General features: G+C 45.9%; 1 protein-coding gene across 4 annotated transcripts; it reads right to left on the bottom strand.

Annotated features, from left to right (window-relative positions):
* Positions 1-66,429: 66,429 nt before the first annotated feature.
* On the bottom strand, positions 66,430-246,330 carry ABCD4 (ATP binding cassette subfamily D member 4). 4 transcript variants are annotated; one of them, XM_085626767.1, is made up of 19 exons: positions 246,171-246,330; positions 244,878-244,996; positions 213,339-213,466; positions 208,399-208,538; positions 187,115-187,231; positions 175,193-175,318; positions 174,774-174,824; positions 160,197-160,291; positions 158,757-158,878; positions 125,526-125,617; positions 123,862-123,951; positions 121,165-121,370; positions 112,322-112,413; positions 111,782-111,818; positions 101,233-101,282; positions 100,306-100,358; positions 93,110-93,186; positions 87,265-87,380; positions 66,430-73,356 (listed from the first exon to the last, which is right to left on the bottom strand). In XM_085626767.1, exons 1-19 carry the CDS (start codon positions 246,206-246,208, stop codon positions 73,288-73,290), a joined length of 1,818 nt encoding a protein of 605 aa, XP_085482893.1. In that variant the 5' UTR covers positions 246,209-246,330; the 3' UTR covers positions 66,430-73,287. The 4 variants fall into 4 exon arrangements, with proteins under 4 accessions (XP_085482893.1, XP_085482895.1, XP_085482896.1 ...); XM_085626769.1 differs by having other exon boundaries at positions 71,328-73,356; positions 213,339-213,461; positions 246,171-246,308; XM_085626768.1 differs by having other exon boundaries at positions 71,438-73,356; positions 101,233-101,273; positions 246,171-246,308.
* Positions 246,331-288,358: the final 42,028 nt, after the last annotated feature.

The raw sequence follows: 288,358 nt of genomic DNA, 5'->3' as shown, positions 1-288,358 counted from the left end.
TAAAAAGTGTAGGTATGCATCTACTGTGCGAGGGATTGTGGCTCTGTGTGGATACCTTACACAGGTCGGTGGAGATGTACAGTGGCGGATCACCCACTAGGGCATCCGAGCATGCCCCCTCACTGTTTTCTCCTGCCAGCCTGAGAGTCTGAATCGGTGCAGTAGACAAAGCAGACAGAAGCTGAGATCTCCTTACCCAGCGAGGAGAGCTTGTCCAGGTTGTCATGCGCAGTTTGTGTATTTAGAGCATTAGATCACGCATGCAGTGCACCACCTGAGCGCGGGTGGACATTCAAGCTGGCCTACAGCTCTGCAACGCAGAGGGCTTCAAAATGGCACCTTGAGGGGTCTGAATTGGTCACTTGGAGGACCAAGAGGAGCATGAGGCTGAAAGCAGAGCTGTGTTTCCACTGAAGAAAGAGTGCCAGCAAGCCACTCTGGGGCCAACATCACATATTTAGCCTCAAAGGGGTTTTTAGGTCTCCGAATAACCCTCAAAGTCCCTCCCTCCATGTGTGACAAAGGATCACTTGGATGCTTTTAATCTTTAGTGAGACCGCACTGCCCGTTGAATGTTGGCAATCTAGTATTTGTTTGTATATCGAAAAGGGATAACTGGGCATAACTGTAATCTTTGAATAATTAAACATGCTAAGAGCTGCCCATTTTAGAGCACAATTGTGAAAAACTAGGTTTGTCATTCTTAGGGGCCATAATTAATATTTTTTTTACCTGAGGGAGAGAAAGGGGCGCGGCATTGAAACGTTTTAAGACCACGTTTTAAGACCACTTGCCTGCCAGCGCTCCGACCAATGGCCATGTATACAGCCTGATTGACAGCTCAGCGTCCAATCACTCCTACCAAGAGGGAGCTGTGTGCCTTCCCCGGGACCCACGGAGCTCTGACGGTGGCTCTGAAGCTGAAAAGGATTTTAAGAGGAACCTGCAAAAGCAGTAGATGGTAAGTTAAAACAAAATGCCGCGAATAGTTTGTGTCCTTGTATGCGGGTGAGTCTGCGTTTGTATGGGTCTGTATGTAAAAGTAAACTCTCCCTGTTAAGCAGCCCAATACCCATTGTGGGCAAAATCATTCATTTTAATTCGATCGGAGGTCATAAAACATTGACCCTTAAGTTTTCCGGAAAAACAAACGGGTATTAGGATCCTGACTGCTGGGTAGGAGCACCCTGGGAGAAACATGAAAAGTCATTGGCATAGCTGCCGAGTTTCCCAGGTCCATGCATGGTGTGCTGCTCCAGGCCAGGTTTTTCCTTTTCATTCTGGGACCTTTTTCTCCGGTTTAATAATGGAATAACCAAGACTACAAGTCCCAGAATTCACTTCAAACCCCTGCACTGGAGCAGCACATCACGCATGGACCTTGGGAAACATCGGAAGGCTGCTCGGAAACTGTTCGGTTTGCAGTTACTCTCTTTTAAAATCTACACACTAGTCACAGTCACGCGGGGCTGTAAAACACTGTGAACTTAGTAGTTCGTTGGCTGAACAAAGCCCCCAAATTCAAGTGTCACATACTATATACTCCATCCATTACCAGATGATTGTTAAAATTCCACCACAGTAACAACACCTGATGAACTACCACAGGGTTCTCCAAAGTCGGTCCTTAAGGGCTGAATCTATGGCAGATTTTGATCATATCCCCATTTAGATTAATGTAGTTATCTTAAAAATCCGGCATGGATCCGGCTCTCCAGGACCGACTGAAGAACCCTGAGCTACCACACAGATGTGGCATCCTCTACAGAAGTTTAAAAACAATGTGTATCTCTTTATTTACCGTATGTTTGGTAGTAAACCAACACAACAGCGCTTTCAAACTGCTCCTGAAGCTGGCAGCCATAGAGTAGCGTCCTGTTGCATTAGGCCTCATTGCTTGAAATGTATGTACCCTCTTATCTTCTGTAAGATATGTGCGGGTGAGACCATATATAAGTGTGGGGGAGAGTTTGTGTTTCAGTGCATGCACAAGTATAAGCATGTGCTACTGGCACGGCATGTTGGTGGTAAGGGTTTTTGGCGCATCCGTGGCATTTTGGTGGCAATTTGTGACATTTTAAGACCATCCATGGCAGTATAAACACCTCTGGATAAGTTTTGGCATATTGGTGGTGTTTCGAAGCCATCAGTGGCTTATTTGTGGTAAATATAGATTTCTGGGATTAATTCATAGCTTGTTGGTGCATACTGTGGGCAGAATGCTGGCTGGTTATTTTTCACATATTGGGGTCTTCAATCAATCAATCAGTCATGGCATTTGTAAAGCGCACTACATACCCGCGAGGGTCTCAAGGCGCTATGGGGTGGGGGGGGGGGAGCTGCTACTGTTCGAAGAGCCAGGTCTTGAGAAGTCTTCTGAAGGTCAGAAGGTCTTTGGTCTGCCGCAGGCGGATGGGGAGGGTGTTCCATGTCTTGGCGGCGAGGTGGGATAATGATCTGCCGCCGGGTCTTCTGCAGCATGATGGGTTCCCCTTGTGGAAACCGCTGGTCATTTTATAATAAAGGTATTTACTTACTTGTTTGGGGCAGCCATGGCACGAGATAGTGATAGATGGGAATGTGAGGCATAATCTATGCATGTGTGCAGTAGTACAAGGGAGTACTTGTTGGAAATAAAAAAACTATTTTGGCGTTGAAGATGTATTTACTTAAAATGAAAATGTGGCATTTCAGTACAATATTTTTCCTTGAAAATGATAATCTATTGTTAGGGGGCATCAAGTTTAAAAGAAAAGTGTAGTTAATAGAAATGCAGTGTAGCAGTTGTAAATATTCTTTATTACTCAATAAAAACCATAAATATCATTAAAAATTACAATTCAAGGCACATAAATAAGATGAAAATTGGGAAAATAATCAATCATATGCAATCAATATATACAAGTGCAATTTGGCCAGTTCTAGTGCTGCCGGCATGTGCAAGCTAGTGTGCCAATTGCAAGCGTGTGAATCTTCTTTCTTATTTGGCCAGAGGGCAAGCTAAATAGCTCTAATTCTATCTGGCATCCTATAATGGCCTGCATTAATACAAAAATGGCAGAGGCCGATACAATGTGTAAAATATGCAAATAGGAGCAATCTGGCTGGCTCTAATGTTGCCAGCATGTGCGAGAAAGAGCGTAAAGTGCAACCGTGCGGATCTTTTTCTTATTTGGTCAGTGGCCACTAATACAGAAATGGCAGGGGCCTATACAATGAGCAAAATTATGCAGAAAGCGCAAAAAATGCCAATATATGATATGTAAAGCTGGCAGAGGTCTGTTCAGTGTGCAAATGTATACAAAACGTGCAAAAATGCAAATATTTGATCATAAGAAAATTTGTGGGAGTGTTGAGCTGTTACTCAACCTGGTGGGATAGGAAACAACAAAGTTACATAGTCCCTAGCAACCCACCATAATGTAAGAGCATTTCAAAAGTTCTTATCAGGGGCCTTCTTCGCCATCTGTCTTGTCCCCCCACCTGAGTCCATAGATCTGCCTTGGCAAGTGATTAAAAAATGTCCAAGCACTGTACCCATTGAATGTTAAGCAGTGTATTCCTTGGATCTAATGACTCAATAAGAGCTGATCTACAGGACCTGATCCCTAGTGAATTTAATTCTTCTTTCAACATGCTTCTTCGCTGTGGGGCCGGAGCAGGGCAGATACAGATGGCACGCTGCAATGTTTTGCCTGACTGATGACATAGGCAACATTTCTGGTCTCCTCTTTGGCCACTTTCCTTCCACTTTGGAAGAAAGTCTAAGGTTGAAATTTCTCCAAATCTTAGTATCAATATTCTCTGTTTAATCTTCAAGAGGTAAGTGACCTCCAGGAGGGGAGACTCTCTTTGGGCATCGTAAGATTTCAGTACCAACCACCCATGCGACCGCTTGGACACTTTATCTTTATCGTTCATCCAATTTTGCAATTTAATGGAATAATTTACTCCTCTTCTGAAAGTGTGACAGGATATATTAACGTCCTATACGTTGCCCAATTCAAGCATCACAATGCTTTTTTCAAGGTTTTTTATATTCACCATTCCCCCTTTGGAGATTGATTTCCGACCAGACTAGATTAACCAGTGTACCCCCTGCGGCTATTGCAGTTTGCGGCAGCATTTAACAAATGCCACAGGCTTGGCAAGTGACTGCTTTGTCAGTGAGAACTCCAGTCTGACCTGGGCAGGTGATGCCGATCTAGGTAGCCAGAAGACTTGGTTATAAGATCGTATCATGATTCTATCAAGGCGGCTGGCCACTGCGCTTATCATTATTTCCGATCCATATGAGAGGGTAGGTAGCAGTTTAGCCTTCATTATGCTACCAATGGTTTGTGATTGCGCCCCCAAATGGATCTTGCTAGCGTTGTAAAGGCTTTTCCCTTAATCACATCTCTTTGGGGTGCATAAGTAGCTCTTGCATCTATCTTGAATCCTTAATACACATATGCAGGTGTTTCATCAATTGTGTCTCTGCTAAGGTGCCATTTGTGTTGATTTAAAATGTGGCGATTAAGTAAGATGATTTTCGTCTTTTTACGATTTATTTCCAACTCCTTGTCCTCTGAATATGATCCAAGGCAGTTCAGTAATCTCTGTAGGCCTATTCTGGTGTTGCTAAACATTAGTAGATCGTCGCGTACCGAATATTTGACAGTTGCTGGCCACTGAGGCTCGGTGCGTGAGATATCTGGCCATCTAATTCCACGGAGAGGCTTGCAATATATAAATTAAAGAGAAGAGGAGCTAAAACACAAGCTTGTTTTAGTCCAGTTGATATTTTCACTTCCCTTGACAAGTGGGTACCATCCCCAATCTTATTCCTAACTCGCATGTCTGAATATAGCAACCTGATGGCTCTGAAGATGTTGGGTGGGATTCCCCACTGTTGAAGATTTACTCATAACCTGCTGCACGGGACAGTCAAACGCTGCATTGAAGTCAACAAAGCGCACACAAAGAGGGGTTCTTGTGGCCTTGGCTCTACTAATAATCAGAACCACTGCCAAAAGGTTTGGTAAGAAGCCTTGGCTCTTTGTAAATCCAGTCTGGTTGAGTCGGAGTCTGCTAGTGTCTGATGTCCATACTTCCAGATCATGAAGTAGCGGTGTAAAGAAGTACTTAAAGATCTGCATTCAAGAGTGCAATTAAACAATAGTTGCTTGGTGAAGATGCAGTACCTCCCTTAAAGATGGGGTGGATTATCGAACCATTCCAACTTCTGGGGGTGACTCATTTTCCAAAATAGAATTAAACATCACTGCCAGAAAGATTACCCATCTCAAAGTCGAATGTTTAAAGAGCGCTTGTTGTAACCCATTTGGGCCAGGGGCGCAATCAGACTGAGATTTTTTTAATGATCTAAGTTATCACTGTGGGTGTGTATGTTGGCTATGCCAAAGGCTTGACAGCCCAGTTGTCTCCCTGGGGCCGATCTAGACTGGTTGCATCATGGGTACTTCCTTCAAAGTGAGACTTCAGGAGTTCATCCCAGTCGCCCTCTTATATATGACATTGTAGGCTGCTCTTGGGGAATTTTCAATGTTGTTAGTACATTTCCAGAATTTTTTAAAGTCATTCGACTTTGAGGCATATAATAGTTGGGTCCACAGCACTTCCTGTTTGGATTTTTTGAAGGTTCATATCTCCCTTTTTAGTAGTCGGTTCTCATTCTCAGGGGTTCGTCGTAATTGCCTAAGCAGTCTGTCTACAATCGCTGTCCTCAGGCGAACGGATCATGGCATAACTATGTTTTTATGGCACCCAGGGTGGGCTCCCTTATTTGCTCCACTGGCAGGATGTTTGTTTATCAGTTCCCTTGCAATGCTTCCCATACTGGTATCACGTTAGAGCCCTCTTCAGCCCTATTCTCAAGGCTGACCACCACTTCCTCTGCCTGATCCTTGACTGAGCTTAAGCCTCACTTCAGGCATTTCAGGTTTTCAGTGTTGGTCACTTCCTACAGAGCTGTTACAACCTCATGATTCGCAAAGAGGTTCCTACCGTGATTACCTGCGGGTGATGATCACTCTCCTCGTGGTGAGATATTCTAAAGTCCCGTACTTAGTTGTATAGTGGAAGGTTCACTAGCGTATCATCTAAAAAATAGACGTGCCTCATGCTCTGGTCTATGCTGGAGAGATATCCCCTGGCTTATGACCATTCAGATCAAGCAGACCAATTAACTGCATGCCTTGTCCTTTCAATTATAATGTGGCATATTTTGGACTGGGAGGGGCTCAGCTGCCTCTGTGTGCTCCTTATTTGGAAGCTCTCCTGACACCAGACAGTACGGTGAATAATATGTATTTTTTAAATGAAGCATATGTGCGGCAAGCTAGTCTGCAGTTGCAGTCTTCTTTTTGGGATTAACATATACATTTATGAGGACAAGGGATTTGTGTAGGTGCTTGGCCCAACTGTCCATATCAAGGGCCAAGAGGCATGGTTCATACGTGTGGAGGTCTTGATCTCAGCAGACAGGTCAGTGTTAATGTAAAATTGCCAGCTGCCTTTTGCCCTTCCAAATGTGCTGCTTTTCTGTGCCGGCTTCCTGAATTCTTCATATCCGATGAGTGGAATACTGACTTGGGCACAAGTCTCCTGAATCATTATCATATCAAATGCACCTAGGTAGTGTACAACAACAGGGTCTTCAATTGTCTGCAGACCAGTTATGTTTTAGGAACAAATAATTAGGCCGTCCAGTTCAGAGACGACTGGCTGAGCGACTATGCGATCTTTGCAGATTGCTGCCTGAGATACAACTGTGGGCAGCCAGCTCCCGTTGTTTTAGGGTTCGCCTTTTGTTGTAATTCTTCGCGGCTCGGGATGTCCCTCTCATCTAGTGTTTTGAATTGTGATGTTAGGCTGTCCAGGTGCACCAATATTGTGGCCCATAAGGGATTGTCTCCCAGTTGCCCCTCTTAATACAGACACGGTTTAATGGTGATTTGATTTACCGAATAAAGATATATATTGATTGAATACAGACACGGTGGAGTCTGTATTCTGGTCAGGGTGCTGCTCCTCTGATAGCAGGTGAGGATATCTGTCCCAGGCTTCCAGCAGCGTTTTCCTCTCTAGAACCTGGGAAGGAAAATCTGAGGCAGCGAAGGTGGTGAGGGTGGGATCTGAGTGCTGTCTCCCTCTTCGAGGTAGAAACTTGATGACAAGAATATCGTCCGATCTCACATGGTGTAGACCTGGTAGCGCCGTTATTAGTTTTAAACTACTTGAATGATTTAATATATCCTGTAGGCCCCTAGAATTAAATTCAGGATTCCATAGTAACCAATGACCCATGGATGTATATTTGTAGTCACTCCATCTTGGATAACCAATGGGTGTACTAATTAGTTCAACAAGACTGTTGCCAGTTCCAGGGAGGTCCATTCCGCCACTTGATTCCGGGTTGCTGTTCCCGTTTACTCACTAGAGGTCCCTCTTTATGACTCGAAGGCCACATTCGTGGCTTGCTGCAACCATGTTTCTAGGGGGCCTGATCTATTAAAACTGGGGTTTGAGTTGCTTTTTCCTTGAGGTTTCTGGCCAGGGCATCTTTATCTTGCCAGGATCACCTTATTGCCAGTGCCGATTCGCCTAATTTTGCTGGAGCCAGTTTGGTAACAGTAGGGATGCCCTCCGTATCTAACGGTTGGTGCCCCACTAGTGGTACGAGCTCAGTATCGGGAATATTAATTAAGGGCACCGATTTAATCAGCCGGGCGCTATCTCCCGGGGTGGTCACTCTTCACCTCGTCCTCTTTACCTTCATGTGTTGGGGATGAGGGTACGTTTGTAGAGCCTATGTTTCTGAGGCGGACATAATTCCTGCCCTTCATCGTGCGCTTTCGCTCCCTTATTGTCATTTGGGGCAGTGCGTGCGTTTCATCTTGAATTGGGCTCAACGAGTGCCCCACATCCCAATGTGCACTAGGATCTCTTCTTTGCCCAATGTGCATTTCTCTCTTGCCTACTCTCCTGAGTGCGTGGCCTCTTGGGGATAGATTCTTCCGGCCTGCTCCTACTGATTGACTGCTATCAGCGCTTCCATCCAGTGGGGTAGTTAATGGTAACTTAACCTGAGCTGCCCCTGAGGTGAGGCTAATTTTGACTTCTCCCAGAATTCCTTCTAGGATTACCGGGAGTTGTACTAATCTGTCGACCACCTCCTTGCATGAAAGTATGGTAAAATCATTAAGGTGGTTCATTTGAACCCTCATGATCAGGGAATTACATTTTTCAAGTTTATCATCAATTCTGGCTATAAAGACTGCCATAGTATTAAGTAATTGCACCTATATGTCCATTTTATTCGCATGCTCCCTGAGAGCCATAACTGTCGCTTGCATTGAACTCAAAATTGCCGCCCACATGTTTGTTCAATTGTTCATGGTTTGCGAATCCCTGTTGTGTTCATCTTCCCGCACCGTTTGTTTATTTGCCCTCCCAAAGGAGATTCCCAAACACCCTCCCGTGTTTGGAAGCTGAGCTGGCTCCCTATGTCATTACCACTGATCTCGCCAGGCAAGTATGAGGGATCCGACTCCTCAACACTCTTGACCTTGAACTCTGAGAAGGGATACAGCTCAGACTAGGAACTCCTTAATGTATTGAAGGTCTTAGAGTCAGTCTTATGATGTTGGGCAGTATTTACTATAGGGGAGTGCTGAGACCCTAGGAGTCCTTGACCTGCTGGTACTGCATTATCTCGTCCCATTTCAGGGGGTCGCCCTCGGCCGACCAACTGTATGGACACAGATCCTTTGAGATCAGAATCATTGGCAACAGGGGGATGTGGATGAAGGTCTCTGTTGTAATCTTCCTTCCTTTTCCTTGGTACCCGTCCCTGCAATGTTATTCTCCTTTTTAGGTCTCGTCTGAGACAGCGCTTTAGCGCTGTTCTGGCGAGACTTATAGTAAGCGAGTTTTGGAAGTGCAAACAGTGGCTTTTCAGGCCTCCAAATACAGTGCATGTGCGCCCTCCGGGCGCGCGCACCATTTGGAGGCCTGAAAGCACTCGTTTGCTTTCACTTTCGTGGCCCCTTTGATGTCCTCAGTGAGCCTCGCGCCCACTGAGGACATCAAAGTGCACACCATTTGCCACCCCCTTCCTGCTTGTTAATCCTGTCGCTGTCAATATTTTTCAGTCTGTCTATACTCGCCTAACACTCCTTTCATTTTCTTGTGATCTGTACGTGGCCTTTTCTCTTATTTATGTCAATACCTCCTTCCCACTCCCCCACCCTCCCCCACCTCTTGACACATACACACACACACTGCACCCCCCTCCTCCGCACCATTCTCTATCGTCCTCCCCGCCGTCTGCAAACACCATTCAGGCTGCACTCTCATGTATACAGAGTGAAACTCCAAGCATTCTGGTTCCCAGCTACCCCCTCTCACCACAAAAGGGATGAAGGGGAGGGGCTGGGTCTTCTGTATGGAGGGAGGGGGGTGTCACTGCACAGCTGAGCGCACCCTTCTGCACCCCAGCCGTCACAAAAGCTGCAGCACTTCACGAAAGCCACAAGTGCCCTAAACAGACACACACTTTCCATATGTAAAGACGGGGCGCGCCGAGGGCTGCCTGGGTGGCAGACAGAGCCCCTGTCAGCCTCTGCGCGCCCCCAGAGTCTGAGAGCTCTATTTATGTTGCCCCCTCACCAGGCAGGGGTGGGCGGTGGGGAAGTAGGCGAGAGGGTTGGATATAAACTGTGCTATGTAAAATGACCTCTCTCGCTCAGCATCTCATGCACGTATTTTCCGCCTCTAAGAATCTGATACAAATAGTGCACATTTCTCCCTAAATTGAGATTCGGTCAATGCTGGAAATCAAATGGTGTAAAAATGGTAGCCAGGGAGTGTACAATATACCATATTGCCCCTGCCTCCTTCCCATCTTCGCTGAACTCATCCCGCGAGACACTGCAGGAGTCAGAGCCCACCCTCTGATTCGCTGCTCCATCTGAACATTCTATACAGTTCACCATTGACGTCACGAATCTTCCATAATGTTAGCATCCGGTATAGACTTTTGGGAGCTGAACAGCCAATTCCGTTCCTTCCGTTGAATTGCAGGCCTGCGGCTTGGGCCTATAACTCGACAAAAGGGCTACCATTGTAGTCCCTCGGCAGCAGGCTATATATATGACTCAGGCGCGCCACACCCATTGGGCTGAACGGGCTTCAGCCCCCCCCCCCCCGTCGTCATCTTCAGCCCGGGCTGCCAAGGTTCAGATGACAGCACAACACACTTTCTTGATTTGCAGTGATCTAAAATAATGAAGGAATGAAAATCTTTCCCCCACTTTCATTTGTATTTAGCCTCCACTTTTGTTCTAGGATGCTTTAGAATCCGAGAATGTGATTTTAATGACCCCTTCTGAGAGGCCCAGAACCAGCCGGAGGCAACCAGCCGGAGGCAGCCAGCCTCTGAAGGTTTCAGCATCTCTCCCTGCCCCCCACCTTTTGTTTTCTTTGAGAGGGGTGCCACCGAGGTGATATCTTTGCCTGAAGCAGGGATTTCACGTAAGTACGTTTGATGTGCTGTGCAGCATGAAGTGTGAAGTGTGAAGATGTGCACAGCAGGGGATGTGACGCCAGCAGGATTTCCTTTACAAAGGAAAAGCGTCACCTGCACTGGCCATCCCTTTACCCCTGCTGTGCACATCTTCCCACTCCCTGCGCCAAGAGTCCTGTTGTGTGAGCTTGAGTTTCATGACTGACCTCTCCAGTGATGCCCCGCCTGCCCTGGGCATTTCGGACACAGCTTTCGAAGAACACCTCAACTGATTTCTTTCTCAGGAGCGGTCCTTCCTTGTATCCAGTCTGTACTTGGAGCGGTGTTTTACTGGATGTTTTGGTGCATGAAGTTTCTTGGAAGTGGTTTCCTTGTTCGTAAAATGCACTCGTGTCCTGCGTTTCGTGTGGAATTTCCCCAGTCTGATATAAATAATGTCTCGTAGCGGTATCTGTTGTCTGCGGTGTCATCCAGTACAAGATCCTGTACTTTTGGGTCGTAATGTGTAGATGCGCTGAAGATCATGCAACAGGTGTGACTTTTCAGTCACACAACAATCTCCAAACTGCAGCCAGGATTGAAAGCCACCTCATACTGCAGAGTTCAAACATTCATCATACTAACGCAAACTACAGCGTGCTCTTCCTCACACTGCACAGGTGCAAATGTCACACTCATGGAAGCTGCAGGGGTCTCAGTCTCACACTCAGCCCAAAATGTAGGTGGCATCAACATTCACCCAACACTGCATGAAGGACTCAAGTTCACTGCACACTGAAGAGCACAAACCATGATAGTACACTTATGGAGGAAACTGCAGGGGTCTCATCCTCACACTCAGCTCAAACAGCAGCTGGGACCAACCCTTCCCCCGAAACTGCTGCCAGGACTCAAGCTCACCTCGCACTGCAGAGTCTAAACATTAATTACACTCAAGCACACTACGGAGGGCTCATCCTCAAAGGCAGCTGAGACCAACCTTCACCCCACACTTCATGGAAGACTCAACTTTAGTGTAGAGCGCAGGGGCCAAAATATTGCCCTTATGCAAACTACAGAGGTCACATTCCAGGGCTGGCTTTAGGGAAATGCAACCAGTGTGGCTGCACTGGGCGCTGACCTGGAGGGGGACGCTGACCTGATGGGGCGTGCTGTGTTTAGCCTAATTTAATATTTAAAAGCACCTGCCGCAGAGTTTCTTGGGTGTCCACGTTTCAGGCAGCAACAAAAATGTCAAGATAACTCTTGTGATTAATGATCCTGCTAGACAGAGAGAGAGAGATGGAAGTTTTGTTTAGTGGCACTTTTTACTTGCTTTAAAGTAGCGTAGATGGTTAACATGCCTGCTGCAAAGAACAGGTCTGTATTTTATGTGGATAGCTGAGTGGATTAGTAAAGCCAGCCTTTACCAGCGCTTTAAACAAATTACATGGATGTGAGAAAGGGGCTATGGAGAGATGAGGGGCATTGTTGCCTGATGGTGGTGTTTTCACTGTTTTCTTTCATCTCAACCTTTTTATTTATTTCCGCCTTTATCTTTCTCATAGTGCCCTTTCCCCCTTCTTCTTCTCTTCTGCCCCCCTTTCTTATTTATTTATTCTTCCTCTTGACTCTTTTAATCTCCTTCTCTTGTTCCTGCCATTACTGGCTCGTCAGTTTTTTTAAATTTTCTCATCCTCTGTTCTTTTCTTGCTCTGTTCTTATTTATCTTAGCGTTCTGTCCTTCCTTCTTTCCCCCACTCTTTATTTTCCCTTTTCATGTTTTCGTGTTCAATGGTGATAACGGGGCTCTATTGTTGGATACAAAGAGGAGGGTGGGGTCTATAAAAGAGTAAAGAATGGGGTAAAAGTGCACTGCTGGCTATGTTATTCACTTTTTGCGTAAGGGCTGCCTCTTGCTATAGCTCCATAGTACCCTCAAAATCTGGCATCTGTTAATTCTCCCCTAATATCCGTCCGTTACTCAAATTATAATTCACCTACCGTGTCCCAATCTCTACTCTCCTGTTATTTATATCTGCCCCCACTCAAAAAAAAACTATAAACATTAGAACAGTTATGAAAAAGTTGCCAACACTAAACATTTTTTTATATGCATTTTTATTTTAATAAGGCCATTTAATTAGACATAATCTCATCTTAATTGTAGAGAAGGTAACAAAAAAATGCTTATAACACTTTAATTATAACTTTCCAACATGCTGCACAGCAGCCACACTGCTCAACACTAAAGCTTAAACACATAAGCCAAAACCAATAGCTCTGACTAAACACTTATAAGGTCCCAAAGGCGAGACCTATTGGCTTTGCCAATGCTTGTTCTCCCTAGTGGTAGCTTCCCTCTTTCCCCCCGCCCCCTCCTCCCTCTTGGAACGTTCCTCCAGAGTTCACCTTAGAATGTTGACATGCTGTCAGTTATGGAGAGTGGATGACAGAATAAAGACGTTGTACTCACTCTTGCTTCAGAGTACTAATTTATAACACTGGCGACGTTTGGCGCAGGGGGCCAGCTCTGTCATCTCCCCTCTCATTACTCTCTCCATTCCGTACATCTGCGTGCTGGTTGCTGTTCTGCATCACTGGCTCCTGAGAAGATTTGCAGTCTGGTTGAAATCCTGTTATATTTCCGTCATTCTTTCTGCTCAACATTGCTTGCTGTATTACCCGGTGCTCTTACTTCGGCGATCTTGGAGGTCACGTAGGGGAGCCTGTGGGAATTCTGCTTTGCTCTTCAGTTCCCCTCAGTCAACCTCTGTTCCGTCCTTTGAGATGCTTCGGTGGTGCACAAAGTAATTTTCTTCATCTGCCTGGTGGCCTCGCAGGTCTCGAGGGTAGTCTGCAGGAAGCCTCCTGTGTAACCTGACCCAAGGTTCTTCGTTTCTTCGAATTCCTGCAAGACCAGTCTGCCTGAAGAGTTTCTTTTCTACACAAGGAATCGTCCAGCTGACTTCGATTTCTGGTTTCCGGTGCGCAAGCGCATCCTGAGGTAAAAGTATTCCTCTCAGGGTGGCGCACTTTCGTCTCACACTCCGAGATCTTCACCACGCCTGCGCTCCTTGTGGTAAAATAATTATTTCCTTCCTGGCGGGGCAGTCGTCACTCCTCAGGAGCGACGCAGGTACTCTACTTTTTTTTACCCTTGAACTGCCTATGCCTACATTCATCTTGGGTCAGTGTACTGTGTGTGCACCCGTATACGGTGACACGCACACCTTCATTAATTTTGGTATTGTGTGTGCACCCGTGCATGGTAACACGCATATCTTCACACTTTTTGGCTTTGGCGTGCGCCTGTACACGGTGACACGCACACCCTCCTTATAATTCCAAACTGTGTATGCACCCGGTTCCGGTGACATATACACCTTTCATAGGGGCACTGTTCCCTTACTCTTCATTTTCTTTATGTGGTGCTTCTGCCTTGCACCCTTTTCCTGTCTCTCAGCAGTGTGTGTTCACTCCACGGTGATGCGCACACTTTAACTGACCAATTACTCAGGATTTCATTTTGTACCTCATCATATCAGTCTACATTTTCGCATGGGTTTTTGAAAATTGTAAAAAAAAAATGTCATGGTTCGTTAAAGAGATTGTCAGAAGGGGGATTGCGGTCTTTGTCCTTTTAATGTGTCTGCCATATATTTGTGTCAGCGATCCATTGTACTTAAGGTCCAGTTGAAGCATAATATTGTAACTTCTATACCAACTTGCGAGTCACCCTTTGGCTCCTTGCTCCTCCTTCCCTTTACACTGTTATTGGTAATTTCCTCTCCTCCAGTGGACATTCCGGTTCTGCCTGCCTGGTTAACTACCTCCTCCAAACATGGCTGGACAAGCTATGAGCCAACCTCCTCCGATCCTCAACGAAATTGGGGAGCCGGAAATTCACTGGAAGGAATGGGTAAACTTATTCGCCTCTTACCTCATTGCTATAGGCGGTGAAAGGTACTCACCAGTTCGCAAAACACATACTGTTGCATAATCTGGGCGTTCAAGGTAGGAAGATTTATGACACCTTACCTGAACCAGATCTAGAAGCGGATGAGGATGACATGGAGGAGTTTAAAGTCACACTGTTAAAGTTGGAGACACATTTTGGTGATAGAGTAAATGTAGTTTTGGAGCGACATAAGTTCTTTTCCCGCATTCAAAATAAACAGGAATCGGTTATCAATTATATAGCAGCACTTAGAGGTCTGACACAATTATGTGACTTTGGTGAACTCACCGATTCACTCATCAGGGACCAACTTGTCCGGTGCACAAACAACAGTCGAATCCAAGAAAAGCTTCTGGCAAAAAACCCCACCTTAAAAGAAGCGGTTAGTATAGCAGTCTCTGTGGAACACACTGCTAAGTGTATTAAAGAGATGAAGACTCCCAATGAACTGGTTGCTAAAGTTCGCAATAGCAGTGATCTACAGGCAAGTTCTTTAGTTAATGAGGTATTCAAAGTTAGACCCAGTGATGTTAATGATAACCAATCGGTCAGTGAAAAGGGAAGGTTGAAATGCTATAGATGTGGCAGCAGCAATCACCTTGCTAATGATGTACGTTGATCTGCCCGAAATGTCACATGTGTAAAATGTAACAAGAAGGGGCATTTGGGTAGAGTGTGCAACAACAGTGAAAACTATAGTGTGAAATTATTACACAGTGAAGGGGATTTGGCCCCCAAGTATGTCTTTCAGGTAAAAGCTAGGGACTGTCAACCTTCCTCAACTTCTCAAGAGCAATGCAGTGATCGCAGGCCTATTGAACATCCTAAATGCACTATCTTCGTGAATAATAAACCCATTGATGTGTTGGCCGATTCGTGTGCCCCGATTACCTTATTCAATATTGAGGTCATAAATGACATTTTTAATACCTCCTGTCTCAGTATGCGGGAACCTGACATTTCAGCAGTAGGGTATGCCGATGAGAACATTCCTTTAGTAGGGATGATGAGTGTGTGTATTAAATTCAAAGGAAGATCCACATGGGGCAAAGTATACATGGTAAGCAATGGGTCTAATCTATTGGGGTGGCATCATCAAAGAGAGCTGGGGATTGTACTCGACCCGAACAGTAAAGATCAAGTTCTCATAGCGGAGGAGGTGGCTGAAACTAGCAGGGAGGTATACAATCATTCTGAGTTGTCCACTGGAATAGGCCAAAGAGTAAATAGCATTGTCTGCGACGTACCTCCCCCAGGAGTGTACATCAGTTCAAAACAAAGCGCTAAAACCTCTGCAGAAGGGGGAGTGCCAGAGTTGGTTCATGCAGTATCAGAGTTGGATGTTGTTAAAAGTTTGCCTGCAGAGAATAAGTGTAATTTTTCTGACAATGTCACAGCAGTTCCAAAGGCTCAATGGACTAAGTTGGCATTGGAGATAATCTGTCCCGCCGGACAATCAAGAGCCCCTAAGAGTTTTTTGATTGTTCTCATGGATTACACATCTCACTGGATCAAATACAAGTGTGTCTCACATGTCTCGACAAAAGTTCTAATTGACTTCTTAAGAGACTCGTTCGCTTGCGAAGGTGTGCCAGCTTGCATAGTCACCAACAATGATATCAAATTCTTATCTATGGAAATGAAGACATTTCTTTGTGAGTTGGGTATCGAACATGAGGAAGCCACCGTATATGGCCAAGGTGACAATGACTCCATTGGGATGACATTGCTTTGGATCAAAGATCTCACTCATCTAGCTTGTTCCAACAATATGGATGTACATAAGATGTTACGAGAAAGAATTTGGGCATATCATACATCTTGTGACTTGAGAATGGGAGTTACTCCTTTTGTTTCCATCAGGGGAAGAGATCCGTGTGCCATAGCCATACCCGCCTGATTTGTCCTTCTTGCCATCTGTTTCTTATTTTGTAACCAGGGCGTTTTACCCTTTTCACGTATTGCTGGGTGCTCCTCGCCTCCTTGGCCTAGGAGTTTCCAGGTTACTTACATTAAGTTTGGTTACTTCACAGGTTCCTTTACCCCTCCTCTTTCCCTTATCTTCTTCTTTTCCTTTTTCTCCTTCCCTTCGTAGGGAGATGTGTTGTAATCTTCCTTCCTTTTCCTTGGTACCCTTCCCTGCAATGTTATTCTCCTTTCTCTCCCTAGTGGTAGCTTCCCTCTTTTCCCCCCGCCCCCTCCTACCTCTTGGAACATTCCTCCAGAGTTCACCTTAGAATGTTGCTAATTCCCACTTTCTCTGGTTAGAGGCTCACACTTTACCTCTTAGCCTACCATATCTCATTCTGGGGCATTTGAGAAGTGTTATAGTGGCAGCAGGGAGATGGCACTGACAATGGTGCCAGCTTGGCAGGTATGGAAGCTTTGTGTGGGCAGTTCACTTTTCGGATTCACAGGCTGAAGCCTAGCACTGTCCTATGTACTGTGCCTGTTGGCTTTTCTTTCACCTGTGGTCCGAGAATGGCGGGGCACGAGCATGCGGAAGGAAGCATGAGGAAGCTAGGTCTTGGTTTTAGCTCCGAGTGGCCCCTAGTGCCTCCTCACCTCCCTGGTTTACCTCATCTCCGTGATCAGGGTACAGGGACATGAGTACACCAACAGCGCTGCCTCACTCTTCCTGGTGGTCACTTCCCTCTTTGTATGCCATATGGGGGGAGCACACACTTGCCGTTAATATAGATTGAATCAATATAGTTTGATCCTCTATGGTTCCTCGTGATTCCCTCGTAGAGTTTTGAATTATGGCGATTGTGGTGATGGGGGCGGGAGCTAACCTGGTCATAATCTACACCAGGTCCGGGCCAGGCTGCTTCTGTGACACAGGGCTCTGCCAACCAACTGCGTGACCTTGCAGTAGAAGACCAGCTCCGCTCCATAGTGTGTAGCCTGAGTTCAATTAAGGTCATAGATTGAGCTCTGACTTTCTCACTGAGTTGCCTAAGGACGTTTACAACTCCCTTGTCATAATCATCCATCTGTACAAGGAAGTGCTGACCATAGTAAGGGGGGACTTTATTACAGAGGCATTTCACATTACATGCTTAACATTTTTAAAGGCCTTCTGGGGTTCCTCAGTCCACATAACCTTTTTTGGGTTACTTCTTAGAGGTCAGGACAATCAAGGGGGCAGGTATGGTTCCATAGTTGGCCACAAAGTTTCTGTCAAGGTATTGAGGGCCAAGATGGCTCTCTACTGAGTCAGAAAAGTTGAGAACTCCTAGCCCAGCAAAGCATGAGCCTTGGCCTCTGCTGCCACCATGCAGCCCGTAGCCTGCATGGCCCCCCTACCACCGGGCTGCAGCACCGAAATATAAACATGTAGTTGGTGCAGGAGTTCAGAGGAATCAGGGCTGATGCCAATGCCAACAAGCATTTGCAATGCAATAGGTCTCGCATTTGTGAAAGTTTGAGCTATTGGCATTGTTTTTTTGTTTAAAAATATCCTAGTATTAGCAGGAGTAATAAATGAAATTCCACCAATGAAGAAAAGGGTGCAGTAGAAGAGGCTGTTACTAGGAGTCCCTGTGGAGTCTGCACCCTTAATGGAATTATGAAGAGAAAGATTGCTGTGGAGTATACATCTTCATTTGTTTTTATTGGAAGTGAGATTTTTGTTAGCTTGCGTTTTTAAAATGACCCATTGTTTATTTATTTTTGTGTGTGAAATAAAGCTAAATAAAAAAACAATGGTACATTTTTAAATCGCAAGCTAACACAAATGTTGCTTCAATAAAAACGAATGGAAACGTATGTTCAGCTGCAATTTATCTGTTTATATTTGCATTACTTTACAACTCCACAAGGGCACCTAGTAACAGCCCGTGGTACTGCACCCTTTCCCTGAGACCTAGTATGGGGATAGAATTACACCGTTATTTTATATGTAGTTGCCTGAAGGTGAAAGGCTGGAAAAAAAGACAGAATAGTTATTGCAGATTCCAAAGACTGAAATACTCTTTAAGAGTGACCCAGTAATCCTACTGTTACCTTTGGCAAACCCAGTGTAACGGGTAACCCCGGAGGGTCTGATCTCCCAGGAGTTTCCAAGGAGATACTGAGGGTCCCCCTATAAAAGAGGAATTTTGTGAAGAATTTGTAACTCCTCCTTTCTCCTCTGATTTTCACATGGAAAGATCTGTGTGGATATAAACAGATCCACAGTGTCCCCGAGGATCTCACAATTCTGATGGGGATGAGAAGGCCTGCTACTAGCCCCATCAGAGGTAAGAGATCATCCGTAATGAGGGCACGAGTACGGAGAAAATGGTAACAGGGCAGGAAGGCGCCGCTTTGCTACGTTCCTCTAAAATCAGACTGTCCAGGACCTGCTGCTGGACTGGAAACTCTCAGATCATCTGACTGAGAAGACCTTTGCGAAAGATCATCTGTCTTCCTGTGAACTGTTCCTGCCTCAACTCTACTGCAAAGTGAAACTCTTGGAGGGCGGTGGATTACCTAGGAAGCTCAGGGCTTTTATCTTTCATAGCGATATATGCGTACTATAGGTGTATATGGTCAATGGGTACAATATGGGTAATCTGTTGACAAACAAGTGAGGCCTGAAGCACTGTAAAGCCACAACTCCGTGACAAACCATTAATTTGCAATAGCAGACCCGCTCCGCTCCCTAGTGAGCAGCCTCGGCTCAATTACGGTCATAGATTGAGCTCTGCCTTTCTCAATGAGTTGCCTAAGGACTTTTACAACTGCCTTGTCATAATCATCCATCTGTACAGGGCAGTGCTGACCATAATAAAAGGGGGGGTCTTTATTACAGAGGCATTTTACAATGCATGCTTTACAGTATAAAAGGTCTTCTGGGGTTCCTCAGTCCACAGAACCTTTTTTGGGTTACCTCTTAGAGGTCAGGACAATAAAGGGGCAGGTATGGTTCCATAGTTGGCCACAAAGATTCTGTCAAGGTTTTGAGGGCCAAAAGATGGCTCTCGTCTGAGTCAGAAAAGTTAAGAACACCTAGCCCAGCAAAGCATGAACCTTGGCTTCGAGAGGATGAATCGCTCCCTTACCCATCTGGTACCCTACACATACAACACAGGACTGAGCATGTTGGCAGCTGGTTATTTTAATGGTCAGTTTGGCCCTCTGTGCGGCAGGCCACACCCGTTGGAAAGAGTTACAAGTGTTCCTCCAGAGTATTGCTGAACTCAGCAATGTCATCTACGTAGACCAGTACAAAAGGCCTCTGGACCAGTAAGATCGTGATTCACGAACATGTGCAGTGTAGCTCACTCAGCCTACTTTTTGGCTCCTAGACTGAATTGTCAATACTCACTGGTCAAATCAAAAGTATTATGGCACTTTTCTGTTTGTCTTTGACACCAATGTGCTGGCCCTGGTCAACCCCAGGGACAGCATCTTAGCTCGTGTATGTCATTTAGGGGTCGCAGTTGTGACCCCCAGCTTGCCACTTGCTACCCCGTTCACTGGCTTTGCCGCCCATCTCCTCAGAGGTGGCAAAATCAGTGCTAAGAACACAGGGATGTCTCACATTATCAGTCGGGCTTTAACCTAATTTTCTGCTAATTTTTATGACATTAATAGTGAATAACAGTTTATTATTCACTACTAGTGTAATAAAAATGGAGCAGCAAGATCTGGACATTCACTGGCATCTTAGATAAGAAAAATAAAATTGTTTTAATGTATGTTGCTTGTGTGCATGTGGGTGAGAGTAAGTTTGGGTGAGAGGTCATGTATATGTGTGCGCATGTATGTTTGTATATGGGGTTGTGAATGTGTGTATGTGTCAAAATGAGTGAGTAAGTATAAGGGAGTAATGGTCGGTTTGAGAGTGCGATACAATGAGTGTGAATAAGTAAATGTAAGTGATCGTGTGTTGTTACGCTTGCATATCCGCTGTTGGACCTGGCATGCTTCTTGGCTTATAGAAGCACCCTTGACAAAATGTTGGCACTGGAATACTGGAGGTAATACTTGCATATGGGATACCCTCGGCGCACTGTTACTGCTGGCACTGTGTAGGTAGATTTTGGCATGGAGCATCCAAGAAAAAATGCCAGCGCTGGCCTCCTGGAGGAAATTCTTGGCATAGTTGGCACCTGTGGCAAATTGCTTCTGATGGCACAATGGCGAAAATTCTTGGCATAGTGGAAGATAACTGTGGCAAGGTCATGGGGCCATCCATAACAAAAGGTGGTCCTTGGCATATTAGAAATAACCTTAGACATAAGGGACCTCCATAGTGTAAGAGAAGCAGTATTAGGAAGATTCTGACACTAGCATAATGTTTGGGCAAAAGGGGCCACCATGGCAAAATGCTGGTCCTAGCAAAGGAGGTAATTTTTTATATAAGGGTGCACACGCAGGACATTTTAAAAATGTAATTGGGTGAACTCATGGGGACTGTCATATTTTAGTAGTATGGCACAACATGAAAGGACTTGAATATTAAGTGAGTGTTTTTTTTTTTTTAGAGTATGGCTTTTTAGCAAATTTATGTGAAAAGAGCTACCCCCACTCTTTGTTCTCCCCTGGAAGAATATATATTATTAATTATGCAATTATGTAATGTCAGCAATTTTAATTATTGTAATGTCATCAGGATTATGGTTATGAGACATCACTTCTTGGGATGATGCAAGGTCAAAGGTCATATGATGTCACTTCCTGTGACATCATTAAGGTCATAGGGTATAAAATGTAATTTCCACTACCCCAAGCATTTTGATGAACCGACATTCATGTCTTAGCTACCTCTGGCTTGATGGACGTTTTTCTCTCATCATGTATGTGTTGTTGTTAACAGATAGATTGAGGATCTTCCCTATGTCTATTTTGTATAAACCAAGTTCATGAAAACAGGTGGCAAAGCAACCACCTAACATTGCCTGAAACTCTTCCTGCTGGTCAGATATCAGGTTGGAGGCAAGATTCGCTCACTCCAGAGAGCCATTCTTTTCTTCTCCTAATAGTAGGTCAGCGGCACGCTTACAGTCCTCCTTAATCTGGTCAGTGGCCTCAAGAAATACTGTCAGCTCCTCTCTCTGCAGCTAACATGGTACACTCTTTGGTGCTGTTATCTGAGGCTGGTATATGACACCTTTTATTCCAGCCTTGGTTGCAATGTAGTTTAGAGTTTGGTGGACAGGTTACACTGTAACAAAGGTGACAGATATGTTGCCCACTTTATTACAAGTGCCATAGGATATGCTACACTGGTAATAAGATAGACATATCCCTCACCTTTGGGGGTTGGGTTACTCTATCACAAACTCTAAATCAGGCTCTAAGACATTACAAAAATGGGTGCTGGTACACACCTCAATTGTTCCAAGACTTAAAATTCGGGTTTGGGTTCCAAACATACATTAAAATAAAAAAAAGTCCTGTGCTTTATCGATCCCCCGTGCCGATTAAAGAAAATGTTTGGATTTTGTATGAATGCCGATCGGAAGGAGACCACAAGTGGGTATTGTGCTTCTGTGCATGGAAAGTGGTACCCTTTATTCCCACTGAGCATCATGCTTTTGAAAACGTATCTACTTATTATGCTAATGCATATTATGGCTTTTTACCTGCATATAAAATAAAACATTCTCATAAGGTTCAGCCATACACAGGTAGGCTCATTGTGGTCGATAGATAAATCAACCTGTAGCTAAGTGTCTGAAACCGGCTCTGATTACCTTACAGAGCTTGGACCTCTTTTAAAAACACATCTTATTTTCCAAAGTTGGCAAGCTTTAGGAGCTGAATATTTTTAAGACACATTGTGCGCTATCAGCTCATGAAAAATCTGGTACTAGGACCAAGTAGGCGCAGGTGACAAGAGATTTTCTGCTTCAGGCCCTATATCATTTAGGCAAACCAATACAATATCAGACCTGTTAATTCTGTAGATTTAAGTAGTGTACTCCTAACAATTGTGTTTTTCAGAATAGTTTTATATTACTGAGAAGGATTTAGGATTCTTGCTTATTTGCGCCTGTAGGGAGCTGGCTTTTTATATAGTATGCCAAAAAGAGCTATACTGTACAAAGAGTCCATGTATTCCCTTATAAGTGGACAGGGGCTTGCTCTAGCAATTCCAAGGTGCTCTTCTAGGGAGTAGTGTGGTCAAGCAGCCATAGGCTTATCAGAGAGGAGTGTCAGACATCTTCAAAATAAAATACACACAGTCTATAAATGATGTAACGACTAAAAAAGGCGATCCACATCAATTTATAACAAGCATTTACAATGCAATGGTCTCGGCATTGTTAAAGTTAGATCTATTGGCATTGCTCATGACATTATTTTTGTTTTTGTTTTTAAAACATTTAACCCTTTCGATGCGCATGACGGAGCGGTTCCGTCATGCGCATCGGTCGCGCTGTGCGTATGACAGAACAGCTCTGTCACAGCCCCGCCCGCGCAACGAACCTTCAGCACGGCGCGGTAATCCGCGCCGCGCTGAAGGGGTTAAAGAAACGGCATTGTTATTTACAATGTCAATAGCTTAATCACTCTCAAATGCGAGACATATTGCATTTGCACCCACACACAGAGCCACCCACACAAAGCCACCCACACACACAGAGCCACTCACATAGCCACCTACACACACACAGTTACCCACACACAGACAAAGCCACCACGGATAGAGCCACCTACAAAAAAAGCCACCCACACAGAGCCACACACACAGAGCCTCCCACACGCACACAGAGCCACCCACACACACACAAAGCCACCCACACACACACACACACACAGCCATCTGCGCTCCCTCAGCTGGCTTGTGAGTGTAACGTCCCATGTGCTTGTGCTGGCGTCAGTAGGATAAGCTAGTCCACATTATTATTTTTTCCAAATGCAGCTTTTTGAAATAAGATGTCAATATTAGTAATAACTAGTCTGTAAGAGACAATAGGTGATAGCCGCTGCTTGATTAGCTCACGCCATCACTGCCACACACACCACTAGACCACTTGGTGACACTTTGCAGGACCCGGGAGAGAGATATAGGCTGGGATCTGACACAGAAGGAGTGGGACAGGGTGCTTCTTCACCAGTGGAAAGTTTCTCGCAATGCCAAATTTCAGTATGTCCAGCTCAATATATTACACTGGGTTTATTACAACCCATCCAGAATCCACAGAATTTTCAGCTCTCCTTCCAGCTGCCCGTGGTGTCACGCCCTGGATGCTGATATGGCACCTATGTACTGGCTCTGTCCTGTAGTTATGGACTAGTGGCGTGATGTAGCACAATACATTAGCTGGCTGAATGGGAAGAGCTGACCTTAACACCATGGCAAGCAATTTTTTGGGGCTGTTTAGGCGTAGGAAAGCGGGGAACACTACAAATCACTTCTTGGACTTAGTGATGTTAGTGCTGCACAGGTTAATTGCCATGAACTAGAGGGCATGCAGGTTGCGTAGGATGCCAAATGCAGTACAATAGGAGGGCTCGTTGGACGAGCTACAGATGGCACATGAGGGGTCCTCTGCCCGTAACACATTTGGTTTGTTATATACCTGGTTGCATCCTTAGAGACGTTGCATGTCCTCCCCCTCTTTCAGAGTTTGTTGGACGTCCGTTAAGAATTGTTGGAGGGAATCTGCGAAGTCACAGAAGTATGCTTGTGACCATAGAAATGTAGTAGGCAGCGACTGAGTCATCCTACCACCTTATTACCCATAAGCTGGGGATGGGGGGGGCGGAGCTAGCCAAGCCTGAAGATGGCCGAGAAAGCTCGAAACCCCGGAAAACGAAATCGGAACGTCATACCTAACGATCGACCTAAGTTTAGTGAAAAACACTTCACGGGTAAGACCGAAACGGAGTTGAACGCTGTACGGCACTGGAGAGGCCTGAACACAGGAGGGTGCAGCGCAGCCGCTGGCTAAAGTGAAAGCAGGCGGGGCAAGTAATCGGCGAACCTAGGTCCCAGACAGCTGCAGTCGTTACTGACAGAGGCCCGTGAGAAGCGCAAGCATTGTGGGAGGGAATGGAATGCTGCGCCCGTGGACAGCGGAAGGTGAGCGGCACGCTTGAGAGCAGAGTCGGGGCGCCCGGGACCAGCGTCTGCACTCTACCACGGTGCGAACTGTGTGAAAGGCGAGGCGGGCGGCGCAAGCGGGGCCATACACAGCGGGTTGAGTGCTGGTCCTCCTCCCTTGGCATCACCTATACCCACCGAGAGTCAGATTAGAGCGCCACTGTAGTTTGACACCACGGCTGTGCAGTCAGAAATTATCGAGGCATGGTCAGGAGATTTCGCTCATCAGGCAAGTGCGAGAGTGCAATTGGGGATATACGCGGCAGCGGCGGGAGAGCAGCTGGCAGGCATACCTACAATAAAACCACACTCTGCTGACCCACTGATACTGCTGCAAGATAGTCTGCACCATTATTGCACTGCCACATCCCTGGATATGGCCCATTTGCACCACACAAGTCTACAGCGTGTCTTGCTCACGCTGCCTGCACGCGCCAGTCGGCTCTCTGATTGGTTGACAAGGTCCACCAATCACAGTGCTTATTTGGTAGTTGCCAACCAATCAGAGAGCCGACTGGCGCGTGTAGGCAGCGTGAGCAAGACATGCCGTAGACTCGCTGTCTTATGGGCGTGTTTGAAAAAAGCGAAAGATTTGAAAAAACACGCCCCCCAATCACAAAAGGAGGGGGCTTGTTTGGAGAGACAAACCTCTTCTCCAATGGCTGACCAGCATTTGTGAGGCCAGCCAATGGAGAAGAGGAGAGAAGAGGGGCGGGTTAAAGCCCCACTACTCCAAGTCATTAAATCTCGCGAGCGAGACTGCGCAAGCGCAGCCTTCGCTAGCCGAGACCTAAAAATAACACTAATCTTTATATACATTTAGGCACCAGAATCATTACGATCAGGTAAGTATGTTTCGAGACAGAAAAAGTTTAAGTTTTCAAAAGTCGACCAGTGCAATTGTCAGAGGCTGTAATGTTATCCTGGAGAAGGAAAGGATTGTGCTACTTACCCTGTAAGCATCTGTTCTTGGCATGTAGAGCTGCAGATTCACATGCTTGGCATAAGTCTGCCATCTAGTGTTGGGCTTGGATGATTGCAAGTTGTTTTTGTTTGGAGAACTTTTTTGAGTCACACAAGGCTGAGAGACTCCTCCCTTTGGTGATACTCTGCATGGGCATCGACTCCATTGTTAGATTGTTTTGCCGCAGGTGAATGAGAGTGGAGTTAGATTAGGTGTCAGTAATGTGATGTCAATGCAAGTAATGTGAATGAAGGTAAATTAGAAAAGTAAACTGTGACCTACTATCACATAGATGTAGGTGGTACACACCTGGTAGCCGGGTACAGCGGGAACGATGAGTAGCTAGTTTACCCTATCCCCTTGGGGGTGACACCCATGCGTGCTCAATAAACACGACACGTATACCACCTCCTCCGGGGGAAAGGGAAAAAAGGGACAAAGAAACCAAAACAAAATAATCTGCTGCTGAAGGTGCTGGCAAGGGATGTCTTCACTAGATCGAACTTCAATCGCCTAGGCTCCACCCCATAAACCCTGTGAGTGAGACAGAAACACACAATGCATCATACTAGTGCTAAGGACACACCGCCCCTGTCCCCGCAATCCCAATGAAAACACACTTACAGAAACAAAACTTATTATCCTTCCCACAGCAGTCACGTCAAAACACATAGAAAGCCTTGTTGCTTAAGCAGCCTCTTGTAATACGTGGAAGGTACTTATCTCAAGAATCACGGAGTCTCTAAGGCAGGGTCCGGATAAGAAACCTGTCTTCCTTCCTTGGTTACCTCACCAAGTGACAGGCGTAGAGGAACGACGCTTTCCTGCTGCCGTGTAGTTCTCTCTCGTCCGCGTAGGTCCGGAGCAATCTGAGAAGGCACTGGTTTCGCCCTCAATATTGTCGGCCAAGTCTCCTCTGCTGTTTAGAGGCTCCGCGCCATAAGACGCGCTGTGGGGTCAAGGTACGGGGAGCCGGTGCGGTTTCCTTGTTCGTGGCCCTAGTATCAATGGGGCATGCGCCCAAAGCAGTTCTAGTAGCGCAACACGCTACGCCAAAGAATGTTTCCTGTAAATGGGCTCCACGCCCGGTGATGTTGCCGTCTGAAGAATACCTGTGACGGTCTCTCAATACGAGTGGATTTCGCTCGTCAGCTTACTTTCGGTCCTCAGGGAAATCAGGAAGTGTTCAGAGTGGCAAGCCCCGCGTTCCCAGTGGGCGGAGCTTAAATAAGCCAATCCCATTGCGCTCCCAGGATTGTGGGAGCGGTAGTTCTGTCTCCCCGTCTCATGGGAGAGGTAGTTCCAAATCCCCCCTCCACATTCACACCATGCGTTATGTGCCTCCTCTAGAGCATCTCCCCACCCTAGACCTGACAGTACCCCCTCCCCATGGCCGTCGTCTCGACGGATTGCCTGGTTGTGTGGGGTAGCGGGAATGAAATTGCCTTAATAATCTCGGACAATGCAGATTGGTCTCGGGCTCCCATGACCGGTCCTCAAGACCGTAACCCTTCCAATCAACTAGGTAGTGCACTCGTCCTCTGACGACTTTGCAATCTAGGATGTTGTGCACTTCGTATTCCTCTTCTCCTTCTACCTCTATAACTGAGGGTCGGACGGGTAACCGTGTCCCTGGGTGACATGGTTTGAGTAGGGAAACATGCACTACTGGGTGGATTCGCCACTGTAGTGGCAGCGTGAGCTTCATGGCCACAGGATTGATGGCCTTGGCTATAATGTAGGGTCCTATGTATTTGGGTTGTAATCGGTTATTCCCTTTGAGTTTTAAGTGTTTGGTATTAAGCCACACCTTGTCTCCTACTTTATATAGTGGTTCAGGTGTCCTCTTTTTATCTGCCTGTTTCTTGTCTCTTACATGAGCCTCTTCTAAGTGTTTTTGGGCAGTGTTTAAGGTTAGTTTGAGGTGCGCATGGTGTTCCTGTATGGATGGATGCGTGGATACTACTGGGTGTTCAAAGGGTGGCATGTTGGGATGGAACCCCTGGAGACCATAGAAGGGATGAACACCCCAACGAAGAATGGGAGGTATTGTTGTATGCAAATTCCGCTGTCCATAGTAATCTGCTCCATTCTTCCTGGTGTTGAAGCGTGAAACAGCGAAGGTATTGCTCCAAGGTTTGGTTGAGCCTTTCGGTTTTTCCATCCGTTTGGGGATGATAGCTGGTAGATAGACGGGCGTCTATTTTCATGATGTCGCATAAGTTTTTCCAAAACTTGGACGTGAACTGGGTTCCCCTATCGGTGATGATGACTGCCGGCACTCCATGTAGTTTAATTATGTTCTGTAGAAAGATAGAGGCTAAGGCACCTGAAGTGGGTAAATTGGTAAGGGCGAGGAAATGCCCCATTTTGGTCAGATGGTTGATTACTACTAAAATGGTATTGTAACCGTGGCTAAGAGGCATTTCCACTATAAAGTCCATGGAGACTGTGTGCCACGGGGCTGGTGGTCACATCCTTAAGCTGAGATTCCCACCAAAAATATCTGGACAGGGCAAGTCCCGTTTTATGAATTCCTGGATGTCTCCCCAAGACGGAGTCGTGAATCCACTGTAAGGCCTGTTGTTGGAGAGGTCTTGTGGGCAGAAGGAGTTTTTTCTCATGGTATAGTAATCCGTCTTTCTCATAGCACTGTTGGGGGGCTTCCTGCACCCAAACTGCTTGATCGACTGATAAGGAATGTTCTTTTACTTCTGTAAGAACATCTTGAAAGGAGAGTATCGCCACCGTTTCTATGGGGAAGGACGCCATCTGCAGGATCACGGGAGATTCTTCTTCCTCCTTGGATACCATGGTTCCTGCAGATGGGGGTCGAGAAAGTGCGTCTGCCTTTCCATTCTGGGGGCCTGGTCTATACTTGATAATGAAATCAAAGTCTGCAAAAAATAACGACCATCGGAGTTGCCTGGGTGTCAGGGCTCGGGCACGTTTCAAGAATAATAGGTTTCGGTGGTCCGTGTAGATCTCTACGGTGTGCTTGGCCCCCAACAGATGGTGTCTCCATTCCTCACAGGCTCGTTTGATGGCCAATAGCTCCTTGTCGGAGACTTCACAAGGGGTTAATTTTTTCGAATAAAAGGCGACAGGATGCAATTGACCGGTCTCTGGGTGTCGTTGTGACAGTATTCCTCCCACCGCATAATAAGAAGCGTCTGTCTCTAGGATGAAGGGTTGTGACACGTCTGGATGTCGTAATATGGGGGCGCACGTAAATTGCTGTAAAGGCTTCTTCGGCTAGTGGTGACCAGTGGAACACTGCCCCTTTTCCCAGTAGTTGTGTCATTGGCTGAATAATTTTCGAGAAGTCTCGTATGAATCTTCGATAAAAATTCGCAAACCCCAGGAAGCTTTGCAGGGCCTTTACACATGAAGGAGATTCCCACTCCCGGATGGCCAGTGTCTTCTTCGTATCCATACTTAGTCCCTTCGGACCGATGACATACCCCAGGAATTCCACTTCTTGAGTATGGAAAAAGCATTTTTCGAGTTTGGCATAGAGGGAATGCCTTTGGAGCCTTTCCAATACTGCTGCCACATGCGTAATGTGGTCTGTCATGGAGGAGGAATAGACTAGAATGTCGTCGATGTAGGCGATGCAGGACACATCCAATAATCCTCTCAGTACCTCATCCATATAATACTGGAAGGCGGCGGGGGCATTACAGAGACCAAAAGGCATTACTTGGTACTCATATAGGCCAAACTTGGTTCTAAAGGCCGTCTTCGTTCATCCCCCCGCCATACTCGTACCAGATGGTATGCTCCCTGGAGGTCTAATTTTGTGAATACCGTGGCCCCTTTTAACTGATCTAATAGTACAGGAATTAAGGGGAGAGGGTACCTGTTCTTCTTTGTGATGCGGTTGAGGGCTCTATAGTCTATACACGCCCTTAAGCCTCCCTCACGTTTTGGAATAAAAAAAAGAGGGGAGGACGCCGGAGAGGTAGAATGACGAATGAATCCATTGGCTAATAGTTTACTCAGATATTGTTGCAGATACGTATTTTCTGCTTCAGTGAGGGCGTATATGCGACTGCACGGAATACTGGCTCCAGGTTCGAGGTCAATGACACAGTCATACTCCCTATGAAGGGGAAGGTTACTGGCTTCCTGTTCGTTGAAGACGTTCTGGTATTTCAGGTACTCGCTAGGTAGAATCGTGGTACAATTCACGCTGGCGGGAACATAACTGTTGGCTAGAAACTCTGCGGGGTTATTTTTCTTGGGCGGTGTTTGTACTGTCTCATGATTACAATGCTCAGTACAATAGGGAGAATTCAACGTAACCGTCCTTGCTGCCCACTGTACAAAAGGATCGTGGAGCGTGAGCCACGGCATGCCCAATATCAGGGTAAACTGGGGGGCGTCTATTAAATTGAATTGGATGAACTCTCTGTGATGCGCTCCGATCCGCATCTGAACCAAGGGAGTATGGTATATTATGGGCCCTGATGTCAATTACGAGCCGTCAACAGCCTTAACCAGCTCTGGTATCTTCTTCTTAACGCCTTGCAGGCCTATTTCTCGGGCATAGTGTTGATCGATAAAATTGCCTGTTGCTCCAGAGTCCAATAAAGCATGCACAGACATCAGTCCTACTTCCGGTACATCCAAGGTAACGTAGACGTTGATATGGGCAACAGCGTGCTGGACGGTGTTAACCGCTGCATGGCAGACCTCATCCTCTTGTGGCCTCAAACAAGGGGTCTGAATCGTGTTTGGGCGAGCTAGTTTTCCGACAGTTCTGGTGAGCCGACCATTGCAGGAACCTTCTGTTCCCCCTTGCCTTCCCGATAGGGAAGTCTGGTTTTTGCTTTACACTCCTTAATGAAGTGTCCGGGTTTCCCCACAATACAAACACAGATGTTGTTTTCTTCTTTTTTCCCTCTCTGCTTGGGTTAATGGTTCTCTGATACCACCTATCTGCATGGGTTCGATCCCTTCCATGCTGGGGGTGGGTCCCTCGTTGACCGCTCGGGAGCGAGGCAAGGGTTATCTAACCTCGGAATGCGGTTTATCTCCTTTCCTCTTCTGTAATCGATGATCGAGCTGTACAGTGAGATCAATCAGCTCACCACAGGCGGAGGGCAGATGTACCACTTGAGCCAGGACGTCTTTGAGCTCACTCCTCAATCCTTGATAATACAGGGAGGATCGTTTTTCCATTGGCCAGTCCGTTTCGGAAATAAGTCTATTAAAAGTAGTGATATATGAAAGTAAGTCTTGACTACCTTGTTTCAATGTGAGCAGTTTCCTGTCTAAAGAGAGTAGGTGCGCCTTCCTATCGAACAGTTTGCCCATCTTGTCACAGAAAGTGTCAAAATCTCTCAGGGTTGGGTCATCCCTTTCTATGAGGGGAAAGGACCAGCTAGCCGCGTTCCCTCCCAGATAGGACATGACGAACGCGGTTTTTGTCTGATCATTATGGAACACTGCCGGCTTACACATGAAGTGCAGCTTGCACTGTCCCAAAAAAATACCAAACTTCTTTGGGTCTCCGTAGAAACGTTCGAGTGGTGCTAAGGGCAAGTGTGCGGGCTGAATAACTTGAATGGTTGAAGGGCCCGAACCACCCCCGGTTGCCTGAGCTGACTGTTTTGCTCCTACCCCCTGATGGTAGGGAGGAGGTAGCGTCCACGGTTTAATATATTGAGCTCCTCGTGTATCGCTAGGCCCATGACGGGACAACCCTGCGACCTCCCGCCTCATAGTACTCATTTCATTGCGGAGCTCTAAGTTCTCCCCACGGAACGTTTCTACTTCTATTCGCAAGGCGGTTAGCGTTTCCAGCACCGAAGTAAGCACGGTGTTGGTGTCCATCGTTCAGGCTGTATGTAACCGTGGGCTTGCCACTCTATCACATAGAGGTAGGTGGTACACACCTGGTAGCCGGGTACAGCGGGAATGATGAGTAGCTAGTTAACCCTATCCCCTTGGGGGTGACACCCATGCATGCTCAATAAACACGACACGTATACCACCTCCTCCGGGGGAAAGGGAAAAAAGGGACAAAGAAACCAAAACGAAATAATCTGCTGCTGAAGGTGCTGGCAAGGGATGTCTTCACTAGATCGAACTTCAATCGCCTAGGCTCCACCCCATAAACCCTGTGAGTGAGACAGATACACACAATGCATCATACTAGCGCTTAGGACACACCGCCCCTGTCCCTGCAATCCCAATGAAAACACACTTACAGAAACAAAACTTATTATCCTTCCCACAGCAGTCACGTCAAAACACATAGAAAGCCTTGTTGCTTAAGCAGCCTCTTGTAATACGTGGAAGGTACTTATCTCAAGACTCAAGGAGTCTCTAAGGCAGGGCCTGGATAAGAAACCTGTCTTCCTTCCTTGGTTACCTCACCAAGTGACAGGCGTAGAGGAACGACGCTTTCCTGCTGCCGTGTAGTTCCCTCTCGTCCGCGTAGGTCCGGAGCAATCTGAGAAGGCACTGGTTTCGCCCTCAATATTGTCGGCCAAGTCTCCTCTGCTGTTTAGAGGCTCCGCGCCATAAGACGCACTGTGGGGTCAAGGTACGGGGCGCCGGTGCTGTTTCCTTGTTCGTGGCCCTAGTATCAATGGCGCATGCGCCCAAAGCAATTCTAGTAGCGCAACGCGCTACGGCAAATAATGTTTCCTGTAAATGGGCTCCACGCTCGGTGATGTTACCGTCTGAAGAATACCTGTGACGGTCTCTCAATACGATGGATTTCGCTCGTCAGCTTACTTTCGGTCCTCAGGGAAATCAGGAAGTGTTCCGAGTGGCAAGCCCCGCGTTCCCAGTGGGCGGAGCTTAAATAAGCCAATCCCATTGCACTCCCAGGATTGTGGGAGCGGTAGTTCTGTCTCCCCGTCTCATGGGAGAGGTAGTTCCAAATCCCCCCTCCACATTCACACCATGCGTTATGTGCCTCCTCTAGAGCGTCTCCCCACCCTAGACCTGACACCTACACAGGTGTCCTGGGAGGAGGGTGAGCTTATGTGAATCTACAGCACTACATGCCAAGAACAGATGCTTATAGGGTAAGTAACATAATCCATTCAAGGCATGTGTGGCTGCAGATACACCTGCATAGCATAGACTATAAAGCAGTCCCTCTCCCAAAGTGGTGGCTAGCCTGTGGGGGTTGCAGTTGGTTGAAAAAGAGTACATAGCACTGCATGTTCAACATTGGATTGTTGACTGCCAGGCTGAGCGACCCGGTGGAACCTTTGAAGAGCCCACAACTGGGTGATGGCTGTCAGTAACCGTACTACCCTGCATGCCTTTCTGGCGCTAGACGCTGAGAAGGCCGTTTATGCTGTGTACTGGCCTTTTCTGGAGACCGTCCTCGTCAAATTCGGCCTGAAGTTTAAGAAATGAATAATGGCTTAGTCTTTCTTAATGTTTTGGTTCTGTCAATATAGTACATTAAAGCTCGTTTAACATCTAGAGTATGAAGAGCTGTTTCAGAAGCAGAATCAGGTTACGGGAAGAAGGCAGGTAATTCTACTGATTTGTTAATATGGAAAGCAGAGACTACTTTGGGGAGGAACTTTGGGTTTGTTCTGAGCACTACTTTGTCTCAGTGGAGTTGGAAGAATGGTTCTTGAAAGGTTAGTGCCTGGAGCTCACTGATACGTCTGAGTTAAGTGATAGCTATTAAAAATGCTACCTTCCAAGATAAGGACTGGAATTGGCAGGAATTTAGTGGCTCAAATGGTGACCCCATAAGCCTTGTTAGTACAATGTTTAGATTCCAAGCTGGTGGAAGTATAGGGGGAATTACTCATTTAAGCCCCTCCATTAACCTTTCATGACCGGTATTTTGAATAAAGATACATGTCTGTTTTATAGACCGGCTGCAAGGTGTTAAGTGTATTGAAGTGTAGTCTAGAACTGAGATTCGGAAATGCAGGAGATAACAAATAATGGCTTGTACCTGCACATCTAATGGGTTTCCTTTTAGACGCTGGCAGTTAAGGACAAATCATTTCCATTTGGCGGCATAGCACTTTCTAGTTGTAGGCCTACGAGCTTCTTTAAGAATATCCATGTAATGCTGTGGTAGGTTTAGATACCCTAATTCTTTGACTTCAGGAGCCATATGGCAAGGTTCATTTCCTTGGGATTGGGATGTCCGATTTCGCCATGGTTCTGTGTGAGAAGGTCAGGGTTGAGGAGAAGTTTCTTGTTGAGTTCTTGTGAGAATTCCAGTAGTATGGTGAGCCATCGATGACAAGCCTAGGGTGAAGCTATTAGTACTAGGGTGATGGAGGTCTGTCTGAGCTTTCTGACCATAAATGGAAGTACTGGGAGAGGTGGAAAGGCATAGGCAAATATCCCTGACCACTTTATCCATAGAGCATTGCACTTGGATAGTGGGTGTGGGAACCTGGAGGTAAAGTTTGGGCATTTTGCGTTTTTTGGGATTGCAAACAGGTCTATTTGTAGAAACCCCCACTTGTGAAAGTATAGTAGGAGGAGTTTGGGGTGAAGTTCCCAATTGTGAACTTGTTGCTGCATCCTGCTGAGGAGGTCTGCAACTTGATTGCTTGTTCCTGTTACGTGTTCCGCTAGGAGATGAATGTTGTGATGTAATGCTAAGCGCCAGATGGTCTGGTCTAGGTGTGATAGTTGTAGATTGTGAGCTCCCCGCACCCATTTCTGTAGATAGTACATGGTTGTCATGTTGTCTGTCCGGATCAGGATAACCTTATATATTAGGTGAGTTAGGAATGCTTCAATGTTAGGTGAACAACTTGAAGCTCTAGGTAACTGATATGGAGGCGCTGGTATTTGGGACCCCATACACCATGGATCGTAAGAATTTGAAGGTGAGCCCCCCAACCCGTCGGGGAAGCATCAGCAGTGAGATTGGCTTGGGGAACTGGGACTACAAACGACTGCCCCTTGGACAAGTTTTGTGAGTTCCACCACTGTAGAGAGTGATGCGTGCGGCTGTCTATCAACACTAGATGGTGTAGTTGACCCTGTGACTGAGTCCATTGACGTGAGAGGCATTCTTGAAGCGGTCTCATATGTAGACAGGCATGTGGGACTATCCGCAATGCAAATTGCCATCATGCCTAAAAAGCGCATTAGTGCGCTGACTGTGAATTGGAGCCCGGTTTGAAACCGTTGGGCTAATGTTTGAATGTTTTGTATTCTGGATATATTTGGGTATGCTAACCCCAAGTGCGCATTGAGTATGGCCCCTGAATACAGTTGAATTTGTGATGGTTGTAGGTGCGATTTTTGCATGTTTATGGTAAACCCTAGTTGATGTAGTAGGGGGGAGTGTTTTTGTGTACCGTATCTGCCGACGTGGGAACTGTTGACTTTTATATGCCAATCGTCAAAGTAAGGAAATCCGTGAATGTTTCGCTGTGCAGATGTGCTGCCACCACTGCTAAGCATTTAGTGAATACCCTTGGGATGGTGTTACTCCGAAGGGAAGCACTTTGAATTGATAGTGCTTTCCTTGGAAGACAAACCGTAGGGATGTGCAGGATGGATGGGTAAATAAAAGTAGGCGTCCTTTAGGGGAATGCAGACATGAAGTCACCCCTATGTAGCAATGGTATGACTTCCTGAAGGGAAACCGTGTGGACGAGTTTTGATAGGATGTAGTGATTTAGGGACCTGAGGTCGAGAATGGGTCGAAGTGAACCATCCTTTTTGGGAATGAGAAAGTATAGTGAATATAATCCTGATCCTTGATGTTGAAGTAGACTGGCTCTATGGCTCCTTTGAGTAGGAGAGTGGTTATTTCTTGTTTGAGCAGAGCTTGGTGTTGTATGGAAAGTTTGTACTTGCGGAGAGGAATATTTGGAGGAGTTGTGATGAGCTCCAAACAGTAACAAATTTGGATAATGTCCAACACCCTTTGATCGGTTATAATGGATTTCTATTTTTGGAAGAAGTTTTATAGGCGTCCCAAACAGTTGTTAGATGGTCGGGGAGGAATGTTGAGGAAGTCATGGTTTGGCGGTAGTATTTGCGGTATGTGTAGAATATCCACGTCTGCGGCCTTTAAAACTATTACCCCTATATGTGCTCCTGTAGAAGTCTCTAGAGATGGATCCCTGGCCTTGGTTTTTATATTTATTTATGAAGTTTTATATAGCGTGAACAAGACCAACATTGGTATCAATGTACTGTACAGCATAACAATAGCACAGTATGTACAAGGAGTTAATAAATAAAAAGAATAACAGGGTGATGTCCAAAATGCTATACAGTGGGGGGAAAACAGAGTGCATAAATGATACAAAGAGTCACAGGAAAATAACACAAAAAGTAAAAATAGCAAATGATAATAAGATAAAAGTAGGGGAACACAGGGAAATAATGGAATCAATGTGGTATGGATATTTAGTAATATTATTTTAACTTCTTTTTTGGAAAGATTAAATGAGGGGGTGGTCCTAGTCTCTGGAGGAAGAGTTCCATAATTGTGGGGCAATTCCAGAGAAAGATCTTTCGCAAGTTTTCTTTTTATAAACTTCTTGGGGTTTCAGTCGTAGGGAACTAGTACTACGAGACTATCTGCTCTCTCCTGATAGAACCAGTTTCTGAGCCAGGTAGTGAGGAGTGTTGTGGTTGATAATTTTCTACATTATGCAAGCTATTTTGAGGTGGATCCTCGATTCATAAGCTAGCCACTTCAGAGAATGGAGGGCAGGGATGATGTGATAATTTTTATTTTTTGTGCCTGTGAGGACCCTGGGGTGTTAGATACAGATCTGGGGCCCTGTTTGAAGGAGGAGCGACAAAAGGACCCATGATAGGTGGGAGTTTGGAGGGCACCCATAGATTTAGAGACATCGGTGTCCTTTCTAATTTTTTCGAGTGCTGTGTCTACCTGAGGGCCAAAAAGGTGCTCCTTGTCAAAAGGGAGATTAAGGACCGCCTGCTGGACTTCGGTTTTAAAACCGGAGCCACAAAGTCAAGTGTCTCTACACAGGAGAATGCTTGAATTTATACCTCTAGCTGCAGTGTCAGCCGAGTCTACTGGATTTGATGGAATTATTGGTAATTAGATTCCCTTCATTGACTAATTCATACCTCTGCTTTTTATATTCCTCTGGGAGATGCTGGAGGAGCCTCTCCATCTCATCACAGTGGGCCCTGTCATAGTGCGCCAGAAGGGCCTGGCTATCGGCAATTCACCAATGATTAGCAGACTGTGCTGCAACCCATTTTCCTGATGCGTCAATGAGTTTTGACTCTTTGTCTGGGGGAGCCGGGTCCCCAGCTGTTCAAGAGTTAGCTCTCTTTCTTGCACTGGCTACTACCAATGAGTTGGGGTGAACTGTGCCTTAATGTAAATTGGGTCAGATGGTGCTGCCTTGTATTTTTTTGTCAACCCTTGGCATAATAATTCATGCTCTCACTGGATCTTTAAAGATATCATCAGCATGACGTAGCACTCCTATAAGCATCAGTAAGTATTGGGACCCTCGTTGTGCAGTAGTGAGGAAGAGGAAGTCATCCTCGATAGGGTCTTTTTGCAAGAGCACCTGGTGGTATGCTACAGCCCTGGCTATTAAGTCTTGATAAGCTGAAGCATCATCTGGTGGGGATGAGTGTGCAGGGTAGAGGTCTGGGTCTGTATCCCTTTGTGGGTCTATGTCATAGTCGTTCCATGGGTCTTCAGGATGTGTGCCCTCTCCTATGTCATCATTATCATCCCTGAAGGGTGAATGTATGTGATGAGGTGAAATGTTGCCTTCCTCCGACTGTTGTGGTGAAGCAGTTAGCGAAGTGGAAGGGAGAGGGGGTGATGGATGAGTTGGAGAGGCAGGGACAGGAACATGTAAAGAGCTAGTGCCCATGTCATTTTTCTTCATCTTGAGAGACTTAATAGGAGTGTCAATAGCCTCTTCGAAAGACAGTTGTTTTATGGTTAACTCTGTTCTTATTAGTTTGCAAGCATGGAAAATCAGCATTGAATACATCAGACAATCCCATGTTATTGTCACCAATTCACCTCCCCCCCCCCCCCCCCCCATACCAGCCGGACCTCTACACACATAAATGAGTCCCAGGAATTCTTCCGTGGATGAGTGGGGAGGTTTATGCAAAGAAGGTACAGCATGGGGATGGCCCAAGTAAACATTATAAGAAATTGAAGAGTGAATAAGATTAAAAAAAAAACTCCCGAGAACCCCCCCTCCCCGAACCGGTGTGCTAAGTGAAAGTCTCTTACGGGCCTTTCGTAAGGGTTGCCAATTAAGAAGCGTATATAGGGACTTCATCCTTATGTTGCTCTTCAGTGAGCCGAAGGAGATAAAGGTATTTGGGGCATGCCACCTCATTCATTTCAAGCGCCAGCAGAGACCGCAATGGGCGCCATATTTTCCTGAAAGAATCTGTAGAGTTCGTCAGGGTAGCTTGAATACGTTCCATGCCTATGATATACCATAATTTGTGTGGGTTGGTCGTGTCCCTGTGCCCCATAGAGAAAGGATATGTTGAACGGCCGCTCCCAGCGCTAGGTCCATCTGTTTTCCCTTAATCGATTTCAGTGGATAAGTGAGTGGGTTAGGGAGCCCCAATAATGTGTATGCAGGGAATCGGGGGATTTCGGTCTCAAAGTGCTCGTCCATGTCATCCAGAATAGAACCCCAGTAATCAGTCAGTTCCTTACAGTCCCAGAGGAGATGAGTCCGCGTGTCCTCTGCGTCACAACCCCGCCAGCAGGTCGGGCTTCGATCCGGGTTCCCTTTATGTAACCTGGCCGGTGTTAGGTACCAGTAAGTGACCACTTTAACCGCAGCTTCTCAACTAGCTGTATTACGGGCCGTATGGTTGGCCCGAAAATATACGTTGTGCCATTCTTTCACTGTTAGGTCTCTCCCGAGTTCCCGTGCCCAACGCGGCTGCGCCGCAGAGGGCGAGGAGGGAGCTGGTGGACGCAGCATACTATATAGTTCAGATATCATCTTTTTATCTGAGACTTTGTTTATGAGCCATTTCTCATATGTCATGAGCTTTCTCTGAAGCAGCGGCCGCACCTCGGGTGGAGGAGCCAGTGGCGAATTTGGAAGTATTGGTAGCGTTGCGGAGCAGTGATTGCGTAGAATTGTTGCACTTCTGCAAATGAAAGGAATCCATCTAGATCGAAAAGGTGTCCTGCCGACTTGCAGTCAGTTGCCTGCAATTGCGGGAATGCACGCTCCTCGAGCCCAGGTAGGAACTCCGGGTTATCGAATATGGGTGTTAATGGCGAGGGAAAGAATGTGAGTCCGCGTTTGACTGCCACTGAGTCCCAGACTCTGAGCAGCGTGCTTGTGATTGGGGAGCCCCTGAGATTCGGTGGTCTATCAGGCCGCCTGAGGAAAGGCACCTTCCACAAGGAGAGCTTCGCCAGCGTCCGGTCTTGGAACAGCCACCTTTTTTCAGACTCGGGTCTGCTCCACTCCACCAAGTGTCTAAGTTGGGATGCTCTAAAATATTCTAGAAAGTTCGGAATACCCAACCCTCCCTCGTCCAGAGGCCTATGGGATAAATCTCTGCGCATATGAGATCGTGCCCCTGCCCAAGCGAATTGGTGCACCACGCGTTGTAGTTTATGGAGGGTCCCCGGTGGGGACTGAGGTTCTGCAGCGATCCGAACCCATGTATTCGGTATCGTAGTACTGACACGATTTTGGTACCAATGAACCGTAAATGATCCATTATGTATATGACAGTGTTTTTCGCTGCGCTACGAGCATGAATTCACCGAGAAATAGGGCATTCTGTTGTAAAGCCATGGCATCCATTTTAGATACGGCACCCATTTTGTTTCTTGCCCTCACATAGTCAATGGACGAGCAATGACCCCGGCAGAATCACCTTGTTAAGGACACGTAAGCCCGAGTCCGAGGAAGCTGACGCTGCGTGACTAGGCAGAATCAAGCTGCCTCCCCTGCCTGAGGCCAGCCTTGCTATACTGGTTCTCATGTCCATTGTCCTGATTGAGAGGCCGAAGACGGTAGCCATGCCCGTTTATGATCCATAAACATCCCTATCCTACTTTTCTATCTCCCACACCTGGCTCTGCTCCTCTCCTTCTGGGCTTTTACGATGGGAAGGATACGATTTTTATGATGGGGAGGATCGGTCAAAGAATGGGAAACTGACACAGGCATTTGATCGAATACTGAAAACCTACGACTAATTAGTGTTTGGTGTATATTTATTGTCTGTTTGGGATACCAGGCTGGGCATGAAAAGTATTTGTGTAATGTTGCCTGAAGGCATATTTTATGTATTTAAGGTGCGACCCACTTCTTGCAAATCGAACAGTCTCGTAGATTCTGCCTTTGTGTGGTTCCTATGACTTCTGTGTCCCTGCAGTAAATAAATCTTGGTCTCTGACGCCACCATCGAGAAGCCCGCGTCTCTGTTTATTTGTGCACCAAGACAGGAAGCAACTCAGGGGTCTTTGGGTGTTGTTTCCCTGACACCTCTGGACTCTTAAAAGTCCAGAACCTCAAATTGGCGCCCAACGTGGGGCGACGTCATCCGGTACCGGTCCAAAGCCTGAAAATTTCGAGGAGTTTCGTGTGAAGATTACGGAGGGAGGTACCCCGCTTCATCGATCCCTGTATGTCGTAAAAGTGGCCCGACGATCTCTTCCACGAGGGTTCCCGTTCCCAGACGGCTACAGAGGACCGCTGCCTTGACTGTCGCCCTGTCTTGGACCCGAGGTGCAGACCTTAGTATGGCGAGACGTAGACGGGTTCTCCTTGGTGACGTCTTCCACATTTCAGTTAAGTATTAAGTGGGTTGTGCTTTGTTGCTCTTGTTTTGTTCTCTGGATACGTTTGTTTTTGAATTCGTAGATTATCATTGGTTGCTCTTGTTAAGATAATCTTTGCTTTGGTATTAGTTCATTTGGTAGGCCTAAGTTCTTTGCGCATTTTGGTTGGAATCTGTCCTTAGTTTATAATGACTAACAGTAGTAATTGTTTCCTGTCCTGGTTAAGTTGCAACGGGGATTCCCGGTAGGAGGATCCGTGTTCGGTTCCTCCAATTGGAACTCCTACATATGAGCTCTATTGTAAACACGGTGTAGGTCCTATCGCTTATAATGAAGTATGGGTCCGTTACACCAGGAAAGATGGTGTCCTTAGTTGGCCACCGCATGGTAGCTTTGAAACCGAAATTCTCGACAATCTAGAGATGAAGTTGTTTAAAAAGAAAGCCCGGCTGGCAATGTTTGACTCTTTTCGCGTATGGCGTAAAGAAGCTAAACAGAGAGAAATTAGGAAGATGAAGAAGGAACAGAAAGAGAAAGGGTTGACATTAATGGAGTCTGCTAGACAGTTGCATGTCAACGAGACTGAGAAAACAATAGAGGTAGCGAATAGAAAACATAATTTGGCGATTGATAAATGCTACCCTGTCTTGCCATCTTGTCCTGCTAAGCCGATAGAGGACCCTGAAAAGGATCCTCTGTTGTCTTATCTGTTGAGATCACCTCCACCGTATGCACAGGGTAATACAGCACCACAGTTACTACCTGTTGTGCAGCCAGCTGCTGGTCAGCCTGGAATAGTTGCTCCACTTCCTTTGATTCAAGCTCCTGTCCTTCCTGTGGTAAATGTTCCTTCGGCACCCCCTCTTTCTGGGTTGCCTATTCCGCCTTTGCCTGTCGTTTCGCAAACTGCTTTACCTGCTACTCCCACCCTTACCATTTCATCTGCTCCAGCTTCCCTGTTCCCGAACTCTGTAAACATTCTGACCCCGCTTTCTGTTCGTCGGAAAATAACCGACTCTGTAACTAATATCCTAACTCCTCTCTACAGGTCCTTAATTGGGACCCCCGTTTCTGACTCTACACAGAGACGTAGCCAGTTTCCTGGTCCTCAGGAACGAGAAATGTTGGATTCGACAGCTCTCAGGTGGATGTCGAAAGCTGCGAAGTATGATGCACGAAGAGTGTCAGATACATTTATGCAATGGAATGAACCAACTCAGCGTTATGTCTTTGACGTGATGTGTTCTCTTTTGCGTGAGGAATGGGATGATGATGACTCAGATTCCGTCCCCTCTGATTTGATAAATATTCAGCAAAAGTTCGCCGCAGGAATGGTGATAGGTTCAGAAGTAAGGGAAGCGTTAGAACTGATTTTAGCTTATAGGGATGATTCTCCTTCTCGGCCTGCAATGGGTTCTGATGGTTCTCCGATTACGAGGAAAAGACGAGGTCAGTATCCGATGAGGGAAGTTCCGCCGATATGGCGCGAAGCAGTTCAAGCTGATGCGGCTCATGGCATTGCAGCTGCTCCGGCGCATTTCCATAGAGTGTGGATACACATCCCTTGGAAGCGGGCAGAAGTGTTAGCAGTAAAACAGGCATTGCCGGACCCGCGTAAGAATCCTGCTGGTTACTATAAAGAGTTAACGCAGACAGTTCAAGCGTGTGTCATGAATTTGGCAGACATCGAAATGCTATTTGGCAATGTAGTGCCACAGCCTATATGGGCCAAGATTCGGCAAGAGAACCACCCAGTCGCCTTAGGAGGTGATTGGCCAGCTATTGTAGCGGCAGACGCGCAACAAGTTGGTGGTGCTAAACCTGAGCCTCTGATTGCTGCTTTACCTGGCAGAATAATTAATCTGATGAAAACGCTGATGCCAGCGTTACGGGTCAACTGGGACAAACTATCAGCATGCAAGCAAAAGAAGGACGAAAGCGTCTCGGACTTCTTCACTAGATTTGAAGAGACCTTCGTAGACCACAGTGGGCAAGATATGAGTACTGAAGGAGGTCAGAGGTTGTTTGTCGACAAGTTTGTGTTTAATTTACTGCCTGAGCTTAGTAACAAGTTAAAGGATTCTGAGAGTGCATGGGCAGTGTCGACGACAGCACAGATACTCGCAACTGCTCAGTATTACGAGAATAGAGAGAAAGAAGAGAGGGAAAAGTCAGAAAAGAAGACAAAAGATTTAAAAACTAAAGTTCTTTTGCAACAGGCATACCCACCTCGCACAGTTCAGTCAGATTCACAGCAGCGACCTCAGTTTCAGCAACAGCCACAGTTCCAGCAAGGGACGTCCCAAAGATTTAATTATGGTTTTCCCCGACAACAGTTAGCATGGAATCAGTGTGCCTATTGTAAAAAGGAGGGCCATTATAAGAACGAGTGTCCAGTACTGCACGCACAAACCAGTGGTGTCCCAGCTCATAGAGGTAGTGGTGGGTTTATGCAAGCTCCTAGAGGTAGAGGACGTGGTACAATGACTCCACAGGCTGATCGCCCATCAAATTATTTCGATCAGCGAAATGTACAATCTACGCAACCAAGTAGATCTCCACAGTATCATGTTGAGGATTACTATGATAACAATGAAGAGATTCAGAGAAACGAGTACTAGGACAGCCACAGGCAAAGAGAGGGAGTAGTATCAGTTCCAGTTGATCAGAGTGGACCTTATGTCGCAGTAGTTACATCAGGCGTGGTCGAACCGTTTCTGTTGGATACTGGTGCGGCAAAAAGTTCAATTATGCATGCAAAACTCCCTGGCGCACCTTTGTCTGGCTTAACGAACACTTCAGTAGGTTTCTCAGGCGCCCCTGTTCACAATCCTGTTTCTAGTCCTTTGTCAATTTCTGTTGGGCCATGCGAACTGGAAGCACCCCTTATTCTAACAACCGGTTGTAATGAGAATCTGCTTGGTTTGGATCTGTTGAAACGCCTGCATGCGACACTGTACTGTTCTCCTTCGGGGGTACAGCTCACATTGGGTAAGAGAGTCATTTCTCCAATGTACATGTCAATGGATAAACTCCCACCGGAGCTGCGTTCTCTCCCTGATACTCTTTGGGCAACTGGTCCTAATGATGTAGGTCTTTTGGAAATTTCCCCTTATGTGGTGAGTCTAAAAGCGAATGTTAGATTCCCACGAATACCACAATATCGGATTTCGAATGAAGGTGAACGTGCACTTTTACTGATTGTGAAAGACTTAATACAGAAAGATGTGATAGAGGAAACTAGAGGAAATGTCTGCAATAGTCCTGTTCTGCCGATTTTGAAACGCACTGACCCTTCCAAACCTCCAATCTACAGATTTGTGATTGACCTCAGAGAGGTTAACAAAATAGTGATTCCACAGTTTCCTGTGGTACCAGATATCCCTGCATTATTGACGTTGATTCCTGCATCGGCCTCATGGTTTACAGTGATAGACTTGAAGAATGCCTTTTTCAGCATCCCGATAGCAGAGGAAAGTAGAGACATTTTTGGTTTCTCCTTAGGTGGTCGCAGTTTCAGGTTCAAGCGCGCTCCACAAGGTTATTGTGAGAGCCCTTCAATTTACAGCCAAGCATTAAAAAGTCAATTAGATGCTCTTGTACTTCCCCCTGGTGTTGCCCTGATCCAATACGTAGATGATCTTTTACTGGCTGCTGATGACAAGGAAACTTGCAAAACAGCTACAATTTCTTTATTACGTCATTTGTCAGACTTACATCACAAGGTTTCACCTTCTAAACTGCAATATTGTTGCCAAGAAGTGACCTACTTGGGTCATCTTTTGTCAAAGGAGGGAAGAAGGTTGACCCCAGAGAGAATCAAAGCAATTTCGCAGATGACTGTACCAAGCACACAGAGAGAAGTGCGTGCGTTTTTGGGTATTACGTCATACTGCAGGCAATGGATCCCAAATTTTTCTCTCATGGCAAAACCATTGGTAGCCCTGACTGGAAAAGGTGTTCCGAGCCCTTTGCCATGGTCTGATGAATGTCAACAGAGCTTCTCCGACTTACGTGATGCGCTGTGTTCAGCTCCTGTATTGGGTACTCCTGACTACAGTAAGCCGTTTACTTTATATGTCCATGAAAGAGAAGGTTGTGCGTTGAGTGTTTTAACGCAACAATTTGGTGACAAACAGCGACCTTGTGCATATTTCTCATCCACATTAGATCCGGTAGCCAGAGCATTGCCAAGTTGTTTGAGAGCTACAGCAGCAGCTGCAGTGTCTATTCGACAGTCCGCTGGACTAGTCATGAACAACATGTTAGTAGTCATGGTTCCACATGCTGTGGATACACTCATGAATCGAACGAAAACTCAGCACCTCACCAGTGCTAGACTATCAGGCTATGAGCTGACGCTTTTGGCAAGTCACATCCAGATCAAGCGATGCAACATATTGAATCCAGCAACGCTGTTGCCGACTACTCAAGAGTCGAGTGATTCAGAGCCCCATGATTGTTGCTTTAGAACTGAGGAAGAGACAAAAGGTAGGATTGATTTAAAAGAGACTCCGTTACTAGATCCAGATGGCACTTTGTATGTCGATGGGTCATGTTTTAAACTACAGAATGGTGATGTGACGGCCGCGTATGCAGTTACGACTTTGAGCACGATTGTTGAGACCGCAAGAGTAAGTCAGAATTCTGCCCAAGCTGCAGAATTAATTGCATTAACAAGAGCGTGTGTTTTAGCTGAGGGAAAGAGAGTGAATGTGTTTACCGATAGCCAATACGCCTTCGGCGTAGCACATAGTTTTGGACGTCTGTGGAAAGAAAGAGGTTTTCTCACGTCCCACGGGACTAAGATTCAACATGGACAGTTAGTCAATGACCTGTTGGAATCTCTGACCTTACCGAATGAAGTTGCGATTGTGAAGTGCAGTGCACATCGAAAGATTACGGATGATGTTGGCCGTGGGAATGCGTTTGCTGATGAGGTCGCCAAAGAGACGGCCAAGAACATGATGAGTCGAATGTACGTTGCAACGTCTGCGAGATGGATTGCTGAATCAGGAATGTGTGAGAATACAATTGAAAGTGTGAAGGCAATCCAGAATGAAGCAACTAAAAATGAGAAGAATGAATGGAAGGAGAAAACGGGTAGAATGGATTCAAGTGGATGTTGGGTTGATTTGTCTGAGCAGCAGCGTTGGATGTTACCCGATGCGTATGTACTTGCGGTAGTCACGATGGCGCATGGAGCGGCACACATTAGTTCGAAAGGGATATGTAAGATGTTAGCTCCAGTATGGAAGAACGATGGAATCACTAAGTGTGCGGAAAGAGTGGTGAAAAATTGCATGATATGCCTGATGCATAATCCTGGCAAGGGAACCCCAACCCCAGTTGGTCACTTTGCTCCCCCTTCTTGTCCCTTCGAAGTGATTCAGTTGGATTTTATCCACATGGACAGATGTAATAATCTTAAATATGTCCTAGTGGTAGTCTGTGCTTTTTCAAGATGGATTGAGGCGTATCCGTTAAAGGACAACACTGCTATGTCCACTGCAAACATCCTCCTCAAAGAGTACTTCCCCAGGTATGGTATGCCACGGATTGTTTGGTCGGACAATGGAAGTGAGTTTGTAGGGAAAGTTATGAAGAGTGTGTGCGCAGGTCTGGGCATCACCCAGAAATTCCACAGTGCGAATCACCCACAGTCAGCAGGTTTGGTTGAAGGGTACAATGGTACCTTGAAGCTAAAACTTGCTAAGATTCAAGCTTCCACTGGTCTATCATGGCCAGACGCACTGCCTTTAGCTTTACTGTCCACCAGAGCGACTGTACACTCTCAAGTAGGGCTTAGCCCATATGAGATTGTGTTTGGTCGTCCTGCTAATGTTTGGGGAGTCCCTAGGCCAAAGGAATTCAAACAGATCGAATATCCAATGTTGATCGATTACCTTTTTGACCTGACTGCTAAACTGAGCCTTATTCATCAACAGGTATTTGAATCCTTGCCTAAACTGCCAGAGAGTCCAGGCCACACGTTGAAACCCGGTGATCAAGTGGTAGTGCGGAATTTTGAACGAACCCGGAACCTCCAGCAACATATCAGTGACCTGATGAACATAGAGATGGACTCTGACATAGAGTGAGTTATTGCCTATGTAAGGGCAAAAGGACGGTCTGAGGTTCTGCAGCGATCCGAACCCGTGTATTCGGCATCGTAGTACTGACACGATTTTGGTACCAATGAACCGTAAATGATCCATTATGTATATGACAGTGATTTTCGCTGCGCTACGAGCATGAATTCACTGAGAAATAGGGCTTCTGTTGTAAAGCCATGGCATCCATTTTAGATACGGCACCCATTTTGTTTCTTGCCCTCACATAGTCAATGGACGAGCAATGACCCCGGCAGAATCACCTTGTTAAGGACACGTAAGCCCAAATCCGAGGAAGCTGACGCTGCGTGACTAGGCAGAATCAAGCTGCCTCCCCTGCCTGAGGCCAGCTCTGCTATACTGGTTCTCGTGTCCATTGTCCTGATTGAGAGGCCGAAGACGGTAGCCATGCCCGTTTATGATCCATAAACATACCTATCCTACTTTTCTATCTCCCACACCTGGCTCTGCTCCTCTCCTTCTGGGCTTTTACGATGGGGAGGATACGATTTTTATGATGGGGAGGATCGGTCAAAGAATGGGAAACTGACACAGGGATTTGATCGAATACTGAAAACCTACGACTAATTATTGTTTGGTGTATATTTATTGTCTGTTTGGGATACCGGGCTGGGCATGAAAAGTATTTGTGTAATGTTGCCTGAAGGCATATTTTATGTATTTAAGGTGCGACTCACTTCTTGCAAATCGAACAGTCTCGTAGATTCTGCCTTTGTGTGGTTCCTATGACTTCTGTGTCCCTGCAGTAAATAAATCTTGGTCTCTGACGCCACCATCGAGAAGCCCGCGTCTCTGTTTATTTGTGCACCAAGACAGGAAGGAACTCAGGGGTCTTTGGGTGTTGTTTCCCTGACACCTCTGGACTCTTAAAAGTCCAGAACCTCAAATTGGCGCCCAACCAGGCCTGTATAGTCTGAAAAATGTAAAGAGCTTTGGGCAGGATATTCATTTTGATGACTGCGATGAGGCCTAGGAGTGAAAGGGAGAGCTTTTGCCACTGTCTGAGTACTTTCTGGATTTGGGAAAGGAGTTTAGTATAATTGTGCGTAACCGTTCTTGTGACGGAAGAAGCCAAGTCTATCCCTAGATAGGTAATTGTATCGCGGGACTGCAGTTCTCCGTATTGTGGCTGCTCACCCTCCCGGCGGGCTGCCCCACTACCCAGATGTAAAACCATGGATTTCCCCACATTTACCTTAAAACCAGAGACCCAACCAAAAGCCTCCAGCTCCTGCAAAAAAGCTGGCACCGATTGTTCAGGGGACATCGGGTTTCCAGGATATCATCGGCGTATAGGCTCACAGTATGGCGTTCTATCTCCCACTCCAAAGTGGACTAAGGTTTTATCTAAAAAATCCCAGCTATCTCTGTCGAAGGCCTTTTCGGCGTCGACCGATAGTAGTAGGGCATTCATGTTGGTGCTGTGGGCTTTGTCTATCAAGTGTAATAGGGGTTTAGTGTTGTCACTGCTTTGACGATTAGATATGAAGCCAGATTGGTCCGGTTCGATAACCCCAGGAAGACGCGGGCCCAGTCTAGCCGCAAGTATCCCAGTAAACAACTTTAGATCGAGGTTGAGGAGGGAAATTGGTCGATATGAACTGCACTGAGTCACGTCCTTCCCCGGCTTAGGAAGATTACGATATCAGCAGCCAACATATCCGGGGGGATGGTTCCAGGCCCCTGGAAGGAGTTAAAAAGCTGCGTTAAAATCGGGGCTAACAGTAGGCAGAAGGCCTTCTAGAATCCCGCCGAAAAGCCATCAGGGCCCGGTGACTTCAGTGGCTTGAGACGAGAAATCGCACCAATCACTTCTTCAATCTTAATGGGTGTGTCCAATGCTTCGGCTCCCAAGGCGTTTAACGCTGAGGTAGCGGCCCCCTGAAGGTATGGTGTCCCGTCGTCGCCCAACGGCGCAGCTTTACCGTAGAGTGTGGAGTAGAAGCCCCGAAGGACCTCAGCAATCTCGTCTCCCTCAACTGTGTCCCCTCTGTCAGTCTGAAGCGCCTGTATTTTGGCTCGCTGGGCGCGGGCCCTAACTTTGCTAGCTAGAAGCCGCCCTGTTTTATTGCCTACCACATAGTAGGAGTGCTTCAGCCGAAGGGCTGCATATTCAGCTCTATCACACGTGCGGTAAGGAGTTCCCTCTTTTCCTTACGCTCCTTTGCTTCAGCTGCGGAGATGGCGATTAGTTCGCCCCTCACCATGGCCTTTAGTGCCACCCAGAGCACCGAGAGAGGCGTGTCCGGGGTGTCGTTGGTCGCTAGATAGTCAGTGATGCATTTGCGTAGTTGTTGAGGCAACCCTGCTCTAGAAAGCAAAGCTTCTCTAAGTCTCCACCTCCCCGGAGATCTATGGATCGTGGGCATAGAGAGTCAGTATCACTGCGTCATGGTCTGAAAGCGCTGCTGGAATGATGTTCACTGTGTCTATTAACGTGTTCACCTCTGTGGACCCTATAAAATGATCTAGCCTGGCGTAGGTATGATGCGCATGAGAGTAGAAGGAAAATTGCGGGCTTTGAGGGTGAGCCACCCTCCACAAATCTAGCAAGCCCCTGTCCCTTAGCCACTCCCTCCCTGTCTTGGAGAGGGCCCCTGTTTGACCATAGTGTTGCCCTTACCAATCCATCTCTGCATCCATAACCAAATGTAGCCCCCCCCCCCCCCTCCCCCCCACCACCATCCTCCGTTCTTGGAAACACAAGACCTCCGACATTGCCACCTTCAGAAACTGTTCATGTCCCGAGTTTGGAGCATAGAGAATAGACAGAACCCACCACCAAGGGGGCGCCCCCCACCCAAATCGTATAGGCCAGTAAACGGCCCTTTATTTCCGCCACTTTGCTTCCCACCTCACCATGGAACGATTTAGCTAACAGAATGGCCACCCCCGCCTTCTTATCTGATGTGGAAGAGTAGAATTGATGGGGAAAAGCTCTGGATCTCATACGGTGCCAGTCTTTGGGAAGAAGATGGTTCTCCTGTAGTAGGCAGACGGACGCCCCTGAGTTCTCCAAATAGGACAAAATGGCTCTCCTTTTAATGGGGTTGTTCAGTCCCTTCACATTAAGGGTGAGAATTTGCAATGTGGACCTTGACATAATGTGACTACGAAATCAGACTGCTAAAATTGATGGGGAAGACCCCAGTCCACCTGACCGCTTCATATGTTCAACACCCTCCGCTTGTGAGCATGTGCCCCAAGTGGACCCCCTCCCTGTATAGCACACCGGTTTCCCCCCATCCACCCCCTCCTTAACCCCAACATCCCTCCAACCTGTCAACAGCAAACCCCCTTCCCTGCCCCTCCACCTGACCCCCTCCCTGCCCTCCCTAACCCTAACTTAGAGACCCCAGAGTCCCATCAGTCTCCAGTGCCCATCACGCAAGGTAGTGGGCATGTGGTGAGTAGAAAATCGGGGTTAGTATGTGGTCCAAGTGTCCCGGCCCCCCCGCCCCTGACCCCCACCTCCCCAGCCATGGCAATATCAATGCTAATCAAACCCTCTGATAGAGTCACAGGTGGGCTGTCGCAGCGGTTTCTTTCTGAACTGTTGCAAGAGCCGACAATGTTTCCTGTGCCATGGTGTCCGAGGTCGGCCTTCGTTCTGGTTTGGTCGAATGTCTGCGGCCCACTTTCTGCCAACCATTTCTCGGCAAGTTCTGTGTATGACTGGGTGACTGTTCCGTGGCTCGATGGTCTAAACCAAGAATCATACAAGCTTCTTGGAGAGATCGGGGTTGGTGGAGCTTTCCATTCAGTTTAAAGATCAGGCGGAAGGGGTGGCCCCAGGAGTACGCCACCCCCTGTTCTCTCAGATGAGTGGTCACCTCTCGGAAAGCCTTCCTCTTTTGCAGGGTGATGGAGGCCAAGTCCTGGTATAGAGCTATGGCATGCCCTTGATATACGATAGGTTGTTTCGACCGAGCCTCCCGCAGTATTCGTTCTTTGAGAGGAAAGTCCGGCAAGAAGGCAAGAATGTCCGGGGGAGGAGCAGGGGCCCGTCTCGCCAGCCCTACACGGTGTGCTCGGTCTATGCGGATTTCAAAATCCTGTGACTCTCCTAAGATGTCGCGGAACAGCCCCTGGAGATATTGGGTCACATCCGACCCCTCCGTTTTCGAGGGGACTCCCCTGACTCGAATGTTATTTCGTCGTGAATGATTCTCGAGGTCCTCCGTGTGTGCTTGCAAATCCAGATGTTGATCTTGCAGGCAGAGCACCTCTTGTTGGAGTTGTTCGATCTCTTCTGCTTTAGTTATTTCACGTTCTTCGAATGCTGCCACTCGCTCCCCGACTGCGTCCACATCGCGGCGGATCTCTCGGACCTCGCTCGTCACCTCGTTCTTAAGTGTCTGAAAGTCTTCCCTGAGAACATTGAAGAGCGATTCGAGGAAGGAGCGGGTGATGGGAACCTCTCCATCTTCCGGGTCTGTAGGAGCTTTTGGGCCCATGGACGTCCCACTCCCTTTGTCTCTGGGAGGGGGTCCTTTGATGAGCATCTCTTTCAGAGATCTTTCCCCTCTCTTCCTCACCAAGGGCATCTCTGGGCATTCGTTGGGGGGAGGTAACCCCAGTGTTCGTCACGATCTGGGCCGTCTATGTAACACTACTGCCCTTTGCTGTGGGTTGGATTTGTCTCCTTATTTTCCGGCGGCAGACAACCTTCGCCTGGAGTCACCTCCGCCCCACCTTCATATGCAGCGTTCAATTCAATAGACCCCTCTACGTTCTCTGGCTGCCGAGGATGTCCCCCTCTCTTTTGCAGTGTTCTGGGGTCTCAGGTGGCTATCTCACTGCTACACACCATGCAGGGCCCCCTTGACTGTTGCATGATCCCTCTAGCAGGCGTTGGTGGGCGACTCTACCCCTCTCCGCCAGCCGAATGCTCTGGCCCGATGTCTGTTCTGTTGCTCCCCACGCAGCCTCTATGAACCCCTGGACGTCGCTGGAAGGCACATCACCGTTGTCTTGTGTCTCCACTGCGGCCTCTCACCTCTAGCCCAATGCCCGGCCTATGGGCAGGACTTCACCTCACACCCGACTTGGGCCGATCGCACCTACCAGCAGCTGCTTGTTGAGGAAAAGGTGCGGGCAGCTCAGCCCTTCGTAAGCTGTCCCTCGCGGATGGCCCCACCAATGCTGCACTGGATTCTGGCGGCTCGCCGATCTCCCTCGCGGCCGCCGCGCCATGAGTCACGGCTGCCGTTCCCTGTGTGTCAGGTCCACTCTTAAAGGACTCGCCTGAGGTCGGGCCCACAGGGCCCACTACTCACACTCTCATTGTTATCCTCCAGTACTGGCTTCCAGATGAGCGGGGGCAGTGTTTGAGTCCACTACGCTGCTCCGTCTGTATCTGCACTCCCCCGGTCGCCCTCGCCCCTCTGAATTCACGTTTATGGCGGTTCTCCGCTCAATGCCCAGGCACTACTGGCCTCCTGTGTTCTGTATTGCAGGCAGGCGGCCCCTCTCCGTATCAATCCTGTCTGGAGGCGCTCGTGTAGAAATAGTCCCTCCCTGCAGTGGCGAATGTGAGCGCCCTGACTCCCGTCTTAGACAGTCCGCTGGGAAGCGCGGTAACGGCCGTCTCAGTGGTTACTGGGCCAAGACGCCATTTTCTTGTTGCGCCTCCTGCCCCTGCCGGGCCGCATGACAGTCCCGAACCCAGCCAAAGATCCTGGACACCCACTCTGGAGCCGAGGCCCGTCCTGATCTACCTCCGATTTGAGGTCGGGTGCCGCTCGGCCGAGGCGGCAGTGCTCGGTGCTCTCAGACGGCGTGCACCCCTGCCAAACCCTGTGCTCCGTGCCGGTCTCTCCCGTCTCTGCTGCCATTCCGGGCACTCACTGCAGCTCAGCAGGAAGCCTCCGTAGCGTCGCTGATTTCACTACCGGGGCTCCTCTGCCCGCCACTCTAGTTGTTGTCCGGCCTGGGTGCTATTTTCTCACCGCCTCAGTGTATATACCGCTAGCCGCACATGTCGCCAAGCGCGAGCAAGCCCTCACAGTGTATGTTCTCTGGGTTGGCGCCCCGCGTCCCCTCGTTGCTCCGCAATGTTCCCAGTATCAACAGAGGCTCGATGCTGAGATTTAGCCGGAGAAATGGGCCAGGAGCGGGGAGCCTCCGCGACAAGTGACTGTTCAGCCCGCCATCTTGGCCACGCCCCCAAGACAATCGTTTTAGAGGGTAGAGGCGTTGCCGGTTGAAGAATAATTTTCTTTGTTCTAGGTGAATCTGTAATGTTTTTAGGCTCCGATCGAACCTCTCTTGCATGGTTTTGAGGATAGGTTGGGGTGGACTTTTCAGCCTGAAGGTGTAACATTTCAGTGCCGGTAAGTCTTTTCTTTAGTGTGGTCGGAGCCAAAGCACTGTGTACTTTCTTCTTCGGTACCGAGGCGATGGTCCAATGTGTTGGTTCCGAGGCTGGCTTTCTGGAGGAGGTGGAGGTCCCTGCTGTAGGCAAGATTTCGACGATGAGGGCGTGGCATCTGGATAGGTGTGTCAGTGCACGCCATTGCTATTGTGCAGTGGCTTCCTATGAGCAGTTTCATCTTTCCGAGACGATTTCTTGAGCTTTAGATAATGGGCAGTTGTACTCATGGTCTGATACTTTTTGGGAGATTGCAGGCTGACTGGATCTTGTTACGTCTCCGAGTCGGAGTCATGGATGGAGGAGGACTTCTGCTCGGCTGCCGAGGCTGCTTCTTCCTCGCCCGCGTGGCCAAAGATGTCGGGTGCGTTGTCTGAGTGACAGTGCTGAATTTCTAGGCGCCAAGCACATCGATCCCGAATATTTTTCTTAGACCGGAACGACCTGCAGGCCTCACGGGTACCTTCCGGATGGTCGGGTGAGAGGCATATGTTACAGACCGACTGTTGGTCAGTGTGAGGGTATTTCAAATGGCACTTAAGACAGAAGCGGAACAGTGTGTGTTCCATCAGCAGCAAATATTTATTTTAGAGCGGTTTGATGTGAAAAGGGCCCAGTCTGGCGTGGCCTGTAGGACCCAATGCGCAAAACTGTTCTTTTGCTCGGAACGCAAGAGTGACTACGCGATCGAAACAATACTGTCAAGTTAGGGGATTTACTGGCGAACCAAAGGTTGCCTGAGACGATCTTGAACCAGAACATCAGATAGTGCATCCGAACCCATAATCGGAAAGAGACATCTAACAATGGAGTCGATGACCATGCGCAGTATCATCAAAAGGAGGAGTTACACAGCCTTGTGACTCGAAAAACATATTAGAACAAAAACAACTTGCAATCATCGAAGCCCAACACTAGATGGCGAACTTATGCTAAGCATGTGTATCTCCTGCCACACATGCCTTGTACAACAAATATGTCATACAGGTTGAGTGTAGCGACTACCGAGACCAATCTCCTGGACTTAAGGTGAGTAGGAGGCAAAGGTCCAAGGCAGCACCAGGCGGCACTGGGGCGGTCAGATGCAGAGGTGCAATACATCGTTGGGTGCCCAATGTTAGTCTATGGAGATCAGTCTTCGTGAAAAGAGGCTTGGAGGCCAAACGGGCTAAATCAACAGGGAGGCTCAGGTCTTATGATGTTCGGGGACACCCTTGGTCCTCTTCTCCATGGGCTAGGGGTGAAGGGTGCTGGTGTCCTTATGCGGCAGGTTTTTGCCACCAGGAGCATTCGCGGTCAGGGGGGCGCACACAAAAAGGCTGCAGGCAGCGTTGAGGGGTGTCTTGCTGGCAAACCCAAAGTGAGCTTCTTAACTGCTAAGGGACCACGCTGGCCCACTTCAACTCGGGCTTGGAGCGACGGGTGCAGTGGTGCTGGCCTGTGTCGGGCTTACGTGATCTAGAGGCCTCTCAGTTCGTTCTTGCATACATGCAAGGTGCAGGGGAGCAACTCTGCAGTTCCACAGAAGTTCTTGATTATTGGCAGAAGTGCTGGCAGTCCTCCCAGGCTTTTGGAGACACAGCAGCTGGAAGGATAAGTCGACCTTGGTGCAATCGTCGGGAACAGCAGACATGCCGGCAGGGCTGTCGCCATGTCAGTTGCTTCTTTCACAGTTCTTACTTTTCACGGCTCTTCAGTCATTCTTCCTATTTTGGTCGGCAGGATCTGATCTCCTGGTGCCAGGGGCTCCCCTAAATACAGGAGTAACGAGTGTTAGGGGAGTGTACGGTAGTAGCCAATGGACTACTTACCCCTGGGGTCACTATGCCCCCTATATGAACACTTCCTGTGGGAAGTGGGCATAGACCTGTCCCAGAGTTCCTATGTTTGCCATCACCAAGATGACAGACTCTGAAACTTTGACTTAACTTCAGGTAGCTCACCTTAGGGGTGGAACTAGCCGGAAGGTGACCACGCCTCTCTGACTACTAAATTTCCTGCGTGTCCAGGTGCCAAATGTGCCCTGGACAGAGGGGGGGGGGTCGGCAACCTCTCCTGTGAGGGAGGCCAGATTTGCATACCGAAGGTGATGGGCTCTTTGAAGCTCCCTGCCTTGGAATGCTAATTTGCAGGTCATCCTGTGGGTATGGGCGTAAACACCCTCTGCCCGAGCAGACTTTGTTTCTGACTTCCTGAGAACAAAGGCCCTCACCCTTGAGGTCAGAAACTCACCAGTGCTGGCTAGTTGGTAGGTTTTCAAGGGGCACCCCTAAGGTGCCCTCTGGTTGCATGTATTCTAAATCCATCCCTGGAATCAGTGTGGGTTTATCAATACAAGATGTTTGATACCAAACATCCCTGGTTTCAGTGAAGTCATCATGTAGCTGGAGAACTCGTTTTTACCAGTGTCCAGCACATTTTTAAATGGTTTCCCTGTTCACTTGTACTGGCAGTTATGGAACTGACCAGCACGTGTATTATCTGCTCATGCAGTTATGCCCACACATGTAGTATAGTGCAGCCTGCCTTAGGGCTGTAAGGCCTGCTATAGGGGTGACTTATCTTTACTATATGCAGTGTGTGCAGGCATGGCACACAGGCTGTGTGCCATGTGGTGTTTTCACTTTGTTCTGCACCCAGACACACAGTCTGTAATAGCAGTCTTCATGACTTAAGTGAGGGGTCCCTTAGGGACCCTCTTCAGTAGCTCAGCCCCTAGGTACCAGGGGTACCATTTACTAGGGACTTACAGAGGGTGCTAAAGGTATTGCCAATTGGGGTACAATTTCAAAGTTTTGCGAAAGAGATATAGCACTGGGGACCTGGTTAGCAGGAACATAGTGCACTTCCAGTCAAAAGCACATCAAATAGTAGGCAAAGAGCGGGGTGACCATGTCAAAAAAGGACCCTTACCTACAGCACCTTTTATTCATGCTGATCTTTATTTTGTTTTAATATTTATCTGTTGCACCTTGTATCCCAATTTCTTTTTTTTGTAAACAAATTTTTTATTGCAGTTTACATGTCATGTAACATATCCACTTCTAGGGTATCAATGTACAGACAAAATAGAGCATTACCAGGCAAATGCATCTGTTGTTGCCCTTACTTGGTCCCATCTACAAACGCTTGTCTGCAAAGGTCACACCACTATCTAATTCAGGTGCGGTATACATACGAGAAAATTCTCCCCTCCTCCTAAACAAGTAACTAGGCCTCCCACTCCCCACACTGCTGTCTCCCCTCTACCACTATTGGGCTCAGTTAGTAGACTCTCGTGCGCTCGAGGTGTGAGTAATGGTGCTGCGCCGGCGCCTTCCTTCGCAACTTCATCCTCTCCCGTGTGTGTTGATGCCAAGAAATGCTCTCCTCTCTCTGGCTCTACTGTGGTGTTCTGTCCTAATCTGGACCCTGGGGGTTCTCTACGTGTGGGGGTCTCTCTGGGGTGGAAGCCTCCGATGCCCCGCCATCTCTTGTTAAGTCCGCCAACAGCCCTTCCCATGCTGGAGCTCGTTCCGGCTTGCCCACTCCGCGCTGTGCATTCCTAAGCAGGACCCTGCCCTCACATCCCGCCCACTTCACCAACTCTTGTTTCCATCTGTGTACACCAGGGCCCTCCAGTTTCTTCCAGCTACTAGTTATTTCTTGTTTCGCCAGGATAAATGCCAGGTCCTGGAATCTAGCTGTGGTCTTGGTTTTGGCCAAGTGTGGGAACAAGTGGAGCAGTACGTGGGCAGATGTTCAGGGGACCACCCTCTCCGTCACCTGTGTAACCTCCTGCCAGTATTGTGTTAACGAGGCACAGCTCCACACCATATGGGTGAAGGTCTCCCCCTGTGCATGACAGCTCGGGCATCGAGCGTCCGCGGCAACAAAATAGCGGTTAATATGTTCTGGGGTGAGATACGCCTGGTGGAGTATATAGAAACTTATCAGGCTAAACCAGGCATTTCGAGATACTTTGGCGGTTCGTTCTAAAATATTGTCCCAGTCCTTGTCGTCTAGTGGCCTATCAATGTCGTCACCCCATTTGTATCGTAGTGTGTCCTCGGTTGTATGGAGTCTCGCCCTATGGCTCTGTAGAGGCAAGCCGCGGCCTTAATGGTTCCACCTGCCAAGCTTATGTATTCGCAGGTGGCGTGTCGCGGAGGTTCTGTAGTCCCCGTTCCCCAATGTCGTCTCACCGCTCCCGTGACCGCCCTATATAGTAGGAAATGCCCCTGTGGTATGTCCCAGTCAGCGCTGAATTCCTCAAAGGAGAGAAGCTCCCCGTCCCGGAAGAGATCCCCAACCCTCGTCGCTCCTGCCTGAACCCAATCGTCCAAACCCCGCCACTGTCCTCCATGGGGAAGGGTTTCTAGCCGCGACAGCGACATCTCTGGGGAATATGGGCGCGTTGTTCTGGTTTCCTGCAGGCATCTGCCCCAGCAACGATTTATCACTCTATGTTCATTGCTGCGGATCTGTTGAGGCCTTGCCGTCCTTAGTAGAGTTCGGAACACATCAGCCCTGCCCGGGGGGAAAGGTGGCATCCCCCTGTCCGGCTCCCTGCTTCCTGCTCTCCACTGTGTGAACCTCTGTAGTTGTCCTGCTAAGTAGTAGGCCTCCATGTCGGGCACCGCCATGCCTCACCCCATCCTGGGCCGCTTTAATGTATTAAGGGCTACCCGTCTACGTCCTGACCCCCATATGAATGCCGACAAGCAGGAGTCCAGCTCTCGGAACCAAGCCGCTGATATCCAGATCGGGAGTGTTACAAAGAAGTAGAGCAGCCGAGGAAGAGCCACCATTTTAAGTAGTGAGATGCGGCCCATCACTGAGAGGGGAAGTCTCCCCCAGAAAGCCATAGCGTCTTTAAGCGAGCATAGCGCCCTCCCTACATTGCCTTCCTTCACATCCTCCATAGAGTGGAAAATGTGAACTCCCAAATAGCGGAAGCAGCGGGGCTCCCACCGCAGATTCCCCAAGTTCAGGGGGGGCCTTGCGTCCCTTATCAAAGGGAACAATCTGGACTTCAGCCAGTTTACTCTTAGCCCCGATAAGAAGCCAAAGCGCTCCATTATAGCCTTTGCTCCCGGCAGATCGTTCTCCGCATCATTTAAGAATAGAAGGAAGTCATCCACATACAGTGCTATTTGGTGCCGCTGCTCGACCACCTGGATCCCCCGATACGCCCCTCCAGATCTCGTTATGCAGGCCAATGGCTCCACTGCTAGGGCGAACAGCAGTGGGGCTTTATATCTCGATGTTGACTGCACAAGTTGTTCCCTATATTGTTCTTAGCTTTTTGAGCTTGTTCAGTATTGTTCATTTATACTTTTGTCCTCCAATAAATACTTTTATTGATAGTTTTTTATCCGCTACTGGCTTTAATGTAACCTCTAATTGGTTGAAGTTGCAGTTCCATTAACATCTGCAAGAGCCATGTGACTGTTTATTTCCTGCTATTTATCTGTATAAACGAATATCTCAAGATGCACAAAAATAGTGTATATGCCCACGGTCTTCAATAAAGGGGTTGATGATTATTTTATTTTCTTATTCAGTACTGACAAGAAGGAAATAATCTCATGCTTCAAATATTGGGTAAAATATAAAAAGCTAATTGAGAGACTTCTTAATTTTTCCCCTGAAATGTTTTATTAAAATTAAGTCATACAGATTGAAGTACGTAAGCCAAACAATATTGCATAATACATTAAGTATCGGTTATTGATCTTTAAATAAAGTCTTCATTCACTGTGATTTTTTTTGTTTTTGTTATTTATTTATTTTTTAATTTATTTTTGAATGAACAATCATGTTGGCATACACAGCTGCTCGCCTACAACCCTGAGGCCGGCTGCTTTGTCTCCGATAATCACTACACATCTCAGCTTATCCCACATCCCAGAGGTCGGGCAACGCTGTCTTCTCATGCAGTAATTTGACATCTCCATCAATGGATGCAGCCCAGCATGTCATTTCTTATAGCCTTTTCCCTATTAGGGAGCACAAAGTTTTCTTCTTGAAACATAACCAAACTTAATATCAACACCCTCCCCCCCCCCCCCCCACACACCCACAACTGTTGAAAGATCCTGTCAGCTGCACCCAAAGTCACTTCCTCACACTCAATGCCTGTCCATGTCATCTCCTCTCATAGGCCTGCCATACCTAACCGGTATGCACACAGTCGAACAGCAACAAATGACCATTTGCGTCCTCCCGTTCTCAATCTATACCCTGGAATGTATGCACCCCTCTGTACAACAATATTCAGAGCTCCACCGTCTGTCGTATAACACTCTTCAACTTGCACCAGCGCCCGCCGCTTCCAGGGCCAACACACCTTCCTCCCCAGCACTGGGCCTCAAACCTACCCCACCGCTCCTGAGGTAGTCAGCATACAATCCCCAAAAGTTCTTTGGCCTGCTTCTCGGAGGTAGCAGTTGGCTAAACGTCTCTGACTGCGTACAGCAATAGAGCACGTCTTGTTTCCACTGAGCCATTGTAGGCAAGGGGCCTCGCATCCAGCATAGAGCTACCCTGCGCTTGGCTATCAGCATACCCATGTCCACTAGCCTACGCGCCGCCTTTGGGAGCCCCCTCGAGTGTCCAAGCAGTGCCCCCGCAGGGTCCGGGATTAAGTCTAAGTCAGCTATGTCTCCGATCTGCTGAAATACAGCCTCCCAAAATGTACCCACGCCTGGACAGTTCCACGCAAAATGAATGAAATCTGCAGCGGGGTGTGCACACCTCTCACAAGCTGACCCCTCACGCAAGCCATACCTGTGCAGCCTTTCCGGCGTATAATAGACTCGGTTTATAAACCTGAAATGTATAAGTCTATGCTTGCCATGCAGTGATATGCGACGTGTACCAGCACAGCAATATGACCACATGGCGTCGTCTATCACTGTGCCCAGGTCCCTCTGCCAGGCCAATCGAGCCTTAGTATATTTCTGGGATCTCTGTGAAATAGCTATGCAATATAACTTGAACATCATCCTACGAGGGCTCTTATGTTTAATAAGATACGATAATTCTGGAACCTCAGGGGGTTCAACCATATCATCTCCTAGGTGTTGTCTCCATGCGCCTCTGACCCTGTGGAATTGAAACCGCTGTAGCTGAGTATAGGTCTCCAATGTCGACGCTACATCATCCCACGTTTTAGCGATACCGTTCTTGAACAAGTCTCCCACCAGGTGTATACCTAACCCACGGAAGGACTGCACCACCCCACGTTCCCTACAAGGGGTCAACCAGACCGCCCATTCAAGGGGCATGGCCGGAGAATATAGCTGCGCCCCCGCAGTCTGCTGCAGTATCCATATCCATGCATGCCGGGTAGTATTTAAAGAATCTAAGAAACCCGTTCTACGGTCTGCAGGCTCAAACATGACCGCAGGCAGCGGGAGAGGCGCAGCAAACAATCTCTCCAATTTTAGATATGGAATCGTGTCTTCGCCGTGCACCCAATTATGCGCCTGTGCTCCCTGTGCTATCCTGTAGTATAGTTCCATGTCGGGCGCCCCTAGGCCCCCCATGTGGTAGGGCAGCGTCAAGACCCTCCAACACACACGAGCCTGCTTCCCCGACCATGCCAGCCGTAACAGAGACTTGGTCAGCCTAGCAAAAAAGGAACGTGGCAGTACCATTGGAATAAAGGAAACCAAAAATAAGAATCGGGGAAGTACCACCATCTTTGCGATGGATATCCAACCCACAAGCGACGGGGGGGAGTCCGATCCAGGTCTCCACATCATCCTCCAGTTTATCAACGGTTCCGCTACAAGAGCATATAGTATGGGAGACAGGGAGCAGCCCTGGCACGTCCCCCTCGAGATCGGTGTAGCGTCCGTGACCAAGTCACCCAGTCGGATCCTAGCTGTAGGTCCCTTATATAGCACCCCAATCATTTGTAAAAAGACCGGACCCAATCCCATTTTGGTCAGAACCTGTCGCATGTAGGGCCACTACACTGAGTCGAAGGCTTTCTCCATATCTAGGAAGACCGCAAGAGCCCTCGAATACTGTCGAACATGCTGCATTACGCCAAACACCGTCCTAAGGTTATACGTGAGGTTCCTGCCTGGTACAAACCCTGCCTGCTCCGGAGCTACCAGCTCTGGCGTGAGCAGCGCAAGGCTCGTGGCTAACACCTTCGCAAATAGTTTAGTATCGACGTTTAACAGAGACAGCGGTCGATATGAACTACACTCCTCCAAATCTTTACCTGGTTTGGGGATAGCAACCAGAATAGCCTCCCTCATGGATGGAGGCATTTGGCCCGTGACACACAGATCATCAAACAGCGTCGATATATGCGGGAGCAGCAGGTCTATAAAGGACCGATAGAAAGCGACCGTAAGGCCGTCCGCTCCAGGGGCGCTACCCGCCTTCATACCCGCCAACGCCTCTAGGATTTTGTCCCTCTCTATGGGGAGGGCCAAAAACTCCCTATGCTCATTTGAGAGGAAGGGTAGCTGAATATGATCCAAATAGTCATGTATGCTTTCTTCCGTATTAGTCTGTTGAGAGGCATACAGGTTAGCATAGTAGGACTTGAAGCGCGCAGCTATGTCCGCTTCTTCCGTCAGCATTGCTCCGTCGTCCGATCTAACTTTAGTGATCGCTGCTTTGCATCTACGGGCTTTAAGTATATTGGCTAGTACGGAGCTAGGCCTCTCACCCTCCCCATGCTTTCTGGCAGTGGCATACTTCCCTAGGTGTTGCACTTCCGCGTCTGCCGCCTCGTGATATTCTGCCAGCAGAGCCTTCAGCTCTTCAGCAATGTCTTCCGATGCTACCGCCTGCTGCCTAGTCTCTACTTCACCCAGCTTGCGCTCCAATGTTGATAACCTCTTCCGGATGGAGCGCAGCACCCCGGAATCCTTGGCGATTGCCACCCCTCTGATATAAACTTTAAATGTTTCCCACACCGTTTGGAAACTATCCACTGAACCTAAATTAGTATCAAAGAACGTTGTGATTGCCTCTGCCATTTCTTTTTTAAACAAGGGATCAAGGAGTGAGTATGGGGGGAACCTCCACGCAAATGGCGGTATAGTCTTCCTAGGTGTAGCCAATGTGAGCAATATGGGAGAATGATCCGATAGGGTACGTGGTAGCACCTGACATGTGCGGACCTGAGTCATGAGTGATGACGACGCCAGCCAATAATATATACGGGTATGTAGGTTATGATAAGCAGAATAGTGTGTAAAGCCCCCCTCTGTAGGATAGAGGACTCTCCACACGTCTGAAAGGGCCATACAAAGCATCTCCCTTCTAATTGTCTTAGCTGCTGCAGTCTGCAATCTGGTCGGACCACCCGATCTATCAAGACCTGGATTCATAACCATGTTAAGATCCCCTCCCCATAGCATGTATGTAATACCAGAGTCCCTGATTCTGTTGGCTAGTTCTGCGTAAAACTCCGGGCAATCATAGTTAGGTCCATACACATTAACCAATAATAAATCCAGTCCCTTACCCTGGTACCGCGAAAGCACAAACCTGCCCCCTCCATCCGCATACAACAATTGTGCCTTGCAACCAGACTTAGGGTTGAACCAAGTTAACACCCCTCTAGCATGGGTTGTGAAGCCGGCTGCATGCGAAGTACCCAACAACCCTTTCATGCGCAGCATCTGACTCCGATTGGGGAGGTGCGTTTCCTGCAGGAAGGCTATGTCTATATTATGTCGATTGAGGTAATGCATTACCTTACGTAGCATCCAGTGGTCGTTTAGGCCTCTGACATTCCAAGTCACCACTCTAATGGAGTCAGGCAACCCGCTCGCTGTAGGAGTACTAGCCATTACTATCCCGTCTGTAACACTTATCGTCTACCTCTGTGCGTCGTATATGACAGTAACGAAGAAATAACCATAGCAAAGCATACTGACAGTTCAACCCCTTAAAAAAAAAATAGTAACTGGAACCCTGTCCCCTCCCTCCTCCCACAGCAGACCCCCCCCCCAACTGGGCCTTGCCGCGTCCCATCTAGGGACTACTCACACCACCCACCTCCCGACCCTGAAACAACTTGACCCCAGAAAAAGTTGGAATACACTCGCAGGCGGAGGTCGCTCAGTCCTTAGTGTATGACAACTTATCACTGTATACTTAAGCTCAGCCTGCAAGCGCAGCAAACCCATCTCTGCCCCACCGCCTCATCCAGATCTCCTCGCTGTACTCCTCCCTGCATCGCCCGCAGCCCACAACTGCGCGCCCTACTAGTGCGTCCCCCTCCTCCCCTGCCTACGAGGTAAATTGGCCGCCGGAGACGGGGCCCATCTGCCCGCCTTAACTCCCTTAGTCGTATCCAATGCGATAATTAGGAGGCGGTTGTGCATACAGTGTGACAGTATTTCAGCAGTCTTTTATCTCAACAGCACATTACGCATCTTGCCCCCCCCAGTCCCTCCTCCCAACCTCACTATCTATTACTGCCTAAGAGCAGAGTAATTAGAGACAATGCTTGCCAGTCCGCCATTATCAGTCCTGAAGCTCCAGCGTGCTCTCCGTCTCCTCACTCTGCTGTCGCTTCTCCGGGCTGCACCGCCGTTCTCTACTCCAGTCCTTCAGCGCCTTGTGCAGTGCCTTTGGGTCCAGAAAGATGTGAGATTTCCCCTGCCTGTTAACACGGAGTTTGGCCGGATACAACATCGCGTAGTCCAGTCCCATTTCGCTCAGCTGTTTTTTAGCAGGAGCAAACTGCCGTCTCGCCTCCTGGACCCTGGCAGTGAAATCAGGATAGAGCAAGATGGTAGACCCCTCGTATACTAGTGTCTTTTTCTCCCGCGCCGAACGAAGGGCCGCATCTCTCATTCACTGTGATTTAAGAAGATATAAAATGCACCAGAGGGGAAAGATCTAGAGATCAGCACTAGAGGTAGATCAGTTGATAAAGTCCAATACGTCGAAGACATTAATGTAAATGTAATTGATGAGTCTATTTGAAATAAATGATTATTTAAGCGCTGAAACAATGGTGGAATTGCTTGGATCTCTTTCAGTGCTGCGCTTTGGTTTACCTTTTGCAGCAAGAGAGTAGGAGTACTAAAAAGGCAGGAGGAGATAAAAAGGAGCAGGAGAAGAGTACACCAGGTCATTGGCAACGTCAGGTCAGGTTGTCAGTCCAGCACAGAAATGTGAACAGAGCATTAGTGAAGCTTATTTCTTGACAGATTATGCAAAGGTGTTTTTTTAAAATTATTTTTGTAAAATCTTTGTATTAACAGTCATCGACTTCAAAAAAATATAGCACATTACAATAACTTAAATATTTCTGTTCAGGCACATACAAAGTTAACAGCATCATAACATTTCGTACACTGTGGGGTAATTCAGGGCGAAGGTATGTCTTACGGGTCTGTGTGCACTGGTGGGATACAGATATTGCCTCTGTAGCGGTTCCAGGGCCCCCATATCCGAGTCCATTTCTCGGGGCATCCCCTGGCCACATAGACTGACTTTTCACGGAACATGCACTATTCCATGTTGACCTTCCAATCTTTAAGCACTGGGCAATGTTCCTTTTTGCAATCATAAAGCCAAGAGTGGCCCACTGAGTTTGGCTTACATTCAAGTCGGCAGGTTCCCATATGCTGAGCAAACATCTACGCACCTCTGGGAGCAGGGGGATTCCCAGGACACTTCCCACCACCCTGTGAATTGCTCTCCAGTAGGTCTGGACAAGCGAACACTCCCAGATGATGTGAAGGAAAGTACCCAGCTGGCCACACCCCCTTCGGCAGTCCCCCGTGGGTGCCCTCCCCATCAACACTAGTCTAGGTCCCGTCATGTATATTCTGTGTAATACTTTTAGCTGAACCAGTCGTAGTCTAGCGGGGATAGCTACCACCCTGGGAGAGGACACAGCCTCCTGCCAGTCCTCGTCATCCAGCTCAATGCCATCCGCCGTCCATTTTTGTCGGAACTGGATGAGAGGGTCTTCCATGTTGTGTATGAGCTTGTTATAAATGAGAGAGATGGATTTCTCAGGGAGGTACCCGTCTAATATCCTGTCTTCCAGTGGAGACGCTTTGGGGGGGGTGGGGGGGGGGGGTTTGGGGGCTTGAGGGGATGAACCCTTAGGAAAGGCCGAGCGCAGGGCATGCCAAATTTTGTCTTTAACGAAAGTGTTCTGAACCAGCTAGGTCGTCCTGCAGAGAAGCAAATGTTTTTATGTCGCAAAGGTGTTTCTTAATGATGTACCTACTATTTATTGTCTTTTGTAACTAGAAATCAAATGTATCCCAGACCTTTTTACTGGAAACATTTTGAAGTGTGACAAATTTAGACATTTTACCTCCCACTTCTGTGTACTGCAAACCAGCCAAGCCCTGTCCAGTGTGACAGATCATAAGATTTTTTTCCAATTGGTTAATACTGATTTTGAGGCAAAAACAATAAGTCAAGGATGTGTAAGCCATGGACGCTGCTCGTTGCGTTTCACAGGTTTGATAAAACCCCCAAGATAACTAATGCAGGTTTCTGTTAAAAATCTCTTATCCCATTTTCATCCACCTTCAAGAAAGGTTTTATATTCTCACAATTAAAGATCATTTACATTAAGGTGCCTTCAGCAGAGCGGCAATGCCTACAGGAGTTACAGGTGTTGAGGATCAGCTAAAACGTTTTAGTTGATGTCCAGGGGCTTGGTGGATCAGCATAAATTTTGACTGAGTAAATATGGTGGATATTTTTGACTGGCAATGGGACTTGCAAATGTTAGGTAAAGTGTTGTCCATGTTTAGTCTGAGCTGCAGAGTCAATCTTAAGCTTGTTTGTTGGAGTTGTCTAATGTTTGCCAAAGTTTTAATACAGTGCTGAGGCAATATATCCATTATTTTGAGAATGGGATAGGATTTTAACCAGTCAGAATTCATGCTAGTAAGATTAATTTTGGAAATAGCGTGTTTTATCTTAAGAATGACTTTAAATTTGATGTATGTTTGTGCTTTGTATTCAGCTGGGCAAGTAGAAAGGTTGATTATTATCAAATAAAAGCTTATTGGTATAATGCCTGCTTTAATCCAGGATTCAGATGTTATAAATGCACATTTTATTTTATTTTTGGGATTCTACAAGAATAGCCTTTGCATAGCCTGTTTGAGTTAAGTATTATCTTTTGTCTAAATAATATGAAGTGCCTTGACTGAGTCTTTGAATATATTGGATAATCTTCATTTTCCCAGAGAAATGCTGGGATGTTTACAACACCATATGAAACCTTTGATTAATAGATTGACTGAGAAAACAAAGTTGAGGGTAGTCTTACGAAAGCATAGCAATGGTATAATTAACGATCGAAGAAAGTGTCCTTTTTATTGCTTCCATGTGCTCTCACCAGGCTAAATATTTTAGAGTTGATTTCGCAATAGTATAATATTTTCTTAATTTATCTGCATTGTTCTCTGTGGTACCTTCCAAGCGGTTCGAAAGATACGGGCTCAAGAATTTGAGAAAGCCATTTTAAATTTGGACCATGCAGCTTGTACAATGAATATACATGAGCATGATTTCAGTCTTGCATTTGTTTAAGCATCAATAAATATTCTTCTAGTGGAAAGTAGGGAATTAAGGAATTGGTTTCCTAAAACACAAGGGTTTAATTTATGCAGTTATTGCAATATATCAAAATGAAAAAAATTAAACAATACCAAATTACATCTAATTGACCAATTAATCAAATTTAAAATAATTTATTTCAATGCTTTCTCTCTTTTAAAACAGACAGAACATGTAAACACAATAAGCAACAATAACCATTGATATTTGATAAAAGGTTAATAATATTGTATTAGTGGTCTGTGTGGTCATGTAGTTTATGGATTACAACACAACAGCAAATCTGAGCATGGAGGGCCTTGAGAAAGGCAACTCGGCTAATGCAAACCTGAGGTTACTTTAACTTCACAAAAGAACCTAAAGGCTTTAATAGGGAGAATGTGTACATTTGTTATTAGCTGACCAATGAGTAAATCCATAAATCACCTGTATTCAAATTATCAAGTTTCATATTATTTTGGGAGTCTATTGTCTATGCAACAGTTTTCTTGTGCTTTTCATGATACAATGTTTGCTGACCATTAATCAATACCCATGACAGCACCCAAATATGTGGGTATGAGTCTCATTGTCCTGTGATATATGTATATAACACATCATTTAAAAAAAGTTACAAATGATTCTGCATAAAAAAACAATTTGTCACTCTCACTCCATCTTATAGTTACATCATCGAGGACTGGTATCCACGGTGCAACTGAGAGAAATCTGAACTGCACAGGAGTGGTAGTTTCCATTATGAAGTACTCCTGTCCTCTCTCCTACAGTCAACGGTGCATACTATTCCGCTCACTACCACAACCCTACAGACATATTTCACTTATTCATCTAATAACGCATTCTTGTAGTAGGCCAAGATCCTGAATTCAGAATGTTTGCCAAATCCCTTAGCCTATCAAGCAAAGAATATAGGAGCTTCACTAGAGCAGCCATCTAGATAATCTATGGTTAGTTCCTCTGCCCTGGTAGGCTAGATGAGTTCAATTTAGGCTAAATGAGTAACAAGGCATGGTCCAAAGACCCTGAAGAACATTCTTACTCTATCTCTGACATTTCTGCTGTCCCTGATGTCAGATCACTTATTGAACTGAAAGGGAGTGAAACAGTTAGCGTTCTAATCTAATTTCGCGACCACCATTTCAGCTTGTGGTTGGTCTCTCATTCCTTCTCCCAAAGCCTTTCTCATTACCTCCTAGCCCTTAGAGGTGTCGTCAGGGAATCCTTATGCACTCTAGAAAAGCCCAATATAACCTAATACATGATCGAGAAGTGGAGCAGACCAATGCTATACTAGGAAATATTACAAAAAGCTCAATCTTTGATGGAAGAGGCCAAGTGCTATCTTTTTTTTGTGGGGGGACTCGACCTGAAAAGCGCTTTACATGAGCACCAGTTGCGTTGCAGAGGACACACATTCATTCTCTTAGGCACGGGGAGATTAAGTGATTTACCCAGAATCACGGGATGTTGAACGTCCCTAGCGAGACTCAAACCCGGTTCCCCAGCTTTGAGTTCGACCGCTCTAGCCGTTAGGCCACGAGTATGAAAGAAAGGGTCAGGGCAGTTGGCTTTGAAAGAGGGGTGGATTTGATCCCTTCAGGAGTAGTCCCTGAAAATGAATGCATTGAACTATAGACTACAACAAAATTCAGCCTGCTGTGTATACTGTGCCCAAAAAGAAACTTTCATGGTTTCCTTTGATCTTAAAAAGAATCCAATAGTTAGTCCCTTTAAATAAGCTGAGCAAAAAATTGTGTTGACAGTCAGATCATACTACACAATACATGTGAGATTTACCTCTCAAGCTGTATATCACACCTACAGGTTTGCTATCATACATGGTTTGTCACAGCTGTGGATATATATATATATATCTATATCTCATGTGATCAAGGCCGTGTCAGGCCGAAACGTGTCAGGGCAGTGGTGGTGATTGAGCAACAATAAATAATTGAAGCACATAAATTGGGTTTGACTCTATTGCACAAATCAGTTCCAACATTTTTTTAGTTCTATATTGTCCATTAAAACTCTTCCTTAACTGTTACAAATGCATCTTCATTGAGAAAAGTTTCCTTAAATCTGAACTGCCTCTGTGCCAACACGTCTTTCACAACAATATATGTAAAATTTGCTGCTTCATCAGGGCAAGACAAATATGGCTTTTTAGGGGGGGGGGAGGGGGGGGGGGAGATATCAACCCCGATTTTTGAAAGACTTGTTTTTAGAATCTGTAGAAAATCTGCCTTTATTGCACGATCACTCCCGATTTTTTGCTTTTTGGTGGGCCCTATATTTTTGTGCGCTACTCTGTGCACTTTACACGTGCGTGCCGGCTCTTCCCCTTTAAACATGGCTACATCTGCTTACTCCTAATTGGCACACTCAACGTATCGGTAAGAATCTAATATATGGTGTAGAAAGTGCACCCAGGGCCTGCAAATTAATTGCAGTACTAATGGATATTCAGGCCTGGCCTGTGAGCCTGACTGCTGCAATGTAAAACTTGTGGTGCAACCTTATAAGATAACTCTTTCTGACAAATAAAACTTCCCTTTTAAATATTAGTAAGTCCCCTGATGTAGACCCTGTGGCCCACAAGGTAGGATGTCATGTAAAAGATTAATGTTACCATGTCCCTACAGTAACAAAGCCCCAAAAGCTATTGTCACTGTGGCAGGCCTAGCTGTCTCATGTAGAAAATCAGAGTACAGATTAAAATTCTAATACTGTATCTCGGGAAAAGGACAGCTGAAAAAAGTATTAAACCAATATTTTTAATAGTCCTTAAAATTCAATATAATGATTGTCAGATTTTTTATAATTATAAAGGAAACTTAAGTTTCAGTAATTTACATTGTACCTGCCTAAACGGTCAGAAAGCTAAATAGCATAAGCTCCTGCCAGCTCTCAGCCTGTGCTGAGCCTTGAATAGGTATGAACGAGTTGTGATATGCCTTCTAGGAGTAAATAATAGGCGGACCTCAATGGGTAGTGAGGACTCTTCTGTACTCCACAGATTATTCAGAGTGAGGGCTTTAGGCATCCTGTGACACCACACTGTCAAATCCTACTTGACAGATCTGTTGAGTAACACGTGACACTTGGAGCACACTTGCAACTGAGAAAACAGGATGCCAGGGCAATTCTTGTGGATCCCTCTTCTGGCTGCTAAAGGACACTGCTTTTGTCCTACAATACATCTATTTCTGGGTTTATTGTGGTTACAGTGCCTGCTTCAAACTAAATTTTGGTGCTAGATGTGGGAGGACACTGGTGACTTCCGTATGTCACTCCCTCACATGCCCTCAGCGCCCAAGTTTATTGTGGGGGAAGATTTTTGCCTTTTTTTTTTCCTAACTTTATTTAGCATTTTGGCAAAAAACAAAATAGTGCAGAATCACATGGTCACTGTCATCATCATCATCATCATCGTAAAACAATAAACATCAATAGAGAAAACAATTGGGAGAAGCATCACGACATTTACAGTCTTGATATGTTAAAGTCTATGTGATCTCAGCTGGATAAACTCATATAGAATAGAACAGAACAGAACAGATCCTCCGCTAAGCAGACCTCCTCCCTCATGGCTAGCCGGCTAATATTGAGTGACTAAGATCTAAACTCATTCAATTGATCACCCATTTACCAACCCCTCCGACTGCATTAGGGACATCCTGTGAGGAGAAAACAGTACAAGAAATACGGGTAATGTGCGAAGTCACTCACTTCAGCCCACGCCCTCAGGGACTATGCCGTGTTGTAGCGGGGAGCCAGCAGTGGATTTTTGCCATCTTGAAAATGCCCTGGCAATTTGATCCTGTTTGCTTTAAGGCAAAAGGAACTACTAAAAAAGGGGATGGGGTAGCTTTGAGAACTTTTACCCTATTTTTTAGGGAGTTCCCAGGAGTCCACCCCCCCCCTTCCCCACCCCACCCAGAAGCTTGTGCCAGGCATAAATGTGGCACCCCCAGGCACCCACTTCATAACACTTTCTGGGCCTGTAGAAGATCAGAAGAGTGGACCTGCTGTGACCTGAGAAGAACACTGAAGTACTGGGCCTGCTACCTCTTGTACCCAGGTCAAAGAAGTGGACTCCAAGGGTCAGTTGGCTGACCTCCACCGTGACTACAGGAAGACAACAAGCTGCAAGAGGCTTTTTGTAGAAGTACCTAGCTGACCAATGGCAACTGGACCAGGAATGCACCCTGCGGTTGGTCTCTGCCTGACACTATGCGAGTCTCCAAGTGCCTTCCTTGAAGTCCTGGGAGGCTTCAGAAGTGTACTGCTATGGCTGATTGGAACTTAAGACTAAGTTCGTGGGTCAAATCTTTGACCAGGATGAACCTGGTTGGTATATCCAACCCATGCCCTATTGTGGTCAGCCTAAAATTGCACTCAGGTCCTGATCTACTGTGAAAATAGACCATCACTGGTGCTTAGAGCTTTTGGGTGCTATTTCGACTTAAAACTTTGAAAATGAATATCCCTGGGTTCCATTATTGGTTGTGGTATTATGGTGTAATAATCTTCAGTAAATGTTACTGTATTTTTCGAATTCGGTTTTGGATTTTTATTGTTTTGCATTTTGACTTTATTACTGTTTTGGTACTGCATAAATACTTTACAGATAGCTCTAAGTTAGGCCTGTCTGCTATGAGCCATAGCTGCCAGGGGCTGTCTGCTATGAACCATAGCTGCCAGGGGCTTTAGCTCAGATTAAATTAGTGAGTTTAAGGGTTCACCCTAACAAGGGTTGTGATTTTAATTTGAAATGGGCAATCGCCCACCCCAAATAGGAATCCAACACGAGTTTTTTTATAGTGAATTATTTAAATAGGAAATATACAACATTTGCAAAGAGGCCATAACAACAATAATTGAAAGGGTTAATGTAAATTTGCATTGCTCTGACAAGGTGACAAATTTGACATATGGGGTCATAAAACATGTGTTGGCATAGGGCTGTTCAGATTTAAGAATTTTTTTTTTTCTAATGAAGATATATTGGTAGCCAATCAATATCTTTATTTCGATCACTTAAGACCACAAAAGACAATTAACAATAAAACACACAACCCCACCATTAAGAGGGGAAGAGGTAGACAGAGTTCATAATAGAATTTTTTTTTTTTAAATGGATTACTGATCAGAAATTTAAAAACATATAGGTTTCGGGAAATTTACTAAAAACTTTAAAATGCATGTTGTTAAAACCACACTAAGTGAACTAAAAGAATCCTTAAAAAACATAGCACAAATCTACTTCACATTTCATAGATCTAAACAATTTGGAGCCCTAAAAAGTATGCGTCCGCAGTTAAGCACAGAAAGTCGGGATTGGGATTTAACAAATATTCGCCAGTTTGTACGGTACAGCATATATATATATAAAAGGATTTGGTGGAAGCTCCGCCTATAGTTTATACCAAACAAGTTGGTAGCATTTAAGGAAGCTAATAGAAGGAAATGAAAGAACTAACAATATTTTGGGCCTTGTTTGTCTATACACTGTGTATTGTCCCTAAGAAATTGATCTTAGTTTATTATACCTACATTATATATTGCTCCTCTGTGGATAATCCTTCATGCCTGAAATTAAACTGATTACCGAACCCCTGAGATTTGTCCGGGCCTCTTATACCTACATTGTATACCACTCCTCTGAGATGTAACCAGTCCCTTATAACGACATTGTATGCCGCTTCTCTGGGATTTATATTGGACTTGTAAGACACCATTCTTACTGCTCTTCTAAGGGTTTTTCAGCAATAAACGTATATTTGGTCTGACAACCAGTCACAATTTTCCCACTGTATTGGAGTATGGGTTTACATTTGTGCACATGCCTGATCATTCCAGCGGTGCAAATGATCTGGCCGCTTTACTGTCCAATGTTTCCTAAGTGTGTCCACTTAGATGCTGCCAACACTTCAAGAGCATTTTTTTACAGCCTTTTTCAAGGCTCCTGGAACAGATTTCTGGTGGGTAGCCATTCTAAAGTATCCCACACTGTGTTTGGAGTATTTAGATCCATTCTCTACTCCGCCCAGATACGGTGCGTTTTTATGCAGGTTAAGATTGATGTCTTGCAGACCACTTCTTGCATGATTTGTCTTGGTATTTTCATTTGCACTGTAGAATAACTACACAGACTATCTAAATCTAAAATTGTTCTTCAGATCAACTGTGATTTATGTCATTCTCAGCCATCACTTTCACAGGTTCAAATTCAGTGTATACAACTCAGTTCAGCTTACTCTCTGCCTCACTGCTGCAACAGTTGTCATACAGTGCCTTATATGGAATATCATGCTGCTAGAGATATACTCTGTCCTGTACATTGTATATCACTCTGATGGAGTGTGCTCTTTAGTAGACATTATATATTGGTTTGATGGAAGTGTTCTTTGCCCAATGCATTACGTACTGATGGAGACATACCTCAGACTCATTCAGTGCAGGCCCTTTAGGAGATTGTATCCTTGTTTCGTAGTTTCTATATTTTCCTGCTGGAGATGTACTCCAGCCATTGTATAGGACTAGAACAGACATGCCGCTCAGTTGTACACAGTGAATATTGCTCTGATGAAGATGTTCCTTAATCTCTATTGCTTTGAGATTTAGCTCAGTAATGCATGGCTAATTTTGTTCCGGTGGAGATAAATTTTCCAGTACATTGTAAAGTTCTGTAGCTTGGTCTTGTGTATTATATTTTGCTACGATGAAAGTGTTCTTTTATCCCACTGCATATTGTTCAGATGGAGCCGTACCTCAGTCTCACATCCTGCGCACTCCTCTTGTCAGCATATATCATAAGTATATCACTCTGACTTAACGATGAATGTTGCTTCATTGTCAGAGCAAACCCTCAGCTTTACCCCTTTACTGTAACACTGTTAGCGGTGTCCTATAATGGCCCAACCATTGGCTTGATATCTATTTCCAAGGCATTGCAGGCTGAGAAAGAGGCTCATTGTTTCTTTAGCCTGGTTAGTTCCCATGCTCCTCCGCCACAAAGTTTCAATGTCCAATCATGAAACTGAAAAAAACAAAACAAAAGCACACTCACATACAGGGCACTAATTATACAGTGAGAGGAAACAGTAGAGCGAGGGATAAAGAAAAAGGTATACTGAATGAGCAAGAAAGAAAGTGATAGCAAGGACAGTGGTAGGAGGAATTGAAAAGAGTGAGTGAGTGATGAAAGAGTGAAGGGAGGCACAAGAGGAAGTAATGGTTACTTACTTGTGAACCTGGTTCTGAATCATAAGAAACTTCATTGAAGTTACAATAATTAGAATAAGTCTACACTATATGTGCGGACCATGAAACACTTCATAACAGTTCACTTGTCCATGCTTCTATAAAATGGGTGCAAAGTCCCATATGTTTTTATGCTGTGAAGTATCCTTCAGGAACCTCTCAAAGACAAGATGTTTACGAAATTTAGACTGCCACACTCCAAACAATCCTCTCTCAAAACTACATTACAGAATCTACAGCAAAAATGCTGTACAGATGTCTAATATTGAGGGGAAAGCGTAAACCGGATACATCACAAACAGGAAAAATCTGTAAACCTTCTTTATTAAAATATTTTGCTGTAGTTTGTCAGAAGACCAGTCTTTGACAGTCTTTGAAATCACTGCCGATCCTGATGGAAGGAACACTCTTTTTCTATCTAGGCTGGTTCTGGTGGCTTAGTGGACTAACGCATCCACTGTAGTGGCCTGTGTTCAACCTCATGGTCACAGGTTCAGATCCCAGTGGGCCCACTAAGCCTTTCATCCTTCTGAGTTCGATAAAATAAGTACCATTCACCCCCTTCACCCTACTCCTTTCCCCCTCTACGCTCCTTTCCTCTCGTCATCTTCGTTCTTTAAATGTTTTTCCGTTTAGACCTAGCTATCTGACCGATGCACGGTGGAGCTACCTGATAGCTGAAGAGGAGATGGGCTGTGGATTCCCCCGTGGCCGTCACCTACCCAGCCGGACCTAGGGCAGACTTTCCCTTTGTCTCACCGTCGTATCTATACCTTACCCCCTTTCCCTTCTTCACTCCATTTTCCTCACCCTCTATGTTCTTTAAATGTTTTTAATGGTATTTTTTTGTTGTTGTAATTTGTAACTGATGTAATTTGGCAACTATGTGAAACCTTATGTAAAGCGCTCTGATACCTTCGGGTCTAGCCAGCGCTATATAAAACTCTTTAAAATATAAAAAAAATATATATATGTTAAAGAAACTTCAGAACAAACAGCTTTAAGAATTCAGGAGTTTCCACTACCGATGATGCTTTGTACCGGCATTTGCCTCAGAGTCTTTTTTTTATTAGAAGTGAGAAAATAAGGTGTGGCGAAAATGGGTCAACTTTTTGTTTTTAATGCCCAAGAGAATGTATTCCAGGGAGGAGAAAGGCCCCTTTATGATTTCAGTGAAGAGTCTAATGATGCGGAACCAGGACTGCAAGAAGGTAACCATTTCTTATGAATCGTAGGATCTTCATTGACAGTCAAACCAGGTGCAAACCAAGGCCCCAATATTACCTGTGGCGCCGTATGGGCCCCAACCTTTCAAGGTGACCCTGTTCAGCCCAAGGCCAATGAATATATGTGAGGCTCAGGTAAACCTCATCACATTCTGCAGAGGGGGCTTATCATATTGTATTACACCACTAAATCAACAGTTACAATAGGATTGGCAAGCTAGAAACTTACCACTCTGGTGGCTGTTGGGCAGACTAAACAAAAGTTGTATTCATAGGGATAGCATTTAAAGATTATTTTATGAGATAGCCTAACTAACCAATTAGGTTTCTCAAGGTAGCCTGACCGGCGTTGTAATTGGCTTTTGCATCAGAATCAAGACAGTAATGCCTTGTTAAGCTACGGTCTGATTTTCATGTGTCTACCTTGCATAGGTCTCCTAGAGGGATGCTCTAAGCAAAGCTTTGATGTCTGCCCTACCTCTAGTAGAGTGGGCCATTCACATCCCTGCAAGGAGTTTACCCGCCAATTTGTGGCCAACTGGTATATGCAGGCTACAATCCAACCAGTGATGGATTGTTAGGATATAGCCAAACCTTGACAAACGTGCCAACGGAAAAAACATTTTGATGGTGAAGAGGAGTTGGGAAAAAAGACGGTAAGGTAAGGTCTGATTAATATGTAATTCTGATAATACTTTAGGGAGACATGAAGGGTGTGACTCAATCATTACCCTGTTCGAATGAAAGACAATAAAATGTAAGCCTTTCCAATGCTTGAGCTTTACACCAGCCCTAAAAACAGATGTTATAGGTATAAAATAATGCTGTCTTCAAGGAAAGGTGCTGCAATAAAGCCTTCAGGATAGGTTCAAATGGACAGCCTATTCATTTTGGGAAAAAAAGATTAGCTCACATGGAAGGGACGCAGGGCCAGATGTACGACCATTTTTTGAGGTTGTGAACGGGAAATCGTGCCGTTTGCGACAGCAAAAAAGGGTCCTAGCATGTACAAGGAATATGCTACTTACCAGTATGCATCTGTTCTTGGCATGTAGAGCTGCAGAGCCACACTTAGGATAGTAGATCGCCATCTGGTGTTGGGCTTGGATGCTTGCAGGTTGTTGTTGTCTTCGGAAGAAGTCTTTGGTCACGAGATAGGGGACTCCTTCCTTGGACTACAGTGCGCATGGGCATCCACTCCATCCTCAGATTGTTTTTCGCCATGATGGGAAATGATGGAGTTTGTAAAAATAAAGAAAGGATGTCCATGTGTAATGTCTAAGTAAGACGATGCTGGAACAGATACAGGTCCCGGGGAGGTGGGTGGGAGTGTGTGGCTCTGCAGCTCTACATGCCAAGAACAGATGCATACTGGTAAGTAGCATATTCCGTTCGAGGCATATGAGCTGCAGATCACACACTTAAAATAGACTATATAGCGGTGTCTTCCCTAGCGGTGGTCACCTGTATCAGTTGCAGCAGTTTGGAATAAAGCTTTAAGGACAGCCTTACCCACAGAAGCTTGTTGTTTCGCTTGCACGTCAACACAGTAGTGTTTAGTGAAGGTGTGTGTTGTAGACCATGTGGCTGCCTTACAAATATCTTTTAAGGGAATGTTTCCTAAGAATGCCATGGAAGCCCCTATTTTGCGTGTGGAATGCGCTCTAGGGGGAACTGTTAAGAGTGCGTTTAGCCTTGTGGTAGCATATTTGGATACATTTAACTATCCACCTGGCTATTCCGGATTTGGAAATGGGGTTGCCTTTATGTGGTGGAGAGAAAGTAACAAACAATTGTTTGGTTTTGCGAAAAGATTTGGTTCTATCAATGTAATAAAGCAGGGCTCTTTTAACATCTAAGGTATGAAGAGCTCTTTCAGCTACAGAGTCTGGATTTGGGAAGAACACTGGTAGCTCGACTGATTGGTTAAGATGGAACGGAGAAATGACTTTTGGTAGGAATTTAGGATTTGTTCTAAGAACCACTTTGTTACGGTGTAGCTGTAGGAATGGTTCTTGTATGGTTAAAGCCAGGATCTCACTTACCCTTCTAAGGGATGTGATAGCAATAAGGAACGCTACTTTCCATGTAAGGAACTGTAGTTCGCATTTATGCAGAGGTTCAAATGGGGGACCCATGTGCCTTGTGAGAACAATATTTAGGTACCACACTGGAGAGGGTGGTAATCTGGGAGGAATAATCCTTTTAAGACCTTCTATGAAGGCTTTGATCGCTGGTACTCTAAATGACAAATTTTACGATTTTGTAAGTAGGCTACTAATGCTGCTAGGTGGAGACGTATGGATGAATACGCTAAATTACATCTTTGCAAGTGTAGTAAGTAGCAAATGATGTTCTGGATGGATGCATCCAGTGGGCGTATATCATTGTTAGTGCAGTAAATGGCAAATCTTTTCCATTTTGCAGCGTAGCAGGCTCTAGTAGTAGGCCGTCTGGCCTCTTTTATAATATTCATGCAGTCTGGTGGTAGGTTGAGGTAACCAAACTCTAGGATTTCAGGAGCCAGATCGCTAGGTTCAGTTGATGTGGATCTGGGTGTCTGATTTCTCCATGGTTCTGGGTTAATAAGGACGGGGAGAGGCACAGTTTTTGGTGTGGAACTAGAGAGAGTTCCAGCAGTGTTGTGAACCAGGGTTGACGCGCCCATGTGGGAGCTATTAGTATCAGTTTGAGAGACTGTTGCTTGAGTTTGCATACCACAAATGGAATGAGTGGGAGAGGCGGAAAAGCGTACGCAAATCTGCCTGAGCAGTTCATCCATATTGCATTGCCCTTCGACTGTGGGTGGGGAAACCTGGCGGCGAAGGTTGGGCATTTTGCGTTTTCGTGTGTGGCGAACAGGTCTATGTCTGGTTGGCCCCATTTTTGGAAAAATGGGAGTAGGACTTGTGGGTGTAATTCCCATTCGTGGATCTGCTAAGTTTGTCCACTCAACAGGTCGGCAATCTGATTGTGAACTCCTGGAAGGTGTTCTGCTAGCAGGAATATGTTCTGGGGAATGGCCCATCTCCAAATGTTCTGTGCGAGCTGGGACAGCTGGAGAGAATGTGTGCCTCCTTGTTTTTGTATGTAATACACGGCTGTCATGTTGTCCGTCCGGATGAGGACAGTTTTGTTCTGGAGATGTAATTGGAATGATTTTAGTGCTAGGAATACTGCTAGTAGCTCCAGGTAATTGATATGGAGCCCTTTCTGTTGAGTGGTCCATGTGCCCTGAGTGGTGTGTGTTAGGAGATGGGCTCCCCATCCTGTGAGAGATGCGTCGGTTGTCAGCACTATTTGTGGAAGAGGCTCTAAGAACGGCCGCCCTTTGGACAGGTTTATAGTGTTCCACCATTTTAGAGAGCGATGTGAGCGGCTGTCCACCAACACCAGATCTGCCAGTTGTCCGTGAGCCTGATTGCACTGACGTGCTAGACATTCTTGCAAGGGACGCATTTGAAGTCTTGCATAAGGCACAATGAAGATGCAGGACGCCATCATGCCTATGAGTTGCATGAACACTCTTGCTGGAAGAGAGTGTTGGGTTTGAAATTTTGCGATCCGAGCTTGTATTTGGCTATCCTGGCTGGGCTGGGATATGCTAGTGCTTTGGAGGTATTTATGGTGGTCCCAGATATTGATGTATGTGGGAGGGTTGGAGATGAGATTTGGGATAGTTTATTGTGAATCCCAAGTTGTGTAAGGTTTGAATAGTTTGGGGAGTGTGTAGGATGCATTTGTTGAATGAATTGGCTTTTGTGAGCCAATCATCTAGATATGGGAAGACATGAATTTGTTGTCTCCTGAGATGCGCTGCTACTACTGCTAGGCATATACTGGCACATGCATCAATATTGGATGTTGCGATTCCTTAATTGCGATTTTTAAGGAATCGCAATTAAGGAATCGCAAAAGCCTATGCATGTAGAAATTGCTTGAAAAATAGCGATTTCTAAAGATTCCTTAATTGCGACTCACAAATTGCGAGTCGCAATTAAGGAATACCTCCCCATTCATTCCTATGGGCCAAGAGGCCCATAGGAATCAATGGGAAGACATTCTCAATTTGAGAATCGCAAATTGAGAATGCAATTTCAAGGGTGCAAGGGTGTCAAGACGACACCCCGTTGCACCCCTGAAATCGATCTGTGCACAAATGTTGCGCACACACTTTTCGCTATTTACCATGTGGTATGATTCCACGGTAAATAGCGGGCCCAAATAGCGAAATCGCTATTTTTAAAGGCATCTTGCATTGCAGTTAAGGAATCGCAATTTGCGATTCCTTAAATGCAATCGCAATTTAAAAAATCACAAAAATTTGCGATTTCCTAAATTGCGAGTGGCAAGTTGTTTCATGCATCGCAAAAGCTATTTTTGCGATCGTAAACGGCCGATTTTTGCGAATCGCTCCGTTTGCGATCGCAAAAAGCTTTGATGCATGTGCCTGTGGGTGAATACTCTGGGCGCAGTTGTTACCCCGAACGGAAGGACTGTAAACTGATAGTGTTGTCCTTCCACCACAAATCTTACATACTTCCTGTGAGCAGGATGCATGGGGATGTGAAAATAGGCGTCCTTGAGGTCTAATGTGGCAAGGAAATCGCCTTGTTGTAGTAGTGGGAGTACTTGTTGAAGAGTGATCATATGGAAATGATCTGAGTTTATGTACTGATTTAGGAGTCTGAGGTCCAGTATTGGTCTGAGCGTCTCGTCCTTTTTGGGGATTAGGAAGTACAGTGAGTATACCCCTGTACCCTGATGTTGTAAGGGAACTGGTTCTATTGCGTGTTTTTGAAGCAATGAGAGCACTTCTTGTTTGAGGAGCGTAAGATGGTCTGGTGACATATAGCGTTGCTTGGGTAGAATGTGTGGGGGGGTAGTGGTGAGTTCTAGGCAGTAACCATACTGGATAATTCGTCTTACCCACTTGACTGTTGTGATGGAGTTCCAGACAGGTAGGAACTGTTTGAGTCTTCCCCCGACTGGAGTGGAATGGTCTGGGGGAGTGGAGGAAAGGCACTGTTTTGTGGCGGGAGAGGTACGAGTGTTGGTACTGCCTCGACCTCGTCCCTTGGTGTTGTTTCCTCTATATCCTCTTCTAAAATATCCTCTACTGGGGGATGTTTGTGTAGAGAGTTTGAATGTGGAGGAGGTGTCTGCTCCAATGTTTTTGGAGGCTCTTCTGTAGAAGGAGCGTCGAAAGGAGCCACGTGGTTGTGGAGACTGTAATGCTTCCATGGATTTAGCAGTCTCTGTGTCTTTTTTCATTTTTTCAAGTGCAGTGTCTACTGCTGGTCCAAACAGTTGTTCTTGATTAAGTGGTTGGCTAAGTATAGTAGTTTGTACTTCTGGCTTAAAGCCTGAAATGCGTAGCCATGCATGGCGTCTAAGGAGTACATTTGTGTTTTATTGCCCTAGAGGCAGTGTCTGCGGCGTCAAGTGCACATTTAATTGAGGCATTTGAGATAAGTTTTCCCTCTTGTATAAGGTCATTTGCCTGGGCCTTGTATTGGTCTGGTAGGTGTTGTATCAGGTCTTCTAACTGATCATAGTGAGCCCTATCGTAGCGTGCTAATAGGGCTTGGGTGTTGGCGATACGCCAATGATTAGTGGCTTGTGCTGCTACTCTTTTGCCCGATGCCTCTAATAGTTTGGATTCCTTGTCGGGGGGCGGTGTATCTCCCGTAGTTTGGGAGTTGGCGTGTTTCCTTGCGTTGGAAACGACCAGAGAATCCAGAGGGGGCTGTCCTTTGATGTAGCAAGGATCTTCTGGGGCAGGTCTATATTTTTTCTCAATTCTTGGGTTGAGTACCCTGGCCCGTACGGGGTCTTTAAATACTTCTGTGGCGTGTTTTATGACCCCTTTAATCATGGGTAAAATTTGAACCTACTTCTGAGACTGTTCAAAAGTGTCTAAGAGGAAGTCTTCCTCGGGTGCATCGGAGTGCATGGTGACGCCATGATAAAGCGCTGCTCTGTGTACTAGTTGTCCAAACCCCAGGTGGTCATCTGGAGGTGATGGTTTGGAGGGATATGGTGTGGGGTCAGGCATATCTGGTAGAGGGTATGCCCAGTCGTCCGATGGTACGGTATCTGGATTTGTGAACGGATCATTAAGATCATCAGGATCACCCCCTCCCCCTAGGTCATCATCATCATCCTGTGGGGGTGGTGTATGTGATGGAGATGGTAGAGGTAATGGTGGTGTAGGCAGAGGGGGTGGGGTAGGAGGTGGTACAGGAGAGGAAGGAGGAATTGGTGATGTTGCCGAGTCCTTCTTCTTTATAGGAACTGGGGCAGGTGTTGTATCCGGTTTCCGTTTCCTACAAGGTACAGCAGTGACATGTCCAGTTTTTGGATTAATATAGATCCTTTTTTGTGTTGGATCTGGGTGGAAAAGTTCTTGGTCTTCAGGAACAGACTTTGGCGCCGATTTTTTTCGGTCCCGATCGAGGTTTTGGGTGATCGGTAGAGTCTTTGGCTTTAGGAGGTGTATTATAGTCCTTAGCCGGTGGTTTCGGTGCCGATGAAGGTTTCGGCGACGATGAAAGTTTCGGTGCCGAAGTTGAGTCTTTGAGCTTGGGAGCTTTTGGTGCCGGTTTGTCTATGGGCCTCGGTGTTTTCGGTGCCGAAGGAGCCGGTTTCGGTGCCGAGAGGTCTTGTGTCTTCGGTGCCGAAGGTGCCGGTGGCACAATGATATGTGGTTTGCTCGGGCCCGAGCCACTGGAAGGCTTGTGTTTCATCGGAGCCGAGCCCGAAGGCAGGCCTTCTGAAGGGTGTTTTCGCTCTCAACTGAGGCCAGCTGGCGAAGTCTTGACCAATGCCTTTGGTTTTGGAGGGGTTGGGGTAGGGGCAGTGTTACTCACGCGTTGCCCCGGAGTAATGGGGTCGTCTGAGTCGTCTGCTTCTGAGATAATTTGAAGTTTCTCGGAATCTTCTTCCGGGACATCGGGACCCTCATCGAAGATGTTTTCTGGTTCCGGGGCTGGTCTGTGTGCCATGATATGGCGTCGAGCTCTTCGATCCAGAATGGTCTTTTTGGATCGAAATGCGGCGCAGGCTGGACAGCTGGACTCGTTCTGTTCCGGCGAGAGGCACAGGTTGCAGACCTTATGATGGTCACTGTGTGGGAATTTTGCTCCACACTGGGGGCATTTTTTAAACGACGACTTTTCCATGAGCCGTAGGCCTCACGGCGCGGATAGGTCCAATCGCCCGCGTCGACGTCCGTAACCGGTCCGATTAATTCAATGTCGAGTGAAGGTGCCTCGATGTAGTTTTGTAAAAGTGTTTTCGCTTCGAAAGCTTGTTTTTGAAGTTTTCTACCGGAGTGGAAAGTTACATCCGAACCCAATGGCGGAAAAAAACAATTTGAGGATGGAGTGGATGCCCATGCGCATTGTAGTCCAAGGGAGGAGTCACCTATCTCGTGACCAAAGACTTCTTCCGAAGACGACAACAACCTCCAAGCATCCGAGCCCAACACCAGATGGCTATCTACTATCCTAAGTGTGTGATCTGCAGCTCGTATGCCTCGAACATGCTATTTTGTGAGTCGGTGACTCGCAAAATAGCATTTGCAACTCTACCTATGAGGAAGGGGCATCCTTTCCTAATAGCAAGTCACAATGGAATGTACCATTGTTTTGCGGCCGCAAAACACTTGCAGTTTACGAACTACTTTAAGTAGGTGGTAAGCCACTCGCACAAGGGAAGGGGTCCCTATGGGACCCTTTCCCCTTTGTGAATAGATGCAAAAATATATTTTTTAAGGGCAGGCATTGGTCCCAGGGACTACTGCCTGCCCTTAAAAATAAAACAGATGTTTCATTTTTCTTTTTTAAATGCATCCCGTTTTCCTGTAAGAAAAACGGGATGCATTTAAAAAAAAGAAAACTGCCTTATTTAAAAAAGCAGTCACTGACATGGTGGTCTGCTGAGCCCAGCAGGCCACCATCCCTGGGAGTGCTAGCCATTTCTAATGGGGTCAAATTGCACCTGCGTCATGAATATTAATGAGGCATGCAATTTGCGACCCCATTAGGAACTGCAAACAGTGTCTGCGACACTGTTGTACATTACAATTTGCAAGTGGCAAATTGGTAGGGTTGTACATCTGGCCCGCAGTTCCCACCTGTGGAAACACTTTCTTCAGATCTTCTAGAAAGTCCTAGACAACAGGAATTTTGAAGAAACTGATCAGGTTTGGGCATTGTGTATACTGTAATTTCAACAAGGTGGATCTTGCTAGATAAAAACTTTAATTTAGATTGTGCTAAATACAAGAGGAATGTAATGATGACATCTTCTTGAACGGTGATTGGGTTATATTAATTTACCTATCAATCATCTTGCAGGACATACATGAAAGGCAATGATTATAACCTGAATAAGAAAGCACATAAAAGGCACCATTTACATAAGCTTTCACACTTGAAAGAATACGTGGATGGCTGCTTGGCTTTCTTGAGGCTGTCCATAAATGCTTGTGGAAGATTTAAACAACTATATTGTTTGATGTCAGGTGCTATGATGCCAAATTCAGTGACATCAATTTGTGATGAAGAATTTGCCCCTGTAATCTGGTCAAGAGAGTCCGTCTGAGTGGTAATCCCTTGTGTGGCCAGATGGACATCTGCAATAGGTTTGGGTACCACCACTGTCTCAGCCAGTCTGGAACGTGAGCATCTTTGTCAACTGAGACTTACGGAGTTTCAGAATCATCCTTGGTATCAGTGGAATGGGAGAACAAGGCATTGAGTAATGTTCTTTACCAGCCCATGAATAGGGCACTGCCCAACGAGCCTTGCTCCGGAATCATGAACATGAAGTCCTGCCATGTTTTGTTTTGAAATGCTGCAAAGAGGTCTAAGGTTGGAAAATCCAACCTTGGAAAGATATGCTATAGAACTTTACAGTCCAACACCCACTCATGATTTTCTTTATAAAAGTGAATTAGAAAATCAACCGATGGAGCCAGGGTGCTTGGTATGTGCACTCCCTTAAATATGAGATCCCTGGTCAACACATAGCCAGATCGTCTGAGGTTCTATTGATAGAGGTCTTGATTTCATGCATCTCTGCTTGTTCAGGTAGTGCATGGTTATCAAGCTGACTGTTTGAATGAGGATTTGGCTCGTCGTCTGATACTGAAGGAAAGCCTTGAGAGCCAAATGGACAGCTCTCAATTTCAGGTAATTGCTGCCACAGGAACTCTTTTCCTCTAACCATCAACCCTGTACTGACAAAGGCATTAGGTGAGCTCCTCATTCTAAAAAAGATGCATCTCTGACAATTGTCTGAGATCAGAGCTCTTGCTATAAAAAAATCAAGGGGCATATTATCAAGGACTGCGTTAAAATTATCGCCGCTTTAGCGGCAGAAAACTGCTGCTAAAGCGGCGATAATGGGCTTGATAATATGCCCATGAGAATTCCCATAGAAGCCCAGGTTCACACCAGAACATGGGCTTCTAAGGGAATTCTCTGCGCAAATGATAACATGAAGCAAGTTCCTCTTTCTGCCACACTGTGAGAGACTTACTCGCCGATATTGTTCGGTGGAGCTTGTTGTACTTCTGCGACCATCCTTCAAACACTGCTGCAGAGGGTGCATATGCAGTCTTGCATTCATAAAAATGGAAATGTAGGGGGGCATGGAACAGAGTAGTGAGTGGATGTGACAGGCTGGTGGATTTGTCTTTCTAACTGTAGGTGACATTTGTCCCAGACTGATCACCATCTGTCCTTCAAAGTAAACATTTTTCCTTGTACTTTGTTTATAGTTATCCCTAGATAAGATAGAATTTGTGCAAGTGTTGTTACTGTTTTTCAAAGATTGATCTGTACGGCTAGACTGAGGAGCAGGATATTGATTTTTGGAAGTCTTGTTTCACTTTCAACTAGGTGTTGATTAGCCAGTCATCTAGAGATAGATGAATGCTCTTCAATGACTGAGATGGGCCACGGACACTGCACTTTCAAAATATGCATGGGGCAGATATCAAGCCGAATACTGGAAATGAGAAGTGGCCACTACGAACCTTAGATATTTTCAAGGTGATTGATCAAGGGAAATGAAAATATGAATTTTGGAAGTCTGTTATGCACATCTAATCTCCTTGTTTTAGGAGTGGGAAACTCTGGCAGAGTGAGCAACCGCAATTTCTCTCCCTTGTTCCACTTGCAAGTGAAACATAGACCCAGCCTGAATGCTTATCTCTGGTCTCTTCTCTGAATGAGTCAATACAGTGAATATATTCCTTTTCTCCTGTGAGAGGCTGGAACTGATTCCATTACGCGCTTCTTTCCCAAACATGGCAATAAGGTACTTCAATGTTGCTTTTGAAAGAATATTCAGCACCCCCATGTTGGTTATTTTTTTCTCCACTCTTCCTGATGTGGAGATAACTGTTCCCTGCACTGGAGGCTGTTGGATGAAGGTCTTCCAGAAGTGTTTCAAGGATGCTTTGGGAGACTTTCTCGTGTACGCATACTTCTGAGGTGGCTGCTGATGTAGCTGCTGCCGATATGGCCAGCGAGGGGATTACAATTCTCAGTGGGTTCTCTGGACTTGAACTGAGGCTTCAAAACGTTATTTTTTTCAAGACCTGCTGCCTTAAGGGTCTCCTCCTAGTTCTTAATTTTCAACATTTCCTCCTCCGTTTGTTGACCAAATAAGGAGACGTCCGAGAAAAGAAGATTCAAGATTGTGAGTCGAGTGTTTGTTTACAGAGTGATCAGGCCCAGCCAGGATGTCCTTTATAACGTTACCTCAAGATTCAGCTGAGTTTATAGAAGCACTAATGACTTGGTTGGATACCAAGGAGCTTTCTCTGCCCAACTCTTCAAACTCCTGATATCGATGTCATGGTGGTCATTCACAAACTATTTTATCCCTTTCCAGATGTCACTTTCATCAAAGCCAAGGAGAGCTGTTGCACTGCATTTTTAAGGCCAAAGGTCCTGTGCTACACATTTCCCTCCCTCTTGTATCTATTCTCTTTTTGATCTGTCCTGGGCAGAGGCATGCCCACGCCAGATCAATGTGATTATAACAGAGTCCAATTTTGGATCAGATTTCAGAAAGTCTGGTTCCTGCTGGGAAAACGTTGCATGACAGCCTTCATAGGAGAAGGGGTAAGGGTTTTCTCCTCAGCCAGTGCTAAAAGTCCTGGAACAAGCGGAAGATGATGTCACAGTGATGCCCTCAGTTGTAGGGTTTCCATGATTATGGAACCGGTTGCATGTGGTGTTTCCACAGGGAAGTTCAATTGAGAAGCACCTCGACAAAACCTGGAAGATGGAGATGTCATCCATGGGAGAGAAAAGCTGCAGGAAATGCTGGATTATAGGAAGACCTGATGTTGTCGCCATCGGAGTGAGACCAGGAAAAAGGCACTAAAGAGGATTTGTTGTCTCTACCTTTTGGAGGTGTACCGGAAGACCCATTCTGTCAGAAAAGATGGTAGCGCACAGGTGGTGTTCCACCAACTGGAGGTTCTGTAGGGGTTACAGAAATTTTCCTTATGTGACATAATGGTAGGACTTGAGGCCATCTTTGAAGGTGGAGGCAGGTACTAAAGTGTTAAAGAGCTCTGGATTGACTTTTCTGCACGTATACGAAAGCGCAGAGATCCCAAAGTTTGTACTGCTGGTTCTTGAGGTGTAGGACTCAACCTCCTTTTGGGGCTTGAGGAGATGTACTATGCAGAGTATCGCAATGTCCACAACTGGTGCGAAAGCGATTCCAGCGTCGGAGACTATTGGGTTGACATCGAATGAACCATCTGTATCAAAGGAGACAGTGAGGGTGTCACCGCAAGTCTGGAGTTCAAAGACCAGTGGTGGTGTCATTGAGCGTGCTGGAGCCAAAGCCTTCGACAGTGACATCATGGCCTTTGGCGGCAAACATGAATGCTGGCAAGAGAGGCAATACTGGTGTCTCCTTCCATCTTTTCCTGATCTCCTCTCTCTCTAGCTCTACCTCTGTGAAGTGGTTTACCTCTCTGTACAGGTTGAAAGGCTGGAGTGCTTTTAAAGCTTTTCCTTCTTCCACTACTCCTCTTCTACCCTCAGATCTTCTCCCTGTCTCATGCGCTCAAGGACTTTTAAAGTCCACTTTGCCATCTTCGTACAAAATTCACGTTCAGTGAATGTAAAGAAGGGAGCCTCCTCCTTCTCCTCAGAACAAAAATGCAGAATTCCCCTAAAAAACAGATTCACTTGCTTGGCAGATGTAAAAGACGTCAGGATAAAAAATGGAACCCTGGAGAGAAACTTTTGGAGTTTGTGTGTTATGTGACCTCAAGGGGGTTTGTGCAGTGCAGAAATCCGGTGCTCGGTAGTTCTGCGGTCACCACCAGGACAGGAAAAGACAGGATAGGCGAAATAGTGAGGATAGGAGGAGGAAGAAACTGATTGATTGGCATCATCAAGGAGGCACACCCTCACCTTTTCCAAGCTTGTGCGGTGTCCTACGCTGATCAGGGTCATCCCCAGCTGTTTGCAAGCTCTGTGAAGCTCATTCTCCACTTCCTCAGTCAGGGCGCTGGTTGCCTCATCCAGCACTACCAACAAAATAAAATGTGTCACTATACTTTGTAAACAAAATTAATCATCACCTACCTCCTTCTACAACCTCATAAAGTTTGATCACCTCATGGTTGAGAATAGGCTGGAGCCCACCACCACTACTCTATCTCACCCAACAAGAATGGTCCAGCCTGACACAGATGTAACTGAAAATTGCTACCCAACTTTCTGCTCCACAGAAAGCTATAATAACTTGTTACTGACAGCAGAGCAGAATCTGTAACATCTTTCTCCAAACGTTTTCAAAGATTATTCATAATAAAACCGCAAGGTGCCAGAAGTTTCCAAAGTTTGAGAATCTATGACAGACCAATACTCCAAAATATACCTTCTGTAATTAGCAATCATTGGTCTCTTCCCTATCCTATGCAACATCTGCTATCATCCTCTTTTTCCCTGAATGTGATTTTTGTTCTTTTTTTCTTCTTCATGTACCCATAAAACCAATCCTCCTGTATTGCCCTCAAGCTATCTCTGGTCCCTTCTTCCAAAACAAAAAAGTATGAAATGTTCCATAAGAACTATGAAACAGCAATTGGTATGCCAAAGGAAAATTGCTCCCCAATCTGTTACTCGTTTAATTGACCCATACCACTGGTACCACTAGCCCATCTACTCCCTAGATTCCCTTAACAACCTCCTTTGCCATATGTATCTATAAGGGATTGGGCAGTTATATTTTTAACAGAAAAAAAAGACCTAGGCTGTTCCAGCTACCCAGCATACGTTCAGAGTCCCCCCTCGCTAATGAGGCCCCATCAACTTCCTCTTTATACACCATCAATAGGGAGAATTAACCCACTGCTTGGCAAATATTGAGATTTAGAAGATGAACAGCTGGCTTCAGACCAGGGTTTCTCCTGTTTAATAATGGTCTGCGACGTTTAGAAGGCTTTACTTTCCATTTGGTCCAAACATCCAGTTTGCGTGATCAGTAAGGAGTTAGAAGGCATAGCTAAACAATGGTATATCATTTACTCTCCAGCTCCATGCAGAAACTCTATATTTCCTAACCTTGATTCTGTTCAAAGCTCATGCAAAATTGGTGATTGGTACCACTGTTAAACCCTGACATGACCATGGCAGCACACTGATAGTAACTACTTTAAAGAAAAAGCAAAGCATGCTAAAAGAAAAGTTTTAAAAACACTGAAAGAACATAAAAGAATAATTTTCATTTATACCACACTCACTATCCTAACATTCAGACAACCCTGCACCTCAAAACAGAGACGGCCCCTGAGGAAAAATGATGCTGTCAAACATTGGCCATCCTGATTTTTTTTTTTTTAAACAAATGTATTGTTGTTTCTATTGCAACAATGTAAGACGCAAAGCAATATCAGCGGTGATTTGTACACTAACTGGTACATAATAGTGTGTAGCCACAGTAACAAAGTGGATGGGTCAGATATGCCAATGGTAAGACGTAACCCATTTCCATTTAGTGATGAGCCAAACATGGCACAAGGCAAGAAACAAAGAAAAGCACCTAAGCACTCATCAAGCAAGCGAGCAGGCAACACTATACATACTATCAGACGTGCTAAGGGAAGAGAAACAGCAATGCTACCGCACCTATTGGTGCTGTGGATCAAGACCAGTAGATATCCAACACATCACTACAGTACAGCAGGTCTTTCAGCCAGTCATAAAATGGGGTGCCTGGAGCTCTACCCCAGAATATTGCTACATACCTTTCTGCTAGCAGCAATGCAAGTACCATTTACTTGTGCAGGGCAACTGGGATATCTCAAACGGGTCTGTACAAACCAATGAGGAGGCATCGATCCCACAGGGGTGTAACACAGGCCCCCGCAGTGCGGGAGGGCCCCGAGCTACAGGGGGCCCCCTCCGCACAGTACTCAGGCCTGATAGCTCCAGATTAAATCCAGAGCGGGCCCCTCTGTGTATCTTGCAGGGGGGCCCCTTCAACTTTCGTTAAGCCACTGCGATACCACTATCATAGTTGACAGTGAAGTGAAGATTGCTGTCCAGAATGTTACCAGGTAGATCCAGACCAAGTGAAAAACCTGGAGCACAGCAGTGCAGACATGATAAATCTTCTGTTAAGCCCTTTTTTGCTAACCCATTGAGAGTGCAGTAGAATGTATCCAAGAACTGGAACTGCAACTATCTATGCTTATCATTAAGAGGGACATCTGGTTTCAGCACAACTGTAGGCCCACTGTTCACCAGAGAATGAGGACTTTATGCCCATTTTGCCTATGGCCTTTAATGTGCCATCTATGCATTCCTCCAACCCAGAACTGTAAAGTCTAGTGACTAGATGGTTCTGGGCAAAACCCGCTATCAATCATGTGTGAGTGAGAAGCACCAAAGGGAATGATGGGTGAAGGAATTGACATGTGGACCGTTGGCAATCGTTTAGAAACACATCCATCAACATACTATTTTGGTCATCCTTAATACCCTGTATCGGCAAAAACTTGCCCTCAAGGAAGGTGTTGCCTTATGTTTGTAATTCTAACAGAGTCTTGACCCCATAGTCAGGTGAAACGAAATGAAAAACGATTGATAAAGCAGACAAACACCATAAGGTGTGAAGGCGCTGAAACCCCAAAACAACAAAATCATGAGAAGTGAGATCAGAAACCGGAGTGACTGAAACCAGACTGAAGCGTAAAAAGACAAGTTTTAAGATTTCTCCTAAACAGCATAATAGTTGTCTAATTCTGTAATGTGCTGTGGAAGTGTGTTCCAGAGTTGCCTGTAGCATAAACAAAGGATCTGCCTCTCCAGTTTACCCGGCAAAATCTTGGCACTATCAATGTCCTCCTAGGTGATCACTATTGAAACTTGGATCCAAACAATTGAGGACCCAGATTGTATAGGTATCGATAAGCTATGCAAAGGGCCTTAAACAGAATTTCCTTCCGCACTGGGTACCAGTGCAGTTTTTTTTTTAACTCACGAGGGACCGACAGATAAGGAATGTCAAGAGTGAGCCAAGGGGCAGCATTTTGCACTGTTTGAAGTTTGGTCAAAGAGCACTGGTTAATGTTAAGATATAATGATTTGCACAGTATGAGTGAAAGCAAGGGGTTGTCTACTGGCAGTAGGTTTTGTGAGTAAAAGATTGCCATACCTGCGCTATTTGCCAGTCTCTGCCAGGCCCATCCAGTGAAGGCCACCGAATTGAAGGAGCTTCATAGGTCTACTGCCAAGTAACACAATGTTGTGGGAAGTGGTGAGGATGCACCAGATCGGTCTCCACAATTACATGGTAAAAGACAAATGGCAGATAGAACCAACAACGTGGAAAGTGTATCTGAGCACATGAATATTAGAATTCAAATCTAGCTGTTGCGAATCCACACAGGTTATAACGGAGATCAAGGATTGGGGATGCACCCTGTACCCATCCACTACTAGATGGGAGAAGGAAAGGTGGAACCAAAAATGGGGAAACTGTGCCTGAGCACATAAATTATATAATTTAAACTCCGAGGCTGCAAATCCACACAGCTTAGAAACAAGAATAAGGGGTTTCCATTGAATGTGAGGCAGTTTCTCCTGCCCATGTCTGTTTGATCATTCAGGTCGGGGGCTGAGCAAAGAAATGGCACGTTAGAGGCTGCAGAATTTTGAAGAATAGGTTTAAGAGTTTAGGTTGCACAACAGTTTTCATCAGGGCCCCTAGTCTTGCAAGAGACAATGAGTCATAGCCATCTCTTTACCTGCTCCGTGACTTTGGCATAGGGTGTCTCATAACTGTACTTTATGACCCAAGCAGCACTGCAGTGTATCAGGACCACTATGCCATTGCGGGGAAACGTTTGTATCACATCTCCCAGTGCCAGGGCTCAAGGTTAACTATTATTGACGTTTCTCAATTTATTTTGATGCTTGAAAGGCTGCCAAACAAATTATCTCCATATCATCTGCGTAGATTGATAGATATTAGCCTCCGTGTCCTAAAGCTGAGACTCCTAGCAGAGTGCTGCTGGCGAGCATGCATGCCAATACACAGGGCATCCCCGCCTGGTCAAGTTGGTTGTAGTCAGTAGCAAGAACACAGCCACACGGGGTTTGAAGTAAGCAAGAATATAAGAGCTATACCCAGCGAACAAACGTGAACCCCAGACCCATTCTATCTATGGTGGCAAAAGGAAGCCATGGGATGCCTTGGTGGCATTTGGTTGGGCACACATAAAGTAATAAAGCAGATCCTCAGACAACATGACCAACAGGACTACATAGACCAGGTTATGCCAGATTGTGTGCAATGGGACCCAGAAGTATTAGACCCCAGAGACTGTGAACAGTTCGGGCAGGGAGGGGTGACCATCCAACTCCAGGTTTGAAACATTGAGCTTTACAGAGGAAAGACTAGTAGCACAGCTCGACCTCCTCCCCCCCTCACGAGTGGGGAACACTGTCACTCTTCTCCCGCTGGGTTCTGTTCTCCAGATACAGCCACCATTTGGCAGGCCAGAGTTCCTGACAGGAGCCCAATCCAGCACCTCACCAGCACATACATGCAGCAGTGTCATAGACAGGTAATCAGGTGCCCCACCATACTCTGAAGGGCCAAGCTGCACTAGGCCATGCTCATGTGGAAGGCCTAAGAATAAAACATCGCCTCTAGCCAGTTCCACAGATTAGGGTGCTCCCACCTCCAACAATCTACGTAACTACTGAGGGAATCTTCACACCACTCTTCCTGCCCTGGATTCAAAAGAAGCGCGCCAAGGCCGGATTTTGCCGGCTGATGTACCCACCCCCAATAAGCCTGCAAAGATGTGTGACCATTGTAGAGCACAGCTCTTGATTATGCCCCCTTCATCCCCAAGCCTTTGGTAAGCTCAATTTAAGAAAATATTCAGAATGCAACTAAAAGGCCAGCTGCTCCCTTGGAGTGAACTAAAAATTGCACCTGGATCAGAGAAGTGTGCTGTATCCGTCATTAGATAATTACGTCGTCATGTTGGTCTGGTCAAGGCCTTGGTGTAGGTGAATTTGACTATGGTATCTCAGTTTTCCACCAAACTCCGATATGAAGCTACAGAGGCGGGAAAAGCAAAGTAGAAAAAAATCTACTTGCATCACGCCTGCCCTCAAAGATTCCCATTGGCTTCTGATGACCCAAACAAAGAAAATTATCTGCCTCAGAAAGGTCATGGCTCTGAACATTTTGCAGACCTTATTCCCTAGATAAACACATCAGGTGCAAACTTGAGATCCTGCAAAGGAAACTTGACTATGCAAGCCAGATTTAAGCAAAAGGCCACGGAACAAGATCGATGAGAGAATAGGAGATCAGCTGTGGAACCAACATTTTAGAAGTCTGCAAAACCTTCAAGAAGTAACTCAAGATAACATTCTTAAACAAGATGTTCAATCCATCCAGGAAATCCATCAGAACAACCTTGTCCCACTCCTACCCTCGTTGTAAACAAGGCATCACTGACCACAGCTTGCCCTTCGTCAATAAATACAATTGGCCTTCTACCAAGTGTGCATAGAAGATAGATCTTCAACTTCCCTTGAAAGAGTCAGAAATTGCAAAACTACCTATCACCACCAGTCAACACTATGAAGTGGCTTTCTGGCACAATGTAGCACTTTAGAAGCAAGAAAATATGTACATGGTTCATTCTTACTCCCTTCCTAGTCCCTTGTAAAATGGTCTCTGGGTTAAGCGCTCTCTGTTCTCTGCTGCCGTAGGGAAGTTACTGACCTGCATATTTTGGCTGTAGGTAAAACAGTCGTGCAAAAGAAAGTCTCTGCATCTCCCCTGGAGACAGGACATCATACCTGCAACACAAGAGTATAATGTTTAGGCATAGAAACGTTCACATCGAGGTGATCCAGTCAGAGAGACTCATGATAGCCAGTGGGATAAGCATTAAAGGATTAAAAGAGTCACAAACAGGAAGACAAGGGAGGTTGGCTGGGTCACATGAGAGTCAGTAATGGATGAGAACTGCAAAATTACTTTCACTGGTAAGTAGCATTTTCTTTTTTCAGCCTAAACATTATTATAAATGTGCATGCTATTTTTAGACTTCACAGAAGTGTTCATATCCTTAATTAACAAGGTTGATGTGAAGCTAGATTAGTGCCCCATTGCAGATTTTAGTACTCTAGAATAATGGTGAGCGAACATATGCAGTAAACTCCATTTTGCTGCTTGGGCATATTTCACATGAAGATATATTGTAGAGAAAAGCAAAGTGCTGCAGCGTTCTTTCTGGTAAATCATCTCTGATTTCAAATGAAAAGTTTTCATTTGCGAACATGTAGTGCTGGAGCAGAGTTTTCTGTTAGAAAATTCTGGGGCTTTTGAAGCTCTGGCATGTCTATGCGTTTTATTAATTTATTAATAATTAACAACTAAATATTTGTCTTGTGCAAGTGCGTTCTATTAATCAACCTGTTTGTCCTAACACAAGAGAAGGTTACACGAGGGTTAGCATGCGTGTGCTGTTTTCGTATTTACAATAACGTGCAAGTTTTCATGTTTAAACGTTGCTGTGTGCTATTTATTTTAAGCACAAAATGCTGTCTGAATTAATGCTTTATATGTTGCAAAGCTAGATAAATGCATACACATAAGGGTGTTAGTGGGGTTAACACTGTTTAATCATTATGATGTAGTAATCTTTATTTTGTCTCTTTAATTAAAGATGGTCTATTGTGGCCTATGGAGGCCTTCATGAAAATAACTGAGAATAATTTGAAGCCTGGCTGAGCTCTGGTGCAGGCAAAATCTGTGATGTGACAAGGGAGACCCCTGCTGGAGTTCAGTTAACAGAAAAACTGACGGTAGTCCTTATATGGAAATTTCCGGGAGGACATCAGCAAGCTTGGAGGATCTCCAAAAGAAATGATGTGTCCTTGGTGAACAATGAACCTCAGAAAGAACATTGTGCTAAAGCCGGTTTGCCGAGGGAAATGAGCGAGATGGATACTTTAATAGTTTCTAGTTCTTGGTTCCTGTTCCGTGATTTGTGTATTATGACTTTTCCTGAGCGGAGATTTCAAGATGTTGCAAAGTTACATCCCTTCCTTCTCGTTCTGCTCAGTGATACAGTTTTACTTGTCAAATTCATGTGGGTTTTCATTGTATTTTGCATTATAAAATGTTAGCTTAGGGAGGGCTCTCCCCGCACTTTCTTTCGTCGCCTTGCTGCGTGAACTTGCGTTGCTGAGGACTGATGCTGAGGACCTTATCCTGAAAAGACTTTTGAGAGACTGGTCCTGACCCGTTCTGACACTAGTTAGAATAGGTAACTATGAGAAATGATTTATTCTGATTTTATTCTGACTAATTTTAGATAAAGCAATATAACTTTTAAACATGGTATTGGTTGTTTCTTTTCTTGTTGTTTATTGAATACTTTTTGATTATTGTTTATAGATTGTTTATATTATGTTAGGCAACCACTAAACTGGTCCTATCGCCTAGATATAGATGCAGGGTGCTTTAGGAGTTTTCTTCCCACAGGTTTGCTGCTGGTAGGGTATTGGAGCGTATGTTAGTGAAATGGGCCCTAGCGTATGATGAACGTATGTGCGTGCAACTGTGAAATTACTCTATCTGTGGTAGTGGGCATAATTTAGGTACCCTGATCTGTATCAGTAGCATATGTGTAAATGCAGCTGATCCTGTACCTGCAATGATGGTCTTTGTGGTGGCTTTCCCTTTCTGTGGTTGTCTACATGCTACAAGGAGTTGATTTGTGTTCATGAACTTCTGCCTTGTCTTAATCAAAAAACACACTAGCAGTCTTGTAGTACAAAATGCTTATAGCGAGCTGACAGCTGAGGGCATATAGTGTCATATATCTATGGCTTCAGCATCATGAAATAAAGAAACAAGATTTGGTAAGTTCCAGAAACAAGCAAATATCTGTAAATCTTTAAAAAAAAAAAATTCTAAAATGAGTGCTGGTAAATCATTTACTTGCATATGTGAAGTGATCATAATCAAGAACACAACCTTTAGTGCAAGTGCTTTAATTGGGCATTTGTGCATCAGTTAAAATGGTAAGGGGTGTCAAGTGAGCCCAAACTGTGGTGCGTAAAGACTATGACAGTGTCTTCCACTCTGGCTTTGTTCAGGGTTCCTGGAGGGTGGCAATTTTATTATGTCGCTCCTTCCCTATGACTGTCATCCGTGAAATCAGAGACCCTCAGGGTCGATACATTGTCATTGCTCTCACGTTGAGGGTCAAACCCTTAACCTTGTGTTTGTTTGTGCACCCCCAGCGGCTCTGGATGCCTTCCTCCATTACATATCTACAATCCTCTTGGATCTACCACAGGAGCAGACACCGATAGATGGCGACTTCGATGCAGTTCCTGCACCGGACGTAGACGCCACTGGCCACCGTCTGCATCCTGCGAAGCCAGGGCTTGCCCCTCCAACTGGGCCACCGCTCTTGGTCTTTGTGATGTCTGGGGGGTGTTGAACCCCCAACAATTGCAATTCACACATACTTCAGCAGCACACTTCCTCATTGATCTTATCTTCATGCCAGCCCCAGACTGCCCAGTGGTATCAAATACCCAGATCCTTCTCCATGGTATCTCAAACCATGCTCCTCTCCTCCCACAAGGAATAGCCCACGCCACTTGTAGCATCTTAATGCGTGGTATCTCCAAGATTAATTTTATACCCAGGCCCTTCGAGATGAAGTGCAAGCCTTTTTCCAGAGTAACAAGGGCTCTGTCAGCTCAGTTGGCACCCTCTGGGCCGCCAGTAAGGTGACCCTTAGAGGAAATGCCAGGCGGCAAATTAGAGTGAAGAAACGAGCTTGCTCCCTTCACATCATTCAATTCAGAGGCCGGCACCCTCCGATTGGAGGAAAGCCTCGCGACTGGCCTGCATGGCGAGGTGCCCCGGCAATAGAACCTCTTAAGTGAGGAGATCCATCTCTAGTCCCTGGAGGCTGCGAAACACTTGTGGTGAGCCACGACAGCTAGGATCTATGTGTGGGGGACACGAATGGGAAGCTGTTATATTGATTAGCCTCCCGTCTGCAGGTGAAGAGTTGTGCCCGGAATCATGGCCGAAATTTGTACCGTTCACCACACTCTTCCTGAGGTACCACAAACATTCACCCACTATTACAGCCACCTTTATGTAGCTTTCCCTTAAGCGGACCTTGGTTCTGCCTCCACTTCCTTAATGAAGAGAATCTTGCTCGACTGTCCTGATCTGTGATTCGGATGTGGGACGAGCCATTAAAGTTAAAGAATGTTGGGGCGGCCATTTCTGTGGTGGCCTCTGTAAAGACCCCCGGTCCGGATCGATTCCCCGCAAAATACTTCGCAATGTTTCAGGAAACACTGAATCCCCAACTTTGTGCCCTCTACAACGAGGTATGACAGAAGGGCGACTTTCCACCAAAGAGAGATGCTGCTACCATTGTAGTAATCCCGAAAAAGCAGCCCCCTAGGCCTCCTGCGATGACTATCGTCATATCTCCCTTATCAGCTGTGAGGTTAAAATATACGCCACGCTTCTGACCACCCATATCAGGAGGGTCCTCCATATGCTCATACACGCAGACCAGTGCGGCTTTATGCCGACCTGCAGTACAAGGAACTGCCTCTGGTACCTCCACATGGCCTTGGCCCCTCGCCATCTCCTACCCAATATGGCCCAGCTTCTCATTGATTCGGTGAATGCATTTGATACCATGGACCTGGGACACGGACTACACCGAGCTGGAATCTGGCCCAGTTTCCGTGGATTCATCCAAGCGTTTTACACTAACTCCACTGAGCGAGTCGCTGTGAATGGTGTACTCTCCGATCTATTCTCTATTGGACGGGGGACTTGGCAGGGCTGCCCCCTCTCTCCTCTCCACTTCACGCTGACGATTGAACCTCTGGCGTGGTTTCTCTGTAGAGATACCCAGGTACGCAGATGGAGTGAGGGGCATGAAGATAGTATAGTGCTGTATGCAGAGGACATCATCCTTTACCTTGCAGACCCTGCAGTGTGCGGAACCTGCTGCCTTTGCTTTCTCCAGTGTTTTGGAGCAGCTTCAGGCCTCCAGGTGAACCCGTCTAAGGGGCTCATTATGATGGTGGAAGGACCGCCACTGCCGGCCCGGCGGTGGCGATCCTCCCACCATCAGAATGAGATTAACCCACCGCCAAATTAGGATGCGGAGGGAAGTACATTGGTTCCGCGGTGGACGGAAAGTCCGTCTGCCATAGTTCCGCAAGGCAGTCCTTTTCCTCCTACCTTGCAGAACCCGTAACCAGGGCATCATTGTGGCACCGCTGTAGTGATTAAGATGAGCCCTTCCGCTTGTCTTTTTGAGGCAGATATACCACTGCCAAAAGACAGGGAGACTGGCTTTGGGGGCCCGTTGCGGGCCCCCTCTGTGAGGGCGGGTTGGAGGGGTGCACTTACCCCCCTACATTTCCATGCACAAGGTGGCAGACACAGCGTGGTGCCTGCCACGTTGTGCATGGAAATGCACATCGTGGAATTTTTACATTGCGAACGGAGCTGCAGCCAGCAGCACCGTGCGCAATGTTAAAAGGCCAGGATGCGCCCGCCATACTGGCGGGGGCATCCTAATTGGGCTGGTGGGACCGCCGCACGTCTGGCGGGCGGTCCCAGCACCGATATGATGCCGGCGGACTGATGTCCACCCGCCATCATAATGAGCCCCTAAGTCGGTATTAGTGCCTTTGGCTTTCACCTGGGACTGCTCCGATTGGCAGGTTAACACCCCTATACGTCATCTCAGCTTCCGCTATTTAGGCATCTGGGTTGCACCTCACCCAGACCTCACTTGGTTCCTCAACCTTGGGCTCCTGACACAGAGGCCCAAAGAGGAACTCAACAAATGGAAGTCCCTTCCGTTGAATGTCATGAGCTGATTAGCCCAATATGAGAGATGATTTTTCTGAGATTCCTCTATGTCTTTCAGAATCCGATATCTGTAGAGCGGGCTTAATTCTATGCTCTGGATAGAGTCACAACCTCCTTCCTCTGGCACCTGTCTAGGCCTTGTCTGGCCATTGCTTCCTGCCAACGTGCCCCATACGATGGAGGCTTGGGGATGACCAACCTATATCTTTACTTTCTTGCCACCCAATTTTTGGTGGTCCATGATTGGTTCAACAGGAGATGGTCGGATCCTGCCTACCAGCTGGAATGGTCACTCCTGGGGTTCCCTCAGATTATGGCTCTCCGATCCACTTGCGCCGCTCCTGCAGTGACCAGGGTTGCTTTCCTCACGTAGAGGGCTGCACTCACTGGGACGCCACATTACGCAACAAACGCTCCTTTGGCAAGGCACCTGGTTACATGAGGTAGCAGCGCTGAAGGGATTTGGGAAATAGGACCTCAGTGGCATAACACAGCTATGCAACATTGTGGTCAGGGTCTCAAAAATAGTCCTTCCAGGAACTCCAGGATACCTATTCGCTTATCTCCACACAATTTTACATACACTTAGAACTATGACACGCACTCCACACATGTATCCCAGGCCTACCCTCTCCCGGAGTTTAGCCTGCTGGAAGATAAGCTTATTATGGGTGCATTGGGCAAGGGAGTCCTCTCCAAAATATATTATACATTAATAATCAATGCCCCGTGAACACTGGATTACATTAGGGCTCGATGGGAGGGTTGGCTTGATCCCCTTGGTGATCAAAACGGGTGGGATGCAATGTTGGCTCCTAGTGTTATCACAATTTCTTCCAGGGTGTGTCTGGTTCAGACCTCAGCGAATGCTTGACTTAGTTCAGAAATTCCACCCTTTTATCTCCAGCATGTCTAGGATCAAAATTTCTTGTTCATGAATTATTTGTAAACACAAGAAGATGATGGACGGAGTGCTGAAACTTTTCAAACCCTGATCCCCAGTCACAGATCTGGGTGGAATCCATCATTGTTTAGCTCACTTTGCCACCACCCCAGTTCAGACACAGCTGTATACAAATCAGTCTTGACCCTGTGCCTCATGGAAACAGTCCAGCCCGAACTTCCAAGCCATGTCTTCCCTGGACCGGAAACAAGCATCATGGGACCGGTTTCGGGCTAACAGCCCTCTTCAGCCAGCCTAGCTTGAATTCAGTGGCAAAGTGAGCAAGGGACCCACGTCTGGGCATGCCCTGCCAACTTAGGGCGAACAAAGCAAACACAAGGAGATGATGGACGGCGTGCTGAAACTTTTCAAACACACAGCCCCCAGTCACAGATCTGGGTTGAATCCATCATCATTCTTCAGCTCACTGTGCCACCCCAGTTCTCTTGACTTGATTCCAGTGTGCCACTGGAATCAAGCTATCCTGGCTGAAGAGGGGTGAAACCCCGAAACCGGTCCTAGGATGCTTGTTTCCGGTCCAGGGAGGACCTGGCTTGGCAGTTCGGGCTGGACTGTTCCCAAGAGGCACAGGGTCAAGACTGATTTGCATAAGGCCAGGTCTAAACTGGGGTGGCATGGTGAGCAAAAGAATGATGGATTTAACCCAGATCTCTTGACTGGGGGTGAATGTTTTGATTTGTTCTGCATTCCGTCCATCAATTGTGTGTCTTTTGCCATGAATTATTTGTAGCAAAATCAGAGAAGCAGGTGCACTACTTACTGTCATCTACACAGCCTAATACTTCCATGCATTCTTTAAACCTCAACCACATTTCAAGCTCACAATTTATAAGTAAGGTCTCTTTATCCCAACAGCCGCCGTCTCTCAGAACACCGACTCTACTCTATAAATAGGAATGTGGACCCACAGGCTCTGCACTGCAAACACAGAGACATATTTCCAACCAGATTTTCGCATTCACTGACACCAAACTGCTGGGTGATCTGTTGTATGACCAGAAGCACTCTCTCTCAATCTAGACTGCTCTGCATCATGCTTAAACTGGAAGGGCAAAGGAAACTCACTTACCAGTCCCAGTCCACCTTGTGGTCCAGACCTCCAGTTCTGGTCAGTAAATTTGACTGAATAAAAAACAGATGAAATATGAATCAGTAAAGTTGATTATTAACTTCAATACGATATGGAGCAACAACAAAAAAGTTAAAACAATACACATGCACTCCTGTGTCCCACACACCATGCACTGATACCAGAAGGACGGACCTGCTCAATCTATGAATGAGAGCAACCATAAAACTCTGCTGGCGTATTTCCAGGGTATGGAAGACGGTACATCTGTCATAACATTAGAAAGGGCTGTACTAAAAGCAAGCTAAAAAGAGGGAAGCATAGTGATATTTAATGTACTTAAAGAGGGCCTCCCAGTATCAGCTGGGGTACAGATGATGCGTCTCTAGGATGATACGATGCTCAGTTCCTTTAGCGGATTAACATCCCCATATAGTATAACCATACTGGGGTATAAGAGATAGTACATGTCCTGGATGGTATAAACAACTGAATATCTGGTAGTAAACCACCAGCTAAGAAAATAGAAGGATGCATCAAATGAGGTAGGTCCAGGAAAGCACGACGGAAGCCACTACAGAGGTACAGCATGCCCTAAACACCATGCTCTGAAAGAGTAGACAGAGCATTTCAAAGTTATGAATAACTACCCATTAAGCAATACAGCAAGACCCAGACAGGGATGTCTATGATGGGTCCAGGTGGATGGCAAACCTTTTTAGAATTTCAGGATGACCAGATGTTGTATTTTTCCATGTAGACTCATTGAGCATACATTTATCTCAAATCGATACCTTGACAGCCTGGCACTCCTGGAACTATGTTTAATACTCATGCCCTCCATGTCCCATGTCCCATTTTTCATTTTCAAGTGTTATCAAAGAGAATATATTAAGATATTTGCGTAAAAAAAGCTTACAAACCCACCAGCCCAGTCATATCCAGGAACCTCAGGATCCTCTCGTCATCTGCTGACCCTAAAACACAAAAAGAACTGAATCATGTCCATTAAAGGAACAAAAGACCATTTGAAGTGAGCAACCAACATGTAAGCAAATAAGTAAGGAAGAAATAGATAAGGCAATAGCAAGAGAGAGACAGAGGTACAGTGAGAGAAATAATGGGGCGACTAACAGAAAGAGTAAGAGGAACGGGAAATGTGTGAGACAGGCAGTGGTTAGATAAAAAGAGGCAGAGGGAGACAAATGAGAGAGTGATAGAGACAGAGTATGTGCACGATAAAGAAGGAAGTTACAGTCGAAGATAGATCACTAAAGAAACATCGGACAAAAAGTAGACTCATTGGGGGAATGGGCAACGGGTACATTTGGCAGAGAGGAAAACAAATGGACAATGGACGGGGTGTATACTTGAGAAGTGAAGGCTGCAGTCTGAGGCAACTATGTTGTAGCCACCAGATGTGAAAGGAAAGGCATCTGCCACAATGGGAAGATGTGCCTGATGAAGAAGAGGGGTGACAGCCAGAGGAATGATTGAGAGGAAGACGCATCCAATAGACAAGAACGTGAAGGTGGCACAAGTGAGAAAAGGGCAGAGAGGAAAAAAAATGTGCCCAAAAGAGGCAAAAGGAAAGGTGGCTGGTAGTGAGGAAAGAAGGGTATTCACTATAAAGGGATTGGTATGTCTACCAGATATCAAATACAAGGGTAATTACCGCATGAGAACTGGAGCTCAGAAGAAGGATGGGTGTGCACTAGAGGCAAGCAGGGAAAAGAGCATGCCAAATGGAAAACAAGGCAGGTCTGCATCAGATTAACAAGCATTGGCATAGCCAATAGGTCTCGCCTTTGGGACCTTTTAAGTGTTTAGCTAGAGCTATTGGCTATGCCAATGTGTTAAAGTTATGTTGTAGAAAAGTGCGGCTGCTGTCTAGCATATTGAAAAATTGTAATAAGGAAAAACAAAAATGTGTTGGTTCCTCTGGTCCACTTCGTAAATGGAGACCCTGACATTGTCCTTCTGGCTTCTGCTTATGTTGCAGTACACTGGTGTACATTAGTGTAAAAATTGGTGGTGCAACAGCAAAATGAAATATTGTCTGTTGAAGTGCTCCATTACATTGGATTGTGGCTGTTATTGCCCTACTCATCCAATTCTGCAGCCAGTGCACATATTTTTAGTCACCCTCATTGTTTGTTTATTTAATTTATGTATTTTTTGTGAGAGTTTATTTATATTTTAAACAGAGTGTGTTGGCAAATTGTTTTACGTTTTTTTTTACGTGTACTTAGGTTTTTATGTTTAAATTATGTATTGTGTACTTCATTAAAACAAGCAGTTGCAATGCAATAGGTCTTGCATTTGCGAGAGCTTAAGCTATTGGCATTGTAAATGGCAAAGTCTTTTATTTATCTGATTTAAGAACCAACACATAAATAAAAGGCATTGTCATTTACAATGCCAATAGCTGAAACCCGCGCAAATGCAAGGCCTATTGCATTGCAAATGCTTGTCATTGTATGGCAGTCGCAGCTTTCTCCAAAAGCTGAGAGATGTGACAGAGGCCTATTGAGAGTGCATTACTATAACAACCACTCTTTGGTATTCTTGGCCTAAATCCACCCATCAACAATTAAAACAAAGGCAGCAGCAGAAAGTAATAGAACATGACTTTTTGGGAAGTGTGATTGGGTACTTCAGGCTTCCGATTAAATTTTGTACACTGTTAAGTGCTCCGGGTCAGAGGTGCGATAAAAAATTATCGCATTATACAGATTTAGTGCGTCTTGTGTGTGAGGCCGCTGATGCTTCTCGGATCTGGAGAAAAATCTTCCATTGGACTGCAGCGGGGATTAGGGGGTGCTCCCCCTCCTTGAAAGAAACCTAAAATGTTACAGGTCATTTCTCTAACCCCAAGCTCGAGCCACAAGCTGGCACGAAGCGCATTTACAGTAAGCTGTTTACTTGTTGCCCACCAATGGCATCTACAAAGAAGGAATGTCTGAGCTCCACACAGCTGCAAGGTTTCAGCTGCAACAAAATGAAGGCCACGGCCTTTCAGTCCCAGTCATTTCAGCAATGCGATTTACAGTACATGGCCACCATTAATGTCCGCCATTAAAGTGAAAGCACAAGTGCGGAATGTGAGCGCTTTTAAAAACAATTTCTTAGTTAATGTAAATACTGTGAGCTTATAAATAGAGGCGTGTGGCGGACATTGAGGTAAAAACACGGCATGGGTGCATTTAAAAAAAATACTTAATGTAAATACGGCGAGCTGCAGCAGTGTGAGAAGCGAAAGGAATAGAGAAATAAATGCACAGCCCACACGCAAGTAATGCTAAAAAAAAGTGCATTGTACACTGTTAAGTGCTCCGGGTTAGAGGTGCGATAAAAAATAATCGCATTATACAGATTTAGTGCCAAAAGCTCCGCACTGTACAGCGGCACCTAAACATTACAAAAAACATACGCTCGTGTGTGCGCATCTAAAAATACAAGGGAAGCCATCGCCTCCTCCTGACAGGAGACTGCTTTGCAGGTCAGAAAAAACAAACAGAACAAACCGGCGCCGCCGCCCAGAGCAGCTGTTTTGAAGCACACCGGTGCTTGCGTCAGTACTGTCCTGGGAGCGCGCGTGAGAGAGGGGGAGCAGGAGGTTAGCCCGGGAGTGGTGCTCGCGCAGTCTGCTCTTTTTAGAAGCACATACTCGTGCTTGTGGCGCGCTCCCGCAAGGTGGATGCCGCCACAAGCACTAGTATGTGCTTCGAAAAAGAACAGAACGACGGCTAAAGGTCCTCCTATGCAGCGCATGCGCGCTGCGTAGGCGAGACCTAAAAAAAGGTGGGGTACCAGAGGAGAATGGCAAATGTAGAGTAAGAAAGAAAGGGTGTAGTAGTCTCCTCATTCAAACCATGGATAGCTATTGTTTTATTTTTCTTACCTGTGGGCTTTGGCCCAGTGGCCCTGTTTAGCAGATCTATATGTCATCTTTGCCTCAAAGAGCAGTCCTTGTCTTAAATGGCATATAGGCGGAGGATGCCATATGGGCTAAGCTGAGGGGAGGCTAGAAGGATTAATCAATGAAGTAACTTTTAGGAACATATTAGCTCTCCTATGATGCACTTTGATTTTTAACAGTACCGAAGGACTGGTTTTGGGAATACTGCTGGACCCTATCAGGTGCTAAACTCTATTACACATAATCCTTCATAAACAAAAGTGGCTCAATATATGACTGAGTGCCTGTATCCACCACGCACATCAAGTCTGCATAGCACCTGTAAACTGATACTTGCAGTCTGCGAAGCAGCGGTTTTGGGTTCCTGTCCACGGTTGTAACAGGACCCCACATAATCACACACTCATCATCAACAAACTCCTAGGCAAGTGTCTATGTTTATATCAGGCTTAGAGACCGCTTTAGTTGTCATACCAGCCTCACATAATAAAAAATATAATACATTATATATATATATATACATATATATATATATATATATTCACTTAAAAAACCATAGGTTTCACACATGTTATAGTTAGCTGGACATTTCACTCGTAAAAAACCATTGAAATTCCCCCGTTATAGTTAGTTCAGATAACTATAACTTGCGCGCCCGCAATCCACTGCTTATGACGTCACATATTACATCACTCATGACATGGTCAGTGGCATCCATCACTCATGACATCACTGATGACATCATCCTTGTGATAGAGTGGCGGTCGCGCGAGTTATAGTTATACTTTCTCATGCTGTTAAAGCTTCCAAGTAAGCATTTTTTACATTGTAGCATGTAAATGCAAGAGTCGAGGGAAGTGCTGTAAACAACAATACTTCCTAGACTCAGTTCCATGAATAAAATGTTAATAGTTTGTAAAGTAGCCTGATAGACAACATATTCTGCTTTTATTCTTTCAAGAGCACAACAATGCCTTCTTTAATTTAACAAAACTTTTATATCTCTCAAAATCATACGAAAGATCTATAGATTTATTACTTTCCTCGCAAAAGAGAAAAAAAGCATATTCAATGCACTACCCTAGTTCTCACCATATACCTCTATCAATATCTTTTATCTACATATACGTACTTCCTTTACGTATCTATAAACTTTCCATGTACTTAGCCTATTTCTCATTCTATACCTCTATCAATATATACATTACCTCCACTCTCTCATTCATGTCCAACCCCAAACCACTACTATGATCCCCAAAATAGCCCTTTCTAGACTCTCTTCTACTCTACCCCTCCTTGCACCATCTGACCGCTCTTTTACTATACTGATCCCCCGAAACAAGCCTTTCTAAACTCTTCCCTCTGACTCTTCCCTTCCACATCCCTTTTTGCTCATCCCAAGCCTCCCACTACCGCTATGACCTTAAAAAAAAAAGTCTAAATCCTACACTCTTCTATCCCTCCACTATCCTTTTCAATGAAAAGGACAGACTAACATGTCCACTTCTCAAATTTCAGATTTCACTAGATTTATTCACCACTAATACTTTATGGGTTCCGGAGTAGCGTGCTACTCGCCAAGAAAGTGCTTTAACACCCCATTAGGGGTAACAAGCGCTATATAAATGCAAATCTTTTTTCCCTCTTGTACCCCTCCGCTTTTATTCTCAATCCAAATAACTAATATCCACCACTCGAATTACTTTCATATTTCACTATACTAATTCGCCACTAATCCTTTATGGGTTCCGGAGTAGCGTGCTACTAGCTGAAAAAAGTGCTTCAACACCACATCAGGGGTAACAAGCGCTATATAAATGCAAACCTTTTTCCCTCTTCTGTCTTTCCGCTATCCTTCTGAATCTAAACAACTGACCAACATACCCACCACACAAATGACTTTCATATTTCACTATACTTATTCAACACTAATCCTTTATGGGTTCCGGAGTAGCGTGCCACTCGCCCAAAAAGCGCTTCGCACCTCGTCAAGGGTAGTAAGCGCTCTATAAATGCAGTAACAAAACAATACATAATTTCAGTACACTCAATACCACATAATTACTATCCACATATTTCCACTGCAAGCCATGCCACATAATTCCACTACACTAATCCACTCCACACCACACAATTCAACAACTAACAATTCCAGTCAAACCCACATAATTCCACTACACACTAGATACATGCACTCCATAACACATGGGGAAAAAGACATTGTCATTTACAACGACAATAGTTCTAACTCGAGAAAATGAGAGACCTATTGTATTTCCAAAGCTTGTTTTTAAAGTGGGTGCCCTGGTGCCCACCCAGGGATCTCTCAACATATCCAAAAACTGGGGGATGCGGAAGGAGCCCCAAGGCCCCTGCAGCTCATGCTAGCTCCCAAGCCAGCACCCCTTGTGTATGCCGGTGGGAGCCCACTATATATTTTATTTTTTAAGTGAGAGCCTTTATGCCTACCCGGGGCACCCATGACAGCCACGGTGAGAGCCCCAAGGCCTCTGTAGGCTCTCCAGTCAGCACTCATACCAATAGCCTACAATTATTTATTTTTTTATAACCTGCAATTATTCATTTTTTTCTTAAAGTGAGTGCCCCTGTGCCCCAAAGCAATGCCAATGTATGGGGCAGTGGAGGGAGCCCAAATGTCCCTGCGGTCCCAGCCAACTCCCCTGCTACTTGCGGAAACCAGCTTTTTTACTTTGCTCCCACCCGGGCGAGAGCAGCATTTTTCTCTGCTAATGCCCGGGTGAGAGCAAAGTTGTGTTCCCTGCCCGGGAGACTGTGATCAGGGAATTGCATTTCTATTCCCTGCCCGCACTCTCTCAAGCAGGGAACACCAGTGTCCCGGGGGATGGGGTACCCAGGAGACTACAGCAGTAATTGAGCTTCAGGGATGGAGTCCCCAAGGCCAATGTAGGGCTTGGGAAGAAGGGAGGCATCGATTGTTTAAATGGGACCCCCTGCTGAAAATGCTAGATCCTAGGGCAGGGAAAATACATTTGAGAAAAGAACATCCCTAAGGCAAATATCAGGCAATGTCTAATATACAGACCTACATCAAGCAACTTAATATTGACATAGACTCTGTGTACTTCACGTTTAAATTAAAAACTTCATTTTATTAATACAAGTTCATGATAAAAAGTTATTTGTGTCAGACATAAAATATCTGAGGCCTATAAGACTAATAAGACATACTATACTCATAAGAACAACATACAAAAAATATACACTAAACATACAAATGTAAAACAATTCAATAGAAGTGTTTCAAACATTAATACAAAAACCAAACATAAATATAAAAGTTGGTTTCATATTGAAACATCGTGGCTCAATGATGGAAAATTCTTATTTTCTACACGCGTTTGGGCGTACTAAGCGCCTTCTTCAGGACAGCCACAGAAATTCCCAGACTATACTATGTATGGGACCAAAATGGATGTTTGGAGCCAAAGCAGATAGGATCTAAGGATAACCTATTCTCCACTTGCGAACAGTAGACACTATCCAAGTGTAAAGCTGATTGGGTAAGGACTTCCTTCTAATACATTTTCTAAATATTTTGTGATCGTAGAAATAGTTGGTCAATGGTGTACTGGTATTTGAGCCCAAGTCTCCAGAAAAGGAAGAAACCACAATGATATGAGGATCATATTCACTAGTTATTAAGCTTGCTTTGTTTAATTTTCCGATAACTGTGAGTAAGTGTATGTAGTTATCAGACCCGGGACAACATCTGGCAGGTATTCCAGAAGATAGTCAGTGTATATGGGGACCTTCAACCAGAGAAAGGAGGCATGCCATCCCTCAAAAATTTAAATCACAGCCCTGGGGATAGGGTCCCCAAGGGGGATAGGGTCCCCCAGGCCTCAAGAAAGATCCACAGTCCTAAAAGAAAAAATTCATTTTTAGCCCAAGGGGTTTTGCCACCCTATACTTTTTTTCCCAGGGCAGTGGACTCGGTCCCCAAGTCCTAAAAATGGCTAATGCCATATCTTTGTTAAAGTTGTTGCAGCCAATCAGATCTTATCTTGAAAGCTGACAGCTCTGAGAAGCCTCTGCGGCGTAAAATATACAAATATTTTTAACCTTAATTTCTCAAAAGCACTGAACGGATTTACACCAAATCACAAAAAGCACACTCTGAATCAAGATCTTGGTTTCTGCCAAATTTGACTTAGTTCGTTTTTGCAGTATTGCTGTTCATTTTTCCTACGGAAAACTGCATGGAGAAAACGCCTTTTGGCAGCCCACCCCCTATCTCAGCCTGACGGATCACAACAAAACTTTCACGACGGAGCTGCGATGGATGAACTTTTGTTTGGACAGGTTTGTGAAGATTCGTCAAATGGTGCCAAAGTTATTTGGCAACCAAAAAACACATTACCTATTGAAACGTGGTCCTAAACATAACTTCCTAGTGGAAACTCCCACTGGGAAGTGTATATATCAAACCAATACCCTTTCAGGCTTAGAGGGCTGCATACATTATGCAAGAAAGAAGCAAAGAACTCTTGATAGCTCCCAGGTTTAGGTGCTCCTGCGTAGCGCACCCAACACCAGCGAAACTCAATCTGCTCACCAAAAATATCTGTTTTCCTAGCAGAGTTTTTAAGCATTGGATTAGCAGAGTGCCATCCACACCGAGCTACAAACATTTAAAAAAAAAAATATATATATATATATATACACACACACACGTTACAAACTATATATATATATATATATATATATATATATATATATATAATCTACTGGCGGTCGCCAGTAGATAGTTATAGTTACAACCTAGTTTCCATAGGAAATCTCAAAATTCTATTTTGAATAACTTTGGCGCCGGTTGACGAATCCTCGCGAAAGTTTCAAAACAAATGGGGCGCTCCGTTCAGCTCCTACCCTGAAAGTCTCGAGGTGATTCGTCAAGCGGGGGCCGAGAAAAAGGGGGGGTCCTAAAACGCGTTTTCCCCATGCATTTTTCCATAGGACTTTTAGTCGCAGCTACAGCCCGAACGGCTGAACAGAATTACGTGAAATTTGGCAGAGAGGTAGCCATAAGGTCAAGGAAGTGCCTTTTGCAGGTCTGGTGTAAATCTGTTCAGTATTTCCTGAGAAAATAGCATTTAAAAGCATATCAATATTTATACGCGCGCACTGTGCGCGCACCCTGCCGTGCACGAGCGCAATTCTGATTGGTTGTTAGATGTCGGTAAACATTCGAATCGGTCGAAACCAGGAAGTGTCGGCCGCCATTTTGTCTCTCGCAGTCTGAGGGGGTGAAAAAAAAAAAGGTGGAGAACGTGAAAAGGGGGCAGAGTGGACAGTTCCTGACCCCCCTAGCCTTGGTCAGGGGGTCACAGGACGCCCAAGGGAGAAAAAAACCAATTTTTTTTTTTTAAATCGCGAGGTGCGCGCACGGCACGCACTGCGAACCGTGGGTGCTCGGTGCGCAAAGCGCACCGAGCGCCCACAGCGCGTGCACGGTGCGCGCACGGTGAAAAACCTGAAAAAAAAATAATTAATAAATACATAACTTAGCATTTAAAAAACCGTACAAATTCACTGAAAAAAACATAGGTTTCACACACGTTATAGTTACGAATTAGCATTTAAAAAACCTTGCAAATTCACTTAAAAAACCATAGGTTTCACACATGTTATAGTTAGCTGGACATTTCACTCGTAAAAAAACAATGAAATTCCCCCGTTATAGTTAGTGCAGGCAACTATAACTCACGCGACCGCAATCCTCTGCTGATGACGTCAGATATTACATCACTGATGACATATGTGTCTTTATGAAAAATAAATATTTGTAATATATGTATAGCTAAAGATTAATGGAAGAAGACATGGGTAAATAAGTGTCTAAATACAGTGATGTAATATCTGACGTCCTCAGCATAGGATTGCGGTCGCGTGAGTTATAGTTGCCTGCACTAACTATAACGGGGGAATTTCATTGGTTTTTTACGAGTGAAATGTCCAGCTAACTATAACATGTGTGAAACCTATGGTTTTTTAAGTGAATATATATATATATATATATATATATATCACAACAAGCTGCCCAGAGATGAAGCCGCACTCCGTAGCAGGTAAGTAACATACTTTATTCCATGCACATGCGGTTTCCCATCTCGTTTTCAGTCTCATCGGCCTTACGCCTTAAATTACATGCGCTATCTACCAGCGTGCAGTGTTAGTATGGAATTATTCAAATTGGCGCACCGGAAGCCAAGGGAAGCCATAGAACACGTGGGGGCAAGATGCAGGATGGTTAAACAGGGTTTCTGACACGGCCTCTGAGGTAGAAGCTGAAAGTGCTTTGAAACGCGTAAGGCCGATGAGACTGAAAACGAGAAGGGAAACCGCATGTGCATGGAATAAAGTATGTTACTTACCTGCTACGGAGTGCGGCTTCATCTCTGGGCAGCTTGTTGTGAAATATATATAAACACACCCACCTTTATCTATTGGTCTGTTTAACTGTCATTCACATTAAGCTTCCACCCACCAGCCTGGGGCAATAGGTCAACACACATGAGCCATTGGCTCTCTTGCACTATGAGTGATAGCATTTTATTCTGCAAGTGTCTACAAAGAAAGTACAATTCACTGACAGGGCTTTACTGCAAATATTTGGGGGTTTTCTCCGTCTTTATCCTTTTCATATTTCTATGCCATGTTTTTCTGTTTAAATTGTGTCTTTGGGTTACATTAATACAAAACCAATAGTATTTTCTTTGTGATAGCACAATTGTATTTTTCTGTTGTGTCCAATAAACCAAAAAGGGTTTCTATACAAGTTCTAAGTACATGTGCTAGCTAGGAAGCACCCCATACTATCTAATCAAATTATATGCAATGGTCCATTTGTTAAAAAATATTTGAAAGAGGCATTTCATTAGAGATCTTTAAAAATGCTTGGATACCATCTATTGTATCTGTTTTTGTGCACACAACTACCCAAACCTCACAATGGTTTCTATCCATTCTAAGCCATCACGAATATTTTAAAAAACTACCCTAGAAGTAGAGGCTTCCCTACTCCCCTCGCTTAAACTCTTTTGTCTAGTTTTACGTTTAGCAAAACTGGCCGACATCGATCAATTCACTTGTCTTTAATGCTACAACAGTGGTAAATTATGAGAGCTACAAAACGTTATAAGCCTCCAAAGTCCAGTTTGCGTTTTCCCTCCTCAGTATTCTTAGAGCACAAAAGAGCATTATTGAGGATGGTTGGCCGACTGAATTACTTATTAAGCATGTGTCACCATGAAGAAAACGGTAGGTGTTCATCAGAGGTGAAAATGGCAGCACCCTAGAAAGTACATAAGCGGCATATATCGGAAAGAAGAAAGGGCACAAGGTGTACCAGCTAGAAAGGAAAGGGTGTGCACCTCCCACAGAAGAAAGAAAGTACGGGCTGCTTTCTAGGGAAGAAATGAGAAGTACCTCTAGAGAAGCAAGAGAATCATGCCCAGCTTATGGTAAGAGTATAAGAGAAAAGCCTCTTTTGGCAAGAATGTGTTTACTCACCCGAATCTGGATAAATCTCCTTTAGGGGATAGATCACCTGTGAAGAAAAGTAAAGTGAAACTATAGCAAACACATATGAACACCCCTTTCCCAATGCATCACTCCCACCTTTGAAGAAATATGTACTCAAATATATCTGCATCAACCTTATCGCCTGGATCCCAGACACCTGTAAAGGTGAATGATGATATAGCAAGAGTGGAATTGAAGGTAAAAGAAGATCCCCAGGGCAGGGAAAATCTTTAATAGGTGAAGAGAAACAGAGGAACTTTTCAAGCCAAGAAGAATTTGGAGGTTAGTGAGGCAGATATGAAAGGAGGAAGATATCTCCATGAGGACAGGCAGATTATCCAAACGGAGCATCTCCATTGTGGAGGTGTTAATAGAAGAGACCTCCAGGAAAAGCTACAGAACAAGGTGTGGTGGAGAGGGGAGGGTGATCTGTATCCAAGGGAGCAGGAAAGAGATGCACAGTGAAGGAAGAAACCAGAAGAACCTGAAGACTGATCGAATACAAAATCTGGATTCCCATGGCCTTACCTGCTCACGCAATGTTCCATCTGTGAAGTAGGGTCTCTGTGGTAGAAAAAGTATCCCATAGGGCCCAAAACAGGATGGCCTCTGAACACTGCCTGCAAGAGAAATAAATAAAGTGTGAGTGAAGATCAGAATACTACTTGCAGGAAAGGAGGCATAAGAGAGGAGGGAGGTCAGTTGATACTCCCTGCAGGAGTGGCAAAGGGTGCATGAGTAAGAAGAGGTCAGTGACTACAGCCTACAGGGCACAGAAAGAATGAAAACGTGATGCAAAAAGTTGTAAAGACTGCTTGCACGGACAGCGAAAGGGGATTGGATGAAGTCTGAGAAAAACAGCTGGAGGATTCAGGATGTGGATATCTGAGCACGCAGGGAGGTCTGCTGAGGCTGCATGTAGAAGGGAAAAGAATATGTGAGCAAAGCAGGTTTATGTTGAAACTGTTTACATGAGAAATGATGTAAGAGTGAGGCAAAGAGGTCTATCATTACCTTCTGTAAAGGAAAGGGTGTATGAAAGAGGTTGGGAAATCTGTGAACACGGAACAGGAAAAAGGATGTTCAAGTGCAACTGGGAGAGCTACTAATACTTAAGGCCGAAGAAAGGATGTGAGTCAATCAAGGAGGAATATGAATACTATGAGCAGCAGAAAGGATGTACAAGTGCAGGAGGGAGACCTTATCAATGCTTTCTGCAAACAAAAGGATGTGTTAGTAAAGCAAGGAGGTCTGACTACGGTCAACACAAGAAAGGATTTATGAGAACAGCAGGGAAATCTATCAATATTTCCTGCGGAAGAAAGGATGTGTGAGTTAAGCAAAGAGGTATGTGAATACTGTAAGCAGGACAAAGGGTGTACAAGTGCAGAGGGGAGATCTGTCGATACATCCTGCAGAAGAAAGGATGTGTGAGCGAAGCAAGGAGGTCTGTGAATACTGTCAACAGGAGAAAGAATGTACAGGTGTATCAGGGAGCTTTATCAATATTACTGGCAGAGGAAATGATGTGCAAGTGGAGCACGGCAGTCTGTGAATATTGACAGCAGGAGAAATTATCTCTGCGAAAGGAGTGACTAAATAAGTTCCTGTCCTGGATGGTCATTGGTGCAGGCCCCCCTCAACATCTGTATGTAGGAATAGAATTTTGAAAGAACCCCCACACCCTGCAAAGGGAGCTAGAGCAGGCTTCCATGTGGATTTAACCTAAACATGAGCCATCCTTATAAAGAAGGGAACTAGTTGGAGTCAGCCCAGAGGGCCTGCTTAACCACAGCTCTTCAACGGTCCAACTATGAGAGCCCTTTGTCTTGGCTCCAGGAGAACGCATGGGCTCTCGGCCCCACCCAGACAATGCAGAGTTTGTTTTAGAAGCTCTGTGGCTGCAGAGGAGTGATCCTGTGGGCCTGGTGGCCCTCTTTTCTTGTCTCTACTGTTAGAGGCTCTTGGAATAGATGCCCCCCCACCTTACTGTCCCAGGAGCCCTCATTCAGTGTTTTTTGCTGCTGGCCCTCCTCCCTGTTGGATTCCTGACGTATGCTGAGCTGGGAGCGGTGTGGCCCCACCATCATTTTGCTGTAGGATCAACGAACATTGCAGTGCCCTCTAGGGAGTACCCTTCGGGTGCCAGGAAATGTATCGTCCCTTCCATTGCTGTTCTGACTGGGGTGGAAGTCTGGTGTTTTCCCTTGCAGGACGTCCAATTCCCCTCATTGCGTTTGACCTTGTGTCTTCCTTTTTTGGGGTCTCAGGCCCTCCATTTTTAACCTGGTGATCAGTTAATTTGTTCCACTTTGTGCTGCCGGGGGAGTTAGCCCCCTTGCATTTGACACTTCTGTTTGCACTCCCTCTGGCCCGTGCCCTCTCTTGGTGCCATCATAGGGCACACTCAACGCTCTAACGATGATGTGGCTGTGAGTGCCCAGCTGCAGGGGATCGAGCAGGGCGCTGATGGCAGACACACAGTGTATTTGGATTGCAGGACGCATTTATATGCTCTATTGTTATTCTTCAATTTGGGTTGGTTATCCTCCTCCTGCTAGTGGCTCCCTCCCCACGTATACTCTTCCGTTATGAATCTAGTGTGTGGGTTGTCTGGACAGGGTGGTTGCATGTTTCAATCCTTGAGGGGGTTTGGAGGCACTTTTGGGGTTTTGTTTTGTATTTTGGTGCATTTTAGTTAGTCTGCCGGCGGTGGTACGTATGAGGCTATGATAATGCGTGTTTGGTACAGTGGCATCTGCATGGTCCCGTGTGGTTCTTCTACCAGGGGAATATCTGGGCGGTACTTTTTCTTCCTGGTTTGCCACTTATGGCTACACAAATTAAGTTGCTCACATGAAATGTACAGTGCCTCTCTTCCCCCTCTAATCGTTATAATGCGTTGTCCTACTTGAAACGAGGGGGGAGGGGTCCATGTTGCGCTCCTTCAGGTGATCCACTTTATGCAGGTAGAGGGCCCTACCCTTCAGGGTAGCTGGCGCGACCAGCTCTATGCTACATTTTACTTTGCCTTTTCGTGGGCAGCTCATATTTGGATGAGATCGGAGTTTCTATTTGCTTGCATAGGGTGGTTACAGATCTGAAGGGTCATTATTTATTAGTACTGCAAGGCTGAAAGGCAGGGATGTTGCCTTCCTAAATGTTTATGCTCCAAACGTGGATCAAAGGTTCTTACCTGCTTTCACTTATGGAGGATGGTTAGGAATTATTTTAACTGTGTTGAGGATTTAAGCCTGGATCTGTCCCACCCGCCCTTCCGTGGGTCACCCACAGGCAGGATGGAATGGCCGCATTCTATTGACTGCTGGCGGATTTGTCACCCAGCTGCTCGGGTGTTCTCTTTTTGCTCTGGACTACACGATATCGAGGTTCGGCTTGACAGGGTTTAAAAGTGTAGAGTGCTTTTTGATTGAGTGGTGGGGCTGGAATGTTTGGCGAGAACGTATTCCGATCATGCTCCTGTGCAGGGTGCCTTCCGTCGGTCCTCTTCTGTGCCTAGTGTGCCTACCTGGTGCTTTGATCCGGCACTTTTGAATGATTAGGCCTTCCGTGTTTTATTGGGGGAGCGCGTGTCTCAGTACTGGACCGATAACGCTGTTTCGGCCTTGTGGGTGGTGACAGAATGGGAGGCTATGAGGGTGGTGATCCAGGAGTATTGTATTTCTAGCAGAGTGGGGGTTCGCTCTCAACTGCTTTCAGATATTCAACGGCAGAAAGAGGTATTGGATGGCTTTCCAGGTGGGCTGGAAGGAACCCCAAAAGGTAGGGGGCGCCTACTGGAGGAGCGGGAAAAGCTATTTGAACTTGTGGAGTGCCTTCGCTACTTTGATTATAAAGCTTACAAGGCTAGGGGGAATACAGATCAGGATAAGTTGAGCAGGATGCTGGCATGGCTTTTGCGAGATGTCGGGGTAGTCACTCAATACTTTACGAGGTCCTTTGGGGAGAGATGTAGTTACACAGGAGGAGATCAACGCGGTGTTACTGCAGGATTATCGTGAGTTGTATTCCTCTGGCGGTAAGCGTTAAGGAGGAATTGCTGAACTATATTGCGGATGCTTCTCCGGCATTCCTTGAGTTGGCAGTGGCGGATCAACTGGATGTAGGTGTTACTGAGCAAGAGGTATGTGGAGTGAATAAGGAAATGGTGATGGGTAAGGTGTCTGGTCTTGATGAGTTTCCTACGGAATTTTACATGACCTTTGCTTCGGACCTTGTACCTAGACTTGTGGCACTGTTTAAATGACTCCCGGGGTCGTGGTCAGCTTCTGCACTTGCTGCGGGAAGCAGCCGTTGTGTCACTTCCTAAGAAAGATAAGAACCCTCTTTTTGATTCTGAACGCGCTTATCTATTCTTAATGGCCATTACAAAATCTACAGTAACATTTTGGCGACTCAGTTACTTCCTCATATGTGCTCTTGGTCCATCCGGATCAAACAGGCTTCATTCCTACACATAGCACTATGCCCAAAATCTGTCAATTGTTCCTGGGCTTAGACCCTCGAGACCACCTTCCTCCGGAAGCCATGTTTATCTATGTTGACATTCAGCTAGGAATTCCTTTATCCTACTATGCTTTGCATGGACTTGGGTTTGCCCTTCGTCAATTGGACAAGGCTTCTTTACACTGGCCCCCCTGGCCAGAATCCATACTGGTGCTTTGATCTCTGAAGCCTTTGCGGTGGAGCGGGGTGCCCATCAGGGTTGCCACCTAACACCTTTGTTATTTGCATTGGCCAGGGAGCTCTTTGCCTGCGTGTTTCACAGGGGACTACATTATCAGGGCCGGAGTGTTACTTCTGGCTGTATTTATCACTCTCTGTACACAGTTGACATATTATTGTATCTCAGAGGGAGAGACACTGACCTTCTGACGGCGGTTGCAGCATTAGCGGATTTCAGAGCTCACTCGGGACTGGAGGTCAACTGGAACAACTACTGTGTTTACCCCTTGCGGGGTGATGCCCCAGAGCATGGTCCTATCCTAACAGGCTGGATGTTGAGGTGGGAGCGTGATATGGTTTGGTACCTTGATGTGACTCCTTAACGCTCCACTGACTTAATATATGAGGGGAATTTCGGAACAGTGTTGGCTGGGATGCGTAGCTCAGTTGCCTTCTGGTCTACATTACCTCTCATGGTTAGTGACTGTGTGGCAGTTTCAAAATTGATTATCTTATTGCGTCTTCTTCATTTGTTTGCTGCACTACCGTTGGAATTGCCTTAAAAACATTTTTAGAAACTAGATGGACTGCTTCTCTCGCTTCATTGGGGCACCTCGCATCGCCATGTTGCCCTTTAGAAATTGCATTTACCCGTGGTTGAGGGGGGCCTAGCAGCTCCCTACTTGGAATTATACTACTTAGGGTGCAGCTTCAATGGGTGGCTCGATGGTGAGCCTTTCTATGGGATGGTGCCGGAGCTGCTGAGGATAGCTCTGCTTCCAAGGATTGCTCTTTGGGGTTTCTACTAAAGCCCACTCCTGCTTCCTCGAATATCCTGATTAGAACTGTGTGTTCTGTTTTGGCTTGTGCCTTATGGAAGACTCGTACGTCATCCCCATACTCCCAGGAGCTTCCTCTTTTGGTAATCCGGCATTGGGGTCGCCCAGAGAGATGGTCTGGTCTTCGTGAGTGGTCGGCGGCAGGGACTGATGTTCGGGTGATCTTTTTGTGGGGTAGAATGGAGTCCTTTTCAGATCTATGTGAGTCTTATGATATTCCAGTGGGCCATTTCCTCCTTCATGGAGCTTTGACGTGCAAGATACAGGAGAGGATGGGGTGCCGGTGTTGCGGAACCTCCAAAGCATGATTACCAGAGTCATCTCTTTCTTATTGTGGGTTGGACGAAAGTGGTTACCTTACTTAATAGGGCTTTGCTGGAGGGGGCATGACCGGCTCTTACGTCCCTCCAATTACATGGGGAGGCAGATCTAGGGGCGCTTCTCTCGGATTCCTCTTGCAGGAAAATACTGGAATCTAGTTTTAAAGTATCCCGAAATGCCCGCTTCAAATTTTCTCCACATGATCTGGTCTTTCCCGATCTTATTACCTTATTGAACAATGGTCCTCCAGGTGGTTCGGGTAGGCACAGATAGAGACTTTCCTTCGAGTCCTTCATTATGATTGCTTGGCCTTCATGAACGCTCAGCAGCTTGGAAGGTTAATGATCCATTTTTAGATATGGCCTTGCCTCTTGCATTTAGGCAGCTGACCATGAGCTGAAAGTCTGCCCGGGTCCTGATGTCCACCGCTGGTGGTTAGAGTTGACGAAAAGGGCAGACTGTGAAAGGGAGGCGATTCATAGGGAGGAGGCTCGGGGGGTTCGGAAAGTACATATTTTGCCTGGCAGCGATACCATTTTGTTAGCTTGTTCGCGTTTGGAACGTGGGGGATGGGTGACTGTGGAGGGTTCCTCTTCTGGTGGCTCTGTACCGGCCTCAGATGTTGGAGCACTGAGTGTGACCCCAATTGACACTCCTTAGTGCTGCTCCTTGCTCTGCTTGTCCCCTCCTGTTGTGTGTGGGAGTCTGCTGGGAGGGGTAGGCCCTGCTTGAATATTTCTATACTTGGAACAGTCTCATTTTGTGAGTTCTTTTTTTCTATGGTGGTGCTTTTCATCTACTGGGTATGTTAATACTGTTATTGCTACACAGTGCACCTGCATTATGTTATTTGTCTTTTGACGTCCTGTCTCTGAGTTAAGTCTGCCGGAATTTATGTTCTTATACACATTGGTTGTTAAAACGGGTTGTAAAAACTCAATAAAAATATTTATTAAAAAAACTAAATTCCTGATGCTAAACCCCAAAAAGACTCAATTACTCCTGTTTGCCAGCATTAACAAACAGTCTCAGATTCAGGCCTGGCTTCTCTAACCTAAAGCTACTAGGCTTCATTCACCCCCTGACAGACCATGAAAAACCTCTAGGATTCACATTTGACAGACTTCTCTTTTAAGCCACACATCACAAGAAGCCTCAAGACAGCTGGGTTCCAACTCTCACTTGTAAGCCATTGCTCAGAGTAGAATGCTTTACAACACCTGTGTAAGCCTTACTCTCCAATCTCGACAAATGCAACACTATGCTCAACGGTCTCCTCAATACCACCCAATCAGCCCAGAAAGGTATCCTAAACAGAGCGGCACAGCTCATCAAGGGCTTGAAGAAATCAGACTACATCATCCTCCAGATTGAAAGACCTACATCGGCTCCCTCTTCCTGCCTGGATCATCTTCATGATGAGCAGCCTCACTTATAAAGACTGCAACAACAAGACCCCCAGCTTAGGTTGCAAACCGACCACGTTTGGGGTGGGGGACAACACTAGTCCAGGAGCCTGTATATCACTAGAATGGAGACATAGCACCTCAAGATGAAAAAAGTAAAAGGCAAGCCTTCTATGGTCATGCTCTCAAAATTTAGAACAGCACCACTATCAACAACACATCAGCACCAATGTTTCTACCGTTCAGAAAAAAAGCCGGAGACACACGTCTTCAGGAGCACTACCCCTTATCCAGCAGTCTACCCTTGACTTTCCTCCAATGATTGCATCTGCCCTGGGGTCAGGCTCGCTGTTCAGTTCTCCAATGCACTCGAGTTAGGTTTGCACTTTGAAATTACAAACACAAATGCATGCAAATATCAGCCAGACCCACTGTCGCACAATAATTGTCAGCAACCCTTTCAGCCTGGCAGTGATTCTTTTTGGTTGAGGTCCTTTTTTAGGATGCAGATAACCTTTTCAAATGAGCAGTTAGAACTCTGAGTGACTGTTTCTGACCGGCGGTCCCTTTTTCAGACAGCAAATAACACTTTCAGATTGACAATGGAAGTTGTCCACATCAGTAGCCCTTATCTGTTCAGAATGGCACTATCAGACTAACAATCAGGATTAGAAGTGACTTTCATTCAGCTATCCAACTATAAAAGGGAGTCGATTTGTGTTAGCACTGAATATCTACAGTTCAAAAAAGAACACTGGTAGTTTGTGAAAATGCAACAGCATCACCATGCTAAACAACTGCAATGTTGGAACATTCACAACAATTTTTAAATCTGATCCTCTAAACTTTTATCAACACTAGTTGACGCATCTTCCTCAAGACAACATATTTGTGGTCTCACCATCGGAGCAGTTCTCTAGAAGAAAATACGCAGACTGGGAAAGTAGAGATTCTTGACTACTTTACTGCTGAACAAACCACTCAGAAGCCAGTGTGATATGAACCATGTTATGTAAAAGCTTTTCCGACTAAACAAATCTGTATGGATTGCAGGCTTTGTTAACATCACAAACGGAAGGTTGAATCAGAAACATATACAAGATTCCCAGGGAAACTGCAAACACAGACTCTTGCACATCCATGGATGAAGTAAAGCCGCTAATGGATAGCCAGTTACAGTGCACATAACATTCCCTAGCTATGTGCAAAATGATGGAACCAAGTTTCCTCATAAAAGAGAGTGCACAGGAATATGCAGTACCATTTTCTTCTGCCCCTGCCATGTCTCCATCACATTCTTTTCTTAAGGACTTCACTGGGATATTAGATTGAGAAATCAGAAATTGCAGTTTCAAGAATTCCAGGGTCTACTTCATTAAACAGGACATTTTATACAGTTTCTTGATAAGGTTTACCTGTAAAAAAGAATACCTTTGTTAACAGGCACACTAGATCTTAAGCTTTGTGGTCACTCGACCAAATGTACCAATCAACTGAGAGTACAAAGCACCCACCCTACATTGCCAATGAGTCCTCCTTCCCTGTACATTAGTAATGTGGCTGAGAGTGGAGAAGTCTTTTCAAGGGGCCCTTTATGGTCTATCCAGCACTAACTGACCTGGACACTGGCAACTGATAGAAAACAATGCTGTCCCATTTTATAGTGAAGGACAATACACCCTACATTACCCGGATTAGAAATGCTTTCTCATTGCATCGACCTTCCTTAATGCCTGGGGCAGCGTCTTAGCAAGAGCTACTACTGAGACATGGTGGCCACAAAAATGACTAAGCACCCAGTATTCTTGCACATACTTCACGTGTTGAGTTGTTCAAGAATATTGACCTTTTACACCTGGGACTCTTCCCTTCTCTCCACTGGGTACATCTTTGTAAGAAACAGACACTTACAAAGGACACACTGCAAAGCCACGTCCGATCACTTCATGTTAGTACAAGCATCATTGCACACTTCAAAACAATCTGCCAGAATAATTATCCCACAACTGATGTCAGGGCAGGGAGTGTATCAGCCAATAACAAAGTACAGTTCCATTAACCAGTCAGCAGCCAAGGAAGGATGAAAAGATCTAAGAGAAAGATGTAGGTATACTCCTACCTTTTGTGCTCTCCCAGAGACCGGCCAGCACTCTAAGCAGAGAGGTCTTGCCCGTGCCAGTGTTCCCGACGATCAGAACACTGTTCCCTTGTGAGATTTTCATACTCAGGTCCTTAACCAATGGATGATCAGAGGATGGTGCAGACATACACACTCTATCCAGGACAAAGGCAGTATCCACAGTCACCAATGGCTCATCTGCAAGACTGGCACCAAAGCAAAACAGTTTAAATCAAAACTGAGAGACACAGATCAAAACAGAACTTAAAGAAACTGATCCAGACACAACAGATGAAAACTGTACAAAATATAAAGTATGAAGCAAAAATCTACACATTAGCGAAATAGATCAAAAGAGAAACAGATCTATATGTGAGAGAAGTTGGTAAAAAAACAAAGAAACGGATGACAATGCAAGAGAAACAGATAAATAGAAAAGGGTTAAAGAATTAACAAACAAATCACATCTCAACACAGAGAAAAAAAAACTTACAACACAAAACCAACTGATTCAAATATGAGACAAAACAAATAAATACAAAAGAAACGCAATAAAAACCAAAAAAGAGAAACAGGTCAAAGCAGAGGTGAGAGTGGAGCTCAACAAACCACAAGAGAGTAACATACCAAAACACACAAGACATGCAACAGATGAAAAGGCATCAGAGAGGAACAAGCAGAGGCAACAGGGCAAGATCAAGGGCTGTATTCAGGGATATCTAGCACCGGGGCGCTCTATGGCAGGTCATGTGGATTTGCCAAGGAAAGCAAGGTTCTGTAGCCGAACCAGAGGATCAGGGAGCAGCTGCAGATTCTCAACCGATTCTTGATTCTGTGGCAGGACACAGGTGCTCATTGGTATCTCACACTTTGTTTCTCAGCTTCATTGCTGTACTCATTCGCCCTACTGGAGTCCTAATATGAACGAGATGTACTTGGTCTGTCTCTGTCATGGACTCTTGAAACAGTGATTGTATGGTTATTTCTTAAGAAGCACACCATTACTCTAAGGGATCTTAACAGCTTTTATTACTTTGTCTAGCTACAAGAAGCAACCACAGGGATGCAAAGTGTGGCTGCAGTCCAACTACAGGAGTAGCCAGAAACATTTGATATCTTGATGAGTTACTGGTGGGTTTTTTCTTCGTCAGAAGACTCTGCTTTTTCTCAGCTTTGACTTTCATGATTTTAGGATGGTGGTCAGTGGTGGTGAAGTCTCAGTTCTGGTCCTTCTCAATCAGCTGGCGGCCTTCACCTCTGTGGACCACAGCATCTAAGTCACTACCAGAAGAAGTTAGGTATGTTTATTATGATTTTAGGGTTGTCATCTAGCACCCAGGCAGTTTCTCTCCCTCTGTGACCTCTGACTTACTCTATTACAGTCTTGTGGGAAATGTTCATTATCTATTTCAAGCCACTTGCAAGGCTCACCCAGTTCCCGGGTTGTAGCTTTCACACATACACTAATGATACTCACTTTCTCCTTTATCTGGTGAAAAGGCTGGACATATGGTAATATTTTGGGGTTAGATTGTATAAACAATCTCAACTTGTACACCCGAACAATGGATACCATGGTCAAGCATGAACAACTCCAGGCTTCAGGGTGAGGGAAATTATTATGGCTCATTAACATTGGGTCCCTGTCTGGCTCACGTGTAAGTGGTGAAATGTTGGGAATTTACACTAAGTGTGTATGTAGTGGCTTTGGCATGCTTTTTCCATCTGGAGGTCCTCATTCTCTACAGCCTGACCTTTGATGGCCATAAAAAAAAGTCACTGGTATTAAATGCTCAAGACTAGATTATGCCATCTTATTGTATTTGGATCTGTCTATAAAAGTTACAAACAAAGTGGCACTGTCTAGAAAGTCATTGTCAACCTGATGGGTGTAGCTACGAAATCTGCCTGTGCCTCGTTTACAGACACTGCCTCATTCTGGGCACTGTGCAGGATTTTTCACTGCATATGTAGTCAGTCCTTCATTCCTGAAGCACTCACTTCTCCATTACCATCCAATGCATTCACTTTGCCTCTTGGTTGCGGAAACAGAAAGAAGCTTGATTTTGAGAACAGACTGAGAAGGTGAATTTTCCTCCATACTTGTTCCCATAATGTAGAACAGTTTTCCTCCATCTTTGAGGCGGAGATCAAATATATTAGCATCCCACTAATGGCTTGAAACCTAGCTTTTTGTAAGGGGTTTTTAGTGGCTGAAGCCCGAAATCTGTTCTTTGTCCACATTTGTTGGGGTTTCAGTGTCAGGGAATCTGTTTGGTGTCAGAGAACTGAACAAAGTTAGAACATCCATACATACTGCTGTATGGGGCTCCATCATTAAGATCAATGGGGTCACCCTGTATTCCTCGGACCCAGGGTTAATAGTTATTAAGCTACAAGTGGTTCCGTTGGGTAAGTACAACAGGGTACTGGTTCAGAACCTGGTTATTTCTGTCAAAATAAATAGTGATTTTGTACTAGACTTTTCTAAATGTAGTATGGGGTTCCATGGCAGTCTGCAACCTCTACAGAGGGATATAAAGTTGACGCGGGATCTACAACAGGAGGCAACATTTACAGTGGAATGCATGGCTCTGACGCTGGAAGTGATGTTCTGCTGCAGATGTGGGTTCTGAGGTAGAAGGTGAAGATCTATCTAAGGATGCAGGGCTCTACGGATCATCATGGGGTGCATACCTGTTAAAGTTCCAACTGGATTCAGCTTCTGTGTCAGAGTCTTTCTGCTTCTGGACAAGTTCCTCCATGGTCTCCTGGAGTTCTCCAATCCTGAGACATACTTCATCTAATTAATAAACTTCATTCTGATAAACCCCAGCCAGTTAACTATGCTACATTGTAACTAGTTATTCCAGTTCTTATACATCATTACCACAAGTCTCAAGCAGACACTGGACTCCATCCTAAAACAGCAGCTGATTATAGTACATCATTCCAACACACCTCAACCAGTTACTATAAACCGTTTCAGCACCTATAAGTTGTTGTACCTCACTTCAACCACACAGTCACTTATAGAATCCTAAACCAACATGGCACAGGTTATTAGTGTACCTCATATTACCACCTCAGCCTATTACTTTACTTCTTTCCGGCATACCTCAGCTTTTACAGTACTTCATTCTAACATACCCAAGTCAGGTGCTGTACACTATTTCAGGTCACGTAGAAAAACGAAATCACGGAGTATCCATCAGACAGTGGTGTTCATATGTTAATGAGAAGGGGAGAAGAGGAGGACACACATCGCACATTCCCCCTACAGCTTCCCCCCACTCTCAAACACAAACACACACACACCATCCATGCTGCGCACGTTTCATTAAAATAAAAATAAACTTTTCTATCGGAGTTTTGAGTTTATAAACAACAAAGCAACTTAACACATGCATAATGCTAAATTACACAGACACAGGCAAATAGAAAAGACCCTAAGACATAATATATAAGTCTATCGTTACAATCAGTAGCCTGAATCTTGCTATTGTGAAGTGACATGAGAGTTATAATGGAGAGATAACAGAACTTGAACTGGGGAGTGGGCTGGGGCCGAGGCAGGTACAAGTGAAAAGGGTGGCTTAGCAGTGTGTGAAGAGCATGGCAGGTCGGGTACGGCATACTGGAGTTGCAAAGGTAAGGTAGAGTGGTATGTTCGAAGGACTGTGAAGCTGTGTGGCCTACGACAGGAGGAGGTAGGGGGTGCAACAACCAAGGGTAAATTGGGGGGGCAAAAGGACTAATGGATAGTAGGCAGTATTAAGCCTAAAATGAGTGTCGGGCAGTGGGGTCATGGAGGGACATCATCCGGGGTTTCAAGATGTACACACTGTGAAAGCAGCATGTCCCATTTTGGGGATATCGGACATCTGCGGATGCGGCATGCCTCCTCATATCAGAGGGCCCCACCCTTCTCAGTTCCCCATTTACGCACTGGGCCTGCCATGCCACCAAGGGTGGGGCAGTAGGGCCCTTCCACTGCAATGTAAGTGTTCACTTGGCCAACAAAACGTGTGAGGACGTGTCTTTTTCTGCCCTTAAAGATACCAAGGACCCAAGCTTCCCAAGTGTGTATATCAGTGAGTTTGGTGACCTCAAGGATTGTGGTATGTTTACCTTGCCAATAAGTAAGCAGGGCAGGGCACAGGCTGGACACGTTTCATAGTATGAATTCACCTAACAGTGTATTAAGCCACATACAGTGGTAGCTGTATCATGGAACACTAGCTCACCTGTAGGTTTATCCATTAACTTCAGGCATCGTGATCTACCCAAAGACTTTGCTCACCTGTAGTTAATCCCAAAACTCCCGACACTTTGGTGGAATTTGATGACTCAGGACTTACCTGTGGGTGTAACCAGCCACATCAGACACCGTGGTGGACAGGTCGATGAGTTGGCTGAAGCAGCTAATCAGGTAGATGGACACAAATGCATTCTGGAAGAAGGATAGACAGACTGATGAAAGAACACAAAGGACAGGTGGAGGATCCCAGACAGAATGGTCTCTGGTGACAAGACTCATGAGCAGAGAGAGAGCAACTCGCAGCACAATGGATGTGGTTAGGACACTTGGAATATCATCATTATGAACGTACCCAGTGTACACTATTTAGATACTGCTTACTCTGATGAGGATATTGAACTAGAGTAAAAGTGGATGTTTGCGTAAACACTTCCTACAAACTGAGTGCGCCTAGATATTAAAGCACAAAGTGATGATTTAACACTTTTTTTGTTGTTCTTGATCAACTGCAACATTAGCCAACACGTATCGCCCATTAACAGCTGGCATGCTAAGACGCTTTTTCAAAATTGTTATCATACATAAATACAGAAAAGTGTACGACCATTACGTTTTATGTATAATTTCATTTTTTACCCTCCTTCCATGAAAATACCTTGGTGGGGGTATCTTCAGCAGCACTACACATTTGGAAACACAGCACACATTATTTAGCAGACAAAACGTACTAGGTGAATCAAACCATTGTGGATAGGTCTACATCTACAGCCAAAGAGAGAAAGCAAAGTAGTTATAGTGCACTCTCTCTGTATCTTTTCAAATGGAGGTCATGTTAACTGCTTGTTTACAACATGTGTAGCTGTTGATCACATGCTGTGCACATTCCTGACTTTTGTTGTTGGCTTCGGATCATCGCAAGATGTATTTAGTCGAAGGAGGGCTTTCGGTTTTGAGGTCAATTATGGTGCCTCCCCTAAAACCCACAATGTACCAGGATACTGCCTGCATCTCAGACTGTGTTGTTACACCATCAAGCTTGGACATGTTTCAAGAGGTCCATCAAAAACAGATAGATTGTGATTAAGGAAATAAAGAAAAGAAGCTGACAGAGAATAGAACAACCTAAAGAACACAGATTGTGCCAACATCTATTGCAGAGACAAACAACCAGGAGGAGCAGGTCTTATGAGAATGATTCGTTGGTAAGGGGAGTGTGTATGGACAACACTCCATGCAAGTTTTGCCTCTCTTTCAGTAGAAAGTTCCTGAGGATGGAGCAAGCATCAGATCTGTCACTTTTGTTCAGTGAGGCACCACAATGAGATCACCTGTTCTGTATGTAACTCCTTATGGTCCAAGAAAACTATTTGGCACGAATACGACAGAAGGTGGGTGCACTGCTGAGAGATGGAGCATCAAGACTCTACTGAGACCTCAGTCGGAGAGGTAGAAGAGTACACAGAGGGCTTTGAGTTGTGGTATATAATTTAATTACCGGGACTTAATTTGATGCGGAAAAACTATAATAATAGCTCAGTAAAATAAGAGGCAGAATCCGTGGTATTAGAGGTTCGGAACGGGCTTTATTCCAAAATCGATTCGAATCAATGGTCTCCATATTCCATCACCACGAAGGTTCAGGAAGTGAAGGAACAACTTTATTGACAAGTAATCATTTTTATACAATAGGCATTACAGTGAAACAGATGCAGGAGGCGTAACAGTTGATAATAAAGATAAGAACATACATGCGTAACTAAAATAGGTGTAACTGGGCGTAACTTAAAGAACGTCATTGGATATGATGTCAGAAATGGGTGGTTCCACGGAAGAATTTCGCAATGTCAGCAGAAATACTTGGCAGAGATGCGCGCGCAGCAGCATGACGTGTGATTGACGTGCAACTAGGGGGTGAAAGGGACTTGACATTTAGCTCTACATGTGGAGACAGAAGTCTGGGGTTATGTCAACCTAATCCCAAATCATATCTAACATCCTATGTTTAAAGAACTGTGTTATCCAAAAAGAAAGGTCTCTTAGGATAGAATCTTATTCTATACTGACTATACTGACTGTTAGTGCGTGTACAAGCGTCTAAGTGTCTACACTAGATGCGAGGACAGAAATCTTCCATAGTAACAGGGCTATGAATTACTTGCATAAAGACAGAGAAGCCAGGCCCTTTGCTCGGTAGCTGAAAGAATGTTTACTTAAACTACTAGACAGGAATGCATTGGGTGAAGAGCGGAGCAGAGCAGATAATCTTGAAGGTGAAATACAGTTTTTGGCAGGCAACAGGCTGGAGTCAGGCACCGTTAGCCGCACAGGGAGTAGGACAAAGTTCATGGATACAGATGCGAGGTCAGACTGGAGCTTTCAGAGGCAGAAGGCAGAAAAGGCTTGATGGCAGAATCAGGGCCTACTCGCCTGGACTGAAAAATGGGATAAATAAACCATATAAAGCCGGTGGCCTTTCATACTTAGAAATAGAATATCCGGCCCATTCATGGCGGATCAGAAAGAGGACATGTTGACGGTGGACGCACAAGTGTTTGCGTCTTCATAACTGGAACTGGAGGAAACATACATGTACTTATGATCTATACATGAAACCGTTGGGGTCCAAGATAGGGGACATAACTGATCATAAAAATCCATATTTCCACATTCCCTCCTTGTCCCCTACTTGCCCTTAAGAGATATCAATCTTCATCAATCCGTTGATTTGTTCATATAACATCATTTGTTCTTCTTTCTTCTTCCGGAATCTTGAATGAAAACTTGGATGTGGGATACACGAGGTGGCACATAGACCACAAATCGCTGGTCCACATTGTAGGCATAAGCAGCAACTGAATAGTATGAGAAGGCCAATACCTAGGAAGGATAGGACCCTCCATCCAAAGGTAGATAATACACTCCAAAACCAACCGGACCAAGTCCAGGTGCCTGGATTCTGGTGTATCTGGCTTACAATCTTATGAAGGCGTGTTATGGCTTTACATACAGATGGCGAATTTTCTGGTATGAAAATGCAACAATTTGATCCGATGACCCTACAAGCTCCGCCCCTATCGGCCAGAATGACGTCAAGGACAAGACGATTTTGAAGCACAACAATCCGCATAGCAGACTGTTCTTCTGTTAAATTGCCTAAGGCGGAAATAGTTTCGTTTACTACTGCTTCAAGGGTTCTGGTTAATCTACGTATCAGCTTACTATTAGTGACTGTACCTATATAAGGAAAGAGACCTTTATTGAAATCTGTGTATTTTTCCCATGCTGTCTCAGTGTAATCGACTATTGGGAGATCTCTCCGTTCTCTATTGTGTACTAAATGAGTATTTCTATGATAATCAGGAGGAGCTAGGAAAACAGGTGGCAAAAGAAATCCGATGTAACAGGTACCATCCCAATCTAGAGGCAGACGTATATATGCAGTCTGACCACATACAAAGTAGGAATGGCGAGAAGCTCTAAATGTAGACTTGCCTTGATCACTGAATTCTATTACAGTGATGCATTTACTATGGCCCATGTGTATGGAGCCATTCTTTCTTATACACAGTTCACCTTTAACTGGAAATACTGACATAGCGGGCAAAATTGGTGCAGCTTCGGTTTCGACATTCAGGATCATGAGATTAAGCGTGAAATTACCTAATCCATATACTTCATTTTCTAGATCAGTTCCTGTTCTTTTGGGAAGTCCCTCCTTGTTAGGGTAACAGGCTTTAAGCAAGACTAAGTTCAGGTTTCCCCAAACCCGGTTGTTTTGATAAACTGCGGAATTCGAATCTAGGGAATTAATTAAACTAAACCATGCTCCACAGGAGCCATTGTGTGTGAACGGATATGGAAAGAGAGGCAAAAGTCCATTATAGTTCTGATAGGGAGGGAGTCGGCCACATATCCAACAATTTGTAGCATTGCTAGCCTGATGGGAATGATGTAACATACTAATAAAAGTGTTATTGCGCAGCGCAAATCTATATGACAACTCATGCGGGGGAAATTCACTAAAAGAATGTTCAGCAGTAACATTATAAACATGTTTAGAAATAGGATAATATATGTGCAACAATATACTTGCAGCTATTATTAAAAGACATAAGAAAAACAAAATTAATAACGTCACTGTACAATGACTACGCAGTGATTTACAGTACGCATGTTTTTTCAACTTGGTTTGATTATCTTCTTCTCTATTCCGGTCCAGACGATACATGTCAGAGACAAATTCAACCGATTCACCTTGGAGAGGACTTAAACAATCAAATTGTCTGACTTGTTGGACCGTAGTTTTAGTCTATATTGTTCTTTATCATTCAGTTCAACCAAAGGAAGCTTTGAGTCTGTCTTTGAGGAAATACAGTGTTTAGTCTCTATATCGGATGGTAGTCCATGAAATTTCTTGATATGACTTGAATGTATCCAGCCTTTTCGACCTTCGATCTTCACGGCTGTCCTCGTGGTTAGCAGTACGAGTTGAGGCGATCTCCACCTAGGATCCAGCTGAGACTTCCGATCAAAATTCCGCACTAACACCAGGTCACCAGGAACCACGTCATGGGGTTTCACCTCGGTGTTGTCGGGAAAGGCTGCAGCTACCTGTGAACGACAAGATTGTAGTGCAGACATCAAGGAAGCCAGGTAATCTGTCAGCATATTACAGTCAACGTCAGTTATTTTACGAGGTATAGGCGTCCCCCACATATTTGGTGGTCTACCGAAGATCACCTCATAAGGGGATAGCCCTGTTCGAGAGTGCGCTACCATTCTCATGTAAAAGAGTGCAACTGGTAAGGCTACTACCCAGTCGACACCTTTCTCTCTACATATTTTTGACAATCTAATCTTCAGAGTTTGATTATGTCGTTCCACGAGACCTGCTGCCTCGGGGTGTCGGACACAGTGAAATCTCCATTGATAACCTAACAAAAGTGAAACGTATTTCATTAGTTCGGATGAGAACGGCTGGCCGTTATCTGAGTAGACAGCACGTGGTAAACCGTACCGTGGGAAGAATTCTCGAACTAACTGTTTGGCAGTAGTCGGGGCAGTGTAATCTGAAACCGGGTATGCCTCTGTCCAACGGGAAAGAGCACAAACAACTACAAGAACGTATTTGAATCCTCGACATCGTTCCATCTGGATATAATCCATCTGGAGGACTTCAAAAGGGTGATCAGGAGGCTGAAATCCACCCTGTTCTACGGGAATGCTTTTACCTGGGTTAAACTGACAACAGATCATACAGGTACGGACTTTTTGTTTAGCTGCTGCTCGTAAATGTTTGTTGAACCAAATGTGTTGAATGCTGTCTAGCATAGCTTTTTCTCCTAAGTGGGCAGGACTATGTATTGTATTTATGATAACTTGGACCATTGAGTCGGGAAGAAACCATATAGATTTTTCCTTCGTCATCCATCCCTGATCAGTTTGGATCCCTCCTAATTCAGTCCATTTCTTTATTTCTTCTGGTGTAGCATGTGTCTGTATGTCAATTACGTCAAGAGCGGGATCCTTTACCATCATGCAATGTGTTGGTGTCCGAACTATTGTCTTTGTCATGTCAGATGTGTGAGTTTGAGCAGTCTGTTTAGCTGTTTTGTCAGCTAGATCATTGCCTTGGGAAATGATATCAGTAACTTTCGTATGAGCTTTACATTTCATAATTGATATTGCAGCGGGTAGATGTATTGCATCTAATAGAGCATGAATGAGGGGTCCGTGCTGAATGTGGGCACCGTGAGAAGTCAAATAACCTCTCTCTCGCCACAGCACGCCGAAGTCATGGACGACTCCGAATGCATAACGTGAATCTGTGTATATGTTGACTTTCTTATTTGTGGCTTGAATACAGGCTTGTGTCAGAGCGATGAGCTCTGCTGCTTGAGCTGACAAGGTATTAATACGATTTGTTTCAATGACTTCAGTGTCTGTTGTGACTGCATACGCGGCCACTAGCTCTCCTGTACTTGTTCTCATACATGAACCATCTACATACAACGTCAGGTCTGAATCTGTCAATGGGACGTCTGTCAAGTCTTGTCTGGGTTTCGTCGTGATAGTAATAACTTCAATACAATCATGTGCTAATGGGTCTGTTCCGTTTACTGGCAAAAGAGTGGCAGGATTCAATGTACTACAACGTCTGATTTCTATGTGTGGCTGAAACAATGTTAATTCGTAACCGGTGAGTCTCGCTATAGTCAAGTGTTGTGTTTGTGTGCGGTTCAAGAGAACCTCTACTGCGTGTGGTACTTGTACTGTCAATGGATGTCCTAACACTATGGCATCGCTTTGTCTGATTGCTAAAGCTGTCGCTGCCACTGACTTCAGGCACGCAGGCAGAGCCTGAGCTACGGGATCTAATGTACTAGAAAAATAAGCACATGGTTTGTGTGATCCTGCTTGTTCCTGTGTGAGTACTGACAAAGCAGTACCTTCGCGTTCTGTAACAAAGAGCGTAAACTGTTTGCTGTAACATGGTGTTGCTAGGACAGGTGCTTTGACATAAAGCTTTCTTTAAACTTTCAAAGGCGTGTGTATGTTCCTGAGTCCAAGGGAGGACAGTCGATGTGGCTGCCTCCTGTGTTGTCAACTGAATGAGTGGTTTTGCTAGAAATGCATACTGAGGGATCCACTGCCTACAATATGAAGTGAGGCCTATAAAAGCCCGCACCTCCTTTTGTGTCTTGGGTACTGACATGTTATCAATTAACTGTATGCGGTCGGGTGTAAGCTGCCTTCCCTCCTTGGACAGCGAGTGACCAAGGTAAACAACTCGCTGGACACAGAATTGCAGCTTAGAAGGGGACACCTTGTGCCCCTTTTCGGCCAAAAAATGTAAAACCGTCAGTGAGGCTTTTTCACATTCAGGTTCGCTTCGGGCGGTGATCAGCAGATCATCAACATATTGAAGCAGGGCAGTGTTGACTGGCATGTGGATACTGTCAAGTTCTCGTTTCAGTGCTTGGCTATAGATGCTGGGGCTTTCTGTGAATCCTTGAGGTGCGCGTGTGAATTTAAAGCTTCGTCCATTTAAACTAAATCCGAACAAGTATTGGCTTTCCGGATCTATTGGGACGCTGAAAAAGGCATTCTTGAGATCAATTACAGTAAAGAATGTTGCTTCGGAATCAATGGCTGTCAGTAATGAAGAAATGTCTGGAACTACGGGGTATTGTGGTACAATACATTTATTTAATTCGCGCAGATCAATAACCAATCGATATACTGACGGGGCTTTTGGATCAGTTCGTTTAAGAATCGGGATTATCGGGGAATTACATACATTGGAGTCGGTTTCCACAACCACTCCTTGGCCAATAAGCTCGTCAATGATTTGCAGTAAAGCCACTACAGCTTCTGGTGGTAACTTGTATTGTCGCATTCGTGGTAGTACCACTCCTGCCTTTAGTGGGACTCGATATGGTGTAATGTTCATGCAACCAACATCTGTAGGGCCTTGTGCCCATAAATGTGTGGGTAAAGTCTGCAGTCGGGGATCCATGTCTCGGGACACATAGTGCCCTTTGAAATCACGTAAAAACAATCTCACTCCTTCCGGAGAACAACATATTATAGCTCCTAGAGCTTTCAATGTTTTGATACCTAACAGGTTTTCTGGACATGATTTAGTAAGCAATAAATCTGTAGTTCGTGTCAAAGGACCAATCGTAAGGGGAAGAGGCTGTGATACTTCGTTAATGATAGGTTTTCCTGAAAACCCAAGGGAAATATTCTGTGAGCCTGAGAGGGGTGCCCCTGGAACTTCACTACGTTTTATTGTTGTTCGGCTTGCCCCTGTATCAAGTAAAAATTTTCTATCTTGGCCTAATAGTTCACTGTGTACATAAGGTCCTTCTTGATCTACAGGGACCTCGATAAGGGGTAAGCCAACTTCCCTCTCTAGGCTGTTTCATGAGTATCGTTGATAATCAGGATAATCATACTGTGCAGTCTGGTACATCTGTCGTGTCGTTGTTGGTGTAGCAGCAATAGGCTGCGGTGGTGGAGCTGGCATAGACTGTTGCGGAGCTGGCATGGCCTGTGCATGCTGCGGAGCTCCTTGTTGGTTCTGATCCTGTCTAAGTGGCCGTGGTCTTTCTTTAGTATTACCTATGGCAATATTATGTTTTAAAACTGGACAATCGTGTACATAATGGCCTGGCTGTTTACAATAGTTGCATGTCCCTTTTACAGGACCTGTTGAAACACTGGACTGTGTCATACCCTTTTTATGACCGTCAGCTGGAACTGTCTGGGAAACTAGCATTTTCATTTTCGTGTCTTTCATGCGTCTTTGTTCATGTTCTTGTTCCTCTCTAGTTCTATTGTGATGGTACTGTAGCATTTGTAACATTTGTGACGGAGAGTTACCTTGCCAGGTACTCTCGAATTTCAATACTCTATTCTTAACTTGGGGCAGGGCATTTTCAACTAATTTTGTCACAAACAGATGTGGATAAGATTCGCTACTTGCTTTTATTCCACTATTTATACCAAAACATTTTTCGAATCGGGCATAGAAATCACTAGTGTCTTCATCTTGCTTTTGTTTACAGGCTGAAATTGCACCCCAGTCTTCCTTTTTCGTAGTTAATAAACGTGGCAATACCTGTACTAGTAAACCTGGTAGTATTTTGGTCTTTTCCCCAAGCCCTGAACCTGGACCTCGAGCTTTTTCTTCGTTTTCTAATGCTGTCCAATCTATCTTCTGGTCTCCCACCTCCCAGTCCTTTTCCTTGAGTTTTTCGTAAATGCCCGCAGGCATTAATACCTTCAATATCGTCATAATGTCTGGATAGGTATACTCTCCCATGAGCAACATGTCTTTAATTTCACGGTGGAAACCCGCTGGGTCTTTGTCATGACTGGGTACCACTTTCTTCATTTCTAATAGTTCTATTTTAGATATGGGTGTGTATACAAACACACGTTTAAACTGATTGTCATCACCTTTTATCGGGTGCACTTCGCGTAAGGGATTCTGTCTATCCATATAGTACGTCGTTCTTTCCTTGATGGGCAGTGAGACATGTTCGGGGCATACAAAAAGAATATACTGCTTTCTGGATTCTAGTATTTCTCTAATTAACTCAGTACCTGAACCTCTCCATTTATTTGTGAGTAATTCAGTCAATATATTAGGTAATGGACCAGGATCGGAGTGTTGGCTTTTATATAATATAAGGAGTTGTTGAACCATATAGATACCAGCTAAACGTTGTTCATCTGGGGCGAGGTTCAAAAACGTGTGTGCTAGTGTATCATCACTATATTTTCCGGGACTGTCAACCCAATGAACGGCTGACCTGGCTAATTCTTGTTCGTCCATAGAATCAAGTATATGATAACCCCTTCGTTCTTGGAGCAATTTGTCAGCGGCTTGGAACGAATGTTCGGGGGACCTTATATTTATTATTGGGTTTTGGAAGTTTCTGTTATTATCTGGACGTATCGGACGTATCGGATCAGTAAAGCATCTAGTATTATTACAATATTTCCCTCTACCTACATAGGCCATAGTTTCTAACTGTCCTGTGGGCAGTTCCAATTCTTCCTCCTCCTCGGTTTGTTCAGGCTCGTCTACTGCTAATCTTTCTTCGTGTATTCGTTCTACTTCTTTGCGGATCTTGCGGCACATAGCTACTATACATGATCGTTTATCATGTCTCCCCTCTGATATATTCCGACTCCAGGTGGTAAGAATTTGCATTTCTTCCGGATTTACCCCTGGTCGGTCTTGATTTCTGATCACACAATTTATGAGGACACGTAACAGTTCCCCCTGTATCTCCACTTTCTGGTACTCCAAGGCTCTATTAATACTTTCGGAATCTCGTCCTGACTGGACAAAGTGATATATATTTTCTAAATGTGTAGTCATTCCTGGTAGCCTCCCTAAATATATTGCAGCTCGTCGGATACGTAATGATGCCAGCAGCATTTCGTCCCCTTTTCCGGGCACCGGGTCATATCTACAATCTATTAGAAGTTCCTTAAGCGCGTCGGGAGTTACTAGTTTGGGCGTACGTTGGTGGACTAATTCTTGAAAGGAAAGTTTATTTACTCTGGGTGGCGTGGAAAAAATGTTTGTTGTACCTCCTGTAGCACCACCTGGGGTGCTGGATGTGAAAGGATTCGTTGAACGTGATATGGCAACCATAGATGTGGGTACAGCTGTAGAAACAGATGTGCTTGCCGGAACTTGTGTCGGAGTTTGTTGTTGCGGAGGTACAGACGGAGGAGGGTCTTGGCGTTGAACCCCCTCGGCAGGCGGTCTATGTGGCGCAGCACTAGCATACTCGGGAGCTGCGTCGTCTAAATAAGAGGAAAGAAAAACATCTTCTGCGGTTCTGGGATGTCCTTTGGGATGTACTTTTATCGGGAACAATGGGGGTGGCAAGTCTTTTGGTATCTCCGGAGTAGCCTTAGGTAACCCTTCGGCCAAAAGAGGATACATACCACTCATAAGGGCATTTCGTTGTCGGTCTACTTGTTCTGATTTTACTCGAGTACCTTCTTCAATTAATATATTTTCTCGAACTTTATTTGAATTCTCCTTACTCTTCTCTTCCTGTCTACGTGCTTTTTCTGTACGTCTATACGATTCTTTACGCCATAATTCAATGGCATCTTTCTGTGATTGTCTAGCTTTCTTTTTCCATAATTCTTCCTCTACTTTCACGATGCAATCTGCATCCCAGGTCCCAGCTGCGGGCCACCTCTGACTTTCTGGTAATTCCTTGGTGTAGTCTACCCATAAATCAAGAAATAATATGGCGTCTAGGCCATGTTTATGATACATGAAGTACCCTGGAGTGTCCCTAGGAGGAATGGGAACAGCTTCTTCGAGTACCCCTTTTCTAGTTTTTATCTGTCTTAATTTCGAAAAGAGCGGCATTTTTGAGAACTGATCTGATCTGATACCTAATTCTGAACACGTTTAATACAACAAAATACAATAATGAACAGTCATTCACACCACAATATGCAGAACGTATTTAAAACATTTTAACATTTAACATTTAATGAACAGCAATGATGGTCATTTGAGGAACTAGTCACTAAACATGATACTCGGCACTAACTAGGTAATTCTGGATTATATACTAGACATACTTGATATACTGCTAAACAGTACAGATACACTGCTGAAACAGTGCAGACCGGATTTGTGTACCCAAACCCGTCTTGACCGGCACAACCTATGTGCACGTCAGAACGCCTCCCCGACAATGGTACTCACCGGGTAGCTCGGAACGGAAGGCCTCGGAACTGAACTGAACTGGACTCGGACCGGACTGGACTCGACTCGAAACTTCGGAACCTGGTGGGCCTCTGTATACCTCGGATCTTGCTCTCTCAGCTAGGCTCTGGTCGGGATACTTCGCACTTCTCACCGCCTCGTCTGGGTGTTGATCGCAGCCTCAGTTACCCCCGCTCGGCAGGAGGGAGATACAGGAAATCCTGTGGGTACGCGTTGTTGTCCGTCCAGCTGTGACAGGAGACCGGGCCTGCAACGCACCTCCGGCGCGTGAGATGAGAAAGTGTCCCTGTTCGGGCGCCATTTATGTGGTAAATAATTTAATTACCGGGACTTAATTTGATGCGGAAAAACTATAATAATAGCTCAGTAAAATAAGAGGCAGAATCCGTGGTATTAGAGGTTCGGAACGGGCTTTATTCCAAAATCGATTCGAATCAATGGTCTCCATATTCCATCACCACGAAGGTTCAGGAAGTGAAGGAACAACTTTATTGACAAGTAATCATTTTTATACAATAGGCATTACAGTGAAACAGATGCAGGAGGCGTAACAGTTGATAATAAAGATAAGAACATACATGCGTAACTAAAATAGGTGTAACTGGGCGTAACTTAAAGAACGTCATTGGATATGATGTCAGAAATGGGTGGTTCCACGGAAGAATTTCGCAATGTCAGCAGAAATACTTGGCAGAGATGCGCGCGCAGCAGCATGACGTGTGATTGACGTGCAACTAGGGGGTGAAAGGGACTTGACATTTAGCTCTACATGTGGAGACAGAAGTCTGGGGTTATGTCAACCTAATCCCAAATCATATCTAACATCCTATGTTTAAAGAACTGTGTTATCCAAAAAGAAAGGTCTCTTAGGATAGAATCTTATTCTATACTGACTATACTGACTGTTAGTGCGTGTACAAGCGTCTAAGTGTCTACACTAGATGCGAGGACAGAAATCTTCCATAGTAACAGGGCTATGAATTACTTGCATAAAGACAGAAGCCGGGCCCTTTGCTCGGTAGCTGAAAGAATGTTTACTTAAACTACTAGACAGGAATGCATTGGGTGAAGAGCGGAGCAGAGCAGATAATCTTGAAGGTGAAATACAGTTTTTGGCAGGCAACAGGCTGGAGTCAGGCACCGTTAGCCGCGCAGGGAGTAGGACAAAGTTCATGGATACAGATGCGAGGTCAGACTGGAGCTTTCAGAGGCAGAAGGCAGAAAAGGCTTGATGGCAGAATCAGGGCCTACTCGCCTGGACTGAAAAATGGGATAAATAAACCATATAAAGCCGGTGGCCTTTCATACTTAGAAATAGAATATCCGGCCCATTCATGGCGGATCAGAAAGAGGACATGTTGACGGTGGACGCACAAGTGTTTGCGTCTTCATAACTGGAACTGGAGGAAACATACATGTACTTATGATCTATACATGAAACCGTTGGGGTCCAAGATAGGGGACATAACTGATCATAAAAATCCATATTTCCACAGAGTCCAGAGAGGTAGCAGAGTACACAGAGCTTTGAGTCCAGTGATGATAGGGGCAGTCTGTCCAGTACACGACAGGAACAAAGACAGTGCAGTCCAAATTCTATATCTCATTAAAACAAACTCCAGAGAAGCTGAATCTTGAAACACACATCCAAGAGAATGACTACAACTTTCATCCATTAGATCAACAACAGGGACTAGTCACAGCACTCTTAGCCTCGAAAAAATGTTGCACAACTTACCAAGGTTTCAACCACAGGGGATCAACCTTGAAACAAGTCTACACTGAGTTCTGGAACGAAACTGCCCCTAGAGCATCCTACTTTGTCCGAAGATCTTCCTCTTGAGAGTTTTCACCACCCAACTTACTCGAGACCAGTCGGCACCTAAAGTCAATGTCCCAAGAGTCAGAGGTCAAGGAAACTATTCTCAAGAGCAGAGGTGAGGCACTGAAATTAGTGTGAACCCGAGCAAGTCTTCAGCGCTGAGCCAACAAGGGCTCCAGCCAGATGGATCAAAAATGTGAGATGTTAGATGAATATATATATCTATACACGCATGTGTTGTATTATGTACACCCCCACAAAACACGTCAGTCCTTCCTAAAATGTGAAGGCTTACATTTAAGGATGCTAATCTGAAATGGTTAGACATTTTCCAATCCCTAAGGAAAGAAAGGCATCACAGTATAAGGAGAATTCGCACAAGATTCTATGGAGATGGTGCTTTATCCCAAAAGATTAATCTCTCTAGGATTAGATCCTCTGGTTATACTGCTGGGAAAGAAGGGAATGGCAACTCATACCCTTTTACATCTAAAATTGGCAAACTCATAATGCACCTTCTATTTGCAGCCAGACTGCATTCTGGAAGTTTGTGGAACCCTGCATGGTGATGGTCTGGTGAACCAAGATGCAGTCCATATACACTATGGGAAAACTTGCAGCAACTGTTACCGATAAATTAGCAACATTAGAAAAATACGGTCCCCTTTCATTACGTATGTAAATGGCGAAAGGGTATGGGTTATGTGGTGGCACGCATGCCTGTAGTGGTGAGATGTTCAAACCTGTGTACATGGTCTCCAACTTTGTGCGATTAAGAAAAAAAGAGACTGTAAAACAAATGTGAAATATTGCCCTCATACAATGATTTCAGATGGTTTTCCTGATAGATATGTGAAAAGGTTCTATGCAAGAAGAGGAGTGTAATGATTTTAATTTGTGCTATCAAATCATACTGCACCTTAAACTGTTGAATAAAGTTGCAAAAAAATAAAAGAAGGGTGCACCTACCTTAACACAACCAATGTCACCACAGTCTGTAAATTCAGGACCTAACGAGAAGCATTCAGTTGAGCCAATACCAATACACCAAGAGCCAGGGTAAACTGGCCAATGGGACGATGCTTGGAATTACTACAGAGTAAACACCCAAGTGGCCAAGGCCATAGAGCCATACACAGTTTGAGAATCTCCACTTGATAACATCTCTACATACTCCACTATCATTGTTAGAGCAGTAGCACACCACTAGCTCCTACATGTAGAACAGGAAGAGAATGACTTCCTTATCGAGAAAAACTGAATAGAGCACTGGTGAATTTAAGGACCCAATGAAGGCTAGAGAAGTTACGACACGAAAAGACTTGAACCACAATATTTGCTGTTTATCCATGGGCATGTGTCGCTGATACTCTGATGGTCTATACTGCTATAAAAAGGGCACTTATGCAGGGACCAGGAGTCACCCCAATGCTGATAAAGAAAGTAAAATGATCAATGCAGTAGGGAAAGGAGTAGCGTTACGGATGCTTCACAATGGGGCATAGCTAATTCCAATGGCCGTTTAGCTGAAGGTGGCAGGAGTCAATGGGAATAAATAGAAGACCTGATACAGCATGTTCCTGTCAGATATTTTAAAAAAAGATTAAAATGTCAGAGAGGAAGGTACATAATTTCCAGCACCAGCATCAGGTATGCCTTAGATGCAGAGACCACAGTATCAAGGCGAGTTAATAATAGTATCCTGCAGTGTAGATATGCCTGGCACCCAGAAGTCAGGCAGCACCTCATTGGGCCGCTTTTGGAGGTCCACATGTCAAGACAATGAAATGAAGAAAAAGATTTTTTAAAAGACATCAGCAGAACAAAATCAATGGATGGTGTCCAAAACAACCACCAAGAGTAATATACCAAAATATGCAGATGAAGCTCGCAACAAAAACTGGAATTACATCAGCATGTAAGCCACACTAGTCAACTTTACAAAGTAGAGCAACAAGACAGGAAATGACACTATACCAGGGGACCATTTTCTGGAAAAGGGAGTACTATAGTCAGAGGTGCGCAAGAAAAAGGCACCTCAGCCACCAAGCAATGATCTTCCCTACATCCCCGCTGACTATTCAGCACATGTGGGGGACGGTTAAGTTTATACCTCCCACTCTGGAATTAGTAGGCTGCCCAGATTAGTGGGTATTATTCAAGATTATGTATTGCCACTGCTTGGAGTTCCACACCATCCCTCCAAATCTACCAACACGCCCCTCCCCAAAAATGTCAACCCAAAGCGTCACCATTTCAACCTCTATATATAAGAGGTGCAGGCACATCTACAGAACTGGGCTATCAAAATAGCGCCTACAAATCAACAGAGACAAGCACACTCCCTATATTTTAGGATTCCTAAAAACAACAAAACCTTGGGATAAATCTTGGCCATTGAGTGCACAACTGCTACATAAACTCAGATTACTTCACGATGATCACCCTGCAAGAAGTCATAACACTTCTACTTATGGGAGACATTATGGCGACGCTTGAGCTGAAAGAAGTAAACGTTCACATCCCACTTCAGCAGGCACATCCCCAGTATCAGAGTTTTGTGGTAAGTGTTATATGTACAAATTCAAATTTCTATTGCTCTGAGTAATACCAACACCGCAAGTATTTATAAAGTGCTTAGAAGCAGTTGTGGCTCGCTGAAGTGTAGCCCAATGTATATTTTCCCTAATTTAGGGGATTGGTTAGTAGCGGGGCAAGTTGTGCATAAAGCCTCTGCCAAACTCATCATGTTAATCACCTCCTACATAAATTTGGCTTCATGATCCGTGCCAAGAAATCTCACCTGTCTCAGCAGCTGAAGGAAAGTGCCCTTTGTTTGACATGCTCACCCCCATTTTCTTGCCTGTATTTGATGCAACTTTGACTGAAGGGCACTGGGTTTCAGTTTCCAGTGGCAGTTTTCTTTCCCAAAATCAAGTTAATTGTACAATTGTTCCACAATTGCCAAACCCTTTAGCACCCCTGTTAGTCCCTAGGAAATGCCACCCCTCGTAAGAAGGGCATGGGTACTAAGGGGGGTCCCTAAGGGCTGCAGCATTTATTGTGCCACCCTAAGGGGCCCACCATCAAACTCATGCACACTGCCATTGCAGGCTGTGTGAAATGGTGCAGACAAAAGTGAAAACACAACATGGGATACACCCTGTGTGCCAGGTCCCCAGGCACTGCATGAAATATATGTAAGTCACCCCTACAGTAGGCCTTACAGTACTAAGTCAGGGTGCATTATATTACATGTGAACACTTATCTGCATGAGCAGATATGCCCCTGTGCTGTTTAGTCTAATTGCCAGATATTACAAGTGAAGAGGGAAGCCATTTTGAGTATGTGTACTGGACACTGGTCATTATGAGTTCCCCAGCTACCTGATGGCTTTGCTAAACCCTACGGTGTTTGGAATCAAACATCTTTCTTAATAAATCCGTACTGAAGCCAGTCATGGATTTATTAAAACATGCACCCAGAACACCTACCAACCTGTAGTGAACTGGCTGACTGGTGTTGACCAGCCTGCCACCACAGACCGGTATCTGATCCCCTGAAGGTGAGAGCCCATGCACTCTGAGGTCAGACACAGAGTCTACTCTGACCGAAGGTGGTGTCAACTCCTCCATCTAGGATGGCCAGTAATCTGCATATCAAGGCAGGAGGCTTCAAAGGCCGCTGCCGCTTTTGATATGAGATTCTGGATTTCACCAGACTGGGGAAATGCCACCCCCTGCCCTGGGCCTATTTGGTGCCAGATCAGGTGGGAAAATAAGCTAGTCAGGAGGTGTGTTTATTATCAGGCTGGAGTAACCCCTAAGGTGGGCTACCTGAAGTGAACAATAGAATTCCACCATCTTGATTTTTAGTGAAATTAGATACACTGGGTCTGGGTTATGCCCACTCCCCACAGGAATTGGTCATGTAGGGGTTGTAGGGACCCTAAAAGTAGGTAACCCATTGACTGCTACCTTACACTCCCCTTAACGCCCCCAAGTTGAATATTTAGGTGGCATCACCGACACCAGGAACACAGATTCGACGAACGCAAGAAGAAGAGGACAAAGAAGAGTGAAGAAAGCGAGTTCAGTGGACCAGCTGCAGATTTTTGGGTGCAAAACCTTGCCTGCACCTGTCCTGACAATCACGACAAACCGACTCATCCTGTCGCTGTTCTTCTGCCAAGAACCCAGGTGGACTGCTAGCACTTCACAAATTGCCAACAATCTCCCTTGGAGTAGGGGAGCTGCTCCCCTACAGGCACCAAACAAGCAAAGTCCAGTCTACCGTTCTGCCGCACTCCAGTTCCACTGATACAGCAGCTGCCCAGGAAGAGGTCTCTGTGCTACACGAGGTTTGATCCATCTCCCCACCAAGTGGGAAGCCACCAGGACCAACCGGAACCGCACAGCACCAATACCTGGGCTACTGGACCCCTTACAGCAACCAAAGCCTGTTTGAGTCAAATGTGGACTACAACAACTCCAAAACCGAGCAGGCATCAAGGGACATAAGTACCGTAGGGACCCACTTCAACATTGGCCCCAGTGTCCTGTTTTTGTCCCTTCAACCGGCGAAGACCAACAACCATGAGTGCCTGTGACGCAAGAGCCCATTCGACCTAACCACTCTGCACCTGAGCGCCTCTGACGGGTTTTCCGAGAGCAGACTGTGCTTCCCTGCTCCCAGGGCCCTCACGAACCAAGCCCCCTGTTAGGAGCTCCCGACTGGTCCACAATTCTCCCTCTGCAGCCTGTTTCTAGGTGAGCCCTCCCCCCCCCCCTTTTTTGGTGTAGCGCACAAAGCTATCAACCCCGACCAGCAGCACTGCACCTGGACACTCCAGGGCAGGTAAAGACTAACTGCTGTTGTTCTTTGGAACTTGGCCCCCTGTCACCTTCAGTCCTGAAGAGGACCCCGGAAACCTATTCCAAATAACTGTGTGCAGTATATGCCTTTTCCCCACAGGAAAGCATTGCTGCGGAAAGACGCATTTAAGTGAACGTTATACTTGCATGTAGAAATCAATATCTCAAAAACGACTTACTTGATCCTGAAGTTCTTGGTGTTGAAGATTATATAAAATATGTCTTATTTTTCTAAATTGGTCTCGGATTTATTCTTGAGTGCGTGTCTCATTTATTGCCTCTGAGTACAAGTGCTTCACACTATTTCTGATAAGCCTAAACTGTTTGCCCACACTACCACAAAAGAGAGAATTTGTTTTTTTTTCTTGTGCCTCTGTAAACCAATAAGAGTTGCCTTGATCTATGCATAGTGTACCTCAGTTTGGTGCACTGTATAGAGAGCCAGCTTCCTACAGCTGGCAAACACAGGTATTTCTAGGACTGACACTCAATACAGTTACAACGAAAACTTACCTCAGGAATAAGAGTGATTGCATTGCAAAGGCCACTTCCTCTTTACATGATGTTGCATCCTCTGACAGTGACGATGACTAAATAAAACTGCTGGTAATGATGTTGTCTTGCATTACATTAGTACCAAATGCAAGGTTGTACATTTGTTGTCTACAGTAATGTCTGACTATAAAATGGTCAGAAGCGATTGGGTGGATCTAGTGTTGGTACAGACAAATGTTCAGCACAAACTCCAATGGTAGAATAAGAAAAATATTTGGGCGGGCGGTTTGTTTCTGTACTGCAGACCACAGATGACCAACACATCACAGCTTAGGAAGCTCATTTGGGCAACTCAACAATTCAGGGGCAATGGTATCCTCATGAGAAAAGCCTCCACATCAATGTGTTACATCTCATGGTAGTTTAGCTAGTATATCAAGCTTTTAAAACAGTACCTCAGCAGAATTTTCTTTAATTCACACTGACCACATGGCCACAATGTACTACACATAAAAAAAAACAGTGGTGAGGCATCTGCTCTGCACATTTGTCCAAACTAGCTTAAGATATTTGGCAATGTGCAATACATTCCCATATTTACTTACAAACGGAGTTGCTACCAGGGGTGAAAACGACTTTGCCAATCTCCCCAGCAGAACACATCAGGCGTCTCTTAAATGGGAGATAACGCCTCACATAGTCAAGCAGTACTTCAAACTTTTGAGGACCCAAACAGTGGACACCAGAATGCAAATGCCTAAACTTCGCCTTCAGGTACTCACACCCACGGCTCCCAGCTAATGCTCTGTGGATCGGACGGTCTGTGTAATTTACTTATGTTTGTCCCGCACTGCCACTAATTTCTAACATGCTGTGAAAACCATGACGAGAACGAATGACACTAATTCTCAATGTCATAATGCGGACCGATCAGCCCTGGTACTCTCTTCTACTAGAGATGGTAATTAATCAACAGAAAACGCTTCCACTCTATCTAGACCAGCTCAGTCAGCATCAAGGACAGTCACTGTATCCAAACCTCACATTACTTAATTTTGCAATTTGGCACCCAAGGTCTTAGAAATAAATTCAGAAACGTACAGCTACCAGACAAATGCCTGCAAACCGTAAAACAATCTATAAACGTACTACTCGTACATGCCAGCCAGCTAATAGAAACAAATTTCTATTTATTGTTCCAATCACCAAATGCAGCCTTAAACAGCTACAATCCAGCACATCGTCTGTTACATTAAAAAAAAAAAACAGGGCTAGCCTACTCTTTTATATATGCATACTTGGCAGCAGTAGCAGCAAATCTACAAAACAGAGAACACCAATCAACACATACATTTCCTGTCATTTAAACTTTCATGGAAGGTCTTAAAGGGGTAATCCGTGCAACACTGCCTCTGGTTCTCTCTTGGGACCATAACATTGTCCCCATGAGGCTTATGGGGAAACCCAGTGCAATTTCTCTCTTGGAATGCTGCCTTTCTGGTGGCTATCCTCTCTCTCTTATAACAGTGAGTAAACTTCAAGCTTTTAGCAGCTGAGGAACCCTTTACACAGGTACCCAAGGAAACGGTTTGTACTGCACACACACTTTCCTTGCCAAAGGTGGCATCGCCATTTCATGTCCACAGTGTTTCCTTTTTTATGCCCAATCACTAGCAGAAATAAAATTATATCTATCAGGTGTTCAATTGCCCATTATGTACTGTGCTAACTAGACTCAGTTTGTTAGGACAACTTTTCTTTGATTGGTTTCAGGAGACTTGCTGTGAATCACCTCAAAACCAAAAACTTCTTCAAAGAAAAACAACTTGTAATGTTCGGAGTCCAACACTAAATGGCAGGAGTATGCGTAGCATGTGAATCTGCAGCGCTGCAGGCTGCAAACCAAACGTTACAGGAAAGCAATATTTTCCTTCCAACTTCCCATGCTTCTGACACTATTTCTGTTTTATATCTGGGTCTAAGTGTTCTCGATATGTAGGCTTCGAAATATCTTGGGTAAAAATAATTTTGTGACCCTTCCAGGTGAGTTGATGGTTTTTCCGGGCATAGTTAAGTATTGCTTCTACCTGTCGAAATCGCAGAGGCTTACAGATGATTGGACGGACCCCCTGCCGTGGTGAGGATTTAAATGAAGGGATTCTGTGTGCTCTGTCCAATTCAAAAGGCTGATCAAACGATATGCCAGTGAACTTAGGAATCCAGTCCTCTAGAAAGGCTAAACAGGAGCCTAGAGCCTCCTCCGACCCCTCCGGAACACCAAGGATTCGGATGTTGCCTCTACGATTACGGTCTTCCAACTCAGCTGTCTGTCTCATGAGCATAGACGACACATTCTTCAGGGATTTTGCTTCATTGCATGACTTGGTTACAATGTCCTCAACATCACTGATCCTCTGTTCAGCTACAGAAAGTCTGTTATTCACAGTGTTCATATCTGCTCTAATGGCCGTTATCTCCAGCTGTATAGTTTCTGTAGTTTGTTTGGTTGATTTGGCCAACTCATGGACATCAGCCAGCTTTTTAAGGATTAGGTCCAATGTACTATTGATATCTGGTTTCACTTTGATGGGTGAATCTGACTGTGAGGGTTCACCTTTATTTCTTTTGTGCAGCAACTTGGAATCACGGTCAGCCATTTTGAAGGTATTTAGGTTGTGGTAACAGATGGAAAATTAGTTGGTTGACTGCTTGGTTAGTGAAGTTGTCTAGAGACTCCCAACAGCGCCGTGCTGGGAGAAAAAGAATGACTCAAAAAGGACCCCTATCAAGATAGTAGCGGCTCTCTGTAGTGATGCATGGTCATTGTGTGGATGATTATGGAGTTCCAGTGGGCCAGGAGGCCACTACACATGCAGAGTGCCGGCGAATTGCCCAGGTGTGGTAGGATTAGCCGACAGAAGGCAGTGTGGCATTAATTCGCAATGAGAAGGCATTGATCCAAGTAGGTAGCCAGTGGTGTCAGGTAGTATAGCAGCGTGCCCAGATACGCCCGGAGAAGAGAACAAACCTCTCTCCAGCTTGGTGAGCAACTCCTTCCCTCCGCAATTCGCACAGAAGAAGCACAGAGCCTGATGTGATAGAGCTTGGTATGCAGCTCCCTCCCTCCGCAAATCGCCCAAATAGAGCACACTAGGACATCAGAGGTCAAAGACAGGATCCCAGCAAGGGGGAGAAAACAGGAGTGCCTAGGTCGCTATCATTTGGTAAGACACGAGCCATGTTTAAATGAAGTGGCATTCAGATGTTTGAGTAATGCTGTAAGAAAACATCCATCGATTCTCAAGCAGACCCATGGCATGCACTGGACTCGCGCTGGTCCCTCGAGGGTAACGATAACTTTGGATGTCTGAGTTTTAATAGCCGTTAGTGTAGCCTGAAGCGCCTCAGCATCGCCTCAGCATCGCCGCCATCTTGAAGTCAGGCATGCCAATATATTAACAAACAGCTCGCCAAAGTTACTAAAGGTGGTGAAAGTACCTTGACATCAAAGCGCCATCAGCGCGAGTGAGCAGTCATGTTCGGCAGACAATTATATACTTGCCGTGGGACGTCGGATCAGCCGAACGGGACCTTCTAGTCGAGACCTTCAGGTGGGCGCCATTTTGTTTTTCTTTTGCATCGCGAAGCAAAACCCTCTTAAAAATCGGTTATTCAACCTCCGCCATCAAGTATAGAGGGCTCCTCAGACGCCAGACACCTTACAAGGCGATGCCGGCACTACCTGATGCACTACCTGATGCACAAACAATCGGTCGCAGGGCTCGGGAAGGACAGCGTTTCCCCTGGTCCGACGGAGTGACTAATTCAGGCGGCCATCTCCACTGCTGTTTTATATATAATTTCATTTTTAGGTCTCGCTGAGTCAGCGCGCATGCGCTGCTCGGAGAGACTTTAGTAGGTGAGTTTTCAAAGTGCTACTCACATGGTTTTGCTGGCTAAAAGCTTGAGTGCACGATGGCGTGCACGTGCACAGCTGCTCCCCGCATTCCCCCCTCCCTTCTCACCCAGCCCTTTGATGCTCTGCTCGCATCTCCCTCCTCCCTTTTCGTCACTTTCATTCTGGCTCCTTTTCATCAGTTTCATTCTGGCTCCTCGCATTCCCCTCTGCTCCTCGTATTCCACCCCTCCCTTCTCGCCCAGCCCTTTGATGCTCTGCTCGGCTCTCCCTCCTCCCTTTGTCACTTTCATTCTGGCTCCTTTTCGTCAGTTTCATTCTGGCTCCTCGCATTCCCCTCTGCTCCTCGCATTCCCTCCCTCCCTTCTCGGCCAGCCCTTTGATGCTTATAACGTGTTTCATTTAGGGCATTAAACATAAAGGAGCACTGGCAACGCCGATACAATGGATTTCATTTTGAGTAGTGACTAAAACTTTAACCACAACCACACACACACACAACCACACACAAGCACACACACACAACCACAACAACCCACAAGCACACACACAACCACAAACACAACCACTCAGAACCACACACACACACAACCACACACAACCACAACACACAACCACACACACACAGAACCACACAACCACACACACACAACCACACACACAACCACAAGCACACACAACCACACACAACCACAATCACACACACAACCACACACAAACAACCACACACAAACAACTACACACACAACCACCACAAGCGGACACACACACACAACCACACACAACCACAACCACACACACACAACAGTTGCATAACTAAATACTTATAAGGTCCCAAAAGCGAGACCTATTGGCTATGCCAATGCTGGTTTACCCTCCTTCCATGAAAATACCTTGGTGGGGGTATCTTCAGCAGCACTACACATTTGGACACACAGTGCACATTATTTAGCAGACAAAACGTACCATGGTGTACTAGGTGAATCAAACCATTGTGGATAGGTCTACATCTACAGCCAAAGAGAGAAAGCAAAGTAGTTATAGTGCACGCTCTCTGTATCTTTTCAAATGGAGGTCATGTTAACTGCTTGTTTACAACAAGTGTAGCTGTTGATCACATGCTGTGCACACTCCTGCCTTTTGTTGTTGGCTTCGGATTATCGCAAGCTGTATTTCGTCGAAGGAGGGCTTTCGGTTTCGAGGTCAATTATGGTGCCTCCCCTAAAACCCACAATGTACCAGGATACTGACTGCATCTCAGACTGTGTTGTTACACCATCAAGCTCGGACATGTTTCAAGAGGTCCATCAAAAACAGATCGATTGTGATTACGGACAATAATGAAAAGAAGAGCTGACAGAGAATAGAACAACCTAAAGAACACAGATTGTGCCAACACCTATTGCAGAGACAAACAACCAGGAGGAGCAGGTCTTATGTGAATGATTTGTTGGTAAGGAGAGTGTATATGGACAACACTCCATGCAAGTTTTGCCTCTCTTTCAGTAGCAAGTTCCTGAGGATGGAGCAAGCATCAGATCTGTCAATTGTGTTAAGTGAGGCACCACAATGAGATCAACTGTTCTGTATGTAACTTCTTATGGTCCAAGAAAACTATTTGGCACAAATACAACAGAAGGTGGGTGCACTGCTGAGAAATGGAGCATCAAGACTCTACTGAGACCTCAGTTGGAGAGGTAGCAGAGTACACAGAGAGCTTTGAGTCCAGTGATGATAGGGGCAGTCCGTCCAGTACACGACAGGAACAAAGACAGTGCAGTCCAAATTCTATATCTCATTAAAACAAACTCCAGAGAAGCTGAATCTTGAAGCACACATCCAAGAGAATGACTACAACTTTCATCCATTAGATCAACAACAGGGACTAGTCACAGCACTCTTAGCCTCGAAAAAATGTTGCACAGCTTACCAAGGTTTCAACCACAGGGGATCAACCTTGAAACAAGTCTACACTGAGTTCTGGAACGAAACTGCCCCTAGAGCATCCTACTTTGTCTGAAGACCTTCCTCTTGAGAGTTTTCACCACCCAACTTACTCGCACCAGTCGGCACCTAAAGTCAATGTCCCAAGAGCCAGAGGTCAAGGAAACTATTCTCAAGAGCAGAGGTGAGGCACTGAAATTAGTGTGAACCTGAGTAAGTCTTCAGAGCTGAGCCAACAAGGGCTCCAGCCAGATGGATCAAAAATGTGAGATGTTAGATGAATATATATATCTATACACGCATGTGTTATATTATGTACACCCCCACAAAACACATCAGTCCTTCCTAAAATGTGAAGGCTTACATTTAAGGATGCTAATCTGAAATGGTTAGACATTTTCCAATCCCTAAGGAAAGAAAGGCATCACAGTATAAGGAGAATTCGCACAAGATTCTATGGAGATGGTGCTTTATCCCAAAAGATTAATCTCACTAGGATTAGATCCTTTGGTTATACTGCTGGGATAGGCAGGGAATGACAACTCATACCCTTTTACATCTAAAATTGGCAAACTCACACCTTCTATTTGCAGCCAGACTGCATTCTAGAAGTTTGTGGAACCCTGCATGGTGATGGTCTGGTGAACCAAGATGCAGTCCATATACACTAAGGGAAAACTTGCAGCAACTGTTACCGATAAATTAGCAACATTAGAAAAATACGGTCCCCTTTCATTACGTATGTAAGATGGCGCAAGGGTATGGGTTATGTGGTGGCACGCATGCCTGTAGTGGTGAGATGTTCAAACCTGTGTACATGGTCTCCAACTTTGCGCGATTAAGAAAAAAAGAGACTGTAAAACAAATGTGAAATATTACCCTCATACAATGATTTCAGATGGTTTTCCTGATAGATATGTGAAAAGGTTCTATGCAAGAAGAGGAGTATAATGATTTTAATTTGTGCTATCAAATCATACTGCACCTTAAACTGTTGAATAAAGTTGCAAAAAAATAAAAGAAGGGTGCACCTACCTTAACACAACCAATGTCACCACAGTCTGTAAATTCAGGACCTAACGAGAAGCATTCAGTTGAGCCAATACCAATACACCAAGAGCCAGGGTAAACTGGCCAATGGGACGATGCTTGGAATTACTACAGAGTAAACACCCAAGTGGCCAAGGCCATACAGCCATACACAGTTTGAGAATCTCCACTTGATAACATCTCTACATACTCCACTATCATTGTTAGAGCAGTAGCACACCACTAGCTCCTACATGTAGAACAGGAAGAGAATGACTTCCTTATTGAGAAAAACTGAATAGAGCACTGGTGAATTTAAGGACCCAATGAAGGCTAGAGAAGTTACGACACGAAAAGACTTGAACTACAATATTTGCTGTCTATCCATGGGCATGTGTCGCTGACACTCTGATGGTATATACTGCTATAAAAAGGGCACTTATGCAGGGACCAGGAGTCACCCCAATGCTGATAAAGAAAGTAAAATGATCAATGCAGTAGGGAAAGGAGTAGCGTTACGGATGCTTCACAATGGGGCATAGCTAATTCCAATGGCCGTTTAGCTGAAGGTGGCAGGAGTCAATGGGAATAAATAGAAGATCTGATACAGCATGTTCCTGTCAGATATTTAAAAAAAAAAGATTAAAATGTCAGAGAGGAAGGTACATAATTTCCAGCACCAGCATCAGGTATGCCTTAGATGCAGAGGCCACAGTATCAAGGCGAGTTAATAATAGTATCCTGCAGTGTAGATATGCCTGGCACCCAGAAGTCAGGCAGCACCTCATTGGTCCGCTTTTGGAGGTCCACATGTCAAGACAATGAAATGAAGAAAAAGATTTTTTTAAAGACATCAGCAGAACAAAATCAATGGATGGTGTCCAAAACAACCACCAAGAGTAATATACCAAAATATGCAGATGAAGCTCGCAACAAAAACTGGAATTACATCAGCATGTAAGCCACACTAGTCAACTTTACAAAGTAGAGCAACAAGACAGGAAATGACACTATACCAGGGGACCATTTTCTGGAAAAGGGAGTACTATAGTCAGAGGTGCGCAAGAAAAAGGCACCTCAGCCACCAAGCAATGATCTTCCCTACATCCCCGCTGACTATTCAGCACATGTGGGGGACGGTTAAGTTTATACCTCCCACTCTGGAATTAGTAGGCTGCCCAGATTAGTGGGTATTATTCAAGATTATGTATTGCCACTGCTTGGAGTTCCACACCATCCCTCCAAATCTACCAACACGCCCCTCCCCAAAAATGTCAACCCAAAGCGTCACCATTTCAACCTCTATATATAAGAGGTGCAGGCACATCTACAGAACTGGGCTATCAAAATAGCGCCTACAAATCAACAGAGACAAGCACACTCCCTATATTTTAGGATTCCTAAAAACAACAAAACCTTGGGATAAATCTTGGCCATTGAGTGCACAACTGCTACATAAACTCAGATTACTTCACGATCACCCTGCAAGAAGTCATAACACTTCTACTTATGGGAGACATTATGGCGACGCTTGAGCTGAAAGAAGTAAACGTTCACATCCCACTTCAGCAGGCACATCCCCAGTATCAGAGTTTTGTGGTAAGTGTTATATGTACAAATTCAAATTTCTATTGCTCTGAGTAATACCAACACCGCAAGTATTTATAAAGTGCTTAGAAGCAGTTGTGGCTCGCTGAAGTATAGCCCAATGTATATTTTCCCTAATTTAGGGGATTGGTTAGTAGCGGGGCAAGTTGTGCATAAAGCCTCTGCCAAACTCATCATGTTAATCACCTCCTACATAAATTTGGCTTCATGATCCATGCCAAGAAATCTCACCTGTCTCAGCAGCTGAAGGAAAGTGCCCTTTGTTTGACATGCTCACCCCCATTTTCTTGCCTGTATTTGATGCAACTTTGACTGAAGGGCACTGGGTTTCAGTTTCCAGTGGCAGTTTTCTTTCCCAAAATCAAGTTAATTGTACAATTGTTCCACAATTGCCAAACCCTTTAGCACCCCTGTTAGTCCCTAGGAAATGCCACCCCTCGAAAGAAGGGCATGGGTACTAAGGGGGGTCCCTAAGGGCTGCAGCATTTATTGTGCCACCCTAAGGGGCCCACCACCAAACTCATGCACACTGCCATTGCAGGCTGTGTGAAATGGTGCAGACAAAAGTGAAAACACAACATGGGATACACCCTGTGTGCCAGGTCCCCAGGCACTGCATGAAATATATGTAAGTCACCCCTACAGTAGGCCTTACAGTCCTAAGTCAGGGTGCATTATATTACATGTGAACACTTATCTGCATGAGCAGATATGCCCCTGTGCTGTTTAGTCTAATTGCCAGATATTACAAGTGAAGAGGGAAGCCATTTTGAGTACGTGTACTGGACACTGGTCATTATGAGTTCCCCAGCTACCTGATGGCTTTGCTAAACCCTACGGTGTTTGGAATCAAACATCTTTCTTAATAAATCCGTACTGAAGCCAGTCATGGATTTATTAAAACATGCACCCAGAACACCTACCAACCTGTAGTGAACTGGCTGACTGGTGTTGACCAGCCTGCCACCACAGACCGGTATATGATCCCCTGAAGGTGAGAGCCCATGCACTCTGAGGTCAGACACAGAGTCTACTCTGACCGAAGGTGGTGTCAACTCCTCCATCTAGGATGGCCAGTAATCTGCATATCAAGGCAGGAGGCTTCAAAGGCCGCTGCCGCTTTTGATATGAGATTCTGGATTTCACCAGACTGGGGAAATGCCACCCCCTGCCCTGGGCCTATTTGGTGCCAGATCAGGTGGGAAAATAAGCTAGTCAGGAGGTGTGTTTATTATCAGGCTGGAGTAACCCCTAAGGTGGGCTACCTGAAGTGAAAAATAGAATTCCACCATCTTGATTTTTAGTGAAATTAGATACACTGGGTCAGGGTTATGCCCACTCCCCACAGGAATTGGTCATGTAGGGGTTGTAGGGACCCTAAAAGTAGGTAACCCATTGACTGCTACCTTACACTCCCCTTAACGCCCCCAAGTTGAATATTTAGGTGGCATCACCGACACCAGGAACACAGATTCGACGAACGCAAGAAGAAGAGGACAAAGAAGAGTGAAGAAAGCGAGTTCAGTGGACCAGCTGCAGATTTTTGGGTGCAAAACCTTGCCTGCACCTGTCCTGACAATCACGACAAACCGACTCATCCTGTCGCTGTTCTTCTGCCAAGAACCCAGGTGGACTGCCAGCACTTCACAAATTGCCAACAATCTCCCTTGGAGTAGGGGAGCTGCTCCCCTACAGGCACCAAACAAGCAAAGTCCAGTCTACCGTTCTGCCGCACTCCAGTTCCACTGATACAGCAGCTGCCCAGGAAGAGGTCTCTGTGCTACACGAGGTTTGATCCATCTCCCCACCAAGTGGGAAGCCACCAGGACCAACCGGAACCGCACAGCACCAATACCTGGGCTACTGGACCCCTTACAGCAACCAAAGCCTGTTTGAGTCAAATGAGGACTACAACAACTCCAAAACCGAGCAGGCATCAAGGGACATAAGCACCGTAGGGACCCACTTCAACATTGGCCCCAGTGTCCTGTTTTTGTCCCTTCAAACGGCGAAGACCAACAACCATGAGTGCCTGTGACGCAAGAGCCCATTCGACCTAACCACCCTGCACCTGAGCGCCTCTGACGGGTTTTCCGAGAGCAGACTGTGCTTCCCTGCTCCCAGGGCCCTCACGAACCAAGCCCCCTGTTAGGAGCTCCCGACTGGTCCACAATTCTCCCTCTGCAGCCTGTTTCTAGGTGAGCCCTCCCCCCCCCCCCCCCCCCCCCTTTTTTTGGTGTAGCGCACAAAGCTATCAACCCCGACCAGCACCACTGCACCTGGACACTCCAGGGCAGGTAAAGACTAACTGCTGTTGTTCTTTGGAACTTGGCCCCCTGTCACCTTCAGTCCTGAAGAGGACCCCGGAAACCTATTCCAAATAACTGTGTGCAGTATATGCCTTTTCCCCACAGGAAAGCATTGCTGCGGAAAGACGCATTTAAGTGAACGTTATACTTGCATGTAAAAATCAATATCTCAAAAACGACTTACTTGATCCTGAAGTTCTTGGTGTTGAAGATTATATAAAATATGTCTTATTTTTCTAAATTGGTCTCGGATTTATTCTTGAGTGCGTGTCTCATTTATTGCCTCTGAGTACAAGTGCTTCACACTATTTCTGATAAGCCTAAACTGTTTGCCCACACTACCACAAAAGAGAGAATTTGTTTTTTCTTCTTGTGCCTCTGTAAACCAATAAGAGTTGCCTTGATCTATGCATAGTGTACCTCAGTTTGGTGCACTGTATAGAGAGCCAGCTTCCTACAGCTGGCAAACACAGGTATTTCTAGGACTGACACTCAATACAGTTACAACGAAAACTTACCTCAGGAATAAGAGTGATTGCATTGCAAAGGCCACTTCCTCTTTACATGATGTTGCATCCTCTGACAGTGACGATGACTAAATAAAACTGCTGGTAATGATGTTGTCTTGCATTACATTAGTACCAAATGCAAGGTTGTACATTTGTTGTCTACAGTAATGTCTGACTATAAAATGGTCAGAAGTGATTGGGTGGATCTAGTGTTGGTACAGACAAATGTTCAGCACAAACTCCAATTGTAGAATAAGAAAAATATTTGGGCGGGCGGTTTGTTTCTGTACTCCAGACCACAGATGACCAACACATCACAGCTTAGGAAGCTCATTTGGGCAACTCAACAATTCAGGGGCAATGGTATCCTCATAAGAAAAGCCTCCACATCAATGTGTTACATCTCATGGTAGGTTAGCTAGCATATCAAGCTTTTAAAACAGTACTTCAGCTGAAAATTGTCTTAATTCACACTGACCACATGGCCACAATGTACTACACATAAAAAAACAGTGGTGAGGCATCTGCTCTGCACATTTGTCCAAACTAGCTCAAGATATTTGGCAATGAGCAATACATTCCCATATTTACTTACAAACGGAGTTGCTACCAGGGGTGAAAACGACTTTGCCAATCTCCTCAGCAGAACACATCAGGCGTCTCTTAAATGGGAGATCACGCCTCACATAGTCAAGCAGTACTTCAAACTTTTGAGGACCCAAACAGTGGGCACCAGAATGCAAATGCCTAAACTTCGCCTTCAGGTACTCACCCACGGCTCCCAGCTAATGCTCTGTGGATCAGACGGTCAGTGTAATTTACTTATGTTTGTCCCGCACTGCCACTAATTTCTAACATGCTGTGAAAACCATGACGAGAACGAATGACACTAATTCTCAATGCCATCATGTGGACTGATCAGCCCTGGTACTCTCTTCTACTAGAGATGGTAATTAATCAACAGAAAACGCTTCCACTCTATCTAGACCAGCTCAGTCAGCATCAAGGACAGTTGCTGTATCCAAACCTCACATTACCTAATTTTGCAATTTGGCACCCGAGGTCCTAGAAACGAATTCAGAAACGTACAGCTACCAGACGAATGCCTGCAAACCGTAAAACAATCTATAAAGCGTACTACTCGTGCATGCCAGCCAGCTAATAGAAACAAATTTCTATTTATTGTTCCAATCACCAAATGCAGCCTTAAACAGCTACAATCCAGCACATCGTCTGTTACAAAAAAAAAACACAGGGCTAGCCTACTCTTTTATATATGCATACTTGGCAGCAGTAGCAGCATATCTACAAAACAGAGAACACCAATCAACACATACATTTCCTGTCATTTAAGCTTTCATGGAAGGTCTTAAAGGGGTAATCCGTGCAACACTGCCTCTGGTTCTCTCTTGGGACCATAACATTGTCCCCATGAGGCTTATGGGGAAACCCAGTGCAATTTCTCTCTTGGAATGCTGACTTTCTGGTGGCTATCCTCTCTCTCTTATAACAGTGAGTAAACTTCAAGCTTTTAGCAGCTGAGGAACCCTTTACACAGGTACCCAAGGAAACGGTTTGTACTGCACACACACTTTCCTTGCCAAAGGTGGCATCGCCATTTCATGTCCACAGTGTTTCCTTTTTTATGCCCAATCACTAGCAGAAATAAAATTATATCTATCAGGTGTTCAATTGCCCATTATGTACTGTGCTAACTAGACTCAGGTTGTTAGGAAAACTTTTCTTTGATTGGTTTCAGGAGACTTGCTGTGAATCACCTCAAAACCAAAAACTTCTTCAAAGAAAAACAACTTGTAATGTTCGGAGTCCAACACTAAATGGCAGGAGTGTGCGTAGCATGTGAATCTGCAGCGCTGCAGGCTGCAAACCAAACGTTACAGGAAAGCAATATTTTCCTTCCAACTTCCCATGCTTCTGACACTATTTCTGTTTTATATCTGGGTCTAAGTGTTCTCGATATGTGTTCCTCTACTTCGCATCTCTATATTGCATATTACTTTCCAAAACAATAAGTGATAAGGGGAGAGGAGTTGGCCTAACGGCTAGGGCGGTCGACCTCGGACCTGGGAAACTGGGTTTGAGTCTCGGTAATGACGCTGAACATCCTGTGATTCTGGGCAAATCACTTAGGGGCATATGTATGAAACGATTTTGTATTCGCAAACGCTGCGAATCGCAAAAAATACAGCGTTTGCAAATACAATATCGCAAAATGAGATGTATGAGGCATTTCAGCCTCGCATTCTTAAGGAATCGCTAATTTTGCGATTTCTTAAGTTTGCGTAAGCATTTAAGAAATCCCAATTTGCGATTTCTTAAATGCTATGTAACATGCACCCAAGTTGTGCGATTTCTCCTTAAGGAATCGCAAATTACCACCAACTTCAAGTTGGTGGTAATTTGCGATCTCTTTGAAAAATGCACTTTTTTGCATTTTTCGAAGTGCAATGTGGCGCACATACATGCCCTTAGGGCATGTATGTGCGCCATATGCGCACACATGCTGATTTCAGGGGTGCATCAGGGTGTCATCATGACACCCTTGCACCTTTGAAAATATTCTCAATTTGCGATTAGCAAATAGCGATTCGCAAATTGAGAAGGACTTCCCATTCATTGCTATGGGCCTCCTGGCCCATAGGAATGAATGGGAAGGTATTCCTTAATTGCGATTTCACAATTTGCTAATCGCAATTAAGGAATTTTAAGAATTCGCAAAATTTGTGCGCTTTTTTAGATACATCCCGTTTTGCAATTCTCAAATAGCGATTCTCAAAAAATCGCTATTTGAGAATCGCAAACGGAGATGTTGATACATATGCCCCTAGATCTCCCCGTGCCTAACAAAAAATGAATGTGTGTCCTCATGTAACGTAACTGGTACTATGTAAAGCGCTCTAATACCTGATTGGATTCGGGTCAAGTTCGCGCTTTATAAAACTCTGCCCAAAAAAAAAAATGTACATTTTTCAAGAAAGCTGCTCCATTTAATAAGACTGATTGTCTTCATTGTCTAAAATAATAAAAAATTGATCATGCAGCGGAAAAGGGATGTCCTCAGATAATGCCCAGCCACATATGCATCAGACCACTAACACAACGAGCTATACAAAGGACACGGAACAGAACTCACTACACTGCTAAGTATTTCAGCACATGATTGTCCCTCATGGTACAAGGCCAGTGATGACTACCATCATTTGAACATGAAATGAATATCAATAACCACAGGATTACGGTCAGCTCGGAGAAAAATCACTGCCATCTGGCGTGACTGCCATTGTCACAAGCAACATGCACTCCACCGATGGCTTTAATATCAGCATCTAAGTCCCTCCTAATGGATGTCTTTCATACCAACCATAACCACACTTTGGGATAACAGTTACCAACAGACCATGCCCATTCTGAGCAGACTACCCTAGTGCCAGATGAGCGGCAGTCTTAACGGGCAGCCATTTTATCCAGCACAATAAGACATTGGCTCCAAGGGACGCATGTGGGAGACTTCAGAAAACTCACCTTGCTGACGAGCGCACTCAGCTCTGCTGGACCCAGCTGTCCATAAACTCCGCTGAAGATAGGGATTGCGATGACAACATAGCTCAAGATACTGCCCAGATAATCAAATGTGTTGATCCCAACTAGACAAACATAATGACAAATGTTAGGATGCTACTCACACCAAGATGCATTTCTATAGACCAAGCCAGAGCTAAACGCAAGGCAAATCACACCGTTTAGCACACAATATTGCTTTATTTACAGAAAGCGGAGAAATTACAAGCCTGGCAGTGGCTGGTACAGGAGGGTTTGAAGGGTCATCTGCATAGGTCACACACGTAAAACATGGATCATGTTGTTACATTAAGGAAAGGTAGGGCTGGGAGTAAAGTCACTGGATGCTAGAAGTTAGGAGCGAGTGGGGAGTTGGCACAAGGCCCTGAAAGGGAGTCTTTCACACATTCCTGAATTGTTGGAGATAAGATGCCAGCACTGGACTCATAAAGGAGCTGCTTATATTTTCTAGGCACCTAGCTGGGGGGTTTCCCCTTCTGTTCTTTCCCCTTTGGGCTTTCTAGTCTGAAAAGGGTAGTGTTTTTTGGAGTTAACAGATGCCAGAAGGTGGAGAGATGTTCTACTCAGCCGCCAAGCTTCTTTGGGTTGTTGCGATGCTTTTCTCAGTGAGCCATCCTAAGTAGCATGGATATGCCCAGACATGAGTCCTGTAGGTCATGTGCTAAGAGACTCAAGCTGTATCTTACAGGGAAGGCCCAAAAAGACTGAAAGCATCATACAAGCGCCCCCCATACACTGGGGATGGAGTGATGATGTACTTGCTTATGGGAGAACCGCTTCTGTAATGGTACAGACAAGTCAAAAATGAAGGCATGCATGGCTACTTGGAGAAATTTTACGCATCCGAGAGGGGGAGTGTTGAACTCAATGCAGGCTACCATGGTGAGCTCGTGAAATTCACGAAAGCATTGCATTGTGCTATTACATTTCTTGGAGTTGCTCAGTAATCATGTTAACATTTGCTTCAGTCGCATTAAAAATTTCTTACAGTCACATTAGTAGCACGTTACGAGCATTATAGATTCCTTACATTAAACCTTTTCTGCAGTCACTTCTGTATATCACAACAGTATGCTGCATCACACCCTTCCTGAAGGTACTGGCCTTCCATGCTGAAATGTTCCTAGAGTCATCCACATAACTCATTCACTAGGATTGCGCTTATACCAAATTCAACTTGAATGATATCCTGAGCAAGTAGTAAGGGGGTCCAACACCTCACTGGAACGTTCGGAGAGGGAAAGATAATATGAATTCCAAAGTGTGAAACCTCAAGATTAATCAAGGGAGAAAGCCATGGGCTAGTAGCATCACAGGGTACCAGTCAAACAGAAAGTAAATGTATCTTAGAGTAATACTCAGGTTGTGCACATCTCTTCTTACTGTATAACCACAGCTCCTTCGACATCAGGTCTCTCTGGGTTTGGAGAAGGGTCTGCAGCCGCCGGTTTGTGCGCATGTGCTCCACCTGACCAGCTCTGAAAAGAAAAACACAATGGGAGGTAAGAGGAGGGAGACAGGTGGATGAGCTGCTGCCACTCGCCCCCAGAGTGGGGGGAAATCTAACGTTCCACATAATGACCCAAGTTTTAGAATGATAAACTTTCGCAACGCACCTAGTTGTAATGGAAGAGGCAGGTGATTTCTTAATGTAACTAAAGCATTGTGAAGTAGCGTACTGTCAATTACAGACAGCATATTTTCCACTGAAATGTCTACTAAATTTGCACAGACTTACAGTTTTATTGATAAAACTATATTGCACACAAATGATAGTATACGGGAATCGGGTTTCAGTAAACATTTATGATTTGTGCATCACCAAGTAAAGTGTATTGGTCCTAATAAAATCTTTGTTTCCGTCACACTTCAGAATTACAAAAAAATGTGCTTCATTTCTGCTTTCCTAACCGCTGAATGTGTACAGTTCATTTACAGGAATGTACATCTCGGTGTGGGCTACAAAACAAAAAGGCATCCTGCAGCCTTTCCTTTCACACGCTCTGTACCCCAGCAAGATTATCACATAATTTACTTTTCTTTCTCTAACGGCAATGTGAGAGGAGTTTGTAAACACCAATCCCCATGTTACAAGTATAAGCAGCATTTTTTCAGAAGACCTAGCCTGACATTTGACGCACGGCAGAACTGACAAGATGAGTACAGAATTTAAAGGCTGCTTTATTTATTGTTTGGACTTTTGTGACCCACCAAAAATCGGCTGGCGATCCAACAGTGGGGCGCGAGCCACAGTTCTGGAAAAACTGATCTACCAGAATTAAAATCTCAACCAATGGTACTGATCACATTTCATTACAAAAATCCCTTGTACAGATCCCAAGAAAAGCAAATAAATATGTACATGATGAGGACAAATAGTCAGCAAGGCTGGCAGGGGGATGTCCTGGAGGGTAATCAGATGCATAGAGTGGGTGTGGTCAGAATTAATAACCAAGCAGTAGGCATCCAAAGGAAGGCTAGGGGCAGACACTGAGAAGCAAGTAGATCACTTGCAAGGGCACCCAGCTCCAGAATGACTGGACTTCTGATCAGCCCCTTCAGTCAGGAAACTTTGCTCATGTCAAGGTTATTTCTCCATTCAAAGCTGTGAAAAGTTTTTCTAGCAATTACAATGATCATGAACAGCCATTTCAAAATGCAGAGAGCATTAAAAATATGGCTATTCCCTACATATGAATTTCCTTTTTTTTGTTTATATATCTTTATTGTTTTTTTTTTATTGAATAACAAATAGACATTTGCAAAAATAGTGCATCTACATATACAAAAATCACATCATGAAAACAGTTGTCTTATTAGTATCAAGTACCGGATAGTTAAAAACAATAAATTATAGCTATTTTGCCGTATCTGTAGATGGCTCGTGATCCCTACATATGACATTTCCTGGCAAAGATCTGGCAAAGGAAATCGTACATAACTACAAGCTGTGACTGAACCTCTCCAAAAATCTTGCTGCATACTTTTATGTGAATGTAGTTCTAAAAACTCACTGCAACCTGTTTAGGGTACATGCATGATACTACATACAGGCTACACTACAAACATGCAATATGACAACCATGCAAAACAAACTGAGTAGATGCTTACTTAACTATCCCAAAAGCGCTTGGTGCACCTATAGGTGTACCAGGCACTACATCAAGGCTACAATACAATGCACCAGACTGAAGAGAAGGTGATGAATCATACAAAAACTAACGATTAAGTAGAATGTGAAAAAATAACAAGAATGGGCTACTCATGACTTATAAAAGGAGGTGCAGATGAGGTGTGATGTACCAGGACGTTTCAGAGTAGAGGATTAAACAGCAGGCATTTTGGAGATTGAAGAAAAAAGGGGACCTTCAGTGGAATAGGGGGTACCAAGTGGATCAGTACTCAAAGACAATGAGTGATGAGAGTCAGGGCTTCCTTTGATACTGTGTGAAGGCAGGAGTCTAAGCACTATATATTAAGGGTGAGAAAGAGGTAAAAGGAACAAAGGGGAGACAACCCCACAGGAGAAACGGGTGATGGAAAACAAACAGACCCTCGTGTGGAACATGACGAGGAGTAGGTAAACACTTAGGAAGGAGATTAATGTAAAAGTAAAGCGTAAAAGAGGCTGTGGAGAACAGCCATCAATCATCCTTAGGGGTATGATAAGGGGGCAGAGACTCCGTCCCATATTGGAAAAGGATGAGGGGCTGTCGGGTAAAAAGACATAGGAACAGAAAGGGCCAAATAGTGGTAGAGAAATCTTAAAAAGACAGAGAAGAAGCTTGAGGAACAACAGGACACTGTAGAAACAAGCATCTGCAAGACCATAGGTCTCGCATTTACACGAGTTTGAGCTATAGGCGTTGTAAATGACAATGCCTTTTATTTATGTTTTGGTTTTTAAAACATAAATAAAAGGCAGTGTCATTTACAATGCCAATAGCTTAAACTCTCGCAAATGTGAGACCTATTGCATTCCAAATGCATAAAAGCAAAAGACACACAATTGATGGACGGAATGCTGAACAAATCAAAACATTCACCCCCAATCAAGAGATCTGGGTTAAATCCATCATTCTTTTGCTCACCATGCCATCCCAGTTTGGACCTGGCTATATGCAAATCAGTCTTGACCCTGTGCCTCATGGGAACAGTCCAGCCCGAACTGCCAAACCAGGTCCTCCCTGGACCGGAAACAAGCATCCTAGGACCGGTTTCGGGGTTTCACCCCTCTTCAGCCAGGATAGCTTGATTTCAGTGGCACAGTGAGCCCAGGACTCACGTCTGAGCATACCTGGCGCACTTACGGCAAGAAAGCAAAAGACACACAATTGATGGACGGAATGCAGAACAAATCAAAACATTCACCCCCAGTCAAGAGATCTGGGTTAAATCCATCATTCTTTTGCTCACCATGCCCCAGATCTCTGTACTGGGGTGAATGTATGACATTGTTCTGCATTCTGTCCATCAATTGTTGTTTTTGCATTTGTCACCCCGAGTGGGACGGGTATGCTCAGACGTGAGTCCTGTGCTCTCCATGCTACTGGAATCAAGCTATCCTGGCTGAAGAGGGATGAAACCCCGAAACCGGTCCTAGGATGCTTGTTTCCAGTCCAGGGAGGACCTGGCTTGGCAGTTCGGGCTGGACTGTTCCCATGAGGCACAGGGTCAAGACTGATTTGCATATGGCTGGGTTCAAACTGGAATGGCACGGTGAGCAAAAAAACGATGGATTTAGGCCCAGATCTCTGTACTGGGGTGAATGTATGACATTGCTCTGCATTCTGCCCATCAACTGTTGTTTTTGCATTTTCCAAATGCTTGAAGGCATCGCTGAGTTGCCCCTTCTGTCTCCCATGACCCCTGAAGAGCTCCCTGTTTGCTACAAGTTAAATAAACAAGCCGGTGGTCACAACAGCGTACGAGACCCTCCTGCAGTAAGAGAAACTCATTAAAGAAAATAGTGCTTACAGATCAAAGAAAACACAAGGAGATGATGGATGGAGCACTGAAACATTTCAGACACTCACCCCCAGTCACAGATCTGGGTTGAATCCATCATCATTCTTTAGCTCACTTCGCCACCTCAGTTCAGACCCAGCTATATGCAAATCAGTCCATCCATCATCTCCTTGTGTTTGCTTTGTTCGCCCTAAGTTGGCAAGGTATGCCCAGACATGGGTCCCTTGCTCACTTTGCCGCTGGATTCAAGCTAGCCTGGCTGATGAAGGGTTTTACCCAGAAACTGGTCCCAGGATGCTGGTTTCCGGTGCAGGGAAGACCTGGCTTGGCAGTTCAGGCTGGACTGTTCCCATGAGGCACAGGGTCAGACTGATTTGCATATGGCTGGGGCTGAACTGATCTGGTGAAGTGAGCTAAAGAATGATGTTGGATTCACGCCAGATCTGTGACTGGGGTGAGTGTATGAAAAGTTTCAGCGCTCCGTTCATCATATCCTTGCATTTGCTACAGACCAAAGAAGAATTACAGTGTAACAACTGAAGTAAAAGAGCCAGTTATCAATGGAGGTTACAAATGAAGACAAGGCAGTTCTAAGGAGGGACTAACCAGCCTAAAAACAAATCAGATGCCAGCATTTAAGAAGGACAATGACACAAGCCTATGACAAATTTGCGCAGATAGTGGGCGGGGCTTCAAGTACATACTCCAATATAGCATGCCTCGCAGAGCTGCCTATGCGCTGCCCAGGCACGACCTAAAAAGGGGAAGGGAGAAGACAGACCACAGCTTTGAAGTACAAGAAATAATGGGACCGAAGTGACCCCTATTGTTATCCTTGTCAGAGTGGTCAGTCTAAGACATGGAAAGGAAGCAGCAGGAGACTGCACATTGGTTATTACGAGGTGCCCTGTATATACCCACTGATGGGAGCAAATTATGGCCTAACTACAAAGACACTGGAGTTGCCACTATACAAGTTCCTAGGTTACCCTAAATTGAAGTCAGCACAATATTCACCCTAATGCCCGCTGTCGCTACATCCCAGCATGTGAAACTACACGTTCCGGAATCCTCCCCATTAGCTCTTCTACGAGGTGGGAGTCCTGAGAACATGCGAGATGCCAGCTTTACAGCTTCTCATCTTAAGGAGTTCACAGGAAACAAAGGCAGAATTAGACTTACTACTTTATCTTCCACCATGCCTTTGGACAAAGAAGAGGGGGTACATACATCCAGCCCTCTTCCCCTATGTGAATAAGGAACGTCACAGCAGTGACTGCACTACCACCTCTCTGGCATCTACACCAGGCTTAGATGTCCAATACTGCCAATGGACTGACACCCTAAAAGAGGACATACTCTAGGATGGCAAGTCACAACTACAGTGCCCATAATTCAACATGAAATGGAAACTTATCAAAATTAATGTTATTTTAATGGTCAATCAAGCTTCATGATGATTGGTAAATAAATGACTGGGAAGTCTAACTCCAGGTTTGCATTATGGAAATTGAACTCCCCTCTTGTAGCTGGGCTTACAACCACAGCTGCGCCCACAGTTCAGGCTCTGCCTTTACACTGCAAGCAGTAGCTTCATCCTCTTTTCAAACAATATGGCGTAAAGGGGGACTTGGTAGACACCCCCGCCAGCTGCCCAGAGGAAGAGAGCACCCACTGATTTCTACACGTAAGGACTTCCTGCTAAGAGCTGGAAGGTGATGGTGAACTGGCCTGATGTAAGGTCTCAACTGCAAGCAGAAACATGGCCCAAGCAGCATTCCAGCCTCATGGTAGAGCCACACTTAGTTAATAAAAATAAAAAATAAAAGAAGAAGAAGGTGGTATGGGAGTTATTGAATTCAAAATCAGGGGACCAGTAGAGGCCAAGATGCACAGCTAGTCTGTGATTCCACACAAGTTCACGAAACCAGACAATTGCATTACACAAGGAAACCGTAAGACGACCCGGTGCATGGAATGGAGCTGGGCCTGGCTGTGGCCAGAATTCATTCTAGAGGGTACCATTAATGGATGGACAAACAGACAGAGAGGCACGAGGCAGTCAGAAATTTACAGGAGATTCAAAAGAAACGGGGCAGTCAGAAATCTATAGGCCAGGGAGGCACACACTTGTATGGAGGCCAGTGTGCACCGGAGCCGCCCCCCCCCCCCCCCCCCCTCCTCCCCCAGCAAGAGCCTAAGATTGGGCAGGCCAGTCTACGGAAGGCGAGGAAAGGAGCAGTCTTACCCGAGTGCAAAACCTAAACGTGGGAGCGTGTGTGGAGATCTAGGTACATATGCGTGTAGGCCATGAGAATGGGAAGATGTGTCTGGAGAGCCGGGCACAGGGGGGGGGGGGGCTTGGCTATCCACACTCTTCCCATGTTGACCCGTAAACCATGTTCCTAGGGAGGAGTCGTTAACATGCCCACTGCATGTAAATTCATATTGTTGTCACTGTAGCTGTGAACAGTTTATATATGCTTTTATGTTACCACTGTAATTGGTTTATTTTTTCTCCTATGATACCTTGATATTTTGTATAATACAAAAGTGTAACATTCTACCAACATATGGTCTGTAAATAGAAATCCCCGAGTAAAGGTCGGTGATATAAGAAACTGATAATAAACACATACAAAACATTCCCCCACACACCAAGAAATTAACATATCTGCATTATACCTGGTAAAACCGACGATGAATGAGAGCTCCCTAAAACCCTGATCAGGTCTTGTTAAATGGAGATTTCGCTAGGAATCTTTACGTCAGTTTAATGATTTCGGTTAATTCATATTTATGTGACTATAGTCCAGACGCTTTAATAATTAATTAAATACAAAATAGGGTCCCTTGTAACTACTACGCTCCTGTGTGCATGCAGTTACTTAAAGGCGTTGACATTTTCAAAATAGTGGACGTTATAAAAACAAATGAATAAATGTAATAGGACAGCGTCATCTAGTGGACAACAGAAGGAAACGCAGAGAACTACATCTCAAGAAAACATGCTGGAAAAATATCAAGCAGCTGGCTCCTTCGAACTAAGTACAGGAAAGCGAAGACAACTCGACATTGCAGGATTTCGAAGAAATTGTTATCAAAGAAACAAGTGACATGCCTTTTCACCACTGTGAAGTGGGTTTCGATTAAAAGCGTTGAGAAATCATCGTTCACAAATATTCCAGTAATGCAAACGGAGTCCCCGCGGCCCGCGCCCTTCAGCTGAATGCAGAGTGGACAAGTTAAGCAATTCCATTAATAAGCCGGGAGGCAATCGGAACTGATCCTAATAGTTCTGAGACAGCTGGCTAAAGGGCTTGTCTTGGAAGGTTCACCGGACATTCACGAAGCGGGTCTTGCGATAAAACCCAGTGCCGAGAGCTCCGGCTATCTTGTTACAGTGATCATCGAGCATCAGAGAAATCCGGGCCTGCTGGAAGCAGGTGCAGTACTGTGCACACTCCCAGTGTTTGTTTTCCAGATACAAGTCCAGCAAAAGATAACAGAAGGAAGACTCTCGAGAAAATCAGAAGAAACGAGGGTGGGCGGAGCAAGAGTCCTTACAGGTTACTACGGTGGAGTGTCATATTAGAAACCTAGGAGTCATTGTAGCGTATTAACACGAAGAGCACTTGGACCCTGACTATGTGAAGCAGACCTGGGGGCAGGAAGGAACTACGCAAGATATGAAGGAGGTTGTTGTGGGGTGGGGGAGTGGTTTAGGAAGTGACGCGATTGGTCACTTTGCAGATGAATGATAGAGAATAAAGTTGTGCTCAACTGAAAATCCTGTGTGTGCGTAATCTTTATTTCATGCTCCTAGGCTGTGGAAGATGTTACATCTGGCGACAAGTAGGGTACATGCACCCATGAAGAACAAGACTGCTCTCGTGGAGAGCCTGCAATGATATGGCAAGCTGCCCGCACATACCGCGCGTGCCAGAGTCACTGCAACGCAGTCCATGACTGGCGCACATGGCGTGGAAGCCCCAGCCAGTACATCACCTTGGAAGCAGTCAGAGGCCTTGCAGAGAAGCGTGCTCGTGAGCACCCGCTGATACTGCCGGTGAGGTTGACGGAGAGACGCACCGCACTGACCTGCGTGCACAGTAGTTGGTGAAGAGGCCTGACGCAGCGCATCGCTCTGGCTGTGCAGCAGAAGCGGCCTGAAACTCTGCATGGCAACGCGTGCATGTGCGTCACTCAAGATGGAATCCATTAGAGAACAGCCAACACCTGCATGAGACGTTCCAGCTAATATCCTGCTGCATTATCAGCACAGGCCAAGGGAGCAACTATCCAGGCAATGTGAGAAACAAAAAAAGAAGAAAATATAAGAAAAGAAAACAAAAGAAGCATTCCTGCTTTCAAAAGACTGGATGAGCTTAACCACATGCACCCATGCCCGGCTGGAAACATTAGAACTTGATGAGCCACACCATTTATTACAACAAGTGGCGAGGCACATATTGACGCCATGGCGCAAAAGAGTAACGCAAAATAAAATGCGGCAGAGTTCTTAAAACCACCACCACTATTTGACACTGCAAAGAAGGAGAACATTAGTGCCAGATGGGCTGCATCGACTGAAACATTTAATGACTTTGTAGCTGCACTTGAGGAGGAAGATGATGGCAAGATCATCAAATATATGAAGAATCTGGCAGGAGATGGCATAAAAGAAATGCTAAAAAAAAGTGCTGACGCACCATCGTACCGGAAAGTAAAAAGTATTAGAAGTCAAATTCAACCCTACACCGAATGTTGATTACAAAAGATATATTTTCAACAAAGCCCGCCAACAGACTGGCAAAGCACTGGGCGAGTTTGTAGAGACTTGACTCGCTCACCAAGCATTGCAAATTCTGTGATTTCATGAATATAGCCATGTGCGGCTGAGCCATCGATGGCTGCCTCCGATTCCTTCAGAAGACGCATGTTACGTGAGACTCTCAGTCTAGAAAAAGATGGCTGCAACAGCAGAGGAACAAGGAGATCGACAAGCAGCCAACATGGATGCTGGGACTGCACACAGCGAATCGTCATTAACCACAAGGAGCAAAAACAAGTACAGAGCAGACTCACCTAAGTCGACATTTACAAAATAGACAAAGCTATGCTTCCGCTGTGGTTTCTCATTTCCCCATGATGGCAAGTGTTCAACTCATGTCAAATCTTTAAGGGCTGTGGGAAAGAGAATCACTTTATAATTGTTTGTCGTGCCCGAGAGAAGCCAAGTGCATCAGGACGCAGCTAAAAGATGGACATCAGAGATAGCCAAAGCCAATCTCATCACGCTCACAAGAACTCACGTCAACATCAGTTACGTAAGGCAGAGAGGCCAAACAAAGCCAATCTTCATCAACTTCATCACACAACAACTCTTCGTGATGGCTACTTGCTGATGAAGTCGACCAAACACCACTATTCCATGTGGGGCTAGCTGCCAGTGAAGTAGACAAAAACGTGGAAGAGCCCCATCAGATGAAACCCAGAACCTCACTAGGACACTCTCCAAGTATCACATTAAAGGTAAACGGTAACCACATCCTGTTTATTATCGACACTGCAACACCAATCAACATCATGCCACTGCAGCAAACATGGGTTTGATATCCATCAACTATCACCCGTTCACTCATTCTGACATCACAAAGCAGTTCTATCCATTATTCCATGGCTTAGGGAAGCTGAAAGGAGATGAGGGTGCAGTTCCACATCAATGAATATATCCGCTTTGTTGCCCAGTTGCACCGAAGGGTCGCTTTTCACTTGCAAGAAGCAGTAGGGAAAAAATTGACAGCACTTCTAAAGCATGACGTTATTGAACGCTCCACAGGCTCCACCCTGTGGGTCTTGCCCATAGAAGTAGTACCGAAGAAAGACAGTAGTGGAGCAGCACACATTTGTGTCAACATGTGCCAGCCAAACACAGCAACAGAGGGAAAGGTATCCCGGTCCTCACATAGCAGGCATCCCCGAGTTGGAAGAAAACTGCGGATATATTACCACCTTTTCCACTCCTGTTGGTTTATTCAGGTATAAGAGACTGAGTTTTGGAGTATCTTCGGTTGGTGAAATATTCCAGGATGTTTTTCGCAGAGTAATCTAACCAGTTTTAAATGCCTTCAATTATAGTGATGATATCCTGGTCTTTGGAAGTACACAAAGAGAACATGCCAAAGGACTCACACAAGTGTGCCAGTTCCTTGCAAATGCCAGCCTCACCTTGAATGCAGCGAAGTGCGAGTTACATAAAACCAAACTTAAATTATTTCAGCACATATTCTCTGATAGTGGCATGAACCCAGTTTCCGACAAGGTGCAAGCACTGTCATCCAGCTGCCCTCCTCAAGATGTTGCCATGCTGCTGTCCTTCCTGGGCTTAGCCAGTTATTTCTGACGTTGCATTCGTGACTTCATTACAGTGAGTGCCCCATTGAGAGACCTAACAAAGAGGAACGTTCCATTTCAGTGGTCAACCAAATGCAACCAGAGTTTCAAGGAGATGAAATGCACAATTGAAAATGTGACAGTAATGGCCTACTTCAACCCCAACCTGCACACTGAGGTCACTGTGGACACCAGCCCAGTGGAGCTAGGGGCCATCCTTGCTCAAAATAGCAGCCATCCTGATGCCCAGAGACATGTAATGGCATATGTCAGGTGAAGCCTATCTGACGCAAAACGTGCCTACTCTCAGTCAGAGGAGAGACTGGCTGTTGTGAAAGCCTGCAAACACTTCCACATGTCCCTCTATGGGACAAGATTCACTGTTTTCACAAATCACCAGGCTTTGCTCACCATATTTGGAAGCCCAAAGGCTAAGATGCCTCCTCGCATCGAACAATGGGGGTTGCAGCTGCAGGAATACGATTATGAGATCTGTCACAAACCAGGGAAAGACCAAAACCCTGTGGATTGCTTTTCTTGAGCACCGCTCCATTTCCAAAGATTAATGTCAGGGGTTGCTGAAGAGTACCTCAAATTCATCTTAAGGTTAAGCACACCCTTGATTCTGTTTGTAGACCAGATCGCTGTAGTCATCAATGAATAGGACATGGCTATAATCAAAGGACTCATCAAGACACAATTGTGGAGACATAACACCCAACATCTTACTAACCAGAAGGCGTTTCAAAAATTCTGAAATGTACAGGATGACCAGGCAGTCACCCAAGAGGGAATAACAGTGGGAGGCTCAAGAATCGTCATTCCTGAAAGCCTTAGGCAAAGGGTCACAGAGCTGGCCCATGAGGGACACTGAAGCATTGTGGCCACAAAAAGAGCGCAAAGGGAAAGGGTGTGGTTCCCTAGGTTAGATGAGAGTGTGGAGAGAGAACTGAAAGCATGTCATATCTTCAATTGCCTGTCCTAAAAAATGACCAAGCGTCCGTTGACAATATCTGAGTCACAGTTGACTTCTTTGGACGGCTGGGGGATGGGCAACACCTCATGGTAGTCATAGACGATTATTCTGGTTTCCCCCTCAACAACCCACAACAAAGTTATTGAAAGGTTGATGACATCTTCGCAACCTAGGCCATCCTCGAGATCCTCAAGTCTGACAACGGTTCACCCTTCAGCAGCAAGGAACTCAAGGAATTCCTCACGCATCTCAACTCCAAACACCAACAGAGCACAAAGTTGAGGCCTTAAGCAATTGGTGTAGTCGTAAGATTTATGGGCACCCTCAAGAGAGTGGTGCAACAAGCCTCAATGGAAGGGACAGACTTAAACAAAGCATTGTGCCAGGTTTTCAGGGCCTATCGAGCGACCCCTTACTCCACAACAGGTGAGACTCAAGCCATGTTCTTATTTGGAAGAGCGATCAGAAATAAAATACCTCAATGGACCTCAGATCAGTCAATGGTCGCTGACCAACTTGGTAGCACGGATACCGTTCATAAGAGCAGGATGAAAGTATATGCCAATAAACGCCGGCATGCCCAGGAAATAGTCTTTGACAAAGGAGAATGTGTAATGGTAAAACAGAGCAAAAACTAAAAACAGACACCCCATTCCTAGTGGATCTTCTCCAGGTTGTGGAGCGCAAAGGACACATGGTGACAGCAAATCGTCTAGGTAAGTCTATCACTAGGGACACGTCACATTTCAAACGCATACCCCACTTTTCGGAGTCTCACTGGACCACCTCTGAGATGAACACTCCATCACATCTAGCCCCAGAGTCAGAACTGGTATCACTGTTGCCTAGTGATGAAGGACCTCAGCAAACCTAAGACCACTCGAGCTGTAAGAAAGGTCCCCGCAGACTGATTGAAGAGATGTAAGTGGACTAGTGACTGTCACATTTGTCTAACCGGCCTGGGGGAGGGGGCAGGGAGGAAGGTATAGTGTATTAACATGAAGAGCACTAGGTCCCTGACTATGTGAAGTAGACCCGGGGACGGGAACTACATAAGATATGAAGGAGGCGGTTGGGGGCTGTGGTAGAGGGAGCGATGCGGTTGGTCACTTGGCAGATGAATGCTAGAGAATACATTTATGCTCAACTGAAGCTCCTGTGTGTGGCGTAATTTATAGTGCATGCTTACGGGCTGGGGAAGACACTACAGTCATCACAGAGATCCGCAGCGACACATCAAGAACCTGGCACATTCACTGTCACAAGGATTATACCAAATAACCCGGCACATTAAGGGTCAATGCTGATAAATTGGGTGAACCAGGCATCAAACCAGGGTCACCATATAAACCCAGACAAACCAGGCATCATTATCTGTAAGGTTGTCCCAAGAAATCCGGTAGACTGCACTGCCCTGAAGGATATTTTGGAGAAAGGAGAAGACCAAGCCTTGGAGCCCAGAAGTTAACAACGAAGTCACCAGCAGAACTGTTCTCTATAAGCAGAGGAAGGTTCACCTAGAAGGGGATTCTGGGTTTGATTTTTCAGTGCCAAGATCCATAGTAATCGTTCATAGACGCGAGTAGATACAAAACAACTATCAAGGAGAGAATCCTCAGAACATAGCTACAGAAAAGGCATCAGTGAAGATTAGTTTACATAACAACATAGATTTCTAATGCAGAGCTGTTTTTAAAAGTGCAACGTGGGCAATTACCCCCGGTTCCATTTTTCAAAAGGCCCCACATTTCAAAGTTCCCTCTGGTAAAGTGATATTGGTGTGCATAAAACAGATTTTTTTCTCTTCAATTTGCCACTGGACATGCCTTGCTTTAATCCTTGCGATCAAAGGCAGATGGTTGGTTTACATTTTAAAACATTAGAACATCTTTCTCTCTCTACCTTTACGTCACCTTTTCAACCTTATCTCTCTCATTACTTCACTTTCTCTCTTCTCTATGCATCTACCCCCACTCTGTCTCAACTCTCTTTACCTCACCTACCTCATCACTCTCTCAATATACCTCTTTCTACCACCATTCTTTACTTCACTCTCTCTTCACCTGTTTCTTCCATTGTGCCTTCCTCAATCTCTCTCCCTCTTCTCTAGCTGACCTCTCTTTCTCTGTACTTCACAACTTTTACCTCATACTTTTATGCCTACTCCACTTGTGAGAAAACCTCACCTCTCTTTCTCTACCTCAGTTCTGCCTCTCGGCACTGCATCTTGCTTTCTATGCTTTGGCACAATCTGTCTCTACAATTTCCTATAGCTCATGCTCTCTGTACATCAACTGTCTTTCTATAAGTCTTCTCATTTTGCCTCCCCCTTGCATTTCTCTATACTTCTTTCACCACATCACCCTTCTGCCTTTCTACCTCTACCTAACTCACCTCTCTTTCTACCTTTCCCTTTTCTCTCCCTCGTCCTTCAGTGCACCCCATTCTCAGTGCACTCCACATCTCTCTCCATTGCCTTCTCTGATTTTCTAGCTCTCTATACCACTCTACCTCACTTAAAAAAAGTTAGCCATCTTTCTACAAATCTTTACCTACTTCTTCCTACTGCTCAGTATATTTCTTTCTGGCCACTTAATTTTTTTCTTCTTTACTTTTTGTCTCTCCCAACCTCACTCTGCTATCGAAAGTTCATTCTGTACATCCCTTCTCCATCTACTTAACTTCTCTTACACACAATGATCTCTTTAACTATCTGTTCTTCTCCGATCTCCTGCCTCCTTTCTTTTCTCTTACTCTTCAGAGTCAGAGATCACAGTATAACCAGAGAAGTGTACACACAGACAAGCGAAAGAACAAGGCAGGGAAAGCAGACTAAGGAAAAGATGATCAGATTTTACTTGGTGAAACTACTCAGGGCTCTGCTAAATTTTTACTGCTCAGGGCAAATGCCATTTGCAAAGTGGACTTTATTGTGTATAACAAACAACCAGCAAATAAAGCTACAACTTAAAGATCTACGTGCATCTGTCCCAGTCCAACCCTGGCAGCAGACAGGAGGACAAACAACAGGGGATTAACAAGGACCAAATGAGAGAGAAGGAAGGGGTCAAGCACATCATGTGGAGCAGAAATGATGAAGGGTCCCGACAGTTAACTCTACAGGAAGAGGATTGGTCCCTCGCAGAAGAGACTCAGATGAGAGCTGTAAAACCGATGGGAAGTTACAGGAGGATATCGAGGTGTGGGCAGGGTTATCTGATTGTTTCCTGGCTCCTGTGCATGTACCAAGTGATGAAGATAGAGGCACGGATGGTTAATAAGATATTTGTATGTATCTGTACCAACACATGGGTTGATCCAACCTTTGACTGTACACTTATAATATTCCATTGTTATATGATGTTTTAAACAATCGATCAAGATTCTTTAATGCATTACTTTATGTGATGTGTTGGGGATACTTGGCAGGGCACACCAAGTAGATACGTGTACGCAGACCACCTTATGCACCTAAGTTTGTTTGTTTCTGTGGTTTAATTTAAAAAAAGTTTTTAAAAAAACCTCTAGGGGAAGAGGACATACCATGTCCATATAACAATAGTGGGGGGGGGGGGGGGGGGGGGGGGGAGGGACAGGTGACCTCTGATGCAGTTGCTCACCTGTAGAAGGCCGCTGACTCTGCATTTACTCGGATCTGTAGGTGCTTGAACCTGGGCAGAAAAAAAACAACAGATGATAATCGCACAATCTAGCAACCTACAAAAGCCAGCGTGAATACCAATGGCTGTGCCAGACCTCATACTGGAGGTAAGGTCCTGGCACTCATAGAACTTTAAGGAACTTCCCATATTAAAATTCCAGATCAACACTTGCCAAAGTTCTATGCCACACACATGTGCTAAAATTAAGACGTACACATCTACACATGAAAGACTAATGTGAAGTCCATCCCCTTTCACAGACTATCTACCACAAACATGTATGCTGGTAAGACTGACCTCTCCTCTCCCCGCCACCTCAGATGACAGGGACAACAAGGCAAGACCAATTAGGAGACAAGGAGAAATAACAAACTTACCTGAAATCTCCCTCCAGCTTCTCCTGCTGCACCAATGTTGATACGATGGGTCCCATCAGGATCTTGTTGACAACTGTCCCAATGACAAAGTATCCAAAGATACTCACAGGTCCGAGCCAACCAGTGCTGAAGAGAAAAAAAGAGGCTGAAAAACACAGGGCATCTCAGCAGGAAACACAAGTAGAAAGCGTGTGAAAGAAAGATACAGAGACCAGCTGGGTCTTGAAACTCGCGCAAAAAGAACAATTGATGGACAGAATATTGAACAATGTCAAACATTCATCCCAGTACAGAGATTTGGGCCTAAATCCATAGTTTTTTGCTCCCCATGCCATTCCAGTTTAAACCCAGCCATATGCAAATCAGTCTTGACCCTCCTCCCTATGGGAACAGTACAGCCCGAACTGCCAGGCCAGGTCCTCCCTGGACCGTAAACAAGCATCCTGGGACTGGTTTCGGGGTTTCACCCCTCATCAGCCAGGCTAGCTTGACTCCAGTGGCACGGAGAGCACGGGACCCACGTCTGAGCTATGCTCCCTCACACAAGGTACAGCACAGAAGCTATTTTGCAAGCTTTCTTCACAGCCCAGACAATACAGGTAGTAGCTGGTTTGCCTTTTACCACATAAACAGTTGACACGGGCAGAAGCTGTACAAGTCTCCTTTGCTTTGCAAGGATAGTAGCATAGCTGGTAGGCAGAAGTTGCAGGACTCCCTCACAAAATGAGAGCAGAGTAGATGCTCTGCAAGTCTCCAGCACACAGGCAGCTAAATACAAGTCACACTCACTGCACACACAAGAAGTGTCCAGAGAAGAAGAGGCGAGTGGAGCGTTCATGCATGCAGACAACTGAAGTCACTTATTTTGAACTGTAATGTTTAGAGAGGGCGTGTGGGGAACGGTTTGCCTTTCATGAAGGTAAACCCTCCTGAAGGCTGGAAAATCTCTCCCTCTATTAATCATCCCCCAGTTCATCTACAATACACCTGTCCACACTCACACAAAGGAACAACCCCAGGGTGGAAGGTAAGCAGTAACATAGCAAGGGTGTCAAAGGCCAAACAAGCAGAGGAAATGGGACCCCTCTCCGCTGGACGGGTAGGGAAATACAGCAATAAAGCTTGACTGGTGCAATACCTTATTTGTGAAATTTGAACATTTGGCAGCTCTTCGTATTATTAAAAAGTAAGAAGGGGGATCTTTTATTATTGTGATCATCAATTTTTACTCATATCTAGTGCCTGTCTCGGAAGAGGTCAGGAGTGCTCATGCCCCGAAATCCACTGTCTGGCTTAATGCTCTCCCCTGGTTCCAGGTACCAGTCTCCTCTGTGAGGTACAGATTCTACCAATAGTGATGGCCCCAGGTGAGCTCAAGCCAGAAAGAGGTTGGTAGCAGAGTGTTAAGAGGTAGCTTATTTATCAGCAAGTGGGTTTTAGAAAGCAACCCTAGGTGTGGCTTGAGACATCTCGTCCAGACCTACTCTAGTGGGTGTACTCCATCCTGCTTACTCTGAAGGATTGATGCAAAAACTTCAGTTGATGGCCAGAATGCAGAACAATGTCATACATTCACCCCAGTACAGAGATCTGGGCCTAAATCCTTCGTTTTTTTGCTCACCATGCCATTCCAGTTTGAATCCAGGCATATGCAAATCAGTCTTGACCCTGTGCCTCATGGGAACAGTCCAGCCCGAACTGCCAAGCCAGGTCCTCCCTGGACTGGAACCAAGCATCCTAGGACCGGTTTGAGTGTCTTTTGCGTTCTCGCCCTAAGTGCGCCAGGTATGCCTAGATGTGGGTCCTGGGCTCACTGTGCCACTGGAATTAAGTTATCCTGGCTGAAGAGGGGTGAAACCCCGAAACCGGTCCTAGGATGCTTGTTTCCGGTCCAGGGAGGACCTGACTTGGCAGTTCAGGCTGGACTGTTCCCATGAGGCACAGGGTCAAGACTGATTTGCATATGGCCAGGTCTAAACTGGGGTGGTATGGTGAGCAAAAGAATGACGGATTTAACCCAGATCTCTTGACTGGGGTGAATGTCCTGATTTGTTCTGCATTCCGTCCATCAATTGTGTGTCTTTTACTCTGAAGGATTGGCATCCTCACTTATTGAATTACTTGTTGGGCCCCACAATGACAGCACAAAAGCTGTAATCGGGAAGATCAATATCAACTAGATCATCTAAAAGCAATCCCAATCATCTCCGAAACAAATTACTTCACCTAAACGCCCTAAAAGTCATTGTGCCTATTCGAGCCTGTTTCGTAAAACCAGATTAAAAACCAGCGATGCCTTTTTGCTAATTTTTACTTAACCGATCCTCGAGGTCAAACCAACCGAAGAGTCTAAAAAATGAATACTACAAAAACCTTGGACAGCAAGCCATGAACGCCGCACGTTGCCCTTGTCCCAAATGTATTTCAAGATATGTTCTATAAATTGAAAAACTGAGGGCATTCATCCATTGGATCCGCTACTCAAGGATGTGACTATATGGTCATATGTATTCAAGGATCAACTCATGATGCACCACAAAAGGTCTGAGTCCAAATCAGATTCCAAAAGAAAACTTTTCAGTTATTTTTTAAATTTATTTTCACATGTAAAAGCATCCAGTGATTACAGCATAAAACCACCAACATGTTTCATTCAAAGAATGGACTTCTTCAGCGCAAACTATTATATATTCAATAAATATCCAAAGCCTATAGCCATCGACAGCCTATCCCACGGTGTAACAACATATATATTTCCAGGTCCAAGGATGGCAGATTGTTTCTTTGAACTGTCTGCCTGACATTGAAGGCTTAAAGATGATGCACAGAAGTGATATACATAAAGTTTAAAGTTTGTATTCATCCCTGGGTAACAGATCAAGAGTTACATTTAGCTCCAAGTTAGTAGTGAATTCGATTTTGCAAACCTGGGTATTTTTTTTAGCCGGGATATCAACATCATTTCTTACTTTATGGGTAAAAGAAAGATACATTGTTGGACATATCATACTCATGACAAAGAGCTCTCCTATGAGGCGGGGGTCCATGATCACAGTATTGATGTTCTGAGGTGGCCAGCAGAAAACATGGTGCTTTCTGTAGGTGAGGTGGAAGAGGGGTATCTGTTTTAGACCAGGATAATAAAGCTAGGATGCTGTCTAGTGAAGATGATGCTGGTCGCTGGAATTGGTTGGCTGGTGCACTTAACTATAAACATTATTGTGGAATCCCGCCATACCAACTAATGTAACGGTAGGTTAGAAGTAAACTCCTGGAACATGTCAGGCTTTTCTTGTGATAAAGTTTTTAAAAAAAAAAAAAGATCTGTTGAGTAGCCTTAACTCCGATATTACATGTATCCAGGAAACATAGTGGACTATGGATTTTCAGCCTAATAACTATTATGTGTTTAGTTGCCCTGCAGCACCCTCTAGGAGGGCTCATGCGAGCGATAGCAATATTATTGATTGCTAATGACATCTGGACCATTTATTTCATTCAACCTTCAAACCTGTCTCAAGGTTTTCTCTGTTTGCACCTCTCTCGTATATGTGGATGTTGCTCTTCTCTCTTACGCATCTCTTACTTCCCCCACTTGTAAAACGCTCAGTTACCCTCATGGGTCATGTTCGCCCTATTTAAAACTTGATAGATAAAATAAAAGTTAAACATTTTATAGCTTTGAGCATGGACGCATTTCAAATTCTCCTTGTGTCGCTCCTGCAGTGCAGGCTGCCATAGTGACCTCAGAATTGACAAGCTTGATCCTCATCCTGCTCTTCTCTTTCTTTCAGAAAGGCTGAGGTCCCACCAGGGCTTATGCTCACTACTTTGAGCAGCTTGCTTCAAATAACTCAACCTGATGTTGGTGCAAATACACTGTGCATAATGCATCTCCCAGGTATGGAGCACAGCAGCGTTTTAGTAAAACCATACAGGGGCTGATGGCGACTAGCCGCTCTCAGGGTTAGGAGGCTTGGGGTGTTTACTGTGGCTTAGCTCGCCTGACATTCTCAAAAGAAAAAAAATCGTCTCCAAATGAGCTGTAATAGCAAATTTGATTACTATGTGGTGTGGTGTGGTTGAGAGCTCTCACTATGTAATAATACCATAACATACCAATCTCCATGTAGGTCCAGTTAGGTGCTTTAACAAAACCCCTTCGCTCCGTCCTGGGTAGCTGAGCTGTGGCACAGAGCTGTCAAGCTTATTCATAGGAACACGTGTAAAGCATTTAGAAGTATTAAAACTGTTAATAAGTAAGAGACAACACAATAAAATCTGACACCAATTTATAAAAATAGAATGTATTTTTATATTAAGTTAAACACTAAAACGCCAGAAATCTATTGAAGGGAGCCAGAGATATGATTTTTAAAATGTAAGTAAATTATTTTAAGTTCCAATAAATCTTTGTAATCAGCATTGTGGTTCTTGAGCATCCTCTCTTGGACTGGACACTATGGGTTCGGAGCAAGTCGCAGAGACCACTTAGGTCCAGGGAGACAGTTAGCCGTCGGGTCCAACTGTCTCAGGGTCCCCACAGAAGATTTCACCTAGATCGCGATTACAGAAAAGAAGGGATCTTGATGCTGAGGATGCAAGCTGCTGAGAAGATGATTGAGCTGTTAAAGAGATGCATGGAGTATTCCTGGGTCCACCCCAGTGTTTACGTACTTTGGGGGGTCATCTCTGGCCTCAGAACTCGATCTCATACGCTGCCTCAGTGGTGGAGCCTAGTGCAGGTCCAGTTGCCACCATTTGACTGGTATCTAGTTACAGAGGTCTTCTGCGTTGTCCACCTGGTGAGTGTCTCTTTCTTGAAGGAGGACCAGGGTCCACTTCAAAGATGGCTCCAGGTTCCATAGACTGGGGGACACCTCGGACAAGTCAGAACTCTTTGTCTCCCAGCAGGCACTTTGGAGTCCAGCGGCGGCAGGAGATCCTGGGCAGCTGGGATCTCAGAAGTGCATCCTTCCTTCAGCTTCTGTGTCCATCGTGCATTACAAGGTACTAACCCCGTAGTCCTTGGAGTCATTTCTTATTTCCTGGCACAAATGAATCCTTTTTCCACAAGTGGCTATTGCAGGATCAGTCCTCTTTGCGGGTCTCTTGGGTTCAGCAGGTGCAGTTCAGTCTTTAGTGCAGCCTCTCTTTGCTGGGTCAGGAAGCAGCAGGACCTTCCTTTTTCTGTCTTCTTGCTTGTCCAACAGTGATCTGAGGACTGGGGGTCTGGAGTGCCACGTTTCAGCCATCTTCTGGTTTGAGGGAGGAGAGGACCCACTAGCCAGTAGGTTAACAGTTCCCACCAGGCTACTCTTACCACTTATGTCACTTACTTGAGGTATGGCAGTCAGACAATCCCAGGATCACCCCTCTCCACCTTAAACCAAGATGACAAAATCCTTTTTCCCCTGTGAGGAGCCCTAGGTACACCCCAGGGGTATTCCCAGCATAATGAACCACTCCTCCTGGAAAACCAGTTCTGCAACAGGATTCTCCCCTCTGGAAGAGATGCCAGCCTGTCTGCCTACACAAAGGAGTGGACAGGCAAAGGTGTGATTGCCATTTGCTTTAATGAGGCAGTAGCCTCTTTGAAGCAAGGCCATCTATGGCAATCGCCTGGTATTCATCTTGCTGGAGGAGGTCACACCTCCTCCTTTTAGTAATTTTCTTTATTCCCTGTTTGTGGGAGCACTTCACACTTCCTAGCAGGGGGCAGCATCTTATATCCAATGACAACATTAGTAGATATAGAGGAAAGGCTACAGGAGGGTTGGGCAACAAAGTGGTGACTATTTCAAGTCACTATTCTATTAAAAGTTACTTTAAATCCGATTCCAGTAATGAGTTGGGTTTAATTTAATGAGTAATTTGATACCTTGCAGTAACATCTTTGGTGGTTCCAAATGGAAGTTAGTACTTAGCGCAGTGGCTAGTGAAACTACATGTTAGTCAATAGGACCAATGGCCTTACTACAGAGAATGCAGCAATTTCATGTTTTCACTTTCAGAGCATGTTAAACACAAAGCGAAAATGCTTTTATTTTTTAATATTAAGCACCCTGTTTGGAGGGCTACTAGGGCAGTCACTAGGGGTGATTTACATGCACACAACAACCACCCCTTCTAATCACAGGATTCAGTCACAACACTCAGCACTCAGATGTTGCACACACTTCATCCTAACGCTCAGTCCACCTTACATATTGCACCCCACAAATCCAGAAACCAACCGCAATACTGTTAAACTTTGAACTTTTAGAATCCTGTCTGTCAGGACAGGATGACCAGGGTGACACTTAATGGACAAAGAGCAGCCATTCCTTCGTAGTCACCATCTCATGGTGATGCACATTGACCACTCTTCCTATGAAGCAGAACTTCCTTGTGTTATTTCTGGAATGGTCTTCTCATGCTTTGCTCCTTCATAATAACTCCACATGTCTGATCTAAAGGCCTCTTTTCAGTCTCCAAGCACCAGCACACTTAATATTTGTGTCTGTTCCTTTTGTGATTCAGCAAGTCAGTTATGCTCTACAGTTTAAAAAATATGTCTCCTTAACACATGAAGAACAGAGAACACTAGCAAACCGCTGCCTCTCTTCTATTCCTGCCTTGCAAGGTTCAGCGTCACAAGGGTGAAACCAGAGAACAGCACTGATTATAAATAAAGTGAGAGGAGCCTACTAATGCTAGATAAAGACACTTCTCCCTGGTGACTGTGTCATCTCTGGTCTTTGGGTGAAGACTGGCTAGTGGGATGTGAAAGCTCTTGCAGGACGTGCGGTGGGCGTTACGGGAGATTAGCGGTGCATTACACGTATCAAAGTATCAATCGAATGGAAATAAGACACCGGATACCATATTTGCCGGATGTGCAATTCTACTTACCCTGATGAAGTTCACGTGTTGTGAACAAAACACATTGGCTGTCTTTTGCTATCATCAATGAAAAATAAAGATGCTCTGGATTACAGACAACTTGGACTTGTATATCAATGGACTTTGACATTTGCTGTGCACCACCATCCGTGCATTTATGAAAGCTCTTGGAGTTAAATGTTGTGATCTAAAAGTCACTGGTTGGAATCCCGGCAAGGTTAACTAAGACTTTCATCTTTGCAAGATTGCCATCCTTCGTGCAAAAAAAAGGGGACTAAAAACACCAGCTTTTTAAAGCATACAGAAACGTCTAAGAAGCAGGGCAAAGAGTTACATTAAAAAACAAGTTAATAAAAAAAGAAGCAAAACACTGTATGCTAGCCTTGAACCAGGGGGTCTTAGAATCCATCATTTGCCAATGAGCATGAGTGACACTGCAAGAGCAGCGACAGCAACTGTCTGTTAGAATCCAGTAAAACCCTTTACAAACTGGCCAAATAGAAGGATTGGCTAGTCTATTCAATATAATGGCATTAGCAATGTCGGAGGTGGTTTATCGGCTAACAAGCCTGGACTAAACTAGTAGAGATGAACACTCAAGGAGTGGGACTTCTGTCGCCAACAAAGTAAATGAGATGTGAATAAACGATCATAGTTTTGTTGAGAGCTCCTCTTTCACACACAAATGCTAAATAAATATCATCTCATCACACCCATCCTGATGGAATTCCATTGGCTCCCATTGCTGGTTCGTATCAGCCTTAAATTCAGCTGCATCTTTCACAAAGCTATCATGACCAGCACCCTTGTTTATCTTGTGCACAAACTCACCATCTTATCACCTCGCAGCGCAGCCATCATCGGAATGGAGACAAAGAAGTGTAAAAAAGGAAAAAAAACAAGATGACTGGCCTTTTCCATCAAAGAACTGAGGATCTGGAACATCCGCCCAGTATCCATCAAGACCACTTGAAGGCTGATCCAATTTAGGAAAGAGTTTAAGGCGCTCCTCTTAAAAGAAAAGAACATCAGAATACAATAAGGGTATACTTCTACTCCCAGAATCCATCCATATCTCCCATCACTCATTGACCTCATACTTGAATTTGACCATGTAAGGCACTCTGCCGCCTTCTGGCTTCGTTTGAGCTTTACACATACCACATACATACAAACTAGCACACAAGTTGCATGGAAAAACGCAACTGTCTCTCGTAGGTATTCTAGTAATAACGACAATAGGGGGTAATGTTTGTGTCTTTCAAACAAACTTCCTTTCACTCATGCATCTTTCTGCTTAAGGCGACAGGCAAATATTTCAACACTGCTAGGATAGGTTACATCCTTATTTTCATAACCTTGTCCTAAAGCCACAAACCTTGCTCCTGCACACTTCACGCATGTCCAACTCTATGGGTGTAATGTTAATGTTAGGAGATTTATAAAGCGCTACTGATACCCTAAGGTGTCCTAGCGCTAGCTAAAATCCTCCAACGAAGCACAGAATAAAACCAGGATGAGCAATCAGTCAAAAAGCCAGGTCTTTAAGGCCCTCCTGAATTCAAGTAAATCCGAGCTATTCCTCAGGTGGTAACGAAGGTCATTTCAAGCCTTGGCCGCACAGACACCTAAGCTTTTACCTCCCCACCTGGCCTTTTTTGTTGGGGGGACAGTCACCAAGTTTGCTCCAAGAGAGCGCAGAGGTCTGTTGGGCACATACAACTGAAACTGCCGCTTCAAATGGTCTGGTCCTATGCCTTGTAGAGCCTTAAAAACCATGCAGAGTGATTTAAACTGCACTCGTTTTTTGACAGGTAGCCAGTGGAGTCTACGGATTTCATTGGAGACAGAAGCAAATTTGGGTATATCTGAAAGTAATCTATCCGCCGCGTTCTGCAAGAGTTAGAGTTTATGCATAAAACGCTCCTGAATGTTCAGATATAGACTGTTGCAGTAGTCTAGCCTTGATGTAATCAGTGAGGTGATCACCAAACACTGGCTGTCCTTTGGCAGGAAAGGCAATATTTTCTTTCTTGTCCTTAGGACATAAAACGTGCCGGAGGCCACTGCATTGACTTGAGCCCCAAAATTAAGTCTGTCATCCATTAACACTCCCAGGTTTTTAACTTTCCCAGTGGGTGTTGGGAGAGAACCCATAGTGTCCGGACACCAGCCAGGGTTCCAGAAACTAGGATCATTCCCAAACAAGACAACTTCCATCTTGCTGGAGTTAAACTTAAGACAATTTTGGGACATCCACCTCCACACCGCTTCCATGTAAACTTGGAACCATTTACCTGTTCCAATCTCCTGGCCCGGGCAGCAATGACACCACGATTTGTGTGTCATCGGCATAAGAGGTGAGGGAGAAGCCAAAGGAGTTGATAAGGTGGGCCAGGGAGGACACATACACGTTGAAGAGTGTGGGACTCAAAGAGGACCCCTGTGGAACACCACAAGGCAGACTGAACGAAGTGGCGTAGAAATCACCCAATGCTACAATTTGCGATCTTTCGGAGAGGAAGGAATTCAATAATTTCCATGCTTTTCCCTGAACTCTTCCTTCCCGCAACTGGTCCATCAACAAATCGTTGGACCGTGTCGAAGGCTGCAGAGAGGTCCAGCATAATAAAGGCGGCCTTACCACCCCGAACAAGGGCTACCCTGATCTCTTCCGTAGATTTTATAAGTGCGGACTCTGTGCCGTGACCTTCTCTGAAGCCATGTTGAGTGGGATTCAAGGCTTGGGTGTCTCGCAAAAAAGTACTCAATTGGGCATTCATTCTTTTCTCCACCATTTTTTCCGGGACAGGGAGACATGAAATGGGGTGGAAATTATTCGGATCCTTAGGATCCCGACTAGGCTTTTTAAGGAGTGGCAGTATTGAGGCTTTTTTCCAAGCTCTAGGAAAATGCCCCTCTGAGAATAATGCATTGAACAGTGAGGTAAGCGTCAACACAATGGGTTCAGGGGGCATTTTTAACATTGTGACCGGGCACAGGTCATAAGGGGATCCTGATTTAGTGGACATAACCAGATTTTAGGTGTTCATAGTAGATAGTGGATCAAACTCGTCAAGAGTAGGCTGTAAGTCGGACACTGGCTTATGACCCTTGGTCCATAGTAACCTTTGTGGTTGGTCCGTTAAATAAAGAAAAAAAACGGACTTGACTTTTTCCAAGAAAAACCTGGCAATTTCCTCACAAAGGCCCTGGCTCATTGGGATGTTTGCTGGGCGAGGGTGGGCTAAACTTGTTACTGTTTTAAACAGCTCTTTGGCCACATTTTTAGCTAAGTTAATTCGGTTAACAAAGAACTCCGGTTTAGTCTTAAAAATTAGTTGTTTATAAATCCTGAGGCTTGGATTGTAAATGTTTGTACCCACTTGTTCACCAGATAGCATTCAATCAATCAGGGGTTTATAGAGCGCGCTACTCACCCGTGAGGGTCTCAAAGGGCTGGGGGGGGGGGGGTGCACCTCCGGCTCAGTCGAATAGCCAGGTCTTGAGGCACTTCCTGAAGGTGTGCAGAGTGGGGGAGAGTCTGATGTTGACTGGGAGCTCGTTCCAGGTCTTTGCTACGACGTAGAAGAAGGCTTTTCCGCCTGCTCTGGTTCTGTGGATGCGTGGGGTCTCTGCCAGGCCGAGGTAGGTGGAGCGGAGAATCCTTTTGGGTACGTGGAAGGAGACTCTTTCGTTGAGGTATTTGGGTCCGATGTTGTGGAGGGATTCGTAGGCGTGGGTGAGTAGTTTGAAGGTCACTCGCTTCTTGATGGGGAGCCAGTGGAGGTCTTGTAGGTACTGGGTCATGTGCCCGTGTCGTGGGGTTCCGAGGATGAGTCTAGCTGCGGTGTTCTGTATGGTTTGGAGCTTGTGTAGCAGGGTTTTGTTGATTTCGGCGTAGAGGGCGTTGCCGTAGTCCAATCTGCTGGTTATGAGTGCGTGGGTGATGGTCTTTCTGCATTCAGGGGGATCCACTTGAAAGTCTTCCGGAGGATGCGAAGGGTGTTGAAACAGGTGGATCTGGCGGGTCAAGGTGAGGGAGGATGATGCAGAGGTTCCGGGCGTGGTCAGTCGGGGTGGGTGGGTGTCCGAGGGCAGGGGCCACCAGGAGCTGTCCCACGCAGTGGGGGAGGGTCCGAGGACCTCTGTCTTCTCAGAGTTCAGTTTTAGGCACCTGTTTTTCAACTAGGCTGCGAAATCTTTCATACCTTCTTGGAAGCAGAGTCTGGTGTCTTAGGGGTTCTTTGTGAGAGAGAGGATTAGCTGTGTGTCATCGGCGTAGGATACTATGCTGAGCCCATTTTGTCTGACGATGGCGGCGAGGGGGGCCAGGTAGATGTTGAAGAGAGTGGGGCTGAGCCAGGATCCTTGGGGTACTCCGCAGTTGATCTCAGTAGGTTCGGGGAGGGAGTCTGATCCTTTGGTTTCTGCTGGAGAGAAAGGAGCGATCCAGTCGAGGGAGATTCCCTGTATACCGGCGTTGTGGAGTCTGGCTGCAAGGGTCCGGTGGGAGACTGTGTCGAAGGCTGCGGAGAGGTCTAGTAGGATGAGGGCAGCAGTGTGGCCCTGGTCGATGCATCTACACCTTAACAATACCCCTGGATCCTAACACCACAAACCCACAATAATCCTGCATCTTAACACATCTGCAGATCTATTGTGTTTTCAAGACCAGTATCCTCTGCCTTTCTCACTTCCAAAATACAACTAATATTTGTACTCTGGGATTGGATCCATCAAAATCATGGGGCCAGCAAAAGACACTTTTTCATTGGAGTACTGTCCTATTTACACAATGTGAGTAGTACTAGACACAGCAGAAATGGGCACTGCCCCAAAAATGTTTCTACAGGTCACTGAATGTACAAAGGGTGCAGGACCTTCAAATATGTTATGCACCTGCATCACCACCCATATCCGCTGGAGGACCAAGAACAGACTAGAACCTAGAGCCTTAGACATGGTAAAGCAATACGCACATGGCTAACAAAGCAGTTCTGCTGAAGCACAAGCCATATGTCAGTCACCAAGTACCTGTTGAAGCACTGGTATGTGTAATACGCTAGCGTGAATGGTGAGATGAGCAGCTTACTCGCCATTGAGCTCAGTTGTTTGCAGAAACGTTCCACATCCTGGCTTATCCGCTGGTCACTGAAAAGAGAAAAAACAATCATTTACAGAGAAAAATCACTAAAGCCAAAGAAACAGAGAACGTGCATCAAGATGAAAACCCCATGTAAATGAGCACCAATGAATCTGCACTCACAGGGCAAAAGAAATAGTGGGAAGAGAAAGACACACACCAACACATGGGCTCACGGACAAACAAGAGAAAATAAAACAAAGTAAAAACAAAAATAAAGAGAGAAAAACATAACTACAGAAACTAACTGTGGTCAAAAATATAAACTCATTCTAGCATAAAGTATAATGACCACTGAAACAACTAACTCCAGGTCAGTCAAAATCGCATACGAAATAACCAACCTAGGGAGCTACACAATCAGAGTGACTAAATCAAGAAAGGTAATACAATCAACTCAAAAAGATCCACATTCAGGTCAAAATGATACAAAACAGCCAGACTCAAAATTAAGCAGATACGATACCTGAACTTCACAGAACCAAATAACTCAAGGTTATCCAAAAGTAACAGAAAAAGTATCCACAACACCCACAAACAAACAACCCAAGGAGACTCACTAAATGGCAGCAGACAAACCAACACAAGGAGTTCCAAAATTAATAAAGTGATGACCAAAGAAAATCCACAAAAAAGTGACAATAACCAGAGAGAAAACATGCTAAGAATGATGTAATCACCAAACGGGGACATGGGGCGAGGGAAAAGAGGAATGAAAGAGGGAACATGAATGCAAAGGGTAAGAGACAAGTGGAAGAGGGCTAAGGAGAGGCAATGCAATAGGTCTCGCATTACTGACAGTTTGAGGTATTGGCGTTGCAAATAATAATTCAACGCCAATAGCTCATACTTTCAATAATGCGAGACCTAGTGCATTGCAAATGCTTGCGTAGTGAGCCAGGAACCAGCATTGTATGTCCCAGTGCAGTACCGCAAGCTGCCTAGTGAGCAAGGCACCAGCACTGCATGTCTAGGTGAATACCGCAAACTGCTTATAGAGGTCCCTAGTGTGCAAGGCACCAGCACTGCATGTCTCGGTTCTGTACCGCAAGCTGCTTCTAGAGGTCACTAGTGAGCAAGGCACCAGCACAGCAGGTCGTTGTGTAGTACTGCATTCTGCTCCTAGAGGTCCCTAGTGAGTAAGGCACCAGCACTGCTTGTCTAGTTGCAGCATTGCATGCAAGACAGTACCACGAGTACATTCAAATAGCTATGTCCATATATACAATTAGTAGCTTTGAAATGTGACAAAAGAATTATATTAATTCCGGATAAGGTTAGGTTGTACCCTATGTGGAGCTGATGAAGGGAAATTTATAGAAGGTCTAATATAAATGTGAGATGTGGTAGGTGCAGTACCGCAAGCTGCTCCTAGAGGTCCCTTGTGAGCAAAGCACCAGCACAGCATGTCTACAAAGTTGGAGTTATTGGCATTATTTTGTGGTCACATATGGTACTGCACCCGTCAGAAAAAATGGTAAATCCACCCTACCCATAATGCATTGCATGCGAGACAGTACTACGAGTACATTCAAATAGCTTTGTCCATATATACAATTAGGAGCTTTGAAATGTGACAAAATAATTATTACATTAATTTCGGATTAGGATGTACTCTGTGTGGAGCTGATGAAGGGAAATTTATAGACAGTTTCATAAATGTGAGATGTTCTAGTGAGCAAACTAACTACTGCTAGCATAGCTTAGGACCAAGTGTGTGTCGTGCCTGAAGCCTTTAAGAAAATAGTGCTCTGAGGCAGCAATTAAAACCTAGGGCATAACAACATATGTAACAGGGGGTGTCCTCATGGGCAGTTACAAGAAGAGACAAGGCAGTATTAAGGAGGGACTACTAAGCCTATTAACCATTGAAAAGCCACCATTTACAAAGGACAGGGACAGGAGCCAATTAAAAAGATGCGTGGGAAGTAGCAGGAGCTTTATGCCCATATCCTGAATACAGCATGTCTCCAAGAGGCAGCGCAAGCGCTGCCTAGGCGAGACCTAAACACATGAACAAAATTCTCGAATGCACAGAAATTTTAAAAAAACAAAGCAAATTCAAGCAAAAGAGATCATAGATTTGCATCCACCAGACAAGATAGAAACGGGCACCTTCTGAAAGCAAAAAAATGTAAGTGAAATTCCAATGCTAGAAAGCCAAAGTCATCAATGAAGTTCACTTTCTCACAAAAAGTAGGACTTTATGAAGAGGTGGATAAAATAGGGCAGCTAAAACCATGATAAACACAAAAAGAAGGAGGTGCAAGCAATGTATGGGCCATGATTTAACCCATAATATAAATATTGTGTTCATGCAGTAGGAGCTAAAATTCTTGTACCGCTTATACCTATGACCAATGTCATCCAATGGGAGAAAACTTAAATGTAAGTGAGGGGGGAGGTGCCAGTCAGAAAATTACACTGTATCCATTTGGTTATACGTCTTGCCCTCCAAAGTCTATATAGCCCCAGTTTTAAGGTTGGCCAACTTAGTCATATGGAGTTCCTAGCAATCACATATCCACACCATCAAGCAAGAAAAGAGGTCCCATTCAAGTTCTTGAAATGTCTAGTCACAGCCAGGTCAAACCAAGTCTTGGTGCCCTGTTCAGGTGGCCATCGGGAGCAAGGAGTTCTAGGCCACTGGGTAGAGTCACTGTGGAGTAAGACCACTGAGGAGGTCACTGATTTCAAGTTTTCACAATGGGACTGGATAGAGCAATCTCCCTTGGGTGTACCAAACATCAGAAACCTGCATAGCTGAACTGGCCAAATACGGTCAAAGCTTTCTGGTTAGAGACACTGTAATATAATGAGGCACTTACTGCACCCACAGGCTATACGAGCAGGGTCTGATAATCTGGGCGGTAGGAGCATAGACTGCGAACTTTGATTCATAGTCTGGATTCAACCACAGCTTTTATTGGGCATATCTGTGGACCCACAAGAGCTAGAGAGATGGCTCAAATCCAGTGACAGGCTGAAAGCAACCAGAAACAGCCCTGTTACCTGAGGTGAAGTGGAAAACCCCTATAGGTCCCTTTTGGGCGAAGGGGGGTTTATGTGCTATCTATGGGGCATCAGGGAGGCTGAGCAGTGCAGGCTCACCAAAGATGCTAAACACAACAGTTAATGGACAGAATGCAGAACAATGTCATACATTCACCTCAGTACAGAGATCTTGGCCTAAATCCATCGTTTTTTTGCTCACCATGCCATGCCAGTTTGAACCCAGCCATATGCAAATCAGTCTTGACCCTGTGTCAGCATTCCGTCCATCATTTGTTTGTTGTAACACTTTTCGCCCTAAGTGGGATGGGTATGCCCAGACGTGGATCCCTTGCTCACTGTGCCACTGTACTCAAGCAAGCCTGGCTGAAGAAGGGTGACATATCCTGAAACCGGTCCCAGGATGCTTGTTTCAGGTACAGGGAGGACCAGGCCTGGCAGTTCGGTCTGGACTGTTCCCATGGGGCACAGGGTCAAGACTGATATGCATATGGCTGGGTCCAAACTGGGGTGGTGTAGTGGACAAAAGAACAATGGATTTAACCCAGATCTTTTGACTGGGGGAAAATGTTTGCATTGTCAGCATTCCGTCCATCATTTGTGTGTTGTAACACTCACCAAAGATGCTGGCATTTTTGAGAAGCAGTTTCCATAGGCTAGCACAGCACCAGGAAGGGAAAATAAAAAAGGGATTAGTAGTGCAGGACTAAACTGATTTCACGAAGGAGGGGTGGACATTGTCTCCAAACCCACCAGAATGCAGTAGGCCTTGTCAGGTCTCCGGGCAACAAATAATGTACAGACAGTCTTGTACAGAGAAAAGAAAGAGAACCTGGTAGAACATCATCATCTTGTGCAGGACTTGCACACTAAGGACTGCCACCACTTATTTTGTAGACGGCCTATGTTCCCATATCATTGTACGCCATGACACGGGGAGCTTTTCACGGTTTTCACTGCCCCTTACTGCCAGCGTTTTTCTGGCAGTGAAAGGCAGGGAAAACTGTTTTCTAATTCTGTGCATCTAAATTAGGTGGGGAGAAAGGGAGGTCTACCTTCAAAGGCCCCCAGTCCTCAGGGGTTGCGGAAGGATTTAATCATGGTGGAGACCATAGGTCAGGACACTTCTAAATTCAGCAGAGGGACCATTATGTTTGCAGTATGCATACCCTGTCGCTGTTGTGATGGATTACTCCTACCACCAACAAATAAACAAGGCTCCAAGTCAGAACGTAAAATCTTTAGCCGGAGATTAACCTGGTTGACGCTTAATAACGGTCAGCCTGAAACTGCGCCTAGGTCCCCAGTCTAACATTACCATAGACTGTCATTGGCGTCTAGCGCTACTGTGAATGTATCTCTCAGGTTGACCTTATTGAATGTTTGACATTTTTTTTGCTAAAATTGCACTCTATTTTTTAATTCATTCTGGGATTTTTATAGTTTGACATTAATACTGCTTTGGTACTGCATGAATACTTTATGCCATAGCCACCAGGGGGTTGAGCTCAGGTTAATTTAGTGACTCGAAGGTTTCACCTTCACAAGAGTTGCGATTATTCTTTGAAGTGGGCAGACACTCGTCCCAAATAATAATCCAATTCCTTACAATGCTGTTCTAAAGCACTGAGCTCCTGGTATTAGGATTCTCAACGTGGCCACGATCAGTGGAAAACGCGTCCTCCTTTTTTCAATATTCCCCTTCACCTGGATGTTGGTTTTTTACCTTCAATTGAGTTGGAGAGGTCCAAAAGGATCATCATGTGTATCCAGAAACCGTTGTGGTGAACACTGGGATGGATGCTCAGGCATTAGCGGCATTGGGATGCTCTTTTCAGAAGGTAAAGTGATCCTGGAGGATTCTGGTGTTTTTTTGAAGTTGGATTTGTCGAAGATGTCCTCCTCGTCTTGACAGTTGTCGAAAGAACTGTGTGGTATTCACTTATGCTGTTAAATATGTTCTGTTATGCATTTCTATAATCCCCAAGCCTAGAGAGTAGTTCTGGAATTAAGAATGTGTTGGGTGCCTAGCTACAAGGTTCTTCAGAGAGCAGTTGCTGCTCCATTGCCTGTGGTTAGGACGCTTATGCTGTTACTCCTAACTAATAAAGAAGACTACTATCTTCATTGCTGCCTCACGTACTTTATTACACTGGCGACGAGGATGGGATGCGAACCCACGCGTGCAAAGCACAATGGATTAAGAGAATGGGAATTTCCAAGAAAAAGTTCATACCATCGATAAAAATTCTCAGAAGCCTTCTTTGAAGCAAAGTGATCTAACTAGGAAGGGTCGCCATGCTAATTATTTTTCGTCTACTTCCAGATGGAAGGATACTAAGGTCAAATGTTTTCATTGTGATCAATATGGTCATCTTGCTAATGACAAATCCTGTCCTGCTCTTTCTTCAAAATGTCACAACTGTGGGGAAACTGGACATGTTTCTAAAGCATGACTCTGAATATGAACAAGAGAATCTACATTGTGGGGAGGTTATATCATCAGGTGTCTTTAACAAGTGTAAAGGGCCTGTCCTTGTAAATTATTGTAATATTAGAATGCTCTTTGACTCAGGTGCTAAGATTTCTCTTATACCAAAAGATTTCTTTGATCTAAAATTGCATGGTAAAGTGAAAGTGCACAAGGCCGATATCAAACCTTTGGCATACGGAGGCCAACGTATAAAGCTTTTTGGTTATTTTCTTGGTAATATTGAATATAAACAACGACTTACTGCAGGGAAAATGTACATATCATGCAGAGGTGACAGCATTATCAGCTGGTTTCACCAGGCTGATCTAGGTGTCTCATTCGTTCCAGGAGCTGATCCCTGTATTGTCCTAAGAGACATATCACAATCCTCCTCTACAAAAAAGCATTGAAAGTGTAGATACTTGTACGGAAGGGGTTTTGTGCAAGAATGACTTTAACTTAAAGTTACAAGCTGAGTTTAAAGAAGTTTTCAATGAAAAGTTAGGTTGTCTTTCTGATTATGTTCATTAGATTATTTTGAAACCTGACTCTGCTCCCATCTCATGCAAAGTACGGAATGTTACCCTAGCCATGAAAGAGTCTATGCGTTTGGAACTTAAAAAAGTTAAAACATGATGGTATTATTATTGAGACTGAAGCAAGCCAGTGGTTGGCTCCGGTTGTTCTTGCGCGCAAGTCCTCAGGTGAGGTGCGCTTATGTGTGGACTTGCGCGCACTTAACCGTGCAGTTGTTGCGGACAAGTACCCGCTTCCCAAAATCTCTGAAATGCTTGCACAATTGAAGAATTCATTTATTTTCTCAACACTAGATTTACGTGCTGCATATCATCAGGTTAAAATAGATACAGACTCCATGGATCTGACTGCCTTTATTACCCCTTTCGGAAATTTCAAATTCACATGTCTTCCGTTTGGTCTAGTCTCTGCAGCCTCTGTCTTTCAGTGAGTCATGGAGGATGTGTTGAAGGGAATAAAGGGAGTCAAGATCTACCAGGATGACGTGTTGATTCATGGCTCTTCACAAACCGAGCATGATTGAGAAGTGTCCTAGAGCAATTCCGCAACAGAGGTTTGACTCTTCGTGAAAATAAATGCAAATTTAATCTTACTGAAATAGATTACCTTGGACATCGTTTGACATGTAATGGTGTCAGACCCAGAGAACATTTAGTAAAGACCATAGATGAATTGCCTGTTCCCCAGTCTCGTGAAGAGCTTGTAACATTTTTGGGTATGGCCGAATAGTATAGCAAGTTTGTGCCAAGTTTTGCCAGCCGTACTCATGCTCTCAGGTCTCTTCTTAAAAAAGGGATAACATTTCTTTGGTCACCTCAGTGTCAATTAGAATTTGAGGAGGTCAAGAAAGCCCTCAAGTCAGCTCCCTCCTTGCAGAGCTTTGACACCTCTTCAGACTCTGTTCTAATCACGGACGCATGCTCTAAGGGTTTGAGAGCTGTCCTTAAAAAAATCAAAGATGGTAAAGAAGATACTATCATGTTTCTTTCTAGAGCTCTTGTGGGACCAGAATTACAATATTCCGTGATTGAAAAGGAAGCCCTTTGTATTTATTGGGCTATCAAGAAGCTCAAGAAATTTCTATGGGGTTCTTCTTTTCTGGTACACTCTGATCACAAACCACTTAAAGATTTGTTTTGCAAGAAAGATCTTAATGCAGTTTCCTCCAGGATTTGTAAGTGGTTTATTGCTCTCCAAGATTTAGACTTTCTTGTCAAATATATCCCAGGAGTGGATAATAAAGTTGCTGATGGTCTCTCGCGATTAATACCTGTAGGTTCTGATGATCTTGACTCTGATGACTCTTGGGAGATAGACAACTTCAAGGTGTGTGAGATTGTTGAGTGTGTCGTGTCAGAAATGGAATGGCGAGAGTCTTTAAAGAATGACAAAGTTTTACTCGAAGTGTGCAAGTACGTGTCTTGTGGGTGGACAGGTATTAGGTCCCTTTCTGATGATGCAAAAAAAAATTGGAACGTAAGACAATGATCTCTTGTGGAGAGGATCACGTCTGGTTCCACCACTTTCTCTTAAAGAGAAAATTGTTTGTCTAGCAAATGACGGTCACCAGGGTATATCCAAAACCAAGGAGAGAGTTTGTGTACACTTCTGGTGGCCAGGTGTCGATATTTTGGTAGAACGGTTGGTCAGGGACTGTTCTGAATGCAGGATGACGGACAAAGTGTGCAAGACCAGAACTCAAACGATGATTATTCGTGATTCTCCTTCTAGGTGTTGCACTTGATCTCTTAGGACCAGTTTCTTCCAAGTCTGGATAGTTTTATGTCTTGGTCCTTATTGACATGTACTCTAGATGGCCAGAGGTCAAGGTCACTCAGAGTATTGAAACCAGAGATGTGGTAAGATTTTCAGAAAATGTATCTTACAGAGAAGGTCTTCCTGAGACTCTTAACTGACAATGGGGTGCAACTGGTCTCAAAGGAGATGGAAGACTTTCTGGCAAAAAGAGGAATTATTCATAAAAAATGCTCTCTTTATCATCCCAAATGCAACGGGATGGTTGAGAGATTCAACCGAGTATTAAAAGAATCTATTCAATCAGCCAAGGAACAAGGTCGTGACTGGAGGAATGCAATCCTAGAGAGAGTTATGGCCTATCGTTTGACCCCTCATTCTACAACGGAGAAAGTTCCCTTTGAGTTATTTAGGGGACGTACACCCAATACTCTATTATTTCAATCCTGGATGAGAGGGTATGGAGCTGATATTAGTGTTCCTGAGGATCCTGAGTGGAGGTTTCGTCAGAATACAAAGTCTGAAAAGATGAAAGCAAACTTCGATGTCAGACATGCGGTTGCTCATACAATAGTTAATGTAGGTGATTTTGTGAGAGTTCGGTCTCCACAATAAACTGGAGGAAATAAGTTCTCTATTCCACGTAAGGTAGTTAAGTTGTTTCAAAATGCTGTAAAACTAGATGATGGTCGCATTTGGAATCCTAATAGAATTGCTCCTGCACGTATCTTTACTTCTTCCAGTTCTCATGCTCAACAATCTCCATCTTCACAATGCATACCTCCTCTGCGTAGGAGTTCTCGCGCTTGTTCTGTTCCTGCAAAATTTCATGATTATGTCTGTAACTAAGTTTATCTGATATTCTTATGGTTGTGTTTGGGGGAAGGTGTGTGGTATTCACTTATGCTGTTCAATATGTTCTGTTATGGATTTCTATAATCCCTAAGCCTAGTGAGTAGTTCTGGAATTAAGAATGTGTTGGGTGCCTAGCTACAAGGTTCTTCAGAGAGCAGTTGCTGCTGGATTGCCTGTGGTTAGGACGCTTATGCTGTTACTCCTAACTAATAAAGAAGACTACTATCTTCATTGCTGCCTCACGTACTTTATTACAAACTGCTTTGTAGATTCTTGCAGATGGCGCTGTTGCTGAAACAGTCATCGACGATGACACCATCAAAATTGTGGCTAACTAAGTTTTTGAGTGCAGAGACCCGAGTCGGGGGCAAACGATGAGCAAACATTAATTTTCTGTGTTAAATATGGTGCCATCGATGGTGGAGCCTTCGTCTATTGAGACGCTGATCCATGTCTCATAAGCGGTAGAGAGGTTGACAATTTGTGTTTTAGCATTGGCTTCTCAGATACCTTTGCACTGCCCTGTGTGTCCCCATTCGCAGTATGTTAGAGATGATCTTGATGTCTGGATTTTTCAGACTGAATGATGTAATGGAATTTTGGTGGATGGTGTGGTGTGAAAGCTATGAAATAAGGAATTGAAGGGAGAATGGTCCCTGACAGGACCTATCTGCTATTGCTGTAACCTGATTGGCCTAGCCTAAAACAAATTAGTTGCCTCATACCAGAGTTTCTCCAGACTCTTGTATGAAGACCCTGATTCAAACTACAATAATGTTATTTTTGGGAGTGGCCAGCTGAAAGCACAGCTTGTGAGCCGACTTTGATGTAATTATTTTAGTCAGCATGACTACCTCATAAGTCAGATCAGCATCTCGAGCAGATTATAAGAGGTCCCTCAGAAGTTGAGACGTTTATCCAAGTTGACTTTGAAGAACACTCAAAGTGTGATTGGACCCTTATTTGTGGTTTCTTGAGGTCTTTGAGGTAAATTCATATTCCTTTTCAGAGGTATAAGTTTCTGCTGAATTAGAGTATTGGAGCAATCATAAAAGCCTTCCCTCTATGCTTGTGGGTGTTTGTACAATTCATTAAACATCTTTTTCATCTTTTGCAATCCTTAGTCTTGTGGTCAGGATTTAAACCAGGCTTCTGTAATGAGTAGCTGTCAGTAGCTCTCCTGTGTCCAGCCCGTCTACTAAATTCAAGCATTTACTTGGCTGAATCAATATAGGAGTATCAAAATTTGAAAATTGTGTATTCAAGACAAAAATGTGTAGGTTTTCAGAACTCATACGCTGATGTTTGAGGAAAGGTTGTATTCCCAGTAAAATATTTAAAGCTTACTAATTGTATACCTTGGTGTGAGGGGCATTCAAGCTATGGCAATTATGTATTACCTATGTAAAGACATTCCAAACTGAAAGTATTTTTAACACTACTACTGGCTATGTGGAGTGGTGTGGCTCACTTGTGGAGTGGTGTGGCTCATTGGTTAGAGGCAGCAGACCCGGAAGCAGAGGACGGCATGGGACCAGGGTTCAATTCCCAGACGCGGCAGGGTCGTGGACCAGGGCCAGCGGACTCGATAATTCTCGCCTCGGTGCCTACTCTAACCAGGGATCACACTCGGCAACTCTGGGCATTAGCTTGCCTCAGGAGGGACCATCTCACAGGGATAGCCAGGACGGGTTCCCCAGCGGTCTACAGCGCCAGGACGCCTCAGGGCAGCAGTGTGCTTTACAAGACGCATACATTTACATTTACCCTGCCTGATGCAGAGTTGATCGTGGCTTGTGATCTTGAAGGGTGTGGCTACTAATGTAATCTTGTCTGATCTGGTCACTCTTGCAACACTAATACTATTAGTAGCTCGGCGTCATTTCTCATTGACCATAAGTAGCTCTTATTACAGAAAAGGTTAGAGATCCCCGATATAAACAAACAATATATGCAGTGTTTGTGAGAATCCTCAGAATGAAGCCTCATCTATCCACAAGTTTCACAATGCATAAAAGGGCCTTTTTAGAGGATTTAGATATGCTCTAGTCTTATCAGATCAAGAAATCCTAGAGAAGATTGATATTCTCTAAGAAATTAAGACATATTTAAAAACAGCCAACTTATCAGAAGCTGAGTGGGCACAGCTCAGGAGACTCCCAACCATGTGACATATGTTAGAAATCTGAGCTATGGTGGCCTATGTGGGGGTAGGGGGAATGTTGTGCTGTATGCTTTTGGCTGAATTTGGTTTTTTTTTTAAATCATGTTAACAGGCTACTGTTGTGATCATATGAAAGATTTTCTGGCCATGTTTATCACTGCACTGCTCTCTAAGATTATCATGGGACTCCTAGTGTATGAATCTATGTAAGATCAAATATTTGAGGAACAACCAAATAAATTTTACAATACCTGGAAAGAACACAACAAATGAAGATTCATAACTGGCAAAAGAAAACAACAAAACAACCAAACAATTCACATTTACCAGAAAAAAAACAACCAAAGGCTCACAGATTGACCAACAAATAGAACTGGCCAAAACAGAGATACAGTCTTGCAAGAGAGCCATCATCAATAATTGAGAGAAACAGCTAACCTGACCATTAATTAGATCTTTATGTTTTCCTCCAGTGGATTCAATAATGTGTGCACCACATTTCAACATAAAATGCACAACATCAGAGATTAGCAGCCCTAAAGGGAGCTAGATAGACTTAAGACGTACATACGTATAGAGTAGATGCAGAGATAACTCTCCCAATTCACTGTTTTCAGGGTTACATTATCAAGGCAAAGTATATCCTACAAGTTCCAAAAGCATCCAATAATTCACAATAAAAAATGGTTTTGGTGGGACTCTTGATCGAGCTTTGAGTTTCTCGATTATTGTTTTTGATAAATTCATCAGAAGACATTGAATCCACTTAACTTCAGGGCTCCATTCTGACACACCGGCTTTGAAACAAAGGACCAGACATAGCATAAAGTGTATTACATCATATCTTTTTGTCTGGCATCTCTGTCCCATTGACAGAGAAAGGCATGTTGATAAACACTGTAGCAAACTCATTACGTTAAAAAATACAATGGCACCTAATGTTGCCCCACAGGTAAACTTTTGCCACAGGGCCAATGTAGTGTACAGTCCTTATGTTTACCACATAAACGCTATAAAACATTTGTGTTCCTATCTCAATCTAGGAAGGCGCTTACATGTTCTAGTTTTCACTGAGGGTCATAACTGTAATTGTCCTTTTAACTGAACTGGTGATAAAGACTCACTGTCTAGTTGTTATAGCACTGGACCAGTATTTTGTTTATTGTGTGTTATTTAGTGTCAGGCTTATCAGTGGTGCTACCCCCCTCCTAGAGTAAGCCTTGACTGCTCTCCTTTGCTAACACCCCCAAAACTCCATCACACCTTCCCTCCATGGTTAAGTACTTAAAGGCAGAAAGTATCCAATTGAAGTTAAGTGGTACATGACAGTACTTACATAAATCCTGCTAAAAAACCACAAATTTTCAGAGAAAGGCATGACAAATTCCCGCTACCGCACACAGAAGGGATAAAGGTACCTCATGGTATTCATAATCAGAGAGACATGGTAAATGCAATCCAGGGAAAGATGGCATTATGAGGAAAGGCAGAACATAAAATTTCAGAAGATGGCAATCATCAAAGTATGAGATTTGGTAATAGCAGGTAGCAATAATATCATTCAGAATCACAAAATGAGTCAAACAAACAACTGCAGGCTCTGAGGATCAACTGTAGAAAGGATGAAAATAATACCAGATACCCAGCAGAAACAGAGATGACACAATAAAGGCTGACATGCAGCACCAAGAACAGATAATGACCAACACATAGCACACAGAGACAACAACAGACAGAAAACATAACATCACATGCTGATAATCACCAATAGAAAAAACAGAAACGACCGTATAAAGTATTAACAACAGAAAGACTAATAAAATCAGCTACCCTGTGCCAACACAGAGACAACAAAAAACTATCAGTTTTACCTGAATTGTACAGTGGAGACTGGGAACCAATGCCTGAAACCAACAAAATAGAAGAAGCAAAGGCAGATGTGTGGAATGGCTTAGAACCAAAGCAACTGAATAAGCACTAGCAAGAAAATGGAAGGCCCAACGTGAGGTACGTAGCATAAACAACAAAGAGAAAGAACCAAAACCAAGCTTCCTCAAAACAGAGAAAAAGCCAGGGTCAGGTACCTTGCATCACAAAAAGAAGGTCACTGTCAAAAGAGGTTCTTCATCCACCAACATGTGCTTAAAGCCATACCTGAAGACACAAACTCGGTAACAGAAAACAAGACATCTTCAGACACCAACAATCAAACAAACAAAGACAACAGATAAAAGAAAAGGACTATTTGTTGTTGCAAAGATCAACAGAGGAATGGAGTGCTATCTCTACGGAAGGATCACAAGTAGGGTATGATGCACGGTTGCAATGTGTCCTCAGATGAGGAAGCAGACAAATAAAACACTGCCACAGCAGACTTGCAAGGAGCAAGCATGCGGATACCTGGGTAGGCACAGCCAGATTTTTAGCTAGTAATCAAAACCATATAAGACATCATATAAAGGCTGTTGGGGAGCAATTATGATAAAGTGGAAGAGCAGCTCAGACGGACCGTGGCAGAGGCAAGGGTCACTACAAGGTGGAATGGAGCATGTCATTCACATGGCAGACAGCAAATGTGTATAGACCAATAAGAAGCAGCCCTTGTGTGTCATGTTGTACATATCAAGTTTCAAGTTTCAAAAGCTTTATTCGACAGCATGTCATAAAAGCAAATACATCCTAACAGTTCCATAAATACTAAGACAAAATAGTTTAAAAATACATTAAATCATTATGCTGGCGAATTACATCAAATAAAAACATCATCAGTGAATAAAAGATCATAAAGATCAAACATTAGATAAAATTAATAGACATTTCTTGGTGACAAAACACTCATTGATCAGCTTCAGTGGGTTTCAAAGTACGAAGGCGCAATATCCAAGCCCACCCCAAAAATTTAGCAACGGCAATTACCAAGCAGGGGGTGCAATCAGATTCAAAAATTCTTAGAGCTTCCTTATAACTACGTGTTCCCAAATTTAGGCATACTGGTTTTATCCATCTACGGCGGGGGGCAATATAAAGCGGACACACAAACAACAAATGACCGGCATCCTCAATCAAGTCTGAACAATGATGACATTTATCATTCTTTGAGATTGACCATTTATGGGTGAAAGCTTTTACAGGGAGGGACCCTACTCTGAACTGGAAATACAGTTTCCTGTCCATTGGCCTCTCTATAATATCCCAATATGCCTCATAAGATGGTAAGAATTTTATATCAAAGAAACGGCCAGTCAAATTAGAGCCTTGGCCAATATAAGAGGCAGATGTTAGGGTCATATCCCAATATAATTTCTTAAGGATTGCCTTTGATGGGATACTTGCACTGTTTGCATCATTCCATAAAAACCCTAGCTCCAGTTTTATGAGCAAGTTCTTAATTTCTTTAAGCCAAGTAATGGAATGAAAACAATCAGCCTTAATTATGTCCTTCAGGGCACTAGCATAATGTTCAAGTTCCGGCGTTGTCATGATCCGCCGCCAGTAGAGAAGTGGACGTAATCGTGCCAAATCCTCGATTTTTTTTCTCCCTAGATCATATTTTAATGGGATCGTAGGGGTGCTTTGGGGAACGCCTGTTAGGCTGCGCAGGAATTTATTTTCAGCCAGCTGTAAGCTACTTAGATTTGCAAACCCCCATAACTCTGAGCCATACAGCGATGCACTAATAACTTTCATGTTATAAATTTCTAAGGCAGGCCTAATTGGCTTAGTCAATGAAGATCTGTGCTTGGAAATAATTGCACCTGCAAGCTGGTGGAATTTTAAGACAGTCATATCTATATGGTTTGACCATTTCATACTATGTTGGAGCGATATTCCTAGGTATGTAAAAGCCTCGACCTGTTCCAATGGAATACCATTATATTTAATTACCCCTTTAGAATTATTCCGTTGGTTTAGACACATAAATTTAGTTTTAGAGGTATTTATCTCTAAACCCCGATCCTTACAGAATTCAGCGAATACGTTTAACGCTTTCTGCAATCCGCTTGGGGTTCGTGAAACCAACAACGTGTCGTCCGCGAACATGAGAACAGGCACTTTGGATCCTGCTAGGATTGGGGCGTCAGTAGGGGACCTATCAAGGTAATCGACTATCCCATTAATGTATAAAGAGAACAATGTCGGTGCCAGGACACATCCCTGTCGAACACCCCGTTCAACGGGAAATGGGTCCGTCACCTCCCCCTGGCTTCCCCATCTAATTTGCGCAAAATTGTTCTGATGTAAGCGGGCGAGTAAGGTTAGTAATTCCGGGGCCATACCTGCCTGGGCAAGAACCTTCCAAAGTTTATGACGAGGAACCAGGTCGAATGCTGATCGCAGGTCAATAAAGACTGCATAAAGAGTCCCTTTGGACAACTTCACATTCCTCCAGTAGAGAGCTAAAAAGTAAAAAACCTGATCGATAGAACTGGTGCAAGGTCTAAACCCGGCTTGGTATGGTGACAAAATGTTATTGTCCTCAACCCAAGACTGGAGCTTATTTTGTACCAACCGACCTATTAATTTTTGTGCTGAGTCTATGAGACTAATAGGTCTATAATTACTTGGGAGTGATTTGTCACCCTTTTTATAAACCGGGATTATTTCTGCACCTGTCCATGAAGGAGGGACAGGTGCGCCCATAGCCACTGAATTTGCTAGCCATTGAAAGTATTGGCACCAAGATAATCTATCTATTAAGAACACATCCGCGGGTATACCATCCATTCCAGGTGCACGTCCCGCTGTTATACTGTCCAAAGCTAGGTTAACCTCTTTAATTGAAAACACTTGCGTTTGGAAATAGACAGTGGGAGGGAGTGATTGCTCTTCTGCGGAAGGGACAGAAGCATACTGCGGTTTAAAAAAGTCAACCCATTGATTTTTTGCCACGTGATTTTGTGGGGAGGGTGCAGAGCCACCTCTACCCCACTTTAATGTGGCCCAGAATCGTTTTTGGTCTTTAGCCAAGCATGCGGATTTCAAGTCCTGCCACTGATTCTCGTCCCAATCCTTCTTTGCTATTACCTGAGCTTGCCTGTAGAGCTTCCTGGCTGATCTCACATCTTCTGCTACTCCTGATCTCAAAGCAACACTCAGGTTCTTACGGGCTATTTTACAGGATTTGTTAAACCATCCCTCTTCAGGTGGACAACCCTTAGTGTTTTTCCCACTACTAGGGGGTTTCATAAAAAACCCTTGCAGTTTAGTAAAGAAAATGTTATGGGCCTTGAGCATAACTAGATAGAAATCAGGGTTAGTAGATTTAGGGGCTAGATTGGCCACCTCACAGATGACAGTTTCCTTGAGGTCATTTAAGATTTCCACCTTCTCAACAAATCTATCCCATTTGACATGACGCATGTTGTTTGATGTGACAATGTCCATTGTTACTTTCCCCCCCTCAATTTTAGTTTCTCTAGGGGTGTTTGGTAAATGTAACTCTAAATACAAGGGATTATGATCACTTTCGTCCCGCGTGATTACGGACATGTCATTCAATCTGTTCCATACTCTAATATCCACCAATAAGTAATCGATTCGACTGGCAGACCTTCCATTATCAAATGTGCTTGCACCCTGCTGATCTGATTTAGTGCGCCCATTTGCAGCTCTAAGCCCTCTTTCTAGACAAAGGGCTTTGAGTTGGATGGCTGCAGCGGACCATTTCTTAACTGAGGGAAGGTCCAACTGGGGAATACCCCACCTGTTGTCCTCTTCAATAGCAAGGAATCGGTCCTCCGGACCAAGAGGCTCGAAGGTTGTATTAAAATCTCCTCCAACAATTTTTACAATCTCATGGGGAAGCACTGCAAGCTGGTGATCCAAGACATTTATCACCTCTGACGAGGTGCCCCCAACCATCCCTCGAGCGTAGATATTAAAGATAGCCATGCTGTTGTTGTTAGGCCAGTTTAGAATTAAAGACATAACATCTAACGATGGGAGATTAGGTTGAGTGATTTTGCAACATAGTGACTGTCGTACCCATATTATCAAACCACCAAGTGGTCGGCCTTTAGCTTTTTTAGTGGCAGGTATACAAAAGTTTAGAAATCCAGGGCGGAAAACTGGGGCCACAGACCAAGATTCTTGGAATAAAATAATATCAAATTGATCCACAAAGCTACTCCATACACCGGAATGCAACTTGTTATTTATACCTGCAATATTCCAGGATAGGATAGCCAGTCCTGAATCAGATACGAAAGGACAAGAAGAATGTTTAATCAATGGTCCTATAGTCTCACCAATTCCCATATCCTGGCGATCGCTAGCAGGACTTAAGTTATCAGATGCAACATTTATCAATAAATCAAATTCTAGGGGATCAGGTAAATTATTAATCTGTAGATCCTGTATCTCACCTGATTTCTTACCCAGACAAACAATAGTAGCACTTGGGTCTGCTGGTAAAGCACTTTCCAAGGAGTTAAATGCTAGGCACATCCCACCGGGATTATCTAAGGGCTTAGACCCCAATGAGTCCTTAACAACATTACAAGTTCTTTGGTGATTCCCTGATATCTCAGTAGCACTAATGCTAGCAAAAGGAATGGGGTCTGCTACAATTACGGCCAACCCCATATCCATGTTCACCACATTAGGTCTATCTTTGAGTCAATCGCAATCATTTAAGCCCGACAACACCTCAAATCTATTCTCCAGGCTATTGTTCCAGTTGCTGGTAGAAACGCTCCTACCCCCTATACTTGGAGACAGTGTCCACCCTGGTCTTGATACTCCTTTGTGAATGACTCGATTTCTCATATAATAAAAATATTTAAGGGTTAACGGAATGATAACACCTTGTCTTTGTTGCGGGGAATTTAAATTGGCCAAAATATCTGGGAGGACATCAGGATTGGAAAAATTTAATACCACACAATCCCCTTTAAATTTTTTCGGGTGATGCCCTAGCCATTGGACCCTTCTTGCCATAATAATTTCCCTGGCTAGTTTCTGCTTACCCCAAGGGGACATCTTCATGTTATTCACCAACCAGTACAACGATTTACTGATCAAGGAAGATGTAGTTTCCGACTTGTCAGTAGTCAAAACAGGAACATTGGCAAGTACCAATGTAAGAGGTTCTGCCTGGGAAATACATTGAAATTGGTTATTTACTATTGGTGCCTTGGGTGTGTCTGTATTTGCCTTCGGGAGATTTTTGTTAGTTCCAGGTGACAGAGATGGGGTATTCGCTTGTGCACCTCCTGTTTTCCTTTGTCCTCCGTTCGGAGGTACCCCCTTTAAGATACGTATATTTGGGGATATAGGAATAGTTCTAGCAACTTCATCCACCGGTCTGTTTATTATGGCATTTAATCTAGCTATCTCTGCCGTAAGATGGTCAATTTTGGCTACCAAGGGGGTTATAATATCTCCTATTTTGGAATCTATCATGTCTCTAATCTTATCGGTAAGCTCAGTGTCTGGAATTATTTTGGAAACTGACCCTGGAGGATCTTCTTTGGTAGTACTTTTATTCACAATAGTGACCCTTTTCCTCCCTGGGCGGGACCCATTACTTTTAAATTGGGACTTTCTGCATGCTCTAACAAGCCTACTTCTCAGGGGAAGAGCAGGCGACTGCGAGTCAGCTTCTGTAGCCGACTCATCTATATCTAATACAGAATCTAGTGGGGACTTGGAGGCTAAGGGCGGGCAGGAATCGGGTAAGTCACTATCTACACTTATTAAGTCTAGGGACATACTACTTGTTGGCTGTAAGGGAGAAGCCAGCAATGCGCCAGACAAAGGAATCAGTGGAGGAGAGCTAGGAGAACATGATAGCCCCAATGAAGCCCTCCTTTCATTATTAATTTTACTGACAATTTGGACCAAGTAATTGTCCATAGTGTTAGTCATTGTAGGATTCCTTGCTTTGGACATAGCATCCATATACGGCGACTATATACAGATAACTCAGGAGGTGGTATCCCCAAGCGTAAAAATGTTCCTCAATATCAGTACCTGTTTTATGGCAGTCCCAGTAAAGTGGCTCAGTGATACAGAAGACAATGGTGTGGCCCGTCCCGTCCTCGCCCGACCACGGACGGCCACAGACGGCCCGCCCTTTGCCCGGGCTTAGCCCGGCGGTGCCCGCTCGCGTGCCCGCGAAGCGGGGGCGCTCGTCAATTTCAAGCGCCGCCTGGCGCGAAAGTCCCGCTAACGGCTGAGCGCCGCTAAGCCTTCTGGGTCCTGTGGTCCACCCCTCTCGTCAGCCGCGTTGATGGAATGGCGGCGGCGAGGGGAGACCAGCACAAAGGGCAGCAGCAGGGCAAGGGAGGAGACAGCAGCAAAGTCCGGGCGATTCCCTCAGGAGGCAACAGGAGCACCCGCTCTGCCGGGGCGCTCGTCAATTTCAAGCGCCGCCTGGCGCGAAAGTCCCGCTAACGGCTGAGCGCCGCTAAGCCTTCTGGGTCCTGTGGTCCACCCCTCTCGTCAGCCGCGTTGATGGAATGGCGGCGGCGAGGGGAGACCAGCACAAAGGGCAGCAGCAGGGCAAGGGAGGAGACAGCAGCAAAGTCCGGGCGATTCCCTCAGGAGGCAACAGGAGCACCCGCTCTGCCGGGGCGCTCGTCAATTTCAAGCGCCGCCTGGCGCGAAAGTCCCGCTAACGGCTGAGCGCCGCTAAGCCTTCTGGGTCCTGTGGTCCACCCCTCTCGTCAGCCGCGTTGATGGAATGGCGGCGGCGAGGGGAGACCAGCACAAAGGGCAGCAGCAGGGCAAGGGAGGAGACAGCAGCAAAGTCCGGGCGATTCCCTCAGGAGGCAACAGGAGCACCATGTTGTACATATGTATAAATGATTGAAGAACAGGTTGCTGACATGTTACATGAATAGGCTAGGCAAATTCACAACTAGGGTAGAAGCAGGGTATTTGTTACAGGCATGGAACATGCAGGTGATGAGCACTGTATACAGATATGGAACACACATATTATAACTAGCATGGTATAGGTCTCAGGAAGGGTACCCAGCAGCCGGAGTATACGTTGCAGGCAGGGCACATTAAATTCTCGTGATGATCAGGCTGTTCGGGCATTACTCATGCATCTGCTGGTGGGAAACAGAATGCCTCATGGGTATTGGGCAGGGTGTCAAGATACTGAAACCTATTGCTGAGACATGGATGTGAGAAAGGTCCTTACATGGCAAAGAGAGATGTGCAACCATTTTCAATCTTGTTCCTGCACAGTAACCTGCAGTACAGCACCATAAACACTGACTCCTTTCAGCAACTAACATGCCCTTTGTGTAAACAGAAGAAGGAACTCTGTGCACCAACACAGACAGACGTATGCTACAAAAGGGCATCTTGGTGTTGCTATTTATCTAAAGACCAGGACCACACTTAGGACTATGGAAAAAGCCCTCTGCACTGAAGAAAGGGAGGCGGTACTACCAGTGTGAAGAGGAACAGGGCCCTGACTGAGAGGACATAATCAAAGCACAGGATTGAAACTTGCATTGAGGTAACTCACACCAGTCAATGAGTTGCCTAGGATGACACCGAAGCGTAACAACATTGAAATATAATATTGACGCCATCAAGATGGTCAGGAACATGCATCAGGCATTCTAGAATTCGGAGTTTAGAGCATGCATCAACCCCCAACCCAGCACACACCATCCCCGACTTCTGCATCTGCCCTAGATGGGCAAACAGCCTTTTTCTCTTTTCTCAAGCTTTTGAGGTCGAGTCACACCTATACAGGCAGATTGCCCTGATTCTGAAATATTTAAGTCATCTCTCTAGCTTTTACAATTCATGAGATCCTCCTGCTTATTTTCTTTATCGAATTATATATATTTGTTTATAAACCATGCAGGGATTCGAAAGTCAATGTGATGGAGTTTATATTCTGATTGCAAAGAGTGACTAGGAATGTATGGCCACATTGTTGGACCTTAAAACTCAAGTCCAGTTTACTGGGCTACTGGTGGATGAGTACTATGGGTGCTTCCAGTTTCCTGTGAATCTCTGCCAACCAAAACCCAAACACAGAAAGTTCTGAGGTATAGGTGGGGGCTCTACATTGAGGTGCGGATACGTCTTTACTACCAGTAGTCCCGCAATAGCCCCCGTGTTAAACACTTATTGAAAAGAATGTCAAGTGTACAAAGGGACTAATTTGGTTAACCACTTGCAGTGCAATGGAACCGAAGGCCCAGGAACACCAGTTGTAAACAACAAAATCAACAACAGGTACTGTCCAGTCATTACTAGCCCCGGACCCAGAAAAAAGGCTTCACATATAGAGCATACACCAATGCTGAATGGCAAGCTACATGTTGTAGGCACAGCACATGCAATGGGTACAAGGGTAAGAGCATGGGTGGAAGGTGGGGCTCATACTCTGACTCAATGCTTACGGATTATCTATGTCCTTCCGCAGCACATTCAGCGTGTAGTACACCTGGCCCAGGAAGTAGGACCGGTGAAGGCACTCCGTCAGATTCTTCCTCCAGTTTATGTAGATCAAGTTACGGATGAACTCGTCAAAGCTTTTCAACTGAAAATAAAATGATGAGAAGACATTTATGGAAATGGGCAATGATGAAGCAGACAGGAGCGGAAAATAAGAAAGGGATTAGGAGGGGGATTTGACAAAGGGTAGGAAACGTGAACGTGTAAGGTGAGAGCAAATAAAGGAGGTTAGAACAAAATAGGGGGCAGACTAAAAGGAAGGAAAAGGAAAGATCAGGGGAAGCACAAGAAGAGGACAGAGCGGAGAAAATGATAAAGAGATGCACAGTAAAAGAGGAATGTAAGGGTCAATGAGAGAAGGTGGGAAGAAGAGACAAGTAATAATATTCTTGACTGCCTGCATAAAGAGAGGTAAAAGAAGGAGGTGGGGAAAAGACTGAGTGACAGAGATAACAACTGCAGGGATTATAAGAGCGAAAGCAAGCAAGTGTTCATATTTGTTGTCGATCAATCTACAGTGTACGGAGAAGCAGTATTTTTCTGTTGCCCCTTTAGGCAGCCTAGCGCACAGGATGTAGACAGAGATAGCTTTACTGTGATGGTGGGGAGCCACTGCACTTCATTTCTTCAAGGACGGACGCAGGGGGTGGGCAGGGTTCTTACATGTTGCACAATCCACTATGCTATTCGCATGGTACGGGTCCATAGATATAGCTTGTAACAGCCTAAGAAAGAGTACCACACACAGAAAGCTAGAGGATCAAGGACACAAGAGAGGCAAGTAGTTCTCAAAGTTCACTCCTACTACCCGATTCAACGTTTCGATAACTTGTATCACAAATGCATCCTCAGTATGCAATCTCAGACTGCGACTGTAGCTACGGCAACACCTCTATATGACTAATGAGTTGTGGTCACGTCTGTTAATTTACGATCATGTGTTAAAGAGACACTTTCTTTACCAGATGTTTGAATTATGCAAAAGTCCTTCATGCAGCACTACCATCGGAGGTGGTATGAAAACTCCTGTAATGCTTAACACAGGAGACTGAGTCCCACCTAAGCAATCTGTGGAGCTCCTACTGAGACACCTTGAGCTGGGTGAAAAGATTATTATTGGTAAAAGATGTTAGTTCTGCCTTGAATCCTGCAACTGGCTGGTACTTCAGTCCTTCAGGACAGCTCATCCCATTGCACATACTTCACTCAATATTGGGTGACCTTTTCAAGTGTAAGACATGTCAAAGGCTTCCAGTATGCCCTGAAAGTGGCACACACACACACAAATTTTATTGGGACTTCTCTTACCAATATCACTTTTTTACCATGCTATATGATTTATGTGAACACTATTATTTTGGTTTCTCTCATGTGTCCCTCAAAGCCATAGTCCAGTTAAAAAAACTGTATGTGTACAGAGTCAAATAGCGAAAGTGTTTAGGGGTGGAATGGATAAAGTGAGTAAAAGGGTGAGAGAGAACTTGGCAGAGGAGGGAAACAGATTTTGGACAGCAGATGCACAGAGACAAAGAGGGTAGAGAGAGGGGTACTGTTAAAAGTCATCGGAGACTTTTCAGAGTAACAAAAAAAACGAGAGAAGTGAGGGGAAAATGGGATGAGAAGGGGGAATAAGAAAGTAAGAGGAAAGATTTGAGAGAGGGAAACTGTAACAAAGTGAAGGGGAAACTGAGAGGTTATCAGAGGGGGAGAACTTGTGGGCTAGGGGAGAACCAGGGTGTGGGGAGAGATCCAGGAGTGAGGGTGTATAAGGGTCAAATCCGATGACTGAGAGTAAAAGAACCATGGGCCAAGAAAGAGGATGAACTGGTGGGAGAACTGGTGAAAAGAGGGGAAAGCTGGAGGATAAGCATGGGTAAACAGAGGTGACAAATATGGGTAGAGAAGTAAAGGCGAAGTAGGAGAGAGGAAGAGAGAGGAAGAAAGGAAGGAATATTGAGGGACTACAAGAAAAGGAGGTGATGATAACCGAGAGAGAGGAAGTGGAGACCAACCCTCAGGGAGGGCAGTGAAGCACAAAGCAAAGGTAATATGAGGAGAGTGCGAGTAGAGGGAAAGACTCAAAAGGAAGAACTTGGGAAAATAAGAGTTAAATCTGAGAGAGGAAAAATAGAAAGGAAAAGTATTGAGACAGACTGGGGGGTAAGTAGAGAGTCAGGAACAATGATAGTAAGCGGAAGGGATACATTTACAAGGTGACAAGGCTACAAAATTAAACACTTATTTGAGGAGAAAAATGGGGACAAGTGAATCTCCAGAAGGATACTCTCCATGTACTGTTCTGTTTCGGGGTCAAAAGGCAGGAAGCAATTGAGTGAGATGTAAGATGGTTGTGCACTTCCTTATGTGGTTATAAAAATGAGATAGGACAGTGCCTGGTGGGGTAGGTGAGTAAAAGGCAGTTCACAGTTGGTGCAAAAGTGAACATGGGGGAAGTTTATGCCAGGTTTAAAGAGAGGAAGTGAGACAGAGTGGGATGAAAGCTGGAGTGATACAGAAGGGGATGTGGGGTGGTCGCTGGCATGGTTAGAGTTAAGGTAGGGCACTTGCTAGGGAGGGCATAAAATGGCATGACTGTACCTGTTGAGGATGGCACCAGAGGTCTATGTGAAACTGGTGGGTTAAATTATACACAAGTTAGGGCGGTCACAAGGGATTTCAGCACCATCTGTAAGGTACAACATTTGCCTACCACTTCCCTTTCCTCTCCACACAAAATTCCAGACCTGAAAAGAAACACTGAAAAGCTAAATACCATGGTACAGATGACACTACTCCTCTTCCACCCTCCATCATAGGATGCCACAAGCGACAAACTACCCCTGTGGCCTATTACAAAAGTAGTCCTGGAGGCAATAGGGCACATTCGGAAGGATCAGAAAGGAGGTGTGCTCAGTTCTTAGCTGGTGTAAGAGATATCAAAGACCACTTTCTCAGAGGGCAAGGGTTGTTACAAGATGGGGCAGTTCCTTGCAGTTTAGGTACTGAGAATGTAGAGGTTCTCACATGCGGTAAATGATGAGGCAAATGAATAGAACATGGGATAATGCATGACAAAACTTGTGATGGTTAAGTATCAATGGGGTTACCCGAAATGCTATCAGACCCGGGTCAAAATTGCAGTGCAATAAACAATTGGTCACAGTAGCAACAATTTAACAATACAAAAGAAATAGCAGCATTCACAAAACCAATTTGGCATAATCTGCAGTGAATGAAATATATTTTCAAAGCATGTATCACTTTAGTAAGGCAACACAGTTGCTCATGCATCTAGAATCATAAATACATTTGTGACAAAGGTGCTCTAGTGTTGGGAAAGGAAGGGTAGGGGTGTTCTGGAACAAAGTGAGTGAGTGAGTGTAATTGACAAGGGAGAGGTAATGTGACATATATACATCAAATTCACATAGAGAGACCTTTACGAGCTATCAAAGGTCAACTGTTCCAGTAAATACACACAGCATTAGAATTTCAGTCGTCACGGCTTGTATAATAGTTAATAGTAGTCAACGTTTCGACCCCTTAGAAGTTCAAGGTGTTTTGTTCCTTAGAGTGGGGTCTTCATCAGGACTGTGTGAGCGGAGCACCTAATCTGGCCAACAGCACTTACAATCAGGCTGTGCAGTCAAAGAGAGTGGGCTCAGCGGAGGGATGGAGTCAGAAGGTTGAAGTTTGAGATTTGTCATTTTACTGGGAGGGATCTTGTGAACCACAGTCAAACTACGGATGTTCATGCGTGCACTCTTCGCCGTACTGTTTCCCGCAAATTAGAGCTCCGCTGAGCCCACTCTCTTTGACTGCACAGCCTGATTATACGTGCTGTTGACCAGATTAGGTGCTCCTCTCACACAGTCCGGATGAAGACCCCACTCTAAGGATCAAAACACCTTGAACTTTTTAGGGTCGAAACGTTGACTACTATTAACTATTATACAAGCCCTGACGACTGAAATTCATTATCAATGTCTTCTAATGCTATGTGTATTAGATGTATATATGTCACATTACCTCTCCCATGTCAATTACCCTCACTCACTCACTTTGATCCAGAACACCCCAACCCTTCCTTTCCCAACACTAGAGCACTTTTGTTACAAATGTATTTATGATTCTAGGTGCATGAGCAACTGTGTTGCCTTACTAAAGTGATTAATGCTTTGAAAATAAATTGCATTCACTGCAGATTATGCCAAATTGGTGTTGTGAATGCTGTTTTTTCTTTCGTATTGTTAAATTGTTGCTACTGTGACCAATTATTTATTGTACTGTAAAACGTGTAATGGTGCAGCTCCTTGTTGAGTAGATAAATGTTGTGACCATGTTCTCATAGGCAAGACATGAGGTGGTATAGTTTCTCATGGGGTAGGATGAAGTAGATTACCTAATTAATGCGGGAGAAGGTGGGGCAGTCTCACTAGGTAAGCAGTAAGGTGGGGCAGTTACTAAAAAATGTGGGAAAAGCATAGCAATTCCTCAGCCATCGAAAGTAGAAGTGACTTGAAGCACTATTACATGGTAGGTAAGATGATGTAAGCAGATCCTCACAGGGTAAAAGTAAGGTTGGTCCAGGTTGTGCAAGTAATGAGTTAGGACAATTCCTAAAAAGTAAAGAATGAGTCAAGGACTATCCTCACATCGGAGTACATCGGACACAGATCTCATCAAACAGCAAGGCGGGACAGTTCCTCACATGTAAGGAAGAGGTGAGCGAGCTCCTCATGTGGTAGCAAATGTGTAGCTGCAGATGAGGGGGAATAGTCTTCAAAGCCCATGGATGAGATGGAACAGCCCACAATGCCAAGAAGGGTGGTGGCTTGTATAGATACCAATAAGAAGGATGGTGGCTTGAATTGTGGTTGCTTACCGTTGAGTTGATAATGATTAAAACAATGGCGACCATGGTCAAGCTGCGGAAGGCATCCATGTCCCGATTGCCCAGAACTCCATAATACTGGCTGGGAATCACCCCCACCTGATAAATCACCAGCTGTGCTGAAGCAAGAAAAGGGGACATGGGTTAAGCGTTAAGCATCTGCTTACCACAAAATACAAACCTCAGAGCAATGGGTATGAGCCACAATATCCTCGATGTTGTACAAACTTGTAGTCAAGCACCCAATCCCATAGCATAAGCAAACATGACAGACATTAGGCACCTCAAAATCAGGCAACGAACATAATGGAATAATAGGCACCCTTTTTGAATCTATCGTGAAACAATGAAATGCTCCACCCATAAGGGTGGTAAAACTAAACAGAAAGCTCTGCAAACCTTCACAACTTTTAGAAGTAGGCATAAGGGGACCCATATCCCGGAGAGATGTCTACATCAGGCTCTGCAAAGAAATACCTGGCACTCTACTCCCACATTCTCCAGTACCAAAAGTGAGAGATGAACCTTAGGGCTCTATTGAACTAAACATATTTTTGTACTTCTGCAATTGTGTCTAGCACCAACATGTTACCTTTCAGCTACCTCAAAGAACACACATGGAGCATGTTGCACATCTAAGGAAACCGAAAGTAAATCGACAATTATAGTTCTTCTCATTGGTGCCATTTGCCTAACCTGTAATTTTGGCTGTACTGCCTATGCAGGTTAGTTTCTTATAGTAAATGTCTCCTTTTACAAGACATCAATACTTTACATATTTCCAGAATGATGAAGAAGCTAATCTTAATACTATGCACCAGTCTCTTTCTCTCTTTTTCCTTCTTCCATTTGGTCTTTCAAATATTCCCCAGATACATATTACTACGGGGGAGTGGGTCTATGCTGTGCTGCCTATTTCACAATAATAATAATAAAAAACAAACCTCTTGCTTCTATCCACTAAGCACTTTCACTATCCACAACACACACATCTTCATTCCTCCAGTTAAAAAAACAGTCAAATGCTTAGGTGTAACCTGCAGTTTCACTCTTGCCCAGCAACTCCACGTGGAATGTAAAATGGTTTCATTTAAACCATGTTCGACCTTTACCAATTGCTCAATGTGGGGTCATAGTGCATGGTAGCTCTGCTAGATTTAGCTGTTGTGTGGGTCCAGTGCATGGCGATTCTTGGCTCAGTCTTTGTTACATTTTTAAAAGTCATAAATGCAGATGAAGTTCTCCTTAATTTGCCACTTCATTTCTGATGTAGCATGCATCAGCAGCAGTGGGACGAGGAGTGGTAGGCACTGAAAGTGCACGTCAGTTTGGCCGGCCGGCTACTCGAGTTCCATTAGTAGCATTTTGGGTTTTATTCTTTTTGGGGAAATTAAGCCACATGAGGTCAACCCCTCTGAGCTGTATAATTTTGCACCCAAAGCAGCGCAAAATTATGACACAAGGCAGACATACCATACCTACCTAGACTGTATCTTTCGGTCTGCCACCTCTAACACACTTGGTGAACCACTGCAAAGAAAGACTTAGTTACAACCTTTGAGCGAGGGATTACAAGGGGCAGAGTCCATTCGGCAGCTTGCCCCCAAAACAGCATTGTCCATATAGCCCCATGTTATTCACTATTGTAGCACCAAGCACTTAAAACACTAGATCAGTGCTCTGTGGCTGTATCCTAGTTCTAAAAACTGCTACGGCCTTCAGTTTTCTCTGTATCCAAAGCTTAACTGTTCTACTTCCCTAAATGCAAATAAAATATCAGGTCTTTTACGAAGATATAACTATGAGTTGCTCGATTGTACATTTACATGAGGTTTAGAACCAGGCGCCAAACCTAGCACCAAAACAGGAGTACAATTCACTTGATGAGTAACTCAGTGGCTTTGTTTGGATACCCCCTCTCATCACTTCCACATGAACAGTGTCCAACTCCCTTCTAATGGTTCTGCCAAAGTCCCTTTACAGGGGCTGCTCTCATAGAACGTACTGTCCTTCGAAAGATGTGTAAAGCGGGGTCCTTCTATTTGTGCTTGACAGATCTTTTAAGCAGGTCTTGGGACAGTGACTGCTATTTAGCAGTTGTCCAATGAGCAGCTGTTGGTTACAACTTCTACGCCAAGGCTTTTGGTGCCACTGCACTGCTCAATCGGTAGCAAGCATTCCTATTTAAGGCTTTAGTTTCGAAAGGGGAATGCGGTGGAGTGGTTAATGCGCATTCAAAAGGTGATGATAGTTTGATACTCGGATACTGTTTAAAACAAAAAAGTAATTAAATGCCACAGCACGCTTCGACCCTTATCCTTAAGAGTCTACATTTTTTATCCTTAAGAGTCTACATTTTTATCTCCAATATCACAATGACAGTTATAGATATAAACAAAAAAGCAGAAGGTCGGAGCAGATTCTCAGGCGGAGATTTAATCCCAAACGTATTTACATCACTTATGTTGCGTTACCGTCCTATACACACACTCTCCAGTAGTCCATGGATCTCAATCTTTAAGCCTTGTCTCCAGTCCCCGATTAATGCTGCCGAACAGAATGCTACAAAGTTGTTGGTCATTTATCCTAGTTAGGAAGGGGCTCTGGGTGCAAGGCAAAAAACGTAGTGGGTTTCAGCCCATTGAGCTAGCAAGTAACGACAAAATAGTAAAAAGTCAGTGTGACGGGGGGAATGTTACCAGGTAGACCTACCTGGTAACATTCCCAAACCATATACATATCTGAATCAGTGGCCTTTCCAGGATGAACATACTATAAATAGAGGTCAGGCTACATGGACCAGAGCAGCATGCCTTAGAAGGAAGTGAAGCCTCTAATGCCACAATCTCAGGAGTACATACCAGAGTAATGCTAGTACTGGCAGACTAGGGGGAAATCTTTAGCCTCACAGAGGGAGGGAGGTACAAGGGCAATCTCATAGCCTGTGTGTAACCTCAAGTCAAGTAGTTTATTAAATTAAGTAAAATCACCGCATAAATGAAACATATACAAAATGTACAGTACATTGCTTTTAAATAATGTTAAAAAGATAGCCTATCTTAGTGACATAGAACCCAGTTATGAAGTTTGAATTGCTGGGTACATTTCTGTTCCAAAGTGCTATGTGCTAAGCCACAGTAATACAATATTACCAGTCGTAATGGCTCAGAGGGGGCCATTATCTGATTTTATGGGTACTGGCAGTATTATATTATAAATTACTTCATAACAGGCTACAAAGCGATGGGTTTTTCCCCCCCCGGAGCATCCCAGTGTCAGCGGTGCAGCACTCTGAGCCACAGTGCTGCGGCCACTTGCACATGCTTATTTCTACCAATTCGATGACAAAGTGTAAATGCTATTGTCGCCATAGTGGCCGTCATATGAGTGATAGTTCTTTTAAAGGTCAGTTCAACTGTTGCACCGGATGACCAAGGCCTAGTGTGTAAATATGCTTCTTTAGCACTTCGGCTTGAGGATCGGGCATTTGAGAGCCACAGGTCCCTTGCACAATCCTACGAGTCCAAGGTGAGACTGCAGCAAGGGAGCTCCTTCCAGGCTTCGGCTTGTGATTTGCAGGTAGTTGGAGGCCAGAAGGTCCATACACTATCCTAAGGTTCCATGGTACGACTACAGCGAAAGGTCACTGACATCGTGCACAGATCACAGGTTGCAGTGGGTTGCTCGTTCTGTCCAAGTTGAAGTACAGAGCCTTCTGAACCACCACCTTTTTTTAACATCTGTTCGGCTTGTATCACAATTGTTACCAGCCGACAGCTTAACACCACATCTGATCTAAAACATGCGAGGATAGCTTGACACCTGGTTCTCATCTCCCGTTGATTAAGGCCGTACTGCAGTAGGAGGTGCCGTGGCTCATAAGTTAGTTTGGGGCAGAGGCACACAATACGAGTTATGTCCTCATTTACATCCCCAACAGAGCTGAGTGGTGAATTATATTCTGTTCTCCAGGTCGCCCTGTGGGCAGTCTCCAAGTATGGCTGGGGTTTCAGGAGATTGTAATTGTTCAAAGTCATCCATCCATGTGGTCCGCTAGCTAGAGAGGCTTTGTCTTCAATGAGCGATTGTATGTTGACTGCTCTATTGATCGTTCTTATGAAGACCGAGTGACCTGTCGGCATTTACCAGAGCTCTATGGCTCCTAGGGATGTCGGTGCCTGGACTAGATATTGTCATGTTGGAGTCTTAGTGTGGCCTGACATCTCCTTCCAGATTAGCTGGTTGAGTGACATTTCCGTTGTATTTTTGAGTTTATGGCACGTTTGCACAAAGGTTGCTTGTCTAGCTAATTATAGTTTCTTTTTTTTTTTTGTTTTTTTTTTTAAACCGTTTATTACAAGTCTCAAGAATATACAAGTATGGGCCTACAACCTTCCGGCCGGCCGCTAGCAATGATAGGAGCATAAGACATACATTTATGAAACACGTGGCGTTGCAGAGGAGCATACTCAGGAGGTAACAATGTCAAAAGCCACAATAGCCGGACCCCACTATACGGTTTCATTTTAAATTAAGAACAACAAGAAAACCCACACCCACAAGGCAACCCACAATCGAAAATAGCAGCACGTGCTCCCCTAGAGGGGGGATCCCAACTATCCACAGGAATCTAAAAAGGGGGAAGAGAACAGAGCGAGGACTGGGGGAACCCAATGCCTGGTACCGGAGAGAGGAGTCGGCTAAGGGGACGGGGCTGGAGAGGTATCAGGCAGCAACGGTGGTGCACAGATACCCCCGCGGTAGGCGTTCCAGGGGCCCCATACTTTCACCCATGTCCCAGGCTTACCCCTCGCCACATACACCACCTTTTCTCGAAACATGCACCAGTCCATGTGTTCTTTCCAGGCCGACACCGTCGGGGGCCTCTGGGATCCCCACAGCTGAGCAATGTCACGCTTGGCTATCATATATCCCAGAGTCACCCACCACGTCTGTGGCACCGAGTAATCAGTTGGTTCCCACACATTCAACAGGCATCTCCTCGCTTCAGGCAGCAGCGCCACATGCGTAACCACTCGCAAGACCTCATGCACACCACGCCAGAATCGCTCCACCTCCGGGCATTCCCACAAGATATGCAGAAAGGTCCCCAAAGCACCACACCCACGCTTACACAACCCATCTTCAGCATAGCCCATACGCAGAAGCTTCGGCCCCGTCATGGAGACCCGGTGGAGTATCTTGAGCTGGACGAAGCGAAGGCGAGCCGGTATGGCCACCTCCTTCGGGGAGGCCACCGCAGAGGTCCAATCCTCGTCGTCCAACTCCAGCCCGTCGGCAACCCAGGCCGCACGAAGGGCAGTTAACAGGCCCGAGCGGTCGTTAATCAGCTTTTTGTATATCAAGGAGATCGCGCTGTCCGGGACATGCCCATCCAGCATTCTGTCCTCCAGGGGGGAATATTCCGGGATGGAGGCAACGTCCGAAAAGACGGAGCCCAGCGCATGACGGACCTGCAAGTACCGAAAGTATTCACTGTCCTGCAACTGAAATTCCGTCTGCAGCATCTCGAACGTTTTAAATCCTCCCCTCGTCCAGAGATCCCCCACTTTACTAATGCCGATTATGTCCCACTTCTCAAAGCCCTTAGAGGTCCACAGGGAGCCCAACCGCTCAGACGCGTATAGTGGTGACGCCCGGGTCAAACGGTCCTTCCACCCCATAGCTGCATTGGCCGCGTGCCACACTTGCACCATGACACGCGTGGGGCCCGTCAGACGAGCGTCGGGCGCGCTGGAATAAAGCGCCCGATTATAGTCGCCACCTGGTAATAGCACCCTGTCCATTTCAAATGCCGGGTTTAAGGCGGGCCCGTATAGGCCATGGTTAATTGCAGCTAGCTGGGAGGCCCAATAGTACAGTTTAATATCAGGGAGGGCAATCCCCCCGTCATACCATGGGAGCGTCAACTTCGCCAGGGCAATACGCGGCCTCCCGTCCCAGAACAGGCGGCGCTGCAGACTCTCCACCTCACGGAAGTAGCGCGCCGGGACTAAGTCCATAGTGTTCTGCAAAGCGTACAGGAAGCGTGGCAACGACATCATCTTGAACAATGCCGCCCGGCCGAGCGGCGATAGCGGCAGGCGCCGCCAACGCGCGACGTCCTCCTTCAGGCGCTGGAGGGGGGGAAGCAAGTTCCGTTCGTAGCGGGCCTCCGGGTCCAGAGTGATGAAGACACCCAGGTACCTGAACCCCCGCGAGGCGATCTGGATCGGACAGCCCCGCGGGAGGATGGGAGCCTCCCCAGAGAGTACATACACACATGATTTGGCCCAGTTGATGACAAGGCCGGAGTTGCGACCGAATGAATGTAAAACATCAACCAGTACTATCAATGATTTACGTGGGGAGGCTAGGTACAAGAGGATGTCATCAGCGTATAGGGACACGCGGTCCTCATACTCAGGAGTCCAGCGGAGACCGCGGATAGAGGGATGCCACCGCAGCCACTCCGCCAGGGGCTCCAAGGCAAGTGCAAACAGGAGCGGCGACAAGGGGCAGCCCTGTCGCGTGCCCCGGCCCAGCTCGAACGGGGCCGATACTCTTCCGTTCACCACCACCTGTGCCAATGGGCCCGAATACAACAATTTGACCCAACCGATAAACCCTGGGCCAAATCCAAACTTCGCAAGCATCGCCCAAATGTATGGCCACTCAAGCGTATCAAACGCCATGGTGGCGTCTAAGGACGCCAAAATGGCCGGTTCCCGTATGAATGGGACACGTGCGAGCACCCCATGCAAACGCCGCAGGTTAAGGGCCGTGTTGCGATGGGGAATAAAGCCGGACTGGTCCTGATGAACCAGGTCGCCCACCACGCCGACCAGCCGATTGGCCAGTACCTTGGCGAGAATTTTGGGCTCCGCATTCAGTAGCGAGATAGGCCGATAGGATGTAACCCGGTCCCGAGGTCTCCCTTCCTTGTGGATCACCACGATTGTAGCCAGACGCTGGTCCAGCGGGAGGGAGCCCAGCGAGTGGGCCGCCAGGAACATTGCGCGGAGGTGGGGCGCCAGTGTATCCGGTCGCAACTTGTACAACTCGATAGGGATACCATTCGGGCCCATGGCCTTGCCAGAAGCGACCGAACGTATGGCGAGGGCGATCTCGTCGGAGGTGGGAGCGGCGTCCAGCGACACCCTGTCCTCCTCCGAAAGTGAAGGCAGCGCGATATCCCTAAGCAGAGCACGGGAATCTTCTTCAGAGCAGGAAGAGACCGGGGAATACACCTCGCGGAAATAATCCGCGAAACAGGAGACAATTTCTTCTGGCTCAATTACACACACACCATCCGTTTTCTCAATCAGCGGGACCACACGATTCGCTCTCTCCTTTTTGTCCAACCACGCTATCAGTTTACCAGCCTTATCACCCACATCATACAGTCGCCCCTGCTGCTCTCTACTGAGGCCCCTGGCCGCCTCCGTGACGAGGGCCCTATAAGCCGCCTGCTTGAGTTGGAGGACATGTAGTGCAGCATCCGTCACCCCACCTTCTAGATTACCCTCCAATTCGGCTATTTCAGCCTCCACCCGGGTCACCTCCTCCCGCTCGCGCCTCCGGGCGTGGGAAATAAGGGATAGGGCCTCTCCTCTGAGAACTGTCTTGAAGGCCTCCCACAGGGAGATGGCCGAAGGCACGGACCCCACATTCTCATCAAAATATCGCTGCAGGGATTTAATCAAGTCAGCGCGAATAGTGGGGTCGCGCAGGTACCAGGAATTGATTGGGACTACCCTACCCTCACCCCTCGGAAAGACATCGAAATGTAACAGGAGCGGGGAGTGATCCGAGATACCCCGTGCCAAATGGCGCACCTCTCCCACCCTCCCGACATAGGCCGCCGGGACAAGGACATAGTCAAGCCGTGAGAGACTACCATGGGCCCCCGAGTGAAAAGTGTACTGCAGCTGCGTGGGATGTTTTAAACGCCAGCAGTCCACCAATCCCAGGGTATCCAAGAGGCCGGATAGCCACGCCTGTGCCCGGGGGAGGTCCCTAGGGGGGTGACGATCCACAGTCCCAGAAACCACCGCATTGAAGTCCCCCCCCACCACCAGAAGCCCCCCCGGAAGGCCAAGGAGGAGGCGCCCCAGGTCTGCAAAGGTGGTAGACTGCAGCCCCGGTGGGACGTATACTGACACAAAGACAACCACTTTGCCCTCCATTCTACCCACCAAGACAGTGTAGCGTCCCCTATCATCGTGGAGCACCTCATCAATTTCCAACGGGAGCGAGTTCTTTACCATGATGCCCACACCCCTGGAGCCTGACGTGAAACCCGAGTGGGCCACAAGGCGGTAGCCACGCCGATTCATGGCACAGAAGGAATTGCCGATAAGGTGTGTCTCCTGCAGAAAGACTACATCGGGCGAGAGTCGCTTCAAAAACTGCAGGACCACACCTCGTTTGATCCTGTCCCCCAGTCCATTAACGTTCCAAGACAACAAAGTTAATTCCCTACCCCCCATCATACACAGAAGCCATCATTCGTCCCCCTGAGAGCACCTTAGAACCAACACAAAAATAAGTTTGCCTTGTGATAAAAATGAACAACACCCCATCCCTGCCCACCCACCCCAACAAAACTCCCCCCTCCCTGCACCCCTGCATGAGCCCAAACAGCCCCCCCAACGTGCAGTGTGCCTGTCGCCCCATAGATAGTTAAACTAACTAGACCCCCAGAGGAGGAGGGAGAACCCCCAAGAGACCCCACACAACCTCCATAGGAGGGGAACTTACACGAACAGACGCATAGTCAAAAGTGGCATCAAGTTCGTCCCGAGCGAGGCCTAATATTAGTCCCTCAGTTCTGATCCGGCGAGTCCTCTCCCCCCACCGCTCCCCCCCCGCCCCCCCGATCCCGATCCCCAGACAGAGTATCCAACCAGTCCCCGGCCGCTTCGGGACGATCAAAAAAGTGCGTGCGACCATCCACCTCCACTCGCAGCTTAGCTGGGAAAAGCATGGCGTATTTGAGGTTTAGATCCCGAAGTCGGCGCTTGACACCGAGGAAGCTCAGTCTCTGCTTCTGGACCGCTGGGGTGAAATCAGGATAAAAATTAACGTCCATATTTTCAAGTCTAACCGGTCCCTGTAGTCTGGAGGATTGCAGGATAGCGTCTCTGTCCCGAAAATTGAAAATCCGGGCAATGAGAGGTCTCGGAGGGGCGCCGACCTTAGGCCTTCCCCCGGGAACCCTGTGGGCCCTCTCCACCGCGAAAAATTTACTCAGCCCCCGTGGCTGGAGATGGGTAACAATCAGGTCTTCCACGAAGAGGTCCGCCGCCGCCTCCTCACGTCCCTCAGGCACCCCGATGATGCGGATGTTGTTCCTCCGGGCCCGACTCTCGGAGTCCTCCAGGCGGCGATCCATCAGCGCACTCGCTTGACTAAGCCGGCGCATCTCCATTTGCAGGGCCGCCACATCTGTCGTAAGGCCCGATGCGGTGTGGGCCAAAGAATCGACTCGGTCGTTGGTTTTGGAAAGATCGGCCCTTACCAGGCCAACGTCCACGAGGACCGAGTCGATCTTCTGCGCCAGTGTATCGAAGCGCTGGCCCACCGAGGCCTTCATCTCGGCGATGGCGCCCATAACATCCCGCAGAGTCAGATCCGTGGGCAGATCAGGGGCATCAGTAGGGCCCTCAGGGGACCTGCGTGGCACCTCGGGAGATCCCCTCTGGAGGGTATAGCGGTCCATGCTGTTAGACTGATGGGCTGCGCCACGCCGGGTCGATTTTATCTTTGCCCGGTCACCATCTTGTTTCGTGGCCATGGTCCCAGTCTCCTGGTCGCACCAGCCACGTCGTGAAGAGCAGCAAACCGGTTCACGGGCTCCGGGGGGGGGGGGGCCACCTCCGATCCGCGGGGTGGATCACAGCCGGTGGGCAGGCAGGATCTCCCAGCGAGGCCACACCAACACACAAGGCCCCGCGACCCAACCTCGCAGAAACAGCAAGGGGGGTGCGAAAGCGAAAGTGAAAGTGAAAGTGCGGGGTACGCGAGTCGCCAAGCCCTGTCCGCCGCTGTTGTTCACTTTGTCTCCGGATCCCCCCACAGCTCAAGTCCGGGGTTCGGCAAAGAGAAGGCCGCAAACCTCGATCGGTGCTAACGCCGGTGTCCGAGGTCCGATTTGGAAGCGGAAAACGGGTGCCACCTCAGCTCAGGCTCACCAACACAGTCCCCTCATCTGGGACAGGATAATTTCAGGATAGTTGTAGGAGGTCCCGGAGGTCCTCGGGAGCCTCGCACCTACGCGGCCATCTTGGTTGCGCGCTAGGCTCCTCCCCTAATTATAGTTTCTTGATTCCAAACTTGAGCCGGAGTTGCACAGGGGAGACATGCATCGGTAAGTGGAACACGTACCTTAGGATCAGTAAACTGTCCCTCCCTCTCAAAGGTTCACAGCCATAGGCTATAGTTTGGAAGTGTTTGGCTTCCATCACTTTTATTAGCGGAGTTTGACTTCTTGGTGTTTTATAGAGGGTCTTTGAGGACACAGCTAGCCCATTTCCTTTCCTTTTGATACAAGTCTTTTGTTCACTGAAATTTACCTTTGAATCAAACACACTCCCTAGATATTTGTAATCACTTACTTCATCAAGAGGCACGTCTCCCAGGTGCCACCTAAAGCAATACTTCCTTTTACCATTGACTGTCATTCTTTTTGATTCCTTATGATTTATTTCTAGGCTGTTCATGTCAGAGAATGCTTTAATGACTCTAAGCAGTCTCTGGAGGCCAATAGGTGTCTGACTCAGTTGGACAACATCGTCAGCATTGAACATATGGCTTGGTGGCAATCCTCCGAGAACAGGGGCATAAGAGTTTGTTCCATTTTGCAATGGGGTGAGATCAGCCATAAATAGATTGAAAAGCTGGAGTGCCAGCGCACATCCCTGCTTCAAACCTTGCTTGGTTTCAATTTTCCCCGAGAGGTGTGTGCCGGTTCCCAGCTTTATTCTCACCCCTGTACCTTTGTGCAGCATCTGAATGGCCCGTAATAGACCTGGGGGAATCCCCCACTATGCTCAGAGTTTTAGACGATCAATCCTGTCAAAAGCCCCTTTAAAATATATGTAACGGGGAACAACCTTTACATCGCGGTTAGTACACCGCGATGCAGTTACATCGCAATCGTTACAACGACTGCATGTTACCACACCATGCCATTACAACGCAAGTCTTTACATCGACTTGCGCTAGATGGCGTGCTAACATTACAAATAGTGTAGTTTACTATCCAAACACTTTCCCTACTGTTAAGTGGACTGGAGTTGGAATAGTAAATTACGCTTTTCTAATGTTAGCACGCCATCTAGTGCAAGTCGATGTAAAGACTTGCGTTGTAAAGGCATGGCGTGGTAACATCGCAGTCGTTGTAACGACCGCGATGTAACGGTACGCGTTGTAAAAACTCGCGTTGTAACATCGTACATCCATATGTAACAGATGTGTAGAGGTTTATAGTTACACTTTGCTCGATCTAAGATTGACAGGGCCATCACATTGGTAATTTTGCCGATGCCTCTCTTAAAGCCGGCTTGATTAAATAGTATAATCTGATTTTCCGTTGCCCAGGTTGTTAGTTCCTTAAGCAGCAAAGTTAAAAAGCACTTGAAGTCATTATCGAACAATGTCATTAATCGATCATTTTTGGGGTTGTTTTTATTGCCTCCTTTGTATATTGGGACAGGGTTGATCCCTTCCAAGACTCTGGAATATGATTTTGCAACAGCACATTGTTGAAAGCCAGCTCCATTTTCTTGCTCCAGTAGGGTAGGTTTTCTTTAACAATTGCTTGAGGGCACCCCATCGCGCTGGCCTGAGGTGATAATTCTGTGAATCTGGCTTGATGTAAATTACATGTCTTGTGACTTGATACAGCCATGCTGATATTCAAATGGCACAGGTGCACATGATACACGGGGTTCAACCGTGTAGTGTGTTATCTGGTTGTTAGCGCTACATACAAGATGCTTAATAATCAGACCGAGTGACTTCACTGATGCCGCAGTTTTCCGGTGGCTTCTGTGTCCTGCCAATGTGGTTGACCATCTTCCAAATCTCGCAAGAATTTGCTTTTTACTTGAGTGCCAGAGCTTGGCCCAGAAGTAGTCATTCACCCATTGTTTTATTCCCCAGCATATTTTACTGTATTGTTGTTTACTTTGATTGATGATGGGTTCTTTCTTAGTGCCTTGAAAGCCCAATTCACATCTCTTTGCCTCCTGCATTGCTGAATCTTTGGCTGTCCTATTGGTGGTCGTATTACCCTTTGCACCAGGCCTCGGTGCCAGCCACCTGAGTGTTTTAGAAGGGGGACTTTTGTAAAAAAGAGACCAACACTCGATGGGGCGTACGATTTGTAGGAAACATGATTAAAAAATAGCTCGGGCACTTTCTTCTATGACTGTAATAGATTCACTTGTCCATCTCCTCTTCCTAGAGTCTATTGAGAACAGGTGGTCTTTGGTGTGGTGGCCTGCCTTTAAAGCCAGTTCTATTTCCTGTGGAAGATGGTCGCTTTCTAATTTTGGTTGCATCTTGAAAGATTTGAGTAGCTGGAACATTTGGACAAGCATAAAAGTGTAGCCCAGAGTGGCGCTGCTTCTTTGGCAGTGATGTGTGAAAGCCATGGGCCTGTCGGATTGAGATCGACATTTGGCGCCCTCAGGGCTAAGTATTCTAGCTCCAGATTTAGCTTTGCACACTGTTTGTCACAGTGCTTACGTTCATTGCCACTTACTGTCAGAATGCCCCATATGAGATCTTGGGCTATTATGTCGCACCCATGGGAGCTTCCTAACATGGTCATATTTTAAAGTCCCCAGAGATAATTAATTCAGGAGCACGAGTTTGATGCTTATGCTCTAGTATGACTCTTTTCAGTTTATTGGACAATCTCACTCTGGCTTTACCCTCTGGGTGAATGTAGATGTTATTAAAGACAAAGGGCCATGTGTATCATTTCAAATTGCGATTGCAAACGCCGAAATTCGCAGAATTGCAGCGTTTGTGATCGCAATTGGGCTTAGTGGTATGTATTAAAGTAAAACTTCCAAAATTTGCGAATCCCTATTTTGCGATTGCATTTAAGGAATCGCAAATTGCGATTCCTTAAATGCAATGTAAGAAGCTCAGAAAAAGTGCAATTTGGCCTTAAGGAATCGCAAATTACCACCAACTTCTAGTTGGTGGTAATTTGCGATGCATTTTTCAAAGTGCCATGTGGCACACATACATGCCCTTAGGGTATGTATGTGTGCCACATGTGCACACATGCATATTTCAGGGGTGCAACAGGGTGTCCTTTTGACACCCTGGCACCCTTGAAATTGCATTCTCAATTTGCGATTCACTTAGGCCTCTAGGCCCATAGGAATGAATGAGGAGGTATTCCTAAATTGCGAATCGCAATTTGCGATTCGCAATTAAGGAATACGTAGGATATGCAAAATTATTTGCAAATCCTACATACATAGCGTTTTGCGATTCTCAAATAGCGATTCGCAAAAAAAAAAAAAAAAAAAGAAAAATCGCTATTTGAGAATCGCAAAAGAACATTTTGATACATATGGCCCTAGGTGAATATAATCTAATTTTCCCTTGGCTCCTTGTGGCATTACGATGTGGGGATAGTGCCTGAAGCCACTGCATGGAATGTCTCACTTTTCTTCTATATTACAACAAAGACGATACCGGGCCCTATGATGTTTCCCTGAACTGTCTTTTTTTCAGGTAAATCAAAACAACCGGATTATTTAATTTAGCTCCAAATTTGGGACAGCTGCTTTTCTTTGTTTTGAGGGACAAATACTCTCACCGAAGACCATGGAAATCTATGACAACTAACAAGGTCAGGTAGATGTGAAGGGAAGACAAGGCTCTAACCTTACTTATTAACCAGAAATGTAGTATTTTTTATTCTGTTAACTTTTGTTCATGACCACACAGTAAAGCTCATATCCCAAGTCATTTAATCACGTGTGACTGCCCTCTTCCAGCCTTGGGATGTAGAGGCCGAAAACCCACCATTCAAAAGTAAACTGTCATTCTAAAATTAAAAATAAGTGATGAAGAAAGGTCAGGGATCAAATGGAAAGCTCCAGAGTTCAGACATGTGGCTTAGGGAATAGGAAGGTGGGTGATGTGGTGTAAAGGGAGACCAGTTACAGCTTCAACTGGCTTCCAAAGTCATGTTTAAAGAAGAAGGAGTACTGGTTCTGGGAATGGCAGGAGAGCCAATCAGCAGTACTGTGTTACTGTCAACTTTTAGGTTGCCGAGTCTTGCGACAGCGGATTGTGGTTGAACATTTTCCAGTGCCATGGTGCAATGGACTTGGGACATCCACTGGACCCACAAGTCCCCACTAACTACTGAGGAGCTACAATATAGGGTTAGAGTGCTACTGCACATTTAAACCTTTAGAGATTAAAAGGAATTCGGTCGTAAAAGCTCCCACAAAGTAAGGTGTACAATGCAAGTCGAGCAGCACTGCAAGCTCACCGCAAGCCAGTGCTTAATTTGTCCTGGTGGTTTCCGGTACTCGGCACTGGCACTTAATTGTTCATTGTACTGCCCAGATCGTTTTCTTTTTTGCTGTCTGTGACTGCTGTTGTCTGTCTTCCCCCTGTGCCTGTATTTTCTCCTGTAGCATTCTTTCCTTCTGTTCCCATCGTCACCCCCGTGATTCTGTGCCCGTTTTTCCTTCCGTGCCCCCGTGATTCTGTGCCCGTTTTTCCTTTGGTGACCCCCGTGATCTGTGCCCGTTTTTCCTTCTGTGTCCCCCGTGGTTCTGTGTCCGTTTTTCCTTCTGTGCCCCCCCGTGATTCTGTGCCCGTTTTTCCTTCTGTGACCCCTGTGTTCTGTGCCCGTTTTTCCTACTGTGCCCCCCGTGATTCTGTGCCTGTTTTTCCTTCTGTGACACCCGTGATTCTGTGCCTGTTTTTCCTTCTGTGACCCCCGTGATCTGTGCCTGTTTTTCCTTCTGTGCCCCCGTGATCTGTGCCCTTGCCTTCCATGCCGTTCACCACTCCCGTGCCTGCCGCTGCGTCCCCGCACCCCTGACTGCCCATTCGCTGCCCCTACCTCCCGCCTCCCAGCTGCTCCTCCCTCCCACCTCCCCATACATGGCGGCCGCTGCGCGGCCACCCAGCGGGCGCGCCTAAGGCAAGCCTTTCTGCGCCCATCCACGCCTGGTCTGCGTCCAGCGCCAGGACCCTTGGCCCCCGCAAACGCCACGGCGCCTGCCTCTGCTACGACTCCTGCACCCTCCATGCACTCAACGCCGGAAGATCACGCACCTGCTGCCTGGCTGCCCCGAAGCGCACCCAAGGACCCTTCTCCTGCCGGATCTGCAGCTTCACCAGCATCCGGCCTGCCAACCCACCTACCAAAGAACCCAACCACCTCAGATGCATCCCTCTCAACACCCGCTCCGCACGCAAACACGCCGTGGGACATACTGGACTCCAACACCCCAGATGTCGCCTTCCTGACGGAGACCTGGCTGAACCCCTCCCCGGCACCCGACATCGCCATAGCCATCCCAGAAGGCTATAAGATCACCCGCAGGGACCGCACCAATGGAATAGGAGGAGGAATCGCCATCGTCCACAGGAACACTCTCAAAGTCTCAACCAACTCCCACGACACCCTCAGCACCGCCGAACACCTGCACTTCCAGAACTACACCGATCCCAACACCACCCTCAGAGGAACCCTCATCTACAGACCCCCCGGACCACGAGCACAGTTCACACCTCCATCGCCGACCTCGTCAGCACACACGCCCTCGCCTCCACGGACTACATCCTCCTCGGGGACCTGAACTTCCACCTCGAGAACAACAACGACACCAACTCCTCCGCCCTGATCGACAACCTCGGACTCAGACAGCTCGTTACTACACCCACCCACTCCGCCGGCCACACGCTTGACCCCATCTTCTCCGCAAGCTCCCACGTCTCCTTCAACCACACCACCGAGCTCCACTGGACCGATCACCGCTGCATCCACTTCACCTTCCGGAAATCCACCATGCACCACCGCACCCAACAGATGCCGCGCCGCTGCTGGAGCAAAGTCACCGAAGACCAGCTTTCCACCACCCTCGCCCGGAGCCCACACACAGATCCGACCGACCCCGACACTGCCGCTCGCAACCTCAAACAGTGGATCAACGACTGCGCCAACACCCTCGCCCCGCTCAAGAAGCCCTCCAACACCCACACTAGCAAGAAAGCCAGCTGGTTCACCGAAGACCTCCAGGCCTCCAAGCGAACCTGATGAAAACTCGAATAAAACTGCATCCGTGAACAAACACCGGAAAGCTACACGGCCCACAAGAACGCCACCCGCAGACACCACCACCTCATCAGATCCTCCAAAAGGACCTCCTTCAAAGACCGCCTAGACAACAATGCACACAACAGCAAAGAGCTCTTCAACATCGTGAAGGAACTCTCCAACCCCAGCTCCAACACCAACGACATCCCACCTTCACAAGACCTGTGCGACTCGCTGGCCACCTTCTTCCATCGCAAGATCACAGACATCCACGACAGCTTCAACGCCGTCACCACCCTGGCAACCACTGAAACCCATGCTCCCACGACCACCACCCGCCTGATCGCCTGGACCAACTTCAGCGACGACGACACCATCAAGATCATGAACACTGTCCACTCCGGATCCCCGGAAGACCCCTGCCCACACCACATCTTCAACAAAGCCAGCAGCACCATCGCACCCCATCTGCGGAAAACCATCAACATCTCCTTCAAGACAGCGACCTTCCCGGAGTGCTGGAAGCACGCACAGATCAGCGCCTTACTCAAGAAACCCAAGGCGGACCCCAAGGACCTAAAGAACTTCCGACCAATCTCCCTGCTCCCGTTCCCGGCAAAGATCATCGAAAAGGCCGCCAATAAACAACTGACCAGCTTCCTCGAGGAGAACAGCTTCCTGGACCGGTCCCAGTCCGGGTTCCGCAGCAACCACAGCACCGAAACTGCCCTCATCGCCGCCACCGATGACATCAGGACCCTGCTAGACAACGGAGAAACCGCAGCCCTATCCTCCTGGACCTGTCAGCCGCCTTCGACACGGTCTGCCACCACACACTACGAACATGCCTCTACGACGCCGGAATCCAAGAGAAGGCCCTGGTCTGGACCTCCTTCTTCCTCTCTGGCAGAACACAGAGCGTCCGCCTCACCCCCTTCCGCTCCGAAGCCACCGAGATCATCTGCGGCGTACCCCAGGGCTCATCCCTCAGCCCAACGTTGTTCAACGTCTACATGGCACCACTCGCCCACATCGCACAACCTCAACATCTGTTACGCCGACGACACCCAGCTGATCCTCTCCCTCACCAAGGACCGCCAAAACCAACCTCCACGAAGTAATGAAGGCCGTCGCCGACTGGATGAGGAACAACTGAAGCTGAACTCGGACAAGACGGAGGTCCTCATCCTCGGATCCACCCCCTCGGCCTGGGACGACTCCTGGTGGCCGACTGCACTAGGAACACCCCCAACACCCACCGACCACGCACGCAACCTAGGGGTCATCCTCGACTCTACCCTCTCCATGACGAAGCAGGTCAACGCCGTCTCCTCCTCCTGCTTCAACACCCTCCGCATGCTTTCGCAGGATCTTCAAGTGGATCCCCACCGAAACAAGAAGGACGGTCACCCAGGCCCTCGTCAGCAGTAGACTGGACTATGGAAACGCACTCTATGCAGGAGCCCCGGCCAAACTCCTGAAACGGCATCAACGCATCCAGATCGCCTGATCCTCGACATCCCTCGCCTCAGCCACATCACACCCCACCTGAGAGACCTGCACTGGCTCCCCGTCAACAAGAGGATAACCTTTAAACTCCTCACCCACGCACACAAGGCACTCCACAACACCGGACCAACGTACCTCAACAGCCGTCTCAGCCTCTACACCCCCACCCGCCAGCTCCGCTCCGCAGACCTCGCCTTCGCCACCGTCCCACGCATCCGAAGAGTGACCGCCGGCGGCAGATCATTCTCCCACCTCGCCGCCAAGACATGGAACACCCTCCCCATCCGCCTACGGCAGATCGAAGATCTTCTGACCTTCAGTATGGAGAGAGTGCAGCTCTGCACTATACTGTCACTGTAGATTTCTGACTTTTACCCTCAGGGAGCATACAACAATCCTGCATGCTTAGTAAGAAGTTTCCCGGTTACATTATCTGAGGCCCCACATCCTAGATCTGAGGTTGAGGAACTTTCGTTCATATGTGGTGGACTAATTATAGAGACAGAACAGACATATCTATCTCTCTGTGTCCTTGGTGTTGGGGGGGGGGGTGATAACTGGCTCCTCTGTTTAAAAGTCCTCACAATCTCCCTTAGCTAGGTCTTTCAATCAGTCAATCAATGAATCTGGATTTCTGAAGCACGGCTAATCACCAGTGAAGATATCCAGGCGGTGTCAGTAAAGCTGCTTGTGAGGAATCAGTTGAACAATCAGGTCAGGAGTCCCTTTCTGCATTCCTGAAGGGAGTGTGAGGTCCGGGGGTGGAGGCTGTTCCAGGACTTCTCGGCGAGGTATGAGAAGGAGTGTCCTCCACTGCTACTTCAGCAGATGCAGGGGGCATGAGCGAGGGAAAGGGAGGTGGAGCACAGGTGTCTGGAGGGTTGGTGGAAGTTCAGGCAGTGGTTGAAGCATGCTGGTCCTGGATTGTGCAGGGCCCTGTAGGCCCAGGTCACGGTCCACTTGGCACCGCTTATGGGCGGGAACAATTGGAGATTCTTGAGGTGAGGGGTGATATGGGTCCGTCTGGGAAGGTCGAGGGTCAGTCTGGCCGCTGAGTTCTATATGGTCTGCAGTCTTTTCAAGAGGGATGTGGCGATTCCTGAGTAGAGTGCGCTGCCATAGTCCACGCAACTAGTGACGAGGGCTTGAGTGACGGTGTGTCTGATGCTGACTGTGAGCCATTTGGAGATCTTACGGAGTATGCGAAGAGTGAGGATGCAGGCTGAGGAGACTCCGTTGATCTGGTTTTTCATGGTGAGTTTGCTGTCCAGGATGATGCAGAGGTTTCGGGCATGGTCAGTCAGTGGGTGTGTGGGTGAGGGTCTTAGTTCAGCAGGGCACCAGGAGTTGTTCCATGGGGCGGCATTGTTCCTGCAAGATCAGTACTTCTATTTTGTCTGTGTTAAGTTTCAGGCAGTTGTTTTGCATCCACTTGGCGATGCTGGTCATGAACAGGTGGAAGTTGGTCCTTGTGGTAGACGGGTCTCCACATAGGACGAAGATGAGCTGGGTGTCATCTGCGTAAGATATGTTCAGTCCATTGGTTCAGACAATGTTGGCTATGGGGGAGGGGGGTCATGTAGGCAAACAGTCGGGCTGAAGGATCAACTTTGAGGAACGCCACACATGATGTTCTTTGGTTTCGAGGTGAAAGGTGGAATATGGATTCCCTGTGTTCTTCCGGCGACGAAGGATACGATCCATTTGAGGACATCCTCTTGGATTCCGATCTGATGTAGTCTCTTGATAAGGCTGTGGTGAGACACGGTGGCGAATGCTGCTGAGAGGTCGATGAGGATCAAGGCGTCCGTTTCTCCCTGGTCTAAGAGGGTTCTGATGTCGTCGGTGGCTGCGATCAGGGCGGTTTCAGTGCTGTTGTTTACACAGATCGGGTTGGGTCCAAAAGATCGTTTTTCGCCAGGTATTCTGTGAGTTGGCAGTTGATGGCCTATTCGAGGACCTTGGTGGCAAAGGGGAGCAGAGAGATGGGCTGGTAGTTATTGAGCTCATTGGGGTGAGGGGGGAGGAGGATGGTTTCTTCAGGAGGGGTTTGACTTTAGCGTGTTTCCATTCTTCTGGGAAAGTCGCCGAGGTGATGGATGTGTTGAAGATAGGGATGAGCTCGTTGCTGATGGTCTTGTTTCAGAGGTCGAACATGTGGTGCAGGCAAGGGTCCGGAACTCATATTCATGTGGGTTTTGAGTGTATGGTGTATGTGCCCTCTGTGAGTGATGCCGGAACAGTGTGGAGTCAGTAAGCGTGTTTGGTTGGGTACAGTAGGGAATTGATTTTGAGTTCCCTTTGGGTATGGGAACACAAGATGGTGAAGGGCTATGCACGAGGCTGCCCAGGACTTTGTTGACCTGAAAGCCTGCATTTTCACATTCATGCCTATCCCACAGTGTCTTACTGTAGAGCTATACAGTGTCCTCTTTGTGGAGATGTTTGTTTCTGCTCTCTGTTTGTTCACTTGCAGCTCCACCACCTCAGTACTTTCAGCTCCACCCCTCTTCTTGCTTATCTGGGACATAAAAGATGTGGCCTCAATGAGTACGATGCACATAGATACCTGAAATAGGTTGCAAACAGCTCAGGGAAGGCTCCTGTAGGCCATCACTCTGCCATACACTGATCTTGCAGTTTCTGGCAGGAGAAGCCCACCAAAGTGTATACCACCACTGATGGGTCAGCTACACAGTTAAGAAATGGTTTCCCCTGCTATTTTAGTGCCCCAGACACACTTGCCGACACAATTGGTTGTGAGGATCCGGACACTGACCAATGTGGTTGAGATGATGATGACACACAGAGGTATAATCTACATGACTGCTGCCTTACTGGGGGACTGAGCCCCTTTGAAGACCCCCCTGTAGAAGTGCAGCTGGGCTGCCTTGGGAGAAGGAGAGCCTGTTTGCTGTCAAGATTAGTGCTGGATTGCCCCTGCAGTGCTAGAGCCTTCCTAAAGGAAGAGAACAACTATTCAGCTGTTTACAAGGACCTGTGGGAGCACTGCGAGGTCTGCGCTGCTCGAGGATATAAGGCTGCCAACTGCTGAGCAAAGAGAACAACCTTCCTGCCTTACTTCAGGAATTGCTAAAAGCTTACAGTGTCCTGTGGGATGACCCTTTTGTCCCTGAACCCCCCCCCCCCCTTCCCAATCCAGTGTGCCTGTAGTAATCTCCAAGAAACTTTGAAAATTACTTCAATGTCATCTCTTGGGCTAGAAATAGTTAGAGATACAGCTAGGTGATGCCTTGTAGAGTTCAACCCCACAGCCCGTTTGCAAATTCATCGCATGGGTAAGGAGATGTCAGCCTCTAGAGGCCCAGCTTGTAAACTGTCCTTGCTGTCCACCTGCCCGTGGGCCCTTATTTGTTAGCACAGGAAAATGTCGACCCCTATCTGGGGATGACACTTTATTATTTCACTGTAACCACAATCAGCAGTTAAAAAAATATTAAGCTTTTCATCTTAAAACCACTGAAAGGCAAGGGAATCCGGCAGTATGAACATTGGATTCTCCTTTCATCAGGCCGCAGCTGTACTGTTTCACCACTCAGCTTCTCCTGAAGAACTGTGTGAGTGTGCACATTCGACTGTCTAGATTTGTGGATTCAGTTATGCTGATAGAGTATTCACAAGCTCAATAGTAAAGCACTGACACATTGGTCTAACATTACCAAAGGCCCAATGTTTTTTGCAACATTTTGATTCAGTACTCTACATAGACAAGTGTTAGCAAGCACTGGATTCCACAGTTACTTTCTATTTGATATGTGGTATTTAGTATAGTTCTTGTGCTTGGAAGTAAAGCACAGACAGGTCAGTTATTTATTAGAGTATTTGGCTGTTTTACTGTTTCAAATTGTTTAATTATAAGTTTTGGTTCACCTAAGAGGTCCACAGACAGAAGATAATCAAATCACTTAAAACACCTAAATACAAATTTAAAAAAAACTTAAAAAAGATTTTAGGAGTACGTTTCATTCTCTGGGGAAGTCACAACTGTTGGGCTTCATCAATAGAATGGGCGTTATAATTATAAAAAGGGCTTTAGAAGTTGGTGACAAGAAAAGTGCTGTGCGGAACAAACAGAAATTACATGATTTTAATCATGGATACAGTTAATATATAAAACGCAGATCCTTTCCTTAACTGCCAGATTTTGTCAAGCACCCGTTACACATTTCAATGGTAATCTATTTATTCTTAAGTCAAAAAAGGAGAGGGGGGGGACCAGGAGCTCATTCTGGTCCAGTGTCCGTGCTCCACAAATGACTGTAAAATCACAAGGGACACTGTTCCATATGGAGGGTGAAGGTGTCAAAAGAAAAGAAAAAGATGTAGAGTAGGAAAGATGAGAAGAGGAAGATGAAAAAGAGAGAGGCACAGAGGTTCGTCCTCAGTATCAAGAATCCAATCCCGAAGGGGAGGGCCACATTTTGCCTCTTAGTTGCCCTCACACACCCCGAAGGATGTCATGCTTCATCATCGGGCTTTTGCTCCTCGTCGGGCCGGCGCTGCAATGCCCGACGGGCCCCCGAAGGGTCACTTTAACTGAGGTCTTTTAAGAGAAAAGCCGTTTGGTGAGTGCGGGTGTGTGACCTCCGTCAAAGTGACCCTTCGGGGGTCCGTCGGGCATTGCAGCACCGGCCCGACGAGGAGCAAAAGCCAGATGATGAAGCATGACATCCTTTGGGGTGTGTGAGGGCAACTAAGAGGCAAAATTTGGCCCTCCCCTTCGGGATTGGATCCTTGATACTGGGGAAGAACCTCTGTGCCTCTCTCTTTTTCATCCTCCTCTTCTCATCTTTCCTACTCTACATCTTTTACTTTTGACAGGGTGACACCTTGCACCCTCCATATGGAACAGTGTCCCTTGCGATTTTACAATCTATTTATTCTTACCGAAAGGCAAAAACGAATTCCATGATCAAGATACCAGGTTAAAAATGGTTTGGGTATTTTCAAAATCCAGGATGTGACAATTAACTTGTACTTTTCCTTTCTTGAACAAAAGCCAATATCTAGGCCAGACCGAATGCACCCCACCAGTGATTTTAACAGAATTTTTAATTGCAGCATAGGCATACCCTTCAAAACATCCTGTTGTATCTGAAACATCTTCAATGCATAGAAATAAAGTCTGGAAAAAAACAGTATTGTCCCTTTTCTTGTCAAAACACTTGATAACACATTAAGGGCCACATGTACAAACCTTTTGCCAGCCGTAACCTGGCTGATTCGCAGAATTGGCCCATTTGCGAACACAAAAAGGCTTTTTGGCATTTACAAACCCCAAATAGTGATTTGGTACACTTGTTACCAAATCGCAATTTGGGTTTTGCAATTCGGTATTAGGAAGGGGTGTGTTAAGGGCAAAGGAAATTATATGATTCCCTATTTTTTGTGCATTGCCCTTGAAACAGGATAAGGTCTGAGACAGAGCATAAATATATAGAGAAAACAATAAGGGTGCAAGCAGGCAGCCCTGCTTATCACAATTATAGGCATAAATTCTGGACGAAAGGCCTTGGTCTCCACCTAGCACCTAGGAGCACCTGGCACCAGGTGGAAGAGCGCAATGCTCTGATTACCTGTAGTAAATTCTCAGGTATGCCTAAAAAAAAATCCAAAGCGTTTGTCTACCAACACAGTCAAACACGGTGGAAGAGTCAATAAAGACAGCATAAACAAATTGACCATGAATGGTGACATATTTTTCTAAAATCAATTAGTACATAGCTATAATGTCCAAAGAGCAACAATTTTTCCTAAACCCTGCCTGTTCAATGGGAATTTAAAGGTTGTGGTGCGGGCTCATTGCTTTAGCCAGACAATTGGCATTCAAAAAAAGTTGAATAGGGAACTTCAGCCACTAGAAGCCAAACTGCACAAATTAGATAACACCTTTGGTACACAGCTGGAAATATTAGGGAGATGTGAGAGAAAAAGGAACAATATAATGCTACCCCAGAAAGGCTGAGCTGTCATGATCACAAAGATTACATTGCCAGAGCACATGATGACGAGGTAAAACCTGGCAGGCTGCTGGTGTGTCTGGTGTAGCTTATGCAACCGGAATCGAGGGGGACCCCCCCATCACTAATATTCTTACTTACTTATTTATGATAACTTTATTTCGGTCAAAGACCATAAAAGTGCAGATAAAATAGGTACAAACATAGCACGTCCAATAAGAAGATAAAAATATGACATTTCGTTAAAAGTGAGATTAAACAGGTAAGTTATCAAAAAACAGTTACAGAAGTTTAAAATGATTTAAAACTAGACCTACAACGCCACATGCCATAAAGAAATCGGGAGACAGCAAATACAATATGCGGAGATGTATCACACTTAAGGACTCTGCATGCCTGCACACAGTGTCGAAAGCCCAAATTTTTACATAGTGGGATAAGACAAGTTTTGCGAAGGTTGCTGTATGCAGGACAAAAAAATAAGACATGGATAAGATCCTCTCTCTTATAATTACATATTGGGCAATTTTCGTTTTCAGACTTAGCCCATTTCGAAGTAAGTGATCTAATAGGTAAGGAGCCATGCCTAAGTTGGACATATAATTTCCTCGCAAGGGGGGGTTGGACATCATCCAAAAATTTCTCCCACCCCCTTTCTAATTTAATTGTGAGGAAATCAACGGAGAGCCTACCATAGGAAGTAGAACTGTGCAAAACGCATAGATTGAACTGTCTCACCAAATTTAAAAGCTGTGCCCTGGGTATCCTCGGGCAACTCACCTCAGGAGACCCCCATAATTGAGGCAGGCCTATTTTTAGAGAAAGGACCTTAATGTGAGAGAGCCAGGGGATATTTTTGTTTTTTAACTGTTCCCAGACCTCCCGAAATTCAGCTCTAAAGGAAGCCAGCTCGGGTGTTGACCAGAGCCTCCTCCAATAGAGTAGGGGGCGCACTTCTGCCAAGTCCTCAATAGATTCTATCCCCATATCCATTCGCAAGGGGATAAGGGGTGTACTTATCGGTAAACCCACCAAGTTTCTCAAAAATGCCTGTTCAACCCTCGAGAGGCTTGGCACATTTTTATGACCCCAAAGTTCTGCCCCGTACAAAGATGCCGACCGGGCCTGTAGTCTGTAAATCTCGAGGGCGGGCGCAACCAATCTAGGTATCGAAGCTCTCTGAAATTTACCAATGCCCCCAGCTATTTGCGAGAGTTTCAAGGCAGATTTGGTGGTCTGATGACCCCAGCCAAAGTCCTCCGTCAGCGTTATCCCAAGATATACAAAGGTTTTGACTCGTTCCAACGGAACTCCATTCAAAAGAGGGTTCGGGCGCGTGCGCCTCGGGGGACTGAAGATCATAAACTTGGTTTTTGCCAAGTTGATCTCCAGTCCTCGCGCAGCGCAGAAACCCACGAAACCACCCAAGACACGCTGAATACCCGATGATGTTCGCGACAACAACAAAGTTTTGTCAGCGAACATTAACGCGGGAACACGCCCAGAGGCCAACCAAGGAGCATCATTGTCCTTGACTTTGTTTAGGGTTTCAATAAGGCCGTTTATGAAGAGGCTAAAGAGGGTGGGGGCCAAGACGCACCCCTGCCGGACGCCTCTAGCAACAGAGAAGCGATCCGAAAGGGCCCCATGTCTCCCACATCTAACCTGCGCATAGTTTCCAACATGCAAACGAATCAGAATATTAAGCAGGTAGGGCGGTAGGCCCAAGTCTGCCAGAACCACCCACAGTTTTTCCCTGGGGACCAGATCGGAAGCGGCCCGTAGGTCCACAAAGACAAGAAAGAGGCTGCCACCCTCAACCCTTGTAGTTTTCCAAAAAAGGACCTGGAGCTGGAAAATCTGGTCCAAAGTTGAAATTCCAGATCTAAATCCAGCCTGGAGAGTGGACAGTATTTCCCGTTCCTCCATCCAGGCTTTATCCTGTCCAGGATAATTCTGCCCATTAGTTTTTGAGTTGTGTCTAACAAACTAATGGGCCTATAGTTAGAGGGGGAAAGGGGACAGCCCTTTTTAAATGGGGACAATTTCGGCCCCGAGCCAAGTATCGGGTGGGTCGGAGCCCATATTTTCGGCTGGGATCTAAACAGATCCCCAGGCAGTTTTTCAAGGCCGGGTGCTTTGTTTGGGAGCAAATTGCCTATAGCAGATTCTACCTCCTTCAAGGTGATGCTCGCTAGAGGATCGGGGGGGGGCACGCAAAATGTCTGCCCACCGCCCAAGGCCCCCGCCAATCGATACTCATGGCGGGGGGCTAGGGCAGAGGGCCGTGCGAGTATCGCAAGTGCCTCCTGGCTAGTTTCAAGAATTGGATTTAAACCTGACCGAGATGGATCCTCAAGCTCCACACATGCATATAAAGCCCCAAAGTGGGCCTCCCACACTGAGGGTGCGATGTTTGGAGTGATAGCTTGTCCGCCTCCCCTAGCGCCCGTACTCACGATGGCCCAAAAGGACTTAGCGTCCCCTGCCAAAAGCGCTATTCTCAACTCTTCCCACCGGGCTTCCTCCCAATCCCTGTTGGCTCCATCAGTGGCCTCTTTATAAAGCAGACGGGATGATCTAATTAATGAACTATCCTGAGATTTAATTGCATTGATGAGATCTTTCTTGGTTTTCCTGCAGGAGTGGTTATACCAATGACATGTCTTAGGCCCACCCCGACCGGGCCTAATTGATGGGGAAAGGACGTCCCCCAGGGCATTGACCAAATGGCTATGGATTGTAACAGCATGGCTGTTTGATGGCGAGTCAGCCATTGCAGCTATCCAAGGTAACGCAAGCTGATAAACTTCACCCACCTTAGTCTGTGAGTTCTGTAAATGGGGCCAATTAACCCTGCGACGGTTGTTCAAGGCCATGAGTGGCATGGTCTCATTAAATGTGAGGCCGGCTTCGTGGTTAATCAGCCCAAAAGATCCTGGTTTAAGTGTTAAAACCAGGGCATTGTGGTCGCTATCATGTCTCGGGTGCACTTGAAATTCTAAAAGCTTATCCCAAAATCTAGCTTCCATCAAGATGTAATCAATAGTGGAAGTATGTGATACCCTATTAAATGTGGGAAGTCCCAGGCGATCAGGGTCCAATCTCCCATTGCACGCCCGCAATGACGTAGCAAGCGAGAATGATTTTATTTGGAGGACCAACCGGGTCCAGGCCTTCACAGGCGGGATCTTTGGTTCCGGGATACACCAAAGCAGATCTTCGACATCCTGCTCATCCCAGTCCGGGTTGACCAAGGGCTCAAATTGACAATTAAAGTCCCCGCCGACAATTTTTATGACTGAGGGATCAAGTGTCTGAAAGAAGAGATCTAAAGCTTTAAAAGTTTCAGACTCCAACCCACGACTGACTGGTCTAGAATAGATATTAATTAAAGCTATTTTTAATAAGTTTGGGGGTGTCATTAATACACATTGAATATCAGGGGAATTAGTTTGTAGTTGAATGGCTGTAACCCCCAGATGGGTGCCAATCCAAATTGAAAGACCACCCGAAGGACGCCCCCTGCCACCAGATACAGCCAGGGTGTGGAATATTGCATAGCCTGGGTAAACACTTTGCTCTAAAGCCCACGTTTCCTGGATCAAACAAATATCATGATTAGGCATAAAGGTACCCCAATCAGGATTAGATAATTTGCTTTTTGTACCAGCAACATTCCATGAAAGAATTTTAATGGTGCCGTCAGCTACTTTACCGGTATCAATTGGGATTCGTATTGCCGTGATGGGAGGACTAACACAAATAGGAGGCTCTGGTTGGACCTTGTTCTTTAAATTTGCTATATAAGATACCACTCCATCCTGGGCAGAGACTTCTCACACAAGTCCCACAGCGCCTGTAACTCTCCCATCATACCCTTCAAGCCTGCCCACGCCACCAGGCAGTGTAACCACTAAAGGGATGGGGCTTTTAATTCTACCCTCCAATACTATTGGAGAGATAGGAATATCAATAGTGATATTCAAGGGTGTCTCCTTGTCAAATGGACGTCAATCAACCTGGTTCAGTACGCTGAACCTATTACTGTGCTCAAAAGATGACAGGGAGGGGATATGGACATGTGGGCCAACCCAGTTTGCTTGCCCCCGATACACTCCAGAGGGGCAGTCAGTACGGCCCTCATTATATCTAGCACCTTTAAAGGGAATAGGTCTCAAAGGGGATACAGGATAAAAGTAAGACAAGTGAAGACAGAGAATGTGGGTGTTTAATGTGGAAGGGGACGACCCACAGATGTATTTAACAGCAGCAGTGTCACTAAAATTTATAACCACACAGTTCCCTGCGATAGATTTGGGTCCCTTCCCAATCCAATCTACACGTTTTACGGTGAGGATTTCCCCAGAGATGTAGAAGGGAAGGGGTCTGTTAACATTTAGCCACTGCATACACTTATTCTTTAACTCAGTGTGGCTTTCATTTTTCCACTGAGATAAAGGTGGCACCCCCGAAAGGACTACAACATAAGGTAAAGACTCAGGAGGAAGATTAATAGTTTGTAACTCCACTGGTGGACCTGTAGAGAATAGGTGGAAATTTGGTGAAACTGGAGCATCTAAGGGCCTCCTTTCCACTCTAGTTCTTACAGGTCCGGTCTTATCTATACTGAGAGTGGCCATTGGAGTGGCTGAAGCCAAGGCTGAAATTGCACCTATATGGGGACCATCAATGGCATTAGATATACTTAAGGGAAGGCTGACTAAATCCGTGGCAGGCCCATTATTAATAGGGGTCGGACGTGTAGCTATATTCCCTGAGAGAGTGTTGTCTACTGAATTAGTCCCGGATTGGGGAGCACTGTCACCGGCTCCGCTTACAGCAAAATTCCCATTAGGGATCGTTAGAGACATCTTTCCCAAACCCTTGTTATTGAGGGTGGAAACTAATCTGTCGATCCTAGATGCCAAAAATGTAATATGTTTGCCAATAATCTGTTCTAGTGACAGCTGGATATCAGCTACTAGACTAGTAGCCCAAAGCGGGGCAACCATATTTAATGAAGAAGGGCCAGTAGTGGTTAATGCAGAGACATGATTTTGACCTGTGTTTTTACGTAGCTTCTTCACAGGTCTCCTATTCTTACCTCAAGGGCCCGAAGGTTTGGTTATAATAGTGTTTGGAGGGGGTGGGGATAAACTTATGGATTCATTATTTACTAAAATGTCAGTAAACGTCTGGGCGCAGGGTAAGTCAGCAAAAGAAGACGCAAGAAAAGAACTTGCGTCAGGGGGATTTGTGACAGGAATGGAGTAGTCCCCGACCTGCTCTGCTAAAGGTACCACAGGTGTAATAGATAATCTACGCTCAGTGTTTTCAATAGCGTTTACCACTACTCCAATAGTTTTTTGGAGCATCTTATCAATAGCCGTAAGGGAAGGAAGAGGTGGTGGTGGTGCCGTAGCCAACTGTTGCCTCGTCAAAGGGCGGGAAGCAGAAGTCTTTTGGTTTTTAACCATTATGAGTTTGGATTTGTCAAAACAATTAGTCCAGGTAGACAAGTACTTAGTTCTGGGTGTCAAGGAAGAAGAAAAATTACAATCAAGGATGACAGTACCTTTAGACAAAACAGCAGGTTGGCATGAGAAGCCAAAGGCGGTGTCAGGGGGGTGTCCCGACCCGGCCTCCTCCGGCCCCTGACGGGCAAGGACGGGCTCGCCCTTGGCCCGCGCGCGTCCCGCGCTGCGGGAGGCGCTCGCTGGCTATAAGGGCTTCCTGCGCACTCCAATGACGTCAGCAGCGCCGATTGCGCTATGCCCCCTGGGAAGTGTAGTCTGGCGGGATCAATGCCGTTCCCCTCACGGCAGGCAAGTGAGGACACACAGCCGTTCCCCATACGGCAAGCGGGTAAATAAAGATAGGCACTGGAGAGTATTTAGCCGTTCCCCTCACGGCGTTTGGAAAATGTGTTTCGCGCGTCCCGCGCTGCGGGAGGCACTCGCTGGCTATAAGGGCTTCCTGCGCACTTCGATGACGTCAGCAGCGCCGATTGCGCTATGCCCCCTGGGAAGTGTAGTATGGCGGGATCAATGCCGTTCCCCTCATGGCAGGCAAGTGAGGACACACAGCCGTTCCCCTCACGGCAAGCGGGTAATATTCAATGAGAGGATGTGCAGCCACTGTATTTCCCTGACTCCATTAACACTGACTTTTATAGATACTATGAATCTCTATACATTGCCCCTGCACCTTTGCAACCGGAAACACACTCTACTTTCCTGGCCGGCTTGCTGTTGCGCAGCGGAAGAGCTTGGGGAACCCTGTGTCCATGCAGAAAATTAGAGTAGCCATCAAAGAGATGGCAATGGGTAAAAGACCAGGCCCAGATGGCCTTACGGCCAAGTTTTACATGTCTTATTCTGGGACTCTAGCCCCACAGTTAAAGAAATTATATGCTGAGTCTTTATGAATGGATACTCTTCTGAGTCCAACAGCAATGCAGTGATTATCCTCTATCTAAATCTAAGCCACGGGGAGCCCAAGGTGGGAGGACCTCCCCCTGCGTGCACCCTCAATCGAGAGTGCCAGAGTCAATTTAAGCACCTATATTTGCAAATACGCTGATGCTGACTGTTTGTTCTGTTTTAATTTTTTCTGTTCTTGATCTTCATCTAATCAATTTCTCCTGACAGTAATGCAGACCAGTAAGATGTTGTAATGATTACTGCATGTAAATTTTAACACTGCACGTACGGTTGACGTAAAGTGCACAAAGTAATGTAATACTTGCTGTCTGAACTATGTACTGTCAGATTGTGAACTGAAATCTATCAAATGTAATTTAAATTTTTTGATTTTTTTTTTTTAAAAAGACACAGGGAGCCCGGATTACGGAGTTTCATCCCCTCTCCATTCTGTATGGAATAGAAACCCCACCCACTCTCCCCCCCATATTTGTCATTAGCTTGTGTCATTGTCCTTCGTAAATGCTGGCTTCTGATTCGTTAATAGGCTTATTAGTCCCTCCTCAGTATCGCTTTGTCTTCATTTGTAACCTCCCATGTGGACTGGCCCTTTTACTTTGGTTGTTACACAGAACGTGTTTTTAGTCTGTAAGAACTATTTTCTTTAATGAGTTTCTCCTACTGTAGGCACAACATGCTTTCATGCAACATTCAGCATGCCATACGTGCTTTTACTTACCGAACAACCGGGACAATGGCCGCTTCTTTGAATAGGTCTCATATTTACAAGAGTTTGAGCTATTGGCATTGCAATAACGTAAGTCGGAAGCACAGACTGAACATCGAAGAGAGTTTATTCAGGTGTGCAGACTTAACACTAGGTGGGATATTTAGAAGTAAGGGTGGATGCTAAACACTGAAAGAAGAGTATCAGATAAAGGGGAACCGAATTAATAATGGATGGGTAGCATTAGGGAGAAACCGGCAGCAAATCAATAGTAGCATTCACATGGTGTACAGTTCTAGAACGTGTCCGGGAAGGTACACAATACCTTTGCAGAAGGCGGTGTTTGGCAGAGGAGAGGGGGGCTCAAAACTGGCTCAAAGGTTCTTTAAGGTGAAAGATTGAGCACATTCTGCAATCTGATAGATCCGGAGTATTGAGAACGGATGTTGCACATTCTGAGCCCTTACCTGTGAATTTTTGTCAAGGCTTCACTTAATGTAACTTTGGACAAAGGATGTGTGCTCAAGATGTCACACAGAAGCAAAGACTGTGCCTCTGGGGTTTAAGACTCACCCAAAAGGGCCACAAACAACAGAGTTCCAAACATGAGAGTGTTCCGGGACAGCCAATGAGGAAAGAGAACACGCAGTATCCTGAGAAACCGCTGCAAGAACTGCAGGTCCAGCCGAAGTCTGTAGATGAAAGAAAGCCAACCAGCTGATAAGGCACAGTGCAGAACAACTTGGTAAATATGCAAGCAAACATAACCCAATAAAAAAATCAAAGACCATAAAAAGCACAAAACCAAGGGGTTTCAGATAGCCGAAACAAACTAGTAAAAGCGTTGAATATAAACCACAATGCAGATGAAGGCACACACGACAATCCATAAAAAAACATCAGAATACATAAAGTTACACTCTGTTAAAACCATAACACAAAAAAGCAACTATGCGATATCAGAGAGCAGCATACAGACATGATCAATTCTGACTGAGAAAAGGTAAGGGTCAATATGAAACCAAAACACAGAACCAACCACTGTGAAAAACTAAGTTGGAAAAAGCACAAACGTCAACACATAAATACAATTACAAATCAATACAACACAATAAATAGTCCCATAAAGATAGGTGAAGAGCAAAAACCGCTACAACCTAAACGAGTCCAAAAATCAACAAAAACACACGAGAAATTGGAGAGCACCGCACATACAACCAAAGAGGAGTAAGAAAAGAGACATAAGGTAAACCAGATAAGCACCCAGCAAACACATAAAACCCAATCGTTAAAATGATATGCAACCTGCAGGTCCGTATAGCAGAAAAAAACTATGGGAGACCAAAAAGTACTAGCAAACCCAAAAGCCCAGTGGAAATCGGAAGCCCATTCAGAGCCTGGGAAAGAAACATTCCGACAATCATTGGAGAGCACAACGCACAGAGCAGGGAAGATTCAAACTCAGTCAGAAGTAGAGTAAACAATTTAAAGACACTGTGGGAAAGGTAGCTAGCTCACTGCTGTATGCTTACGCCTCTCTATTTACCACCTCAGGAAATCCCAGGATTTACGTACAGATAATAACCTGTACCTAGGGACAATTAAGTTCAGAGCTAATTTTTAGAATTGTATATACATAAATGTTGTCAAGCACATACATACACCAAAGAGCAAAAGAACGCGCAACCCCCTGAAAATCAGAGCCACAAACAAATCAAAGATCAACAACCATAACACAACTCATGTCACCTCGAGTATTTAAATGAAAGACATTTTGTAAACAAATACAATATTGCAATACTTGCATGTATAAAAACGCCAACAAAGTATTTTATTTAGTATTGCATTGGTCCATCTCTCACTCACCTCCTGCTTTTCGCCCTGGCATCCTTACGCTCCTCCATGCTGGGGTTTCAGAATGAGACTTGAGTGCCACTCTAGGGCTCAAAGTGCAACAGGGCAGTGCAAACTCCCGAAACACCGCCTTACTGCCCCATGTGTCTGAGCGGCACATTGCTGCTTGTGTAGACAGTCAGCTGACAAGTAGTAAAAACAAAGATGGGACAAGCGCTAGATCATACAATTACTTACGAGCCTGTAGCCGCCATTTTAAGGAGGAAATGGTACCGGCAGTGATCAACGGTGTTTTAAGGCATGTCGAGTTCACATAAAGAATGTTTAAAAAAATCTCAAACTCGATTTTGTAAGCATTTAAAAATAAGAAAGTTCCAAATTAAAATTGTGCTTCAGTGAAGTGTAGGAATTTTTTTAATATTGTTTCTTTACGTTTTTACGATTCTTGAGGTCAGACCTATTCGTTTTCAAAAGAGTTTATAAAAATATGTTTGCTTGTATTGAATTTCAGGAGAAGCCTCGTTCCAAGGCCGTGTGTGCGCGAGTCACTTTGTTCCCCGTTGCGCCCCCTGCTGGTGCCCAGATAGTGCAAACGAATGAAATACATTCTACAGTTTAAATGAAATTATTTATTTTGCAAAATCATTATTCACCCGAATCACTCAGCGTGACTGTACCTTTCCAAATAAATAGATTCTAGTTTAAATGCAAACAAATGCAATGCTTCCTCAAGGGCACCGGTCCAGACCGACTTCTCGATTTTGAAAAATAATAGACATAAGTAGAGAAGTGGACTGAACTGGTGCTCCCTGGCCCCTTCGGCACCAACTTCCACCATTATTTGTGCCGTTCGAACTTACATGTCAACTTTATAAGCCAAAAATGATGGTGCCATGCGGGAACAGCTGAAGGCAAAAACTAGAACCCAAGTTGTACATTTGTAAAGGCTGGGATGAGAATGTCCCCTGCATGGTTTACAGTCATGTTCCCCAGGGCACAAGTCCTAAACAAGCATTGGCATAGCCAATAAGTCTCGCCTTTGGGATCTTATAAGTGTTTAGTTATCTAGCACAATATCCTTGGCGCAACAACATCAACTGTTGCATGGCTAAACACTTATAAGGTCCCAAAGGCGAGACCTATTGGCTATGCCAATGCTTGTTTTTCATTCTATGCATTTTCTTCTCGGCTTGTGGTTGCAGACTGACTAGGTATTCTGAAGTCCTTGAACACAAAAAAAAGAGTTCTTCTAAAAAAAAGCTGCAACTCTTACAAAATTATAGAGGGCAGAATGCCAGCTAGAATTGGAGTAGTTCTTTTCAAGCTACACAATTTTAAAAAACGTGCCAAAAAGAAACAAATACAAAACAGTGGGTTAAGACTTTAGGTCCAGGAAAGTGTGATGGAGGAAAAGCATGCCTGATGAGCCATTAGAACTACAAATACTGTCTGGCTTTCTTTTCATTGTCAATGTGTGGTTTTCTGCCTGCAGTTATCAATTTAACAGGAGTGGGGCAATGTTATGGAACAAAAAAGGGCAGAAATATAAAGTCCACTCCAAAACTGCACGAAGAAAGTAATTCATTGTGGTGGCCTATTTACAAAGTTTGGGTGGATAAAACAGAAGCTGCGTGGAGGGCGTTTATATTTTTTTAAGACTGTTTAAGTTGTGCGAAATTAAAAAAAAGTGTGCTTTAAGTACCTGTTTAGTTTTGTCTAAGCTCATGACAATCTTATCTGTGCTCTTAGTGAGATCGTTTTCATCCTATTGCAAAATGCTTTTCAATCTAATCAAAACGTTGAATGTGGAAAATGTTAATGTATGCAGGCATTTTTCCTACATTTTTACTTTTACAGTTTTTCTTTGCAGTGTCAAATTTATGCAGATTTTTTTTCTGTGCAATGTTATATTTTGCGACAAAATGACACAGAACTCATGGTGTACACGGAAACGAGAAAAAACGTAAAACATTGGTAACATTTATAAAGTATACTTCTCGGCATTCCTTTGTAGTAAATCAGGATTCGAGCAGCGCAGGGGCGCATTTTACGGCAAGATACTGTCAAAGTTTTCGGTTGCACATTACCGCATGAACACAGTCCAAGACAACAAAAAAGACGCACGTAACGCGAGCTCAACAACACAAACAGTTGGCAAAGTTTCCATTTCCTGCTGGGAGCAGTTGCTGGTACTCTCCATTCTCGGGCGACATGACTTGTAATTATTAGCTTGCTTGTTTAAATAAGAGACAGCAAACAAGACAATTAGTCACTAATTAATCTTTCTGAACGCTAATCATTTTTATCTCAGTAAAATAACGAATTTGCAAACGTGGGTCACGTTTAAGTATTGTATTGTATTGTCGCTATACTGCGCCAAATACTTCTACAATAGATGGTAAGAAAAATACAACATTGGTCATTTTATGTAGCGCCCACCACTAAGTTAATTGGCTCTTGGTGCTAAAATAGGCAGAGGGGACAAGCGGGCATCGACTTGGGCTCTGTGATACTGACATTTTAAGGTTGGCTGTGCAGCGTTTATCACATGTACTGCACTGGGGCATTTCTATTAGTATCCGCATGCCTACATATGACGTGGTATTTCATTTGATGTTTCTAGGCTGCAATTGGTCCTGCCTGCCATCCGTGGATAAGGAGGGCACTGTGGCCGCAGTAACAAAGGGAGTGGAGGGGTCTAAATGCCTGTGGACGCTGAGGGCACCACCCAAGGGGTGTTTGAGTGGAGTGGGGCCGGCAACGCCACGGTGGGGAACGGGGGTGAGGCTTCGAGGCTCAGTCCATGAACAGCGTTTACCTTGTGGGTGCGAGCAGCAGCGCCAGCTGTTTCCAAATCGTGGGCGCGATAATTGCAAACAGATGGCGCCGCTGCTCGCTCCCGCAAGGTAAACGCTGTACATGCATGAGTGCTCATTGGAAACAGTGCAGTACATGCACGAGTTTCCGAAAAAGTCCGGAGTGATTCCAAGAGGTCACTCCAAAGCAGCGCTTGTGCAGTGCGTAGGCGAGACCTAATCAAGAAGTGGGGGTACTAACCTAATTAGTATGCAAGTGGCATCATGGCGCGTGACATCGGGGCGTGACATCACAGGAAGTGGCATCACAAAAAGTGACATCAGATCTTAAGACCTCACATATATGTTTAGCAGGTCTATCATGAGTACATTTGAGCACATTTCTAGTATACTTGCAAACTCTCCTGATTTAGGCCGAAGATTCACACTTTTGTAAGCTTCACATAGACTAATGTTGCCTTTTGTCAGCGTAAAGCTTCCTCCAGCCATAGTGCTTTAAAGGAAAAAATAGTGATATTTAAATTATTACAACGTATCCTCGGGGGTAGTATGCGCTATATAAATGCTTTTTATTTTGTGCAAATACTGGGAAAGATCAACACATCTGATGTTCTTAACGTGCATGCATATCTCCTAAACAGAGTCTGAACAAAGTGAAAAGCTGCCTCTCTTAAGGATGTGTGAAGTGCTAACTAAGTGTGAGCCTTTGTTTCCCCTCTGCTGCATTTGCTTCTAGGTGTGAGGCTCCTGGCTGCTGCCAGCCAGGAGACTCGAACAAAAGGAGACCTGATGACCCTTCAAATTCGGCCTTTGTTATGGGCCCAGCAGGAGTCAGAAATAATAGAGCCCCATCCAGTACCCGTCTGCACGTTGTTGCAGATCAAAAGCAGATTACAACGTGCAGTCACTGCTGCAAGTGTCCAGATGTTTGTAAATTACACCGGGACAAATTCAGCACATTTTTCAGTGGGGCACAACTTCTTGGCAGGGTGAATGGCGTCCACCCTGTGAAAAAAGTGGGTGGACGCCGTCCACCCGCGTGTACCCCCGACTCGTGCCCTGATGTTCCCCTGCCCTGAGTACCTAACTGTTTGTATCTGGTACGTACATGCCAACAGACCCGATTTTAGGCAGAAGACTCATGGTTTTTGAAGCATAAATGGCTTAAGTTTTTGCTGTCTCCCACCTGAATTTGCCTCTGCTTCAATAGAAGTTAATGGGGAAAATACATTCCTCTGATTCTTTTTTCTTCAAAATCTCCCGCTTTACTGTTTGGAAATGTTGCCATGTATGCTGGTATTGTGGTTTTCAATTCTGAGATAATTTTTTCACACTCTTAAGTATCATGTTCTGCCATTCTAGAACAAACAACATACACATGGCCAGTATTTTTCTCAGAGGAAGTTGGCAATCCTAGAAATTAGTGTGGTCCTGAATCTGTTCTGTGACCTTGGGGTGTGCACCAAGTGTTCCCTAATTGTACAGGCAGTGGGCTGCTCTCCCTATAATGGGATCAGAACATAGGGTGGTTGTGGCAGTGTAACATGTTTTGTGAATCCATAGTTGTGACTACCCTTTATTATCTGTTTCACTAAAGTGGAGATCTACTGGCTTAGTAGTCTAAAGTTTTGCTTCTATGTGATAACCTAGCACCAGTATCTCAAGTGTATCGTGGTACATGGTACATGTGTGGTAAAAGCATGGAGTTTATGAGTGAACCAGAATAATGGTAGTCCCTGAGATCCATTTTGGGTACCCAAGGCTTGCTTTGTGTACAAGATGGAACTGAGGCTGTTTCCCAGACAGTGGGAGTGTATTGATGACTCTCCTAGAGCTGGAAGGAGGAGAGCTAGACAGTGAAGGGAGGAAAAAGGTGACAAGGCTCCTTTAGAAATTCAATTAGGAGTTTTGCTATGAGGACTTGCTGATTAGTCCACCTAAAGCACTGCCTTTTGGCAGATGATGGGTGTGAAGGCTGGGACTGCAATCTCTATTGCTCAAGGTGAAATGGACCACTTAGGTGAGGTTAGCTTTTTTGTCTTTCCCCTGACCACTCTAAAGTGTTGTTGATGACAGCCAGGTGCCGAAAGTACACACGTTTTTGTGCCTCTATTGTGGGTTGTGACTACCTTGTTCTGAGGAGTATCAGTCTACACAAAGGCTGTGTCTGGAGAATATACTTGAAATGAGAACCACTCCAAGATGGCAAAGAGACTGCAGATAGTGGATTCACATCTACTTTTTGCTCTGACTCTATAAAAGTGCCAACACTCACCCAGTTGTTGTTCCAGTTTTAAGTTCTCTATGATCAAAGTAATAAGTACTCCAAAGAGGGAGGGAAGGTGCCTACCAACTCTGCAGGAGGAGTGACTGTCCAGAAGGAGTGAGGTGCAGTGGGTCCACAAAAGAGGAAGACTGTGAAGAGCAATCTGTGTGTCCTGTATCAGCAGATTTTCCTGTGTGATTCCAGTTGGAGATTGCAACGTTGTGGCATGACCTGAGCTGCTGTGCCCAAAGTGCAACACTGCAGCATGTCGTAAACCCCACAGCACTCAAATTGTGAAGCTGAGATATGGTCTGAGCCTTGGAACTTTGAAACTGTGGCGTGACCTGGTCAGCTGTGCCTGAAGTGCGATGTTGTAGCATGTCCTGAGCTGTTGCACTCAAATTGTGAAGCTGAGGCATGGCTGCATCATTGCATCTGAAATGTGAAGCGATGGTGGGATTCAAACCACTGTGGCCGAATCATGAAAGACTGCCTGATCTGAGACTATAGCATGGCCTGAGATTCATGACCATTCCATATGATTGATTTAGGGCTCTATCTTTGCTCAAGCTGGCCCCAAGTGGGATTGCACCAGGCACCCGCTGGACTCATTATGAGTGATCCAACGTATCCCCAGCCATCCAAAGACGCAACCACCAAGGAAACTGCAAACAACTGCTTGCTTACGCTCAACCCAGTTGAGGGGGAGCATGTTTGCCAATGACAAAGGCAGGCCTCTGGAAGTCCCAATTGGGAGCAGATTGAAAAACTCACTGGGTGACAAACCATGTACTGGGAAACTCGTAGGGTAAGAACGTGTGAATTCAGTGACAGAGCACATTAATAATACTAGTACATAGGTAAGCTTCCCCCTGAAGGAGGGAATCCTGGGGCAATAGGGGGTAGAGGTGTAAACCTACTCCAGCACCAGGATACTAAATTGCATAGTGTGCAATCTTTTGTGTGTAGTATTTTGTTCTAGTTTGCATAAAAGTACTTTTCTTCTTGAAATTCAAGCACTGGGCTGGACAATCAGTTATATTGTGTTGTGTGTGTTTGTTGAATCCTGAGCTTGAGTTTCCCAACACTACCTCCCTGAGAAGCCTGTGGCTGTTTGTCATCGGTACCACTGAAGGTCAAGCACCGAAGACGTTGTAATTGGCCCACTTTACACAGCCATAGTAGGATGGACCCTGAACTTTGGAGGCAAGCGACCTCAACCCACACGGTCAAGGTCCAGTAGAACCTCTTGCCCTGCGTCTGCCCCCATCCCCCTGACAACAAATGTGGAATTATGACGCACTATGGATCAGCTATATTGATTAGAACTGGATTATAAAGGGATCTATATTAAAGGTCTAAAAAGTAGTTAGGAGGGGGCATTCTTCTCTAGGGGGCTTTTCCATAGTAAGAAATGGTGCAGGTGGGTCAGTATTATTAGCAGAGCTTTCTAGTTTTCCAGCATTTGCATAGGTTGCCCAGCCAGTCAATTTATTTCTTTGCACGCCGAAAACTCTCGTCTTGATTTTATAATGGGATAAACACGGCTGTGATTTCACAACTGCAAGCACTAGTGTATAGGCGGAGGTTCGTTTTTCTTCCAATAAACTGCAAGAGTAGTTTTGGCAGCTCCCAGATACTTCCATAGTATGATCCAATCAGCGTTTGTTGGCTGTCTAAAACGGAGGACCTGAGACCCAGAACAATGGAGGAGAAGTCTGCTTGGAGTGGGTAGTTCAGTGTCGTTTCCATTGCAGCTAAAAGCTGAGCCCAACTATGTCTTGATTAGTGGACACTCCCAACAGACAAGTTTAAGATCTTCTCGTATCCGACAACCTCTCCAGCGCAGATCGCTTGTGTTTGCATAAAACTTGTGTACTTTTGATGGGTACAAGTACCAGTCAAATCCTACTTTATAGTGTGCCTCCCTACAAGAATGCTATGGGTATGTCTGCATAAACCTTGCTCAAGGAAATGTCTCATTGAGATTCAGTAATGTCCTTCACAATTATATGTGACCATCGTGATCTGTATGGGCGAGGCTGTGCCAACAGAGCTTGCAACAGAGTGTTACATTGTGTGGTGATCCGGCCTTATGATTCCCCAACTGTTTGTACAATTATTTCTAAAGAAGGTAGATCCATAGTTGGGTGTGGCATCCAGTGCCTCAGTTGTGTACAGAGGAAACGTTTGCTTTCCTCTCCGTCAGATTTTGGCTTACAAGCCTTAAAAGAGAAATCATGCTGGCCCCTGAATACGTCCAACCTAATTAAGCTGTCCCCCATTTGCCCACTATCAAAGGGATCTGGTAGCAGGGCTGGGGAAAAGGCTGGATTATAGTATACAGGTTTATGAGGGACGGAGGGAGATTTCTTCTCTTCGTTTAGTAATTGTATTCATTAAGATGGTTCTCGTACGAGTGCTTAGGTACGCATTGGGGGCCTGCCCGCTTTCGGCGTCCATATGGGTTCATCGATCGTTCTCCCAGTTATCGCTCAGTCCATATGTACCTTATCTGTGGCAATGAGGGACCAGTCAGCTACAATCCTGAGCTGGACAGTTCAATAGTACAGCAAGAAATCTGTAAAGGCCAAAGGACCTGCCAACTTAGGGAGTCTCAAGATCTTCTATCCAAGTTGTGTGCTACGCTTTTGCCAAATAAATTGTAATGTTAAGGTTTTAAGCTCAGATAAGATGCATTAATTCTGAGTGGATCTCATCTGCCAAAGTCCTCATGTAGTGGATAATTACCATTAAACAAATCCGTAGGGCAAATGACAATTTAAAAAGCACATTTATTAACTGTGTTGGTGAATAAAAATATAGTTTTAGCCTTATTTTTGTTTGTAGCAAGAGGCTTATGCGATCACGAGGGTCATTTATGAGACCAAGTCAGAGATACTCATTTTACTAAAACAAATAGGATATATTAAAAAAAACTTTACAAACATAGCCATTGTGGTTGAATGGAAGTGCTCCTTAGAATATTGTGCCTAGTAAAATGACGCAATAGACTGATTTACCACTTCTACCTTACAATGCCTGAAAATATCTTAATCTTTTTTATTTTATCAAGTGTGTGAGGAATGTGAGAAAAGTGAGAAGCAGCAGTGTGGTCTAGTGGTGAAGTTGCACAGTTCCATATCAGGAGACATGGTTTAAACGCCACTGTTTAAAAAGCTGGTTCTGTTTGTTGACTGTACTATACAGGAACATTAATTAGAAGTGAACAATTCTTTAGCAATGTAAAAGGACTGGAATGGTGCATGAGCAAGAAAGAATATTTGGGGACACATTAGGGAATGGTTTGTAATGATCCTTCTAGAGCATTGGTTTAAAACGTTTACCTGTCTGAATTATTTTCCAGAATTAGGAGAATAACATAGAGACAAAAACACTTTTAGGAGATTGTAGGTTTGCATAATTGTGGAATTTGTCATATTTAAATATTATTGTAAGAGATTGGCTTATTATTTGGGGCGGACGGCTGCCCACTTCAAGGAATAATCACAACCCTTGTGAGGATGAACTCTCCAATTCACCAAATAAACCTGAGCTCAACCTCCTGGTAACTATGGCACAGAGTAGGCAGGCTTAACTTAGGGCAATGTGTAAAGAAGTGGTTCTTAAACTTTTGAATTCTGTGAACCCTCCACCTTTTCATTACTGAAATCCCGGGACCACAACTGCATCATTATTGGAATGCAGGTAACCCGGCCTCAGCTATTTCAATGATTTGAACTGCAAAACAATACCGGTAACAAGCATTCAGTAAACAAATAATCAAATAATTATTTTATTTTTTTTAATTCACAAGCAAATATGAAGAAAAAAAATGATGGGAAGGTTGTAGCTTTTCTAAATTCAATTTATGCCACACATCGATCGTACTGTATGATATTTGATGCACTTGCACTACTCTCATGAATCAATCTGAAGATGTCAACTTAATTTTTTTGCCTCCAATTTCAAATTCATTCACATTTACAAAATGTTACGGAAGTTTCACTTTTAAACTTTGCCTCTTTATTTATATACACCTTATTAATCTGTTAATATTTAATTTTGTAAATGATTGCGAACTCCATGAATAGGTGGCACAAGTTCCTAGGTCTCCCTGTGCCACAGGTTAAGAACCACTGGTGTAAACCATTTATGCAGTATCAAAACAGTAATAATGTCAAAATTCAAAATGCAAAACAATAAAAATCCCAAACCGAATTAGAAAAATAGAAAAAGATGTAATAAACAACATTATACCAAATGACATTTCAATAAGAGGTACCAGGGATGTGCATTTTAAAGGTTTTAGATAGAAATAGCACCAAAAAGCACAAAGTGCCAATGTTAGTCAATGTTCACTGTAGACCAGGACCTAGGTGCAATTCGAGGCTGACTGTGACGGAACACGGGTCAGATACACCAACAAAGTTCATGGTGGTCAAAGATTTTTCCTTCTGACTTAGTCACTTCCCTTAAGTCCCAATCCACCATGAGAATTCCAAGTAGGAACAGCGCCAATAAGCATAAAGTGCCAATGGTAGTCCATGGACTTATGTGCAATTTGATACTGACTGTGTTAGACAGCAGGTTGAATACACCAACCAGAATCATCCTGGTCAAATATTTTACCTTCTGATGTTAGTCCTTTCAGTCCCAACCCACCACAGGAGTACACTTCTAAAGCCCCTCAGCATCTATGGGGAAGCTCTTAGAGACTCACAGGGTGTCAGGCAGAAGTCAACAGAAGGCTCAAGTCTAGATCCAGTTGCCAGTGGTCACCTGGGAACATTCAAGAGAAGGCCTCTAGCAGCTTGTTGTCTCCCTGTAGCCACACAGGAGGTCAGCCAACTGACCTGGGCTCAAGAGAGAAACGGTCCAGTCACTCTTTCCTTCTTTCATGTCACAGACATCAGGTCCAGACCTCTTCTGATCTTCCGGAGGTCCAGAAAGTGATCTGAAGTGGGTGCCACATTAATGTCTTGAACCATCTACAGGGCATACGCTAATCAATGAGGTAGAAATTCCTGGGGACAACCCTAGCCACTTTATCAGTGGTTCCTGTTTGTCCCTTACAACAAATAGGCCACAAAAATGTCATGCGTCAGGGTATTTTCAAGATGACAAAAGTATTCAGCCATACTAAATGTGGGCTCTTAGGTCTGGGTGTGTGTGGGGAGTGCACTATGCTAATTCTAGTGTCCTCTCACGTCCAAATACTAAAATCCAGTTGGATGCAGGTACTGGAGGCAGGCACTGTACCCACAACAAATCCAGACATAGAAGTCTAGTTGAACCAACGCAGCAACCAGACAGTGGATACACAAGAATTGTCTGAGCATCTTGTTCTCTCCCTTTCAAGGATGCCTCAAGTGTTACATGTGACTCAACAGATCTTTCAAGCAGGATCTGACACTTTGCTGTCAAAAACAGGCCCACAGCCCTCACCCTGCATATTGTGCTGAACTCAGAGGATTCATCTGTGCCCATTCAGGTCAACCTATTTGTTTGCTCCGGGGAAGCATTTCATACGATTTTAACACCTAGTCAAGGTTAATTAATGGATGGGAGAAGCTATGGAGACAATGCAAATTAAACTCCAGCAACTTGAGGTAACTTTCTAAAAGTAACCTTTCCTTAATATGTATTACACTTCTGACTTCACAATTGAATTGAATGTTTAATAACTATTACCATTGTTGTTTAATTATTTTCCCACCTGTTCCCATCGTCTAGATACAGTATTAGTATTTTAATCTGTACTTTGGTTTTCTACATAAGACAACTAAGCCTGCTACAGTGAAAATAGCTTTTGGGTGCTAGTTACTGTAATGACATGTTAACACGCACCTTGTCCTCTGGACTATAGAGGCTACATAGGGGTGACTTTATTTATATATTTAAAAATAAGGTTGTTACCTGTCATAAAGGATTTATTTTGACAGATCACATTGCATGTTTTGCACTGATACAGTCAGGCTATATTGGTAGGTCTGAAGCCATGTTTGCACAACCACCATAGTGGATGGCAGAATAGGTGGTGAAGTTAAATAGGGGCATTTCACTTAGAGGCCCTTGGGTACATTTTGTACTGATACCAGGGACTTATAGGCAAATTAAGAGTATGTCAATTTGACAATGTTTAAAGGAGAAGCACTGCACTTTACCCCTGATTAGCAGGGTTAAAGTGTACAGAGTTCAACAGCCAGCAAAAATATAGGGTCCAGCAAAAGGCAACAAACCTGGGGTGACCATACAGAAAATATGGATCTCCTACCATTATGCATTGTTTTGCGATTGGTTTGGCTTGCCACATAAAAAATATAACAAAAAAACAATATGACTGCAAGCCAAAATGAGATCACAAATAGTACTGTAGTCAGAAAAGTCTTGAGTGCTGTTCTCACTGATGCATGGGCAAGTAGCTACATGAAATCAGGCCCCTAACACCAGTATTTAAAGCATTACACACAGGCAAGTATCCAAATACTTGGAAATGTGCATTGTCAAAGGCAATAGGTTTGAAATTTGTAGGGCATGTTATACATTTTGCCAATGCTATTTTGGGTATACTGTGGCACAGGTGCAGACGAAGGCATCTATAACAAGCATTTGCAATGCAATAGATCTCGCATTCATGCGAGTTTGAGCTATTATTATTGTAATTGACAATGCCTTTTATTTATGTTTTAAAACCCAAAACATAAATAAAAGGCATTGTCAATTACAATGCTACAATGCTAACAGCTTAAACTCGCGTGAATGCGAGACCTATTGCATTGCAAATGCTTGTTGTCATTGTAACACAGTCTGAGACAACAAAATGCATTCTCTCATGTCAATGCTATACCATTGTACTAACTGTAGCAGCGCCTACTGCTGCTGAGCTGAAAACAGCTGTTCCGGGCGCTAGGAGTGGGGACTGAGCGGGGAGGGGAAGAGGGTTTCAGTTTAAGATTGCCCGTCTGCAGCCGGGGATCCTCGAAGACCAAATGTGAACGCTTCTCTGATGTAACCCACTAAGACAAATTCAATCTGCATTAACTGTATCCCTCACTCATTGTGAATGAATGAATGTGCTATAGCGTTCATGCAAACCAGAGAAAAATTAAAAAAAAATGGCAATTCTTTTTAAGAATGTGTTCTCAACATAATCGGCTAGTTACATCAATAAGTTTTACGTCAGCTCTGAAGCCTATATTTTGTGTCGTAATTATTTCAGACACCACTAAAGGCAATTGTTACATTGCTGCCTTTATTCGGAATGGGGCTGGAGTGTTGCAGGGCATGTTAATACAAAGAACTAATTATTTGGAGATCTTTAAATAAGGACAAAAACGTACGTGCATACCTAAATCTCCTGATGCTTGCATTTAAACGCAATATATGCCAAAAATAAATAAAACAGCTGCTAATAATGCTAGCATTCTGTTTAGCTCAGTGTTCAGCTTCTTCCAACCTGAGCAGCAAGCGCCTCTAAATGTCGTCATTTTCCTGCAATAGTGCATGAGTTATCAGAGACAGCAGGAGTTTCCTTTCTAAAATGGTGGCATGCTAGCCCCTCACAATACAAGCATACTAAAGTGAAAACTATTGGCTTTGTCAGTGCTTGCACTCTTCAAGATATAGTGGGTCCGCTGTGATTTGCCCTTGCTATCTTTTTAGACTTGAATGTTTTCCCATTGTCACGGTAATTAACTGAAATGTTAAGGTGTGTGTGATCACGCCCCTTGGGAGCCCTCAGAGTCTTGCTGTTTTGAAAATCGATAGCTAATCGCCATGCTGTTCCTGGTTGGTGTTAGAAAGACCAGGTCAGGGCCACGCCTCCATTCTGAGGGAGACCTCCTTAGGGGACGCGTTTTCAATTTACAGCATGCATGGCATTTTATATTTACCAGCATGTGAAGACACTCTTGGAGAAAAAACCTAGTAATTGCATTTTCACAGCATGTTTTCAAACTGCAACATGTTACCAGAACAAGGTTAACATGTTCTGTATCAGGGCGGAGGAAGCCGAAAACAAGTCTAGATGCAATCGCCATGCTGTTCCTGGTTGGTGTTAGAAAGACCAGGTCAGGGCCACGCCCCCATTCTGAGGGAGACCTCCTTAGGGGACGCGTTTTCAATTTACAGCATGCATGGCATTTTATATTTACCAGCATGTGAAGACACTCTTGGAGAAAAAACCTAGTAATTGCATTTTCACAGCATGTTTTCAAACTGCAACATGTTACCAGAACAAGGTTAACATGTTCTGTATCAGGGCGGAGGAAGCCGAAAACAAGTCTAGATGCAATAACCTCATCCTGGTGGGCTTTCCGGAGGGGGCGGAGCAAGGCAGCACGGTGGACTTCCTGGAGAGATGGCTGCGGTCGTGGGTCCCGGGGGACTCTCTCTCTCCGTGGTTTGCGATCGAGCGGGCCCACCGGTCTTTGGCCCCTAGACCGGAGCCGGGCGCACCTCCCCGCCCATTCCTAATGCGGGTGCTCAACTTCAAAGACGGCGACGCCATCCTGTCTGAAGCTCGCAAACAACAGCGGTTACGCTATGAGAACGGTGCAATCATGATCTTCCCAGACTACACTCGCGAGGTCCAGGGCCAGCGCTGCTCCTTTGGGGAGGCCAAGCAAAAGCTGAGGGCACTTAACATCCAGTATTGGCTCCTCTTCCCAGCCCGCCTGAGGGTGGTGTTCGCGAACAAGACGCTGTTCTTTGACAACCCTACGGAGGCCTGGACCTGGGCAACGGAGGAGCGCCCCCTGCGGGCTGAAGACCGGGCCCTGGGCTTGGACGGAGCAGAGAATGGACCTGGCCGCCCTGCTCCCTTCGCTCCTCAGCGTAACCGTTCCCGCAGACGCCGTGGACAGAGGAGGGCCCGCTCGGACTCCCCGCCGGGCCATTCGCGGCAGCCAACATCGCTCTCTGAGGGACCATCGGCCGGGAGGCGCGCCGGCTCTCCCGGCCGTTTGGATGGCAGTGGTGCTTCGCCTGGATGTCAGATCCCCACAATTCTTACCTCGTGTTTGTGGAGGAATCCCGCAGGGACGACATGGGCAACCCCCACCTGTGCCCTTCTGTTACTGGAAGGATAAAAGACACTACCCAGGTCAAGGAGGGAACCGGGGGAGGTTGCCAGGAAGGGTGGTGTGAGCAGGAGTGGGTGACGTGAAGGGGCACCCTTCGTGGCTCTTGAGGTGGTGTGGCAGTCCCCGCTACCTAAAGGCAAGAGGAGACAGATATCTAAGGGGCAGGAATCCCTACCTGGTTACCTGGTGGTCGGTGTCATTCGCTAGGGGCTTGCTGAGTCGATATCTGCGATGTCCGTGCAGTTGTGTGGCTCGCCCAAAGAGGAAAGAACATCCATAAGCGCTCCTGCGCTACGTGGAGAGAAACTGTAACGGCAACTTCGTGCAGTCGCACGAGTCGTCAAAGCAAACAAGATAGCGCCACTGCGCTGAGGTATGTACAAGGTTGGGGCGACTACGTGCCGTCGCACGAGTCGTCAAAGCAAACGAGATAGCGCCACTGCGCTGGGGTATGAACCAGGTTGTGGCGACTACGTGCCGTCGCACGAGTCGTCAAGGCAAACGAGCTAGCGCCACTGCGCTGGGGTATGAACCAGGTTGTGGCGACTACGTGCCGTCGCACGAGTCGTCAAAGCAAACGAGCTAGCGCCACTGCGCTGGGGTATGAATTAGGTTGTGGCGACTACGTGCCGTCGCACGAGTCGTCAAAGCAAACGAGCTAGCGCCACTGCGCTAAGGGGAAAACAAGGCTACGGTCCAGGGAGGATGCAACGCTCCTGCGCTGCAGTAAAGAACAAGGAGGGGGCGATTCCGTGCTTTCGCTCGAGTCACCAGGAAGAAACTGTAGGCGCCCTTGCGCAGTCCGGACCGACTGTCCGGTTGCTGGTGGAGCCTTCGCTACGCTCCTGCGTGTCGGCGAAGCTCTGGGTGGAATCCGAAGGGCCGAGACTGCAGTTTCCCGCCGTGATATTCCAGTGCGGCCGGAAGTGACGACTGGCCGTCCCGAGGCATCAGCTGAGCACCGTGTGAAGACTAGACTGTCACCTTCCAAAGTTAAGAAGGGGAGGAGTCTCGTTGTGCGGGACGTCCGTCCGGTTTTCAGGCAGCTGGCGTGAGAGGCGCTAGGGAAACATGACACTGGACCCTCGGTGATTGATCTCCCGGACTCGGACCTCTCCCGTAGCGTGATGCTCCTGAGGGACCCTGCCTGAACTGGTCTCTGCCCGCCGGGCCTGGCTCCGCGGCCGGAGATGGTGCTTTAGCTATAGAATTTCTTTCCTTCCCGATGGACTCTTAAACACACATCCGGACATGAGGAGGGGTCCTCCACGCTTCCCCAGTCCCGAGCGTTCTAGTTTGGTTTTTCACCTATTGGTATTGTTACGGCAACAGATGCTTCCATTCTCGAAGTGAAGGGTGGGGGGTGGGAGAGATCCGTTGTCCCATGTTTTGTTATTGTTTCCTATTGTTTTGCTGTACCAACACACACACACGACACTTGGTTTTACCCCTATATGGGTCCACTATCCACGGTCTGTCCCACTGACACTCTTTTGCACCTGCTCCGGTCCCCGCATTTGCCGTCAGCTCTCCAGGGCCCGACGAGCCACTGCAACAATCTCCAACCCCCATGATTGACACACCATCTCCGAAGGCAGCCCTCCAAACGAACGGCTGTACTGCGTTACGCACAGCGCCTCAATGTAGGAGTGCTTCTTCTTCAGGAGACGCACCTGATGGGGAACCACTACCCCTACCTAGCACGTTACGGCTACGATAGGGTTTGGCACTCGGGCTTCGCTCGAGGTTATCGTGGCGTGGCCATAATATTGAAACGCACTCTGCCCTTTGTACTTACACAAGTTATTCATGACCCACAGGGTACGTTTGTGATTATTTGTGGTATACTGGGGGGCACTCCCCTTAACCTTGTGTCCTTGAACTCACCCCCCTCGATGCTCGCCACGACACTCAAACAATCCACAGCTCTGCTGCCCACCCTTCCCCTGGGATCCACGGTTATTGGGGGTGATTTTAACATGGTCTCCACCCCGCTTCTCGACACAACAGGTCCTCCATCTACCTCCAGGCTGGCGCAAGCGAAACAACTAACACACTGGGCTGAGTCCCTGGGCCTTTACGATGCTTGGCGAATCTGGCACCCACATACTAAACAGTTCACGCACACCTCCACCTCACACGCCACGCAGGCACGCATAGATGCCATTTTCATTCCGTCTGCGGACTGAACCACGATCCAAGACGTCCGAATACTCCAGAGAGGTATCTCTGACCATTCTCCGCTGCTCCTTAGTACAGGGGCTCCTCCTCCTTACTCGCGCCCAGTATGGCGGTTGAATGCTTGGTTCCTTCAAGGTAAGGAATTCAAGAAAGTCCCCGGGTACCCTGTGGGAGGCAGGCAAGGCCACTATTCGTGGATATGCCAAGGGCTACATCCAACATCAGCGGCAGGCCGAAATGCTGCAAATTACTTCACTGGAGGCACAAGCATTTCGCCTTGAGCAATCCCCCTCTACTGATGGCGACGCAGCTCATGAGCAGCGCCTCATGAGCATTCGAGCTGAAATTAAGCAGCTTTCGTTGGAGGCTGCCAAGCTCTTGTGGAGATCTTCAGTGGCCAGAGTTTACGGCTGGGGTGATAAAAACGGCTCAATCCTCCATAGGCTCGCCACATATCCAAGAGCGAACCGCATTATCCCAGAAGTTCTGGATCAAGAGGGGTCGATACAACGGTCCCCGGTGGCTATGGCCGGAGCTTTTGCCGCCTTCTATCATCACCTTTATGCCAAACGAACCCCGGTACAGTCACTCGGCGAGCTTATGGACGCCGGAGGTGCCCACCTCCCTCAGCTGGATTCTACTGCTCAATACGATCTTGACCGCCCAATCTCCCACAACGAGATTAATGAGGCGATTAATTATACCTCGTCGGGTAAGACTCCCGGCCCAGATGGCCTCCCCCAGGAATACTATTCAGCATACCGGGAAGCCCTCATGCCTCGCCTCGCTGACTTGTATGCTGAAGCATTAGATAAAGGTTCCTTCCCGCCCGAGACGAACATGGGCACCATCGTGGTCCTCCCGAAGTCACAACCGCCATCTCCCCACTGCGCTGACTACCGTCCCATCTCCCTTATTAACACGGATGTTAAACTGTACGCCGCAATCCTTGCCCAGCAGTTGAAGCCCTACCGTACCATATTGGTCCACCACGACCAGTGTGGATTCATGCCTCAGCGAGGCACCAGACACTGCCTCCAGCGGCTGCAACTGGCCCTGGCTCACCGCCAGGTGCTTTCCCCTTACTTGGCGCTCCGTCTCATCGATTTTGAGAAGGCGTTCGACTCCGTGGTCTGGACGTACCTCGACGATGTGCTAGCTGCGATGGCTTTCGGCCCTCGCTTTCGCCAGCTGGTAGGGGTTCTGTACGCCCGGCCTCAAGCGCGCATCTTGGTCAATGGGGTTCTCTCCGCCGCTTTCCCCATTCAAAGGGGGACGAGGCAGGGATGCCCCCTCTCGCCTCTTCTCTTCGCCTTGGCGATGGAGCCTCTAGCGACCTTGATTCGGTCCGAGAATCTTGTTCGGGGATGGGAATGACCCAACTCCGAAGTTGACAAGATCGCTCTATATGCGGACGATGTCCTGCTCTTTTTAACTGAACCAGCCCAATCGGGTCCCCGTTGTCTCCAGATCCTGCACTCATTCGGGCAAACCTCCGGCCTCCGAATGAATCCTAATAAGTCGGTCCTGGTCCCACTCCACCTCTCCAGAGAATGCTACGACTGGCAGTCCATGATACCGCTTCGGCGTCAGTCTTTTAAATACCTTGGGATCTGGGTTGCTCTCCTCCCAGAACTGGGCTGGTCCCTCAATGTCACCCCGCTTGTGAGAAAAGCTAAGGCGGACCTCCACAGATGGCAGACACTACCCCTGAACCCCTTGGGGAGGGTCGCCTTATTTAAAATGATGATTCTTCCCAAGTTTCTTTACGTCCTTCAAAACACCCCCTTCTGCTTCCCACTGGCATGGTTTCGGGAGCTAGATACTATGGCTACTAAATTCCTCTGGGGGGGAGGGAGGACCCGGCTGGCGTTAAACATTTGTCGGATTCAGTCATTCGATGGGGGCATGGGGATGACACATTATACCTATACTACTTGGCGACTCGTCTACTGATCATACACGACTGGTTCAACGGGGGCTGGTCCGACCCGGCCAATAGGCTTGAACTAAATGAGCTCGGCCTGCCCCGAATCCAAACACTAATGTACGGGGAATCCATCCCATCCACCTTGCCTGACGTCACTCGCTCCGCACTCCTGGCCTGGCGGGCTGCCCTGAGACATACTCAGTGGAAGCACAGACTCACCCACCACACGCCTCTATGGCATGGTACATGGCTCAGGGAGGTCAGTGGGTTACAGGGGTTTAGAACCTGGGATCTTATAGGGATCTCGCAACTCGGTGATGTGTGGGCAAGCGGCCATATGCGCTCTTTTACAGACCTTCAGTCCAGGTATTCCCTGCACCCATCACAATTTTATAAATATCTACAACTGAGACACACCCTCCATGCACACATACCGGATGATACCAGGATCCCTGAACACAGTCCCCCGAAGCACTGATCATGCTAGGCAATTTGGGGAAGGGGGGTATTTCCCGCATCTACCAGACACTGGTCAACAACACCCCGACCTCATTAGACCGACTCAGGGACCAATGGGAGGAGTGGGTAGGCCCGCTGGACGAGGAGGATTGGTGTGATTCCCTCATGTCACCCAAGATGGTCACCTCTTCCGCTAAACTCCGCTTGATCCAATTAAACTATTTGCATGCAGCTTACTTAACCCCGAGGCACCTACATCGAGCTGGCTTCTCCCCGTCCGCCTCGCGTGCGGGATGTGGTCAGGACCCAGATGACTTCTTCCTCATGGTGTGGACGTGTCCACAACTAGCTCAGTTCTGGGGCGCGATCGAAAGTGAAATTACTGAGGTCCTGGGGTGGGAGGTTCCTCACGATCCACGTAACTCCCTTCTTTGGATTACAGATGGACTAGACGGGTTCAGAAACGATAAACTGCTTTACAACACAGCCATGGTGGTGGCCAAGCGGGACATAGCCGCCTCCTGGAAGCTTCCCACGCCACCAGGTTCTGAGAAATGGCGAAGGGGGTGGATTGGTGCGCGGCACAAGAAAAACCTATGTATGAGGCACGGGGTGTCCTAAGAAATACTGGAGGGTGTGGGGCAAATGGCTGGGTGCCGTGGTGTAGCTCGTACTCTATACACGCTGCTTGTACTCAGTGCTGCAAGGTGGGGTTTGAAAGCAATGTCTTTGCTCTGTTAAGTGTCTCATATCACTGTTGGTGCTATCTAATGTCGTGTTGCTGGTTCTTTGTAAAAACAATAAAATTGTTTATAAAAAAAACATGTTCTGTGTCAAAGCATAGGTCAATTTTATTTCAGGTCAAGCATAAGAAAGTGGATATTTATAAAACAACCTTGATTAGAGGGACGTCATGATGTTTTGAAGTGAAGACGCAAGTACTAATTGCCACTACAAGTGAGTTTGTGCAGCCATCAACCAACTTACATTTGCGCTAAATTCAAGCTAGGGGCAAACAAACTGTAGAGCGCAAAATAGTTTCTGCAAAAGATGGTATTTTTGCCATGATTGAAGCAGCTTCTGCTTACAAAAAAACAATACGGCAGCCCTTCCTCCCGCCCCCGGCACACACACAGCCCCTATTCATCAAACCGGTTTTGAGTCTTGGCGGGACAACATCCTTTGATTCTGGGCAAATCACTTATTTTTTCCGTACCTACAAATGAATGAGCCGATCTGTAATGCAACTGGCTCCTCATGTAAAGCACTCCGAAACATTCAGGTTGAGTTCGCTCTGTATTTAAAGACGCCCCTCCCCACCACTGGAGTTTGATTGCTGTGTGCGCTTGCTGGTGCTTGTGGCGGGCAGTGAGGATGATCTGGGAGTCGAGTGAGCTGAGCTGAGCTCCAAGACCGGTAAGACAGCTGCTCCGTATTTTGTGCAGCGGCATATGCCCTGCGGGTGGTGGTAGGGCAAGTAAATATTGGAGACGAACAGCAGGATGGATGGGTCCAAAGAGTGTGGGCCTTTCGAAGGCTCGGTGCGTGACAAATTCAGAAGCTGCTACCGGAGTAGGCGTGGGATGAGGAAAGATTGGCGGCAGTAACTGATATGGAAACTCATTGAATTCCGGAGCAGACAAGGAGGAAAAGGGCCAATACACGGAGCCCGCCAGTCCCCTGGCTGACTATTGTGGATCCTTACTTCCTGCCATGAAATCGCAACGGCCGCTTCAAGCGCTGCTGGAACGGGGAAGGTTGCGCACGCATGTTAATGTGCACTATTTTTTTTAAAACAATTACGCTGTGTAAGGGTAAGGACACTGAAGTTAGTTGGTGCTGCTTCCGGAATAAATGGAAGTGACGCATCGGAAGCACAGCCAGTAATAAGCACACTAACAAAGGAAATGCCTGAGTTAACTAATGCCAAGCGGCAGGACAAATTACCCAGCAATAGGCGGAGTTTCACCCATGATATAGAATACTTTATGTCTCGGAGAGACAGCGCATGCGCGCTACTTAAGCGAGATCTAATGAAACAGAAACGTTGAATTTTCTTTTTGAAACGCATCCCTTTTTCCTTGAAGGAAAGCGGGTTGCATTTCAACAAACAACAAAAAATGTTGCTTTATTTAAAAGCAAACGCAGACACAGGGGTCTGCTGTCCCCAGCAGGCCACCAACCCTGTGTTATTGCCCATTCCCAATGAGTCGCAAATTGCGACCTGCCTCATGAATGTTGATGAGGCAGGTCATTTGCGACCCAGTTGAGAACCACTAAATGTGTCTGAGGCACATTAGTACATTTCATTTTGCAAGTCTCTAATTATGATTCGTAAAAAAAATCGCAATCAGATACTTGCAAAATGAAATGGTTGTGCATCTGGCCCAATGTCCTTTAGCCCGAAACCCCCTTGAGTCTGTTGTCACTCTTTTGTTCACTCAGTGACAGTCAAATGTGACTTTTACCACCCCACCACTTTCAAAAAGCTACAAGCTGCCACTGAAGTTTGACGGTATACCTCTTCCCGAGAAGATGTTAGTACCTTCTGGTTTGTTTGTATCAGATGTTTAACTGCTCAAATTCCCAAATTAAAGGCATCTTCTTCTTTAAAGTTATGGCATGCACAACACACTGTTATTTTGTGACACATAGGAGGTGATTTATAAATCCAGATCCAATGAGTCTTAATGGCTCGCCCTCAGAGAGAGTTTCATGCCCAAAGGGAGAAAGGTGGTTATCGAAGGTCAGGTTGCGACTTTATCGAAATTATCATCAACAAATGACAGTAGGGTGATGTCAGGGCTTTAAGTGGTGCTGAGCACCGGCAGTTCTAGAAAGCAGGTGCTGAGAGGGGTCCCTATCTCACCCTCGTTGAAAAATAAATGCATCTTAACTCTGCAGCAGTCTTCACTGCCTTTGATGTAACTTCAAAGAGACTCGCAATAGTTCTTTCACAGTCTCATCATTCCAGAACTGAAGCATTTTCAATATTTATTTACAGATTTATATAGAGCGAACTTGACCCGAAGGTATTGGAGCGCTTTACATGGGCACCGGTTACGTTACACAAGGACACATTAATTTTTTTGGTAGGCACAGGGAGATTAAGTGATTTGCCCAGAATCACAGGATGTGAACAATACCCCGAGACTCGAAACTTGTTTTCCCAGCTCCAAAGTCGTCAATCTAGCCATCAGCCCACATCCTCTCCCCAATATGCTATACTACAAAGTCATAGTTGTTACTTATTTATCTTGTGCAACTGACAAAGCCAACGGCCCTGGCTTGTTGTAGGTGTAATATTACTTGTTGTATTATATATCTGAAAGTATTGTCAGAAGCAGCAAAATACCAGTCAGGCGGCACACTTTGCTAACCATAGATTTTCAGTTTGTGTTTTAAGCCACGCCCTTGATCACATCGACCACGCCCCTTTGCGAGACCCCCAGTGTTTTCATCCTGCTTAAAGCCCTGGGGCTGGGTGCTGTCTATTACCGCTAGCCCACGAAAAGGTATTTCAGCCAGAGGATCCACCCTCCTTTCAACTAACTTATTCTATAAAAACGTACCCGTTCTCTTTGATGACCCTCCTAGAATATAAATGTTCAATGCATTGAGATGGAAATGAAAAAGTAACCTTAATGCAGGTGAGACAAAACTGCTGTCACAAGTTTGAAAAGTCGGAAACTATGCACCTATGTATAGTAATTAGTGGGAAGGCACCCTCTTTATCAGCAAGATAGCCTCCGGAACTTTACTTACAAAGATGGGCGGTAAATTAATTCAGGCTACTGTCCGTTGTTGACCTTTAATATACGATAGATTTGCCTACAATTGAGATATTTCCGGTTTCACGACAGCCACTCCAATGGTTGAACATAGACTTGAAGGCATTAGGATTTTGCCTTGCGTAAGGTCACCTGGGATTGGAGCATTAACGGCAAGTCTGCCAATCCTAGTTCGCTTTACAGAATTCCAATGTGCTCATTGGCTGTGCAGCCCGCACTTCCTCCAGGGGGTTATAAACGCAGGAAATCCATGATCCGTCCCGTAGTTTAAAAATGAGTCTTTGTTGTTTTTTCACCCTTCTGGGAGCCCCTGCCTATTGCTGGAAGAATTAGCCCACCCCGATTGCTGCTTGATGCTGTTTAGGAGGTGGGAGGGGTGTTTCTGTACGCAAGCATACGGGCGCCTAAATAAAGCGATCGCTGCTTGATGCTGTTTTGGGAGGTGGGAGGGGTGTTTCTCTACGCAAGCATACGTGCGCCATAATAAATAAATAAATAAAGTGATCGCTGCTTGATGCTGTTTGGGAGGTGGGAGGGGTGTTTCTCTATGCAAGCATATGGGCACCGTAATAAATAAATAAATAAAGCGATCGCTGCTTGATGCTGTTTTGGGAGGTGGGAGGGGTGTTTCTCTACGCAAGCATACGGGCGCCGTAATAAATAAATAAATAAAGCGATCGCTGCTTGATGCTGTTTGGTAGGTGGGAGGGACACAATGCAGCATGACGACTCGCGAGCAACAGATGACGGGTGGGCGGGGCCTAAAGGAGACAGGGCAGACACCAACCCCGCTTCCAGAGAAGCCGGACACAAAAGCAACGACAATAGATCTCGCCGAGGCGAAGCAGTGCATGCGCTGCAACGCAGGCGAGACCTAAAAATGGCTATTACAGGACAAAAGGTGCTTTCTTCCAGTAGCACCCATTTTCAAATGTTTTTGTTAGTGATCACTCTCAAGTGCTGCCACTCTCCTCGCAGACTGATTTGATTATAAAGATGGTGGTCGTCTTGCAACTGAAAAACAAGAGTGCCACCATGATTATAATCAGTCGCTGAGCAGCAATGCAGCACTTGGGAACTACAGTAAACAACCAAGTGATACTTTGGAGGCATTTAGAAAATAAGACTTCTGCACTACACACCTCACACTTAGGTAGTCAGGTTGAAGTTCTGCCTTCACTCCGTAAGGTACACTCTTTCCTCCTGGCAATGAATTGATTCTTAGAGAAGTCAGATTGCCATGTTCTTGTCTACCAGTATAGATATATCAAAACTTTGCACACAGCATAAATAAACCTAAACTGATGTGTGTAATTTTGTCACGACTGGTTGCCTATATTAAAATGCTATGCTGTTTTTTGGCTAAAAAGTTAAAAGTAGAGAAATGTAAAAGTGTGAATAAAAACAACTGATTCAATCTGCACATCAAACTTGCTCTAGCAGCAAAGCAAGTGCACGTATTACAATGTGGCTTGATTACTGCCAATCCTTTCCCAGCTCAGGTAGAGGTTAATAACATACTGAGTAGAAATGTTAAAGTATCCAACTGGGACATGTTTATAAATATGAATGTATAGGATCTTGGAAAAGCTCTTAACAGGGAAACTCAAAATCATGTCTGTTTATGCTGCATTTATTTTTAACCCTTAACTGCGGGGGCTTCTCCCCCCTCCTCACCCCAGCATAGAGTGACCCGATTTTGTAAACCAAAACCAGGGACAATCCACAATCATAGAAGTAGGACTATAATTTTGCATCGACTTACAGACGCAGAAAGGCTTAATTGACAGTACAAACATAGGAAAGACAGACAATAGGTACTATAGGGAATTAAACGCAACTTTTACACACAGTAGTATCTGTCATGTTATGTTATGTTATCTGGTATTTATAAAGCGCAGGGCTACTCCCAGGAGTGTCCCGGCACTAGGAAGAAAGACCACATAACGGCATACAGAACATTCCCTTAAAACAGAAATCAAAGCTGAAAGAGCCATGTTTTCAGATTCCTCCTGAAAGTAAGGAGGTCCGGTATCTGTCTAAGAGAGAGGGGTAGGCCATTCCACAGCCGAGAGGCCACTGCTTGAAAAGATCTTCTCCCTACCCGGGAGAGCAGTACCTTCGGAGTTGAGATCAAAAGCTGAGCAGAGGACCTCAAGGTAGGCTGTGGTATATAAGGTTGAAATCTTTCCCTAAGGTAGGGGGCTCCAATCTTATGAAACGCTTTAAAAACCAAGACTAATGCTTTAAATTGATTTTTTGCCGCACCGGAAGCCAATATAGGGAGGACAGAAGCTGAGTTGTGTGAGTCCTAGGTCCTGTCAAAAAGATGGCCCTCGCCGCCACATTCTGGATCACCTGTAATCAGCACAGTAAGTACTCAGGGAGGCCCAGATACAGGGAATTAACATAGTCCAGTCTTGACACCACCAGGGCATGGACCACTGTTTTCCTGTAAGGGACTGAGTGCAGGGGGAGAAAGTTCCTCAGCATTCCCATCACCCCGAAACAAACCCCTGCCACCATTTGGACTTGAGCCTTAATAGAAATGGCAGTATCCAATTTAACCCCCAGCCACCAGGTGTGCCAAGCTTCATACAGACGCGGACCGAAGAAGATAATCTCTGACTTTTCAGCGTTACACTTCAATTGGTTGTGTCTGAGCCAGGAGAAAACTTCAGAGAGGCAGGTGTTAATTGAATTGCCATTGAATTCGGCACCCTTCTCGTACATGAACAACAGTTGAGTGTCGTCCGCATACGACACTATTTTGGCACCTTATTTCTCGGTGAGAATGGCGAGAGGGGCCATATACAAGTTGAACAAAGTTGGGCTCAATATTGAGCCCTGTGGAACCCCGAAATTCATGGGGGGGATTGCCGCGGCGAAAGGTGGAGACCAGATAGTTTGTGAGGGGTTGTCTAGGAAGGACGTGAACCATCTCAATACCGTACCTCCGATACTGCTCTCCATGAGTCTTTGCAGTAATCTATTGCAGGGCACGGTATCGAAGGCTGCGGAGAGGTCCAATAATACCAAGACGGCATTACCTCCTCTATCCAGTGTAGCATTAATTGTTTCCACAACTTCTAGCAGGGCCGTTTCCGTGCTGAAGTTAGCTCTGAAACCCGACTGTGCTAACTAAAATGCTTTCTGATAAGGGCTAATAATTAATTTTGCACCAAAATCAATGAAAACTTTCATCCCTTTGTACTATCTAACCTCTTTAAAAACCAGGACATGCGCTGAAACTTGAAGAGGAATTTTGTGAAAAACAGGCCTACCTCAGCAAATCCAGGATGCCAGGTGACGCTAACTATAATGACTTCACTTATTGCCATGGAAGGACTACACTGGCACATCCCATAAACCATTTTGTTAAGCTTTACCTAGCTAAAGGAAGACATTACAAAAGTCTCAATTTGCCTTATGAGCAGATCATTGAGCCTGTTGGCATTCTGGAACTCGTTGTCTTGGCTGCACCTGTAAAAGGTACACCTGACTTGAAAGTGCCATTTGCAAATTATAAAACCAAGACTTGCTAAGAGTACAGATGTGCCTATGACATATAACATGGGGAGATGCATATTTTTTTGCCTGTTCTACAATATGGCGTCAAATATAAAACGTCATTGTTTCTTTTTTAACGTGATACCATTAAAGTTGCGCCCACGTCCCACAATCCAAACAAAAATAGAATAAACAGTGTTTTCATCAAATAACCCCTCTCTTTCATTCCCAGCTGTTGTGATAAACATAAGGGGACAGCTCAAAAGCTTGGGCGTCAACTGAGGGTCCTTTATATTCTGATGTGCCCCTCTTTCCATCCTGCTGTGCTGCTTCAATGACACTGTAGTGCAGTAGTAGTCTTTGAAACGAAAGCAAAACAATTTACATCAAATGTGCATGCTACCCGCCACTCTCCCCAATACCAGGACATTTTTCAATTTTAATTAAAACTGTCAGGATGCCAGGACAGTCCACAAAAAGACAGGACTGTCCGTGGAAATCCGGCCTAGTGTTGATGTGTCCCCAACATGGACACATCAGCACGGGTGGGGTGACATGCCTGGCTTCCACCAGCCTTTTTTACCTAGAACACCTTGCCAAACTCAAACTTCATCACATTTCTATGGAAAGTTCTGGAATATTATCTAATTAGCCTGTTGTGTTGTCAGCATAGTGCAGCCAAATGGTGAACAGAATGGGACGTTCTCTTGTCTGTTTACCAATTTGTGACAGCTTGCCTACCGGTGAGCCTTTATGTTAACTTGTTTCCGTGCAGATGTCTTTTCGCACGACATCCACACAGCATTCCCACATCGTAGCTCTACGCGGCGGGTGTCTGCTCATTTACTTGCTAATAAACCATTGTAGCATTAGTACGGATATATATCAAACGTAGCTCCACCCTGGGGGGGGCCTGTTCCCTTACTTACTTGTAGACTAATGGAGCACCATTAGGGCTATAATTATTGTAGCTCCACACGGGTGTGCCTGTTCCCTACTGGCTCCTGAACCACCGCAGCACCAATATGGCTATAAGTAAGAGGCTATGGTCCTTATACAGCAATTGCCTCCCCTCCTGGCAGCATTTCCTCTCTCACCGCCAGATATTTTTACTTTGATCCACTGTTGTGCAATGGAGGGTTACTCACATTCGGCGTTTTACCCCTTTCCGTACAGATTTTCAATTGGACAATTGCTGGCCTCTACTTTTGAAACTTTTTTATCTACCAGCTACTAGACCGAGGTTACCAACTCTTCCCCATTGGGTGAGTAAAACAAGGGATCCTTGTGTCCCTTGTGTGTATATACGTGTACACCACCTGTTTCTCTACTAATATCGCAAATAGATGGGAATTGACTGATCCTACGTACAACTACGATTGAACGGAACCCCCTCCCATATAACATAGGACTGTCTATTCTTGTGTCCACCTCACTTTGGGGTGAGTGCTTTTTGGGACTACAGTAATCCATGTGATTATATACAAGACATAATTCCTGACCAGTGCATTTCCTTTTTCTCTCTCACTGACAGTGCCTGGCTAGGCCCCTCTGTGAGTACCTTTTTTCTTATACTTGTCTTTAGCCACACAACCTCTCTGGTGTTCACCACTCACATTGAAAGTCCGTTGGTCTCCAGGTAATTTCCTATCTGGTACCAATTTAACCAAGAATACTCCCTCTTTGTTTGTTTTGGCAGTTCAAATTATTATCCTTTTTATTTTGTTTCAGGTGTTCCACATTACAAAGCCCTGATGAGACCCCTTTATTGCCCTTGGGATCGAAGCGTCATCGACACACACTGCAAATGAACCACTTTTTTGGCCTTTAACATCGTATTAGAGGACTGACATCTTATTGAGTGGATTGAACTGTGGTTGTTTGATATAGTCACCCACTGTCACCCCCTTTCTCTCAATTCTACTTCACTTGGGACACCGAGCACAATGTCTATCCATCTTCTATGATGCAAATAGTAACAGTTCAGTAAAAGTATTTTAGATAAATCTATAGTCTGTATGATTTTTATTCTTTTTCTGACATTCACTTCCCACAAGTTTATGCCATTGAGCGTCCTTATTATCAAGTATTGTGTACATGGTCCACAGGAACTGCTGTTTCTTGTTATACTATTTTCTCATAGGCCTTCAGACAGGACACTCACTTGGTCCTAAACCAGGTTGGCAGTGGTTACTTTATGTGCTAGCACATCTCACATTTATATTAGACCTTCTATAAATTCCCCTTCATCAGCTCCACATGAAGTACAACCTAATCCAGAATTAATATAATAATAATTTTGTTGTCACAATTCAAAGATACTAGTTGTATATATGGACTTAGCTATTTGAATGTACTCGTGGTACTGTCTTGCATGCAATGCATATGGGTAGGGTGGATTTTTCAAATCTTCTGCAGGGTGCAGTACAATAGGTGATCAAAAGTTTATGATGCTCCCTACGGACCTCTAGGAGCAGCTTGCGGTACTGCACCTAGAGACAAGCAGTGCTGGTGCCTTGCTCACTAGGGACCTCTAGGGACAGCTTGCATTGTTTTTTTAAACCCTCATTAGGGCCTTGTTTCTGGTTCAGATACGTCAATCGTCACCTCCCACAAAGCCCTATTTTAATCATAAGTCGCTGGTAACAAACTTGACAGCAAGTGCACAAGCTATCCCATTGACCATTTACCTGTGAAGGAAAAAGGTCACATTAGCCAAATACATACAGAAATTAACTACATTTACTCTACCTTTGTTCATCTGCCTTCTCCTCTCCCCTGTCACCAACCTGTTGTGGGCATGGGGAAAAAGGGCAAAAAACAGGTTAGTGACCCCTCCGGGCCCCCCCCCATGTAAGGGCAGGGGGACTCCTTGGGCCCTCAAGCTGTCATTGTCTTCTTCATTGCCCCAGCCTTTCTAGGCCCACCCCCATGTGAGGGTACAAGGGGACCCTTTTGGGTACTCAGGTTTTGTTGTTGTTATCTTCATTTGATCCATCCAGTGCTGTGTAATTGCACAGGAGACTGTGGATCATCTAATAGCATGCCAGGATCGATGTCTCCTTCTTAAATATTACCAAGCAGTTTCTGGAAAATAGAAGAACATCTTTAAAAAAGCACAGGAGCCTCCAGCAGTTCTGGAGTTCACTCAGTGTGTGTGTCCCTGGGAACAAACCATACATCACAGAGCCCGCAGTGATGCAGGGCGTAGGTATCCAGGCCCTAAGTTCTGTTCCTAGGGCCTTCAGCAGGTCCTGTGCGTACGCGCACTCCCAGAAGAGACGGTATGTTGTCGCATCCTCGGTGCACCCTCTCGGGCAGGCCTTGTATCGCTTGAGTCCTCTTGCGTGAATGAAGGCTCTCACTGGAAGTCCTCCTTGGATTGCCATCCAGGCGATGTCTTTGTGCTGGTTGGTTAGGCTCTTGGATGCAACATTTCCCCACACATGGTCCGCTGTGGCAGAGGGGAGGACACCGATCGGTTCGCTGATGTCCTTTACTCGTATCTGGTGTTGGACAAGCTTCGGGGTCCATGTGGCGGGGGCGTGGGCACTAAGGACCTCTAGGAGCCGCTTGCGGTACAGCACCTACCACATCTCACATTTATATTAGACCTTCCATAAATTTCCCTTCATCACCTCCACATAGAGTACAACCTAATCTGGAATTAATATAATCATTATTTTGTCACATTTCAAAGCTACTAATTGTATTTATGGACATAGCTATTTGAATGTACTTGTGGTACTGTCTTTCATTCAATGCATTATGGGTAGGGAGAATTTACCATATCTTCTGCAGGGTGCAGTACCATATGTGACCAAACGTTTATGATGCTCACTAGGGACCTCTAGGAGCAGCTTGCTGTACTGCACCTAGACAAGCAGTGCTGGTGCCTTGCTCACTAGGGACCTCGAGGAGCAGCTTGCAGTACTGCACCAAGACATGCAGGGCTGGTGCCTTGCTCACTAGGGACCTCTCGGATTAGCTTGCGTTACTGGACCTACACATGCAGTGCTGTTGCCTTGCTCACTAGGGACCTCTAGGAGCAGCTTGCGGTGCATTCATTGGGGGTGGGGGTCATACCCATGGTGTGCCGCCCCCACCCCTATATATATATTTTTTTTTAATCCCTGGCATCCAGTGGGCTTTCCGCCCACTTCCAGTGGGCACATTGGGGGTAATCACTCCCCATCCACACCCTGAGGGACAGAAAGACTGTCTGCTTTGCTTTTGGGAGTAGGGGCATGGCCATGCCCATGGTGGGCAGTCCTCACCCCTGGCGTCTAGCGGGTATTTCTGCCCTGCTGAGAGGGGCAGATTGGGGGTAACCACCCCCATCTGCCACCCGGGGGGCAAAAAGACTGTTGTCACTAAGGGCGGGCAGAGCTGGCATAGTGCCTCTACGCGTTGTTCCACAGAGTTTGAAAAAACTCAGTGGAATTCCTCTCCCTCCCCCCCCAAATTAATTAAAAATTTAAAAAGAAGGCACTTACCTGCATGGCTGCCTCCTCCTCTGCCTTTTAATTTTTACGTAATTTGGGAGGGAGGAGGGGCTGGCTAACTCCGCTTTGCCACGGAGTCGGAGTTTTGCCTAAATTGAGTAGGCAAACCTCCGCAAACTCCGGTGGCGGAGCGGAGTTACCCACGCGGGGTTAGTTGTCACATTTATTTGGGGTAGGGGCATGGCCATGCTCATGCTCATTATGGGCAGCCCACCCCTATTTTTCTTCTTTTTAAATCTGGTGTCTAGTGGTCATTCTGATCACCCCTTGGTGGGGGGCAGATTAGGGTAATCATCCCTATCATCCCCCCCAGAGGGAGACTGAAATATTTCAAATAGCTCATGGAGCAATAAGCAGCTCACCACCTCCCTCAGCATAACCCCTCCACCGACATCCACAGATGGCAACACCGCAGAACACAACCTCGATCGATGGATCTCCTACCGCGTCAACACTTTGGCCAGCTGGTTCTCTCCCACCCTTCATGAGTCCACAACCACCTGTAGATGGCTCAAAAAGAGATGGGGAGCAGCAAGACCTCTTTAGACCACTCAATAGTAAAGACATTTTTGCCGTGGTTCAAAGAATTTGCCTGAGCCAGCACAGAGACAGCAGACATCCCCCCTCCCAAGACCTCTTGGGTGTTGCACCCTCGGAACCTACTTCCACAGCAAGATCAAGGAGATATACGACAGCTTTGACAGCCTCAACAGACTCGATACCTAAGACCCTCCCGCCCCACCAGGAACCACTGCACCTACGACGCCGGACTCCAACAGGCCCTACTCAGCTGGACCCCCCTCACCGCAGACGACACCCTCAAGATCATGAAGAGCATCCAGTCCGGAGCACCCTCGGACCCCTGCCCACATCACATCTTCAACAGACCAGGCACCACCATTGCCCCCGCACTCTGCTCCACCATCCACTGCTCCATCAACTCCACCACATTTCCAGAAGACTGGAAATACGCAGAGATCAACCCCTTGCTGAGAAAAACCATCTGCCGACCCAACGGACCTCAAGAACTTCAGACCCATCTCTCTTCTCCCCTTCCCAGCCAAGGTCATCGAGAAGGCCACCAACGCCCAACTTTCCGAATTCATCTAAGCAAACCACCTCCTGAATCTTTCCCAATCTGATTCAAAGCAACCACAGCACCTGGACTGCCGTCGCCGCCATCACAGACGCTATCCACGCCCTCCTCAACCGAAGTGAAACTGCAGCCCTCATTCTCTTGGACCTCTCGGCCGCCTTCAATACCGTCTCTCACCGCACCCTATGCACAAGACTCCACGACACCAGAATCCGCAACAGTGCACTGGAAAGGATCTGCTCCTTCCTCACTGGCTGAACACAGAGTCAGGATGCCTCCTTTCCTCTTGGAACCCACAGAGATCAGCTGCAGAGTGCCTCGGGGACCCTCCCTCAGCCCCACTCAACATCTACATGGCCCCACTTGCAGCCATCGTCAGGAACCACAGACTCAACATGGTCTCCCACACCGATGACACCCAGCTGATTCTCTCCCTCACCAATGAACCCACAGCCGCCAAGAACAACTTTCATGACCCAATGAAGGCTATCGCCGCCTGGGTGAAGAGCAGCTGCCTCAAGCTCAACTCAGAGAAGACAAAGACAAAGTCCTCATCATGGGCTCCACGCAATCCTCCTGGGATGACTCCTGGTGGCCTGCAGCACCTGGAACCCCCCCACACCCACAGACCATGCACGGAACCGCAGCATCATCCTGGACTTCTTGCTCACCAAGAGCTGTCAGATCAATGCCCTCTCATGATCCTGCTTCAACACGTTTCGCCCGCTCCAAAAGATTTTCAAGTGGATCCCCACTGAGTCCAGAAAGACGGTCCCCCACACACTCATCAGCAGCAGAATCGACTACGGCAATGCACTCTACACCGGCATCCCCCAGAAACTCCTCAAGAAACTACAGAACATTCAAAATGCCTCCGCCAGACTCATCCACAACATCCCCTGCCGCAGCCACATCACTGGCCACCTACGAGACTTCCACTTGCTCCCAGTCAACAAAAGAATCACCTTCAAACTCCTCACACATGCTTACAAAGCCCTACACAATGCAGGGCCTGCGTACCTCAACCACAGCCTAGGATTCCACGTACCAACCAGAGACCTCAGCTCCGCCCAACTGGCCCTGGCCACCATCCCACGTATCAACAAGACTACAACCGGAGGAAGATCCTTCCCCACCTCAAGCAATCACAGTCACTGCCTCAATTCAGGAAAGACCTCTAGACCTGGCTCTTTGACTGAACCACATCACCTTCTACGGAGCAACAGCTCCCCACTCCCCAAGCCCCCACGAGATTCTCCCCATTCCATTGATACCTCTCCCAAGTGAATCAGTGCTTCTCGCGGGCTGAGATATGCCCCTGAGCTCTGATTAAGTGAAAGTAAAATCTGATTGTTTTAATTTCCCTTTACTGTAATGACGTCAGCATGCCCTGCGTGCTGAATGTCAATACAGTATATCAAAAAATAACTCTTAGGGTGCTCGGGAAGCTCTTCCTAAGCAGCCTGAGGTAAACCTAATTTAAAGGACTCTGGCCCTGATTTAGATCTTAGTGGGACTCCCACCATCCCCATGTGGCGGCAGTGTCAAGTACTCTAGCCAGCTGGCAGACTCGGCGGTGCTTGGGCGGTCTTTTGTCCATAGAACCACCAAAATCTCAATACAGCGGGCAGATAGCCAAGTAGGCGGGTGGGAAATCTGATGGAAAAGCGAAAGCTGGAGCATTACCTCCAAGATCAAAATCAGGTCTTCTGTCTGGTGAAGAGCACCAGAGGGGCCTTTAAATACCTCCCATGTGTTCGCCAATGGCCAACACATGCACTGGGGAGGTGATGTGGACATTGGTCGATGGCCGCAGTTAAGAGGTTAAAAGGTACGGCATATATTTATTATTGACTATCTTTGTATCCAAATCGTCTCTAAATAAAAATTTGTGTAAAAGGCAATAATGGATTCAAATGATCCTAATGTAATTACATGACTCCGTACATTTTAACATTATTTTAACTAATTGGCTGTAGAAATAGTTTATTGTGTTAAAATCAAAACAAACTATTAAAAAATATAAATGTTACATGTCATTTGGGACTCCCCAGTGGTTTATGCTGGTTGCAATCTAAAAACAAAAGCTCTTTCTGCACCTGATGTTTCAAAAAGGTTCACCTTGGGGAGATGCTGCAGGGCAAGGTTCCTAGATTTTGTAATGCTTTTTTGGTACAAATCAGGAGCACTCCTTTTTCTGTTTTTATATTTCTTGTACAAAACATACTGATTGAGAAACATCTTCACATGGCTGCATTGTGTCCTCTCATTCTCCCTTCTGCTGTCTCTGTTATATCGTCCTCCTATCATACCAGTGTGATGACAAAACCTGGGAGTACACCACGCAAAAGATGGTAATTTCATATATGGGTCCCCCCAGCAGAAGGCAGAGAGAACTATATACCCCTGTAGGAGTTATTATCGCTAAGGCAGAAAAAACATAGACCATCAGCATTGGCATGGTCAGTCCCAGTGCAATGAAGAAGTCCATACCCTGGCGGGAGATGAACCACCTCTACAGTTTAGGATTTTCGCTCTGCATTTGCGTTAGCCATCTGAGAGGTTTATGATCTGTCTGAACCCGGCATTGAATCTCAAACAGGAATGCTCTGTTTCTTTAATGCCCAGAAAACTGTAAATGCTTCCCTCTCAATTGCACTCCACCTTTACTCCCTAGGTAGAAGCCATCTGCTGATAAAGGTTACAGGTTGGTCTAGGCCCTCAGCATTTAGCTGTGAAAGAAGAGCCCCAATACCAACCTCTGAGGCATCTGGCTGTAAAGGGATTTTTTTTATTGAAGTCAGGTGTCCTGAGTACTGGTGCTGAACAAATTACTTCCTTTGAGTGTCAAATGCTTTTTGGCACACCTCTGTGCAGATCAACTGCTTTGTTTCCTTCTTGGAAGTCAGCCCAGCCTGAGGGACAACAATGGTGCCATATTCCTTAACAAATCGCTAGTAATACCTGGTGAGGCCTAAAAAAAGGCCCTCACCTTGGTCTGTGTTTTAGGAGATTACCAGGCTATAATGGGCTAAATCTTGAGTTGGAGTCGGCGTCGTCTGAACATGAGGATTTGCAATTTTAATAATAAAAACCATCCTCAAAATTTGAACCTTTCACAGAAGCCAAAAGGTGTGTGATGGTTGTGGCTGTTCCACTCCAAGGCTGATCTGATCTGCATGTTTCGCGTGAAATCTGATGCCATTTGTTGTCTTGAGGTGCATGTTGCAGCATCTCTATGTGATTGTCACTATATTTGTGCCTGTGATCTTGTCTACTTGGTGGCCCAGGTGCACCACAGAGCACTACACCATCTGACATGTATTGACCTTGATAGTCAGGCCATCCTGCTGCAGGACATGCAGTACTTCTTTTAGGTTGTACAGGTGGTCTCAGCTGGAAAGGAAGACACAATGTTATCTAGGTTGGCAGCACTGAAGTCCTCCAACCCAGCCAGAACCTGATTGACCAACCTTTACAAAACGGCGGAGGCATTCTTCAACCCAAAGGGCATAAGTCTGAACTGAAAGTGCCCTTTTGATGTGTAGAATGCTGACCTCTCCTTGCCCCCCCTCCAGTTAAGGCAATGTGCCTATACTTTGATGCCAAATCAAAGGTACTGAGGAACCTGGCAGCCCTTAAACTGTCAATGAGCTTATCAGATCTGTGTATGGTGTGCACAACAGTCTTGCTGACTATGTTGAGGCTTGTGGAATCCACAGAGAACCTCAGTTCTGTGGTGCTACCTAGTGGGGCAGCCTTATGTATCAACACCACTGGGCTGGACCAGGGATTACAAGAAGGCTCAATCACCCCATCTCCCACATCGTGAAAACCTACTCTTTTGATGCTGGCTCTCACTCTGTCAGACAGCCTGTACATTTTTTTTTTTTAAACATATTTTATTTATCGATTGCACAGGTATTACAGGACCCTGAATATCAGAGTTGGCAACATATTCACATTGCAGCATATCTCTATAGCAATCTATTTGTATATGTGCCATACATATATCTTGAACAATAACAACCCCCCTCCAAACTCCCCCCACCCCATCCCCTGCGTCGCACCCTAGCCATGGATTCTCGACCACAGCCCGAAGGCCCCACAGCCACATCGTATTGTGGTAAGGTGACAACCCCGGTCTCCCCCTCTTGCCTGGCGCCCCCCCTTCTCGACCAGTCTCCCTAGACATCCCCATAATTAATCCTCTTCTTCCACTGGTGGGTCCAGCCACAGCCCCCGGTAATCCGCCCACCGTTTCCATATTTCATAATGCTTGCGTGGACATCCTCGGGCTACATATATGGGCTGTTCCAGCCCCATACAAAAATCTAGGCCGTTTTTCCATGCCGTGATCGATGGAGCTCTAGGCGCCTTCCATGCCCTGGCGATATCCCGCTTTGCCAGCGTAAGGCCTAGCCGTAGCAAGTGCCGCTTATATATATTGCCCTCAATGCCCTCCATAACATGTAGTATTGCAAATCGTGGCGTGCGCGGGATCACCCACCCCAGCACCTCGGCCAGACAGGTAGTTACTCCCCTCCAGAATCGGTCCAGCGCTGGGCAGTGCCAAGTAGTGTGTATAAATGTCCCTTCCTCCTGACCACATCTAAGACAGTCCGGAGCAGCAATCAAGCCCGCTCGGAACAGTCTGGCCAGGGTAAAGTACACCCTGTGCAGGTATTTAAATTGTATGAGGCGCAGTCGCATCGCTATAGCCGCTTCCCTTGGGGCTGCCAGGGCCTCCCTCCAATCGTCCTCATCTAAGGCACCCACGTCAGTTTCCCAATCTCCCCGCAACTTCTCAAGCTTCGTAGAGCAATGAATTACCAGGGCTTGATAGATCCTGGAGATTTTTTTGGTTTCCAGATCCCCCATAAAAAGTCTCGCTTCTAGCGGGCTAAACTCTGGGAGTGACGTCAGACCAGGCTGGGGGACAGTGCATGCAGTAGTTGCAGATATCTATAGAACTGTGATTTAGGCATAGAGAATTCCCTCTGCAAATCCTGAAATGATTTAAGTGTCGTACCGCTCATAACATTTCCCAATGTGGAGATGCCTATGTCATCCCATCCGCGGAAACCTCTCAGCACCATCAATTCGGGGAAGCGCCCATTGCTCCAGAGGGGAGTCTCTTCAGTTAAAACATTCCACCAGCCCATCCGACGCAATGTCTGCCGCAAGATCAGGAAAACCACTCGCGTGGCCGACGGTAGGCTGGGGAGGTGCGAGGCCTGATAGTAGGATAAGACATCCGAAGACGCAAGTCCTCCGCAATACGAGGAGAGAAAACACGTTATAAGGGCCACTCGCACTTTGCTCCCCTCCCACAGAAACTGCCCCAACACTGAGTTCACCTGTCGGAACCATCGAGGTGGGATCGGATATGGATAGTTTTGCAGTTGATATAGCAGCTTAGGTAGGGCCACCATCTTAAATATTGCGGACCTGCCATATAGCGCCAACGGCATTCAAGACCAGGTCTTGAGATCTGTGCGGATCCTTTCCCATACTGGCGCCACATTGTGGTCCCAAGAAAGCTCCGGAGCCTCCGAAAGGAACACCCCCAAGTATTTCAATCCTCCCACCGCCAGCTGAATATCCCGTGGCCACGCCCCGTGCCCCGTGCCCCGGACAGTCCCCCAGCATCCACAGTGTGGATTTGGAAGATCTGCATCTGCATGATCCGTAGGAGTCGCGGCCCCGATGCAACTAACTCCGTAAGAAAGAAAAGGACATCATCTGCATATAATGCGATTCTGTCTGACACCTCCGGAGACCACTCAAAACCCCGGATCTGCGCATCCATACGCACCCACGCACCCACGCCGCCAACGGCTCCATGGCCAACGCAAACAGGTACGGGGACAGGGGGCATCCCTGTCGCGTGCCTTGTTGTATGGGAAAGACATGAGATGTCACCCCCGCCACCCGCACCGCCGCCGTCAAGTCTGTATAGAGGAGCTGGAGATAGGAAAGAAAGCTTGGACCCAGATTGAGTCGGCGCAATAAGGCAAACAGATATACCCAGCTCAAGGAATCAAAGGCCCTATCCATATCCGCCAACAGTAATGCCGCCCTCTCCCCAGTCTGCCGAACTGCCGCCACCACCACGTGTGCCCGCCTTATATTGTGCCTAGTGGCCCTCTTGGGTATGAATCCCGCCTGGTCTGGATGTATAAGAGTCAATATATGGGGCAGAAGACGATTAGCTAATGCTTTGGCCAGGACCTTCGCCTCTACATTGAGGAGGGAGATAGGCCGATACGAGGCCCGTTGGTCCGGGGGCCGCCGGGTTTGAGAAATACCACCACCTCCGCGTGTCTCCAGTCCGGGGGAAGCATGCCCCTCTCCCTAGCCTCCTCCACTACTGCTCGATAATAAGGGGCCAGTTGTATGTTATAGCGTTTGAAGAATTCACTCGGAAACCCATTGGGCCCAGGCACCTTCCCTGAATTACGTTCCCCCAAGGCCGTGCTAAGCTCTTCCTCCGTCAGCGGAAGCTCCAGACGATCCCGCACCTCATCCAATATCTGTTTAGGGGGTAGGTCATCTAGGAATTGCTCTATGGTGACCGCCGGCAGGCACTCCCGGGGGGCATAGAGCTCCGCGTAATAGGCAGCAAAGCTTTCGGCTATAAGGAGTTGATCAGTGATCGGAGCTCCTGTATTATCTATTAAACCCGGAAGGGTCTGAGCGTGAAAGGCGCCCTGGCAGAGCCTGTAGAGCATCGTCCCGGACTTGTCCCCCCACTGATAAATCCTGCTACGTGTCGCCAGCCACGTCTGGCGTGCTTCATCCAGAAGAAGGGCTGCGCATGACTGTTGGGCCTGGAGCAGTTGCCTCACCCACCGTCTTCCTCCCTCCTCCCTAGCCTGTCGCTCAAGTGCCTCAACGGAGGCCTCCGCTCGCATCAGCTCTTCCCTGCGCTTGCGGCGGGCCGCCGAACACCAGGAAATGTCCACCCCACGTAAAGTTGGCTTCAAGGCCTCCCACAGGGATCCCACACTCGACACCGATCCCTCATTGGAAGCAAAATAATGGCCAATAGCTTCCCGCATATGAGTACTATAGGCTGCATTCTGTAGGTGCCACGGTGACAAACGCCATCGAAATGACTGCCGCCCTCTGCCTATGGCTAGCTCAAGGGACACTGGAGAATGATCCGATAGACCGCGGGGGAGGATTTCCGCGAGTACCACTCCACTTGTCCGCGCCCGGGGAAGAAATATATAGTCCAGTCTCGAGAAAGTGGCATGAACTGCTGAAAGATACGTGTAGTCCCGCCTATCCCAGTGAGTCCACCGCCAGACATCAACCCAGTCAAGACTAGTCACTAGGGAGCTGAGTTTCGTGGGGCCACCTCGCCGCTCACCGCCCTCCCCCCACTCCGGTCCCTGGCCAGATCTATGACATCATTCCAGTCCCCTCCCACGATAGAGAGCATATCTGGCATGTCCGCCCAGAGGGCCAATATCCTCTCCACAAAAGACCACTGTAGGGGGGGGGCGTACACACTACCCAAGATCACGGGGACTTCCCCAATCTTACCCCTGATAAATAAATAGCGGCCCTGTGGGTCAACCCATTGCTGCGCGTGTATATATGGGACCCTACGATGAACCAGTATCGCTACCCCTCTGGACCCCTCGCAAACCCCGCATGAAATACCTGGTGATACCCATATCTTTTTAAACATGGGGTCTTCGTAACCAAGAAGTGCGTCTCCTGCTGCATAAGAATATCCGCCCGAGCCCTCTTAGCCTGATGTAGTAATGCCCCTCGCTTAATTTTATCAAGTGCCCCCCTCACGTTCCAGCTTAGAATTCGGAGGGTACCTGGGACTCTTGTGTCCCCCACCTGTTCGCTAGCCATTGGGAAGGAACCTCATCTCCCTCCCCCACAGAGAACTGCAGCTAGATGTAGGACCAATGTCAGAAACCCACCCGGCAAGTGCGACGCTGAACCAATAACAACTCCCCCCCAACAAACCCCCCACCCCATACCTCAATAACACTGAAGCATCTGTCGCGGCGGGGCAAGTACCCAGCTCCCAACCGGGGAAGTGGCACCGCCCCATCCAATGGATCCCAAACTCACAGCCCATGGTCCTCAGGCCAGATCCCGACCCGGACAAGTCCGGCGGAAAACCAGCCCACTTCTTCGTTCCCCCGACCATTACATCTCAAGAACTATGATGAACACATTGGGGGCCCGAGAGACCCCCCTCACCCCCAACCAACCTCAAGCAACAGGATATCAGAAGTCAATGTCCATACTCCGGACCATCTCCTGCCGCGGCCCCCCCTGACCTCGAGCGCCTCCTGGAGCGTGACCGTCTGTCCCCCAACCGCTGCTGTCTCTTTGAATCCTTCCGGGCCGCCTCTCCGGAGGAGGAGTCCGATTCCCTGCCAGGCGGCGTATGCACCCGCATCCGCACAGTCTCGTCCGTCCACTTGAAGACCTCCTCCAGGGTATCGAAGAAGTGAGTACGGGACCTATACACCACCCGCAGGCGAGCCGGAAACAATAGAGCATATGGTAGCTTAAGGTCTCTCAGGCGGGCCTTCGCGGCCATGAAGGACTGATGCTGCTGCTGCACCAGGCGGGTATAGTCGGGGAATATTGAGATACGTACATTTTCATATTGCAGCGGCTCTTTAGCCCGGGCCTGTTTCAGAACAGCATCCCGGTCCAAATAGTTCAGGAATCTCGCTATCACAGGCCGTGATCGCGCCCCCACAACGGCCTCTGCACCAGCGCCCGGTGGGCCAGTTCCACCACGAAGCAGCGTGATAGCGCGTCTGGCGGGAGCCAACTTTCCAGCCATTGTGTGAGGAAGCGTTCCATGTTACCCGCCTCGCAGCCCTCCGGAAAGCCCACAAATCTCAGATTGTTCCACCGGGCCCGTCCTTCTGCATCTTCCACTCGAAGCGCCATTCCCCGCTGAATCTTCTCCATGGATGCCATTTTTTTTGTCAGCGTGGCAACATTGTCCTCCACCCCTGAGACCTGGGTCTCCGCCTCTGTGATACGAGACACTGCGTTGCGCAGATCTTGGCGCAGCAATGTGACATCTGACCCAACCGCCCCGATCTTGGCATCTAGCATGTCTCTGGATTGAGTTATGGCTGCCATCAGGGCCGCGTTATCCGGGAAAGTTTCTGACGGTCCCCCGGTCGCGCCAGCCGCCGCTCCGGGACCAGCAAATTTATCAATTGGGCCATGGCGTGCGGAGCTACCGCCTTTGTCTCTCGTCATGTCTTCCTCCGGAGATCCCCCACAGGATCAGTCGCGGCAGGGCCAAACGCAGGAACAGCTGCCCAAGGAGTTCCCTCCAGGGGACCGAGCCCCGCGGTCCCATGCAGAAGTAGGTCCACAGGGTCAAGCCAATCCTGCCAGATGCTGGGTGGCCTCTCCGAGCGCCTCGGACGCCGACCGACCAGGAGCTTCCAGACCGGCCGCCCTCAAAGTAGCCGTCCACCAGGCCCAAGGCCACTGCACCTCGGCCACTGTCACTATCAATTGCTCACCGCTGGGGCGTGCCGCCGAGTCCCAGGCGCTGCCCCGCGCGTGCCAGGCGCCCCAATATCGGCACACTCCGCTCCTCTGCCCAGTCGCGAGCATCACTCCTCCTCCCTGCTTACCTCCGCGGCCCGGTCTGGCCGCCGCAACATCAATCGCCGCCCCGCCTAGGCCGCCTCTCGCATCCAGAAGTAGGCCCTCGCCCCTGGTCTGCAGCGAGTATCAGCTCGCGTGTGGGCAGTCTCTTGCATGCAGACAAGGATCGGAGCCCCGTCCGGCAGCGTCTTCGTGGCCCACCACGCCCAGGGGGCCCTCACCGCTGTCCCTCCGGGCCGTTCCTCTACTTCTCCGGCACTCCGCCAAAGGGACCCGAGTTCGGCGGCTGTGATGGCTCTCAGCGTTCTCCCACCGCTAGTCCTCTGCGTTGTAGTGCGTGATGTTAGGGCCAATCCCTCCTGTCGGGCCCTCCGCTACCGCCGCCACTCCTTCGATCGCCGGGTCAGTCCCTCTCAACTCATCACCTGGCCCCCAGTGGTGCGGTAGGCCCTGTTAATTCTTCCACTGTGGCCCGCAGGCAGCCAGCCCCCAGTGTCGCTCCCACCACTCGCCGTAAATCGGGGCCGGGCGCACCGCGATCCGCCACCGCCAGTGGCCGTCAGGAGGCAGCACTCGACTCCCCGGCTTCAGCAGCGTCTCTGGGACCGAGCCGCGCGCGGCGCGACTCCACAGCCGGTAGCGCACTCGGGCTCTCGGAGCTCCGTCGCTGGGCTGCGCGGGGGGGGGAAACATCCCTACACCCCCTTCCGACTCAATGTTTGGCCGGGGGAACCAGGATAAGGAAGGATATCACCGCGGGCTGGATGGAGCTCGTCTAACTCGCGTCCGCCATTGCGGCTCGCTTAGCTGTAAATTTTATTTTTGACAGGCATGCTGTCTTCTGTGTCGCTGTCATGAGTACACCAATTGGTGAGCCCTGGGGTACGTAAGAAAAAAGAGGAGAGCTGCCCCAGTGACTGGTGACAGTCTGTTTGC

The sequence above is a fragment of the Triturus cristatus genome, chromosome 9, assembly GCF_964204655.1.
Source record: "Triturus cristatus chromosome 9, aTriCri1.1, whole genome shotgun sequence".
NCBI lineage: Eukaryota > Metazoa > Chordata > Amphibia > Caudata > Salamandridae > Triturus > Triturus cristatus.
Note: the sequence above shows the minus strand (reverse complement) of the source record. Positions and strands in the feature narration are given on the sequence as shown.

Bases quoted from the DNA above. Each gene is read 5' to 3' on its own strand.
- ABCD4 (XM_085626767.1), bottom strand. From the start codon at position 246,208: ATGGAGGAGCGTAAGGATGCCAGGGCGAAAAGCAGGAG. The intron at 244,997-246,170 runs GTGAGTGAGAGA...TTTCATCTACAG, and splicing joins GCCAGGGCGAAAAGCAGGAG to ACTTCGGCTGGACCTGCAGT. The intron at 174,825-175,192 runs GTAAGTTTGTTA...TTTTCTGCCCAG, and splicing joins AAGCTGGAGGGAGATTTCAG to GTTCAAGCACCTACAGATCC.